General features: G+C 50.3%; 7 protein-coding genes, 1 long non-coding RNA gene and 4 other non-coding genes across 22 annotated transcripts; 4 read left to right on the top strand and 8 right to left on the bottom strand.

The window, feature by feature from the left end:
- Positions 1–12,629: 12,629 nt before the first annotated feature.
- On the top strand, positions 12,630–12,701 carry Trnac-gca (transfer RNA cysteine (anticodon GCA)). The gene has a single exon. It is a non-coding gene; the product is annotated as a tRNA-Cys (tRNA).
- A 1,481-nt stretch (positions 12,702–14,182) lies between these two features.
- Trnac-gca (transfer RNA cysteine (anticodon GCA)) lies at positions 14,183–14,254 on the bottom strand. Its single transcript has one exon. It is a non-coding gene; the product is annotated as a tRNA-Cys (tRNA).
- A 38-nt stretch (positions 14,255–14,292) lies between these two features.
- On the top strand, positions 14,293–53,157 carry Lasp1 (LIM and SH3 protein 1). Of its 2 annotated transcripts, none has more exons than XM_060386820.1 (7): positions 14,293–14,337; positions 22,209–22,303; positions 31,042–31,126; positions 39,502–39,609; positions 48,406–48,562; positions 48,933–49,033; positions 50,596–53,157. In XM_060386820.1, the coding sequence occupies exons 2-7, from the start codon at positions 22,248–22,250 to the stop codon at positions 50,767–50,769; spliced, it is 681 nt and encodes a 226-aa protein (XP_060242803.1). In that variant the 5' UTR covers positions 14,293–14,337; positions 22,209–22,247; the 3' UTR covers positions 50,770–53,157. The 2 variants fall into 2 exon arrangements, with proteins under 2 accessions (XP_060242803.1, XP_021502527.1); XM_021646852.2 differs by lacking the exon at positions 14,293–14,337 and adding an exon at positions 14,867–15,116.
- Positions 53,158–61,527: 8,370 nt separating this feature from the next.
- On the bottom strand, positions 61,528–93,193 carry Fbxo47 (F-box protein 47). The gene is made up of 11 exons (XM_021646864.2): positions 93,056–93,193; positions 89,089–89,293; positions 87,781–87,948; positions 83,199–83,275; positions 77,628–77,705; positions 74,583–74,691; positions 72,127–72,303; positions 69,974–70,120; positions 67,455–67,597; positions 66,599–66,758; positions 61,528–65,492 (listed from the first exon to the last, which is right to left on the bottom strand). Exons 2-11 carry the CDS (start codon positions 89,267–89,269, stop codon positions 65,380–65,382), a joined length of 1,353 nt encoding a protein of 450 aa, XP_021502539.1. The 5' UTR covers positions 89,270–89,293; positions 93,056–93,193; the 3' UTR covers positions 61,528–65,379.
- On the top strand, positions 80,074–97,253 carry LOC132655150 (uncharacterized). Of its 2 annotated transcripts, XR_009592798.1 has the most exons (5): positions 80,074–80,503; positions 92,703–92,782; positions 93,061–94,014; positions 95,764–95,858; positions 96,034–97,253. It is a non-coding gene; the product is annotated as an uncharacterized LOC132655150 (long non-coding RNA). The 2 variants fall into 2 exon arrangements; XR_009592797.1 differs by having other exon boundaries at positions 95,764–97,253.
- A 38,370-nt stretch (positions 97,254–135,623) lies between these two features.
- On the bottom strand, positions 135,624–190,272 carry Plxdc1 (plexin domain containing 1). 2 transcript variants are annotated; one of them, XM_021646859.2, is made up of 14 exons: positions 190,049–190,272; positions 181,778–181,950; positions 165,910–166,053; positions 165,587–165,656; positions 164,911–165,033; positions 164,229–164,347; positions 163,363–163,462; positions 154,588–154,683; positions 152,588–152,669; positions 147,553–147,613; positions 145,874–146,006; positions 140,867–140,902; positions 139,121–139,281; positions 135,624–136,799 (listed from the first exon to the last, which is right to left on the bottom strand). In XM_021646859.2, the coding sequence occupies exons 2-14, from the start codon at positions 181,868–181,870 to the stop codon at positions 136,680–136,682; spliced, it is 1,338 nt and encodes a 445-aa protein (XP_021502534.1). In that variant the 5' UTR covers positions 181,871–181,950; positions 190,049–190,272; the 3' UTR covers positions 135,624–136,679. The 2 variants fall into 2 exon arrangements, with proteins under 2 accessions (XP_021502534.1, XP_021502533.1); XM_021646858.2 differs by lacking the exon at positions 190,049–190,272 and adding an exon at positions 188,949–189,302.
- A 632-nt stretch (positions 190,273–190,904) lies between these two features.
- Trnac-gca (transfer RNA cysteine (anticodon GCA)) lies at positions 190,905–190,976 on the bottom strand. Its single transcript has one exon. It is a non-coding gene; the product is annotated as a tRNA-Cys (tRNA).
- Positions 190,977–191,484: 508 nt separating this feature from the next.
- On the bottom strand, positions 191,485–191,556 carry Trnac-gca (transfer RNA cysteine (anticodon GCA)). The gene has a single exon. It is a non-coding gene; the product is annotated as a tRNA-Cys (tRNA).
- A 578-nt stretch (positions 191,557–192,134) lies between these two features.
- On the bottom strand, positions 192,135–198,687 carry Arl5c (ADP ribosylation factor like GTPase 5C). Of its 5 annotated transcripts, none has more exons than XM_021646861.2 (6): positions 198,335–198,673; positions 197,637–197,697; positions 196,376–196,523; positions 195,579–195,662; positions 194,544–194,695; positions 192,135–192,835 (listed from the first exon to the last, which is right to left on the bottom strand). In XM_021646861.2, the coding sequence occupies exons 1-6, from the start codon at positions 198,378–198,380 to the stop codon at positions 192,787–192,789; spliced, it is 540 nt and encodes a 179-aa protein (XP_021502536.1). In that variant the 5' UTR covers positions 198,381–198,673; the 3' UTR covers positions 192,135–192,786. The 5 variants fall into 5 exon arrangements, with proteins under 5 accessions (XP_021502536.1, XP_060242799.1, XP_060242800.1 ...); XM_060386817.1 differs by lacking the exon at positions 192,135–192,835 and adding an exon at positions 193,886–194,030 and having other exon boundaries at positions 198,335–198,687; XM_060386816.1 differs by lacking the exon at positions 198,335–198,673 and having other exon boundaries at positions 197,637–198,313.
- A 6,001-nt stretch (positions 198,688–204,688) lies between these two features.
- Positions 204,689–225,579, bottom strand: Cacnb1 (calcium voltage-gated channel auxiliary subunit beta 1). Of its 2 annotated transcripts, none has more exons than XM_021646855.2 (14): positions 225,274–225,579; positions 222,647–222,733; positions 219,572–219,691; positions 216,955–217,077; positions 216,305–216,441; positions 216,002–216,078; positions 215,470–215,624; positions 214,429–214,509; positions 213,999–214,057; positions 213,743–213,852; positions 213,440–213,591; positions 208,835–208,930; positions 208,291–208,476; positions 204,689–206,534 (listed from the first exon to the last, which is right to left on the bottom strand). In XM_021646855.2, exons 1-14 carry the CDS (start codon positions 225,355–225,357, stop codon positions 206,094–206,096), a joined length of 1,908 nt encoding a protein of 635 aa, XP_021502530.1. In that variant the 5' UTR covers positions 225,358–225,579; the 3' UTR covers positions 204,689–206,093. The 2 variants fall into 2 exon arrangements, with proteins under 2 accessions (XP_021502530.1, XP_021502531.1); XM_021646856.2 differs by lacking the exon at positions 215,470–215,624 and adding an exon at positions 214,763–214,782 and having other exon boundaries at positions 225,274–225,578.
- Positions 225,580–229,257: 3,678 nt separating this feature from the next.
- Positions 229,258–232,637, top strand: Rpl19 (ribosomal protein L19). 2 transcript variants are annotated; one of them, XM_021646867.2, is made up of 5 exons: positions 229,258–229,311; positions 230,391–230,497; positions 231,026–231,148; positions 231,932–232,163; positions 232,441–232,637. In XM_021646867.2, exons 2-5 carry the CDS (start codon positions 230,392–230,394, stop codon positions 232,562–232,564), a joined length of 585 nt encoding a protein of 194 aa, XP_021502542.1. In that variant the 5' UTR covers positions 229,258–229,311; position 230,391; the 3' UTR covers positions 232,565–232,637. The 2 variants fall into 2 exon arrangements, with proteins under 2 accessions (XP_021502542.1, XP_021502541.1); XM_021646866.2 differs by lacking the exon at positions 229,258–229,311 and adding an exon at positions 229,394–229,541.
- Positions 232,638–238,216: 5,579 nt separating this feature from the next.
- On the bottom strand, positions 238,217–254,563 carry Stac2 (SH3 and cysteine rich domain 2). 2 transcript variants are annotated; one of them, XM_021646820.2, is made up of 11 exons: positions 253,983–254,563; positions 245,148–245,454; positions 244,509–244,606; positions 244,271–244,361; positions 243,428–243,543; positions 243,264–243,336; positions 243,097–243,158; positions 242,126–242,223; positions 241,798–241,849; positions 241,349–241,486; positions 238,217–239,731 (listed from the first exon to the last, which is right to left on the bottom strand). In XM_021646820.2, the coding sequence occupies exons 1-11, from the start codon at positions 254,070–254,072 to the stop codon at positions 239,627–239,629; spliced, it is 1,230 nt and encodes a 409-aa protein (XP_021502495.1). In that variant the 5' UTR covers positions 254,073–254,563; the 3' UTR covers positions 238,217–239,626. The 2 variants fall into 2 exon arrangements, with proteins under 2 accessions (XP_021502495.1, XP_021502497.1); XM_021646822.2 differs by having other exon boundaries at positions 243,428–243,540; positions 253,983–254,561.
- Between the last annotated feature and the right edge of the window lie 26,187 nt (positions 254,564–280,750).

The following is a 280,750-nucleotide window of genomic DNA, read 5'->3' as shown; positions in this document are numbered from 1 at the left end:
ACAGCCAAAGCTACACAGGGAAACAAACAAACAAACAAACAAACAAAAATCTTACTTCGAAAGGGAAAGATCAGGGCACAGTCCCAATCAAATCAAAGCCAAATTCCAGTATCTGGGATCCATTCATGATCCTCTGGACCCCTCTAAAGGGCTTGGGTCACTTCTCTGGCTCCTCCCCCTGCAGCACACACAGCTCGTCTCCTGGGCTCTCCTTCACCGCTGCTGCTGTTCTTGGTGGTCATCTCATGGTCCTGGCATCACCAAAATGCTGGTGCCTTCTGCTGCAGCTGGGTTGCACTTGCACCGATAGCATCTCATAGTCTTCATGGCGCCAAGCCTCAGCTTCTCTGCATGCCCCCTTCAGGTCTGGGCCTTCACCTGCCACTGGGGCTGCACCTTCACCCGTGGCCTCTCCTGGCCTCCCACAGTGCCAAGCCTCAGCTGCTCTCCATGACCCCTTCATGCCTTCAAAACTGGCACTACCAGGGTGACTCTTACACATCACCAAGTCCGGCGGCCAGCACGAGGTCCGACCATGGCTGCCTCCGGAACACAGTTTCTATGTGCTCCCAGGAAACTCCACCTCAGTGATGCCGGTCTCTTCTCAATCACCGTTAGTTTTTTAGTTCCAGCGAACCAGCACCAATTGTCCCAGTACCATAAATCACGTCAGCGGTGCTCGTCTCTTCTTAATCAGAGCTGATGCCTCAGCCCCGGCTGATCAGAATGTCAGAATCTCAGATCAAAATAGCAAACAGGCCTCATAGAGTCTGTAAACTTCACTCTAAAAGTCCCCAAGCCAGGCCTCCATCCTCTGCACTGCTCTCAACATTCTTTTGTTTTGTTTTGTTTTTGGAGACAGGGTTTCTCTGTGCTGCCTTGGCTGTGCTGGACTCGCTTTGTAGTCGAGGTTGACCTCGAACTCACAGAGATCTGCCTGCCTCTTCCTCCCTGAGTGCTGGGATTACAGGTGTGTGCCACTACACCTGGCTGCTCTACGTGTTCTTATCTTCCAAGCTCCTAAAAACATTCCACTGAGTTCTAAACTCTGGATTTTCTAACCCAAAGTTCCAAAGTGTTTCCACAATCCTCCCCAAAACATGGTCAGGTCTGTCATAGCAATATTCTACTGTGCTGGTACCAACTCGTCTTAGTGTTTTTATTGCTGTCACAAAAACACCATAACCCCATATGTGTGTGTGTATGTATATAGTGGTGTGTGCCTTTAATCCCAGTACATGGGAGGCTAAGGCAGGCAAATCTCTGTGTTCCAGGCCAGCTTGGTCTACATAGTGAGTTCTAAGACAGCCAGAGCTACACAGAGACACTCTGTCTCAAAAAACAAAACAAAACAAAACAAAAATTATTTATTTATTTATTTATGGAGACAGAGTTTCTCTGTGTAACAGCCCTGGCTGTACTGGAACGCTCTTTGTAGAGCAGGCTGGCCTTGAACTCACAAAGAACTGCCTGCCTCTGCCTCCTGAGTGTGCCACCATGCCCAGCCAAAGATTTTTATTTATTATTATTTTTTTCAGAATTTAATTAAACTTAAAAAATAAAACATTAAAAAAGAAATATAGCTGGGCGTGGATCCCAGCATTCAGGAGACAGAGGCAGGCAGATCTTTGTGAGTTTGAGGCCAGCCTGGTCTACAGAGTGAGTTCCAGGACAGCCAAGACTGTTACACAGAGGAACCCTGTCTGGAAACAAACAAACAAAAGACTTGGGTATTTTTGTTTTTTTCAAGACAGGGTTTCTCTGTGTAACCTTGGTTGTCCTGGACTCACTTTGTAGAGTCCAGGCTGGCCTCAAACTCACAGAGATCTGCCTGCCTCTGCCTCCCAGAGTGCTGGGATTACAGGCATGGCCCACCACACAAAGCTGGCTGTAGTTATTTAAATTATTAAAAAAATTATTTAAATAAAACTTTTTTCTGGTTGTGTGTATGTACACCTTGAATCCCAGAACTTAAGAGGGAAAGACAGACAGATCTCTGTGAAGCCAGCCTGGCCTACATAATGAGCTCCAGGCCGATCAAGGCTACATAGTGAGACCTTGTCTCAAAAAACCAAAACCAAAGCAACAGCAACAACAACAACAACAAAAATCAAACAAATATGAAAGACAAAAAAGAAAAATATTTAGATTTATTTAATTTCTCTCAGTGTTTTTTGCATGTGTGTTTCCCATGGGAGCCCGGTGTCCCCGGATGTCAGAAGAGGGCACCAGAGCCCCTGAATTGGAGTTACAGGTGGTTGCGAGTGGACACTGGGAACTAAGCCTGCCTAGGTCCTCAGCAATGGCAACACGGAGCTTTTCAGTGACGACCCGTCTCTCCAGCCCCCATAGATGGCTTTTTAAAAGATTCTGTGGCCTAGGACTTTTAGCGTAGTGTGCAAAAACCGAAACTCAAAATACCTAACAGCCAGTATACTGCTATTAAATGTTCCCCGTTAAGGTAAGGGTAAAGCCGAGTGTAGAGAGAATCTCTTGTGTACGGTACGGGAGCACCACCTATTAATAAAAAGCTGGTGGACTGTTGGCTGAGGCAGGAAATAGGAGGTGGGAGTTCCAAAGAACGAGGAGGAGCGCTGGGATAGCGTCAGAGAGAGATTCACCACGGAGCTCTGAGCAGGAAGGACTAATGATTCCTGAAGGTGAGGAGAGGTAAGCAGCCCACGTGGCACACACAGAATAGAAAAAATGGGTAATTTAAGTTATGACCTAGTCAGGCAACAAGCCAAAGCTTATGGCCTAGGCATTTATTCATGAATAGTAACGTCTCAGCGTCATTATTTTGGGAACTGGGGCATAGTTACAAATGCACCGTTACAAATGGCGTACAATCCCAGCACTGGGGAGGCAGAGGCAGGTGTATCTTTGTGAGTTCGAGACCAGCCTGGTCTACAAAGCAAGCCCAGGACATCCAAGGCTACACAGAGAAACCCTGTCTCGAAAAATATTTTTTTAAAAACAAACAAAACACACACACGCACACACACAAAAATACAGTGACACAATGCATCTGATTTCCCACATGATTTTGTTTTGCTTAGCAGCATACAAATTATATTTTCAGTAAAGATTACAATTTTTATCTATCCTTTTAAAGAGCGGTCAAAGGAAGGCAGACTTAGAGAAGAAAAAGTCTGAAAAATTAAATGCTGCAATGGAGGCCATAGAACAGAGATTAGAGAAGCCTTCAAATCAGAATAAAGGAGCTGCAGAAAAAGCCAATCTAAAGCCTACATCGCCACCTTGTGACGAGATTGCAGAATGGCAGCCCATTGAGGCTCTCGGTAAAGAGGCTTTAGCTATGAACCATCATAATCAGACTGAATATTATATTTATATTGTCAAGGGTCAATCACTAGATGAAGGTCTATATGCTGAATTAAAAATACAGATTCTGTTCAATGTTACCTTAGATAAATGTCATACAATAGTCTCTATATTTCATTTTGCAGAGTTTGGAAAACTAAAAAATGTGCACCATACCACAGATTCGTATTCAGAATCCTGGCAGGTTTTGGCCTTGGTTTCTGAAAAAGATGATTCTGAGACTGCACATTTGGTAGAGATGTTGGCCATCTGAGAAATGCCTTTACAGATTGAAGCCGATGATGCTTCAATGTATCTCTCCAGGAAAGTACAACAATATTCCAGACACGATACAGCAAATGTTACAGATATCTCTTACAATCCTACAGGACAAGCAATTGCAGAGAGATCTAACAGAACTTTAAAAAGGCTCAGAACAGAAGGGTATAAGGCATATAGATTAAATAATGATTTGTTGACTTTAAATTTTATAAATATCAATGGGAAAAATGGCACAGCAGCTGAAGAGCACTGGAATTTAGAAAGGACTTCTGAATTACATCAGTCTATAGATCTGCTAACCTCAGAATGGAAGTCAGGAAATGTGTCACAACGGAGGAGAGGTTTTTACAAATGTTTCCACGGGAAAGAGAAACTATGGATTCCTTCCAAATTGATAAAAATCAGATATGACAGGAGGAGCCCTCCTGAAGATCTTGGCTGCAGACAGGAAAGAGAAAATCAAGAGGAAGAATAAGACAGGTAGAGTATGTGCCGATCTCTCCATGCGGGAACAGCTCTGAGACTGGGTGAGACATGAATGTCTGTGTATAGCCAATAAATCTTGCCGGCGACAGAGTCCTCTTGACTCTTTAGTAATGCCATCCTTTCTTATGGCATGGATGGAGATTTATATTATAGTTTGGTTAAACAGTCCAAACTAGCTTATAAAGAAAGACAGTTGTCTTTCATCTGCTCAAATGAAGAGCAAAGAATTAACTTTAATAACTGATTTGTACACACTGCACATTCCATGCTTGTGTTTATGCAAAAAAAAAAAAAAAGGATGTTATCTGTGAAAGTTTATACCTTCACAGAACAAAAGGATCAGACACCTATGAAGATAAAGCAGCGCTTACAAGATGCACCTTCAAGGATGCTGAGATGCTGAGGCATTCTCATTCTAGCATTCAGCTTGATCTAACCTTAGACTCCCTCCATTGCTGTTTCACCACAACTCACTTCCAGGACAGCTTTAAAGAAAGCTGCTGGGTCTGGAGAGATGGCTCAGAAGTTAAGAGCAATGGCAGCTCTTCCAGAGTTCCTGAGTCCAATTCCCAGCAACCAATGGTGGCTCACAACCATCTATAAAGAGACCTATATATCTATAATGGTGACCTCTGATGGCGTGCAGGCACACATGCAGGCAGAACGTTGTATACATATTAAATAAATACATATTAAATAAAAAAGAAAAGAAAGCTGCTGAACTCAATTGGTCTAGCCTTTCAGACTGTTCCAGTCAGGACTTCATTGAAGCCTGCATTTTCACAGCATTTAGAGACTAGACAGCAATTTTCAGCTAGCTTTCTTAAGACAACCATTTTCCCAATTTTCTTGCCCCCCAACCCAGATGAAAGCTACGCTCCAAATTAGCAAGAAGCAATTATAAGAGAGAGACACTCCATTCCCAAATGGCCAATTAGGTTGTTTTTTTGGTTGTTCAATGGGCCATGGATGTTTGTTGTCATTTGTGGGGATGGGTGGCTAGTTGTTATATGGCCTGTTCAGGAAGAAAACACAGTTTAGGAGCTTAGACTCAGGAATCTCTCTCTTTTGTTTTTCTTTCCTTTATCCTTTCTCTTGTATCCAATGTTAAGGGGGGGGGAATAAAAAAGAGGGGATATAGGGATAATATAGAAATAATAGGACAAAAGGGTAGATTATTGAATCTACTTTTAAACTATAGAGCATTAATAAGCCCAAAATCTTACATGGGCCTGGCATGGTGGCACACGCCTTTAATTCCATCACTCAAGAGGCAGAGGCAGGTGAATATGTAAGTTTGAGGCCAGACTGGTTTACACAGAGAGTTTCAGGACAGCCAGGGCTATTACACAGAAGAACCTTTTCTCAAAAAACCAAAACCAACCAACAAAACAAAAAAAAAATTTACATTGGTATAAATCTTTACATATTGATACAGAACCGAAGTTACATTTTATTACACTGATATAGATCTTTGTCTATTGATACAAAAAGGTTATATTTGATTACATTTGCATAAACCATTGTATATTGATACTGTTTAGAATAATGCAAGTTAGCAGTCAGCCAATCAGACTGACAGTCTCATCAGGTACTAGTCTAGTTCATTACAGAAATAGGCTTCCAAGTTGGGCAGATAATAAGTAGCTAGAAACGAGCAATGTTTGCCTATTCAGACATACTGCAGATAACAGACGGTCTTCAAAAACTGCAGAGACCTACAAAAATATGCCATTTAAAGATATTCTATTAATTTAAGGCTTTTTTTCCCCTTGACAATGAGGAAGGTCTGCTCCTGGCAGCACCGCCTTTCTGCTTCAAAGTAGATGACGGGCATCAAAGAGTCTCCTTCTGGAGTTTGTCTCAAACGTGGCGAGCTAGCTAACGGGCAAGAAACTGCCCTTGCTTCGACGGCTGACAGCATGCTTCTCAAAACGGGCAAAACTGACACAGGGAAGTCAACTGCTGAGCTTTGCCAAGACAAGGTGACCCTGCTTCACAAAAGGTCTGTCAGATATTTTGGGCCAGAAGACTGAAGATGATGCTGCCACAGTTGCTGAGAAACTCGAGTGACTGTCCGGGTAGCCGGCGGCCTCTGTCCTTTCTGTAGTTTTGGAAGCTCCTTGCTCTGCCTACTCAGGTAACACTTATTCCTTCTTAAGTCTCTGATGGGGTTGAAGACTGGACAGTTATAGTCTCACAATGAAGCTTAAGTTGTTTAAGATTTAAGAAAATGTTTTAAAATGATATTTTTAGGTCTAAGTAGGTTTTTGATAAATACAAACTATGATAGAAAATGACTTAAGTACTATTTATCACCAAGGTACGATAAATAGTAGAGTTGCCAAATACAAAGGGACTGGACATTGTGAATGTAATTCTTACAAGATAGTTTTCATAATTTTCTTATTGCTTATAATTTCTTATATAAGAGAAAGAGCCTTTTATTGGACTAAAAGGGGGAAATGTAGAGAGACCCTCTTGTGTATGGAAGCATCACCTGTCAAAAAAAGCTGATGGGCTGATAGCTGAGGCAGGAAATGAGATAAAAGAGGTGGGTGAACAAGCAGAGAGAGAGGAACTCTGGGACAGTTAGGAGAGATCCGCCCAGGGACTCTAGGAAGAATGACATATGAAACTGAGGAGAGGTAACCAGCCATGTGGACCACAAAGAATAGAATAAACAACAAATAATTGAAGTTAAAAGCTAGTTGGGGACTGAGCCAAAGCCTATGACCTAGCCATTTATTCACAAATAATAAAGTCTCGGAGTGGCTATTTTGGGATCGGGGAAGTAGGAGGAGAATCTGCAGTTACAAATGCATCGTTACAGCTGAGTGGTCTTTACTTAGATTTGCTTGTTTATTTATTTATTCGAAGCAGGGTTTCTCTGTGTAACAGCCCTGGTTATCCTGGAACTCACTCTGTAGACTAGGCTGGCCTTGAACTCAGAGATCTGCCTGCCTCTGCTTCCCAAGTGCTGGGACTAAAGATGTGCACTGCCACAGCCAGCTCTAATTATTTATTTATTTTCAATACTTGCCTGTTGAATTAGCATTCTTAAGAAATAGAACACCATCTTGAGTCCCAAATAGTTGGTTTTCTCTAAGCATTTCCTCCTTTATTGACTCAGACAATGAAGAAATGGTGGGATTTTTTTAAAAAAAAGTATACAAATGGAAAGATCAGGCACCAAGGATACTTTCAAACAGAATGGAGACCTTCAGCCAAAGCTCTGAAGGCCAAACAAAAGGTATCCAACACATCCATCCTCGATCACCCTCTCAGAATCAGACAATGGCCGCTCAGCCTAATCACAGGATGCCGATGCCATGGAAGGGACATTCCCCTGAAACCGTGCCGGACAGTTGGGCACGAGGAGATCATGTCGGCTCTGGATGCTGACCTGGCTTACTGCTCTGGTGAAAAGTGGATTTTCCCAGGCTGTGGTGGATAACTAGTGAGACTGTTTCCAAAAACTGAAAGAAAAAGGAGTGGAGGAGGACGGAAGGAAAAGAGAGAGGGAAGGAGGGAGGGAAAGAAAGTGCATTTTCTTTGGGGCCCCACTTTGGGTACCATAATTAAACTGTGCAAAACCAACACCATTCTCACCTCAAAAGGAATAAGAAAGAGTTTGTTCAGGAGCCAAACACGAGTGTCCACGGCCTGGAGACACAGATTAAGTTTATTCTGAACACTGTGTTTCGATGTGTTCGATATAGTAACAATTCTATGAAATTTTCTATAGTAATAGAACAAAGAAAAGCCACAAATCAAGGCATATATATATATATATAAATGTTTGTTTTGTTGTTTCGGGATTATGGGCATGGCACCATCATGCCTGGTCCTAACACTTTTGAAACGAGCTTGGTGAAAATACCAGGTAGGCAGGTTCCATGAAGCTGGGAACCCTCTCGGAACAGGCCTGGAATGTCTTCCGACGACATTCCCAGCCTCTCATTGGTGGGGTCTGTTCCTACATTCCGTCAGGATTTACCTAATAGTCACAAGAATGTTACGTCATTCGTAGACATCCGCAATAAATGGCTGCTTAGAGGTTAAGATAGCCCGAGAGCATTCGGCTCTGGACCTGCAGCATTCCAGCCGTCTACACGCGGTGAGGTTCTAATCGGTTAATCTTAGAACGCTTTCCGCAGGAGCAGCTTTTCTTCGGAGCGCCTCAGGCGATGTGTGCGACCAGGCCCTCCAGCTCCTGCAGGCACAGACGTCTTCCTTCTAGATGGAAAAATGCTTCTTGTGCTGTGGTCTTCTACCTGTCTTTTCACTTTTAAAAATAGCATTTTATTTATTTGTTTGTTTATTTATTTATTTCTGAGACAGAGTTTCTCTGTGTAGCCCTGGCTGTCCTGGAACTCACTCTGTAGACAACCTAGACTGGCCTTGAACTCAGAGATCCGCCTGCCTCTGCCTCCTCAGTGGTGGGATTAAAGGCGTGAGCCACTACTTCCTGGTTAAATAAACAGTTTATTATTTTGCTCATTAATTTTTGAGACAAGGATTCAAGGATTCACCATGCAGCCCTAGCTGGACTCTGTGTAGCCCAGGACGGTCCCACATAGACCCACTAGTCTCTTGATCCCAAGATTGTGTTGATTAAAGGTGTGCTGAGCCCTGTCTTTTTTTTTTTTTTTTTTTAGGTCAGGGTCTCTTGTGTTCCAGGTTGGTTTTAAACTCACTGGGCTTGAACTCTTGGTTCTCCTGCCTCTGTCTTCCAAGTGCTGGGATCGCAGACATGTACCACGAAGGGAAGCTTCTCAAGCTTCTCAACAAGGTGTTGCGCGTTTGTTTAGTTTTGAGACTGTAACTTAATTACAGCGTTTCTCCCTTCCTTTCCTTCCCTCCCAACCCTCCCGTTTACCCTCCCTGCTCTCTTTCAAATCCATCGCCTCTTTTTCCACTGTCATTGCTTGTATATGTGTATTTGCATACACATTTATATTCCTAAATATAACCTCTTGCGTCCACATTATGCTACTGGCACGTATGTTTTCAGGTTGGCCGTTTTGAACTGGACAACCAACTGTCCTGCTCATTCCCTGGGGAGGTCCGCCCCTCCCCCTTCCGGCTCTACTCGGTCACCTGTCATTCTCTGTGTATGGCTGAGGCCTTGTGGGGTTTTCCCCGTCCAGGTCCAGTTTGGCATATTCATCGGTGTCGTCCTTGTTCAGCTTACATTTGAGTGGTCGTGTCGGTGAGACTTCATGGGTGTGGTTTCCGATGTTAACAGGAGACACAAGCTCACCGCAAACTTCCGGATCCTCTGGCTCTTAGTCCTTCTATCTCCTCTTCTGCAGTGTTCCCTGAGCCTTGAGTACAGGAGCGTTTTGCGGATATACCCACCAGGACTGGGCTACACAGCTCCGCATTTTGATTGATGATGTTTTCTGTAATGGTCACTGTTGCAAAGGAAGTGTCCTTGTTTGGTGGTGGTGAAGGCTGCACTTATCTGGGTAAGAGGCTATGAGAGAGAGCACTGGCCTGGCATGTCCCAAAGCTCTGGGTTCAACCCCTAGCACAAGGTCTCGGATTTCCTATCTCTCATCATCAAAGGCCTCTCTTAGGTCTTTGTGTGTTTTGGTTTTGGGGTACTTGTCACTTGGAACGCATCTATTTTAAATTGCAGAGAGAGGGAGAAAGAGAGAGAGCCTGAGGACAACTTGTGGGAACTGATTCTTTCCTTCCACTATGTGGATCCCGGGGACTGAGCTGACGTCACCAGGTTTGGTGGGGAGCACCTTTACCTGCTGAGCCTTCTAGCTCACCCACTCCGGCTCCTGGTGAACTGTGTGTTTCTTGAGATCAGGGATCATATTTCACTCTCTGTGTCCTCCGAGGTCCTGGCTTGGCACACTGCCTGGCTCGCTGTGAGGCTTCGGTTGGTTGTGTTTCCTTGCCAGTCTACGGACTAAGTAACTTCCTTCCATTACAGGCGGGCTCCACGATTGTGCCCGGTGGCTGAGTGTTGCCGAGAAAAAGCACGTGTTCGTCTCCCTCCACCCCTCTTGTTCTGCCCAAGTATGGTCATCGTTTTCCTTTCCAAAACGACCACCGCATGGACTCTCCTGTCTTTGACTCTCTTCACTCTCGTCTCTTTCCTCACTCAGCTTTAGAGAGTGCCAGTTCTCTTCTGCAGAAAACAGATGCTGTGCGATGGTAAACAGTAACCACAGGGGGTCTGTTGGGAGGTTTGCCAAAGCCTGTGTTAGAAATACACACAGTAGCTAGAAACACACACACACACACACACACACACCACACACACACACACGCACACGCACACACACCACACACACACACCACACACACAGACACACACAGACACACACAGACACACACACACACACACACACACACACACACACGGCAGTAGCACATGCCTTTAATCCCAGGACTCTGGAGGCAGAGACAGGCAGATCCCTGTGAGTTTGAGGCCAGCTTGGTCTACAAAGCAAGTTCCAGGCTACAGAGAAACCTTGTCTCGAAAAAATAAAATAAAATAAATACACACAGCTTGCCTGTTTTAAGCTACCTACCAAAGTTGTCATTTGTCTGAGCCAAACCCAGCACACTTTAGAGGTAACAGCTTTCTTCTCAAGTAGAATGTCATCTATATGGTGAGAACGACCAGAATTCTATTTTGAGGCCAGACCTCTTCCAGATGAATCCCAACTGCATTTTCAACGTCCCCCTTAACTGTTTATCCAATGTCTCTGTTCTGTGTATAGCTCAGTGGTAGAAAACTCGTAAGTCATGCTGAACTCCTCAGTTCAATCCCCAATATCACCAAAATTCTCTTTCTTCTCCTCCCCTTCCTCCTCCTCCTCCTTCTTTTTTTTAATGTTTGCCTTTTCAAGACAGGGTTTCTCTATGTAGCCCTGGCTGTCCTGGAACTCACTCTGTAGACCAGGCTGGCCTCAAACTCAGAGATCTGCCTTCCTCCTGCCTCCTGAGGGCTGTGATTAAAGGCTTGTGCCACCATGCCTGCTTATTGCTTTCTCTCGAATGAGATTTTCATTATTGCTGTTGTTGGGACGGGGTCACATTATATAGCCCAGAATGGACCTGGAATTAGAACTGGCCATCTTTTCGCCTCAGCCTTGGATGAGCTTGGGTTCCTGGTGTGACCCATCACAGTTGGATGAGAGTTTTCAAAACAATCGTTTTTCAATTAAAACATTTACATTTGTTGTGTATGAGTGTGAGTGTGCTTAGGCGGGTGTGAAGGTCAGAGGACAACTTGCAAGATAAGGTGTCTGTGTGTGTGTGTGTGTGTGTGTGTGTGTGTCTGTGTGTCTGTGTTGGGATCTAACCTACAGCCCAAGCCTTGAAGAGGTTACTCTGTCATTGAGGTACTTCCTGAGAAATTTTTGGCTTTTTAATTTTCTCACATATTGTCTCTGTCTGTGGCTCTTTGTAGCCCAGGTTGACTTTGAACTCATTATGCAGTGGAGGCTAACCTTTCTGATGCTCTTGCCTTCACCTTCCAAGTTCCGGAATTACAGGTACGTGCCATCACAGTTAGACGCCTTGACCTTCAATTTAAGAATTTAAATTCTTAATTAATTATGCTGCTGACCCAGTACAGGACCTGTGTCTGCCAGGCAAGCCCTCCACCATCAAGCCTCATCCCAGGGCTCTGGACACAAAGTTGTAGAGCAAAGTGTCTAGAATTCATTCATCGTTGCATGAGTGATGGCAGCTTCTTGTTCCCCTCGTTCTAAACCCTTGTAACCACGTTCTTTCTTCTCCTCCTCCTCCTCCTCCTCCTCCTCCTCCTCCTTCTCCTCCTCCTCCTCTTCTTCTTCTTTGTTTTATGAGACAGGGTTTCTCTGTGTAGCCTTGGCTTTCCTGGATTTGCTGTGTAGACCAGGCTGGCCTCTAGCTCGCAGAGATATCCCTGCCTCTGCCTCCCAGAAATGCTGGGCTTACAGGCGAGCACCAGTGCACCGCACCAGCCATTTCTTTTTTCTACTTCTGTGGCTCTCTATGTATGTACCTCGCAACTGAAATCATACAGTGTCTGGATTTCACATAATGTCATTTGTTCATTCATTTTTGAGGCAGGGTCTCTGTATGTAGTCAGCATAAAGTTTTTAAGATCCACTATGTTAGCTGGGAGGCAGAGGCAGGCAAAGCCAGTCTGGTCTACAAAGCAAGTTCCGGGACAACCAGGGCTACACAGAGAAACCCTGTCTTGAGGGGAAAAAAAAAAATCCATCATGTTGCATATTGTGGAATTTCTTCCCTGAGACTTTAATACTGCATAGGATGTTTTCTTCAGGTCTACCTGACGCTTTGTAAATCTCTATGTTAGCCTGAATGATGATTTAAACTCCTCCATTTAAACTGTCTCACATTTTCAAATCGTCAGTGCTTTTTAAAAAATGTATGCCTCTTTACTTTTTAAATTCAGTATCACTTAACAAAAAGATAGTTCTAAATGAATAAACAATTTTCAAAGTGAAAAGTCTTCAAGTCAAGTAAAAAGAATTCCATAGGCCTTCACCAGCAGAGGGGGTATAGCTCAGTGGTAGAGCATTTGACTGCAGATCAAGAGGTCCCCGGTTCAAATCCGGGTGCCCCCTTGCCAGGTGTGTCTGTTTTTTCATGACCATTCACATTAACATCGTTCAGGTACTTACTGAGTCCAAATTCTGTCTCCTAACACACTGATTAGTGAGGTGTGAAAGCAGTACTGTTTTTACTTAGTTTGTATCCTGGCCCAGATGACTAAGGATCAGTCCAGAAACAGCATATTACAGCCAGGTGTTGGAATAGTCCGTGCCTATTAACCCCAGCACTAGGGGGGTCAGAGGCAGGAGGATCAGGAGTCCAAGGGAGTCTTAGCCTATATCCCAAAATCGAGGCCAGCCTTAGCTGCCTGATGCTCCATAGAGTACGGCCTAAAGCTACCAAGACGAGCGTCTTCTTTCCTGAGAGGCTGAGGCCTGAGAAAGCACAGTTTCAAAGCCCAGCGCCCGGACAAGAAGAGCGGCTGCTCAGGTATTTCTGGGCTGTGCCCGGCAGCTCTGCCCTCACCCCCTTCCCTGCTCCGGCCGCCAGAGAACAGCAGTGGGAACGAGGAGGGGAAAAATGCATGAGCGTATTCCCCTGGGGTCCTGGGATGACACAACCGGATTCCGTGTTTAAAATATCACAGCCGCACCCTGACCCAGGCAGCATGCCTCACGCTGTCTCTCTTCTTTTTTCCTTTTTTTGGGCAAAAAACTTAGCCGAGGGGGCCCGCCCTTGCTTCCCTGTTCACACTTTACAGATTTTCTTCCAGCCCGGATACCCTCAATCACACACTCATCAGACGGATGAGGATCTGATACCCCGAGGCCTCGTAGTAACCCTCCAGCGATTCCCCAAGAGCGGCCCTTCGGTCCCCGCGAGCCTCGCCTGAAAAGTCCACCCGAGGGCCGATTGCCCAGGCCCTCTTCGAGGTCCACACGAGCGCGAACGAGGGCACGTTCGCCCCCCGGGTCATTCTGGAGCGCGCACACGTTTGCAAACCACCGCACTGGTTTCTGTGACTTGGCTCTGGGGTCCTTCGCACCCAAAAGGGCCCGGTGGGCGCGCACCGTCCGGCTTCGCGTTCCGGAAGCGCTTTCGCTGGGTCCCCGTCACCAAGCAACGGGGCGAAGGATGGAAAACGATAAAGAGTGAAATGAGCAGAATGAAACAAAAAGGGGGAAAAAAAAGACAGCTCAGGCCGGGGAAGGGCTAGGTCCATGAGCGTCCCCCTTCGGACCCTCACGGGACACAGAGCGCCAACCTGGGGAGTGACCTCGGCCCCCCGGAACCCAAAGTGTAGGAGCGTCCAATCAAAATCCTCAGGGCGACGGGAGGCACAAGTCTCCGCGAGTCTGGCTCGGGTCCACTGAGGTCGTGCCACTCCTCCCGGGTGCAAGGCTCAGGCCGTAAAACGAGAAACGGTCCTCAACTTCCTACCTGTTTTAACCCAGGGTTGGATCACACGTGTATTTTTATTTGGCCATTATCACAGACAGGAAAAAAAAAAAAAAAAAAAAGAAAGAAAGAAAAAAAAAAAAAGGGCTCGTCGAGGGGGCACCCGGATTTGAACCAGGGACCTCTTGATCTGCAGTCAAATGCTCTACCACTGAGCTATACCCCCGCGCCGCCGCCGTGGAGCTCGAAGCAGCTTCCCTTCAGTCAGGATAAAGCTACTGTCGCAGCGCTTACAGCCACCCAGGAAGGGTAAGAGAAAAGCCCGGGAGAGCTCCGAGAGGGGGACGCCCGGATCCCCAGGCCCCCAGCAGGGCCGGCTGCGGCGCAGAGACGCGGGGAGGGCGGGTCCGAGAGGGGTGCCGGGTCCCAGAGCCGAGGGGGCAGGTGGTCCCGCGGGGGAGGAGGTGGGCGGGGAGGGAGCTGGCTGGGGGGCGGGGCGGGGCGCGGGGTGCTCTCCCCGCAGGTACCCCAGGGTCTCGGGAAAGTCCCCGAGTCCGGAGAATCGGTACCATCCGCACCCCCCTCGGGTGCGTGGGGTGGGTCCCGTCCACGGGAGACGGGGTTCCGCTGTCCGCGTCTCCAGCCCGGGGGCAAAGGGCTGCCGTCGCCGTTCGGGGCTCCCGCAGCGGGGTCCCCCAGCCTTCCCTGGTGTCCGGCCCCCCCCCCGGTCCCCTCGTCCCCCCCACGCAGCCCCGCGTCGCCCGGGGAGCGCGCCCCCGTCGCGCGCGCGCGCGCCCCTCTCCGCGCGTCCCCGCCCCAGCCGGCGCGGCCCCTCCTCCCCGCCGTGTTTATTAGGGGAGGGAGGGCGGAGGCGGAGGCCAGTTCCCCGGTTCCAGCCGCCGTCGCCTGCGCCGTTCGCAGCCGCCGCCGCCGCCGCCGCCTCCCACCAGCTCGCCCGAGGCCGAGGGAAGGCGCGCGCGGTCTCTCCGGCGTCCCCGCCCCAGCCTCTCGCCGGAACCATGAACCCTAACTGCGCCCGGTGCGGCAAGATCGTGTACCCCACGGAGAAGGTGAACTGTCTGGATAAGGTGAGCTCCGGGACCGGGCGCCCCGGGCTAGGCAGTCCCCCGCGTCGTGGGGTGGGGGGAGGAGAGGGGGCTGGGTCTCTGCGAGCTCTCCCCTGCCATCCCCCCAGCCCGGAGGAGGGGAGGAGGGCGGGAGACGACTTGGGGGTGCGGGAACCGACCCCAGTCTGGAACCCAGGGGATGTAGGGCGAGGTGGCGGGCGGCCACCGCTGGAGAGGGATGATGGGCTGTGTGCGCCTGGGGCTGGGAGGGGACCGGGGAGCCGGGCTCGCCGGGGGGCGTGCGGGAGGCGAGGGGTGCAGTCCCGCCCCCCCAGGGCCGGGAGAGAGAGAGAGAGCGAGAGAGAGAGAGAGAGAGAGAGAGAGAAACGGCCGCTCCCTTTCCCCGCGGCGCCCAGCGCCAAGTAGGCGGAAGCGCGGGGCGCTGGGGGGGAGGGGGCGGCGGGGGCGGGGCGGAGGCCGGGGCCAGCGCTCCCCGCCGGGCTTGGGCGGCTGGTAACCCGGCTTCCTGGCCTGGGAGCCGGGTTGGGTCCATCGGCCAGCGAGTGTCAATTGTGGGGAAAGGGATTTAGGGGGGTAGCCCCGGAATCTCGCTGAGAGACCCTCCTATTTTTTGAGCGACCTGCTGGACCGCCTCACACCCACACCCACACCCCCTTACTGGTTTCGTGGTTGGGGAACCCGCAGACCTCCTTCCTAGCTTTCCCAACCCCCAATTCAAATTGCAAGCCGCTCCGAGTGCTGGGCAGCCCAGCCGAGCTGGGCGGGGTGGGGTGTTGGGATGGGTAGTTGTCGGGGGGGGGGGGGGGGCGCGTCTTCGAGATCTGAAATTGTGCTCAGCCTGGAGACCGGCTTGGAGAACAAAGAGCTAACTTTTCGGAGCTGGTTTCCCCGATGGAGGGTGGGATTGGCCGAGTTCTGGGGACGCAGAGAAAAGGGAGGTTTGTTTTTTTTTCCTTTTCTTTTTTTAAGAGGAGGCAGAGGGTGGCCTCCTGGAAGTCAACTGTCCCCCAGGGGCCTTCCGAATCCGCGGTCCCGGCTGGACTAGTTCATCTGGTTACACTGTTGCATGGGGGACCGCAGAGTAGAGCTGGGTGTTTCCGGTACAGTTTGAGGTAGGACCCTCCTGCCTTGCCGTGAACCCCCTAAAGTCCCAAGGCAACCTAAGGCAACCTGCCCCTCCTGTGTATCCCCTCTGCAGGGACCCCTTTTGGCTCTTCCCAGGTGCTTTGCACCCAGCTCTCCAGGCTGGATCCGAGTTGACCTATCCCACCTCCAGGTTTGAACGGGCCGGAGGCAGGCGCCTGGAAGAGGGGATCTAATTTTTGTTGGGAGTGGATACTTCGTTGGATACTTTGTCTCTCTTCTCCGGGCTAGGATTAGTTCGTTCCTTTAGGTACCTTTGACCCCGCCCCAGTCTAGGTCAGGGGGTGGGGACTCGAAGTTCTGAAACATTTGAACTTTTTCCTGGAAGAAAGGGACAGCGGGCTTGGCTAGGCAGGAAGCTAGGAGGAGCTTAAGGGAAGGTGCTGGCTTGCCCAAGGCGCTATACCAGCCCCTGGAGGGTGAGACTTGTTGCTAGGTACGCCTGCGTGGAGACCCCCCCCCAAACCAAACCAAACCAAACCAAACCCTCCAGTAGTTAAGTGTCTTTACTTGGGAGTTTTTGGTATCAGGCATTTTGACCCCTGCTTTGGCAGGTCCCCTGGCGCCCGTTATGGTCCGCAGTGATGTCTGATGGAAGGATTGCTAGACTGAGAGTGGGAGACTTGGTCCCGGATCCATCAGCTTTATTAATGGTTCTGGGCCTCATTATTCGCCGTCTGTGACAAGATGGGTGTGGATGCTGTCACTGCCTTGGAGGTGGACCGTGCAGGGAGTGTGGTCAAGCCTGGTCTAGCCTCTCTTTTCCGCCCAGCCCTCCAACCACTCTCCTTGTAAAGACCTTCAGTGCTGTGAGTCACAGGGAAGGGGCCGGGGATCCTCTGTGATAATCAGTTTCCTGGCTGGAAGAGGGTATTCAGGTTGGGGTTGTCCCAGGACTTGAAAGTGGGTGATTTCTCCCCCTAGTGGAAGTGGCCCCCGTCTGTCATCCCCCCAACCCAACTGGGAAATCCAGATATCCTATCTTCCTTCCATGCCCTACAGGCAATGAGTGGCTAGAACCGGAGCCCTGGAGAATGCTAAGCCGAGACCTGGGTGTGGGGAAATTTCAGTCCCATAGGTGCGGTTGCCACCCACCTTCCCGAGGCTTCTGGTTTAACAGTCAGGGAGAATCAACCTGTTCTGTCCTGATTCACCGCAGTCCCCGGTGGCATGTAGCTCGCAGCTTGGCCAGAGCGTCAGCTCTTCCTTGATTTCAGTCTTTTCTTCTCCCTGAGCCTTATTTCTCAGAGGCATTCCTGGGTAAGCCTCACCCGCTAGGAGGCCACTCTGTCCCCAACCCCACCGTACCAGCTTGCTCTGCGTGCTGGATAGATATGCCGTGCTCATGACGGTGTTTGAGGAAGGAGGTTGAGGTTTCTTTCCCTAGAGGGAACCTGGGATTAGAGCAGGAGGGAGAAACAGGGTGACCTCATTCATTTAACACTTATTGAACACTTACTTAGTATCTAGTGACCTCCGCAGCTAAGAATCTTACGGCATCTTTCACTTTTCTCCCTCAGTTTCTACAAACAGGTGGAGATGGTCAGGAAGGCTAGGGGGTTGGTCCACCGGCAGGCCGTTGGAATGTCCTATGAGAGAGGATTTCCTGCCCCGAATGGCTGTCCGAGGGTGCCCTCTTCCCCCAACGGAGCGAAGTCTGTGTAGCTGCGAACAACAGAGCAGTTTTTGTTGTCGTTTTATTTTATGTGTTCGCTTGCACGTATTTCTGTGCACCGTGTGTGTGCCTGGCGCCTGAGGAAGCCAGAAGTGTTGGCTCGCCGGGGACTGGAGTTACAAAATACCAAGAGGCACCCTGTGGGTTCTGGGAATCACCAGGGTCCGCTGGAAGAGAGGCCATTGCTCTTAACCACATAGCTGTCGTTCCAGCACCCCCCTACCGTCCTTCCGGTTTTTTGTTTTTGTTGCCAAACATTTAGACGACCCTGTAATCACTTCAGGACCAGCTGTTTGTACTAGGTTCTACTTCTGCAGTGTCCTGAGCTAGGCAGCCTCCTAGGCCAGTGTGGATATAGCCCCTGTACGCTATGAGCCGTATAAGCAACTGTGTCCAACCTTTTTTTTTTCCTTAAAGATTTCTTTATTTATTATTTTTACAGTATTCTGGTTGCATTTGTGTGCAGGCAAGAAGAGGACACCAGATCTCACTATATAGGTGGTTGAGAGTCACCACATGGTAGCTGGGAATTGAACTCAGGACCTTTGGAAGAACAGCCAGTGCTCTTAATTTCTGAGCCATCTCTCCAGCCCCTGTGCCCAACCTTTTGACATTGGGACATGACACTGTCATCTCCAAAAAATGTTCTTGATTCAAGCAAGTTGACCAAATTAAAAAAAATTTTTTTTTCTTATAATATTTTAAGTAAGCATAGGACAGTTCTGTGTATGTCTGACCTTACCCCCCCACCAGCCGTGGTTTGGAATATGCCTGCTTAGAACAGGAAGCTGATGGATGGTCCCTTTTCTTCCAGCCAAAGTTCTAGCTTTCTTTTTTTAAATCCTCCCACTTGAGCCTTCGTAAGTGCTGAGATTACAGTCATATGCCACTATGACTTGTAAAATGTGTGTGTGTGTTTTAAAAAAATTTTTTTAAGACAGTGTCCTATGGAGCCCAGGCTGTCCTTGAAAATTCCCCACCCTCCTCTTAACCTCCTCCTCCCAAGTGCTGGGATAGCAGAGGAGCTCTGCCACCACACCCAGGGTTTGCCTTGCTGAGGACCGAGCCCAGGGTTTTGTCTTTGCCTGCTGGGAGAGCCCTTCACCGACTGAGCTGCCGCCCCAGTTTCGGCTGGTTAGCTCTTCTGCTGGTGATTTTTTAAAAAAAAAGTTATTTTTATTTATACTGTCTCTCTTTTTTCACAAGTGGATCCCACTCGGGCCGCATGGCGGTAAACATCTTCAGCCCCAGCATTTGGGAGGCAGTGGCCAGAGGACCTCTGAGTTGGAGGCCGGTAGCCTGGGCTACGCAGTGTCTTCCCAGGCGAGCCAGGGTTACACGGGTGAAACCCTTTCTGAGGGTGGGGAGAACTGGGTCCCGCCCATCCTCATCCTGTCTGGAGGAATGGGCTGGGCCTGGGCGTGAGATCTTGAGGGCTCAAGGGCCTTCAGGTTAAGAAAGGAGCTGTGGAAGTGAGTTGGATACTTGGCGTTTCTAAGCTGGAAATCCTGAGTCAGGCTGATAACCTGGGCCAGGGTAATGTTGGGGGTGTACCCCTAAAGAGGGGGCAAACCCTAACTCTGGGCTACAGGAAGGGAGGGGTCTCATACTCCATCCCTGAGTCATGGCCACCCTAGGGAGCAGGTGACAGCTGCAGGTACAGGGACCCGAGTCCTCTCCCTGTCTCCAGAGCCACGGAGCACAAGGTCTGGCTCGAGTGAGTGGGATCCTTTTGGGCCTTCTATCCCACTGGCCTGGTTGTCTTTCATGGAGTCAGTTCTCCACATAGCATTCCAGGCATGTGAGGGGAGGGTGGGTGTCCTCTGGTGGGTGCCTGGGGTCTGACTGAGCAGCTTGGCCTGTGCCTTAGGGCGCTCCCCTTTGAGCTGCATGCCTCCAGGTGTGGCTTGCTTCCTCAGTCACAAGTCCCAGAAGTGCCTTCCCGAAGTCTGTCTTGGGCCTTGCAAACAGGGCCACTCCGGCTGTGAAGTGACCCCCAAGGCTCCTAGGGCCGGCAGAGGAAGAAGGCTGACCCTCCTGGAATGGAACCATTTTCTCCCTTGGCAGCATCCTTCCCCTCACACCTGACAGAGACAGGATGAAGTTTCTCATCCTGGGGCTTGGTTCACAGGCACTATGGAATGAATGGTCATTTCCTGCCTCCCGAAAGGAGTGACCTTCTTGTTTACCTGGGGGAGATGAGAGTTGTGCCCCTCTTCCCCCCCCCACTTTACAGATAAGGATACCTCCCTCGGTGAGTCCCTCAGCCCATTCTGCTTTCCATTATTCCGTTCTTAAGAAGCCCCCCCACCCCCAAAAGGACAGATGACCAACCTCCCTTGTCCAGGACTGCTGTCACATTGAGAACACGGTCCTGAAGGATCCCTGAGGGGCAGACTGCTAATGGGAGCGAACTCTTGGGGGCAGCCTCAAATATGGTATGGGGACTCTAGCTGAATCCCTGCTCGGTATATTCTGCCTCCTTTCTCCACAGGGCTGGGCTGGAGGGTGAGGGCCTGGCCATCTGCTAAGAGACTCTGGATCTCTTTCCTGATCCAGAGTCAATCAAGAGGCCGCCTTGGAGGTCCCCAGCCCTAGGACAGTGTATTCCTGCCTATGTGTGTGTGAAAGTGGGTCATGGTCTGGATTTTGCAGAATGTTTTTCCTGGCAGGCCCCTGCGGGGGTGGGGGAGGCAGGGGCCCAGGCAGGGGCATTGCAGGCAGGGGCCTCCGACTGGCTGGTGACAGTGCTGGGGCAATCTGCCAACGCCTCCCAGTCAGGGGCATCAATGGGGAAAGGACCACCCTGATTTGATTTTTTTTTTCCTCTGGGAGTTTGTATGTTGGGGTTATGAGCTGCCCCAAACACTAAAGATTCTCTGGGTGGGGGATGGGGGGCAGTGGCTCTGGGATGGTCCCAGGTGGGAGTGGGGCCAAGCTCAGACCAGCCAATCCTTTACTTCCAGACTTAGAGCTGGCTTCCCTCCCAAAGAGTGGTTTTCCTCCGTCGCCTTGTTCACATTCCCTGTTAGATTTTTCCTTTGGGTCTCTTTGATAGGAAAAACGTCCCGTTGGAGGGCGATTGCCCCTAGAAATAGTCCTGGTGTCTGGTTTTGGAGTCCCGGCATCTGAGCGTCCTTTCTTCTGGCTCCTCCTCTGCCGAGAGTGTCTGAAGTTCTCTTGGTTTGGGAAACATGTCTTAAAAGGCACCACTTTGGGGGAGTTCCGTGACAGATGATCGGAGGAGTCCATCCTACTGCTCACTCAGGCACTTTCCGAGGTCTCCCTGGGCCCCTCCCTGGCCTCTGGCTGCCTCCTTTGGGGTTCAGGAGTGACTCCATTGACTGCTTGTTGGAGCTCAAGCTGGGCTCTGGATTCCTCCAGTGTCCAGCACCTGCCTGGAGGCAGGAGGTGCTGGGTGTTTTGCTGAGGGTGGGGAGGGGCGCAGAAGATTCTGGTGAATCTTTGACAGCCCGAAAGGATAGGCATTCTTCTAGGCAGTCGGTAGACAGGAGATAGAGTCAGACTCCCAGGTGCAGTGCGGGCAAGGTGGAGGTCACCCAGCCCTCTGGGTGGGGTTCTGATATGGATACACCTGGAGTCTAGGTGCAGGGCTTTGAAACCAAGCGCCCCTCTGCCTTTGCAGGTGTTTCCCACCCTCGTTCAGCTGGGGATGGGAGGGGCGGGAGTAGACAGGGATGGGCGTGGCTGGGGCACGCACCAGCTCCTTTAATCTCTGATCCCTTGGGAAATGGGAGTCAACTGAGCCAGAGCATCATGGAGAGGAGCGTACGAGGGTCAGAGACGCTTAGAGGGGGTGGGGTGTCAGATGTGCCCTGGTCTGGGCCTATGCACCAGGGGCCAGGTTGTCTTCTGCAGGCTTGGTGGCAGAAGGACCAGCTCTTTCCCTGGGTTGCTGCCTAGCAACGGAGTGCCACTTTGCATAAGCAATGAGGCCCATCCAATTCTGGGCTGGAGTGGCCTGGGAAGGTGGAGCTGACCTTTCTGGGGGCTGCTACCTCCTTCTTAAGGGGGCTGTATCCCTTCGCACTCAGATCTGGTCCACTCCCTGTCCCTGATAGCTATATAACTGCCTAGCGGGGCACGAGGAGGGCACGGGAGGGTCACTGGCTGTCAGAGCCCGTGATCTGTAATGCCCCGGTTCACCGGGTGTTCTTACAGCCTTGGGCATGGGACCTGGGTGGAGAACTGGAGCGCCCAGGCCGAGGGAAGTTGTGCTGTCTAACTGTGTCTTCCCTCCTGTCTCCACCCAGTTCTGGCATAAAGCATGCTTTCACTGCGAGACCTGCAAGATGACCCTGAACATGAAGAACTACAAGGGCTATGAGAAGAAGCCCTACTGCAATGCGTGAGTCTCGGGAGGCGGGGGACGCAGCAGTTTCCCGGGGGCACCTGGCTCCCCTCCCAAGTTCTCTCCCCTCCGACAGGCATTGTAGCACCTGCACTCCCTACTTGATAGAGTGTGATCACGTTGTCCCCGGGTAGCAGGGCGCTCTTACTGTCCCCCTTTTACAGATGGGAAAACAGGCTTGGGAAGGGAAGAGACGGTCTCGGAATCACACGGCAAGGCTAATGTACCAGGGTGAGGCGGGTTCCTAGGCAGCCCTCTGGATGGTGAATCCAGCAGGCTGCTCTCATGGCACAGGGCACAGCAGGGATTAAGAACCTGTCCTGTGCCTGCTGCTGTGTCTGTGCTTGGGAGTGTGGTTCTCTCCTTTGCCTTCTCTCATTTGGTGGCTGTTTTTTTCTGCTGTCCCTTCTAGAAGGTTTTAGAGACCTCTCGTTTCTGTTCTCTTTCCTTCTTTTCTTTCTCTCTTTCTCGTTCTTGACAATACCAAACAGTAAAGACCTGACTTATTTATTTCATCTTAGGTGTATGAATGTTTTACCTACATGTATGTATTGGTACCACTTGTGTGCCTTGGTATCCATGGAGACCAGAAGAGGGCATCAGATCCCCCCAGAACTGGAGTTATAGGTGGTTGTGAGCCGAGAGATGGGTGCTGCAAACTGAACCCCGGTCTTCTGCAAAAGATGGCTGAGCCATTTCTCCAAACCTTTGTTCGTATATTCAGAAAGGTGTGGCAAGTACGGGCAGCTCCTTTTCTGCCTTGCAAGGAGACTACAGACACTGTTTGACCATTATTCTGAGAGCTGCTAACTTGGGTTCCATTCCTTGTACAGAATTTTATGTTCTGGCTAGCTGGAGGCAGGGCATGGGGAGGGAGGCCATCATCTCAGGCCATCATCTCCCCCCCCCAGAGGGACCTCCATTCCCAAGGGGACTCCTGAGCATTGGTGCAGCCTCAGCATTGGGCCTGGAGCAGGTGCAGCAGTGACCTCAGGCCACTTGAGCTTTAAAAGGTCAGGGAGATGGCAAGGTCAGCAATCAAGAAAGTTTATGACCTGCTTTAAGTCTAGGTATTTTAATTTTGGTTCGTTTGTGTCCCCGTATATCCCAGGCTAGGTTAGACTCATTACATAGTGCAGGGTAGATAACCTTAAACTTCTGATCCTCTTGCCTTCACCTCCAGATTCTTGCTTTTCTGGACCTTGCTGATTTCCCAATTCAATTCTACTTAGCCAAAGTTTACCGGGAAGGGAGAAGTCTTCCCATGAGGGCTGGCTATTATGGTCCAGTCTCCTTGGGGGTTTGAACATTTACCAGACACTTGTTGCCTGCTCTCTGCTAGCTACCTACCTGCTGAGAACCTGGCTTCTGATAACAGCCCAAGAGGCAGAGTTCCTTTTAAAGGAAGGACCACAGCTTTTTTTTTTTTTTTTTGTCCCCTTAGTTCTGACTTGCATGGCTTCTCTGCCTCTCCCCAATCCCCCCAGCCCTTCCAGCCCCAAGGGAAATAGGACATTCTTTGAATTCTTAAGGGCTCACACAAACCCTGGTTCTCTGCCACTTCCTCCCTCCTTTGGGGAGTGGGGTGGGGGTTCAGAAAAACCAGGGCACTTAACCCTTTGGGTGCTGGACTGCTTCAGCCTGGTCTGGGCATCTTCTGGTCCGGCCTCCACTTCCTGGCCGAAGTCACTCCTTGGCTCTCTTCCCCAGCCAGCTAACCTACTACCCGGTGAGCATAGGAAGTCAGAATTTCTGTCAGAATCCCCTTAGCCCTGGTGACAGACCTCTACCTTAGTTTTCTTGAGACAGGCAGCAAGAGGGGAGAGCCTGCAGCCATTGAAGGTCTGGGAGAAGCAGAAGATGAAGTCTTCCCTGTTTGGAGAGTTATCAGTCTAAGCCCTCCCTGACTGACATTCAGCTAGGGGAGCAGCTTGGCATCTCCCCTCGCCTTTCTGGCCTCTTTTACAGTCCCTAACTTCAACCCTATCCAGGTGACCTTTAACCCCTGGCCCAGGGAGTGTTTGCTGGGAAGGACCTGCTTTGGGACTTATGTGTTGGTGGGGGTGGGGATGGGAGGGAGTGGCGTGTGTGAGTGTGTGTGTGTGTGTGTGTGTGTGTGTGTGTGTGTGTGTGAGCTTTGCTTCATTCCAGCTGCAGCAGCCTCTTGGCCACAGCCGCTGCTCCCTGCTGGCTTTGTGGGGGCAGTCTGCTGAGTTCCTCATCCCCAGCCAAATGCAGATAGGTGGCCTCTGCACCTGCCTGGACTTGGGTTTCCCCTGCCCTAGACCAGAATTCCTGCTGTGTGGCAGGCCCTCTGTCAAATGAGCACTTTTTTCCTTCCTGTTTCCAGCTGTCTCTGGCCCTATTTTTCAGTGGCGTTACAGTTCCCAAATCTCAGGGCTTCTGGGGAATAGCTCCCTCTGCACCCCAGACTCCCTCCAGCCCCAGCTGTGCTCGTGGGCCACAGTCCAGGCGTCCTCCTGCAGAGCACCGCTCCCCTCCGCTGGGCTAAGCCTGGCTAGGGTGGGACCCAGAGCCAGGTGACATCTCCTGGCATCTTGCCAGGGCTCCAGGCCACCCAGGGAGTGTGAAGTGAGTCTGGCGAGCAGGGAACTTCTGTGCTTCTGTGCGCTGCCTGTTTCTGGCCGGGTGTCTGAGCCTCAGGGCACCTAAGCTCTTGTGGAGGAAGAGAGAGTGAAAGAAGAAAGTCGTCTGCCCCTTCTGTCCTTCCAAAGTTCTAGAAAGCGACTGAACAGTGAAAAGGCTTCTGTTTTCTCTCCTTGCATCAGACGTGTTTGAGGAGGAGTCGGGGGCATGAACACAGGCTGGGGCTTGCAGCCAAGCTGCCTGGTGTTGTGGGCCACAGGCATGCAATTACACACTGTCCTGGAGTGGCCTCCTGCCCTCACCTGGGCACCCACTACTGAACTGCCCTGCAGATTCCTCATGGTCAGCTCTCTGACGTAAGGCAGGGACACACACACAGTAGCCCAAGCTCACGAGTCCCCCACCTCTTCTTTCCTGCAGCTTCCGCGTGGGTGGGCTGGACCTGCTTTGCTGGCTAGAGAAATATTTATGCCCTAAAGTACCTGTTCTGTAAAACTGGATCATCAGAACCCTGGCTCATGCAAACCTGGTTCTCTGTGACCGTTCGAACAGTCACAGAGTGTGGAGGCCAGGGCTGGGGTTGGGGTGAGGGTGGGGACAGATTGCCTTGGAGTCCTGAAGGCAGGAGGTCCACGGTAGCCTAGACCAACTATCTGGGGAAGGAGGAAGGGCCTCAACAGGACCTCCCCTACCCCCAGAATGACAGAAGACATCTGGGTCCCTAATTCAGTGTTCCTGAGCTGCGTGGTGAGGGGTTGAGTTGAGAGGGGTGAAAATGTTCTTTCTTCTGAGGATTGTGAATCTGCCCATTTCCAGGGTCTAAACTGGTAAAGAGTAGGGTTGAGCCGTTATGTCCAGGTAGTGATCCTAGTCGCAGTGTTGTGTGGTTTTGGTTTGTGAAACAGTCTCAGCCCAGGCTGGCCTTAAGCTCACTTAAGTAGCCAAGGATGACCTTGAACTTAAAACTTTTTTTTTTTATTGTGTATATGTGAAGGAGGAGAGAGGTCAATGATTGTGTACAAGTCAAGGCGTGCACCTAGACGTCAGTGGTTGCAACTGTCTTCCTCCTTTGTCTGACCTTGAACTTCTGATTCTCCTGCCTCTACCTCCTGGTACTGAGATGACAGGTGTGTCCACCTGGCTGGTCGGGGCTGGAGGTTTGAGGGCCTTGTGCGGGCTAGCTAGGCAAACATTCTATCACCAGAGCTTCTTCCAGCCACAGATAGGCCCTGCTGTGTAGGTAGAACTGGTTGGCCTTGCCGCAGTCCTGGAGTGGGGCATTTGTGGCATCTTAGGCTTCCTTACCTACCCCACCACCATCACCACCACCACCGCAATTCTCTTCTTCTCACTGGGAAAACTGAATCAATGCATTAGGGAGCAGGGAGTAACTCAGATGCAAGGGGTGTGTGTGGCATATTGGGGGTGAAGGCGGCAAGGGAAAACAGGCAACCAGAGTGTCAAATACAGCCATCAAGCCCCTCCCCCGTCTTCATTCACGCCTGTAGCCTTGTCAGGGCCGCAAGGAATCTTGGGGATCACTCCCACCCCCAAGGCCCTATATACTGATAAGAAAATTCAAACCCAATTTTTTTTTAATGTTTTTATGTCTTGTTTTAGCTTGGCAGAATCTTTCCTCTTTTAATACTGCCAACAGGGGAAATGTGTGGATGTTGTTAGTGAATGGGAAAAAGAAGTAAGAGGACACGGTTTTCCGTTTTCTATCTGCAAGGCTGGTAAGTTCTTCCTCCAGTCTGCCCTTAATCTTTTAGGACTGCTCATTTTTGCCCATCTGGTCAAACAATGGCCTCCTTGTTTTTCTCCTGTCCCTACCACTTTAGTCTGGTAGGCCTGGAGAGGGCTGGTAAGACTCAAGGCTTTTAGACCCTCGCCTGCCTTCTCTGCCCGCCCGCCCGCCTGCCTGTGGGCAGTGTTCCCAGCAGGGGCTTTGGGAATCCACAGCCCTAACCAGAGGTAGACTTTTTTTTTTTTTTTATACTTCTCCCCTTCCTTTTAGTAAAACCAACAGTTCCTTATTTTCGTTGATGTATTTTTATTCGCCTTTGAACACAAAGCAGTGCTTTTTCAAGAGGTCCCAGCCTGGAAGGGGAGATGTTACCTGCAAAAAAAAAAAAAAAAAAAAAAAAAAAATGAGTTTCTGGGCACTCAGGATCTGTGGCCTGTTCTTGTTTCTGACTCTGGGACACAGCTCCCACAAACATTGGCACGCACACTCCTTGTCATCTCTCGGAGCTCAGGCCCTCAGTGGGGTAGCTCATCTCCTGAGATGGAGGCCACTTCCTCGGATCCCTTAGGTCACTGACCTCTCAAGGGTTTCAAAGGTCAGGCTGGGAAATGGGCCGGGCATGAAGGATGAAGCACTTTGCCTGGCCGTCACCCTGCCAGAACCGGGGCCCTGGCAGGCAGCCCTGGGGCAGGGGAGAGTGCACCCAACGAAGTCTCCATCCTTGACTCCAAGCCTCAGTTTCCCTCTGTGTAAGATCGACGTCCTGCTGCTGCTGCCTCTTCCAGCCTAGAGCCTCGAGGGGCATTTGGGGAGAGGTTGTGTCCCTGCCAGCCTGGGGAGGGTGTCTGCCCCCGAAGCTGCCCAGCTCCCCGCCTACCTTCTGGTGGGCTACCACAGGCTTTTCCTGCTTTCACCTTCCTGATGCCAGGCAGCTTCCTTATCCCTCCCTACCCAGCTTCCTGTCCTATCTCTTTTGCCTCCTGGAGCTGTCATTGGCAACAACAGGACTAAGAGGCGGCTAGCAAAGGCATCACACTCTCTGGGAATGATTAATAAGAGGCTAGCCTGGGAGGGGACAAAGAGCAGCTGGGATGTGGCCCCAGCTGCCCCTTACGATGTCCTGAATTCTTTTTCTGTGGCTGTGTCACACACACACACACACACACACACACACACACCCACTCTCTCAATCTGAAAGTGAAGGCATGGCTTTACCAGGGGGAGGAGGGAAGTAGAATTACTAGCAATGGTTTCTGCAAGATCACTTGGAGTCCTCCTCAAAGACCTCCACGCTGGGGGAGGGGTGCGGCCCCGGGTGCTCTGGTATTCTGCCTTCTAGAAACAAACCTGAGCACAGCTGTCTACAAGAAACCAGCCCAGGCCCCTTGGGCATCTCCTTGGTTGAGGATACTCTAGCAGTCTGTCTTCCCCTGCCCCCCACACCCCATAGACCTCTCTCTCCCTCTTTCCTCTCCTCCCTGTCTCTGCTCTCCTGCCTGGAGCTGAGGATGAGGTTGCCATGGGAACCCGAAGCATAGCAGCTAGTGGGAGAAGGGAAAGGCACGGTTGTCTCGCCCAGGGTTGGGGGCTGTGGGGAGGGGCCTGGGCTGACCCATCAGGAGGAATGTAGTCCTTGCAGTGCCCTTCCTCTCCCTGGGGTTGGCTGTCCACTCGGAGTGTCTTAACCTACTTGAACTGATACAGAATTGAAATTCCTTCGCCATCTGTAGCACTCCAGAATCCACATCTAGGCTGGTCCACGCCACTCCCTATTAATATTCTTGTCCTTGGGGGGTTTGAGAAGCTCATGGTGGCTACAAAGAGGTGAAGTACCCCAATTCCATCTGAAGTGTTTAGTGCCTGGGATCTTCTGGTGGGGTGTAAGTGGGACAGGGTGAGTGGAGGAGGTATCTGAACGTGGAGGGTTTACAGCTGCCAGCTCTGTGTCCAGGAAATGCTTGTCAAGGCGGAGGACACACCTATGGATTCATCATCGTGCAGGAGCTGCGGAACCGGGGAGAGGGCGTGGCCGCCTGCCACCCGCGCCTGGCTCTCCTTGGGCCCACGGGGATGGCTTTCTCCTTAAGTCTGTGCGTGTGGCCGAAGGAGAACAGTCTCCAGGTTTTCGGGATTGGCCTTCTGTGGATGTATGCTTGTAGAGTCCCTGCCTTCAGCTCCCTAGGCGGCCTCCACCCTGTCCGACAGGTTAACTCGTTATCTGAATTAACTCGTCACACCTGGCGGCAGCTGCCTGCGGCCTAAGCCCCTCACGTCTGCTGTGGGCATCTCTACTGACAGATGCCCAGCTCACCCTGCATCCCACCTCCCCAGTGTGTGTGGAGGGTCCTTTCTGAAGCCCCATCTCTGACGGTTTTAGGGGCAGCCAGTTCTCCCGGAGATCTCACCTCCGACCCTACTGTTCAGTTCTCTCGTCTCTAGGAACAGAGTCCTGATAGAGCCTCTCCTGCCCTGGACGGGAGCAGGAATGTTTGGATGGGCTCCTGAGCTGTGGGTGGCCTGGTAGCAGGGCACTGGGCCAGACCTGGGGGTGGGACCTTGCCTTTGCCTGCCTTCATTCACGGCCGTTTCTGCTGCCAGCTGCAGGCACCTGTGTTTGCTTTTCTCATCCAGCTCCCTCCTTTTGCTGGGGGAGATGTTTGTCTTTCTGACCAGGATGGGCTAGAACTCACATTGGCATCGCCTAGGCCTAGGGCAGTTGAAGGATGGTCACCTAGAAGGAGAGCCCATCACAGCGTCCCTTCTAGCTGTACCTTCTTTGGTTGTAGGCCTCTCTAGCCCTGGTGGCCCAGAGGGCTAGCCTGTTCACAGGCTGGTGCATGAAGAAAGAACATGCCGGGGTTGGCCGAAGCGGGTGGCAGCTCGTGACTTCCTGGACGCATTGGCCAACCTGGGAGGGTCATACCTGGGAAAAGACCCTAATGGACCATCTAGCATTTTCTCAGCTGGCCCTTGGCAGTCTGTGAGTCAGGGGGTCTGCACTGGTCACAGCTGTGATGGGCGCTGTCACCCAAAGCTGAGCGTGGCCGAGTTAGATTTCAACACAGTCCCTGCTTGGTGAAGCCACCCACTGGGTCCCTGAGATGGGTGGGGCTCGTACGGACGCCATGTATATCCCACTGCTGCACGGAACACGGATCGTGGTGGTTCAGGCCTGCCTCTCCTCTGGCTGGTTTACCTGAGGCCCTCAGGGTGACACAGGGGGATTGTTGAAGAAGTTCCGAGGTCCTAGGTCAGCTTCAACACCCGCTGTGACGTTTGTTTACTCGGGTATTTGTTGAGCTTCATCTCCTTTCGGGAAGCTTGGATAAACCAGTGGACAAATGACCCAAACCAGTTCTCTCCGCTCTGCTCCGCTCGTGGAGAATTGGAGAGGAAAGGGGCGATGTGATGAATGAATGTACGATCAGAGACTGCTGACTGACAAGCGCACAGCTTGCCTCTTGCACGTAAGGATGTCATCCTTCAAGTCCCTGAGGGAGGCATTCGGGGCCAGCTTTTTCGAGGGGTCAGAATTCTGACTTGTTTCTGTGCGCTTTGACCAGACTGTTCAACCTCTCTAGCGCCTGCTCTCCTGTCTGCCAAAGGGGGGCAGGGACAACACTAGCTTAAGGTGACTGCAAGTTTGATAACTAATTCACAGGAGCCTTTAGCACAGGGCAATAGTAACAGCTGTTGCCTGTCACCTGAAGGCCACAAACACATCTTTCCATCTACCCTAAGAATTGGACTATGTTGGACACATTATTCAATCTCTCTCTCTCTCTGCTTTTCTTGGTTTTCGAGATGGGGTTTCTCTGTGTAGCCTTGGCCAACCATGGACTCACTTTGTAGACCAGGCTGGCCTTGCACTCAGAGATCTGCCTGCCTCTGCCTCCTGAGTGTTGGGCTTAAGGGCATGAGCCACCATTTTCGGTGCGTGCATTCTCTTATCTCTCTGATTTATGGCTCCTACGGGGAGTATACTTGCCCATTTTCCCTTCAGTCTTGGCTCCCTCTCGCTCCTGTGTGCTTGGTCTCCATTGCTAGTCTCGGCTCTGACCCTGTGCCCATCTTCTGCCTGTCTGACTAGGCGGGCTTTCCTGGGTGGACTGTCCCTGGGCTCCTCTGTGGGATACACTAAGGCTTGGCTTCTCTGAAATAAGGGTAATATGAAATCCTCAGAAGCCTCCCTGTGGCCCAGCACAATTCTGTCTGCCAGGCAGCTACTCAGGCCTGCCATGTCTTGCCCCCTCAGCTAGCCTAGACTCTGCCTGGGTAGTCCCGGCATTGGCAGTGGGTCTGGGGCTGCACAGCAATCAGAGAAGCCCAGAGTTCCTTGTCCTATCCCTGAGTGACGCGTAATCTTTTTTCTGTCCGGCAGACACTACCCCAAGCAGTCCTTCACCATGGTGGCCGACACTCCGGAAAACCTCCGCCTCAAGCAACAGAGCGAGCTGCAGAGTCAGGTGAGGGGCTGGGCCCTCTTGGCTGGTGGAAGGGGCGGGCCTGTGTAACCGGATTGGGCAAGGGCACCTGTGGTCTCTGTAGGGCTTGCGGTGCTGAAATCCTAAGCCTGCCTGTCTCCCCGCCCCCATCTGGCCTCAGTTACTTCACACTTCCTGACTTGTGCGGAGGTCAGGGAGAGCATAGATACTGCCTTCCTACCTGCAGTTGGCTGGAGGGAGGGCTTGTGGACATCTGTTTGGCTCTGCTGGGGCTCCTAGAGCCTGCTGCCTTCTCCAGGAAGCTATTCCTTGCCTGCCACTCCATTCACACCTGACCCGGGGCTTAGAGCCAACCTCCAACAAACAAACAAACAAAACCTCTCGTCTGTGTTACACAGCCTGTCCTCTGTGACCATCTCTTGAAACCTTTCACATCTCTCAGAGGGAGGGCAACATGTGTGGGTCTATCCTTGGCTTTCCTGAGTGGGACAGGCTCCCACAGTAGGGAAGGAAACATCGCCTGCCCTGGTTTAGAGACGACACTATCCTTGAGGGACAGGGAGCTTCACCGAGCTGGGTGGTCAGGAGCCCTGAGGCCCTGCCTGGAAGCAACTGGGTCTGCCTCTGTGAGGATTAAAGGATTAAAGGAGAGAGTACAGTAGGGGAATTTACCCAGCTGGCATGGTGCCCAGGGAGGTGCCACCTGGGCTACAAGGGCTCGCTCCTCATCCCCCATTGGTGAGGGGTGAGGTATGCCTTGCAGGACTGTTTCAGGTGTTGGTTTGTTTGTTTTTTGGTTGTTGTTTTGAGATGATAATGTCATGTAGCCCTTCTTAAAAAAAAATGGCCTCGGGGGCTGGCAAGACAGCTCAGAACCCACGTCATGACAACATTTGTAACTCCAGCTCTCGGGAATCCGAAGCCTCTGGCCACCACAGGCGTCTGCGCTCACGTGCGCATAACCATATGGAAACACACACACACACACACATACAATTGGACATGAAAAAAAAAATCCTGGGAGGAGAAAAAGAAGGGCATCGAACTCCTCCTCCTTCTCCTCCTCCTGTCTCCATCTCCCAAGGCTGCACCGCGCCTGGCTGCTTTAAGGTTTTCTATCAGCTACCGTTTCCCCCTCCTTAAAAAGCACAGTAGTCCCCAGAGCTGCTGAGCCCTTACGAAACCTGAAAGCCCCGCAGCTGCTTCTCCTTTCGATGCAACTCCAAGGGTAGGTGGGAGATCAGTCACTTCCCTTCCTGTCCCTGCTTGGTAAATGCTGTCTCAGAGTTCCAGGCCACGCACGCCGAGCGAGGTTGCAGGATCTGGGCTCCCGTCTTTTCACTCACTCAAAACGTGCCGTGGCGTCTTGGGGACTTGCGGCCCGACAGTGTGTTCTGCGCTACAGGCATCTGCTTGCCCCTGAGTAGTTCCGGGGGAAGCGGTAGAGTGTAGGCACCAAATGATGGGTGGAATGGTCCAACAGGCAGGGAGAGAGAGGGTCAGAGGGCCAGATGTCTGGGCCAGGGAGAGAACTTCTCTCTGTCTGTCCATCTGCCTGCCTGCCTGCCTGTCTTTGTCTCTCTGTGTCTCTTTCTATTTCTATATATATCCACCTCGCCTCTCTTTGTCTCTATCCTCTTTTTTTCTACATCCTACTCTAGAGAAATTCAATCCCCTTGCCCTTGTGAGCCCCACAAGAGCTCACCCTCAGCTTTTTTTTTTTTTTTTTCCTCTGGAATCTGACCCCTGTGGGGTGGGGCCGCTATCAGGAGGCAGCCAGCCCTGCCCTTCACCTACTCATACCTGTGTACATGAGCGCGAGGGCTGGGTTTGCTGTTGGGAGGGCCGTCTGCTCTCCGCACACAGATCTGGACATTCCTAGACTGCGGGTCTGCTGTGGGCTCCAGTAGGCAGGGTAGGAACAGCCATCATTGTCTTAGGCTCTTACTAACGGACAGGCCCTGCGTGTGTCACTTTGCACAACCTTGTTGTCAGAAAGGGAAGAGCCCTCTTTGAGGGGCTACCTCTTTGGTTGTCGGGTTGTTTTGAGCGATGGTCTCACTGTATCCTTGGCTTGTCTGGAATCCCCTGGCTTAGCCAGCATCCTGGGTGCTGGGGTTTTAGTGATGAGCCACCGCTCCTAGCCGAAGAAGGGACTGTTCCTATCCTGTAGGTGGGGTTACTGAGGTTTGGAGAGGCCACACTGAGGAAAGCCCACCAGCATTACTGTCTAGCCACGTGCCCCTCTCTTTATCTGTCTTGTCTGCCTGCTGGGCAATCGGTCGAAGTCCTAGTCCCTCAGCACCACTGGCCCAGCTCAAGAGGCGGGCAGATTTTGAGCTTAGCTGGCCGGGCCTCAGGGCACACAGCTGGAACTGTTTGTTCCACCGGGCTGACTGCCCCATCCCACCAGCCTGGAGAAGGTTAACCCAGGCTAGCCCCAAACCCCTGTTAATCCTTTAAACTCAGCCTCTTGTGGGTTGGCATTACTGGTTCTGTGCTACCATGTCCAGACCAGGGGTGCCCCGGAGGCCTGCTTTGCTGGCTGCTGAGTGCGAGCCAGGTGGAGCCAACGGAGCTGGTGCCACACTGGAGGGTCTGTGTGACCTGTGTCCACAGGGTGGGGGGGGTGGGAGAATTGACCTTCTGTGCTGGAGACACTGCTCTCTCTCTGTTGGGGACCTGGAGGACAGGACGATGTGGAAAGGAAAGAGGCCAGCCTGTGTCTCTCCCACATCTGTGCAGTCAGCCATTTTTGTTGTTGTTTCTCTTTTTCTTTTTTCTTTTCCCTCCTTAGTTTCTTGGCCCTCCTGCCCCCACCCCCTGGGTAAGTAGTGAAGTGGGGACAGAGACCCGTTTGCCTAGACCAAGCTTGGAAGGACGGGCCTGACTGGCTGGCTGGAAGGAAAATGGGAGCCTTCCCTGCCGCACCCCAGCAGGGTATCGTGGGCTCCTTCCGGGGCCGACTTCCTCCCGGGTTGGCTTCATGTGTGGCTTCTTTTTCCTTTGGGGAGCGTCTGGGCCATTTCAGCTTTTTTTTTTTTCCCCTACTGCTATATTGGTCCCCAAAGTGGCACTTTGGGTGTTTGAGGCGTCTGTAACTTCCGTAACCACAGATCTTCCCAGAAAGGACACTCTGAGTGGTGCCGTCAAAGTTGGCAGTTGCCCCCGGGTCACCTCTTCTGGCTTGCACCCCCACCAAAAGAAGACAGAAGCTTTGAGGCGGGGCTGAAGTAGAGGATGTCTGTGAGCTAGTCCAGGCCCTCTCTTCCAAGTCACCTTCTTAGAGTGTTTCAGGAAATGCCCGAGGGGAGGGGCGTGTGCAGTGGCAGGGTTCTCACTCCTGTCTTGGATCCCGTGACCAGCACTCGGTAGCACACCCTGAAGAGTGTCACCTAAGTGTGGTAGCACCTATCTGTAGTCCCCAACAAGAAGGACTGTGGAGATAGCTCCATTGGTAAAGTTTTGTACCCTCAAGTTCTCAGCACCCAGTAAAAAGCCTTGTAATCCCTCAGTGGGTGGCAGAGGCCAGAGGTTGTGTGTGTGGCAGGGGATGTCCTGTCTTGTTGTTGAGCTCTAGGCCTATGAGAAGCCCTGTCTCAAAGGAAGTGGGCAGTGTTCCTGAGGAAGACGTCTGAACTTGCGAGAGTGCGCACATACGAGAGAGAGAGAGAGAGAGAGAGAGAGAGAGAGAGAGAATGAAAGAATTAATGCACAATGAAAATGAACGATACATGTACACAAATCTTTAAAATGCTCTGACATTTCTGAGTTCAAAATCCAGCCTGGGTTGCATGGTGAGTTTAAGACAAGCCTGTGCTATATATGAAGACCTGTCTCATTCTTTGTTTTTAAGACAAGCCTGTGCTATATATGAAGACCTGTCTCATTCTTTGTTTTTTTTTTTTGTTTTGTTTTGAGACAGGGTTTCTCTGGCTGTCCTGGAACTCACTCTGTAGATCAGGCTGGCCTCAAGTGCTGGGATTCGAAGCATGTGCAACCACCACCATGCAGCAGCTTCTCTCTCTCTCTCTCTCTCTCTCTCTCTCTCTCTCTCTCTCTCTGCTTTTTCAAGACAGGGTTTCTTTGCATAGTTCTGTGCTGTCCTGGAACTTGCTCTGTAGACCAGGCTGGGCTCAGACTCATAGAGATCCGCCTGCTTCTGCCTCCCAACTACTAGGATTAAAGGCACCACCCCCTCCCTCATCCTTTTCCCTCATCCTCCCTCCCCCTCTCATTCGTACTAGAACCAGCAGCCTGAGGTTGAATCTCAGATTACCACCTCCAACCAAGTGACCTGGGCCTAGTTAATTAGCCACCCTGCCACACGGCCTCCACGGCCTCCACGTATGAAGTAGGGAATCACCTCCCAGGGCTGGCTGTGGGGCTGTTAGCATGTGTGAGGTTTTGACACTCTTAGCATGGTGCCAGGGCTTGACACGTGTTTCCTTTTACCAAAGGGAGAGGAAATGGATGCGATGACTTTGACTTCTACCCCCAGCTCTGATCTTCCATTAGCTCTTCTCATCGGCCGGTCTTGATGTAAAAGCCAGTTGCTTTTTTGTTGTTGTTGTTGTTAGAAGGGAATGGGTTACATAGTGTGGGTCCAACACACACACACAAGAAAAAACGACCCACAGGAAGCAGGAATGGTTGGTAGACGGTTTCTATTCTTTGGGATGATGTGTCGCGTTCAGTTCATTCCTTATTTATCTGGCCAACACTGGTGCCCTCAGCTGGGGTAAACGAGAGGGTAATTAAACCCACCCGGGAAAGGTAGATCTTCGTGGATACTGGCTGTCTGGGCATCGTGCCCTGGGATGCTGTGAGAATTTCCAGAGAGGGAGGCCTTGGCAGCAGCCAGCAGGGATGGAGTCATCTGGCCAAAGTTCAGGCTCTTATTGTCGCCAAACTGACAAGTGGGTTGAGTGACCTGCCAGGCCCTGCCCCCAACGGCTACCTTGTCATAGCTGCCAAGCCATCCAGACAAATGCAAGCTCTTTTTTTTTTTTTTTGCGTGGGTGAAGGGAGTCTGATTGAGAGCCTCCAGCCTACCCCTTTTTATTGATAAAAAAAAAAAACCCTCAAGGAATGTTCCCTCCCCTCTATCCTACAGCTAAGGCCAAGAGCTGCTTAGATAGGGTCATAGGCTCCAGAAAAAGTAGGCTAGCCAGCCAGCTCTCCTTCCCTACACCCCAACCTCAAGAGGGGAACGGCTTGCCTTGGGACCTATGGCTACACCGGGTGGCACTCAGACTTCCCTGCAGCCTCCTGCCCCACCTTCTCCGCCTCCTGTGTTAGGGGTAAAATGGATTACCCTTCCCCAGTGAGGAAGAAAGGCGGTTCCTAAGCCTGGGAACCGGTTGATGTCATTGCTGTGTTGCCATGGCAATTGGGGGCCTGACCCTTGCAAAGCCAGGAAACTGGAGGGAGTGGGCCTTGGCATTGGTTCAGCGAAGTCGCCCTCACGCGGCGTGCTCTGGCGTCGGCACTGACGCCACTGCTCCCTTTCCGTTTAACGGAGGCCCAGGGTTACACAGCAGGTTAGAAGTTGGACCCCTCGGCCTAAGCCTCCTGGTTCTGGACCCATACTTACATACTCCTATCTTTTGACCTGAAAGAAAGAAAGAAAGAAAGAAAGGGAATCTGATCCCTCCTCAACTGGGCTGGCCCCGAATTTGGGAGCCTCCTGCTTGTGTGTTAATGTGTGCCTGCATGTAGCCCTGTAGTCTCACGTAGCCCAGGCTGGCTACCAATTCATTGTATGTAGTCTCCGTTTTTTCAGGTGTCTCCTTTCTGAAGGTCCTGGCAGTCATGTGCTGTTTCAGGCCTTCCTAGGAGAGTGGGTGAAAGGCCACCCACCCACTGGACCTGGGCCTGAATTTTCTTCCTGTAGCTTCAGGCGGTTCCCAGGAGAGAAGAATCCCATGGCAGCCCAGATCCAGATCCCTATCTCTGACCCGTGGTGTGAACCAACTTCAAACTCCTAGGTGTTTTTGGTCTCACTGTGTTGATATACCCTATTCTAGCCAACTGAATGCTGGATTACAGGCCTGGGCTACCAAACCGGTTTAGGCTTTTTCTTTTTATCTGCATCAAAGTAGGAAGGGTCCACTCAGATTTTAATCCTGACTGTGGAGGGCCTGCTAGTGCTCATAAACTGTGAGTCCTCAGTGCCGAAGCTCAACGTGTGACCAATGACTCCAGGCCTGGGAGCTAGGCTTCACATTCTGGAAACTCCCAACATCCTGGTTCCTATGTCCTGGGCTGACCTGTTTCAGGATAGTGCAGCCACTGCAGAGGAAATGCAGGCAGCTGGTGAGGCCTGCAACAGCTGCTTACTAACGTGGACAGTGGGCCTCCAAAGCCAAGAAACAGTTCTCTGCCCTGCAAGGGTTTCCCAGCCTCCCTTCTCCAAAATCCCTAGGGAAGGATGAGCTGTTCCTCAGAGTTCAGTTTCCGTTAGCGTCCAGGAAGTCCTTTCTGTAGAGTATCCTGGGGGCCTCTTAGTTTTTCAGAGTTCTTAGAAGGGAGGGCAGCAGCGGTGTGTCGGGGTTCACCCCAGAGCTAGGACCCCAGCTCTGGGTTTCTGCCTGTCCAGCGCTCCCTCCCCTGTAGTTCCTCTCAGAGGCTAGCTTGGCAGGCTCCAGGAAGCTGTTCTGGCTTGTCAAAGGCTCATTGATGGACTCAATGCTCTCCTGGGCAGCGGCTTTGTCCTTTGGCACAGCCCTCGCTTAGCTGGTTGCTTAAAAACACCCCCATGCTTTTGGTGGGTTCCGCCAACACATCCTGGCTGGGATGCAGGCTGCTGAATCCTCAGATTTGGCAAGGACTTTCTGATAGCCGTAGGCAGGAGGAGTGTAGGGTTAGGAGTCAGGCATTCTGACGCCTCAGGACATTTGCTGTTAAACCATGTGACTTCAGGGAGGAGAAGGGACCTTTTAAATTAAAAAAAAATTTTTTTTTTCTTTTTAAAGTTTTTGTTTTTTGTTCCTAGTTTTTTAAGACAGAGTTTCTCTGTGTAGCTGTCCCCAGCTGTCCTGGAACTCACTCTGTAGATGAGGCTGGCCTTGAATGCGTAGAGAGCTGTCTCCCTCTCCTCCTGGGTGCTGAGATTAAAGGCGTATACCACTAACCCCAAGAAAAAAGAAAAAAAAAAGGGCCTGACGTGGGTGGCACATGCCTGTAATCCCAATGTTGGGAGGCAGAGGCAGGCGGATCTCTGTGAGTTCGAAACCAGCTTGGTCTGCAAAGTGAGTCCAGGACAGCCAGGGCTACACAGAGAAACCCCCCTAAAGCTGGAGTTACAGATGGTTGTGAGTTGCCACATGTGAGTTGCTAGAAGTTGGACCTGGGTTACATAGCAGACAGGCTGGTGTCTTTTCTTGAATGTATAATTTATTGCTCACAGGCCAACCTTTAGGGAAAATGGAGTGACTCCCAGCCAATGACTCTTAACCACCTAGCTCTAAGTTACTGTAATGGATGTCTCGAGACAGAGTCGGCCCACAAACAGTGGGTGGAGGTGGCACGAGCAGGTTGCCAGTCCAGTGCACAGCAGGCCCCCACGGCCGTGTCTACCGCTGGGGAAAGGACAGTGTTGGGGGCCAGCTGCTCATGGCCTCAGTTGTGCTTAGCCAGGTCAGCCAGGATGCCTGATACTCAAGTCACCAAGGTCAGAGCCAGGCAACAGCAAGGGAGTCTGGTAGAAAATTCCTTCACCAGAAGGGTCCCTTGTCTTTAGGGTACATGACTCATGTGCATTGAGGTGCATTGGAGTCTGCTGAGCTGCCTGGCACAAGGGCTTATTTCCTCTTTGTAGACACTTTTTGGTTACTGCTTCTGGTGGGTACAGGCCCTGGCTTTGCTGGTCACACCCAGGTGCTCACGTTTAATTTTAATTTTTTTAAGACAGGGCCTCTCTTATGTAGCTCTGCCTGTCCTGGAACTCACTCTGTAGACTAGGATGGCCTTGAACTCACAGAGAATCTGCCTGCCCCTGACTCCAGGATTAAAGTCATGTGTTGTCATGCCCAGCTGATGCTTTCTTCTGATGTTAGTGTGTCCTGATGTCAGGACTTTGAGCAGAAGTTTTTCCATCTCTTTTTGTTGTTGTTGTTTGTTTTATTTTGTGTTCTAACTGTTCATTGGATCTCCTCTGGAAGAACAGATTGAACTCTTAACCACTGAGCCATCTCTCCTGCCCCAAGATGTTGCCGCTTTATGGACATTCAATGTGTCGCCTCCCTTCTGAACCTTCTAGAAATGTGTTCATGGGGTTATTATCGCTTTGACACGTTCTGGCTTGGTCTTCTGGCCGGGGTCCTCGGCGTTAGACACACCTATCCTCATATTCCACCTGACCCCAGGTTCTCCTCTCCCCTCTTGGCCTCCAGGTGCGCTACAAGGAAGAATTTGAGAAGAACAAGGGCAAAGGCTTCAGCGTGGTGGCAGACACACCCGAGCTGCAGAGGATCAGGAAGACCCAGGACCAGATCAGCAATGTGAGCTCCTACCCCTGCTACCCAAGCTACCCTCCGCCCTCCTTTCTCAGCTGTTCCCTGGCAGCCTCAGGAAGGCCTGTGTGGCAGTGGCCTGATCAGACAGAAGGGAGAAGCTGAGGTACCCAAATGCCCCAAGTGCCTTTTCTATGTTCTCCCTCTTTGCTAGGCACTCTGCCCAAATGGCATTTCCTCCTTAAAGAGACTTGAGAGAGAGAGAGAGAGAGAGAGAGAGAGAGAGAGAATATGAGCATGGTGGATGTCAGAGTGCACATTAGATACCTGTTTTAACACCAGGGTTAAAGGTGGAGATGGGGGTTGAGTCTCCTGTTTGCCTCTGGGTGCTAACACTGTAGTCATTTCCGCCCTCCCTAGTCAGCCTCCCACCTCAGCTTGCTCTTCCTTCCTGTGTGAAAACCCAGCTGGCTCTGACTGCCGTCCCTGCACTCCCTCAGGCCCAGTCTGGGGCTGGTCATCGGTGTCTGGGTGTCTGTCCATTAGACATAGGTGTGGAGAGTGGGTGGTGTAGTCTCTGTTGGGTTCTTTCGAGCAGCTGGGGCTAGAGAGCAGGCCTCAGCTTCCTCCTTTGTGTAGCCATAGACCGGCAGCTTGTGTGGCTCTGGGCTTGCAGGAGCCTGATTTGGAGTATGTGGGCGTAGGAGTGACGTCACAGAACCAGAGCGCAAGCCTGAAGCCATGAAGTTTTAGAACATGCCCAGTCAGTGGCAACCAGACTTCTTCATGTAGATGAAGGATGAGGCAGGCCAGCGTCCTCACGTCTGCAACAGGAAAGGGGCCACTAGTTTGTCTGTGTCCCTCTGGGCTGAGGGACTGGGGTAAATAAGATCCAGATTCAGATGGCCCACCTAGCCATCTGTCCAGGTTCCGCATCCCTCTCTGTTTTGCCGGTGACAACTCTGGTAGGTAGGAGTGAGTTACAGCAGAGGGTCAGGTAGTAAACACAGAAGCATTCCTGCCCAGGGTGATAGCTTTCAAATCCTTCCCTCTGTCTAGAGGAGGTGTTTCCTTTGTTTAGTGTCATTCTAGTACTTGGGAGGTCGAGGCAGAGGTCATCAATTCAGAGCCACTCTGGAGGTTGAGGCAAGATCAAGCAAGATGTTGAAGCCACCCTCGGCTGTGTGAAACAGAAGGAAACAGGGTTTCTCTGTGTAGCCTTGGCTGTCCTGGACTCACTTTGCAGACAGTTTGGTGTTGAGCTCACAGTGATCTGCCTGCCTCTGCTTCCCTGAGTGCTGGCATTAAAGGGATTAAAGGTGGTGTGTGCCACCTCGCCTGGCTCAAAGAGAGCTTGAAGGAGAGCTGAAGGTGGAGTTTAGTGGTAGAGCATTCACCCAGCATGCACCGGGCCCAGAGTGCCTTCCTTAGCACCACAAACAGGAAAGCACTGTTGTGAATAAGTACTTTTGACTTGGAGAGCTCATTCAGATATTTTCTGTTTGACTTTCATAAAAAACAGTGGAGACATCTAACCAAGTGGGTTTTGCAACCCAGTAGTTGAGCTGAAGTTGGAAATGAACGGCCTGATAAAACGGATGGCTTGCTTCTCCTGGACTGGAGGGCTTTCCTCAGAAGGCTTCTAACCCTTCTCGGCCCCCAGGAAAGCCTGTAACAGTTGCCCGCTTCCAGCCTGGGCCTGACTCACACCCTGGAGTTTCCTTTCTGGCTCGGACCACACAGAGGGTAAAAGGGTGTGTCTGGGAGCTCCCTAGATAGAAGTGGGGAAGTAGCATGGCCTTGGGTGATTGGGAAACTGTGGAATGGCTCACAAAGCTGGCTTTATGTGGCTTAGTGTCTCTAGAGGCCTCCAGTCAACAAGGCCAACCTTTAGGACATTCCTTTATTGATTTACCCTGTGGGTTTGGAGGAAAGAAGCAGGCCCTGGACATCTCTGCCTCGCTTTCTGGAAGGTTTCCAGAATGTTCTGGCACCCAGTCTATTTCACCCGCCTTCCTGCACCCTGTTGTTGGACATTGGACGCATTAATGCCTGAGGAGTTCTGGTAACAAAAACTGACTGTGGGCAAGATATCCACACTTAACAGATAAAATCTTATCAGCCACCTCAGGGCTGCAATTAGCTGATTGTTCTGGTTCTGAGCTAGGGGAAGTGCCTTGAATCTTTGGGCTTCCAGAGCAGACCGAGCCTGAACTAAGGGCTGTGAGGTGTGACTGAAAAGCTGGAAGTCTTTCTCTTGGTGTTAGGGAGTGTGATCAAAGTCTGTCTCTGCCAGAGACCCCTGTGCTGGGCTATCAGAGTCCCCCCATCCCCAGCCGCCACAGTCAGCTGACCTATAGCTCGGTGGTAGAGTGCCTAGATGCACAAGGATGCCTGGATTCACTTTCCCCCATCTCCGCACAAAGGGGTCCCCGCAGAATGCAGGCTCTTCGCTCCTCCCGGCATTCCAGATTGGCACCCCTGATAGGGGCCGGAGATTGAGAATCTAGAAGCACATCCCCTGGCCGACTGTGATGCTGAGTGGGAGTGATCGCTTAACCTTGAAAGGTCTCTCCACCTCTAAGTCTCAGGACAACAGAGCTGGCTATGGCCCCAAATCCTGGGAGAACTTTATAGCACAGGCAGAGCTGTGGCTAAGTCGTGCCAGCCTCCGGCACCCTGAGAAAGGTGCTGTCCAGAGCCACACTGTATTTTGGTTCCAAAATAGCATCCCTGTGTGTGGCTCTTCCTTTCCCAGATTAGCACCTAATGAGTAGCCGTGGCTTCTGAAGGTCAGGCTTGCCTTATAGAGATGAGTATGGCTTCCCTAGAGGAATCACTGCAGACAAGGGCTTCTGCCAGCCACAGCAGTTGAAAACCAAGCGCCCATTCTCCCCGGGGTGGTGATGTTTGCTTGGGGATGTGAAATCTATCCTCAGTCCTGTGTAAGGCAAGAGGGCGAGAGTGACACAAACCCCCTTCCGGGCATGCTGGCTGGAATGAGGGCTCCTGTCTTCCATTCCACCGCTGCTGGGGGCAGAGCTCTCTGTGAGTAGAGAAAGGGGCGTGAAGGGCCCTGGGTGCAGCTCAGTGACAGAATGTGGATTTAGCATGTGCAAGTTCAAGATGCTCATCACTAAGAGAAGGGGTCAGGGGAGGGAAGGAATTCCATATCTGTTATAATTCTCTTTTTACTGGAGGCATGCCCTGGCCCTGTGCTAGGGGATGAGAGCCCTTAAGTTCGCTGCTCCAGAGCACTGAGGACTTTCACGGCTGAGAGAGCGCCTTTGCTGGAGCCCTTTGTGGGAGCCTTCCTTTTACTTGTTTACATGTCTGTACCTGCAGCCTCAGTTGTGTGTCTTTGGCCTTACCTGGATGAGGCCCCAGGCGTCATCTTCAGCACCGCTTAAAGAAAGGGAAAAAGGAAAGAAAGTTCGATTCCTGTGGCCAGCAAAGGAGTTTGCTGAGTATTAGATCCGTGACTCTCTCAGCCTGTCACACGGTTGTGTGTAGCTCGTCCAGGCAGGAGAGGGGCCGAGGTGGATCCGATCCATGCTGGCTCCACACTGGCTAACTCCAAAGCACAGTAAAACCAGAAACTCCAAGGACACCCTTGCTCCAGGCAAGAATGCTTTGCTCTTCGGTCAGCTCCACGTTTTCGATGCAGTAAGTTAGCTCTAAGTCTTCAGTGTCCGGGCCTGATCAATAAATAGTAAGTAGTTGCTGAGTGTTGTGAGACAAATCTGTCCTATGGTATTCTGTAGGCTGAGGCAGGAAGGTTGCTGATAGGTCAAGGTCAGCTGGGAGACATAGGGAGACCCTGTCTCACAGAAAAAAAAAAAAAAAAAGAGAGAGAGAGAGAGAAAGAAAGAATAAAGAAAGGTAAATAGTTGTAAATTTCCATTTCCTTCCCAGAGTTAAACGGGCAGGAGGCAGGTTCCTTAAGACAATCCTTTAGTTTTCTCAATTAAAAAAAAAAAAAAAAAAAGATTTGTTTTGCTTTTACTTAGGTGTGTTTTTATGCCACACGTGCGGGGGTGCTCTCTGAGGCAAGGGTATGGAGTCGCCTGGAACTGGAGCCATGGAGGGTGTGAAGCTGCCTTATTCGAATAGGTGCTAAGGACCAAACCTGCATCTTTTGGGGGAGCAACAGATGTTCTTAACCACTGAGCTTCTGCGGTCCGAATTGTCACAGATTTGCTTTTTATAGGATGCACTTTTATCCATAGCTCCTTTTTTTTTTTTTTTTTTTCCTTTCAAGATCTGTTTTTACATGTATGAGCGTTTGCTTGCATTAATATCTGTGGTGTGTGCCTGCTACTCAGAGAGGCCAGAGTGGGCCGTGGGATTCCCTGAAACTGGAGTTATGGGCAACTATGGGTTGCCTGTGGACAGTGGGAACCAAACCCAGGTCCTCTGCATGAGCTGCGAGCTCTCCGAGCTGCTGAGCCATCTCACTGTGCAGCTGAGTTTGGCCTTGAGAGTTCCTGCTTGAGTGCTGGGGTCACATGCCCAATTTATGGGAGTTCTAACCATACCGTAAGTCCCTCACCAGGCTGCCGGGGCGGGGGCGCACGCCTTTAATCCCAGCGCCCGGAATGCAGAGGTGGGCGGATCTCTGAGTTGGAGATCAGCCTGGTCTACAGAGCGAACTCCAGGGCAGCCAGAGCTACGAAGAAAATCCCTGTCTAAAAAGCAAAACGAACAAACAGCAAAAACCCCATGAGGCTCTAGTAGGAAGCCATGTTGCCTGGTGGAGAAGTAAGGCTCTCGTTTTAGTAGCAATTCTGTTATAACCTACTTAACCTAGCCCCTCTTCAACCTTGGTTTCCCCATTTGTAAAATGGGGACAATAACAGCATATTACTCTTGGGCTAGATGAGAAAAGAGAAAGAGCAGGACTTTAACCCATCTCCCCACCAAAAAAGGCTGTCTGTGAGTGACCTGATTATTCCATTTAAAGCTTGATGTTACTGACTGAGCCATGACGAAGCATCATGTGGGGAGGAACATGTGGCCAGTCAGGCCTTTTTCCCACCACAGTCAGGAAGCAGGTACCTCAGGAAGCGCGACATAAGCCACCCAGCCTCAAGGGGACCCTACCTAGTCACAGCAAAGGCCTACCCCATAAGGGTCCTTTGGCCCCAATCACTGAACCCAAATGCATGGAGACCTCATGGTACAGTAGAGGCCCGGCTTCCTTCCATGGAGGCCCACGACCCTGCCTGTATTGGGGCTCTTTAAAGATCAGAGCTTTGGGGAATGGAGGCGCATCTCAGCAGATGAGAACCTAGGAGCCGTTCCGGCATCCACCTGGTGGTTCATAACCACCTGCAAATCCACTTCCGGGGAACCAGCACCCTCTTCTGACCTCGGAGGGCACCAGGCAGGAAAGTGAAACACGCCTGCACATAAAATATAAAGGGCTGGGGGGGACTGATCAGAACAGATCGTGATCAGCAGGATCGCCTGAAGGATGTTGCTTTCTTTGCCCGTGTGCCCGAGGAACCCCTAGGTGGGCCGGGAGCCATCATGGGTTCCCTATTTTTGCCGGGACGGAAGAGGAAGGCAGTGGCCAGCCTGAGCAGGGCCTCTCTCTCCAGCCGTGGCACCCCATGCTTCCCCTTCTGGCTTGCATTTCTGTGTCCTCCCCAGGGCCAGAGTGGTCCTGTGATCAGCCCCCATTTTAAGCCTCTCCCCACCACCCCCCAAGGTACCCTCTATGTTTGCACAGAAGATGAGCGGGCGCTCTCAGGAAAAGGCCTCTCTGTCCTGCTGGGACTCTGTCAGCTGTTCTAGTGAAAGTCCTGCCGCCGAGACCCCCAAGCCCCACTTCCTCTTCTGAAATGGGAGGGAAAGTGTGTGACCGACTTGGATTATCACTAAGTTAGTGTGCGTGTTGTGGAGGTCAGAGGACAATTTGCAAGCCAGCCTTCTCCTGCCGTGTTTGTCCGGGGAGTCAAATTCAAGCCGTCCGACAAGCGCCTTTACTTGCTGAGCCTTCTTGCCAGCATCCTGCTTTTTATAGTTTAGGGTGACTGTTGTCAGGGTTGGGGGTGATAATGTGGGGGTGGTGGGGGTCTTGCTGTGGTGCCCTGCCCTTGAAGGTCTGTGGCATCCTCCTGTTTCTTCCTCCAGGTCGTAGGGTTATGAGCATAATCAAGGTGGATGAAGCTAACGTGGAAACACACACACGCCTGCCTTCAGGAACGGTGGGCATCCTTAGGACCTCAAGGGGATAGGCGGTACCGTAGCCTCGCTTACAGATGAGGAAACTGAGGCTTTAGCAAACAGTGCCAATTGCCTGTCTTCCAAGGGTGGGACCAAGTTGCCCCTGAGCCTACAGGACAGGCTCTTTGTCTCCCGAGAGCCATTGACTGTGGCCCTGCATGCATTTCCAAAGCTGCTTTCACTGCATCAATAATGCAGAGCCCCGCTCGGGGAAGGGCTCTCCTTCAGGGACACCTGGCTCTGCAGGCCACCAGCTGCCACTGGGGCTAGGTGCAGAGCTGTTCCATCCTCTTCCTCTCTTGGCTGTTGGCTCTTGGGGTCAGGCCCCGCCTCTTCGAGGAAAGTAGACTGGAGCCTGGTGAGGTGGCTCACTGCCTCACCAAGGGCTTCACCAAGCCTGGTGACCTGAGTTAGTCCCCCAGGTCCCCTGCGGTGGAAGGAGAGAGCAGCGGACTCTCGCAAGTTACCTTCTGACCTCTGCGCATGCTCTGTGGAAGTAAATAAATGTAATCTTTAAAATTTTTTTTGTTGTTTTTTAATATGAGAAGGTTGTAAACAAAAAACAAAAAATTGGGAGAGCAGGTGTCTTGAGTCCTGAAAGGTGGTGTTCTCTGCTGCGCCTCATTAGCCTCGGAGCAGGGTCCCTAAGGAACTGGAGCTGCCGAGGTCTCCCTTTGCCCTGTGTTTGTGCATCCCTCACACCTAGGTGCCCTTCCAGGGGGCGCAAGGGGTCCACCCCTGTGGAGTTTTAGTCCAGCCTGAGCTGGCTGCCTTGTCCCAGACTGTTTCACCATTTGAGTGTGTGTCCCTTCTTGGTCATGAAACAGCAGAGGGAGAGGTCTTAGCCTCTACCAACAGAATGAGCAGCCCTCTGCCTCCAGACACTCTCCCACGATCCACTGCCATGCCTGCCACTCCCCTGCCTGCTGACAGCCTGGACTATAGTAATAACCACTATTTAGCCAGTGGTAGTGACCCAGGTGTTCCTGGGTGGCCTCAGCCCCACGCCTCTTGCAGCCCGTGCACAGAGGATGCTGAGGGCAGCGGAGTGCTCATGGGAGCGGATGGCCGAAGCTCTTGCCGGGCTCTGGGGGCTCTGGGACTCCTGAGCTCCAGGTCTTGGTTTCTTCCTTTTCTGTTCTAAGAAACCGAGCAGGCTTTGCCCAGCTCCCTTACTCATCCCTTCCACTGCCATTCTCCAGTCTTAGGAAAAGGCGGGCCAGAGAAATTCCCGGTAAACAAGCCGGAAGCAGCCTCCTCGGCAGGCAGGTGCAGAAGCCTCCTGAGGATGGGGCAGCCTGCTTTCCCAGGGTTGGGAATCAGCTGTTCAGCTTAGCTCATTCCTCCTACCCGAACCCTCCGCCTTCTCCTTTCCCCTTGGTTGGTCTCCCTGCCCCTCCCCACCCCCCTCCCCTGTTCCTCTGTGGGAGAGCAGGGAGTAGGCTCTTGGGGGCCAGTGAAGATGTGACCCATGACTGTGTAGGAAGGATACTTAGATTCTCTGTCCCTGTTTCCGGGCCTTGTATTTTGTCCATCCCCTTTTTGTGTGTGTACGTTTTACAGTATACATTCTGTATTTATACAGCAATATTTCTGTGCCGTTATCCTGAAGTAGTATGTGCTTTGTGAGGACTGTGCTAAAGTCGGTCTTTTGGTAGTCCTGGAGGCTGGCTCAGTCCCTGTGTCGCAGGCTGATCATAGGAGCAGCCTCTGATACTAAGGGCCTGGCCCACAGGAAGGGCCAGTAACTTGGGGCCGCTGTGGTGGTCGATACTGACCATAGCGGGAACTAGAAAGGTTCAGCCCCTGCCACAAGTTCATCCAAGGGAGAGCTCTCCCTTCTCCCTTCCTCTCTCTATCTCTCGCTCTTGTGCATGCTCGCTCTTTCAATCTAAAGATGATGGGGTCTCATACATGCCAAGCCAGCACAGAGCTTGGTACGTAGCCAAGGATGATCTTGATTTTTTATTTTTATTTATGTATTTATTTTTAGATAGGGTCTCACTCCGCAGCCCTGGTGGGCCTGGAACTGGCTATGTAGACCAGGCTGGCCTAAAACGCAGATCCACCTGTCTCTGCCTCCCGAGGGCTGACGGTAAAAGAATAGACCATGCCTGATACTGCACAGAGTGGACTTCGAGCACACTGTGCTGGACCAAGCACCCTGGCGACTAAACTGGATAGCCAGCCAGTCCTTGCATGGCCTTCTTACAGCTGGTATCTCATTGCCCTCTGCAGTAACACATAGCCCTAGGGAGGCCTGATTAAGCCAGGAAGCAGGTGAATATGAGTTCAAGGGCAGCCTGGTTTACACAGTGAGACCTTGTCTCAAAAAAAAGAAGTTTAGCTGAGGCTTGTCATGGTTAAGTTACTTAGAGAGCTGGGTCTTTTTTGTAGTTCTCAAAAGTGTATGTCTGTCTGTCTCTCTCTCAGTGTGTCTCTCTCGTGTGTGTATGTATGGGTCTCTATGTTGCTCAGAATGGCCTTGCTCCATTCTCCTGCCTCAGTAGCTAGGACAATAGGCACTCGCCACCGTGCCCAGCTTGTGTGGCAATGGGAGGGGACTGGTTGATTTGCAGCTGAGCCCTTCACTCCTCCCTTTCTGCGCTGCAGATCAAATACCATGAGGAGTTTGAGAAGAGCCGCATGGGGCCCAGCGGAGGTGACGGCGTGGAACCAGAGCGCCGGGAGCCCCAGGACAGCAGCAGCTACCGGAGGCCCCCGGAGCAGCAACAGCCTCAGCCTCACCACATCCCGACCAGCGCCCCAGGTGAGCGGGCGCCTGCCGGGGAGTGGGGAAGGGGAGGAAGGGTCCCTGAGGACAGGAGGGTTAGGCAGGGAGAAAGTGGCTGCATCCGTGCGTGGAGGAGCCCTCCCCTGGATCTCACCCCCGTCCCCGCTAAGGAGGTGAGCGCAGAGGATCTAAAAAAGCTCTCCCCCCCGAGTGAGGAGCGCACAGCCCTGGCATGAAGCCCAAGACGCTAATGGATATACGCGCCCAGCCATAAGCCTTTGGGGGGAGGGTGCTGAGCAAGGCTGGGGGTGGGGTTTGGAAAGCCATGCCTTTGGGAGTCCTAGGGGTTGGGGGAACAAGCTTGGCCAGACAGTTTCTGAGCTCCTCCGTCTCTCCCCTCTTCCAGTTTACCAGCAACCCCAGCAGCAGGTGACTCCATCCTACGGTGGCTACAAGGAGCCTGCAGCTCCTGTCTCCATACAGCGCAGCGCGCCAGGTGGCAGCGGGGTGAGTAACTGTCTGTGAGAGGGGTCACAGCTGTATGCACCCCTGTACACACACACACACACACACACACACACACACACACACGGTAAAGGCTGAGCATGTAGCTCAGTGCTAGAGTACTTGGGTATTATGCCCAGGATCTGGGGGTTCCGTCTGCAGCATCATGTCCCTTTCCCTGGGAAAAGGGTTGGGTGCTAACTTTTGTGTCCCCGTGTGGGCAGGAAGCAGCCTTGTGCTGCTGTCTCGAGCCAGGCCTGCGGGAGGACTCACCAGTTTTGCTGGACGGTCCTGCGTGTGAGTGTGCTGGCCTGGATGTTCCAGGCTACATTCCACCGGGTGCCCTGGGCCGAGCTCCACTCTGGGTGCTTAGGGATTCAGAGCAGCTCGTGTCAGAGTGGGAGCGAAGGAAAGCAGCCCAGGATAAGTGGCCTCCGTCTCGGGAGGAGGCAACAGGAGGCCGTCTGAAGGCTAGGGTAGCGAGGGGCGTGCGGTGTGAGGACAGCGGGGTCAGGAACACAGAGTGGCCAAGTCAGACTACAACATTTATGGACAGTTGGGGCTGGAGAGATGGCTCAGCGGTTAAGAGCACTAGCTGATCTTCCTAAATGGACCTGGGTTCAAATCCCAGAACCCACATGGCAGTTCACAACTGTCTCTAATTCCAGCTCCAGGGGATCTGAGACCCTCACACAGACATACATGGAGGCAGAATACCAATGTAAATTAAAAAGCAAACAAAAAACCCCACACATTTATGGACAGTCTTTATTAGAGTAGAGGGCTGAATGGTACAGGGGGGACAGAAGACAAAGGCCATGTGACCACACATCCTTGAAAGGTTCAGTGTCCTGTGGGAGGGCCAGGTTCTTTAGGGTCTTGGAGGTCAGGGAGGGGGAAGGTCTTTGTGACCAGTGATCTACACAGACTTTTTTCTTTATGAAGATCACCCTAGAAATTGGGAGGGTTAGGCAGGAGAATCACTGTGAGTTCAAGGCCAGCCTGGCCACGAAGCTACACCTTGTCTTAAACATTAAAAAAAAAAAAAGAAGAAGAAGAAGAAGAAAGGTTAACCTTGGTGCTCATGGGGGGGGGGGCGGCGAGGGACAGAAGACATGTTTTACAAAAATGTGTACTGGTGTTTTGCCTGTGTGTGTATGTCTGTGTGAGGGTGTCAGGCCCCTTAGGAACTGGAGTCTGTGAGCCACCACGTGGGTGCTGGGAATTGGACCCAGGTCCTCTGGAAGACCTGCTTGGTGCTCTTAACTGCCGTGCCATCTCTCCAAGTCCCTGGATATCACGTTTTAAAGCCACTGTTTTCGTGTCGAGCCTGTGGGACTTTACTGCTGCTGTGTGGAGGAGACAGGTCCAAGAAGACTCTGGTCGCAGAAGCCTCCCTCCCCCCCCTCCCGGGCCCCATCTCCTGTTCCCCCGAGCTCCCTGAGAGGCAGAGAGAAACGCAGGGCCTGGGAGTCATTTGGTGGAGCCCTCACCTGGCTCGGGAGGTCTGGGCAGGGGCGAGCCCGCCTCCGGTACCCAGGCTGACGGCTGGCTGTGCCCCGCAGAGACGGTACCGTGCGGTGTACGACTACTGCGCCGCCGACGAGGACGAGGTCTCCTTCCAGGACGGGGACACCATCGTCAACGTCCAGCAGATCGACGACGGCTGGATGTACGGGACGGTGGAGCGCACCGGCGACACGGGGATGCTGCCGGCCAACTACGTGGAGGCGATCTGAGCCCCCCCCCGGGCCGCCCCACCCTCTGTCTTCAATGCATTCCATGGCATCACATCTGTCCTGGGGTCTGACCCGTCCACCCTTCAGTGTCTCTGTCTTTTAAGATCTTCGACCGCTTCTTTACCCCCCCCCCCCGCCCCGCCTCCGGCTTCTTTTGCCAATCCGAGCCCTGTTCCGCCACTGTTAATGGACCCCTTCCTCTGGCAGGGTTTTTCCCTTGGACCAATCAACTGATTGATTTTTCTCTCTGGAAGGGCACTGGCTGGGCACCCTGGGGAGGGCAGGATTGTTCTGAGGAGGAGAGGCTCACAGGGCTGGGCTGAGAGGAGAGACCCAGGAAGGAGAGAAGTCAGGCGGGGCGCAGTGGTGCACACCTTTGATCCCAGCGCTTGGGAGGCAGAAGCGGGCCGATCTCTGAGTTCGAGGCCAGCCTGGTCTACAGAGTGAGTTTCAGGACAGCCAGAACTACGTCGGGAGACCCTGTCTCTGGGGAGGGGAGGGGGTTGGTCAGCTCTCAGCCTCACTTCCTGCCTTAGGCCCTTCAGCATGCCTGGCCCAGCTCCCCAGACACTCTTCATCCCAGAGCTGGGTTGAGCCCCATACTCCCCATACCTCCAGGTGGGGCTTCACACATTCCCAGGGGGGTGGGTATTGAGGCCTCAGTTATCTAAGGACCAGTGTGACGGGCTGAATCCCTGCCCCTGTGTGGAACCCCTCACACATTGAGTGTGCCGACCTGCTCTTACCTTTGTCCTGGAGGCAGCAGCAGGAAGGAGGGAAATGGGTATTCCATCCAGACCTGTTTGCCTCCCGCCTCCCCCCGGCCTGCAGGGACTCTCTTTATCTCCCTAGTTGGGCGCCTGCTGCGAAGGGTAGAGCAAGGGATGCCTTTGGGACTTGAGTTAACTGAGGTGTTTCTTCCTGCTCCCCTGGGAAGAGGTCTCCTTTGGCCTTCCCTGCCCAGAACAAGGCTTAATGAGCTTGGAGCTCTGCAGAGCCAGAGGATGAAAACAGTGCTCCAGAGGATGAAAACAGTGCTCAGGAGCCCCGCTGTCGTTTTACTCACTCACTTTGGAGGAGGGGGAAGTCTGAGTTAGATACGTGCTTTCCTGGTTTTTTGTGTTTGTCTGAGGCTACAGAGTATGGTACCAGGAGGACCAAATCACCCACACTGGCACCTCCCTCGAGGCTCTCCTGTCCCTGGAGAGAGTCCAGGGCTCCAAAGCCGGCAGCACCGTCCCTGGGCTGGAGCTACACTCAGGTTCCTTCTTTGCCCTGGGGTCTAGGACAGTCCCCGGCACGGCTTCATTCATCTCTGGGTTTTCCTGCCAGCCCTCCTGGCTTCCCTGACTCTCATCTCCATCTGAGTCTGACGAAGGCATCGGTCGGGTCAGCAACGTGGTTATCACGAGGGCTTGCTAGAGTAACCATCTTCCTGCCTGGTCAATCTCTTTACCTCTGACCCCAGCCTGGGTAAAGGCGAGAAGGGGTGTCCTCATTGGGCAGTATGGGGAGAAACTTGCCGAAGCATCTCAGGAGCCCCCAGGGAGGCGCCAGTCCATTCCATTTCCTCTTGATCTCAAAGCACAATGTGGTCCTGGGGGCCAGAGGTCAGGGACACTTGCTCTTGGAGGGCCTGTGTTCGGGAGGTGCCACGAGCCTCCTGGTTCCACTCAGCCAAACCTCCCTTCCCAACATCTCAAGCCAGCTGCTCTTCTACTGCCCTAGAAATGGGGGAAACTTTCACACACCCGCAGAGGGGAGAGGGACTATCAAAGGTGCTGAGGGCCCCAGGGCTGCTGGAGTCCATAAACATTCCCAGAAGCATCTACCCTTAGAAGGGCACAGAAGCCCCAAGCCCTTGGGCTTTTCCTCAGTGAAGGTCTTTCAGTCAATCAAAACCCAGGAGAGAAGGCACCTTGGCTAGACTGTGAACTTCACTTTTGTGGACCAATCCTGTAATGCAAGGAGCCCCATGGTGAGGGACATGCATTCTCCCCACACTGCTTCCTGTTTTCCCTCCTCGTGTCCCTCCAGGGAACATTTTATTTCCTAATAGCTGGACACAAGACAAAAAGTTCCACCCCACAAAGCCTGTATTTAAAAAGAAACAGAAGTGTCCCTGTGAAGTTTGCCTCTGTCCAACATTTCATCTGTGTGTGAGTAAGAGCGTGTGTGTGTGTGTGTGTGTGTGTGTGTGTGTGTGTGTCCGCCCACTCATCTTTTATATGGGGTTGTCGTCTTTCTTTGGTCTGTTGGGTCCTCTCCCTCCCGGTCTTGTGCTGGGGATCAGTTCTTTCTGGCCTGTTATGATTCTCAACATTGACTTGAACCACAAAGTGAATCTTTATCCTGGTGACTCAAATAAAAGTATAATTTTTACCTGCAGATTAGGCTTCCTCCTTGGCTCTGAAGTAATTTCTGTGTGTGTGTGTGTGTGTGTGTGTGTGTGTGTGTGTGTGTGTGTGTGTCCTGTCTGCCGGGGAGCATTGACCCGTCACCCGCAGTGAGCCCGGTTACCCCACAAAGTGAGGGACTGGTCTCAAAACTCTTCGTCGTGCCCTGACACCCGTGTCCTCCTTGACACAACCCAGCCCTCCCGTGGCATCCAGCAGTGACAGCTCTGCCCAGCCCGGCCTGCTGTGGCACACAGGGCTGGCAGTCCCTGAGCTCTGAGGCGCCTCACATTGTCGCTGTCCTCAGTCGGGCACCGTGCTTAGGAATGGTCAGGAGTCCTCAATGGAGTGCCTGGTCCCTGGCCAGGGGCCCGGTGCCCCACAAATGTTCAAGCCAACCAATGAACTCGGCCCAGGCAGGCCACGTTTGAATTGTAAAGTGATAGCAACTAGGACAGCCCATCACAGGGCCTACCCCGGCCCTGTGATGGCCTGTCCCCAGCCATCATACTGCGGCCTCTGAGCTCAGTCTGGAAAGGCACCTGTGGCAAGCAATACCAAGATAAGCCGGCGGGAGGTGGGCTCAGAAGAGAACATGGACTTAGGAATGTGAGAGCCTGGCCGGGAGCCCTGGCCCCTGTTAACAGATCGTGAAATGCTGGGCCCTTGACCACCTCCGAGCCCAAGGCTCTCGAAGACTTCAGGTAGGTTGAAATTACCCCACGTGTGTAATAAATACCCCCGGCATAGTGTAAAAAACTCTTGCCCAGACCCACGCCAGACCTTCCTCCAGTTTTCCCTTGAACTTGCCGATTGGCCCACAGAACTGGGAACAGTTTCCTGAGATAAATCGCCAGAGATATCTGAGAGGGAAAGAGGAGAGAAGGCAGGTAGGCAGTGGGTTCCGTGCCTCCGGGGTCTGTAGGGGGCCCCCCGCCCGCACCTCCCGGAGCCGCCCACCCTGCAGAAACCGCCTCGAAACAGAGGGCCTGTCCACACCAGGGGGCCTGTCCACACCAGGGGGCGGCGCTGGCTTCCTGGAAAGACGCGGAGCCGCTCCGGTTTTGCCGGGTCTAAACGTAGCTGTCCCCTGGCTACCCACAGCGGGCCCTGTGATTGGCTGGCTGGGGTGACGGGAGGAGGAGAGGAAGGCCGCCGGCGGAGCTGCAGCATCCGGACCTCAGGTCCCCCGGAGGGGGAGGGGACCAGAACGGACAGAATAGGAGCCGTTCCCCGGCGCTGCACCGACCTCCGCGCCGCAGCTCCCGCTTCCCCGGAATCTGGGGGGCTCCTCCGCCTCTTTCCAGGACCATGCTGGATATTTTCATCCTCATGTTCTTTGCCATCATAGGCCTGGTGGTTCTGTCCTACATTATCTACCTGCTCTAGCGGCGAGGGGAAGGATGACGCTGAAGGGCCGAGCGTCCCGCTTGCTGACTCACCGGTGGATTTTTGCTTCTGGTCACTACTCCGGTATTGATTCAAAGACAAAATGAAAAGACGGATTGGTTTTTGTCCTCTGTTTCTCAGACACATTGACGTAGTTTTTTTTATTTTTTTTTGTTTTGTTTTGTTTTGTTTTTGATCAGTCTGAAAAGAATAAGAGAGGCAAGCTTTCTTTAGGAACCAATTTAAGAATATAATTTATTAAAATTAAAAATAAAACCTCACAGTGCACTTGGTTTTAGGTAGGCTAGGAGGAGAGGGACGTATGTGCTAGGGAGGGGCTATTTCCTAATTTCCTCTTCCAGGTCCGGTGCAAAACCAACTTGTCCATTTTCTTTTGGCAATGACTACATTACATCCTTATGCCTGGGCAGGGAGGCTTCCAGATCTGCCTGCATGACTGTCGCTTCTGCTGGCACAAGTGCATTCATTAATTCACTGCCGTGACCACAGAGGCATTCGTTAATTCTTTGGTGATTCGTTCCCACTTGAGAAATAAGAGCAAATGAGATTTGCTGGGGGTGAGGTCTGGGGGGATGTGCCTCCTACCCCCAGTGGTGGAATCTGGTGTGGAGGAGTGGGTTGGGGGGGGTAGTTTCTGGAGCCTTAGATAGCTTGCTAGTTCCTGACTAGTTGGGGCGTCTGTCGCAGTTCCCAGCTGAGCGCTTTGTGTTTTGGATTTCGCACAGCTCCTGTGTCCGGTCCAGCAAGAGGCCTCTTACCCACGGCGGCGGTCCCGAGGCCCCACCGACTTCTTCCAGCGTGTCCAGATGTGGCTAACCCTTGGCGAGCAGGGGCTCTCTGTGAGGCAGCGGCACTCCCGGGATCTCAGGAGTTCGAGGGTGGCACTGGCCGCTGCTGCACGCGTTTGAGCTGTAGGCAGCGTGTGCCGAGACTATGGAGGGCTGAGACAGTGAGGTCAGGGCGGAGAGCACGTTCACGTGGGCAGCCTCTCCGTGGGTGTACGTACAACCGCGCAAGACTGTTAAAACGCTCTTTCCTTTCTGTTTCACAAGCAGGTGTTCCCTTGTAAACTCCAGGGCAAAATCAGCCTGCCTGTCTTATCGGTAATCTACAGATTGTGCAGTCCAGGGTTGTGTGGTTTCCCTCGATCTCCAGCTAACCCTCAGGAAAAAAAAAAAAAATCCCGTCATTTGCATCTTTTAAGATTTATCATGTCTTCTCTCCTTATCCCCTTTGTCCCCAGCTTTTTAATTTGGCGAGAGGCATGGTTGTGTAGTTCTTATTCTTTGTGCCTACTTATAAAGCATTGAAAAAAAATGGCCATATTAATTTAGGGGGAAAATTATGCCAAGGGGGGGTTAAACATTTTTTTTTTAAAGAATTTGTTAAATGTTCCTTTTCTTTAAAAAAGAACTGTTGCCATACTTCCTGGTCCAGTTAGAATTGGAAAAAAAAAAAAGATAAACTATGTTTTAGAATAGAGTATTCTGTAGTGTCTGTTATCTCCTTGAAGACTCCATCATAATTGTCCTGCATTGATTTTCTTTTCCAGGTTAAAAATAAAAAAGGAAAAAGAATGAACTCATGATTTCTTGTAATAACATTTTGTGCAGTTGCTGTTTTAAAAAGAACTAACATGGAGTTTGGTAGCACATGCCTGAAAACTGAGCGCTTGGGGAATAGAGACGAGAGGGTCAGGACTCCAGGGCCAGCCTCCGCTACGCGAGATCCTGTCTTCCCAAAAGAGGGGCCTGTACCTCCAGTTCCAGAGAATCCGATGCTTCTGGCTTTCCACAGGCACTGACCACATGTGGGGCCCAGACGTACGTGAAGGCAAAACACTCAGATATATAAAATAAAAATTAAAGAAGCCAGAGAGAGACTGAGGTTGTATGATTTATGTCACAAATTTGCATCCTAAATTCCTTCCTGGACAAAAAGAAGGTAGTGACCCCTGTCCTCCAGGCGCTAAGGCAGGAGGGAGGACTGCTTGGGCAGCAGAGGAAGGCCTCACCTCTTCCCGTGCCTTGCTTTCGCAGTGCTCGGGGGACTGAACCCAGGGCCTCGCCCATGCTGGCCAGGAACTCTGCCAGCTCCTGTCCAAGATCCTCACATCTTAAAAATAATAATGATAAAATGCAGACAAGAAAGGAACTTTTTTATTTTTTTAATTTTTTTTGGTCTTGGTAACAAAATAAATGGCCTTTAAACTTTAGGGCTTTGGTTTATAGTTAATTCCTAGACTGGAAAAGATTTCCTATCCCTTCCCATGTTAGAATGCTAGAACCCACCGCCAGGCATGGTGGCACACGCCTTTGATCCCAGCACTTTGGAGGTAGAGGCAGGTAGATCTCTGAGTTTGAGGCCAGCCTGGTCTACAAGGTTAGTTCCAGAACAATCAGGGCTACACAGGGAAACCTTGTCTTGAAACAAAACAAACAAACAAAATTCTAAAACCTTAGGCTATGTAATCCTAGACAGCTCTTAGCTGGTTACCATACCCTCTCACTCTTTCCCACATGGCTTTATTTGTTCCAGGAAGGGTCTTGCTGTGGAGCCCAGGCTGGCCTCAAACTCACAGTCCTCATGCATCAGCTTCCTGAGTGCTGAAATTACAGGTGCGTGCCCACCTTAACACAATACCTTACAATGTAACATTTAAGGAGAAGTTACATTTAAGTTACATTTAAGGAGAAAAATCTATTTATTTAATGAAAATATATATTGCCCGTCATTTGTCTAAGGTGTTAGGTCATATTAACAAATATAATACGATGTGACAATATGGAACTAAGATGAGAAATTGCCAGATTCACTAACACAATAAGCGTGGTGTTGAATATTGGTATGTTTAGGGGGTGATCTTCAGGGATGCCTTGACATTTCCCTCTCAGGCATTTCTCTGACTCCAGCATAATTCCTTTCTTCCTTCTTCCCTTTCCCTCCCTTTTTCCTTTCCTACTGGGGAGAGAGGGTCCTTATGTAGCTCAGGCTGGCCTCAAACTTGAAATCCTAACAGCCTCCATTCCGGGAGAGCTTGGATTATAGGCCTGAACCACCATGCCTGGCCCAAACTACAATTTTCCACCAAGAAGGCAGTTCTGTATCCTTACCTAAGCAAGTAACAAGATTTGAAGGGATCTAAAATACAGAGTTGATTGTGGTGGTTAAATCTTTCATGGTGTAGTCTCTAATCAAGTTCACTCTGAAGTTCTATGAAACTGAAGTTCTTATGTCCATGTCAATATAAAATTGAAACAACTTGTCAGTGATTCTGTAGGAGGTCAAAGAGGCAGATCTTGGTTATATAGCAGGTACACATGCCTTCAGATGTGGTACTACATAAGGTCAGAAGAATCAACCTTTAATTTTTCTAATTTTATCTTGTATTTATGTGTTGCATGCCCGAGTGCCCGTCTGCGCCCTCTGTCCCTGCCAGAGCCCAGGGAGGCCAGAAGAATGCGTCAGATCCTTTGGAACTGGAGTCCAGATGTTTGTGAGCCTCCCTGTAGATGCTGGAAACTGAGTCTGGGTTCTCTGCAACAGCAGTAAATACTCTTATCCATTGAATCATCTCTCCAGCCTCAGACTACCCTTTTTTTTTTTTTAATGTTATTTATAAACTATTGTTTAGCCTGCCTAAAATCCCAGCATTCAGGGAGGCAGAGGCAGGCATATCTCTGTGAGTTCAAGGCCAGCCTGGTTTATAAAGCGAGTCCAGGACAGCAGAGAGAAACCCAGTCTCAAAAAAAGAAAATTCTTCTCTCTCTCTCTCTCTCTCTCTCTCTCTCTCTCTCTCTCTCTCTCAGTGTGTGTATGTGTGTGTACGTGGGTACCACAGCCTGTATGTATGGAGGTCAGAGATCAACTTGTGGGGAGTCAGTTCTCTCCTTACATCATGTGGGTGCAGAGGATCAAACAGGTGTGGCAAACACTGGCACTTTTTACCACCAAGCTGTCTCATTAGTCCTCTCCATTAAGAAATACACTTTGAGCTGGGCAGTGGTGGCACACGCCTTCAATCCCAGCACTGGGGAGGCAGAGCAGGTTCCAGGACAGCCAAGGCTACACTGTCTTGAAAAACAAAGAAACAGCCAAGGCTACACAGAGAAACCCTGTCTTGAAAAACAAAGAAACAAACAACCAACAAAGAAAAGAAACTTTGGAGAATTGTTACTTTGTGTCTACTCACCCACGCAATAACACACTAACAAGTAACCCAGGGCTTCTGTTGTACAGTTTTGCTTTTGTTCTTTTTAAGACAGGATCTCCTTAAACAGCCAGAGCTGGCCTCAACTTGCCATCACCCTGTTTCAACCTCTTCAGTGTTAGTATTGTTTTGTTTTGATAAACTTAAATTTTCTTAATCATTATTTTCCATATATGGATGTTTTGCCTGCAAATACGTCTGCGCACCACATCTATGTGGTATCTCCTCGAATTGTGAGCTGCCAAGTGGGTCTTAGGAATTGAACTTGGTCCTCTGCAAGAGTAGCTGTTGCTTTCAATGCTGAGCCATCTCCCCAACCCTGATCACTTTATTTTGCCCAGCATAGTAGCACCCGCCTTTAATCCCAGCACTTGGGAAGCAGAAGCAGGTGGATCTTTATGAGTTTGAGGCCAGCCTGGTCTGCAGAGAGTGCTCCCAGGCCACATACTGAGCCCTTATCTTAAAAAACAAACCAAAACAACATTTTATTTTTTTTTTTTTAGATAGTCTCTGAGTGCTGGGCTTTAGGGCTTTGGTTAATCAGGTCAGTCTAAGCTTCTGGGTTCAAGTGATCCCCTTGCCTCTGGCTCTCAAATAGTTAGAATAAATAAATACATAATATATTTTTGGTTTTGTTTTGTTTTTAAATTCAAATTGCCCTGGAATCCATTATGGACTTCAGACTGGCCTTGAACTTGTGGCAATCGTCTTGCCTCCGGTGTCCCAGGTACTGGGACATGAGCTGCTGTGTCTAGCTGGAAAATGTTTTATTTCACACTTAAATTACATGTGTATTGGCATTCTCAAGCACAATAAAACATTAAAATTTTTATTTGTATAATATAAAGTTTTGTATACATTTCACAGATCTCTGTTATATTATCATCATGTCCAGTAAAATGGTTATGCTTGGAACATTCCAATGCAGTAAAATGTATCTAAATAACTGTAACTTATGCTAGAAATTTTAAGATGACATAATGTTAAGAATCACTACACTAATATTTTTTTGATGAAATTATAGAAGTGATATAATTTATTTTAGGAAAATTACTAAGAGACTAAATTTTGTTTTTTGTTTTTTGTTTTTTGTTTTTTCCAGGCAGGGTTTCTCTGTGTAGCCCTGGATATCCTGGAACTCACTCACAGAGATTCACCTGTCTCTGACTCCTGAGTGCTGGGATTAAGGGGATTAAAGGTGTGTACCTCCTCCCCCTCTCCCTCTTCTTTTTAAAGATTTATTTAATTTTATGTGCATTGGTGTGTTGCATGCTTGTATGTTTGAAGGTGCCAGATGCCCTGGAATTGGAGCTACAGACAGTTGTGAGTTGCCGTGTGGATGCTGGGAATTGAACCCAGGTTCTCTGGAAGAGCAAGCAGGCCGTGTTCTTAACTGCTGAGCCATCTCTCCAGCCCCCCTTTTTTTCTTTCTTTTTTTAATTTCAACTTTAATATTAAAAATTGTTTTGTTTTGTTTTTTGAGACAGTTTTTTCCTGTGTAGCCCTGGCTCTTCTCAAACTCACTCTGTAGACCATGCTGGCTCAAACTTTGAGATCACCTATCTCTACCTCCCAAGTGCTGGGATTAAAAGGCATGGGCCACCAAGCCTGGCTTAATTTTTAAAAAAAAATTTGGGGGGTGAGGGTGGGAGAGACAAGCCTTCACTCTGTAGCGCTGGCTGGCCTGGAAATTGTTATATAGCTCAAGTTGGCCTCGAACTCCCAGAGATCTACTTGTCTCATCCTCCTCAGTGCTGGGATTAAAAGCTTGGACCATCATGCCAGCTAAAAACACATTTGGACACTTACCTATCTTGGACAATACTCTGGGTTTTATCTGTTCCTTCCCCAACTGAAAGGAGAAAGGGAGGAAGACACTGCAATCTTGTCGTTTCAGGAAGTTGCTGGCAATAGCAGTGATGTTTCTGTGGGGTTTGGAACTGGTGTTAAACTGATAGTTACAAGGTCTCAAACAACAATAGCGCTTGCTGACTTCCTCGCTGAACTAAAGAGAACATTGTGTCTATTGCTGCACTTACAGACGACTGTTCACTTGTGGGCAGTACTAGTAAACTAAGTTAATGTTTGGATGCTCCCCTATTAAGGATAGGATAGCTACATTAAAACTGCCTGCAGCTTTGTTTTACATTAAGACAATCCCCTGGAGCCTGCAGCATAGCTTAGTAGTGGGGTGTCTAGCACCCTTGAGGCCCCCAGTTCTGTTCTCAGCACTTGAAAAAGACACACAGGCCTGGGATACATTTACTGGTACAGTGCTTGCCTAGTGTGTACAAGGTGCTGGCTTCGGAGCCCCATCCACAGTGTCTGAAAACAAAGTCTTCACTTTTCTTTGTCTTGCTGTGTATTCAGTTCTGACTGGCCTGGAGCTTACATTGGCAGCAATCTTCCCACCATTGCCTTTACCGTCCAAGTGCTGGGATTATAGGCAAGCAACAGCTCTGACAATTCATTTTTTAAATCACGGTAGAGTTTAATTGATAGCTTAGCCAGGCATGGTGGCACAAGCCTTTCGTTCCAGTACTCGGGAGGCAGAGGTGGAACTCTGTGAGTTTGAAGCCAGCCTAGTCTACATAGTGAGTTCCAGAACAGCCAGGGATATAGAGAGAAAAAGAGAGAATGAGAGAGAGAGAGAATAACAGCTTAAATAAACACAAGTATACTGCAAGAAATTCAGTGAATGGAACAAACTCTGAACACTGAACACATTAGAAATAGTTCCAGTTTAAACTTAATTTTATTAAAATGAATAAGAAATTAAATAAAGCTTAGCAAATACAGTATTAGGTTTCAAGGATGTTTAGCACAATACTATGCTTTTGAGATAACAGTGCACACTGCTAGTGGAGTGCTAGTAAGGTTTTCAGTAAGCACAGAGACTGTCGAAGGCATGTACAAATCTGCAGTCATGTGACTGAGCGAGCACTATTCATACAGGGACGTTGACCCTGAGACTATCACACAAAGAGGGTAGTGTTTACATCTTAAACATAAAATGACTGCATCACACCTTCCACTGAGCACCTCCCCCTCCCCTGCTATCCAAAGGTGAGCAGTTACCCTAGCAATCAAGTCTCTGCTAGAAGTGCAAACAGCATGCGGCACAGGAGGAACTTCTGAGCAGGTGCCTGGTGAGCATCACCGACCTTTGCCCCCGGAGCTCACACACCACCACTTAGGGACTGCGGGGACAGATGGCATTGCCCACAGCAGTGTGATACGGTTCACACGGTTAAAATAGTCCTCACAATATATCAACTTCAGTTCCTAAAAAATGTAACAACATAGACCTTGTGTGTACAAAAACAATAATGAGCAATGTAATGTAATGACTTTCCCTTCTAGTAAAAGGGAAATCTGCCCTATAGATGAAAGGAGGCCAAGGGTAGAACCACAAAGAGGAAAAGCCATCCTGGGAGCCTGGGCCTCCAGTGATCATGGAGACTGATCTGATTTGAGTAAAGACAGGAGAAATTATCTGTTTAGTGGAAAGTCTACAGTGTTTTGTGCCTATTTTAGTCAATTCTAGTCTGGTCAGTTCTAATGTTCAGTCAAGTAATTTTCAAATTTTCCCTTTTTTGTGGATAATCAGACTGCCTGTCATTTAAACCTCTGTACAAATGCTTCTTTCAAGTTAATGTTCCTCTTAAAAACTCAAAGTCACAGCCAGGTGTGGTGGCACATGCCTGTAATCCCAGCACTCAGGAGGTAGAGGCAGGTGGATCTCTGTGAGTCCATTAATAATTAAATGAACAATTTATCAATTTACTTTTTAAAGAGAGAAAAAGGAGCTGGCAGTGGTGTCACACACCTTTAATCCCAGCACTCGGAAGGCAGAGGCAGGTGAATCTCTGAGTTTGATGCCAGCCTGATCTACAGAGCAAGTTTCAGGACAGCCAGGGCTACACAGAGAGACCCTGTCTAAGAAGGAAAAAAGGCTGTCTACATGTAGTCTATCCCATGACTACAGTTCATGGGATAAATTTTTTCAGACCTAAACTCTGGAGAAGAAAGGATAATAACCAAGATTAACAAAATCATGTAAATTTAAAGGCATTTGTATCAGCAAGTTATGTCAACAAAGATACAAATAGAGTCAAATCCGAATAAAAGAAATTCTAATTTAGCTGGGACCACAGCTTAGTTGTAGAATGCTTATCTAGCAAGTGTGAGGCTCAGAGTTCAATTCCCAGGTCAGACAATAAGTGTGTTTTAATTAAAATATGCTTCTTTGGTAAGCTTTCTAAAGATAACTTTTTGGAGACTGACGTTACCCTAAGCAAACTTCATAATGGCATATTTCTTTCTCTAAGAAAACAAAATATCTTTTGAAAAGGATATTTCTATGTGTACAGGTATTTTGCCTGGATGGATGAATGTATATGCACCATATGTTTGCCTGCACAGGCCAGAAGAGGACAAGGAATTCCCTAGAACTGGAGTTATAGATGTTTTAAGTTGTGTGGGTACTGGAGACTGAATCCAGGTCCTGCATGAGAGCAGCCTGTAGTACTCTTAGCCACCTAAAATGAAATCAATGATCTACTTATCAAGATCCTTAGAGCTGTACGTGGAGCACACCTTTAACCCCAGCACTAGGGAGACAGAGACGGGGGGTTCTCTGTGAGTTCAAGGCCAGCCAGGTCTACAGAGTGAGTTTTAAGACAGCTAGGAGTGTGATGAGAAAAATAAATAATAAATAAAAAAATAAATAATATAATCTTTGAAATATTGTTCATAGTAACATTTGATTTTTTTCTTTCTCTCCAAGATAATGTTGACATGAAATCACTAGTTTTTTGATAAGTAAGCCAAGCAATCTTTCCAAAGTGGGTATAGGAGTGTCAGAGACAGAGAAACATGACCTGGTCTGAGGTGTTACTTTGCACTTTGCTGTTTGCTGTTACCACAGGCTGCCCAGGCTATTTGTTACAGATCAGTTCTTCAACTAAGCAGAAGAAAATTAAATGAGGACAAAAGCAAGAATGTTCCCCCCTAAATCTTCAAATAAATTCTGGAGGAAACAAAACAAAACAAAACAAAATCTTCCCAATAGTAGAATTATAGCTGGATAACAAATAGGAAATTAATTTTGATCTTTCCACATTAAAGGTGTTTTTGCTATTGAAACATAGTAAAATCTCGTTATCACAATTTTTTTTCTCTGTGTAAGTTGGCTGTCCTGAATTTGATCTGTAGACTAGGCTGGCCTTGAACTCACAGAGATCTACCTGCCTCTGCCTCCCAAGTGCTGGGATTAAAGGTATGTGTCACCATGCCTGGCTTTATGAGTTCTTAGTTCCTCACAATTTTCACTGCTCCTCAGTCCTATCAAATTTTCACTGAGCCCTTTTGTTAAAATTCATGGATTTTCTTTACACCCTGCTGCTGAAGGTGATTTCCTGATCTCAGTGTTCCAAAGAAAAGAAGGGCGGCCTCTGAGAAGTCCCTTGGAAGGTGACCGTGGGCTAGGGAGACAGCTCAGCGGTCAAGCGCTTGTGCGCCTGTGCAAAGCCTTGGGTGTGACTGCAGAGATTAAAGTGGATTAAGGTGGAGGAGCTCTCCGAGGGCTCTACACGACAGCTGCCTTCATCGTTGGTAGGTGGAGGTAGAAGGTAGGTCTACTGAGTGGGCCTAGAGTTTCTGGGGATCCACAAACACTCTCTCCCCCTGCCTCATCCCTCTGTCTTTGGCTACTCTAACCATCTGTGCTTTCAGGTCATCAAAACCCACTGTCTGGGTCTGGGAGAAAAGTCTTACCAACAAGGGGGAGTTACTTGTGAACATTGTTCTGGCAGCAGAACAATGTTTTTTTCTCCTGCTTTCAATTTTCTGCTCTAATCCCCAGAGAAGTTAAGATGATTCCATTATCTGAAGATTATAGCTCACATTCACACACACACACACACACACACACACACACACACACACCTTTCCTGTACTTGTAGACCTTTTGTATGTTGGTTTGCCTTGCAGGAAATATATGCATATATATGCATACACACATAGAGACACATATATGTCTCTACATGTGCTTATTTTGTATCGCTTTCTGCTAGTCCATATAAAATATAAATGGAATGTAAGGTTTGGTAGCCATATGCTGAGAAGGCGGTAAAGAACGTGACGTGCATAGTGCACATTCTGAAAGTCAGCATCACAGACCTTATAGGACACATGGGCCTTGGCTGGCCAAGCTGAGCAAGTGAACACAGGACACTGGATGTAGATCTGCTCTCAGTGAAGCAAAATTAGCTCTTGCTTCAAAGGGTGGCTCAGACGCTGAGCTGGCTGCGGACTCTGGGACAGTTAACATTCTATTTTGGATTGATGTTGAGTTTACCAAGACCTGGAGAAGCAGAACTTCCTTTACAGAAGAGTTTCAACATATTCTTGGTTTGCCTGCTATTTTCCATTAATCAGAGTGAAGTGGTTACAGCTAAAATCCTGTGCAGCTGGTGTTTCTGGTTAACTAGATTCTCAAAAGTCCAACAGGTGCTACTCTTGGATGTGAAAACCATCACTCTCCTAAGCACCAGTCCAGTGATACATTCTTTAAATGATAAGCTTCCTCACTTAGGAAGAGAGAACATTCATGGTCAGATACAGCAACTCCTTATGGAAATTTGCCTGAGCATGTAGAAGATGGAACAAATTCAGGAAACCTCTGTCATCGTCATCACGTTCTCCTGTGATACATACATAAGAACAGACAGCAGGGAAAGGGAAAAGTTAAACATTTTAACACTCGAGCAGCAAGCAAGCAAGCAAACTGAAGTTACCAGGTGTGGTAACTCAAGCTTTAACTCCAGTACACTGTTTTGTTTTGACACTGGGTTTCTGTGTAATAGCCCTGGCTGTCCTAGAACTCTTTTTGTAGACCAGGCTAGCTTTGAACTCACAGAGATCTGCCTGCCTCCACCTCCCTGAGTGCCAGGACTAAAGGCATGAGCCACTACTCCCAGCTAAAAACAGTTTTTTAAACACATGGCTTAGGAATGTAAGATGTTCTAAGTGTTCCTAATAATAGTTAAACAGAAAAAAAAATTGTGGGTGATCTTAAAGCCAGGATTAACCATTGAAGTCATGAAATTAGACACTAGAGAGAAAACATGGGAAAGGAAAGTGCAGTATCTCTTAACTTTATGACCTTGGGCAAGTCAGGCTATGTCTTTGTTTCCTTTTTGTCTATAAAACCGATAAAGAACTTGCCAGTGCTCTTTTGCAGAGGTTTGATTCTCAGCGCTCACATGGTGAATCTGGTGCCCTCTTCTGACCTCTGTGTATCAGTCATGCATACAGTACAGACAAAATAAAAACAACAATAATTTTAAAAATATTTAAAGGGCTGGACATGGTGGTGTACACCTTTTTAATCTGAGCACTAGGGAGACAAGGCAAGTAGATATCTGTGAATTCCACATAAAGTTTTAAAAAACAAACAAACAAACAAACAAAAAAACCCCAAACAATTATGTTGGCCACCTAGTAAATTAATATCTGTTAAAACCTATATAAGGCCCAGTGTGGTAGTCTCAGCATTTGGAAGGCAGAGGCAGGCAGATATCTGTGAGTTTGAGGCTAGTCTACATAGAGAGTTCCAGGCCAGCCAGGACGGAGAGAGATCCTGTCTCAAAAAAACAAAACCAAAGTCCCAGGCAGGGTCTCACTATGTAGCCCAGGCTGGCTCAAACAAGTACTGGACCATAGGTGCAGAGCCCCAAGCCCAGGTAGTTGCCTGTGAAGTGCGGGGTGTAATCACTCACTCCTCTGTGCCATCGACACTCTCACTTACCAGACATGACAGGCTGCAGCATTTCCATCGTGACACAGGCAAAGGCATTTGCCACGCTCTGCAGGAAGCTCTTCCTCTCTGATGTGGTGTTAAAGACCTTGCTGACTTTCTGCATCATTCTAACTGTCCAGTCCATGCAGTACAGCTCTTTCTCGCACACCTGGTTCAGATGCACAAAGCACTATGTCAATTTTCGTGGAAAGAAGGCTGTGGAGCGAAAGTGCAGTGACAGTGACAGTCTATGCTGTAGCATAGTTTATTGCGCAGGGCAGCCCTCTGCGGCTGTAATCAGGAAATGCTAGTGAGTGAATAAAATGGAGTGTGGTGGCACATGCCTGTGATCCCGGCACTCAGAAATGCAAGGTCACTTTACCTATATAGTGACTTGGGAGCCAGCCTAAGCTATATGAGACCCCGTCTCAAAAACCAGAACAAATAAAATATGTAACAAACAAACAAAGTATGTACTTTAATACTTATTTTTTCAATAATCTTTTCTGTGTATCTCAGTTCCTGGTAGGCTGTAGGTGTGTGTGTGTGTGTGTGTGTGTGTGTGGAGAGACAGAGACAGGCAGACAGAGAGGCCAGCCTTGGGCTCTGCTTGTGTGTGTGTGTGGAGACAGAGACAGGCAGACAGAGAGGCCAGCCTTGGGCTCTGCTTGTGTGTGTGTGTGGAGAGACAGAGACAGGCAGACAGACAGACCAGCCTTGGGCTCTGCTTGTGTGTGTGTGTGTGGAGAGACAGAGACAGGCAGACAGAGAGGCCAGCCTTGGGCTCTGCAAGGGAAGCAGCCCTGCTGCTGGGTCAAGTGGAAGGAGGGATAAGTCACTAGAGAAAAAGTTAGTTTTTACTTACCAAAGCCAAAAAGACTATGAGCCTTGCCAGCTCAATGGCCCGTCCATTCACAGCTTTGCTAGCCATGAAAGTGAAGCAGATGTTGTTCCCACTCAGGATTAGGAGGCGCGCATTGTTCTCCAGAAGCCACTCCCGGGGAACCACTTTCGTTAGAGAAAACAGTATTTAATGAAGAATTACACACTGCTGTAATAAACATCTTTAAACATATTCAATATTATGTTACCTTATTGGAAATGTAATTTAGTGTCAAGGAAACCACTCAGAAATAATGTTTTAGATTCTTTTCTTTTCTTTTCTTTTCTGTCAGGGACCACCTGAAGGAGCTCACCAACTTGCCTTACCTTGCCTGTTCCCTTACCTGCAGTAAACATACTGCTTGGAGATGTCAGAGACCACCTGTGGAAACCCATCAACCTGCCTCAACTTGCCCGTTTCCTTACCTGCAGTAAACATACTGCTTGGTAACAGCAGAGATGTGCTCACAGAACCATGGCTTATCACAAGATGTTTCAGGCCCCTGGCCGAGAAGAATTTGTAATTTTTCACCCACCCTACTTCCTCATCCTGAACCCTATATAAAAGCTGATTCTGCTCAGTAAAGTTGGTCCTTGACAAGCACCTGTTTGCTTGGACTCATTTCTTTCTCTCAGCCCATCTTTTCACAGGATCGGATTCTCTTCTATCCCCCGCTAATAACAGGCTCGCTGGCCGGAGTACTTTTCTTCACAGTGTTTCTCTGTGTAGCTCTGGCTGGCCTGGAATTCACTCTGTAGACCAGGTTGGCCTTAGAGATCTGCCTGCCTCTGCCTCCTGAGTGCTAGGAGTGAAGTTGTGGTTCACATGCCTGGTGTGTTTTAGTTTTTCTACTACAGCATTCAGCCAGAGACAGCAGTCCCCTCCATGTCATGGTGCGTTTACCACTGTGGTGCTATGTAGTCAAGCAGTTATCCTACACATACATCCACAGGCAAAGTGACCTAATATGTACAATAAAAGCCTTTGCAAACTTCAGAGTCCAAAATAACTGTTTCACCCTCTCTTACACAGCAGCAGAGGGCTTTCTTTTTACATAGTCTAGAAGGATGTATATGTATGAGAACTTGTAAAATGAGGGTAAGAAAACTCATTAAGCTATGAAGTGATTTAATAATATCATATACTTATAAAATTGGGAATTGAATCCCTCCTGGGAAACTGTTGGCTACTGATGGGAGCTGTGGGAGCCACTGTTTTCAGTTGTGTACCTACTGGTGAGTCCACTAGGCTCTAGGGACAGTTCTATACCCATGGTCATACAGACATCCCTGGTTAAACTTAGTGGGTCATAAAACAAAAAGAAATGACAGAGAGAAAGTCTTATAGAGAGGAGGGGCAATTTATGGGAGTACGAAGGAGCTAAGAGAGGGTAAAGTGCAAGAGCAATCAGAATGCATTATATAAATGCATGGAATTGTCAAAAAATTTAATTTAAAACATTGGTGTTAGAGGTAGGTCTGATGTTACTGGCCCTCAAGATCTGGTTACACCTATCCTTGTTCTCTTAACTTGCCTAAGACATACCTGATTGGTTGATAAAAGGGCCTATACCTGAGCAAGGCAGAATGGGATAGGCGTGGCTATGGTGCTTGAAAAAGAAAATCATGGAAGACAGATGGACAGGAACAGAGGAGGAAGAGGACACCATGATGGGTTATCATGGAGAAAAAAACCACGTAGGCCAAGAAGAAGGACTCCAATAATGGCATGAAAAGACCCCGATGAAGAATTCAAGCAAGTACTATTATGGATGGAAGGTAGGCCAGATGAGGAGGATTAAGGTGGATGGCATTGAATGGGGGCTGGATGGTAAGGTTATTGAAACAGTGTAGGTGAAATATCTGCCCAGCCCAAGGTAAATAAGGCATTAAAAATCTAACAGATGTCTGTGTCTTATTATTTGTGATAGCAGATTAAATAATACTGCTGTGATAATCGCAGGGTTAATAATAAACATTATATAGCCCAACACTTATTTTTTTATTTACAAAAACAAACCGGAAATTAAGATAAACACTTTTAAAAATATTTATTCCCTTTGAATATAATGTTCTGCCAGCATGTACACTTGCACTCCAGAAGAGGGCATCAGATCTCACTATAGATGGTTGTGAGCCACCATGTGGTTGCTGGGAACTGAACTCAGAACCTTTTGCAAGAGCAGCCAATGCTCTTAACCTCTGAGCCATCTCTCCAGCCCCTGATAAATACATTTTTACACCATAGTATACTCCACATACATACATTTGTACACACACACACACACACACACACACACACACACAAATAAAACAACAAAACAACAAAAAAACACAATAAACATGTTTTGGAGCAGTAAGTAACAAAACAAACAAACTACATATTGGGCAATTAGAGATTTCTAATACATTCTTTGGTACCTAGAGAAATGTTGATATAACTTTATACCTGTATTCTAATGATACATTTCTATTGCTCTATGTCAGTAAATACATATTTACCTGATAGTTCATCTAGAAGACTGATAACATCATCTGCTGTCCACTCTTTGGTACCTGTATCATACAGTAACTTAATTGCCCCAGCCAAACCTTTCAGACTGGATTCATCTGTAGGTCCTTCTATCATTTCCTGCCAAATCAGCTGTCCTGGAAAGAAACAAAAAGTAGGCTATGATAGAATAAATGGTTTTGTGATAAAGTCTTATACAATGCCATTACTTATATAAGCTATATTCATCACAAAATCCCAATTCTGATAGCATTATAAATTTAAGTTTCTTGTTAACTGTGATGAAATACAGAGAGGTGCCCATTGCTGCATCCTCAGTGATACAAGCACAACCCACTACACCCAGCTATTTACCTGGGTGCTGGGGATCAAAGTCAGATCTTCGTGTTTGTACAACAAGTACATTACCTACTGAACTATCTCCCAGCCTCAAAGAACAGTGCCTTTAGTTCAAAAATGACATTACCCTGTCAATTGCTATCATTTTACTAAAACAACTGACATCCTTCTAGAAAGGAGCATACTTTTATTAGCGTCTTTCAAACATTTGTATTGCTTGCACCAGAGCAGCTCAGTCACTTTCCATTTGCTCATCTATCAACAATCTGCTCTGTGGCTTATACATAACATTTTAATTTCAAAATGAAATTCTTGGCTGCTAGCCAACAGGTATTAAAACTGATTATCTATTAATCAGATGAAATAAAGAAATGTAAAATTTTTGTTTTGTTTTGTTTTTTTCAAGACAGGGCTTTTCTTTATAGCTCTGTCTGTCCTGGAACTCGGTTCTCTAGACCAGGCTGGCCTCCAACTCATAGAGATATCTCTACCTCTGACTCCCAAGTACAGCTAAAATTTTAACATTAATCTAAGTACAACCTAGGTAACAAAAAAATCAGATTAAATTTAGATTGAACCTGAAAGTCTAAAACTAAGTAATCCTTGATTTGGGCCACTATTTTATTTCTTAGCATCATTAGTCCCCTCCAGCAGCAAATATAACTTTGAGTTGCATTAATGTTTGAAACAGAAAAGCAGCATTTACATAAATAAAGAGATGACAGGAATACATCCGGTCTGGATTAGAGCGGAATAATTTCTGTCTTGAAGCTTAGTGTGTGTGGATGTTAATGTCTTTGAAATCATGAAGCACATCTTGAACACTAGGATGATGAGGCTGTAAAGCCTGGTGACCTGAGGTCCACCCCAGAAGGCCACAGTATACAGGGAGAAGTGATTCCTGAAAATTGTCCTATGACCTCCACAGACATGCCATGTTACATGCACAATGAATGAATGAATGAATGAATGAATGTTTATTTGTCTTTTTATTTATTTTTGAGGCAAAGTCTTACTGTGTTAAATCTGACTGGTCTGGAACTTGGTATGTGTCAGAATCTGGTCCAAGAATGGAGTCCTGTGATAATTCTGAGTTCGTGTGAGAACACTCCAAGAAAACAAGACAAGAGCCTTGTGACCTCAGTTTCTTCAAAAACATGAAATTGTTCTTGGAGTGTGTTTTCATGCCCCTCCCAGGCGGATGGGATCAGAGTGAGTTTACTTCAGATTACTCATTACAATTCCCTACTGTTACTGTTTATATGTCTCTATGGAAAAACATGTTTTTGCCACATGTGGCTTGCCCTTGTGATTGGACACTTTACTCATGTGACTCTTCTTAACCCTTAGACTCTGAATAAAGTTGGCTATTGTGTGAGACTTCAGTCAGCCTTGTTTTCAGGCTCTATTCTTCTAGGTCCCACTGCCTCTAAAGCAGTAAACAGATATGTAAACCAGCCTGGCCTTGAACTCACAGAGAACTACTGCCTCTACCTCCTTAGTGCTGGTATTAAAAATGTTCACCAACTAGTAAAGTTGTTTTTTGATGTTGTTGTTTGGTTGTTTGGTTTTGGTTTTTTGAGACAGGGTTTCTCTGTGTAGCTTGGCTGTCCTGGAACTCACTCTGTAGCCCAGGCTGACCTCGAACTCAAGTAGATCCAACTGTCTCAGCCTCCTGACTGCTGAGACTAAAGGTCTGTGCCACCATGCCTGGTACCAGTAAAGTTTTTAAAAACTCTTCCTAAAGCAAAAAATTAGCTAGGTATATAACACACATGCCTGAGGAAAAAAAAATTGTGCTTACCATCATGAGAAGTAGTTGGTCCAAAGATAATATATAACAATCTTGCCTGATTCACCATAGGCCATGGCTTTAATATTCGAGTCAGCCAAAATGCAGAATCATTTCGATGTGTCCAGTGATCGAGTAGGACATGCCTACAGAACAGTCTGATCCTTAACTCTAGTTTTCGAGAACTGCCTATGAAGAAAAGGGAGTTATAAGTCATTCTTCTGCAAAGATTAGTTGCATATTAGATGGTGGTCAAACCAGGTATAAAAACAGAGTCATGGGATCATAAACAGAGTGTATAAACAGGGAATTACCACGGAGTAATTCTTGTGCTTACTTTCCTTATTCACCTCAGTAATTTTAATAATGGGTAAGCAAAATCTGAGTTCAATTTTACCAGAATCTTATATAGTTTTAGATTTATTAATTTAGATAGATCTCATGTATCAGGCTGGCTTTGAACTCCATGTGGTCAATGCTGACTTTAAATTTCAGATCCTCCTGCTTCCACCTTGAAAACACTGGGGTATCAGGTATGTCACTGCACCCAGTTCATGGTGGCAGGTACTCCCCCTCAACTGCATCCTCAATGGATTTCAGATTTAAAAGACATCAAATGTAAAGAAAGAACAGACATGCATCATCAGTATACTTTGTACTAAAAGTGGTACTCTACTTTCTTCCATAAACATTTTAAGATTTATATGATTTCTTTATATTTTTGGCTTAATACTTTTTCAATTGTCTTTTTTTAATTTTATGTATATGGGTATTTGGACTGCATATATGCCTGTGTACCACATGTGTGCTTAAAATGATTACATTTTAAACTTCTGTGTATGTGCCTATGTGTATGTGTGTGTATATCTGCCACGGTATGTATGTGGAAGTCAGTTTCTCCTCTCCCCATGTGGATCCTGGGGAACTGAGGTTCAAATACCTTTACCTAACAAGTAACAGCCACAACTTTACATTTTTGAGACTGGGTCTAACACAGTCCAGAATGGGTGCAAATTCTATGTATAGCTAAGACTCCTTGAACTCCTCATATTTCCTGCCTTCCATGCTGAGATCAGAGGTATAAGGTAGGCCCGTTTATTTTTTAAAAATTATTTAATTAATTACTTATTTTTCAAACAGGATATCATGTATTCCAGGCTTGCCTTAAACTCAATATTTAATCAAGGATGACTTCGAATCTCTGATCCTCCTTGTTCCAACTCTAAAGTGCTAGAATGACAGTCATGTGCCACCATGTTCAGTTTCATTCAGTGTTGGGGCATGCTAGGAAAGTCCTCTACATCACTAGAGTACTCCACCTAAACTATATCACCAGAGCCCAAATTCAGTATCACAGCATGAGAGAGAAATATGGCATTTCAGAAAAATGAGAAAATGGAAGAAGGTTCCCAGTGAGATACAAATGCAGAAAGGGCGCTAAAAACAGTACATAAAGAACAATACACTGAAGTCAAACGAATACAGTGGACAGTAGGTTTGATTTTTTTTTTTTTTTTTGAGACAATCTCTTTATGTAGCTCTAGCTATTCTGAAACTCAGTATGTAGACCAACCTGGCCTCAAATTCACAGAGATTCACTGCCTCTGCTTCTCAGTGCTGGGATTAAAGGTGTGTGCTACCATGCCCACTAGGCAGTGAGTATGAAAAAGAATATGGGAATCAGAATCTGAAGGTTCATTTATATAGCTTAGATTTTATTTTGAATATGTTAGGAAGCTAACAGAAGGCTTTGAACAGAACAAGGTCATGTTAACTTTTTAAATCAGGTCATTGGGTTTCTACATGGTTTCATTTGGGTTTTCCAGGAGGCTGAGGCAGGAGGGTCGTAAATTTGAGGCTAGAGTGGCCTACATAAAGCTGGAGAACAGCCTGTGCTACGCAGTGAGACGCTTGGTGCAGCTCAGTGGTAGAACCTACTACGTTCAGTACTCCAGGTTCAATCCTCAGCAGCTCTCCACCCGGAGGAAAGAAACATGAGACCTTTAATAAGAAAGTACATTAGTAAATCTGCCTTCTTATCTATAACTTTTTATGGTGAAGTATTTCAATTTGACAGAAAAGTAAAAACATGATAAATAGTGCATACAAATGAAGTAGCTTAGTCAAAGCTTTACATCTTTCTATATTTGCCTCTGGGTTTATAAAATAAATAAGCATTACAGATGCTGAGTTTCTTGTTTATCAGTGCCAATCACTCTCCCCAGAAGAGTCACTGTCTGGGTCTGTCCCTGTCCTTCTATGTTAGTTAGGCAGGGTTATCCAGAGAAAGAGCCAATAGGAAACAGGTCACACCCCCGTGGTAGCATCTGGCATCCAGCTTATGTGGTGGTAGAGGTGGAGTCAACTGAGCTACATCCCAGCCTCCACAAGGAGCCTCACATACACTTTTGAACTTTACTGAACATTTCATCTCTGTACAATACTATCTTTGAACTAACAGTCTTTACCTGGTTTGTTACAGACGACAGTCTGCATCTTACGAGAGAGATTAGTCAACTCACATAAGAAGTTATAAACACGATGACATTCGATTTCATCCCAACCTGCTGTTAAGGTCTAAGGAAAACAGAAGAAACATTGTACAAGTTCAGACACAAATTGGAAGGGAAAGCCAATACTCCCTAATGTCCATAAGCTGTTTGTAGTATTTGACCTAGGTAAAGTGCAATTTTTACCCTCTCTAGATCTATCCAAATTCATGAGAAATTTGCATAATCACAACCTAGAAAATCTCCAAAATCTTGTTTCTTTTTGGTTGGAAGTATCTTTTAAGAGAACTTTTTTTTTTTTTTTTCTCAAGATAAGGTTTTTCTATGAAGCTTAGCTGTCCTGGAACTCACTCTGTAGACTAGGCTGGCTGGCTCCTGCCTCTGCCTCCCAAGTGCTGGTATTAAAGGAATGCACCAGCACTGCCCAGCAAAAATTTAAGTTCCTTATAAATTTATTACCTTTATTTTGATTTATGTTTATGTGTCTGTGAGATTTTGCCACATGAGTGTAGGTACTTGCGGAAGCCATGAGAGTTGGAACTGCCCTGCGGTGGTGCTGGGAACCAAACTTTGGTGTTCTGCAAGAACATAAAGTGCTCTTAACTGATGAACCATGTCTATAGCCTTCTCTTTGGACCTCTAACTCACTATTGAACTATGAGTGGCCTCAAACCCACCTGCCTGCATCAAGTCTGACTAATGGGACTGTAGTCTTGGTTCTATGACTTAGTTTTTAAAATTAAATTACACTAAACTAAATCAATTATCAATTGATTTTTGTGTATGTGTGTGAGAGTGTATGTGACCATGGAGAACACACACAGGAGGATGTCAAGTATTCTCTACATGCTCCTTATACCTTTGGGGTAATCCCTCATGATACATAGAACTTGTAGTTTTGGGCGATGCTGGCAGCCAGCAAGCTCCAGAGGATACAGGTTATCAGGATAATGGAAGCTTTTTACTTAGGTGCTAGGGGTTTGAACTTAGGTCTTCACACTTGCACAGTAAGTACTCTTACCTTCTAGACTATTGTTTTGGTCCCTGTGGTTTTGTAGTAGAACTTTTAAGACTCTTACACCTGTCATTTTGATATTGTTTACAAATGATAATGATACCATTTTAATGTGATAATTGTATTTGATAATGACTTGTTTGTTTTTTAATAAATGAGACAAGTCTCACTATGTAACCCTGGCTGGCCTATAAATCACTAAGTAGTTCAGGTGGTCCCCTAACTCACAGACACTGGCCTCTGCCTTTAGAGCACTGGGATTAAGGTATGTACTACCATGCTTGGCCCCACATATAAGTTCATAAATATTGACTGGATTTCAATACTTTAAAAAATAATCTCTGGGACAATGAGATGGCTCAGCAGATAAAGGGGCAAACCTAACCCAAGGGATGGAAGGAGCACTGACTGGCTCCCATAAGTTGTCCCTCTGACATTTCAACACACACATTAAAAACACTTTTTAAAATTTATTTTATGTGCATGAATGTTTTTCTTGCATATATGTATGTGTATTATGTGTATGTCTGATGCCCAAGAAGGTCAGAGGAGGGCTGTAGGACCTTCTACACCTGGAGTTTGGATGGTTATAAGCTACCACATGCATGCTGGGGATTGAACCTGGATCCTCTGGAGGAGCACCTAGTATCCCTAACTGCTGGGCCATCTCTCTAGACCCACACACTCTTAAAAAAAAAAATTAGCTGGGTAGTAGTGGTGCATGCCTTTAATCTCAGCCCTTGGAAGGCAGAGGCAAGAGGATCTCTTGAGTTTGATGCCAGCCTGGTGTACAGAGTGAGTTCTAGGACAAGGCCTACATAGAAAAACTTGCCTAGAAAAGTAAAAATAAATAAATAAATAATCTTCAATCCCAGCACCCTATAATTCAATTTTATTCCTTCTGAAATGAGAGAAATTTCTAAGCAGTAATTATTTCTGATGAATAAATCAGTAGGTGGAAGACAGGCCTAGGAGGGGGGCTTTTTATTTTATATATATTTTGTTCCTTTTGAATTTTACATGAATACTTATCATAATACTTAATCCAAAGATAGAAAGTGCAATACAAATTGGAAAAAGAAAAGTCTGTCTGGGAAGAGTGTTGGTAGGAAGTCCTGGATCTGGGTATGGAGGAGCTGGCCACTGGCAGCCTGGGGTACAACATCAGGTTCTCAGGTGCTGTCCTGAGGAATGTGGGGACAGCCTAAATTTTAAATTATTGTTTTAAATTGAAATATGTTAAATTCACATAAACTGTTTAGGACAGTGTCTGGCAGATAGTATAAGGCTTAACAAATGATATTTTTCATTTTCATTTTAATAAATATTCCTGAAATAATATATTAATTTCTAAAGTCACATTTCAGAAAACTGGTCCACAAATTTGTTGTTGTTTTTTGAGACAGGGTTACTCTGTGAGGTGTAGGCTGTCCTAGACTTGCTTTGTAGACCAGGCTGGCCTGCAGCTCACAGAGATCCACCTGTCTCTGCCTCCCAGAGTGCTGGGATTTCAATTGTGAGCCACCTACCTGGCTTAGTCCACAAATTTAATCTCAAAATACTCATTAAAAAGCCAGGTGTAGTGGTGCACACCTTTAGTCCCAGTATTTGAGGCAAAGGCAGCAAATCTCTGAGCTTGAGGCCATCTTGGTTTACATAATGAGTGCCAAGATAGCCAGAGCTACAAAGTAAGACCCTGACTCAAAACAAAACAAAACAAACAAATTATAAATACATGTACACATATACCACCTGTAGTCTCTTAAACTGGCTAGGGGTTTGGGTTGCAGATCAGTGGTAGAGTGCTTACCTAGTATCTCTAAGGACCTAGGTTAAATCCTCGGTCACACTCACTCACACACACATGCGTACACACAAATTTTACAATGTTACTTTGTTTTATAGTTTCTATTACTGCAACAGGGATTCCATGCTTTACTTATGAACAGTTCAAAATCATTCCTTCCTTCTTTCATTAAACAATGTACCTGTAAAAACACTCCATAACATGGTAATCCCAAACATTGCAAGGGAGTCGAACAGCCACTGAATTTAAAACAGGAAACCTGTAAAGAGAACCACTGTTAGTGGACCTATACAATTACTAACTTGACACAAGTTTACTGGAGGAATCCCTCCCCCAACCCCCAGACAGGGCTTCTTTGTATAGCACTGCTATCCAAGCTAGCCTCAAACTCAGATATCCACCTGCTTCTACCTCCCTCTCCTGAGATTAAAGGTGTGCACTACCAAGCCTGGCTATTGGAGACATCTTGAGACAGGGTCTTCCTCTGATTAAAGAGGAAAAAACAAACAAACAAAAAACAAAACCAAAAAACAACAAACTCCATTGCAGAAAACCTGCCAACAGTTCAAAATGAAGAGAACAAGCTGGGTGTGGTGGTGCATGCCTTTAATCCCAGCTCTCAGGGATGCAGAGGAAGGTGGATTACTGTGAGTTTGAGGCCATCCTGGTCTATACATCGAGTCCAGGACAGCCAAGGCTATACAGAGAAACCCTGTCTAGAAAACAACAAAAAACAAACAAAAAAATAAATAAATAAAAGTTTTAAAAAATTTACAAAAAATGCAGACAAGTGATTCTTTAGTGCTTAGCTCCAACAGATCTATCTGCAACACAATTCCTGCACCAAAGGCTCAGAGGTCACCATGGAGAGGGGTTGGAAAGATTGTTAAAAGTCAAAAAAATAGGGAGTCTGCTGTGAGATTGTGTTTCCTAGAAATGTTAGGGAAGCAATACTCATGAAGCCTCATAAGCAAGGTTACCTAAAGACCTGAACAAGAAAGACCAAGAGACATGCTAGCATGGAAAAGGGAAATCTCATGGTGACTCAAAACTAGACAAAATAACTATAGGCATCTCTAGAATGCAGGGAGCAGGACAAACAGGCTTCCCTGGGGAAAGCCACCCACCTGGCATTCCAATAACAGGTGGGCAGCCCTGAAATAATGTATATACAAATAAGAGTATATGGACTGAGCAGGTTTTATTTATATATTTAGGAATGTGTGTGTGTGCAATAAAAGCAATAAAAAGAAGGAAATGACATAATTATATTTTCTTTAAAAATTAATGTTGGGCATGGTAACACCCACCTACTTATTTGTTTTTGTTTTTTGAAACAGTTTTGTAGGCACAATGTTATTGCACACTGTTTAAAGATTCAAATGCTGACTTCAGTGCCCCCATTATCTGGCTGCAGTGCTTGTTCTAGAATCTCCTGTCTCAATGTTGTGTAAACATTGTTCCCCAATTGTCCTGATATGTCAATAAGGAAGCTTAACAGCCAATGACTGAGCAAGGGTAGAGAATAGGGCTGGACTTCCTGCCAGTCGTGGGAGGAGGAGAGAGAGGGAGGAAGTGGGGATTCAGCCAAGAGGATAGGTCCAGGAGACATAGGAGAGACCAACTGGAGCAAAGAAAGCCATAAAATGCAAGTATCTTGGGGATTCATGCTGGAAGGAAGGCAGATTAGCTTGGAGGGTTAAAATAGATTAATACTGATCAGTTCTTGTGCCATAAAGCTTGTTAAATAAATATAATAGTCCAGTTTCAATCATTTGAGTGCTACAAATTGGGTTAAAAGAGAAACTGCAACACATTTTTAAAACAACCGCTAACATTTTGGCATGCCAGCTGGCTACAGAACTTACATAGAATCTAAACTTAGACAGAAACAATTATTTCCTATGTAGAGAGCAATTTCTCAGTTCGGCTCGTTAAAAAACAAAACAACAACAACAACAAAAACTGGTTAATTAGCAACTAGAGTTTCTCAGGCAGGAGCTCATGCCCTGCCCCAGATGCAGCAAGGCCCACAGCTGCAGGAAAACAAAAACAGGAACAAGTAGGCAAAGCAGAGGCAGCTCTTCTAAGAGGCCCTGCTGAGAAACAAAACAAAAGACTGGCTCTTTAACAAACAGGCAAGTTCCCAAAGCCCGACGCAATGTCCTAGCCAAGGCAGGAGGCTAAAGTCTCTGAGAAGGGGCGCCTACTGGCCTGACTTGTGCTGGCCAGAGGAGCAAACACCGGTGGACCGGATAACTTCCCAGAGTTGGGGAGGGGTCAGGATCCAGGGCAGAAGGCAGAAATGCCTCTCCCTGTGAACTAAAGGGGCATGGCAACTCAAAACTTTGGAAGCAGGAGCCAAAGACAGACTGAGAAGCCCCAAGCCAGGCTGAACTGGTAAGGTATTAAGCTTGGGATACAATGGAAAAGAAGGGAAGAAAATCACCGGAAGAAGTTTTTGTTTGAATAGAAGGAAGTAAAAACCATGTTTGTCTCCAGTTCCTGAGAATCCAAAACACTCCTCCATAAGCACCAGGTATGAAGTGTGGTGCACATATATACATGCAGACAAAACACTCATACACATAAAATGAAATAAATCTAATATTTTTAGCCATGCAGTGGTGGCACATGCCTTTAATCCTAGCACTTGGGAGGCAGAGACAGTTGTATCTCTGTAAGTTTGAGGCCAACCTGGTCTACAGATCAAGTTCCACGACAGCCAAGTTAACACAGAGAGACCCTGTCTCAAAAATTCTTATTTAATGTTAATGACCAAAATACAACAGCTGCTTAGAGACACTGCTTTATGGGGAAAAACAAAACAAAACAAAACCTAAATTAGAACAGCCTATCTATTTTAAGGATGTCCTAACTTAACAATGGAAAACAGGAAATATGTTGTGTTAGGGAAGAGATTTTGTCTTTGTTTCTACAGGAGAAGAAAAACTATGGATTCCATCCAAATTGATAAAAATCAGGTTTGTCAGGGAAGACCTAAAGATTTTGGCTGCAGACAGAAGGAAAAAAAATAAAGAGGACCAAACAGGACAGGTAACATAATTTGCTGAATCCTCTAGGTGGGAAGAGCTCTGAGACTGGCAGAGACATGAAAATGTCTCCGGCTGGGACTTGAACTGTACATGGCTGATACATCTTTGTCTACAAATTCCTCAGGACTTATCATACCATTCTTTTAAATGGCATACATTAAAATTTATATTGCAGTTTGGTTCTCTAGTCCAAAGTAACTTATAAAGAAAAGCAAATGCTTTACTTGTTTGGACAGACAACGGAGAATCATCTTTAACTGAACTGTGCTCACTGTACATTCTGGGGTTGGGGATTTAGCTCAGTGGGTGCTTGCCTAGCAAGCGCAAGGCCCTGGGTTCGGTCCTCAGCTCTGGAAAAAACAAAAAACCCGAAACAAACAAACAAAAACAGAGAGAGAGAGAGGAAGGAAGCGTAAAGCAATTTAAAAGGCTGCTGAGGTTCTAGAAGAAAGACACAGGAGAGGAAAAGCACCTTTGAGCCAATTTCATGGTGGCTAATAACAGCTGCTTTGTTTCTTTTTATTTTATTTTATTATTATTATTATTATTATTTTTTTTTTTTTGAGACAAGGTTTCTTTTAGTCCAGCCTGGCCTTGCACTGGTTATATACAAGAGATGACTGTGATTTCCTGATCTTCAATCCTCTGCCTCTTGACTGCTATGATGACAGGCCTGTGCCACTGCTCTTGGTTAAGAGGTGCTAGGGATCAAATCATACTAAGCAAATAATTTATCAACTGAGCTGCATCTCCAGCCTCTGAGTCACCACTTTAAACAACTTTGGTAGCTGTGAAAGAGATGATAAGTCAGCAAAAAGAGTGCTTGTCTCAAAAGCCTGAGGACCTGAATTCAATCCTGGAACCCATGTGAAGAAAAAAGGGACTGCCCTCCACATGTGCACCATGGCATACATACCATAACACACACATAAATAAGCATTATTAAATACCCACTAACTGCTTTGTTATTTTTGAATGGTATAAAATATACTGTACAATTCTTTGAAGATTTATTTTATCTTATTTTGCTATTTATTTATATATTTTTTGGTTTTTCAAGACAGTTTCTGTGTAGCCCTGGCTGTCCTAGAACTAGCTCTGACCTAGAACTCAGAGACATGCCTGCCTTTGCCTCCCAAGTACTGGGATCAAAGGCATGCACCACCACCACCGCCAAACTGTTTTTAATTATCTGTATTTGTATGTGTATGTTCAGGTGCCTGCAGAGGTCAAAGGTGTTGGATCACCTGCACATTACAGGTGATCAAAGTTATAAAAGGCTGCAAGTTACCCTACTGGGATACTAACAACGAAAGTTGAGTCTTCTACAAGACTTTCAGTCTTAACCACTGAGCCCTCTCTCCATGTTTTTCCTAAACATATATAACTATGATACATTTTAATTTATAAATTAGACAATAATAATAATAACAGAATAATTATAGTAAATTGTAACAAAATTAGCAACATCATTAGTCTTCACCTTTGAAGACTTCACTAAGTAAAAGCAGGGCTGCTGGGCAATGGTGGTGTGTGCCTTTAATGTCAGCACACCGGAGGCAGAGGCAGGCAGATCTCTGTGTGGTCTACAGAGTGAGTTCTAGAACAGCTAGGGCTACACAGAGAACCCTGTCTCGAAAATCAGCCAACCAAAAACAAACAAAAACCAGGGTTCCCTGAACATAAATATTACAATATAAAAACAGTGGATCTGATAATAACAGATAATAGCATAGTAAATGGTAGATGACTACTAGGTAACTAACGGGTAATAGCATAAGCAGTGTGAACACACTGGACAAAGGGATGGAATGGAATATACTGACAAGAAAGAACACAACCACTCATGATGGTGCACAGTGTGACACTCATGAATTCTCTGTTTAGCATTTCTCATATTTTTACTGAAGCTCATTGTGGACAAAGGAGATTACTATACTATATTCTATTGTAACATAATCTCCTGCGTTATGAGAAAGTATTAGGTTATAATTGATCAGTTTTTGGTGTTAATTCATGAAATCTCATTAATCATAGGTTTAGGAAGCCAGGTGGTAGTGGCACATACCTTTAATCTCAGCACTCAGGAGGCAGAGGCAAGTGAATCTCTGGGCTTGAGCCACTCTGGTTTGCAGAGTGAGTTACGGGACAGTCCAGGCTACACAGAGATCTTGTCTCAAAAAAAAAAAAAAAAGAAAAGAAAAGAAAAAGATTAGAGCTAGAGAGATAATTCAGGGGTTAAGAGTGCTTGCTCTTCTTTCAGGGAATCTATTTGGATCCCAACACTCACACAGACTGGCTCACAACTACCTGTAACTCCAGAGGATCTGACATGTTTTTTGGCTCCGATAGGTACCCACAAACAGAAACACACACATAGACATAATTTTAAAAACTTTGTTTTTAAAGGATAGACTTGGAGTTAGATGACTCAGCAGTTAAGAGCACTTGCTCTTCTTGCAGAGGACCCAGGGTTGACCCCCCGCATCCACATGGTGGGTCCAGTTCCAGACGATCTGATGCCTTTTTTGGCTTCCATGAGTACCCCACATGCAGATGATTCATAGGCATACATACAGGTAAAACATTCATATATACAGAAATTTAGAAAGATAGGCTTATAAAGCTATATGACAGTGATTAGTTATCTTTACTGGAAAGCGAGATTGTGAAGTCATTCTGGTGTATGACCTTACTTCTGAGAGTATCTTGTGAATGTACTTTAGTCTTTCCTTGGTGGGAAGCAGCAGAGTGCATCTTTTAAATAGTAGACCTAAGGAGGAAAAAGAGTCATAAGAAAAAAAAAATTACAACAATGAAATTAATTTAAGTTTATCAACAGGATAGTACAACAGTCCCTAAAAATTAAGTATGCTGTACCAATGTGAACTATGATACATTTTTTTACACAGATATTTGGGAGGTAAGATGAAACACATATACTGCATGACAATCATCAAATGGTGCTGATGACCATCTGGCTTTAGAAGACCCAAAAACTTGTTATATAGATAATTAGGACACATGTCAGAGAATCTGATTTAAAAAGACAATAAGGCATAAAGATATACTAGGGAGACTTTATTCTGTAGGAAATAGCTCTTGGAATTAACCTCATGTCAACAAAAGAAAACTTAAAAATTGTGTAAAATATGGAAAGTATAAGAAGAGATTTTCTATTTCTTTCTCTAAATGTAAAAAGTTAGCTGGGTGTGTTGGCACACACCTTTCATCTCAGAAACCAGGAGGCAAAGGCAGGTGGCTCTCTGTGAGTTTGAGGCCAGGCTGATCTACAGAGCTAGTTGTTCCAGGACAGCCAAGACTAGTCAAAATAAATAAAGAGAGAGAGAGAAAGAAAGAAAAAGTCAGAACACATAAAATTGAAAGAAAGAATTAGCCAGGGGTAGTGGTGCATGCCTTTATTCCCAGTACTTAGTAGGGAAAGGCAAGAGGATCTCTACGAGTTTGAAGTTTGAAGCCAGCCTTGTCTATGCAGGACTCTGTCTCAAAAAAAAAAAAAAAAAAAAAAGGTATTATTTAAAATTTCAGAGGTTAGAAGTCATTTTTGCTTAAAGAAATTATACAGATTGGATTAAATGACTATCTCTTCAAAACCTGTTTTGTTTTTTTTTTTAAACAGGCTTTCTCTTGCCTGTCCTGGAACTAGCTTTATAGACCAGGTTAGTCTTCAACTATCAACTATCAACTAACAAGATCTCTATGAGATCTGCCTGTCTTTGCCTTCTGGTATTGGGTTAAATATATGCATTACCACACTTGATTTTATTTAACTTTCATGTGTATCAGTGTTTCACCAGCATGTGTCATGTGCACAGGGCATGGTGGAATTACAGAGAGCTGTGAACCACCGGGTAGGTGCTGGGAAACAACCCTAGTCCTTGCGAGAGCAACAAGTGCTCCTAGCCACTGAACCATCTTTCCAGCCCCTCAAAATATTTTATAGGGCTTGTATGTTAATAATGTGTAGGGTGCTGTGTCATGATATTGAAAACAAGAAAAAAAAAACCTTCCAATTTCTCAGTAAAATGTTCTTTGAACTGTAGTGACAGTGAATTTTAGTGTATGGTTTATTTCCCGTGAGAATTGTGTTTTCCTAACATAGCAATACACTGCTAATATTCCTGTAAGGACAAATGGCATTCAACTAAAAATGATATGCATGGTAAGGAAAGATACACTTGAACATCTCCACTTTCTTCAGGTTTCACTCTTTATATAATATAATCACACTTCTCTATCTTTACTCTTTACATAATAAAAATGATTATATAATCCTGAAGAATCTATAGGAACCAAGTTTATTTTTAGAAGTTGCTATGTTTGGGTAACATATGACCAGAATTGAATTTTAAACACACATCCTCATTTTTGCTTATAGGAAGTTATTTTCAGTGTTTGGCTGAGTTCTTTTCCTTTCATGTTTTGGCATCATGTCTCATGTTATATCATAGCTGGAACTGCAAGATAAAACTGCATACTGGTTGCCTTTTCTACTGCAAATCTCCTATTTTTAAGAGTTGCTATTTACCATAAAACCCTTTATTTGGCTGCCTTTTTTCTAAACACAGGTACTCATTTTCAGAGACCATCTTCTTTTTCTTTTTTTCTTTTTGTTTTTTTATCTTGAGACCCAGCTTCTTTTAAGTTCTTGAAGTAAAATAATGTCAGATGCAGTATACTTTCTACATTGGCCATCTGCTCTGTTCAGTAGAAAATGCAAATTAAAAATTATAATCTTCAAAGTTAAGATTCTGAAAAATGTTATTTCAATATCTAAAGACAGGAACAGATCAGATAGGAACAGAAACATGAGAAAGCACTGAGTATGTCAAACATTAACCAAAAGAACTAATCAGAAAACAGGTGTCTACAAAAAAATGGATAAAAAAAATTAAAACTAATATATTAATCAAGCCTTTTTGAAGATTAGGTGTTAAGATCATTGACTATATTTTTAATTGAATTGTCCATGTAATTATCATTTGTTTGCTTGTTTTCAATGTGGTGCTGCAGATGTAACCCAGGGCCTTGTTTATTTATTTGTTTGAGACTGTCTCAGGTAGCCGAGGCTAGCCTCATCCTTACTATGTAGCTGTGACTGGCACTGAACTCTCATTCTACCACCTTCACTTTTTACAGTATTGTGATTAATAAGCATGGGCCACAAGCTAGGCAAGCACTCTACCATTGGCCTCTACTCCAGACACTATAACTGGGTTTGCTCAAGCAGCTGAAACTTGATCAGGGGAAAAAAAAAAAAAGAATGTCTTTAGACCAAACCCAAAAGACAATCATCACATTGCTATATTCAGTTCCAGGCTTTACCAAATCTACTTACAAAAACTGAAACTAACACTGTATTTAGACTATTTTATTTTTAAAAAAATATGTTTATAAGTCAGGCATTGGTGGTATATGCCTTTAATCTCAGAATTTAGGAGGCAGAAGCAGGTGGATCTCTCTGAGTTCAAGGCAGCCTGGTCTACAGAGTGAGTTCCAGGACAGCCAGGGCTACAAAGTGAGACCCTGTCTCGAAAAACAAATTTAAAAAAATATTTATTTTTTATTTATTTGTCTATATATCCCTGCATATATTTGAGGCAGTCAGAATAGGGTGTTGGATCCCCTGGAACTGGAGTTACAGAGCGTTGTGAGCTATCATGTGGGTGCTGGCAACTGAACCCAAGTCTTCTAGAAGAACAGCCAGTGCTCTTAACCTCTGAGCCATCGATGTTCTTTCTTCTTTTCTTCCTTGCTTCCCTCATTTTTGTTTTCTGTGCTGTTGGAGACTGAACCTGGGTCCTCATCTCATGTATGCTAGGACATGCTTTGCCACTGAATCTCTCTAAATTGCTCAGGCTGGCTTTGAACTCTAGAGCCTTGAATTCACAATCCTCTTTGCCTTAGACTCCTAATTCAGCTGTTATTAAAGGCCTCCACCACAAGCTGTAATTAAGGAATTTACATCACTTTGCTTCTTTAAGGCTAGGCATTCTTATGTTTCTAAAAGGCAAGATTTATTCAGCTTACTGTATCTTTATTTAAATCCCAACGACATTCTGATATTTGGTTATATTGCCATATTTTTGGTTAATATATTTTAGTTTCATGTTAAATTGGTATCATTAGTCAAACTGAAACTAGAATTTTATTTAGCACTCTAGGGAAAATAAAATCAATGAATGGAGTAAAAGATACAAATTATTTTATATCAAGGGAGGAAAATGATATAGTAGTTTTTTGATAAGGTCAATTTAATTATAGCATAATGATTTATTACTAAATGTGTAGTATACTTAAAGAAAATCATAGATTCTGATAAGAGAATAATGATCTATAGTGTAGTTAAATTTATACTTTTAAGGACTAGATTATGGCTGAAAGGAAATATCAGTTCCAGAATAAAATTTAGCTAGGCAGTGGTGGCACATGCTTTTAATCCCAGCACTCAGGAGGCAGAGGGAGGAGCATCTCTGTGAGTTCAATGCCAGCCTGGTCTACAGAGGGAGTTCTAGACAGAGAAACCCTGTCTCAAACAAAACAAAACAAAACAAAAAAAACCTCTAAGACACAAGGTACAAAGGCAAAACATACAGAAAAGACATCAATTCCCAAAGCTGGTATACTACCTGAACCATAGCATAAGTTATACTATATCCCTGTAAAACCACTAGGACAGGCACTTTATTAAAGACTATTTGTGTAATTAGTTAGAGTTAGGTATCTCCCCCTTCCAGACAAGGTTTCAGGAAAGTGGCTATAAACTCATTATGACCTTGAACTAAGACCTTTATCCTTGTGCCTCCACTTCCAAAGTACTAGGACTATAGGCAAGTGCCGCAGACACCCAGTTTATGCGGTGCTAGGGATGAAACCCAGGGATTCCTGAATGCTAGGCAAGCAGGCAACAAACTGAGCTAAGTTCTCAGTCCTCTAAAGGTTTTTTTGAGGCAGAGTTTCAGACCTTTGTCCAGGCTGGCCTGGAACTAAGAAATTCACTGCAGGGTAGGGACTGGGCTCAAAGTGATTCTCTGGCTTTGGTTTTCCAAATGCTAGAATTACAAGTGTAAGCCATAGTGGTCAGCTTTTATCTTTAAAGTGTGTAGGGCTACTGTTGAGGTCTTTACGTTGAAAATAAAAACACCACGGAGAAAAGAAAAATTTCCAGGAAATATTCTACAAGCCACCAGCCTTACAGATTACAGAATAAAATACAGTTGTATTCTTTGTTTGCTGCAGTTTCATTTCATAGATTACCTAGAGCTCGGTAGTGCTCCAGTATAGCAGTGTCCTCTTTTGTGCCAGGCAGAAGGTCATGAAAATTCTGTAGTAGAAGTCTTCTACTTCCAGATGAGGTTGAGATATAATTAGTTATGTGCTGGCTGACTGTTTTGGACACCATACTTAACATGCCGATATCCTTCACTATCAAAAAGAAATAAATTTATATAAAATGAGTGCAAATGATTTAAATTACTGTTAGAATACTCTATTGACTTTTTTTTCCTCTATTAACTTTTGTAAACTAATAATACAAATGACTTAAATACAAAAGCATCACCATTTGTACAGTCTATTAACTTATAAATTAACTTAATAATAATAAACCTAGTGAGAGTGTGTTGGCTCACACCTGCAATTTCAGCATTTTGGGAGGCTGAGGGAAGCAAATTGCCAGGTGCTTGAAGCCAACCTGAGCTGTGGTGTATGTTCCAGGTCAGCCTGGGCTAGGAGTGAGAGCCCAAAACACAAAGCCAAAAGAGGAACAAACAGAGTGCTTAAAAAGTATCTTAATGTTTTAAATCTAGTTCTCAACAGTTAAAAACATGTTGCAAAATAACAATCAAGCTACCATGTTATTACTGTCCAGATAATTCAGATGTGGTAGTAGTTGTTTTGGGTTTTGGTGATTTTTTGTTGTTTTTTTCTGTGTCCTGTATACTGGCTCTGTAGACCAGGCTTGCCTGGGACTCAAAGATCTGCCCACTTCTGCTGGGTTTAAAGGCTGTTGTTTTAAGACTGGGTTACTCTCTACTTAAGACAGTAGACCAGACTGGCCAGGAACTCAGTGAGATACTTCTGCCTCCCAAGTACTGGGATTAAAGGCATGTATCACCACAAAAGTTTTGTTATTTATTTATTTATTTAGTTTTTCCTTGGCAGGATCTTGCTATATAGCCCAGGCTGACCTGGTATTTGTGATTGCCTTAGCATCCTTGGTGTGTGCTGTATCCAACCTACAGTATCTTTACAGAACTTGAACATTATGGCAGGCAGTACTCATAGTACTACCAAGCCTGTTGCCTCTTGTAGTTACTAAGTAAACGTTTCCATTGAAAAGGCAGAGAAAGGGGGAGAATGAACAAAAATGGAACTTTATATTTCATTTTAGCTATAAGGCAGAGAAGTGGTTGGTGGACCCTTAGAAAATAAACTCAATATAAATGTTATTAATATTCCCATATGGTACTAACATAGCCCAAATAAAGAGGACAAACTAATACTTGGGGAAAATGATAACATTGTAATATCTTATATAACCTACTTTTAGACACCAAACCTCACCTGATAAATATCTTAAAATTATGTGGAAAATTTCCAATGGTAAGACTTTAAAATCTCCAAGCGTAGATAAGAGTTGATGATCTGAATCAAGGGTGTTGGAAAAACAGCTGGATTGATGATTAGTACGTCTACATTTTTGATTGGGTATTAAAGTGAAACTGGTATTTACTCTAGATGCCATGTTTTCTTATCCCATAAATTTTTCCTGGTTGGAAAAATAAAGCAAAAGACACAAAAAAAAGATAATTAAGGCAGTGAAGTTCCTTTTTAAACTAAGAGTCACACTTTCTGGTTTTTTTCCCCTCTTGTTGATCAAAACCAGGGCCTCAGGCATGCCAGACCAGCGCTCTGCCAACTGAGCTGCAGCCCTACTCCAAGGTGCAGCTCTTGATGGGCAACACCTGTCTTCCCACATTACAAAATATTTACTGTAATGTCTGGTTATGGCACACCCATCCATCTCAGCATTACTTGAAAAACTTTAAATCCTTAACACTTCTTGGCATCCTGTCTACCCTTAGATAGAATAAGACTTTTAGTAAGAAATGAAACATTTAAAAGTAGGTCTGGAGGCACATGTTTGAAATCCCAGATATAGAGGCAGAAGGATCACAAGTTCAAGGCCAGGCAGGGTTGTTGAGACCTTGTGTGAAAAAGAAACAAGCAAAAAAGAAAGAAATGAAACATGTAGTTGGATGAAATATATTCTAAGAAAAGAAAAAAGCAAAATAGAAAAAAAAAGATTTCATATAGTTTAACTTGTGGGCAGACTTACAGACTAGTGCAAAAATAAACTGCAACCTGACTTCCCTGTCTAAGCTAAAGTTTGATAAGTATGAAGGAACATGGTGGGGGAGGAAAGAGAAAAAAATTGTCACAAAAAGCCATTACAGCATAAAATATATTCAGTATCCACATAGTATGAAGGATGGAGTACAGCTGAGTGACAGAGTAATTACCAAGTATTTGAGCCCCTGGGTTTAATCTCAGCCTTACAAAATTAAAACAACAAACAAAGGCCTATAATGTAATATCTACCATCAGTATATTTCATTTACTTTTTTTTTTTTTTTTTTGAGACAGGCTCTCTATACTTAGCACTGGCTGTCCTGGAAAACTCTGTGTAGAACTCACGGAAATACACCTGCCTTTGCCTCCTGAGTACTGGGATTAAAGGCATGTCCCATCAGGGCTGGTTTACTTTTACAGCTTTTATAGATTAAATATATCAAAGTACTACTGTAGCTTTAAATATCTGTAGAAATATTTTTGAAAAATTTTTTTATATATTTTTAAAAGATTTATTTATTATTTATACAGTACTCTTCCTGCATGTATGCCTACACACCAGAAGAGGGCACCAGATCTCATCACAGATGGTTGTGAGCCACCATGTGGTTGCTAGAAATTGAACTCAGGACCTTTGGAAGAACAGACACTGAGCCTTCTCTCTAGCCCCTTTTTTAATATTTTTATATTTTATTAACACTAAGTACTGAGAGGCTTCTGTTACAAATAGTAAAAATAAAAAAACCCCCACAATTTTAGAGCAATTTAAATGGCCCACCTGTAATAGATTAAAACTGGTAATAATACTATTACTAGTTGTGTGCTGAATAATATACAAATAAGCAATGAAGGGGATTTAGAAAGAGAGTTTAACTATGTGGGTCAGGCTAGTCTCAAACATGATAGACTGCTGCTTCAGTCTTCCAGGTACTGGGATTAAAGGTATATTAGCATTGCATCTTGCTTAAAATTGAAGTTATAAGGTTACATAGGAGGTGAATAATACATTTCCCTCTTTTAAAGTTTTTGTAAGTAGCAGTTACTAAGACTTTCATAAACTGGGTGTAGTGGTGCATGCCTGTAATCCCAGCTCTCAGAGACAGGGAGATGGATGAGTTCCGGGCCAGCCTGGTCTACAAATCCAGTCCAAGACAGCCAAGGCTGCACAGAGAAACCTTGTCTTAAAAAACAAACACACACACACAAACAAACAGAAAAAGACTTTCCTATATGTCTTAGGAAAGGCTTATACAGCTTTTTATAGTCATTTCCTAAAGGAAATTTATTAAATATAGTATTAAAATTAATGATTATGTGCTTACACTAACCATAACACTTTAGAGGTAAAGTAAGCATCACACAGTGACTTTGTATCACTCCACTCTTCTAGTCCAGAAAACCATATATTTTGTTTTGTATGTATATGCCTACAACTCCAATTTAAGGTCTCTGATGGAGCCCAAAGCAACAACTAAGACATTCCATCAAAGAGTTACAATATAGCTAAGCAAAATATACAAAATAACTAAAGCCCACATCATAGTTATCTATCTTGCATCTGTACATCTTGGTTTACATCAAGTCAAAATTGTTACACGTTTGAAAACATGACAAAGAACTTTACTTCTCCGTTAAAAACATAATCTGCCCCTCCATTAAGACTTTAACTGTGGAACCTGGGTGATGGTGGTGCAGGCCTTGAATCCCAGCACTCGGGAGGCAGAGGCAGGTGCATCTCTGGGTTCAAGGTTACCGTGTTCTATAGAGTGAGTTCAAGAAGAGCCAGAGCTACAGAGGAAAAAAAATAAAGACCATAACTGTGCTTGCTGCAGCACTCAGTGAAGTTTTAAACTAGTAATTGTAAAAATAATGATTATAGTTACATAGTATGCTTACAAAATACAGCTAAGTGAAAAAGTTCATTTATGAATTTTGGTGTTTATATTGTAGAAATTTTATATTTGGTACATTTACATACTTATTTTTAACAAAAAGTATTCATACTATTTTGTAATCTTTTTACTGTTTAATTCTATGTCAAAACATGTTATTTCTACAAGAATATGTATTTTAGTATCTATGCATAATAATTTTGATTGGCTCAATTTACAAGGTTGTTTTCAGTTTTAACTTTTGTGTTTGTTTTCTCTGTGTAATACTCCTGGCTGTCCTGGGACTTACTCTGTGGACCAGACTGGCTTGGAACTCACAGATCTACCTGCCTCTGTCTTCCGAGTGCTGGGATCAAAGACGTGCAACACCACTGCCCAGCTTAATTTTAATTTTTAATGGAATTTTAAAGCATTTTTACTGTAATAAAATATAACCAGTTTCTGGTTTGTGCCTCTTGCAGGAGCTTCCGTCATATCAGGCTAAGGCGGGGTGTGTGGGGCCTTCAAACACTCATTTATCTCCCCTTCCCAGGGTTGTGTATGTATAATTTTTCATTTAAAGCTCTGAGACGACTAAAGAAAATAACTGGTCTCAGTTATTTCAAGTCTGGACCGGGCAGCGGTGGCGCACACCTTTACAGAAGCAGGCAGATCTCTGAGTTTGAGGACAGCCAGTAGGGACAGCCAGGGCTACCCAGAGAAAACAAAACAAACCTCCAAAAAAAAAAAAAAAAAAAAGCCAAAACAACTTAAGTCCCTTATTTTTCCTCACTCAAACTTATTTTAGGGGTGAAAAAAAGAACAGCTTTTTTTCCCCCTTTTTTAAATACTAACTATAGCCTACCAAACTATTTCCGGTTTCCTCTTAGCCTTCTAGGGTAGGAGTTCAGAAGCCCGAATGACAATAAGGTACTTTTTTTTTCCCCTTTCTAGATTGCTGGCGTCGAACCCTTGAACCTCCAGCCTTCGAAGCACCGAACCGGGGAGCCTCGCCCCACCCACTCAGAGAAGGGGTGCGAGGCCCTGGGACCCGGACGGCGTTCCTGCCCGCCACACCCCCTTCCGGGAGCGGGGGGGGGAGGGGAGAGGAGGGGGAGGGGAGGCCAGAGAAACGTCGGGATTTGTTTTAACGTTCCATAGCGGGCCCGAACACCTCCCGAGAGAGGTCACCTAGGCGACCGCCGGAGAAACGGGCCCGGATGGGAAGTTAAACGGGAGTCTTTCCACAGGGAAGGTGCCGGGGGAGCTGAGAAAAACAAACAAAACGCTTTTTTTTGTTTTTTTACCACAGAGTTCGACAGTTTTCCGGCTACAGTGTCCCGGGAATGTGGGACTTAGTCGTCTCGCCCCACCATCCTCGGATTTTAGAATGGTTTGAAAGAAAAAGGAAACTTCCTCAGGGTTCTCCCCGCCCCCGGCCAGACAGCTGGGGGAGGATCCCGCTCCGCTCCGCTCCGCTCTCCCGAGCGGCCGCCTCAGCTCTGGGGCGCCCCCCGGCGCCTCAAGCACATTTTAGAATTTTCCCAGGAGCCCCAGCGGGAGGAGGCTCCGCCCCCCTCATGAATACCAAGAAGCCGCGCCTCTTCTGCCTCACGGGGACTCAAAGCCCTCCCAGGAGCCCCCGCGCGGGGAGGCCCCGCCCCCTCGCCTAAAGCCCGGAGCCTGGGCGCTTCTGCCTCCTTACGGGAGGCCTCGCCCCTTCGGGAATACTAAGGAAGAGGCTCCCCTAGCGCCCTCCTCTTCGAGGAGTATCGTTCTGAGTGAGGCCCTGAGAGCCCCAGCCGGTGCCACCACCATCTTAGGCACAGGCGCGCGCCTACCGCGCCACTGCGTTCTTTACACTCAGTTTTTAAGGCAGGGTTCCCTCCGGCCCCGCGCCGACCGACCATGTCAGGGGAGAGCTTTTTATCAGAAGTTGGATGCCGAGTGTGATGGCACTGGGCTATGTTGAGAGCCTGCTTCAACATCCACCCCCCCAAAAAAAATATTAAGTTCTCATTCACTTATTTATAGATGAATTTTCTTTCCTCCCTCCCTCCTTCCTTCCTTCTTTCCTTCCTCTCTCTCTTGAGACAAGGTCTGCTTAGGTAGCCTAGGCTAGCCTGAACCTTTGACTTTCTTGCATAAGCCTTTTAGAGTGCTGAGGTTATAGGCATACCTCAACGGGCATGGCTTGATTAACTGTCTGTGGAAGCCTGCAGAGGGGAAGGCTGGCCAGGAGGCCTTAAACATACAACAGAGAATGGTATATATGTTTCCTCCCTTAAGGGATTTTATTTAAAACCATGGACACAAACAATGAACAAAGTAGCTAGGGCACACACAGTGTTAGAGGCAATAAGGCAACAGAGACTGGCTGTGTTGGGGGAGGAACTACTGAAGATGGACTGGGTTGTAAAGGTCTCTGAGGAGGATGCTATTTAATTTGAGAACTTAATGGGATGGCTTCGTAGTTAGGAGACTAGCTTAAGGAAGATAGTATGATTGAAAAGGTTCTGTTTGGGGGATCAGTTCCACATTATAGCCATCCAAAGTTTTTAATGCATAAACAGCACACATACACACACAGTGACTTAAAGGTTGAGTGTAAAATTCAGGATTAAATTTGGGTGGAGTGGCAGTGCATATCTGTATTCCCAGTACTGAGGAGCAGAGTCAGGGAAATCAGAAATTCAAGGCCATTCTTTGGCTACTTATTAAGTTCAAGACCAGCCTGGGAAATATGAAACTCTGTCACAAACAAATCTGGGTTGATTTGACATGCTGTCATATCATTAGTTACAAACGTTTTTCCATGATTAAAAAAAAAAAAGTTCATTTCTTTTCTCTTATCCTGAGACAGGGTTCCTTCCTGTGATAGCTCTGGGTGCCTTGTAATTCACTTTGTAGACCAGGCTGACCTCAAACTCATGGAGAGCCACCCGCCTCTGCCTCCCAAGTGCTGGGATTAAAGGTGTGTGGCCTGGTTCTCTTTTTCTATCATGTTGGTTCTTGGGATCAAACTCAGGTTATAAGGCTTGGCAGCAAGTGCCATTACTAATCATCTTGCCAGCCATTTGTCAGTTCTGACTTTGCATTATCTTGAAGACAATTATTTTTCTCTTACCTGAGAATATATATAACAACAGCAATACACACACACACACCACACACACATATGTTTTTATTTTGCATATGCACTACATTATAGTATATATATATATATAGAGAGAGAGAGAGAGAGAAAGAGAGAATATATACTATATATATATATATATATATATATATATATATATTATAGTAGTCATAGTCATAGTTGGAGACAGGTTCTCTCTATGCAGCCCAGGCTGGCTTCTAGCTTGTGATCCTCCTGCCTCAGCTTCCCAAGTGCTGAGATTACAGGTGTGCATCATTTATGTCTAACTCAATGTTGAAAACTCTTAAAGTTATGTCTCCAGTTCAGAAGTGCTATCCCAACATCCAGTTCTGTAAAACCAACTGTCTATTGATGGTTCTACTCAAGAAGTCTCAACCACATCTAAGATTCATAATCTCAAAGTTAGACTCCTGAAGCTAGGGTTGCAGCTCTGTAGTAGAGCGTTTGCTTAATGCATGCGAGGCTCTGGGTTCCACTTCTAGCACAGCAAGAAAAAAAAAAAGGAACTGCACTGGAGCTGGGCATACAGCTTTAACCTCAGCAGAAACAGGCTAACCTCTGTGGACTCTGCAAGTTTAAGGCCAGTTGATATAGGATGTGAGTACCAGGCACCCAGAGCCACAAAACAAGGCTGGAGAGGTAATGGCTAAGAGCACATACTGATATTGCAGAGGGTCTGAGTTCAATTCCCAGCATTCTCATCGGGCAAACGGACAACTGCCCATGATTCCAGCTCCAGTCGTACCTGACGCCTCTGGCCTCAGCAGGAATCTGCACTCACATGCACACATACATACACATGATTCATAAAGAAAAAAAAAATTTCAGAGGCTAAAGAGATACATCTTGTTCTTCCAGAGGATCTGGCTTCCATTCCCAGCACCCATATTTTGGCTCATGACTATCTGTAACTCAGTTTCCAAAGCATCTGGTATCTCTTCTGGACTCCTCAGGTACATGGGTGTAGACTCGGGAAAAAATACCCATACAACAAATAACAAGCTACCCGACTTCCCTGGTTGTGAAGCCTAGTGGTCAAATCTTTGCCTAGCATGTAGTAGGTCCTGGGTTCTATTCCTTATGATGATCAAAAACCCTGATTTCCCTCTTTTCTAAATCTTCCTCCAGGTTTCTTTTGGAAATTTGCACCCCTGGATGTTGGGAGTGTTAGTTCAGTAGTGGAAAGTGTGTACTTAACATGTATGAAGCCCTGGGTTCAGCTCCCTGCTCCCCCCAAAAATATCCTTCAAAAAACCCAGAATGAAATAAACAAAACAACAACAACAAAAACACCCTGCATGGCATGCTTTCTTCCCCAAGTGGTGCTGCAAACTTGAGATGATGGAAACCTTCAGTGCCTTCTAGTTGTCCAGCCTTTCTCGTGCTGTAGCTTAATTTCGGTTTTCATAAACAGCAGATGAAATATGAACTGAATCGAGGTCTGGGGTGCAAGCCTCTAATTCCAGCTAGTTGGGCAGCAGAGGCAGGAAGATCACAAGTTCAAGGCCTCCCTAGAAGATACAGAGCGAGGTCAAGGTCAGTCTGAGGAAGCTGTTAAGACTAAAAGAAGAAGAAGACGAAGACGAAGACGAAGACGAAGACGAAGAAGAAGAAGAAGAAGAAGAAGAAGAAGAAGGCGGATGACATAGCTCAGTGATATGCTGGGTTCAAGCCTCACTACTGAACTAGCATATTAACGCCCTGGGTTCAAGCACCATTACTACCAACAAACAAAACAAAAATAAACCAACCATCAGAAAATCAAAACAAAACAAAAAACTAGCCAATGGAGTTGTTGTAACCTGCTTAAACTCTGTAGTTCCTCTGTGAGACCTCCTTTAGTTCTTAGCATAACTGTGGCTCCTCTGTTAACACCTGCTGCCGCCTTTAGCATATCAGACGCCATTTTACCTCCCAGTCCCCATCTTGAGTATGAGGGAAAATTAGGTTCTACGTGCCTGAGAATGGGATACAATTCAATAGTTCAGTGTTTGCTGCTTAGAGTAAAACAATAGATGATAAATGCATACTCTGCTTGAATTGAAGACAAATGTATGTTCTGTTAAAGGTAAAAATCCCCATATCCCGCTATGTTGCTTACTCCCAGAAAGCCGGAAGTCCCCCAGCGAGCTCTCCTACCCTAAATCCCAGCCAGTCAGTTTAAAGTGCTTTGTCTAGCTACCTAGATATAATACATTTGAAACAAAATCGCTTTTGTTTAGCTAGTCAAAATGATGTAATGCTGCCCCCCCCCCCCACTGCCTACACCTGGTTACTTGGTTGTTACCTGGTAAAAACCTAAGAAATAGACCTGCCTCATAGTCTGGCTCCAGAGTCCAGATCATGGCCCTGACCAGTCAGTTTTTGTCCAGAGTTCAATAAACTTCCATCAGTCTGAGTCTGGTGTCCAAGTGGTCAGTGTGTGGCTATTCCTGAGCCCTAACAGAGTGTGACTTCAAATGTTAGCCAACTTCAAATGTTTGTTCATTTATTTTTATTCATAAAGACTTGTATGAAAATTGTAGTTACAGAAATAATAGGCTATCTTATTCCCGTGCCTCATGGCTCAGTGTTTTCTTGCTGTCTCTAAATGAAACACAGCTGGATCTCCAAGGTCTGCCTCCATGTGGCTGCATTTGAGGTCTTCCCCTTTGCCCCCAGACTCTTCTGATTTTCCCTCCAAACTGAATTCTCAGCTGCCACCCCAGTGACACTGTACAGCCAAGGTCTCCACTTGGAAAGCCCTCACTTCCAACTCCATATTTTGACACCCTAAAATATTATTTAAGGCCACTGTTTCTGGAAGAGAGGTTCCTATCTCTGTAATGAACTGAAAAGCTTTTTTAGAATACCAGCATCTCAGTTTCTACTTCACTCCATCAGCTTTTTTGGGGAGTTAGGGGGAAGGTTTGAGACAGGGTTTCTCTGTGTAGCCTTGGCTGCCTGGCCTCGAACTCACAGAGATCTGCCTGCCTCTGCCTCCCTGAGTGCTGGGATTACAGGGGTATGCCTCTGTACCCAGCCTCTATTAGCTTTTTCATGAAATATATTTTTGCAAAAGTAACTTTTATTTGCCTGAAGTAACTGTCATCTTGGGGGCTTACTGCCTACATCTGCTAATCTAGGCCTAGTCCTGGAAGCTTCTAGCCTCCATACAATCAAATATAGGCCTAGAATGCTCTCAGCTTCTGAGACGTACTGCTGAACAAGCTCATCATTTCTAGTTCTTTCTGAACTCTGGTCAGCTGGTTCAACTCAGTTGTCTGGCTCAAAACTTTTCTCCAAGCTGACTGATTAAAATTGGCTTCCCTCTTGGCCTCTGACTGAACTGCTTTGCCTGGCCTCATACTAACTTTGGCAATAGGTTCTAACCTCCTGGCTCCTTCTCGTTCTCTGTCTTGTTCGGTCTTCACCTGTGTCTAGCTTGTTCTCTCTTCAGCCCGTTTCTGTAAAGCTCTCCCAATAAAACGGCCTCTGAATGCTATGAACTCAACTCCACAGCACTGCCTCTTTTCACTGACTCAGCTGAACGGTCTAAGAGAACTGACTAGAACTCAGAGATCTGCATGCCTCTGTCTTTTGAGTGCTGGGATTAAAGACATATATCACCAGGCCTGGACCTAAGCTTTTCTGTACCTGAACCTTGCTCTATACCAAGCTGGCTTTGAACTCAGAGATCTGTTTGCCTCTGTGTTCTGGGATGAAAGGCATGTCTTTTATCTTTTATCATGTGTCTGGGTGATTCCAGCTGGATTCCATGGATCTAGAAGCTCTTTGGATGTAATCTCTTGCCAGAGTGGCCATGTTCTGAATTAAAATTCCTTTACATGTTTTTAAAGATTTATTAGTTTAGGTGTATGAGTGTTTTTTCCCCCTGCATTTATATAAGTGCTGTATATGTGCCTGCAGAGGCCATAAGAATGTGCCAGATTTCCTGGGACACAAGTTACAGACACTTGTGAGGTACCATATGGATGCTGGGAATGGAACTGAATTGCAGTAAGTGCTTTTAACCTCTGATTCATCTCCCCTGCTGCAGCTTCTGAATTTTAGAAGTATAAAGTTTGAGGCTACTGACTTAGTCCATTTCATAGGTCCTGTCCTCAGAGAGTTAGAAACTTTTCAAGTCTCTGTAAGAGATGTATTTTTCCAGGTGTCAGCACTCTGTGCTGGTGCTTCTCTTTGGAGACTTTCTATGTGGAGACCCCCTCCCCAACACACACACACACACACACACACACACACACACACACACAGTGCGGGTTCCCTCCCAGACCCTGGATTAGGATTAGGCATAGACCACATCCAAACACCTAAAACAGAAATCTTTTTTTTTTAACTTTTTGTTTTGTTTCATTTTTTGTTTTTTTGAGATAGGATTTCTCTGTGTGTAGCCCAGGCTATCCTAGAATCACTCTGTAGACCAGGCTGGCCTTGAACTCATAAAGACCTGCCTGCCTCTGCCTCCCGAAGTGCTGGGATCAAAGGCGTGCGACATCACTGTCTGGCTTTGAGAGATCCTTTATTAAGTGGGGAAGAAAAGCTAAAGTGGATGCTTTCTGACTCAGGCAGGAAAATAGCAGCAAATGACCTTGCAGGTATAACTTTTAAGAAGAGAAAAAAAAGGGAGGGCTGTGTTAGAATGGGCTAGGATACAGTGGTTTATTTTGACTGGGCATGTTAATTAGGTGAACCGAAGGGGGCTTCAAAAAATTTTATGTACATTGATGTCTTGCCTGAGTGTATGTCTGTGTGAAAGTGTCAGATCCCCTAGAACAGGAGTTAGAGACAGTGGTCAGCTGCCATGTCGGAGCTGGGAATTGAACCTGGGAATTGAGTTGTCAGTGCCCTTAACTACTGAGCCATCTCTCCACGACCCCCAAAGGGGGATTTTGTTATCTGGATCTTGGTAGTCAACTCCAGGAGAAGGAAGTGGCTAAATAAGGGATTAGACCTCTGTGTCTAGCTTTAGGAATATAATCTAATGGTTTTTAGCAAGGCTGCGGGAACTGGAGAGAAGGGCAAGCCCTGCCAGCGCCATGCCTGTCACAGTCAAGCTGGCCAGAGTCCCTTCAATATGCCCTCGACTTGTGATTATGTCTGAGTTATTCTGTTAGGCTGTGGACCTTTGAAGACCACATGGAAAAGAGTTTCAATGCAGTGAATTGACTTGGTTTTGTATAAGAACTGAAACATGCCGTCCTGAAGGAAGCTCCTCAAGCACGAAGGTAAACAACTCAAAAAAGCTTCAAGAAGTCCCTGAAACAGACCCTTTCACAAGTGCCCACCACCACCATAGTAAACAGTAAAAGCTGAGGATCCTTCTCAGACAAGCCAAGCTGCAAAGAAAACGCTGAAACGAGATCAATTGCCTAGAAGCAGAACCCAGCAGAGGTGCCTGGAAGAAGTTTGGACCACCTGAGTCACTTGGAAAGGACACTCTCCAGCCTGTTGAATTGCCTGCAGGTCGTGGGGTGTGCTCCAGCTTTGGCCAACGGTCGCCCACGCTGAGCTGGGCTTTGGTTACGCAGCTGGCTTTGGGGGCATTTCTGCTCCTGTAAAGTAACCCCAGTAAAACTCCTTGGTTTGCCAAGCTGGATTTTGATGGTGTCTGTAGTTTGGTCTGTCGTGGGATCCCCATCTGAGGTGAGCAGACGTGTGTGTTGCTTCTCCCCAGCTTAATCCACAACGCTTAGTAGCCTGCCAAACACAAGGAGTGCTACTGGGGACCTGGGTGGTGGTGGTAGCATTTCAGTCGCTGCTCAGAGTCTTTCAAGAATCCAAATATCATCTGACTCTGCTGTCGTGTGTTGGAGGGAAGGTCTGCTGCAGTTATTTTATTTAACGAAATCAGCATCTATTATTGTGAAACTCTTGACTCTCACTCTCTTCACTCTTGGCTACTGTTGTGTGACGGTTATTTCTTTGGGCTAAATTCCAGCAGAAGGATACATTACCCAAGAAACAGCTGTTTTCACGCTGCGTAATGCAGATACTCAGGAGGCAGGGATACCATATGTTTCTTTGATTAACTTACAGAGGGTCCCAGGAGTGTAGCATGGTGGTACAGTGTATGTTTAGTGTATGTGAGGCTCTGGGTTCGGTTGCCAGCATCAATACCCAAACAACCAACATAAAGGTTTTCCCATGAAAATATTCATTGAAAAAAATTCCCGTGAGAAGGGCTGGGAAGGTGCCTGAAACAGTGGGTCACTGTGGGTCACTATTCCTTACAGGGGTTGCGTTATCAGACATCTGCATACCAGATATTTACATAATGATTGGCCTTCCTGATCGGCTGGAAAGGAGTCCCTGAGAAAGAAGGGTATCCTGAGAACCAAGAGCCCAGGGACTACACAGCCCTGGGAGGAGGCCTCCTCAGCAGAGACACTGCAGCTCCCAACCCCTGATGAGCTGAGGAAGTTTGGAGCCTGAGATCTGCATCTTCTTCGATCCTTCTTTCTTCCTTCGCTTCTTTTTCTGATGAGGGAGTCACACCAGGCATTAGATCTCTCAAAAGAGATTTATTAGAGGGATGAATCCAGGAGAGGAGGGAAAAACCCGAGAGTAGCTACCTCTGCTACCAAGAGAAGACAGCAGAGAGCTGGGCAAATGAAGCCTTTAAATAGGGTTTTTTGTTTTTGTTTTTTTAATGGGCGGAGCTTTCTGAGGCAGAAATTTCCAGAGTCAGGATTGGTGCGATTTCAAGTCCTGAGCTTGGGAGAAGCCTAAGGATTGGTGAGTTTCGTTCAGCCTTTTCACCTACAATTAGCATAAATCTGGGCGGGGTCCCACTGAAAGGCTGAAGATGGCAGTTAGACGCCAGAACTGTCAATTTGACAGAGAGGCGTGGGGGAGGGGCCTGTTAACTCATGTCCTAAGGAGTTTATACAACCATGAACTCTAAACAACTTTCCTTAAGAACTATGAGTCAGATTCTAGTTCTGGTCCCTGGCTGACAGCGTCAGTCCAATGTAAAGCTCCTGCCTCAGAGGAATGGCTACCACAAAGATGGCGCCTCCGGAGCTCACAGGCTAGCTCCAGTTAAACATGGCTGCCTCCCTGTCAGCAGCAGCCTTAACTGAGGCCTCGGGTGCTGCTGCTTTCTCTGTGGCTCCAGCGTCTCAGTTTCTCCAGGCGTGTGATCTCAGGTCTGTGGAGAGTTAACTCTGCCACGTCAGAGTCCTGAGGTGTTGCTGTCTTGAGTTGCAGAGAGGCCAGCAGCACAGCCTGAATGTCCGAGCACCCCTTGCAGGGACCACAGTGGGTGGCACCCAGGGGAGCTGAAGTGGGGTACCCAGGGAAGGATGTAGAGGGTGCCCAGAGGCAGAACTTAAAGCTGCCCAGTCTGTCTGCTGGAGCGCCTCAGCAGGGGCCCCAGACACTTTCCTGCAATGAATACAAAGTCTGCGCAGTATGCATGCACAGCAAACAGAGGCAGTCTGGCAGGGAAGGCTTTCCCTGCTGTGCACAGCCAGCACTGATAACTAGCAAAATTACAGTAATGAAGTGGCAACAAAATCGCTTCTTTAAAGATTTATTTATTATTTATTTAGTGTTCTGCCTGCACTTGTGCCTAGACACCGGAAGAGGGCACCAGATCTCGTTATAGATGGTTATGCGCCACCAAGTGGTTGCTGGGCAAACCCCTCCCTACCTTGATTACAATTTTTATATATTTTTTCTCTCAAAAAAGGTTGAGAAAAGTAGCTGTACAAAAAAAAAATAGTTATGATAATACAAAGGCTTGAGAGACAAGAGACAGAGGAAGTAAGAAAACAGAAAGCACTTAATTGTGAACCTATGGTCCCTAATGAAATTGAGGATCAAGACAGACAGCCCACTGACAATGAATAAGAAGCCTGGCTCGCTGGTGGGGAGCTGGATATGGAACGCAAATGCCTACAGGTCTAGGTTGATGTGTGGATTTGTAAAGATCTAATTGTGCCTTGATAAACAGAAAGGGAGAATAAGAACTCCCAGAAACTGACTGAATGATGCTTTATTAACTTTAAGTTTCTTGAATGCCAATGAGGCAGGAACAAGAGCTGCTGAAAGGCCCTGGGTTGTAGAAAAGAAAAAAAAAAAGTGTGTGTGTGTGGTTTGCTGCTGAATTAGATCAACCTGTATACTTTAAAGATGTTTTAACACCAGAATAAAACTCCCCAGTGTGTTACATTGGGGAAGAGGTTTTGCCTATATTTCCACAAACTGATGATCTGAGGGCAGACTGGAGAGCCTTCATGCCGAAATGGACATTTTCTGAAGGTGATCAGGACAGCAGTTATGAAAGATCATTGTACTGCTTGTTTTTAAACTGTATTTTGTTTGGGGTTCCTTAAAGCCTCTCCCTCCCAAACCCCAACCCTAGATAGGAGAGAGAAGGTTAATGGGGAGAGAGGGCCCAGACCTCTTTACTTTTCCTGGCTGCTTAGGGCCAGTGGGTTCTTTTGGGGGTTATGCTAATCTCCATGAACAGCAGACACAGCAAGCAGTCTCGTGACCTCGCCCAGCACGAGGCAATGATCAGCTGTGGACAAACTAAAGCTCAAACTAAAATCCCTCACTTGGGATAAAACAAAAACATATTTACACATTTACATAACTGAGTTTTTAAAGAAACCAAAACTTACATCATTGCATCAATGGATTTTCATAAAGACATTCGGACTACTAAGTTTCTGGGACTGATAATTGTTTCTGTGGTAAGAGTTAAACTGTGTACAGTTTAACTAACAGAAAGGGGAAGATGTAGAGGAACCCTAACTCAGAACACGGCCTCTCTGGAAACAGATTACATCCAAAGACCTAGGTTTGTGCAGGTCCTGCTGGAATACAGACATGCTTTAATCCCATCACTCAGGAGACAGAGGCATGCAGATCTCTGAGTTCTAGTCAAGTTCTGTTCAGTCAGAACTGTTAGTGAGATAAGAGGCAGTGCAGCGGAGTTGAGTTCATGGAGTTGAAAGGCGGTTTTACTGGGAGAGCTTTACAGAGTCAGGTTGAAGAGAGAACAAGCTATACACAGGTCAAGTCAGAATTAACCAAGGAACGAGAAGGAGCCAGAGGACTAGAACAGATTGCTAGAGTCAGTTTGAGGCCAAGCAGAGCAGTTCAGTCTGAAGCTGAGAGAAGCCAGTTTGAATCACTCAGCTGGGAGAAGTTTGAGCCAGAACAGCTGAGCTGAACCAGCCAGCAAGAGTTCAGAAAGAGCTAGAAAGGGTAAGCTTACTCAGCAGGAAGTCTCAGAGGCTGAAGGCATTCTAGGCCTAGATTAGATTGTACGGAGGCTAGAAGCTTCCAGGACACGGCCTAGGTTAGCAGACTGAGGCGGTGAGCCTCTGAGCCAACGATTAGTTCTGGAGAATGAGTTACATTTACAGAGGTGTGTGCTTGTAATGCCAGCACAGGGGAGGTAGAGACAAGCGGATCCCTGGAGCTTGTTCCCCACCTCTCCTAGTCCACTCTGCAAATTCCAGGCCAGTAAGAGAGCCTCTCCAACCCACCCCACCCAGCCCCTCCTCAAAAAGTGGGTTATGTCAGAGGAAGAACACCTCAAGCATGGAATGACACACGGACACACAAGCAAGCAAAACACCTGTACACATAAAACAATTTTTTTGTTTCATTTTTTCTGCTTAAACAGTGCTGAAAGAGCACTGTGGTACTGCATGTTCCTTTTAGTTCTTTTTTTCTTCGCTGTTTTTGTTTTTTGAGACAGGGTTTTTCTCTATAGCCCCGGTTGTCCTCGAACTCCTCTGTAGACCAGGCTGGCCAAAAACTCAGATCTGACTGCCTCTGCCCCCGAGTGCTGGGATTAAGTGTGTGCCACCACCAACTGACTTGTGTGTGAGTGTGTGTGTGTGTGTGTGTGTGTGTGTGAGAGAGAGAGAGAGAGAGAGAGAGAGACAGGGTCTTATGTACCCTAGACTGACTTTGTAAGCTCTGTGTGGCAGAGGGTAGCCTTGAACTTTTGACTGATCCTCTTGCCTCTACTTCCCAAGTGATGAGATTACAGCTGTTCTTCACTATGCCCAGTTAGGATACATTTTCAAAAGCTAATTGCATTTTTTAAAAAAGATTTATTTATTATTGATACGGTTTTCTTCCTGCATGTACACCTGCAGGCCAGAAGGCACCAGATTTCATTATAGATGGTTGTGAGCCACCATGTGGTTGCTGGGAATTGAACTCAGGAACTCTGGAAGAGCAGGCAGTGCTCTTAACCTCTGAGCCATCTCTCCAGCTCGCTAATTTCATTTTTAATAGTGTTATTTTTTTAAGTCTGGTGTGCTATCTCATGCTTTTAACCCCAGCACTTGGGAGATGGAATTACTTGAGTTCAAAGCCAGTCTGGACTACGCATGAAGTTCCAGGATAGCCATGTGCCTTAGTTAGGATTTTAATGCTGTGAAGAGATACCATGAGCAAGGCAACGCCTATAAAGGAAAACATTTGAATCGGGGCTGCCTTACAGGTTCAGAGGTTTGGTCCGTTATCATCGTGCTGGGAAGCATGGCAGCGTGCCGGCAGACGTGGTGCTGGAGGAGCTGAGAAGTTCTGGATCTGCAGGCAGCAAGAAGGAGCCAGTACCACACAGGGCATAGCTTGAGCATAACAGGAGACCTCGAAGCCTGCCCCTCCAGTGACACACTTCTGCCAACGAGAGCGCACCTCCTAAGAGTGCCACTCCCTGTGGGTTGAGCATTCAAACACGTGAGTCTACGGAGGCCATACCTCTTCAAACCACCACCCCACGGCTACATAGAGACCCTGACTCAACAGGCAGACAAATAAACAACAATAACAACAACAAAGAGTGTATCACTTAGGGTCTCCAAAATGACACACTACATAAGCCTTTACTTGCAATTAAATCTGAAGAGCCCTAGAACCCAGAAGGTGGCAGAGGAGATATTCCTGCTAGCTTGACTCTGACCTCTTGTGCACGTGGGACGGTGCTTGGCATTCACACCTGCACTCACATGCGCTCACATAGATACACACAAGAAGTAAGTAAACATTTTGTAAGTGTATCATTTGATGCCTGCTATAAAACAAAACAAAAAAGAAAACAGGGCTAAAAAAACTAACTCGGTGAGTCAGGCACAGTGACGCACCTCTGTAATCCCAGCACTCAGGAGACACAGGCAGGTAGATTGCTGTGAGTTCGAGGCCAGGCTGGTCTACAAAGTGAGTCTAGGACAGCCAAGGCCACATAGAGAAACCCTGTCTTGGGAAAAAAAAGGAGCTTGCTGATAGGGCTCTTGACTAGCATAAGAGAGGCTCTGGCTTCAGTCCTCAGCAACATGTATATATAAACACACACACACATACCATACATACCAAAAACCAAAACAAACCAAAACAAAACTCAACAAAAAACAACAACAAAAAAAAAACCACAACACCCAAACAAACAAACATACAACAACTAGGCTAGAATGTGGAGAAATCAGAGCTCTTCATATCATTTTTGGGAGTGTAAAAAGGTACAGCTGATACAGAAAACAATATAGTAGCTTTTCAAAAAAATTAAATATAAAATTCCATGTGTTTTCTGTTGCGTGACAACACTTTTCTTGGGGAGACTAAACACACATTTCCACTCACCCCTAAAAGGGAACACGACAGACCAAAGTACATATACCACCCAGTCCAGCTGGATGAGCTAATGAGCTTTATTTTTTTAAGTATTTATTTATTATATATACAACATCATGTCAGCATGTACACCTGCCTGCCAGCAGGGGGCATCAGATCTCATTATAGATGGTTGTGAGCCACCATGTGGTTGCTGGGAATTGAACTCAGGACCTCTGGAGGAGCTGTCAGTGTCCTCAACCTCTGAGCCATCTCTCCAGCCCTACTGGGGTTATTTACAGGAGCAGAAATGACTCAAAGACAGCTGCATCGCCAAAGCTCACCCCAGCGTGGATGAGCGCTCACAGCTGGGGCACACTGCACAGCCTGCAGGCATCTGCACAGGCTGGAAAGTGCTCTTTCCAGCACCTCCATTGGCTTAAGCCCCTTCCAGGCAGCTAGACTGATTTCTGCTTTTTCCGGGCAGCTGGAGAGTCTTCTTTGCAGCTTGACTCCGTTGAGAGGGACCCTCAGCTTGGGCGGGGACCCAGTGAATCTGATCAGCTTCAGGCACTTCCTGAAGCTATTAAGAGTTGTTTGAACCTTCCTGGCTAAGGAGCTTTTGGCCGGATGGAATGTTTCAATCGCTTAGGAAATTGTTACACAATGGTATCATGTGACCCAACAATTTCACTTGCAAGCCTTTACCCAAAAGAAGGACTGTCGGTGCTGACCTCTAATACCAGTTACTGGGGAGGCTGAGGCAGGAGGACTGTAAAGTCAAGGCTTGCCTAAGCTATGAAGTGAGTTTAAGGCCAGCCCTAGGCAACTTAGTGAGCTCCTATTTGAAGGGAAAAGGAAATAGTAAAGAGAGGTAGGGGTATGTTTCGGTGGCTTGAGTGTGTGTTTCCAGTCCCCCTCCTGCTGGGCCAGTGAGCTGCACAATGAGACTGACGCTGTCTGGTGCTGCTGGAGCTACAGGTGCCCCTCAGCCACGTGGCTGTGAGGTCAACAAACAATCAATGCCACTCGGGCGGTCAGGCTGTGCTAGATGGCAGATTAGGCATATTAAATACTTCGTGTGCTGCTTCTTTATGTGTGCATACACATGCGTGTTCTTGTCCTCAGGTGTCATTCCTCAGGCTCCATCTGCCTTGTTTTTTGATGTGTGTCTCCCCCTGGCCTGTAATTCACCATGTGGGTTAGGCTGGCCTGGTGATCCCAAGATCTGCCGATCCCTGCCTCCTCTGAAGGAGGATCCCTGCTCTTCTGGAGCAGCAGGCACGGTTCTGGCAGGCCTTGCCCTTCTCCCCCATTCCCTCTGCCTTGCTAAAAACCGTTAGAATACATTCCTAAAGCTAGCCTCCACCACCCATTCCCTTATTTGGCCACTTCCTCCTCCTGAGGCTGACTACCGAGGTCCAGCTACCAAAGTACTGAAGCCCATCAACAAAAGCCTCCTTTTGGCTACATTAATCAACACCCCCAATCAAAATTCATCAACTCATCCTAACAAGGGGTTTCCTCCTCTCCATTTATAAACTTCCATTTGCCTATGGGCCAGGTCTGTCTCCTCTCTGTCCAGAGGCGGTCTGTTGTCCCTCAGGGGCAAATACTCTTTCCCCCTCCCTTGTCCACCCCCATCTCTCTCATCCTCTGTCTCCTGTCTGTGTTTACTATTCCTTGGCCTTTGTCCCTCTGAGGCAAATGAATCTCCTCTGTGCTGAGAACTTGGTCTGGGGATGTCTTGTGCCCATATGGGTTCTTTTGTATATCACGCATCCAGGTGTCGTGTAGCCCACTCAGGGCCTCATGCTTGCATGGCATTTTACACACAGAGCCATCTCTCCAGCCCTGACCTTCTATTTTCAGTTTGTAGCAGCTTTATCAATAGGTAGTGCCATCGCGGTCAAAAAGGTGGTATGCTAACAACAACAACAACAAAACTATAAACATATGTAAGCTAAGAGTGTGTAGAACAGGGGACCGTTGCATGTAGAGCCTTAGCGTGTTGTCCTATGCTGGGCAGTATACTACCATATATATTGTTTTATAGTTCTAATGGGCTGGTAATCCTGGCAGTTGGGAGGCAGAGGCAGGCAGATCTCTGAATTCAAGGCCAGCCTGGTCTAAATCAAGTTCTAGGACAGCCAGGGCTACACAGAGAAACCCTGTCTTGAAAAACAAACAAAACAAACAAGCAAACAAAACGATTAAGAGAGATTCATGTCTTTCACGCTTCCCGTCTGAGTTTTCTAAACTCGTTCCCAAGCATACAGTGTTTTATCTATTAGGAAAAATATTTAAACTATGTTCTGTTGTACATTACCACAAATGGAAGCGCTACGGAAGGATAAGGAAAGTATTTTTGGAATATTTTTAAATGAATGTCATCATAAGCTGAAAGACGGCAACAAATAAAAGTATTAAAATATGCAGGCCAGTGACAGCTGTCTGGGAATTCACAAGGCAGAGGGTACAAATAGTAGAGCAGTGAGTGGGCGCTGAGTAGTGCCTGCTTTCCCAACATTTTTAGAAAAATATAGGGTTTGGATCTTCAGCCTTCTATGTTACATCAAGTTCCAGGCAGCTAAACAAGATCCTGAGATAATGGGAACTCAGGAGCTAATCTGGCAGTCCATCCATCCATCCATCCATCCATCCATCCACTCATTGATCTTCTAGCTTAGTACTATGGTGGGGATTCCAGAAAGAGAGTGTTTTTGTTTGATGGTTGGTTGGTTTGCTCTTGGGGACAGGGTCTCATTATGTAGCCTTAGCTGGCCTGGAACTCACTACGTAAACAGTGCTGGCCTTAAATTCACAAGGTCCACTTGACTCTGCCTCCAAAGTATTTGGATTACAGGCATATACCACTACTCCAGGCCACAGGACCTATGGACCACAGGAACTGGGTGTGGTACGTAGAGAGACTATGTCTCAAAACAAAAACAAATAACTCTGAAACCAACAACAGCAAAATCAAACAAACAACAACAACAAACCTTTTAGGAACAACTAGCGGTGTGTGATTGTTGTGAGGGAACAGTATAGGCTCAGGACACCCCAAAACCAAGTTCTCAGCACAAAGGAGATTTATTTGCCCCAGAGGGACAAAGGACAGGGAATAAGAGGCAGACAGAAAGAAGATAGAGGATGAGGGAAAAGGGGAAGAGAACAAGGGAGTGGGGGAAAAGGGTCCTTAGCAGGACACACACACACACACACACACACACACAGGACAGGACATGACCAGCCAATGACTATGAGGGCAATGTAGCCTCTGAGAGAGAGGAGACAGACTTGGCCCATAGGAACATGGAGGTTTATAAAAGGTAAAAGGTGAAATCCCATGTTAGGATGAGGCGTTTGATTTTGTTTGGTATGTAAATTAGGGGCTTTTGGTTGCCGGATTTCAATACTTTGGTAGCTGGACCTTGGTAGTCAGCCTCAGGAGGAGGAAGTGGCCAAATAAGGGAATGGGCCTTGGTGGCCAGCTTTAGGAATATAATCTAACGGTTTTTAGCAAGGCAGAGGGAATGAGGGAGAAGGGCCAGGCCTGCTGGAGCCGTGTCTGCCATGCTCGGGCTAGCTAGGGTCCCTTCAGTGGTACCTGCCTGTAACCTCAGCATTTGGAAGGTGGAGGCAGGATCATCAGGGATTCAAGGTCAGACTCTGTTACATAGTGAGTTCAAGGCCACGAGCCTACCTAAGGTTGTCTCAAACAAACAAACAAACAAACAGAAAACAGGGCTGATAGGGTTAAAGCACTTGCTATAGATATAACCATGAGATCCTGAGTTTGAGTTCCTGGCACCACAGAAGATCCTGCAGGCTAGCTGACCATCCAATCTAGCCCAAATGCTGAGTTCCAGGTTCACTGAAAATAAGGTCTCAGAAAATAAGGGGAAAAGCGATGGAGGATTCCTGACTTGGACTTCTGCTCTCCACATGTGTGTGCACAGGAGCACACATATGCACACAGGACACACACACAAACACACATACACAGAGAGGGAGCAAAACAAAACCCACAAAAAGACCAGTGTAATTAAAAAAAATAACAGAAGACCTGAACTGACACCCTCCTCATTAAAGATATACAAATGGCAAATAAACATGAAAAAAAAATCTATATCATATGTTGTACAAATTTTACATTTCATACGGTGCTTGTTTTTAGCATGCGGGTCTGGGTTGGGGATCCCCAGAATCCCTGTGAAAAGCCCAGCCACCCAGTGCGTGCCTGCACCCCCAGTGCTGGGGTTGGGGGTTTGGGAAAGGCAAGTCCCTGAAGCTCATTGTCCACACAGCCTGGCCCCACCCGTAAGCTTCAGGTTCAGTGAGATTCCCTGTCTGTACAAATAAAGATGGAGAAAGAGGAGAAAACATCGAGTGTCCACATGGATTCTCTACGGCATCCCACTCACGCATTCCACCAACAAACGCACCCCTACACACACGGCTGGGGGGGGGGACGGAAAATGTAGACCACAGGGAGAGTGAGAGACAAGGGTAAATAACGCGGCGGAAAGGGCAGGAAAGGGTCATTTGTTGCTGTGGGAACACAAGTCTTTCAGCCACCTGGGAAGACAGTTTGGCCTGCCTGCCTGCCTGTCTCTTTTCCTTTGTTCTCTCTGTCTCTCCTCTCCTCTTTGTCTAGTGTTTTGAGACAGTCTTCCTACATAGCCCAGGCTGCTCTAGAGCTCCAGATTCTCCTGCCTCAGCCTCCCGAGCAAATGGAAAAATAAATTTTAAAAAAGAAGCAAACAACAACAAAGGCATTTCAGAATTTTTTTTTTTTTTTTTTTTTTTTGGTTTTGAGGTTGAGTCTCACAATGTAGCCCAAGATCAGAATCCTGCAACTTCTGATCCTCCTTCCTCCACTTCTCAAATGCTCGACACAGGCTGTACCACCAGGCTAAAGCTAAGCTCCAGACTTTTGTTTTGGTTTTTTTGAGACAGGGTTTCTCTGTGTAGCCTTGGCTGTCCTGGACTCGCTTTGTAGGCCAGGCTGGTCTCGAACTTAGAGAGTCACGTTCCTCTGCCTCCTAGAGTGCTGGGATTACAGGCATGTGCCACCACACCTGGCTAGCTCCAGAAATCTTTCAAAGGTAAAGACGTGTGTAAGGTGTTAAGAGCCTGTAATCTCAGTGCTTGAGCGGCTGGGCCAGGAGGATTGCTTCGAGTTTAAGGCCAGCCTGGGCTACATTATGGAGCCCTATGTCAAAACAACAGCATATGTAAACAGTTTTCTTCCCTCCTTGTAAAATTATTAAAGCAACTTCTTTGAGTCAGTTTGCCTGGAATATGAAAAACATATTCCATTATGGGAAAAAACGTTAAAATATTAATTTCCAGATGGGCAAAGTTCAGGCTTGACTCATTTGAAACGAGTCACAAACTAGAAACTCAAAGACGGAAGACCCAGAAAACAGTAATTCTCTTTAATTGGCTGAAACCACTAAGCATCAGAGGGCGTGTGGCTGCTGACCAGCAGGTGGCAGAAGAGAGCTGCGTAAGAAATATGTTCTCCTGTGGGGAGGACTCCAAAACGCAGGAAGCTGCGCTGACTCAGACACACAGCCGCCTCAGTTTACCAAGGAAGCTGCCCCAGAAAGAGATAGCCTGGCTTTGTTTTAGTCTTAGTTGTTTTTGAGATAAGGTCTTAATGGGAAGCCCTAGCCGGCCTACACTCATCTGCCTTTGTTTGGTTGGTTGGTTGGTTTTTCGAGACAGGGTTTGTCTGTGTAGCGTTGGCTGTCTAGGTACTGGCTCTGTGGACCAGACGAGTCTCAGCTCACAGATGCCTGCTTGCTTCTGCCTCCCCAGTGCTGGCACTGGAGGCATGCACCACCACTATCTGGCTGTTTGTTTTTGAGACAGCATTTCTCACTGGCAGAAACTTGCCAATGAGTCCAGGGATCTGTCTTCACATCCCTCCCCCGCCCCTGGAATGAACCCAGGGTCTCCAGCCTGTTAGATAAGCATGCTACCAGAGAGCTACCGTCTTCTTTTATTCGTATTGGCCATTCATTCATTCATTCATTCATTCATTCTTTCGTTTAATTTATTTAGTTTTTTTCAAGCCAGAGTTTCTCTGTGTGTAGCTTTGGCCGTCCTGGAACTCACTCTGTAAACCAGGCTGGTCTCGAATTCACAGAGATCCAGCTGCCTCTAACTCCCAAGTGATGGGATTAAAGGTGTGCGCCACCGTTACTCAACATAGTTTATTTTTTAAAGGTGTATGTGTGAGTGAGTGTGTGTGTGTGTGTGTGTGTGTGTGCAGGTACCTGAGGAGATCAGAAGATGGTGTCAGATCCTCTGGAGCTGGTATTGCAAGCTTTGTGAGCTGGCCTATGTGGATGTTGGGATCCAAACTCCAGCCCTCATCACACAGCAGCAAGTAACTGCTGAGCCGTCTCTCCAGCCCTCGGTTGCTTTTGCTTTTTTGACAGAGAGTACCCCAGGATGGCTTTGAACTCAAATTGATCCTGTTGCCTCAGCCTCCTGACTTTTTTTATTTTTTTTTAGTTTTTGAGACTCATCATTAAATGATAGGTTTTGGTAAATCTGAAATTAAAATTTCCTAGTGTTCTGTATCAAGTATTAATCTACAGGACGCAGGCAGGAAGTGTGTGGTTTGGTATTTGCACAGGTCCTTAAACCTGTATAACGAATGTCTTTGTTTCAGCTCGGCTTGGTGTCTTCGCCGTTGTCTTGTAATCTCATTGGGTGTGGGGTCAGTTATGGAAGGTGTTTTTCGCTTTGTTTGTGCTGGGGGAGGGGAGGGGAGGGGAGGGGACTCCCAGCCTTGTCCACGCTAGTCAAAGCAGCACTCAGCTCTGCCAAAGCCTTGTGACTATGTGGGCCAGCCAAGCACCTCTGTGCGACCCCACGATGGCAAGCCCTCCTCACGTTCTAAAATAAGAGTGGAGATATTTGGGACTTTAGCCTAGAAATGTCTTCCCTGTTAGAGACGACAGGCTCTCTTATGCGATTGTGTCTTATGTATCATTGGGAAAAACAAAACAACAGAGGAAGCAAGTGGGCTGCGTGCAGCCAGAGGCCAGAGTGGCTCAGACTGTGGGTTCTAGGGAGGATGGGTTCTCCTGCAGCCAGGGGAACCCCTAAGGAAGAGTTAGTTTAACTCGAACAGAGCTGCCAGCTCCTAGTGTTGAAAGTGTCTTTTCAAGGCTTTGCAGAACAGAGATAATCGTGTGAGTTAGTAACTCCAGTCCCGGGGGATCTGACCCCTCTCTGGGGTTCCTAAGGCACCGGGCACACCTGTGAGGCAAAGGCACGGAGGCAGGCCAACCACACACTAAATGAGTGAGTGAGTGAGTGAGTGAGTGAGTGAGTGAGTGAGTGAGTGAATAGATGGCAATAAGCTGGCCGTGACGGCATATGCCTTTAACGCCAGCGCTCCAGAGGCAGAGGCAGTCGGATCTCTGTAAGTTCAAGACCAGCCTGGGCTACGTAGTGAGACCCTGACTCGATAGATAGATAGATAGATAGATAGATAGATAGATAGATAGATAAAACAAAAGCAACAGCAGAAGTACAGCATGTACACTGAGCAACACATGAAAAAAATATAATGCAAAGGCTGGCCCCGGGTGATGCAAGAAGCCCTCTCAGCATTCCAGGCCGGAAGTGGGTGGAGGGAGAAGGGGCAGGAGTTCCAGGCCATTGAGGGCTACACAGCCCTGTCTCAGAAAAAGAACAGCTTTCAAAACAGCAATAAACTGAACGCGAACGAGTTAGCGGCCAGCCAAGAGAGCAGACACCAGCACATCTGGGCAGTCATGAGAATCTGTCTCACCGGCTGCACCGCCTTCCATCACCCCGGAGGATGACCGTTTTTATGGTGGGAAAGCACACAGGACGTGACAGCTGTCGTCTTAACTTCTTTCGGTGTTCAGCCCCATGGCATCTCCTGAAATGTCCCCTGAACTACACACGCACGACACAGCCCACATCTGTCTATGTGAATGAGCATGGGGGAAGGCGTACCCCCCCCAAAAAATAATAACCTGGACCTCCTGTATTCCCAGCTTCCTCTTTTTGTTTGCTTTTTTTTTCTTTTTGAAAATGTGTGTATGTGCATCTGTATTAGTGTGTGCCATGTGTGTGTAGGTGTGCTTGAGGGCCAGAAAAAGGTGGTTGGAGCCCTGTGGAGATGGAGTTACAGGTGGTTGTGAGCTGCCCGATGTGGGTGCTGGGAATTGAACTCGGGTCCTCTGGAAGAGCAGCAAATGCTTCTACCCAGAGAGCCCTTTCTCCAGTCCCTAAGCTCTTTTTTTTAAAAATACTTTTGCTGTGGTTATTTCAGGACAGGGTTTCTCTGTGTAGCCCTGGAACTCACTCTGTAGACCATGAGGACCTCAAACTCATGGATCTGCCTGCCTCTGCTGGGGTCAAAGGTGTGGGCCTCCATAGCCTCACTTAGTACTGTTTCTGTTGTAGTTTTTGTTTTTGAGAAAGCCTTACGAGCTTTGAGCCCACAATCCTCCTGCTTTCTGAATAGAATCTTCTGTGATGACTTTTCATTTTCTCTCCCTTTTACCCTCCTTGGCTGTGTGTTAGGGGGTGGCAGAAAGCAAATTCGGGTTCCCCAGGCAATGTTTATCTTGGAGATTTTTTTTTATGTTTTTGGTGTTGGGGTCCTCACATGGACCTACGGATCTCTGATGAGGTTAAGACAGCTCCCCAGAGAGCCCAAGCGACCTGCCTGTCTCTGCCTCTGAAGCGACCACCACACTTCGCCTTTTATGTGGGTGCTTGAGACTGAATTTAGGTCCTCACACAGGAGCAACCAGCACTTTGCCAGCGGAGCCATCCCAGTCTTGCTGATCCTGACATGTGTGGGGCTAACTGGTCTGTGTAGGAGGGTGGGTGTCCCGTGCATTGCAGGAAAGCTCACAGCATCCCCACCTCTCTCTCCTAAGTACCAGGAGCACGCCCGAGCTGTGACAACCCAAAATGCTTCCAGACCTTGCTTGATGTCCTTTGTCGGGGAGGAATCAATATTGCCCCTGACTGAGAGAACCGGACAGTTGGTCATTTTCTGCCTCAGGTTTACGAAATGCTCCTCTCCTCTGAGGTCATGGAAATACTGTCTTCTAAAATCTTTCTGGGCTGGAGTATTGGCTCAGTGGTTAACAGCGCATACCGGCTTCCAGAGGACCCAGGGTTGGCTCCTAGGGTTCACATCCGTCTGTGACTCCAGGGATCAAACACCCTCTTCTGGCCCCCTTGGACACCCACATACAGGCGGCACACACGCTACACATGGACACACACATACCTATACATAAAACTGGCTGTTCTTCTCACCATCACTTCTCTGACTTGCCTGGAATAGAATGGTGAGAAGTAGAGTACCCATTCTACCTTATTTTCCTGTGTGGCAAATGTCCTCTGTCTGCCCCACTCATCTACAAGACCCAAGTGGCCACGGAGCACCATGTGCCATTGCTCCTTGTCCCAGAGCCACACTGCTTTAAGCGCTGTTGCCTCTGAAAGGGCTGGATCTGGGAAGTCTCTCTCTCTCTCTCTCTCTCTCTCTCTCTCTCTCTCTCTCTCTCTCTTTAATCGTGGCTATGTCTGGCCTTTGTAGCCATTACGTTTTGAATAAGTTTTGTTGTGGCTAATTAAAGGTATGGTCTAATGTTTATTATTAGCCCTAATTACTGTGGCAGTATTGTCTAACCCACTATTATAATCAATAAAAGACACAGACGCCTGTTAGACTTTAGACTAGCCTTATCTTACCTGGGGCGGGGCAGATATCTAAATTATCTTTACCTCCCAGCCCCACCCCAGGCTCCCTCCCATCCATAGTCCATAAATACTTGCTTATTCTTCATCTGGGCCAATTCCTCCATCCATGCCAGCCACGGGCTTCTTTCCACGCCAGTCTGTGCCAGCTCTCTTCCTTCTTCCCGCTGTACCTCTCCCTCCCACGATCCTTCTGTCCCCAAAGGCCCTTGAGCCTTAGCCATACCTACCTCCTTCTGCCCTGTGAGGTTACAGGCCTTTTAATCAGCCCATCAGGGATAACTGGGAAACGTTCCTTCTCATCACACGGTCACAGGAGATAGTCCAGCATTGTGACAATACCCATGGCAGGGCGGAGACCAGAGTTTTGGTTTGTTTGTTTGGTTGGGTTTGGTTCTCAGCACCCACACTGTGGCTTTCAACCAGGAGGTCTGGTGCCCTCCTCTGTCTCTGTGGGCACCTGCCCTCACAAAGGTGGCACACAGGCACACACATTCACATAAGCAAAAAATGCTAAATGTGAATATTTGTAAAGTTTTATTTATTTAATTTTTTATTTAATTTAATTTTATTTTTTTTACCAGACTGACCTCTAACTCACAGAGATCCATTTGCCTCTGCCTCCTGAGCTCAGATTAAAGGCCTGTGCCACCACTGCTTGGCAAATATATATGTTTTTAATTTATTAAAATGTTTATTTTATGCACATTAGTGTGAAGGTGTCAGATCGCTTGGAACTAGCATTACAGACAGTTGTGAGCCGCCATGTGGGTGCTGGGAATTGAACCCGGGTCCATTTGGAAGAGCAGACAGCGCTCTTAACCACTGAGCCATCTCTCCAGCCCCCCTGGCAAATATTTTAAAAGTTTTAAAAACATCTTTTTTTTTTTCTGTTTTGTTTTTCAAAACAGGGTTTATCTGTGTAGCCTTGACTATCTTAGACTCACTTTGTAGACCAGGCTGGCTTTGAACTCACAGCTATCTGATGCCTGCCTCTGCCTCCCAAATGCTGGAATTAAAGGCGTGTGTCACCATGCCTGGCTTTAAAAATATCTTGAAGGATATTCAGTTTTGCCTATGGCTGCCCCTATCTCTTCCTCTGTTAAATGTAAATTTTATTACTAGATTTTCTTTTTTTTTTTTTTATAACTTTTTGTTATGAAAGATTTTCTTTTTATCTCTGTCTTTGTTTTTGTTTTTGTTTTGTTTTGTTTTTTTGAGACAGGGTTTCTCTGTGCAGCTCTGGCTGTCCTGGAACTCTCTCTGTAAACCAGGCTGTCCTTGAACTCAGAGACCCACCTGCCTCTGCCTTTGCAGTGCTGGGATTAAAGGCGTGCGCCACCATCATCCAGCTATATTGTTTTCTTTTCAATATTCTGTCTCTTAAGTATGACACACACACTGTGAATTTTAGCATCTGAGACTGCTAGCTGATGGAGAATTATGTAATTTTAGGCAGAGAAAAATACTCAAGGGCAGCTGAGGTCTGCAATGTTTATGCTGTTAAAAAAATTTTTTTTTTCTGTGCTTGTTTTCTCTTATGGCTTAAGCTTCAATTTTGAAATTCTCCTAAATGGGCCTGTTGTTTATTTTCCTTGTTAACATTTCTGATAAACAGAACAGTGTAGTGATTATCAAAGGAACATTTTTAAGGACAGCGTGATCACATTGGATGGTCTCCATTCGTAGCCTGTCTAGTCTTGAAGTGCACAATGGAAACATTTAGAACATCTTACCCGCTGCCTTTCGTTAAATACCATGCTTCATTTTCTGTGAACGTACTGCTTATTGCAGCAAGAGTCAAGCAGACTGCGCCGAGGAGAGAAGGGAGGGGAAGCGAGAAGAGGGGAAGGAAAAGGAAGGGAGGGGAAGGGCGAGACAGACTTCATTGTCTCCCCTTTCCTAGGAAAGCTGTTCTGTGTGTGTGTGTGTGTGTGTGTGTGTGTGTGTGTGTGTAACTCCTCTTGTCCCCTTCTCACAGGACCGCTGGGTCTCTTCGTGTTACAGAGGACTTCCTTGTCTCCTTTCCCTCGCCTACCTCAGCCTCCCCTCCTCACATCCACGTCAGGGTTCTTCTCTCCCACCTACCCCATAAACACTGCCGCTGCTGCTCAGAACGTGGGAGGGCCCTTTGCTCTCTTCACCCCACAAGTGGCTCCAATCGTTAACTTATGATAATGACTCATGTGCAGCTCTGCCTCTCCCATGAGTTCCAGGCCCTCCTGTCAGCCTGCTGGCCTGACTCTGGACACCCGTAGGCTTTCCTACCCAAGCGCCTGGACTTGTTTCTCCCCAACTCCCCACCCTGCTGTATCCACTTTCTTATCCTGTTCCTGTGCAAGCCAGACCTGGGAATCATGCTGTCTGTCTGTCTGCCTGCCTGCCTGCCTGCCTGCCTGCCTGTCTGCCTGCCTGCCTGCCTGCCTGTCTGCCTGTCTGCCTGTCTGCCTGTCTGCCTGTCTGCCTATCTGTTTTGAAACAAGATCTCATTCTGTAATCTGGCCTTGAGCTCAGTGTAATCCTTTTGCTTCAGTTCACAAGCACTAACTTTACTGGAGTGACCTGCCACATCAACTTAATGCCCCTGAGGCTGGTCAATACTCTCCTCATATATATATATGTGTGTGTGTGTGTGTGTGTGTGTGTGCACATACACATATATGTACGCGTATGTATGTGAGTATCTGTGTGTATTGGTTATTTTTCTTTGCTGTGATAAAACACCACGACCAAGGAAGGCAGCTTCTAGAGCTAAGGGTTTATTCAGGCTGACAGCTCCAGAGGCTTAAGAGTCCCTGACGGCAGAGTGGAGGCGTGGTGCCTACACCCGGAAGCTGAGGGCTCACGTCTTGAACCCCAGACAGGAAGCGGAGTGACCTGGGAATGGTCCAAGGCTTTGAAACCTCAAGACCCACCCCCCAGCCACATGCGTCCTGTGGCAAGGCCATACCCCCTAACCTACCCAAATAGTCATCAGCTGAGATCCAAGTGTTAAAATGCCTGAGACGAGGGGAGATAGCTCGTTCAACCACCCTACAGTTAATATTAAGTACAACACACACACACAGAACAATGCTGTGTATGCACACATACATGAATATACATACATATATATGTCCATTCTCTATTGTATTACAAACTCCATTGTCCCAGGCCATCCTTTCTTTTTTAAAAGATTTATTTATTTATTACTTATGCAATGTGTGTTAGCATGTACACCTGCACGCCAGAAGAGGGAACCAGATCTCATTGTAGATGGTTGTGAGCCACCATGTGGTTGCTGGGAAGAGCAATCAGTGCTCTTATCCTCTGAGCCATCTCTCCAGCACCCAGGCCACCCTTTCTTGCTGGGGTTCCATACAGTACCATCCCTGGGTCCTCGGATTCCCACAGTTCTCCTTTCATTCATTCTCCATGCTGCCCCCAGGAGACCTCCAGCGTTCTTGCCCTAGAATGCAAACCTGATACTTTTCCCTTGCTTGAGCAGGGGGAAACGTTACAATTTGTCTGCACAGTATGCCATTTTCCTCCGCCCCCATCTTGGCACACTGCCCTCCTGTACCCGGCCACACCTACCCTGTGTTCCGGAACAGCGAATTGGTCACAGTTCCCAGAGCCCCAGGCTTGTGCATATTAATCCTATTTGTTGGGAATGTCACTCAACTTGTCAGTCAGCTTTTTTCCTTTCAGTCTTTCCAGACTCGGGTCAGACGTCACCTCCTCCTGAACAAACTCCCCTGCCTGTCGCATCCTTTCCCTTCCCCAGGCTGAACTTGGGCACATTTTTCTTTTTTCACACATCCTCTCAGTGACCCTTTCTCTTGGAGCGCATTTGCTGGTAGAGTGGAGCTCAGTCTACCGATAACGGTTGTGAGTCTAGGGCAAACCCCTCCCCCACTTCCTGCTCTCTTTGGGTCTTTGATACCTAACACGTCTCTCCCTTTTTGAGACAGGTCTCATGTAGCCCAAGGTGGGTTCTAACTCAATATGTAGGCAAGAATAACCTTGAGCTTCTAATCCTCTTGCCTCTTACCTCTTGAGGGCTGGGATCACAGTCTTGAGCCCATACCCAGTTTAGGCAGTACCGGGGGGGAATCGAACCCAGGGCTTCATGCACGCTAGGCAAGCACTCTACCAACGGAACTATACCTCCAGCCTGTGAGCTTTCCTTAATTGGTTCTTTGATCCCAAGCTTATCTACCGACAAGCTATGTGATCTTAGGTGATGCACCTCACTTTCTTGCATTTTAGTAAAGTCAATAACCCCCTTTGAAGATGAAATTACATAAAGCACAATAATGCCGTATAGCTTTCCCCCTGCCTCTCAAATATAAGGGCCTACTGTGCTCACTACATGAATTGTTCCTTTGACCTGCGTGCTTTTACCCTGTTGTTGCAGTTCTGGGATGAAACCCGGCTTATGACACAAACTACTTTAAGTCTAAAATAGTTAAGCCAAGCTATTTGAAGTCTGCCTGCCCTTTTCGCTCGCTCTGCACCAGCAAATACCGTTTGCCTCCTCCTGACTCCACCTTACACCCCTCATCCCCTACCCCCCACCCCCCACCCCTCCCACCCCGCTCACAAACGCCTTCTTGTCTTCCCTGCTCTGAACACAGGCTTCCCTCGGGCCCCACCTCCACGTGAAGCGAGACTTTCTTTTCTTCTCCCCATCCTGCCAGAGCCCTTCCCAGAATGCTTTCCTTGGCTCCCTGGGCCCTCACACCCACTGCTTTGTTAACTCACACATGCTGCCCTCTCACAGCCTAACCACTGCGTCCTCTGAGAACTCTCCTGTTGCTGCTGGGTGGTAGCCCAGGTTTGCTCGTGGATCTCTGGGGTATCCCCTGACCTGGGCCACTCCTCTGTGTCTGCTCTGATGCAGCGCTTGCCTGATTCTCCGTTTCTTTCCCCAACAGCTCTTTTCTGGTTCTTTTGCCTCTGTGCTGGTTCGAGGCTCCGCCCAGAACCTCTCATCTTTTTCTCTTTCCCCATGGGTGGCCTCACCCTCTCCCAGGACAACCACTAGCACCTCTTTGCATATGCCTCCAGCTCTGGTTTTTACGACCAACTTGACAAAACCTTGATTCACCTCAGAACGAACCTTTTTTTAAAATTTCATTTTTTAAGACATGGGTGTTGGGAACAAAACTTGGCTCCTCTGCAGAGTAACACATAGCCAGGCTCCTAACCGCTGAGCCATCTCTCCAGCACCTCTGGAGAGGTCTTACTGAAGAATTGTCTAGATCAGATTGGCCCATATGTCTGTCAGTAGGGGGCGCCTTGGTTGTTAATTGAGGTTGGAAGACCCTGTCCTGAACTGTGTACGAGAGAATGCAGACAGATGACAGTAAGCCCACGCTCTCTTGGCCTTGACTGTGGACGTAATAAGTTCCTACCTCAAGTTCCCTGAAATAATGGACTATCACCTGCGATTATAAGTAAGATAAACCTTTTCTTTCCTAAGCCGATTGTTGTCAGAATTTTCTGTCGGAACAACAGAAATGAAACTAGGAGCCCTCCCAGGCCACAAGGTTAGAGGAGCTGGAGTTCTGTGTCTGCTGGGCAGATATTTTTAGTGGCCTTGTCCTAACCTAGAAGGCTCTTCTCACTTCCTTTTCCCACGCATCCACTTCCGCTCCTGCTCCTGTTACTTCTGTTAATGGCCCTGCCGTTCTCTGGCCATCAGATCTTCTTGCTGCACACTGAGTCTCTTGCCAAGTAGGTGCCTTCATCAAAGCACCTCTGGCTGCCCAGCTTGATTTGCCACTGTCCTGGAGAGGGGCTTCATCATCTGTCCTCTAAACCATCTCCACAGCCCTCCACCAACAAATATGTATTAAACTCATCCTCTAGGCTAAGCAATGGGAAATTAAAAAAAAACAAAACACCAGTGTCCTACATGGCTGTTCTCGGGATGCTGAGAGCCAGGAATGGGCTTAGGTCAAGGCTCGTGCTGCAATGGGGCCAGGCAGAAGCAAGCAGCCACTGTAGCAGAGCACACCAGGCCCTCTGCTGCCCTCCCTGGCCTCTACTGCTCCTTTATTGCAATCCATGTTCTCTGCTGTGCCAGGGGAAACTTTCCGAAGACCCTGTGACCATTCTGCTAGCGCCCTTCCTCAGTGCCGGTCCTCAGCACGCGCGCTCAGATCGTCACAGCGTGCTCCAGCCAGATTCTCTAAAGCCAATGCCTTTCTCCCCTCACTCTCCGCCACAGCCAACCCACGCTCCACCACAGCCAGAGCTCTGAAGACATCTTCTTCCCTCCCCTCATCTTTCTTCTTAGAGCTCCCGCTGCTGTTTGGTGGCAGCCTGACTGTGGGCCTGTCCCCAGCAGGCGTGACCCTTCCGTCCCACAGGACTTCCCCTTTTCCTTCTCAACAACAAAAAGCCATGACCAGCAAACCCTCTGCTACAGGCACAGAGAGCTCCAGCACAGGCAGCTGTTTCTTCACTAGCAACAAGGGCCCCACTGAATGAGGCAGGTGGCCTAGAACCTGGACACCCTAGGCTTGTCAAAGAAGAGGGGTAAGAGCAAAGCCAGCCGGGCCACCCAGGTGAGGACCATCAGCCATGTGATGGTCGGGAAGGAGCTGGAGAGCCGCCAAGTAGGTTTCACCAAGATGAGCGCATGCCTGTGGAGCAGATACAGAGTCCCAGGAAATACCTTGTGTGTCCCCTGCTGCCCTGTCCAGCATCCTCTTGGTTCCCTCCTCCCACACTGCCACTGTTGCTCCTGCCTCCCTTTACTTGCTCTTGCTGTTCCGAATCTGCCCTGCCAGCTGTTAGCCTCTGCCTTGTAGATCTACTCTTTCCCCCCTCCCTCCATCCCTCTGGAGTTCTGTCTACCATGGTGAGGTAGGGCGATATGGGACAGGAACCACATCCTTGACCTGAAAGAGTCATGCCGTCCAGGGTGGCCCTCAGAGTGGTTCAGAGGCACGCACACACATCCAAACACACACTCTCTCTAACGCCGACTCAGGGTTTCGGCCCCACAAGGCTTCACTGCCTTCCATGGCATTCCAACGTAGGACGGAATTCCTTGTCAAGTGGAAACTCAAGCCACAAAAATTGGGTCAACCCTTAAAACCTAAGTGTGATGCTGCCGGCACGGGAAATGCCTGGCTCAGTCTCTGAAACACAGTAGGCTTGTCCAGCCGGTGTCAGCGTGACTCCACGCACCCCTAACACAGCGTCACAGCCAGCGGTTGTAAAAGATTCCCTCTGAGCCGGGTGGAAGTCTCCCCTCCCCTTGTGGGTGGGTCCATATTGCCTGGGGATGACGTGACGAATAGAGCTGCTCTGCATGGCTAGGTGGACAGGGCCATGGGTCTTGGGGCTGCCAGATGGCCATCCCAGAGCTCGGCGGACACTGATGGTGCCACCCCGTTGTGCTCACACGCCTCCGAGCTGAGGGACTGCTTCCCTCCCCTCTGGGATGACATAGGCTGCCGTCTTTCTGCTTCAAAGGACTGTTGGGTCTTTTCTCCGTAAACCTTCACGTCTGGGCATAATTCTTAGAGGTGGATGAGCACCCTTATTCTTAGGAGATGTGCAGGGAGCTATTTGCACAGTAGATAACATGGTGTCTAATACAGGGGTCAGCCTGGCGACAGAGGACGGTAGGTGGAGCCTAGGGCCAGAGCAGCCCCTGCTGATGTTTACTGTACCTCGCTGATGCTTATTCACACTCCGGCTTCTGAGGCCTTTGTGTATGTTAGGAAATGAAAGTTTTAGAAAGTTAATTTTTTCTTAGCACAGATTTTTATTTATTTGTTTATTTATTTAAGAACAGAACAGAACTGAAATCAAATTCCCTTTCTGAGGTCTGGGGGTGTGGTAAACTGGTCTCACGCTCATGGCCCAGGGTTTGAGCCCCGGAACCACAGAGAGAAAAGTGAGGACCGGAAAAGCACTTGTCTTGCTAGCACGAGGACCTGAGTTAGGTTCAACAGGTGCATGCAAAAGTTCAGGGCAGTCAGCCAAGGTAAGGAATGACACCTGAGGCTGTTTGTGTCCACACACACACACACACACACACACACACACACACACACGGTGTGGGATAGACAGACAAAAGGAAGAGAGACAGAAGGATGGAAGGAATCAAACTCCTCCCCAATATTTTTGTCTGGCTGATCTTGTTATATAAGTCTTCTGAACTCTCTGGCTTACAGCTTTAGGGCAGGTATACAGCACAGGCCTGTCACACAGTGCTCAGTAACGCTACTGTGGCTTTGAGTGAGCCCAAGTGACCTCAGGGTCGTCTGCTATTGTAGTTCCCACAATATGGCTATCCTGTGTTTTTAGGCTGGGTTTGTGGCCTGTCATGCCCACAGTCGCTGAGATAGAACAACAGACCAACTGGTAAGCTTTGGCATCTCAACTAAAACTTGTAGAAAACATTCCTTTTATGTTTTTTTGTTGTTTTTGTTTGTTTGTTTGTTTGTTTTTGAGACAGGGCTTTTCTGGGTAGCCCTGGCTGCCCTGGCATTTACTCTGTAGACCACGCCTGCCCTCTGCCTCCTGAGTGCCGGGACTAAAGTTTGTGTGCCACCTCTCTGCTCCTTTTATTTTATTTTTTTTATTTTTTGCTTGCTTGGTTTGGCTTCTTTGAGACAGGGTCTCATGTAGCCCAGGCTGGACTCTAACTCATCATGTAACTGAAGAAGCTGACCCTGAACTCCTGATCTGTTTGCCTCCGCTTCTCAATTTCTAAAGTCACAGTCAAGAGCCACCATGCTCTCTTTGATGGGGAGTTCAGAGGAGACATGGAGGGGAGGGAAGGAGAAGTGGCAGGCCTTTGTGGGCCATCCTTGGGTCTACAGCTTGATTGTCGTGATGAGGGGCTGCAGAGGTGCAGGGGACAGCCTGGGAATGCAGAACCCTGAAGTGGAAACTCCAGCGGTGCCCTGATGGTAGACGCTTTCTGTTTTCTCTCCGGAAATTTTCAGCCAGTGTTTCAGGGGCTCTGGGTTCTGTCTACCTGGGTGTATTTTCAGGGTCCAGCTGGCAAGGCAGCCTGGCCATTTTGCAGAGGAGAAAGTGCCAGAATAAGAGAGTGAGCTCACAGCATCCCAGATTCTCCTCTTTCTCCTCCTTCTCCTCCCCCACACCCACCTCAGCAGAGCTGCTCTCTCTCTCTCTCTGAGTAGCTGGGGGGATTGTCAAAGAAAGTCAGGCCAGAAACCTGTCTTTTCCGTTTTTTTTTTTTCTTTTTTTTCTTTTTGCTTCTCCCCTAAAGACACAGCATTCAGCCCCCCTGCCAGATGGGACCTGTCAGCTCAGCATGCAGATATGTCTCCTCTCAACTGTGGGAGGCCTTTCCATGAATGGAAATTCAGACCGCCACTCCAGCTGTGGCCCCAAATCCACAGCAAGCTAAACAGGTTTGCAGGACATGATGAGGGAAGATTGGGCTCCCACCCATGAAGTACCCTGGGGCCTGCTGGGCCCACCAGGCGTTCTCTTCCTAGAAGCCAGTGTGAGAAGGCCTGTCCCTCACCTTGCTCAAGTGGGCCACACCCCGTGCCCTGCCATGCTTGTTGTTTTTGTTTAACGCAGGGTCCCCTGTAGTTCGCAATGAATTCGCTGCGTAGCTGAGGCTGGTCTTGAATTTCTCATCCTTCCTGCCTTTACCTCCCTAGTGCTGGGATGACAGGCACATGCCTGCTCTCTCTCTCTCTCTCTCTCTCTCTCTCCTCTCTGTATGCTCCATGTATGTGGGTGTCCACAGAGGCCAGAATCTAGCATTAGATTCCCTGGAGCTGGAGCTACCGTTTATGACGGGTCCTTGATGTGGATACTGTGAACTGAACTCTGGTCCTCTGGAAGAACAGCAGGTGTTCATCGCTGCTGACTCACTTCTCCAAGCCCTGGCACTGTTTTCTTTCTTTCTCTTTATAAATTGTATAGGACATTCAAGGCCCTTGTTTGACTCTCAGCACTGCCAATTTGAAAAAGTAGGATGCAATAGGGCTCCGTGGATAACAGCTGCCAATCCTGGAGGCGTGAGTTCAATCCCTGTGACCCATATGTAGAAGGAGAGAGCTGACTCTTGCCAATTGTCCTTTGACACACACTGTGGCACGTGTGCACCTATGCGTGTGCCCAAGGGCACACAAAATAAATAAGAAGAAAAAAATAAAAATAAAAAGGCAGGATGTCAATCCCTACCCTGCCAATCTCAAAAGAAACCTGTGTTCAGATGAGAAGCTGCAATGAGGAAGCTCGCTGAAAACAGCATCAACATAGAGTATCCTGGTATTTGTGCCGAATTCTGCAACATGCCTGGGCTCAAACTGGAGAGGGCCAGCAATGGTGCTCCCGCATGGCCTCGGCCAGGCATGCGCTCAGCTCCTACCAGCCCTGTCCTGAAGAGTTGAATGTGTGGAAGTGTTTTGAGAGCTGTAAAGCGCTACAAAGGAATCTTTTGATTAAGCGTGGGGGCGAAGGCAGGAATGCCAAACTGAGGAGCTTTGAAGAGAGTGTAGGAAGCAAGTGGCTGGAGAATCTCACCTGCATCCAGGTTTTTTTGTTTTTTTTTTTTTTTTTGGTTTTCCAAGACAGGGTTTCTCTGTGTAGCCTTGGCTGTCCTGGACTCACTTTGTAGACCAAGCCGGCCTTGAACTCACAGAGATCCACACATCTCTCCCTCCTCCAGTGCTGGGATTACAGCCACACCCGGCTGGCATCCAGGTTCTTGTAATTGCCACTTGTCAAATACACACAGCTGGGTGAGATGAAGACAGAAGATGGAAGTAAGGGACCATAGGACAGGTCTTCCTTTAGCTATCAGAGGCGAGCAGGAAGGGAAGGGACCTTGAGGACCCTGAGGAGGTCTGCTGTTTTGAGGCTGGCCTCACGAAGCTGTTTGGTAGCCTTTGGGAGCCTGATCCTTAGCGGTAGGACAAGAACCACCCCATTCCCTGATCCTCTATGTCTATTTCACAGCAGGCGATTTTCCCCAGCTAGCACCAGGATGGAAAGAAGGGCCTGGGAATGGGTTTATCCACTGTGGTGCCCCGTTTTTCTTGGACTTGTACCCACTCTCTCTAAAGCACACTGCCTGTGTATTTGGGTGCTGAGGACTGAGACCCAATTTTCTGTCCAAGAACCAGAAAACTGGCAGACCCGGGTGTGTGGGCTCTGTGAGTGGGAAGCGCCTCGGTGGCCATTGCTCCCTTTGTCCTTCTGCTGGGAGGGGCTGGGGCTACCATCTGTCTGTACTCCTGAAGGAGAGGCGGCAGGCAAGGGCAGAGAAGGGTCCTAAGTCTGGTTTCTGCCGTCACCTAAGGATGAGAGGCACCAGGTCTGTCCTCTCAGCCTGAGGCCCACAGCAAACACAGTGCAGGCAGGGAAGCATCAGCCGAGCTCACCCTTCTCCTTCCATTACCTTGAAAGAGCCCGAAGGCTTTCCAGCCTGTTTCTTTCCATTATAAAATCCGTGGGGGTGGGTGGGGGTGGGGGCCCGCTCTGACAAGGGGAAGAGATGTCGGGCCCACACTCATTTGCCTGCCCTATCCGCTGAAGCACGGGCCACATTCGGATGTCGTTCAGGCACTGCAATAGGTTCCTGTTTGATTTTTTCATTCCCTGTTGCTTGGGCTCAAACCCAGAGTCTCACATGCTAGAGAAGTCTCTACCACTGAGCCAGACCCCAGCCTAACCTGTCTCTAAAAGGAATTTGTGATGGTTAATGTAATTAAAACATAAAAGGTCAGCTAAGGCTGCATGGAGAAACCCTGTTTTGAAAAGCAAAAAACAAACAAACAAAAATTAAAAGGAAAGAAAAAGAACTCAGCTTATCTGGTGCCTTATCTGGTTTACTACCTGGTTTAGTACCTGGACATCTGGTACTCAGCTCTCTCTCTTCCTTCCTCCAAAGAATGAGAGAGACAGAGACAGAAAGAGAGAGACAGACAGAGAGACAGACAGAGACAGAGAGAGATTTTTCAGATGAAAGAGCTCTTGTCTCTATGTGGCTCAGATTAGCCTCAAAACTCATGATCCTCATACTTCGGCTTCCCAAGAGACTGGATTAAAGATGTGTTTTGATATATCTATGAAAGCAAGAACTAGTGCCGAGTGGTGACTAATGCTCAACTGCCTCTTTCCCCAGAATCATGAGAGCTGTGCTTGGTGGGATGGAGGTGTCTTTCCTAACTATGGATTAGCAGGTGGCGTCTGAGAGAAAGATGTAGGCAGCCAGCAGAGCAGAACCCCTCCTTCTGGAAGAAGTAGCGGAGAGCACCAGAAAAATCCCTTCTCCACCCAGGGCCGACTGACAGATGTGTGAACTCAGCCATTAACAGATAATAAAAATGGCAGCAAGTGCTTGATGCGGGTGCAGGGGTTCCAAACACTGGGGGGGTGTCTGACCCTCCCAGAAGCCTGATGTGGAAGGTGCTGCCATCCCATCATTTCCGCTAAACTGTTGTTGAGAGTAAGACAGAGATCCCGAGGCACCAGGAATGGGGTCAGGCCCTGTGGCTTCAGAGGCCAGTGCTTGCTCTAGCACCTCCCTGCTCCGATGCCAGGGGTCAGGGCTTTTCCACAGGCTCTGAGGTCCTGGGCAAGTCGCCTTATCTGGTTAGTTTCCCTTGTGTGAAACTACAGGGTTGGAGGACTGGATAAGAGAGTCGTCTTGAAGGCTGAAAAAAATAGGTTCCAGTCTTCAAATGACAAGAGAAGTTCATTCCTGAAAGGCCAGAGCCCGGTCACATGGGAGTAAGCCAATAGCCAGAAGGCTACAGCCTGGCTGCTGGGGTCACCCAGCAGTGGAACCTCAAGACTGTTGAAGCTGATTCCCTTCCTGGCTGGGAAGTTAAACTTCTGTGGAGGAGGAAGTCCATGGAGGAATGACAGCGTCGATGGAAGGAGAGCGAGAAGATTCACACCCTTTATCACTGAGCCATCTGTTCAGCCTCTACAGTTAACAGTTGTTTTTTTAAACAGATTTATTCATTATGTATACAGTGTTCTGCTGGCCACCTGGCCAGAAGAAGGCACCAGATATCATTATAGATGGTTGTGAGCCACCATGTGGGAATTAAACTCAGGACCTTGGGAAGAGCAGCCAATATTCTTAGCTTCTAAGCCATCTCTCCAGCCCCCCACAGTTAACAATTGATTCATTTATATTTTAGAATTCCGTAGGATGTCTGAGGAAAGAAACAAGGCCTTACCTAAGACCATACATATTCAGACCCCAGACTATTGCTTCAACATTGAATATCTCTCTGTAAAGGGAGTATTAACCCCACCAGCAGCTTTTACAGCAAGTGCTGGGATTCTAGCTTCACCGTTGGTGAGAAGCTTCAGACTCCAGGGTAAGGCATTCTTGTCTTTCCTTGGGTCCCCGTAATTTCTGTGTCTTTCTGTCCTGCCTCAGGGGGTGGCTGTTGGCTACAGGTTTCATAATTGCCCAGAGCTGTACATTTTGGTTCTTCTGGGGTGGGAGGAAGCTGAGTACAACTGGGGGAGGGGTCAGTCCATGGCAGGTTTGGGAGAGGAGCCTAAGGAAAAGAGAGGGGAGTCTGTAGCTGTGGAGCCCTGGGGAAGAGAGAGGTCCTGGGGAAGGCCCTCTGGCCTTGAGGAGGGGCTCTCAGACTTTCTAACATTCCTTAGAGAATGGAGTCAAGGCGAGAACAGATTCAAAATGACGACGAGGGCTAGAGTCTGACTCATTGGCAGAGCGTGAATCCCCTCCCCGAGAATCTCAGCAAAATAAAAATAAAAACAGAATCTAGCCGGGCAGAGGTGGCGCACGCCTTTATTTCCCAGCCTCGGGAGGCTGAGGCGGGCAGATCTCTGTGAGTCTGAGGCCATCCTGGTCTACAGAAATGAGTTCCAAGACAGCCAGGGTTGTCTCAAAAAACCTGTCTGAGAAAAAGAAAGACTCTGGTTGGAAGAGACCATAGAGCAGGCCACTGAGGGAGCCAATTCTGTTGTTCTGAGGGCTTTCTGGCTTTTCTCAGCTTAGCTGGGCAGGGTGACTCTGACCCCTTTTGGATAGTCCGTCAAACCACCAGGTGGTTATAAAAGGAAAAACTGAAGGTGGAAGTGACGATTCAAGCTAAGGATCTGGGAATAGCTGATAAAGTTTACATTAAAAAGCCATTTATTTACTCAGTGTGTACTTGCTGCAGCATATGTGTGGAAGTCTGGGAGGAACTTGGGAGAATCAGCGTTCTCCTTTCGCCATATGGGCTTCAGGGACCCAAATCAGGTTGTCAGGCTTGGTGGCAAGAGCCTTACCCCACTGATTACCCCGCTGAGCCCTCTCAGGTCTCCAGGCCTATACTCAGAGGCCTCATTTTCTTTCTTTTTTTTTTTTTAAGATTAATTTATTTATTATGTATACACAAGATCTCATCATGCACCAGATCTCCTTATAGGTTGCTGTGAGCCACCATGTGGTTGCTGGGAATTGAATTCAGGAACTTTAGGAAGAACAGCCAGCACTCTTAACCTCTGCACCATCTCTCCAGCCCCCAGAGGGCCTCATTTTCAAGGCTTTTAGTTTTGTGGAAAGCGGCGGGACGTGTCGAGCTGTCCTTCGGGACCTGACATAAAGCTGTTCTGTGAACTCCAGAAGAAGAAATATCCCCACCCTCTAAAGAATTCCTCTTTGGCTTTAGCAGTTCAAGTAAAGACCTCCTTCCAGAAGCTGAGGATAGGGCTGGAGAGATGGCTCAGTGGTTATGAGCACCGACCACTGTTGTAGAGGACCTGGGTTCTGTTCCCAGCACTACAGAGTGGCTCACAACTGTCTGTAACCCTTCTGGCTTCTGCAGGCACCAGGCATGAACCTGGTGCGTGGGCATACATGACATGCGGATATAACACCCATATACATAGAATCAAAAATAAATCTGAAAGCAGCAGCAGCAGCAGCAGCAGTATAATGGCTTGCTTGTCTAGGGCGCTTTCTTCTTGTGGTCCAGTTGCTAAGGCAGATGGAGATGAAGGAGGCAGCATCATCAAGATCATCTGTATAACCATGGGGTTTCGTAAATGAATCGAAGATGTGCGAACAGCTTCAGGAGCTGGAAGTCCTGGCTGTGCATCCCCACACAACAGGGGCATTCTGTCAGAATCTGTTTCTATGTAACTCTGTGAATATGAGGTTCTCTGTTAAACTGTGGCCATGTGTATTTCTGCTGTTCAGAGGTAGACAGAGAATAATTTCCAAAGGGATTTTCAAGACCTGGGTTTGGGTCTTGTCTCTTACTAGCTGTGTGGCTTTGGATGAGTCACTTCGTCCATAGCACAGATGATGAATAGATAAGGCTCTATATGAGCCTCAGTTTCTTCATCTGGGAAATGGGGAAAACAATGCCTTCCCAACAGACTGTGATCCCATAAGTAGAATTGCTTCCCATGAGTCCTGAGGCTGCTCAAAGGCACGTTCTGACTCAGTGTGTCTGGAGTGGGCAGGCCGAGGGGTCTTGCGTTTCCTCACACTGCCTCACACTATGTATGCTCACACTGTCTGGACATATGTGGACCGTCAAGTCTCCTGACTACAGCTTTCAAGCTAACATTGTCTCTTCAGCCAATGGGTTAAGAGAGCACCGAAGATATTAGATTAGAGCCAGGAAAATCTTGAACCAACTAGAACAATATGGCCTGTCTCAGGATGATGGGAGGGAAAGGGTTGCTGAGGTCCAAATTGCTGCGAACTGAAAGCAATTAGGTGAGGGTGATTGCTAAGGCCTCTCCTTGGGCCAACTCTATAGTTCCTTCCATTTCATAGAAGTGGAAACAGGCCCAGAGAAGCTCAGTGGCTTGGCTCCTGTCACACAGCTACTCAGGAGCTCTGCTGAGGCTCCAGCTCCCCACCTTCTCTAACAGCCTCCACTGCTTTTCCCAGCATGCCCCTCTTTGGCGATCGCAGCATGTTTATTTATAAATTGGCTTGTTTGGAACCTGAAATTTGGCATCAGTGGTTTTGGCTTGTGAGGAGCTCAAATTATTCCTGTCTGTTTGGTTTACTAACCCATGTTTTGTGAGGGGGGGAACCCCCACAAAGGAATAAAAACACAAGGCTGCTGAAGTTGTTCAAACGCGAAGCATCTAGAAACGTGACTGTATCAAGTCACTCATTTATTTTGCGTCTCCAGATAGTAGTTAAAAATGCATGGGGTTGGCTTCCAGGGATGATAAACCCAATGAAAGAACATCTCTGGACTTGCTCCTGGGTGGTTCTCTCAGAGCCAGGCACGAGAGTGGGAAAGGGAGGGGGGAACAGGAGCTCCACAAGGAAACCAATGGAGCCAAAAAATCTGAGCCTAGGGGTCCGGTAGAGACCAATGTGCCAACCAAGGACCATGTATGGAGAGGACACCTGCTGGGCTTGCCGCTGTCCTGAGTGAAGAGGTCAGAGAGGGGCACGCCTCAGACAGAAGCATTTGGGCTCTGTATCTTTCCCATCATGCGCACAAAGCCAAGGTTGTACAAAATGGCTTCTTTTTATTGTTGTTTCGGTTTGGTTTGGTTTTTTCGAGACAGGGTTTCTCTGTAGCCATAGCTGTCCTTAAACTCACTCTGCAGACCAGGCTGGCCTCAAACTCACAGAGATCCTCCTGCCTCTGCCTCCCAAGTGCTGGGATTAAAGGCGTGTACCTCTATCACCCAGCTTGTTTTTGTTTGTTTGTTTTTGAGACAGGGTTTCACTGTGTAGCCTTGGCTGTCCTGGACTCACTTTGCAGACCAAGCTGGCCTTGAACTCACAGAGATCCACCTGCCTCTGCCTCCCTTGCAAGTACCGACTGTTTTAATTGGTGACATTGTTCTTCTGCTGTGTATTCTCACGGCCAGGGAGTCTGTTCTTAGCACCTCAGTGCTACTCCATGCCACTCTGAGCCTGGCCCCACGACCAGGAAGACGCTTAGTCTTCCTCACAACCGGCCTGGGTTGGCTCCAGTATGAACACCCTGCTCCCGGAACGGTGTGTCTGGCTAGCAGCTTTCCCACTGTCCCGACAAATCAAGCTAACAGCTGCACTTATCTCTAGCCTGATCCAGCCTGATGTGTTTGGTTTTACTGAGATAGGGAGTCATGTATCCCAGGTTGGCCTCAACTTTGCCATGTAGCCAAGGATGACCTCAAACTCCTGATCCCCCTACCACTGCCTCCCAACTGCTCATTCAATGTTTTTAGCAATACAGGAGTGTGTGGCGGTGGGAGCAGTCCCATCACACAGCGAGCCTAATAAGATGTATCAGTTTAAAAAACTGTTACCATGAACCCGTCAAGAAACCTTTCATGGTGACCAAAGAACATTTCCAAGCTCAGGCTCCAGGCTAAACAAGTAGCCTCCAATCCCAGGGTCTGCTGGGCTGGGTGAGGATTATGGCTGGAGAGTGATTTCCAGGCGAGCTTGGAAAGCATGTCTGTGGTACTGAGTGGGGCTCTCCTGGGTGCTGGGGTTGCCATGACTTTCTAGAATCAGAAACCCCAAGAGGCAAGTTTACAAATCTAGCAGTTGCTGAACGGAGGTACCCTCTAATATCCAGCTTTTTTGCATTCTCCTCATATTCCCACTTTCTTTGGCTATTCCACTTTTAAAATTATATCTATTGTTTGTGTGTGCGCGCACACATGTCCTATGGTCTGTGTGTAAGACAGAGGACAGTCTGAGGGAGTCAGGTCTCTCTTGGGTCTTTCTCGTAGAGATTTATTTATTTATCTATTTATTATGTATATAGTGTTCTGCCTGCATGTACACCTGCATGCCAGAAGAGGGCACCAGCTCTCACTATAGATGGTTGTGAGCCACTATGTGGGTGCTGGGAATTGAACTCAGGACCAGAAGAACAGCCTATGCTCTTCACCTCTGAGCCATCTCTTCAGTCCCCTTTGGGTGTCTCTTAAGGATACAAGATACAACCTTCCTAAGACCCGCTGAGCTCTTTGGACAACAGGGAGAAAAAGGACTATCCCGTCCACTTTCACCAACTGACGCTTTCCATCGTGTGATGAGCTTTTACAGAGGCCCCGCCCACTTTTCTTGGGACACTTGCAGCCACCCGAATGTACCATGGGCGGCAAGTCTGGTTGATGGCTCATGGTGCAGGAGGCACTGCCCTGCCTAGTCTCAGCCCAGATGCGGAGGCCTCCATTTGTTTACGCTGTCACCCTCTGGCTCACTGGCTTGCTCTAACTTTGGGGTCAAATTCCTCAGAAGTAGAAATGCTTCTCTGGTCAGGGTAGAGGCTTTTGGCAATTGAGGACTGTAACTCCGGTAACTGTGGGGTGCTTGGCTCTTCCTGGGAGCCTGGGTTTCAGTGTTTGTCTTGAGAAATCCGAGGCCCTTAACATTCAGAGGTCTCTCAGCTGCAGGCTTTTATGTCTCTTCATCCCTTCAAAAGTGACATTCCAGGGGTCAGCCAGGCTGGTCCAGCCCAGGTCAGCACATCCTTACTTTGTCTCCCCATCTTCAGTGGGTAATAGTAGCAAGACTACCCTGCCTTCCTCCCTGTTTCTCTGTTTCAGGAACCCAGAATGGTTACCCAGGTTCCAAGTGGAAGAAGTATGATGGAGTTAGGGTGGCCTAACCTTACATCATGAGTTTCCCCACTAGCTGACATTCCTGGTTAGTTTCTTGTCAACTTGACTCAAGCTAGACTCTGGGAAGAGAAGATGGAGAACAATGCCAGCAGGTCCGCAGGGCGTTTTCTTGATTAATGATTGATGTGGGAGGGCCCAGCTCTCTGTGGGTGGTGCCACCCCTGGGCCAGTGCTTCTGGGTGGTATGAGGAAGTAGGCTGAGCAAGCCATGGGGAGCAAGGCTGTCAGCAGTGTCCCTCCGTGACCTGACTCCAGGTTCCTGCCCTGACTCCCTTTCATAGTGGACCATAAGCCTTTCCTCTCCAAACTGCTTTTGGTCATGGTGTTTCATGACAGCAACAGGAAGCTAAGTACAATACCATCTCGGACGCAGTGGTCCTTGGTGCTTTGCTGCTTGGTCACTGGCAAAGAAAGCCACGGGGCTGGATGCCAAGGCCACAGACTCGGTTGTCTTCTGAGTCTGCGGAGCACTCTGTCCTTCTCACTGTCATTTTCTCTAGTCTCTCCCACAGCCCCTGTCCCCACCGCACCCATATCACAGCCCCTGTCCCCACAGCCCCTATCCCCACAGCCTTCTCGCCTTTGGCTTATGAAGCAGAGCAGACACCAGCATATCTCCAGTCCTGCCTGTCCTCGGTGTCCTTTCATGGGTCAGTGGTGGAGTGGCTGGAATGTTCTGCACCGGATGTGTGCAGGTATCAGCAGACCCCGATTTTTCCCGGCCCCTCCCCTGACCCACCCGGAGCTCAGAGTGTACACATGCACACGTGGCGTGACAGAGCGGAGACTGCGATGTATTTATTTGATGATGGTGCTTCTTTGGGAGAAGGGTGAGCTCTGGATTTTCACTGCCGTTCAGAAGGAGTCCTGGCCCATCACAGGGGCAGTGATGGCGGTCATTTTCCAGGTCACGGTCGCTCCCTCCCACGCCAGGTTCCTCTGCCCTGCCTTCATGGCAGCTGTGCTTCAACGGGATCCAACTGGAGCACCCTGCTGGGCAGGGGTGTCTCGAGGAAGCCTCTAGCCCCTATTTATTTATAATGGTTACAAAAACCCCACAACCCACCCAGGTCAGCCAAGGAAGAACATGAGCCAGGTAAGCTGTCCCTCTCTTTGAAGGAAACTACCTGCATGGACAACAAACTGGGCCAGCAAGTAAAGTAGGTACCAGACCCCTGGTGGAGGAAGCACCCCACTCATACTGGCAGCCATGCAAGACCGGCTTGCAAGGTGGAGGCTGGGGGCGGGGCAGGCTGCAGACTGGGCCGTAGGCTACAGCGCTCTGGTGTCAGCCCCGAGCTCCGCTAGAATGATGAAGCCAAGGACCAAGGCCAGCAAATACAAGCTCCCCAAGGTTCTTTCCCCCCACCTCTCCTTCGGCTTGTCTCAAGGGATGAGAGCTCTCGGATAGAGGGGACACTTTCTTCAGGTGTCCGGGGCCACTGAGTTTGGAGCCAACTGCACTGACTCCATAGCTAGGCAGACCAGCCCTTGAGTCTATGGACCCCACAATGCAGTGGCCAAGCAGGGGCTTCAGGGACCAGGTGTGACACAGGAGGCTGTGGGGAGGGGCTCTGCCATAGCTACAGCGCAGGCCGCTGAGAGATCCCAAAACGGAGCCCCCTCCCACCGAAACAGGGAACTCGGAGGTTCCATTACTACGTCCCTTTTCTCTGGGGTGTAAGGACCAAACCGTAGTTTTGGCACCATAAGCTGTTGTCTTCCTGGTCCAGGACCAGGTCAGAGGAGGGAGGCCAGGAAAAACCCAGTCCCTTCTCTTGGCCGTGACTTGTCTCTCATGCCGTCCCCACGTCTTTGGCCTGCTGCTCTCAGCACTGCTCCGCCTCCATGAAGCCCTCTTTCTCGTGGCCGGAGGGCTCCACCTCTGTGTAGGTGGAGTGGTTGGGGTGGTTGCGGAACTTCATGGCTGGCCAGTGGTGAGGTCTCCGCTACAGGGAACAGAGGCAGAGTCAGTGAATTCGTCTCCTTGTTGGACCCCATCTCTGAGGGCTACTGTGAGACTTTCTCTCACAGGAGCGGGGCCTCACTGTGGAAGACCTTCTCTGCAAGATTCCCCACAGTAAACCTCAGCCACTAGAAGCCCTGTATAGTCCTGGCTGGCCCAGAACTCTATGTAGACCAGGCTGGCTTTGAACTTGCGGCCATCCTCCCGCTTACGCTTCCTAAGTGTCGGGATTATAGGTGTGTACCACTGGGCTGGGAATCTCTAGAGGCAGGTTTGGAAGGAACACAGTTTTTTCCATCACCCTGTGGCTTGAGGAACTGAGCCAGAGGTTTCAATAAGAGACTGGAGATGTGAGACGGTAGGAAAGGGTGAAGCGGGTCACAGGTGCCCACTCTGCAAATGCCAGCACGGCCCTCCAGATAGCACCACATCGGAGTTGATGGGAGGGCTACTGAAATTCAGATTCCTCTGCCCACCTTGAAGACACCCATTGAAGTCCTTATGGCCTGGGGACCCAGAGTCCTAGATGATACCCAGGTAAGGCTAAGAATTCAGAAGACTTGGAGAAACTCTCTTTCTTTTTTTTTTTTATGAAGCTGAGGAAAACACCTAGGCTTGAGGTCAGTGGGTTTGCGACCCAGGCAGAGGCAGATGCCCCTCTGGAACCTTCTCAAGTGATTTTTGTTGTCATTGTTGTTTTTCTAGACGGGGTTTCTCTGTGCAGCCCTGGCTGTCCTAGAACTCACTCTGTAGACCAGGTAGGCCTCAAACTCGCGACATCTGCCTGCCTCTGCCATGGAGTGCTGGGATTAGCAGCGTGCGCCACCCTCCCCCGCCCCAGCAAAATAATCTTCCTGACAAGGGTTCCAGGGATGTTCGCTCTGGTGTGCTACATAAATGCTGTTGAGAAGTTCCTAAGGGCATCATTGGTAACCTATTAGAGGGCAGGGCCAGTGTCTCACTCATCTTCACGTTCTCAGAAGCCATGGGGGGGGGGATGATGGGCCTCTGGAAACATTTTCACCAGTGGGGAGAGGAGCCAGTTGTCGCTGCATGGTCCATGACACACGGATATGGTCTGAGCCTCACTTCCCATGACACACTGCCGCTGTTCCCGCTGAGTTCTGGAACAATCAAAACTGCAGCACCCTCAGCTAAAGCTCCCTGAGCTGAGCATCCCTCAGCTAAAGCCCTCGTTAACATCTGTTAATTTTTTGCTGGAGGTTGTTTTTGTGCACTGTGTGTTCAAATGCTGATTTCTGTACCCAGAGATCTGCTCTGGTTGCAGTCCAGACACTGGAACTGTCATTTTTATGAATCATTTCCTATCTCAGTGTTGTGTAAAAATTGTTCTCCATCATCACATCCTTCTGATTGGTTAATAAAGAACTGAACAGGGCTGGGGAGATGGCTCAGTGGTTAAGAGCACTGTCTGTTCTTCTGAAGGATCTGGGTTCAATTCTCAGCACCCACATGGCAGCTCACGACTGTCTAACTCCAGTTCCAAGGGATTTGACACCCTCATACTAATGTACATAAAGTAGAATAAAAAAAAAAAAAAAAGAGCAGTACCAGAAAAAAAAAAAAAAAAAAAAAAAAAAGAACTGAACAGCCAATAGCTGGGCAGGAGAGATAAAACAGGACTTCCAGATTCCACTGAGTGGGTCTCAGATGGGGACCCCACGAGTCCCCAGGAGTCCCCACGAGGACACGAGCAGCCAGAGAAAGACTAAGATGGCAGGTAATGGGTCACGTGGCTGGGAAGCAGGCCAGGCCAGCATAGTCGGGTTAGAACAGCTCAGTATCTGCCCAGGTGCAGTGTCTGAAGCTTTTCATAAATCTGAAGGCCTCCATGTCATTATTTGGGAGTTAGGATGGGCATGAAAAACAAACAAACAAACATGAATTTTACACATTTTGGCTTGTCAGCTGTCGCTTGAAAAGGCCACAGAGGCAGTGAAATATGTTGGCTCTGAATAAGACCAATTTGGGTACAAGAAACCGCTAGTCATTACAGGGCCTGGCACTAACAGGGCACTCCTCTATGGTATTTTGACCACCTTCCTCTGCGGGCTTCCCTAACCTCCCAAAAGCAGATAGACCACTCCCTAGAGAGGGAAAGCCAGGTGCTGAGTCCTGGGGAGGCTGGACAGTGGCACCAACCAGTCACTGAAAATGTGACAGAACGGAGGAAAGTTTGTCAGGGAGGTGAGGGACCGGATGGGGTGAGGCAGGTCCTGAATGGCAAGGAAAGCATTGATGTGGAGCTAGCCCGAAGCAGATGCAGGCAGATCCCACACTGACCGCGATGAAGAAGAGCGCAGCACTGGAGTTAGGGTGGCCACTGATGTAAATCCCAGCCAGGATGATGGCCGCTACCAGGAGCACGGCCAGGACAATGCCCACGACGGTGCCCAGGTGCACGGGGGGACCCTTGGTCTTCGGGGATAAGTTGTTTTGAAGGCCTGTGGAGATACGGGCAGGACAGAGAAAGGCTTCAGGGAGCGAAGTAAGCTGGACCTCAGGGCCTTGGGTTCTGACAAGGTCTGGGAGATGAACGCCCACCTTTTCAGACCCACAGGGAAGTGTGGCGGGGGTTGGCGGAATGGTCATAACAACTTTAATGAGTTATTGTGAAACATAAGCACTTAAAAAAAAAAAAAAGGAAAGCTGGGCGTGGTGGCATCCCAGCCCTCCACAGGAAGAGGCAGGGGGATCTCTGTGAGCTCGAGGCCAGCCCAGTCTACGAAGCAAGTCTAGAAGAGCCAAGGCTACACAGAGAAACCCTGTCTCAAAACAAAACAAAACAAAACAAATTATAGGAAGCTTTCTCAAATACCTGAGCCACGTAAGTACTGTTAAGGAATTCACAAAGGTCTCATAATGGTTAACAGTATGCAATCCTGGGGCTAATGAAATGGCTCAGTGGGTAAAAGTCCTTGCTGCCAAGCCTTATGATTTGAGTTCAATTCCTGGGAACCACGTGGTGGAAAGCACAGAACTCGCTCCTGCAAGTTGTCCCCTGATCACCACAGGGAGGGTAGCAGCTTTGCACACACTCTATACACACAAGATAAATGTAATAAAAAAAAAAAACAAATGCAACCGTAGCTAAGTGTGGTCTCAAAGGCCTGTAATCTCAGCACTTGGGAAGAGGGCAGGAATGTCAAGAGTTCAAAGCCATCCTCACCTATATAGTGAGTTTGAACCCAGCCTATATGAGACCTCAAAAAATCTGGGGGTGAAGGCAGATGTGATGGCACACGCCTTTAATCTCAGGGCTTGGGAGGCAGAAGCAGGTCGATTTCTGCGAGTTCAAGGTCAGACTGGTCTACCTACATAGGGAGTTCTAGAGCAGCCAGTGCTATACAGTGAACATTCTATCTATAAATCAACAATAAAGGTGGGGGGGAACCTAGACTGGTTTCTTGGGTTCAAATCTATGCTCTGCCACTTAGCAGCTGTGTGACTTTGGGCAAATCAGCCTCTGTGAGTCTCTGCTGTCAACTTTGTAGGACAAGGACAATAGCCATTTAGCTGGGGTTACTGTGCAGTGGATAAAACGACCGAGCTCATGCCAAGCCCTGAGAACCGCGCCCAGCATCTTAGAAGTCCTGAACTAGCATTAATTGCTTTGATAGCAAAAAACAAACTTATCCTTGTTTCTGTCAGTTGCCAGGCTGAGACCAGCTCTTAAAAACAACAGGGTACACTGTGAAGTGTGTGTGGGAGAGCGTGTCTATCACAGACATCTCAACTGAAGTCAGCGGGATGAACTAGATCCACCGGAAGACACCCACAAACCACTCCTGGAGAACATCCCAAGCATCCCTTGTATCTGAAACACATCCCAAGGACAGGAGGCTCGTGGCTGAGACGAGAGGTGTTTAAGACGGACATGCCCTATTGACAAAGGGGTCCTCGGCCTCGGACTCCAGCCCTCCCATGCAGCCAGAGGCCTGGTACCCTGGCTGCTTTGCTCTCTCGCCTCCCCCACCTGCTTTGACTCCTCAGGGTGGTTTGAAGAGGGGCAGGTAGTTCAGCACTCACCATCTCCTCCTGCGTAGGGGTTCAACTTGGTGTCATCTTCAAAGAGGACAGAAGGGATAAAAATCAGTGGAATTCACTCAGACCTCTGTCACCCCGGCTCTGGATGGGACTCGAAGGCCATTCATTTCAACTTTCCGTTTAGGGAGGGGAGGTGGCCCCCCCAGACCACACAGCAGTGTAACAGGGAAGACTGAAAGCTTTTCCTGTCCTGTGTCATCCAATCAACAAACACAGGACTGCTTACTATGGGCTGGGCGTTGGGGGGGTAGGGTTAGTGAGACCACAGATAATGGATGGACATGCCTCTCCCCACTTCAGGTAACCCAGAGGGAACAGCAGGGGAGTAAGCCGGGCTGTGCGTAGCTCAGTCACCGAACACACGCCAAGCATGGGACATGAGAGAAGCTTTGGGTTTAGCCTCCAGCATGAGCACGTGTGCGCACGCACACACACATACACACACACACACACACACACAACTATAAATAAATAAACTTCACATGATGAAGTTGTCTCTCAGGCTTCACCCAGATCATGGGAATCAACAGAAGTGTCCCAGAGGGAGGATGTGAGTGCTAAGCTGGGGAGTGGAGAGGACAGGATAGCCAGAGTCAAAGAATTTGCCAGCTGTGTATACGTCGGGGTGGAGAGATGAAAGGGGCCTGGCTGGAGCGCATGGAAATCTTGCCTGGCCTTCCTTTTTTTTTTTTTCATTTTTTTTATTTTGTTTTTCGAGACAGGGTTTCTCTGTGTAGCCTTGGCTGTCCTGAACTTGCTTTGTAGGCCAGGCTGGCCTCAAACTCACAGAGATCTGGCTGCCTCTGCCTCCCCGAGTGCTGGAGTTACAGGTGTGCACCTCTGTGGCTGGCTGACCTGCAGCAATTTTAACACCCTCTACCCCTTAAGGGAGACTCCAGCAGCCTCCTCAGTCCCTTCTGCTGTCAACCTGGGGTTTTGCCACGGGAGGTTTTGCCAGTGTCTGATGCTCTAATCACTTCAACTTGAAACAACTTAACCAGGCCTCCAACTGTTTGAGATTCTTTCGTGGGTCCCATGTTTGTTCACAGGGGATCTAGGTGCTAACAGTCTTCCCCTGTCCCCTCCGGTCAAGTGTCACACTGTGGTGGGAGCTGCTGGAAAGAAAACAGCTAGAGAAGCTGCTCAAGGATTAGGAGTGTCAGAATGCGGGTAATGGAAGAAGTCCATAATAAAAAAAAAAAAAAAAAATTAGGGTGGGGCATAGAGAGACGGCCTAGCGGCTAAGAGTGCCTGCTGTTCTAGCCTGTCGGTGGCGACACACGCCTTTGATCCCAGCACTCTGGGAGGCAGAGGCAGGTGGATCTCTATGAGTTCGAGGCCAGCCTGGTGCTCCAGAACAGCCAGGGCTACACCGAGAAACCCTGTCTGGAGGAAGGGGAAAAAAAAAGTGTTTGCTGTTCTTCCAGAGTTCAGTCCCAGCACCCACATAGCAGCTCACAGAATCTGTAACTCCAACTTCAGAGGAGCTGACAGCCTCTTCCGACCTCTGTGGGCGCTGTATGCATGGGGTACCCAGACAGACATGCTGGGAAAACACACATTAAAAAAAAAATCTTTAATATTTTTTTTAAAGTTGTTCTCTCTGGAGGCAAGAGGAAATAAAGCTGGAGGGCTAGAACGAGAAACAAAACTTTGTTAAATATACCTGCTCTTGTAGATTTTGCTTTGAGATCCTAACTATTATCCTTCAGTTACTAAGTGACTATAAAATGTAAATATAAAAAGCCAATCCGGTGGGCCGGTGAGATGGCTCAGAGGTAGAGGGGCTTGCCGCACAAGCGTAATGACCTGAGTTTGATTCCCAGCACCCGCGTTGGCCAGCTCACAACTTCCTGGAACTCTATCCCTGATAGATAAAGGGATATCAGATGTCAGACAGGGGATCTCTACCTCCGGCCTCCTGGACCTGTGCTAGACTCTCTCCATTGATTAGAGAGCCACCTTGTACTTCACAGAGTCCTGGCAAGATCCTCTCCAGTGAGCAGGAGAGGATGTCTTGGGCAGCGTAGCCACCTTTCGTGGCTCTGTGGGATGGACTGGAATGGGCAGTCATGGTCTGGAAAGAATGCTGGCCCGGGAGTTTATTAGGAGAGTTATTAATGCAACAGACAGGCAACAGCATGATGAGGGCGCTGAAGAGAAGAATCAGGGCCCACGTGGCCAGAGTTCAGCCCGCCCTCACACCTTCCTTGAGGACGGGAATGGTTTCATAGCGCAAGCATGGCATCAGGCTCTCTGGCTCCCAGGAAGGAGTCAGGGAAGGGGCAGGATGGCAGCCACCCTCTTCGATGTAAGCTCGCGTCCCCAGGTGAGAAACCCTGGCACTCAATGCTGGACACACAGCGTCTCTGTCAGCAGAGTGCCTGCCTGCGTCTGCCAGAGGGGAAGGGCTACTGCAGGCCCCTCGGACTGAGCAGCACCGGGATTCTGACGTACGTTCTTGGGGCTGGAGAGATGGCTCCGAGGTGGAGGGCGTTTGCTGCTTTCCCAGAGGACCTACATTCGATCCGCAGCACCCACACGGTGGCTCGCAACCATCTGCAACCCCTGTTCTCCAAGGGAGCCAGTGCTTTCTTCTGATCTCCATAGTAACCAGGCACCAGGCATGCACTCGGTACACAGACACACGCAGGCAAAATTTATACTCAGAAATTAAAAGAAAAACTAGCATTACATTCTTCGGAGAAGAATTGGTTAGTCTATATATATGGCCAGTGAAGTTAATTTGCACAGTGCTCGTTAAGGCTGCTATGCTCAGGGCCTTTTGTTATTTTTTCCCCCTTTATCTTGAGATAAAGTCTCGCTATCCTATGTGGCCCAGGTTGGCTTTGACCTGGGGACACTCCAGCCTCAGCCTCAAGTGGTGAGGCATTCTAATAGATACGTTCCATCATGCCCAAGTCTTTGGTCATTCACCTATCTGAGGGGTAGTGTCTTCCCTACAAAATGGGGGTACAACGGTATCATCACCCCGGATGGTGGGGATAGGGTGCTATGCATGACCGCACATCCTCCTGGCACATGGGCAGCCCTCCCCATGATGTCAGGTCTCCTCATAGATGGCTTATTCTCCTCCAGTCCGGTCTGAGGTCGGCTGTCTCTCTAGTCCTCTAGGTGGTGCTTAGAAGGGCAGGAAGCACTCGGGTAGCCCTGAGTGACCCACTTGGCCTCTTCTAAGTCCCTAATGACTGAATTGTATTTTCAGATACTAGCTTTTTCTTTCCCCGTTCCCTCCTCTCCAGGGAAACTAAATAAGTCACCAATCTTTCAGCCTTCCTAAGGGAAAAGGATCAAATCAGGGCTTTTAGGATTCAGGGGCTAAAATCCTAAAAGGGTTTGAGGAACAGAAAAGGCTCGAAGGCCTTGGGAATGGAGGCTGAGAGAGCTGCCAGAGACACTCCATAATGCTCCAGATATCCTGATCTCTGGCAGCTTCAATCAAGGTCCCCAGGCTTTGAGGTAACAGAGGAGACCTCTGGACAGTCAGGCTTTCGCAGACAGTGGATGGGCATCAACCCAAGAAGAAGGTATGAGACGGAAGTAAAAGTTAGAGGGGCATTGTGGCAAATGCCTTTAATGCCAGCACTTGTGCCAGGGTGGTGGTGGTGCACACCTTTAATCCTAGCACTAGAGAGGCAGAAGTAGGTGGATCTCTGTGAGTTCAAGGCCAGCCTGGTCTACACAGTGAGTTCCAGGACAACCATGGCTATGTAGAGAGAGACCCTGTCTCAACCCCCACCAAAAAGAAATCCCAGCTCTTGAGAGGTTGAGGCGGGAGGATCAGGAGTTCAAGGTTGTCCTTGGATACACAGTGAGTTCCGGGCCAGCCTGAGCTACACAGACTTTGTCTCAAAAAAGCTAAAACACAATAGCTCACGTCTGTGATTCCAGAACTTGGAAGGCTGAGACAGGAGGATTGCTCACCAGTTCAAGCCCAGGCTAGGGTAGTGAGACCAGCGTGAGACTCTGTGGGGTATGAGAATGACCCCCTCCCGCCCCCGTAGAGGCACTTTTGTTTAAATATTTGTCCCCAGCTGGTGGACCAGTTTGGGAAGGATTAGGAGGTGTGGCATTGCTGGAGGAGGTGCGGCACCAGGGGCCACCTTCGGGGTCTCAAAAGACTCATGGCCGTTCCCAGGGTGCACTCTCTGCCTCCTGTTTGTGGTTTGGGATGTGAGCTCTCAGCTGCTCCTGTCTCCATGGCTTCACTTCACCACCATGGACTCCGGCCCTCTGAAACCGTAAGCCCAACTAAACACTCATGTTGCCTTGGCAATAGTGTTCTATCACAGCAACAGAAAAGTAGCTAATGAACCTCAGCTCAGTAAAAATAAGTAAAACAAGAGGGGTGGGTATGCGGTGGAGTGGTAGACTGTTTGCCCAGCAAACAAGGCCTTGGTTCAATCTCAGTACCAGAAGAAGAAGAAAAAACAAAAAACAAACAATCAGACAGGGCGCTGGAGAGATGGCTTCTCAGTTAACACCAGCTGTTCTTCCAAAGGGCCCAGGTTCAACTCCCAGCAGCCACACGGCAACTCACAACTGTCTGCAACTCCAGTTCCAGGGGATCTGAGGCCCTCACACAGATATACATGCAGGCAAAACACCAACGCATATAAAAAATAAAATAAAATAAAATTCAGATAGTTTGCTCTCACGACTTCTGCAGCATAAGTGGCCTCACAGGCTCTCGAGGTTACTACCGAGATGAACTGGGGTACTCAGACATTAATTTCTCCCTCTCTGAGGGGACCTCCATCACATGATCCCATGGTCCATCTTCCCAGAAGCCAGAGCCTCTCCTTCTCTATCGCCTTCTGCTCATTGCCAGTAAGGCAGCTGAGCTTTCTGAATCTCGGTGCTTTGCCAGTGAAAGACTAGGGCAGTTCCTGTCCTGTGAGATGGCCCCTATCAGGAATGGCCAGGCTCTTCCTGGGCCTTCCCTCTGCCCCAGAACTCATGCCTTACCTTCTGTGGTGAGGCTGTCGATGAAGAGGGAGGAGGAGGTGGTGCGGTCTTCATCAAAAGGGCCGAAGGAGCTGTCGGGGGAGGGTGGGTAGTGGTGCTCATCCTGGAAGTCCTCACACGTCTTGCCCTCTGCCTGCAAGAGACCCCAAGAGACTCGCTGCTTCCAGACACAGCGAGCCCTGAATGCCCTCAAACCTTGCATCACACCCAAGTACTTGGGACGTGGAGGGAAGGGGTGGTGGTTGACTGAGCCCAGGAGTTCAAGACCAGCCTGGTCAGCTTTGTGAGACCCTGTGTCAGAAAATAACTAAGATGGAATTTCCCACTTTGTCTTGAAAGCTATATCACAGGGTAATTTATCTATCAGCTGCTTCAAATCCTTCATTTAGGAGGGGGGTGAGAGTCAGTCTTAAACACTTAAAATCTTAACAGTCACTAGCTGGGTGCTCTTTTTCAGTCCCAGCACTTGAAGGTAGAAGCAAACAGATTTCTGTGAGTTTGAGGGCATCCTGGTCTTAAACAGCGAGTTCCGGGACAGCCAAGACTACACAGGGAGACCTTGTCTCAATAATGATAGTAAACAGTATCTCTTAGCAGTCACTACCAGCCAATGTCAGATATGGCTGGCTGGACACACTTTTTTCCCCCATTTATCTATTTAGTGTATATATGTTATCTATTTACAGTGTGTGACCACCTCAGGAAGCACACGGAAGTCAGATAACAAACGGTGGGAGTCAGTCCTTGCCTTCCATCACATCACGTGGGTTCAGGGAACAGAACTCAGGTCCTCAGGCTCAGCAGCAGGCACCTTTACTCTCTCAGCCATTTTGCTGCCCTGACTATTTTTCCTTAAGACCAGAGAGAGATGAAACCATGAGGGAAGGGAGAAGGGGTCATGTTTAAATTCTGAGCCTGGCACCTTGCAGTGGTAAACAGCAGGCCAACTCTTGAAACTTCTCTGTGCCCCTCGGTTTCCCCTTTGGTCAGGGAGGACCCTGGTCCCCAGGTTTTAGGGTCATGTTAAACAAGAGCAAGTAGAGAGTCGCTCCTAGGGGTGTTCTTGCTCGGTATGACAGTGCGCCTGGCTTGCAGGAAGAGCCAGAAGATGTGCGAGTTCGAGGCTAGCTTAGATGGCAAAGGGAGGCCCTCTCTGAGAGGAAATGGGAAAAGCATGGGGCGTGGATGAAATCACCTGTGTCCACGCGAGAAGATGCTTCCAGACCAATCACTCAGAGTGTTGAGTGTTGGAGGAGGGGTGTGGGAGGGATTCTAAGTAGGGGTGCCTGGAACAACCTCCCCTCCTCCCCAGAATGATCACCTCCCTCAAAATCAGGAGGGTGAGAGCTTCGTTAACATCCCAGGGAGTTCAGCGATCCAGAGGAGTCAGCTGTGGCTAAGGCCAGGCCCAGCACCCTGTCCCTCTGTCACCTTGGCACTCTGAGGTGGCAGAGTTCCCAACGGTTGCCTGTTCAAGGCCACATCACCAGCGGGGCTAACGTCTAGGACTCAGAGAGCCCTGGAAAACCCTCCAAAGTGGCTCAGAGCATCTGGGATGAAGGGGAAGATGAGGCTGTCCTGAGGCGAAGCCGCCAGGAGAAGCATTGTCAGGAGCAGAGTCCTCTGGGAGCATCGCTTTTCCCAAGCAAGGTCTGTGGCAGCCCACTCGGACTTCTTACCTCCTGGGCACAGCCGTAAGCCAGCCACTCCTGGCGGTAGCGATCAAAGCCACTGGAGCATCTGTAGGGGACCAAATATGGGAGACGTGAGGGGTTAAGCAGAGAGTCCCCATCCTCCCCCCCCCCCGTTTACCCCTCTGCTCATTACAGCTCTACAAGAATAGTGAGGGAAGGGCTCAGTTCTAGCTGGCTGGTTAGGCTCCGGAAGGGCCCTACGTGGTGCCCTGGGAAGGAGGTGACTGTGGGACTGGCAGTCAGAGCCTCGTACCCTCTACTTCTTCTGTCTGATCAAGGCTTTCTCTGCCCAGCTGTGTCTGTGTGTGCACAGGCCCCTGGAAACTCCCAGGGTCCCTTCAACTCTGTGCCAAGGCGTTGCTGGGCATCTGGAATGTCATGCTTCCCTTTGGAGAAAGTCTTGCTCATCCAAGGGCTCTGAGGGACAGAGGCTGGTTGGAAGGTGGCATCCGCTGATGTAACCAACTCCCGCTATGTAATCACACGGGGGCAGCAATGAGGACGGTGCCAGAGACTGACAAGGGTCTCTGGAGAGGTGACTGTGGCTCAGAAGGAAGACACCAAGGGCTTTCCTAGGGAGAGGGCGGGGCACAAGCACGAACTAGAGACATTTACTTGAATTTCTGTTCTTCCTTCTTGGTGCCAGAGGAAGCCACTAAGCCCTGCTCAACCCAGGCATATCTGCAATGGAAGAACAGCATGCCAAGCCACTAGCGCAGAGAAAGCATTCTCGGCGAGGACTCTCAGCCTCAGCTGCTGCCGTGCGCCCACACTCCAGTGAAGGCAAGGCAATGCTGCTTCCCAAGGACCATCCAATGAGGCCGCCAAGGCTGGGCCAGCTACCGTCCTCTCACACTGTCCTGGCCCACTTTTTAGGGGATGGAGGACAAAGAGGACTTTGGAGGTTGCCACTCAGGCTTCTTTGATGATGTTGTTGGCATAGTTCTTTAAGAGCAAATTGGGCCAAGTGGTGGTGGTGGTGGTGGCACATTTCTTTAGTCCCATCACTCTGGAGACAGAGGCTGGTGGAGTTCAAGGCCAGCCTGGTCTAAAGAGGGAGTTTCAGGACAACCAGGGCTACACAGAGAAACTCTGTTTTGGAAAAACAAACAAATGAACAAATAAGACCAAGCCTTCGTGCTTGGTGTATGTCCAAGTTCAAGGCCAGACTGGTCTATATGGCAAGTATCAGACCAGAGGACCCAGGTTCCATCTGCAGCAACCATATGGAAGCTCACAACTGCCTGGAACTCCAGCTCCAGGAGATCTAGTGCTCCCTTCTGGCCTCCAAGGGCTCCAGGCATGCACATGGTACACACACATACATTCAGGCAAAACACCCACATACATAAACAAAGCAAAAAAACCCCAAACCACCAAAACCCTGATTCTTCAGTTTGGGCTTAACAGCACCACATGTTAAGTCTCAAGCTAGCCAACAGTGGCTCAGAAAAGGATGTGAGAATGGGCCTTTACTGAGTCTCTCTCTCTCTCTCTCTCTCTCTCTCTCTCTCTCTCTCTCTCTCTCTCTCTGTGCATTGATGTTTTGCCTGCATGTATGTCTGTGTGAGGGTGTTGCATCCTGGAGTTACAGACAGTTGTGAGCTGCCAGGTGGGTGCTGGGAAGTGAACCCTGAGCCTCTGAAAAAAAGCAGTCAGTGCCCTTAGCTGCTGAGTTATCTTTGCAGGCCCCGAGTGTCTTCTGAATATTAGCCACTGCACCAGAACCATCTCCAGGAACCCTCACAATGACATGGCGACGTCAGAATTATGAGCATCACTTCCTGAGCAACCCCAGGGCTAAGGCCACCCTGAAACTCCACTGTGAATCAGGGGACAAGTGGGTGGGAACCAGTGTAGAATGTATGTACCATGGTCAGTGAAACCGTTCTTTTCGGAGCAAGGAGGGGAGGCCCTGAGTGGTGAAAGAGGGCAGAGTGGAAGAGATGAGGCCTACAGGAGTCCCCAGTGCTTCCCAGTGGTCCCGCCCTCTGGCTTCTCAGGGATCGACTCTTATTTGGAGCTGAAGCTCCAAAGAGCTGTGAACCGGAAGTTTCTGGTTTGTTTGAAGACTCAGTTGAGTCACGGGATGTTTTCCTAGAAGCTGTCTTGTGAGAGGAGACGTGATGTTTTGCTCTAAGCTCTCACGTGCGAGGGACATGACTTTGGCCAGCTGAAAACTTCCGTGGGTGGACCCTGAGGGGAGGCGATACACAGAAGCCCGTGGACAGTGAGATGTCGCTTTCTGGATCGACGTCGCTGCGCTGATCTTCGTGCTTCGACACTTGGCTTTGCAGAGAGAAAGTTTCCAGGGGACTCCTCAGGACAATCCAATTGAGACTTGCGGCTTTCCCTGACCTGTCCCGATCTTCTGGATCACGCTGACTCGTGCTGCTGCTTGGTGTTGGCCTTTGGACTGGACGGCTGGTGTCCGGACAACCAAGAATGGACTCAGCCCAAAGAACTGCATCTGAAAGGCTCTACAACCCTTTAACCTAACAGCCTCCTTTCCCCCCTACCTCTGGCCAGTGGGTGGAAGGGAGGAAGGAGTGTTTAGGAACCCTTAAAAAAGTAGGTTTGGTGAAACAGCTAAGCCTCCAGAGCCGTTTGGGGAAATCATGGGCTGGAGGGAGCCCAATGTTGTGGGTGTCTGGCTGGGGGGAAGCGTGGGCTGGCATGAGCCCAGTGCTGTGGGCTGCGATGAGTGGTTTCAGTTCTTTTGTCCTCTCTGACAGAGCAGTCCTGTTTTGAAGACAGCACCAGCAGAGCCCCTAAATCTCCCCCTTGGCCAGCACCCTCACATAAAGGAACTCCGGCTCCCCAACACTGTCTTGTCTCTAAGTCTGGGTGTGGCTGCTAGCTGGGGGTGGTGGTGGAGGGAGGGTTTGCCTGCCTGACCCGTTTTTCCTATGGCTCAGCACGGGCTGGATCCTGAGTCACGCCTGGCAGCAGCCCCAAGATCCCAGGGAGCGTGTGAGGTCACCTCAAGCATTACCCCACAGCTTAGAAAATTCTCCCCAGCTTTGACAACACATGAGATGAAGGACCCCCAAAAATCAGGCTTGCTGGCCTCACACGCACTGCACAGCTAAAGATGAACTTGAACTCATCATGCTCCTGCCTCATCCTTTCAAGTGCTGGACTCACAGGCATGTGCCACTACGCCCAGATGGCTTTTTGAAAAAAGATCTATTTTATTTTTATTTTACATCCATGGGTGTTTTGCCTGCATGTATGTCTGTGTGCCATGAGGTCAGAAGAAGGTGGTGGATCTCCGGAACCGGAATTGCAAACAGTTGTTAGCTACTACGACTGCTGAGATTTGAACGGGATCCCTCGGCACTCTCTTAACAGCTGAGTCATCGCCCCAGCCCCAAGCTGGCCTTTTTGGTTTTGTTTGGTTTGGTTTTGTTTTTCGAGACACAGCCTCACTGCGTAGGGTTGGCTGGCCCGGAACTCACAACGTAAACCAGGCTGGCTTTAAATGTCATAGATAACCGTCTCTGCTCCTGTCTCCTAAGTGCTGGGATTAAAAGCCCACCCCGCCACACGCAGGCCAGCTGCTCTTTTCACCAAGCCATCCAGGAGGTTCTGTCCACAGGCTTCACTCCTGGAAGCCAGCGAACGGGCTACACACCTCCTGCCTCTGGGGCTCTGTGCCTCTCCTGCTAAGGGCCCTGGATGTGTTTGGTAAAATGCTGTCTGGCATTGCAGGAGCCGTGGTTAAGTGTGTGTCCCACCCGTGCCTCCCTGAGTCACAAACTCTAGGCCATTTCGTAGGGTAAAGGAGTCAAGGACCCAAGGAAGAGAAGAAGGAGGGAAGAACACCTAGGAGGTCGAGCGCCCTCCACCCCTGCGCTCGCAAGCCATCCCATCCCATCCCATCCCATCTGTTGCCTGATGGGTGGCTTGGCATCCCCGGTGCCAGGCCGGCAGCCTGTAGGATCAAGGGCTTCTATTTCTGCTCTGGGATGTTGGTGGGGGGAGGGTGCGCAAAGGAAATGCTGACAGCTGCGCAACAGCTGCATAGAGGCTCAGAGACTATAATTTTGCGACTTTCAAGATGGCCTTAAAGGGCTTCCCACATTCAGGAGAGGCATCGCCCTCAGAGGAGTCCTTTTCCCCATCTCCTGCCACTTATTTATCTTGGCTAGAAGAACAGAGGTCGAATTATGAGTCCAATCTATGAGGAGAGGATTCCAGAACAAGGGCTGGAAGAGGCGTTGGTTTTAAGAACTTTATCCCTGAAACAGAATCTCACCCATAATGTCCTGAGCTTCCGAAAGTAAGCAAACACAGCTTTGTCGCTTCCTGGGTAACCATCGCTACCTGCAGCATCTGCGCCCCTGGAGACCCTCTTGCAACCCAATAGGGATCTGTGGCAGTTTGGGGGGCCATGGAGCTCACCCAGCAATGATGAGTCTCTGTGTCATGCCTGTGGTGACTTATAAACGGGGTGCAGTGGTTGTGTTTTGGTTTTTCGAGACAGGGTTTCTCTGTGTAATAGAGCCCTGGCTGTCCTGGACTCGCTTTGTAGACCAGGCTGGCCTCAAACTCACAGAGATCCGCCTGCCTCTGCCTCCGGAGTGCTGGGGTTAAAGGCGTGCACTACCACACCCAGCTAATGGGGTGCCATATTAAAAAGCAGGCCTGGGGTCTCCCTGGGAATCCTGACAGAAGGGGCCAGTGATTCTGCAGTGACCACAGCCATGGCCGACTCTTCATGAAACCGCAGCCCGGCATGAGCCAAGTTTCCTGGGAGTCAGGAAGATCTACAGCCTCTGGGGTCTCCAGACCGTGTTCCAGAAGCCTGGCCACCCCAGGCCTTACTCTGCCACAAACCTACCTTGTTCAGGTACAAGCCTTGAGAGAAACTTATTTGTGACATTCTTGCCCTAAAAGTGGCACTGGACAGAGAGCCTAATGCGAGCAGACAGTGAGGCCCAAGGCTGTCAGTGGGCCCTCGCTGCCCCTGGCCCCCACCGGGATCTAGAACTTGGCGTATAACCTGGACACCAACCTCTGCAGGACGTGGCACCAGCTACAGCTGAAGGTCAGGTTCGAGGACATGCAGCTGTCGCAGCTCTGATGCTGGAGGCAGGCTGCAAGAGAGGAGGCGGCCGCTGTCAGCGTCACATCACTGCTCCTCTGAACTCTGGCTCCTTCCTGAACTACAGCACCTCTGACTTTGGAGACCCACAAGCTCATCATCATCTCCCCTCTCACTTTTGCTGTTGTGTTTTGAGACGGGTTCTCTCTCTATGTGGTTCTGGCAGTCCTGGGGCTTGCTAGGCAGACCAGCCTGGCCTCAAACTTACAGACATCCTCCTGCCTCTGCCTCCCGAGCCCTGGGATTATTGGAAAGCAAGTCCTTTTTTCTCCCGCCCTCCTGGGTATTGGTCCCGGGGGATGCTTGTTCTTATCTGCTTGCTTGGATTTTGAAGTACTCAGATATGTCTGTAATGACATATCCAGAGAGGTGTAACCAAGAATGGAAGTCCCACCCTGAACGTGCACGGGACTGTTGTTGCGTGGAAGCCCAGTGGGTTGGGGACCGAGGCTTCCTGACTGCTGAGCCCGTGTGGGCTGCTCTCACCCCAGTTTTGCCACCACGATGGACTGTACCCTCAAACAGTGAGCCAAAGTATATACACCCTCCCCTTTTTTAAGTTGTCTCTAGCAGGTACTTTACTACAGCGGCAAGAAAAATACCCAGTACAGGCCGTTCATGTGCCGAGGAGGAGGGTTGTCTAGCATGTATGGAAGCCAAGGGGAGGAGCTTTCTTTACTCCATTTCATAGCAGGAACTGAGGTTTGACTGACTGAGGTTTGGCTGAGGTTTGGCAGGTTGTGGTTGAGTCAGGGACTCTGAGCTTGGGGTCAGGATGTTCAGTCTTGGGGTTCCATTGCAGATGTCTCTGCCCTGCTCTCAGCCTCTCTCTAGTGTTAGAGATTCTCTCCCAAGGGCTCCTCACTACTGCCTGGGCAGCTGACCCTGGCCTTGGGTATTCTTGCTTCTTGATACTCTAAAACTTGAGGTTGAGTCTCCCTTTTTTAAAAAGAATTTTTTAGTTAATTTATGTTTATGAACGCCAGAAAAGGGAATCAGACTCCATCATAGATAGTTGTGAGCCACCATGTGGGTTACTGGGAATTGAACTCAGGACCTCTAGGAGAGCAGCCAGTGTCCTTAACCACTGAGCCACCTCTCCAAACTGCGCATACCAGTCTTTGAGAAACTCCTACTTCCCAGCTTTTGGGCTTCTTGCCTCGGTGGAGGGTGAATAGTTGGTGGGTGGGTGGCTGTGACCTGAACTCTGTCCTCATCTTCTGGTCACTCTGGGATCTGAGGCTTTTCCCTATTACAGGAGAACACACTTGCTTGAGCCCATGCGGAGATGAGGCCCAGGACTCATGACAAACCTCTCTTTTCCTTTCTCTGCTATCTATTCCCAGAACCCTGAGGGAAGAGAAAAGTCGGGGTGGGAGTGGTATGGGACACAAGAAATGTCACAGAAGCTGGATAAAGCCTACAGTTTCAGACACAGTAGCACGTGCCTGTGGTCCCCGGAAACAAAGGCAGGAGGCTCACTGCAGAGGAAAAACCAACCTTGGCTACATAGGAAGCTCTGTCCGAACCATGGCCACCCAGTGAGGCAGGCTCCAGGGACACCTCTCTAAGGGAAGATGATGAGTGACTATTTCTGGATCCCTGTCAGAGCGGTCTCAAGGCTCAGCTCTCAGGGGCTTCACATACGTGTTCCTAGCAATAGATGGCACTGATTAGACACAAGAGTACCCCAGGCCTCTGGTAAGCTGGTCCACCTCAAGGCTGCCATTTCTGCACTCAACTTGGCCCGTGCAGCTCCGGCCCCAACCACAGCCTTGTAGGTTGGTGACATTAGGCCCGGAGAAGTTAGGTGACTGTGTCCCCCAAGGATCGGAGGTTGGGCTGAGATTAGGACTCAGTATTTTTTTAGTCTAAAGCATGCTCTAGAACAGCAGGCTGCCCTTACTCACTTGGCAATGGGGTGAACTCCACCGCCGTTGTGTTGGTGATCTTGCCGGAGTCCAGTTCCACACGGTGGTATTCGAAAATGGTCCGTCTCCGAGACTCTGAAAGAGAAGCAAAGTTTGTCATATCAGGAGCAGGTCACAGTGTGAGGGTTCCCAGGACTGGGTCCAGGACCCAGCAAAAGTTACTATGCAGCCAGTGAGGGAGGAAGCGAGCCCGGCAGCCTGGAATAAGGATGCCAAAGCTACGGGGAGAGTGAAGCACAGTATTTGTCCATTCTCTCTGTGTGTCTAGCTCGCTCATGCAGAACCAACTGAAGGACTGCTTCCTCTGGGCAGCTCGCTTAGGCAGCTCCCCGCTCTGTTCCACTCAGGCCGAGCGCCTTCCCCACACTGCCTTCCTGATTTTTCTTTATTAACTAATTAATTAATTTACTCTGTACATCCCTACCGCAGTTTCCCCTCCCCCCTCTGCCAGTCCTTCTGTCCCATCTACTCCTCTTCTCTTTCTCTTAAGAGAAGGGGAGGCCCCCCACGGACATCAGCTAGCCTTGGCATATCAAGTTGCGGTAAGACTGGGTTCATCATCTTCTATTGAGGCTAGGCGAGGCAGCCCGGTAGTGAGAAAGGGTCCCCAAAGCAGGCAAGAGTCAGAGACAGCCGCTGCTCCCACTACTAGGTGTCCCACATGAAGACTAAGCTACACAAATGTAACATGTGCAGAGGGCTTGGGTCCATCCTGCGCATGCTCTCGGGTTGGCAGTTCTCTGTGAGCCCCTATGGACCCAGGTTAGTTGATTCTGTAGGTTTTCTTGTGGTGTCCTTGACCCCTCTGGCTCCTAACGTCTGACTGGATGGGTGATGAGCACCTGACTGTGAACTTGACCCCAGTGAATGCTCTGCAGAAGTTCACAGACAGGCAGGCTGCCCTGTCCAACCATGTGGCACCTCTTCCCTCATAGCCAGGAGGCTGGAGGTCCAGGTCAGGCCCTGCTCCTGTCTTCCCGGGTGAGCCTGGCTAAGTTGCTCGAATCTCAGTGCTTTCGCTAAAACAGTAGCAAGAGCAACACCTGTCACAATGCCTTTAAAACGGAAAATTATAGCTGGGCGAGGAGGCTCATGCCTTTAATCCCACCACTCCCTGAGTCCAAGAAGGCCAAGGGTACACAGAGAAACCCTGTCTCCAAAAAAAGGGGGCGGGGCGGGGGACTAGAACTGCAGATGAAGAGATAGGCCTAACCTGACAGTTTCAAAGGTTCTGATATTACCAGTATTACCAGGCCTACCTAAAAGCCACGACTCAAGGCCAGCAGCCAGTTGCTGACCATAGCAAATGACTTTCCCCAGATGGTGAAGAGCCAAGGTGTGTGCTGCTGGGCCCATCTCCCTTTCCTTCCTCTGGAAACAGCTTTTCCTTTGGGGCAACTATGCCCAACTCATGTCCACATGTACATGGCCCTGGAGGGACCCTGCCCTTGCAGTAATTGGATCAGGGCTGGACCTATAAGAGACCTTCTTTGAGCCTCTCTGCTTGTGACCTAGAACCCTTTGCTCTTCAAGCAAGCTTGGCTGTGAATGGAAAGTTTCAGCCCTGTGGGAAAAGCTTGAGAATGAAGCCATTTTGTGAAGAGAAATAGGACACACTGATGGACTTCACGGACCTTCCTGGCCTTGTTTTTTCAGTCCTTAGCTCTTCCTGTATATCTGTGGGCCACCTCGGTATTTCCTCAGTACATCCCCTCTCTGCTTAAGCTAGGGACCCAGAGCAGGCAGAAACACAAATTTTCCACTCAGCGAAAGGTGGTTTGGAGAAAAACTTCCCAAGATGGCAGGGGTGTCTGTAACAAGGACATGAGCCTGGATGCCAGGAGTGTGACTGGGCTTTGTCTCGGCTGTGTTTCATCGTGGCTTATCCTAAACCTCAGAACTGTTTCCACTGACTTAACCTAGGATGGAACCCCAGTCGCTGTGGGTGCCCTCCTCTTCTTGTCATTCTGCTTTGGGGGTCACAGCGGCCCCCCTCAGTCCACACAAGTAGGAGGAAACTGCCCTGGTTGTAGGTACAGCAGTCCTGGGGGTGACCACAGAACTTCAGGCTTGCAGCCTGTCCTTGAGAGACCAGCACACGCACTCCCATCCAGGGTCTGCCCAAGCCCTGGAATGAAGTCAGGGAGACTGACTGAGACCATGCAGAAAGAGAAGCCTTTGTCAGGGGAGGAACCATACAGGAAGAGGAAGTGAGGTTGCTGCGCCTTACCTTGGATGAGGGACTGAAGCTCAGTGAGAAATGAGACTAGTTCAACTCCACAGATGGGGCTGTTTTGAGGTGTTGGATTTTCTTGTTTGTTTGTTTGTTTTGTGGTTTTTCTTGAGACAAGGTCTCACTAGGCGGCCTTGGCTGGTGGCCTGAAACTCAATATGTAGACCTGGCTGGCCTTGAACTCGCAAAAAAGTGGCTGCCTCTGCATCTGCTACCACCACCACACCCTGGCTTGTTTCGAGTTTCCCTTTCCCCTCAGTCCTGACTCCTTTGCTTCTGCAATTGTTTTGTTTTGGCTGAGCTTCTGAGGTACTTTCAGCATCTCCAAACCCCTCAAGCAACCAATGTTTATGAATGGATAAATGAATATGGAGAGGAAGGATGTCCAACTTGTCCCACCCTTTTCTCCCTCCCCTCTGACCTGCTCCTCTGCACCTCAACGAATTTCCTGTCAGAAGATCTCTACCAGCTTCTGCAGTCCCCTCCCACTTTGGAAGAGTCCCGCCCAGAGGTCCTGAGCACTGACTAGCAACCTGAACATCCTTTCTGCTTTTGCCTTCATGGCCTCTGCCATCCCACCACTGTCTGGCACCCTATAGTCCCTCACCAGAAAGCAAGGGCACAGGAAACACTGGGCTGTCAATGCTCCGGTGGCAAATTGGCAAATGGGTCTTGGGGTTTGGGCAGCTACAGTTCAGAGAGCCCTGATCCTCAGATCTCCCCCACCCCCACCCAGTACACTTACCCTAAGCTCACACACCCCACTGGCTCTCTGGGGCTGTTGGGAGACCTTGACCCTCCTTTCCTGCCAGGGAAGATGATCACCCCAGGCCTGAGGCACCATCCTTCCTTGGGGACTCCTGCTTTGGAGCCAGATGGTTTGTAATGAGATCCAGGCTCCTGCTTCTTCCTCCCTTCCTTCCATCCCAGGCGGATCCTCAGCGAACAGTCGAACAGTCGGAAAGAGTGGGTGAGGGGAGGGGCCTGGGGCTCCCAAGAGATTCCTGCCCAGCATAGGCTTCCTCAGAAGTGACCCTCAGAAGCCTCAGGCTGAGCTGCAAGTAAGCCAAAGCATGCTGTCCCACCATTCATTTTACAAGTAGGGAAACTGAGGCGCAGACAGGTTAACCCATAGACCAATACACACACACACACACACACACACACACACACACACACACACACACCAAGCCTTTCCATGACCTTAAGTAGAAAACACCTTCTGCAGTTGAGAAGAAAATTGGACAAGAGCCTGGCACCTCCGTGAGTGCCTTCAGTTACTCATTGGGCATGGAGTTGCGCCTCTGTTGAGTCCTGAGCACTCAGCAATGAGCTGGCCACCCCAGGGCCAGCTCTACCCAGCTCTTGTCAGAGCTCCCCAGATCTGGACCATGACATTTGCCCTGGCATTTTTCTGGAGTCTGTGGACAGATGTCCCTGTTCCCTCCATTTTAAAGGAAGAAGCGCTTCCTTGAAAGGGGACGCTGTGTGTATTATTTGCTCAAAGCCACGTAGCTTTTTGTTGTTGTTATTGTTTTAATCCAAAGGCCAGACTTCAAACTCAGGTTCCAGCTAGGCATCCTGGGACCTGCCTGCAATCCCAGCACTCAGGGAGCTAAACCAGGGGGATTGCTAGGAGTTGGAGGTTGCCTAGACCACATAGTGAGTTCCAGGCCAGCAGAGGCTACATAGTTAGACCTTGTCTCAAAACACAACAAACAGCCCCTGGTCCCAGTGCTAAGAAAGCTCCAGAATGCCCTCAGAGGTGCGTGTGGCATGTGTGTGGGTACATGTTTGGCAGCCACGGGGGAGGGGACGCGGGCTTTGGCTGATCCCTGGGGTGTGAATGCTCTAGTCCCCGTTTACACCGTCCTTACCAGTGTTTCTAAACGAGACAGAAGGGAGCATCTGAGTAACTGTCTTTGAAAGTAAACAAAACCAGCATCCAAACTTGGGTGACTGTGTGTTTTCCTGCTGTCTGAGGGTTTCTACTGCTGTGATGAAAGAACATAACCAAAAGCAACTTGGGGAGAAAAGGGTTCATGTTGCCTTACAGCTTTTTTTTGGGAGAAGGAAAACTACTTGTTGGATTGTGCCCCAAGGCTTGCTCAGCCTGCTTTCTTGTGAAACCCAGGACCACTTGCCCAGGGATGGCACCACCACAGTGGCCTGGGTTCTCCTACGTCAATCACTAATTTAAAAAAGACAAAAAGCACCTGAGTTGCCTACAGGACAGTCTGATGGAGGCACTTTCTCGGTTAAGAAGTCAGTCCCTCTTCCCAGATACACCTAGGTCTGTGTCAGGTTGACAAAAACTAACCACAATGCCTACTGAACAAGAGAGAGAATCTGAGAGAGAAAAGGCCGTGGAGACAAGCTCCAGAAATGACAGTTAGGTGTGGGGGCACATGACTTCCATATCAGCAACCAGGAGGCTGAAGCAGGGGGATATTAAGTTTGAGGCTAGACTGAGCTGCAAAAAAGACCATGTTTCAAATAAAGAAAAAGTCACGTGGTAACTGCCAGGTGTCCACAGGAGTACCGTGGTCCTAAGAGAAGAGAGTCCCATCAGAACCTAGGAAAGGGGACCTGGAGAATTAGCTCAGTGATGAAGGGCACTTGGTGCTCTTACAAAAGACCCAGGTTCGATTCCCAGCACCTGCATGATGGCTACCAACCACCTGTAACTCCAGTCCCAGGGAATCTGATGCTCTCTTCTGGCCTTTGAGGGTACCAGGCACTCACAGGATGCAAATCCACACATACATACGAAACACTCAAGCACATAAAGTAATACAAATGAATGAAATCTAAAAACTTATTTTAAAGAACCATGAGAGTGAGCTGGCTGCAGTGGCGCATACCTTTAGACCCAGCCCTCAGGGAGGCAGAGGCAGGTGGCTCTCTGCGAGTTTGAGGCCAGCCTGGTCTGCAGAGTGAGTTCCAGGACAGCCAGGGCTATGTACAGAGACATTGTCTCTCAGAAACAAAACAAACAGCAGGAACACGGGAATGGATCTCCCAGCCCACACCAACTCATAGTACATACACTTATACACACACATAAGCAGGCACACAAACAGCCACCTTCATAGACAGACACATATGCACATGAACACAGGCGCACAGATAATAGATTTTTCTTTCCACAGGGAGTTGAACCTAGGACCCATGAACACTAAGCAAACACTCTACTACTGGGCTACATTCCAGACCCCACACAGACGGATGGGTGTTTGAGACAGGGTCTCCTTTCAGTATGGAGAAGGTGGGCCAAGGGCCTGGGGAACATTTAAGCAGAGGATGGGTAAGCTCTTGTTAGGCTTTGGCAGCTCCGTCCCTGCCTGCTCTCCCCAGGACAGCTCTCCTAAGTCCACCCCTTTGAACCATGAGGCCTCGAATCTAGTGCCAACCTTCCTGCTCTCTTCGTCTCCACCGTCAAGGCTCAGCTGATTGGCTCCCTCCCTCAGCCAGAATCACTGGCGCTGTCTCACCTGTGACACTGCTCAGTCAATATCTAGATTTCCGTCTTACCCGCCCCCGCCCCCAGACGACAAGATCCCCGAGGACAGTATTAACGTGGCATTTGTCTTTGTCGGTCGGTCCCCTGGCAAACGCTTCTACCTAACAGGGTTTAGGAAATGGTTGTGAATAAATGAACCGATTACAGATGGCCCTGAAAACCTCTCCCATCTAGTAGAATATCAGCCACAGCCCAACAGAAGCCCCTTCCTGTCCATTCACCACAGACCAAGGCAGCCTGTTGAGAAGATATGGCACATGCTCTGACACTTCAGAAATGAAATTCTGGGAAAGGAGAACTAGTGTGCCAGAGCCATCTGAGGCCAGTCAGAAAACACCCAGAGTTCCATCAGCATCCCTTGATAATCTGGCCCATGGTAACTGATTCTGCTAATTCACAATCTGCCTGTTGTGACAGTTACATGAAATAAAGTGTTTTTCTGGTTTTCTGAGACAGGGTTTCTCCGGGTAGCCCTGGCTGTGTCCTATAGACCAAGCTGGCCTCAAACTCAGATTTGCCTGCCTCTGCCTCCCGAGCACTGGGATTAAAGGCATGAGCCATCCTCCGCCTCCCTGGAGAAATAAAGTTTAAGACAAGTGAAGGGAGTCGTGTTTTGGCAGTCTGTCTAGCCAAATGGAGGGCACTGAAGCCACCATGGAGGACTTAAGCATCTCTGCAAGCAGACGCTGCTGACACGCACAGCCTTTCTCTGCATCACGATGCTCCGCAGGCTCTGATCACAGTGTGGGGAATAGGTTACAGAGGGGAGCAATGGTAGGAAAGCCAGCTGTGTTCAGCATCTTCTTCCCAGGGCAAAGGTCATCCTGAGACCTCTCCCATCCAGCCCTGCAGGGCAAAAAGGCGATTCCCTCAGTCAGAAGGACTTACTGGCTGGGGTATCTTTTGTTGTTGCTGTATGTTTTGACTTATTTATATTTCGTTTTGTGTTGGGGAGGGAGGTGCAAGTGTTTGTGAACCTGGAGCTCACTGACTGGGCAAGACGAGCTGGCTATCAAGTTCAAAGGTCAGTCTGCCTCCCCAGTGCTACAATTTCACCATGCTTGGGAGTTTTACCTGGATGCTGGGCATGCGAACCCAGGTCCTTATGCTAACTAGCAAGCATTCACCTACTGAGTCATCTCCCTAGACTACTTGTCTGATGTGGCTTGGTTGTTGTTTGTTTGTCTTTTTGAGATAGCATCTCATGTAGCCCAGCCCGGCCTTGAACTCCTTGATCCTCCTGCCGCCATCACCTGAGTGCCGGGAATGGCAGACTTGTGTCACTACACACAGACGGCTAGGGAATCTTCACTATCAGGAAAACCAAATTCACCCTGTATCACCTCGGGCAGGAAAGAGCTGCACAAGGGGCGTCCTGGGATAGAAGAGGCCTCCCATTGCAGGTTTGGACAATGGCATATCCATGGAATCAACACTGCAGAAGGCTCTTCCTGAACCTGCTATTCACAGGCCAAGCCAATCGCCCGCAAATTCCCCGCCTGCTGAGTAGAACAGACTTAGGGGATCCTGACGTTTTGGCCACAGAAGAGCCATCAGTCCTGAAAACAGAGGACTGATTTTTATCTTTTAATTTGTCTGTGGTGCTAGGGCGTGAGCCCAAGGCCTTGCACATGTTTCATGGCCCACTTTAAAACTCAGGGAAGGCCTGGGGCACTGCTTCAGAGAAATGCACCAACGCGCCTCTCACCATTGCCTTGTCAGTGGATGGAACCTGGGGCCTTGCTCTACCGCTTGCTCTACCACTGAACCACGGGCCAAGTCCCTCTCCAATTGTTCTGACACCACGGTGAGTTGCAGTCTGACCACCAGCCCTGAATCTGGTATCTAGAATTAGAACTGGGATTCGGATAACAAGGAGACTTCCACAGAGCCAAGCAGTCTGCAAGGAGAGCCACAAACTTCAGCTTAGGAAGAATTGTGGCCTTGTGTGCAGGTTCAAACACAGCTCCCTACACATTCAGCCAAGACTGGAGACAGTCCTTCGTGAAAGATACAAAGATCCCAGGATATTGTAACGTGATAAAGGGACAGTGGGGCTTGGTGGAGGAAGGTGCTTTTGAACAACCTGGGACATTTGGATCTCTAAAGAGTCCTAGGACCGACACCCTAGGGATACTAAGAGCATAGTAGTCTCCATCATCAACAGGATGACCTGGAGACACATCTCCAAAGGGCTTTTCCAGAGAGGTTTAAGTGGGGAAGGGAGAATGGCCTGGGATACAGGCGATGTTATCCACTGGCTAGGGACCAGGACTAAATAAAAAAAAAAAAAAAGGAATCCATCTGAACACCAGCATTCCCCTCTCTGTGTGAGTTCGGAGCCAGCCTGGTCTACAGAGAGGGTTCAAAGATAGCCAGGACTACACAAAGAAAACCTGTCTTAAAAAAACAAAACAAAAACAAACAAACAAAAAAAACAATAATTTTGAAAGGTTGGGAAAACTATATGTAATTTTAGGAATGATGTTAAATACTAAAGCTTAAAAGCCCTGAGTTGCAAAGCTGAGCACAGAGGATATTCTGACACAGATCCATGGGCCAGATGTTGGCCAACAGCTGTTTGGAGAGGAGGAGCTGAGGTCCCCTCAAATGTCAGCCCCTCCAGCTACCCCCTTCAACTGAACTTCGACTGAAGGAAGAATGGTTTGCCAAAGGAGAGCGTTCACAGCAGTGCTGACGGAGGCTGCCTTGTCTGAAACACACTGGTCACCTATTAATCCCCTGGGTTAGAGGCCATTTTGTTTGAATTCTGGAAGGCTCCCTGATAGCTGCGGTGATGGCGTGCGCCGTGGCACTCAAGTCTTTGGACATTTCACAAATGAAGCAGCTGCTGGATACAGGGGCTCCTGACCCCCTGACCAGCAACGAGGCCGGTGCTTCTTGACACACATCTAGGCAAAAAATGACCCCTCTACCCTAACAAGGAAAAGCCAGGCTCAGACTGAGCTGGGTCGGACACAGGCCCCTGGGGACTCACCTGGCACCTCCGGGGATGAATTGAGAATCATGAAAGCATCAGACAGGCCTGCCTTGACGGGGTGCTGGGCAGAGCTGATGTCCAGGACAGCCATGGGGATCTGCAGCAGGGAGAAGAGGCACCTGCCATCCACCTGGAACCCTCTGTGGCCACGAATCCTCCACTCAGCTCCACACCCAGCTGCCTGCTCAGGGCTTGAGGACCCGAACACCTGCAGCCATAGTCTATGCCCCCCCCCCCCACATGGATCCTCCAGCTCCACACAGGCCGGAAGTCAACCCCGGCCCCTCCCTTTCTTCCCTTTCCTCTCTCCATCTTCTCCAACCCATCGCTCTCATCTCTGTCCAGTTCTCTCATCTTCCTTGTCCATGCCACATTACTCCCCTAGATCACCTCCCCAGCATTCCCTGAAGTCCCCAACAGTCTATCGTCCGCTCTGAAGCTGGAGTGGGCTTTGCAAAAGGCCGTCTGGTTGTTCCCCATCCCATCACGCCCCGCCACACACCACTCCTAAAACGCCACTGTTTCTAGAGCAGAGGTTCTCAGCCTTCCTGACGCTACAGCTCCTCATGCTGTGGTGACCCCCAACTGTAACATTATTCTTGTTGCTACTTCATAACTATAATTTTGCTCCTGTAATGGATGTGAAGATCTGTGTTTTCCCACGCTCTTAGGTGACCCCTGTGAAAGGATCATTCAACAACCCTAAGAGGTCAAGACCCACAGGTTGAGAACCATCGGTCTAGAGCTTTGTATAGCTCGTGTTCTGTCCTGCCACAGGACCTTTGTACACGCCACCAAGCCCCACGCCCACCACGCTCTACACAGATTTGCTGGGTAAACAAGAGGCTCTAAAACACACCCACCTCTTTGTAGCCAAAGACAATGCGGCCGTCTCGGTGCAGGGCTGCTTGAAATGTGAAGCTGCCCCTGTCCTCCCGACCCTGGAGGTAAACGTGGTCCCACTGAACCACAAACACTGTCCCTGGGGAGAAGAGCAGAGACCTAGCTGAACGGGAGTCAGAGCAGGGGACCCAGCTGGTATAGCGGTCAGAGACGGAGGGGGGGGGACAATTGTGAGTTGGGAAAATGGGAACTAGGCAACCCACAAAGACCAGCCTGGCTTCCAAGTCACAGGGACCCCCAAAGATCCTGTGTCTGCCCCTCCCCCATCCCCAATTTGCTCATCTCTTACTATGTGCACACCCCTTCTTCCTTTGCCTATCCTGACCCTTGGAGACAAAGGGAAAACGGAGATGTCCGTCTCCTGGGTGGGCGGGCGCTGATGAGACTGAGAAGTGGTGGAGGGTCCCACGCCAAGATTTCGCATCTTCATCTGGATCAACAAGGCTACGCAGCGCCACCTCGGTCCCCTTCTTACAGGTGACAAGACAGCACAGGGTAGAACGAGAAGGTGGCTGTCTGCCTGTGTGACTGTGAGCCTGGGGTTCTCCGGAAGGGGTTAGGCCAGGCTAGCACCCCTTCCCCTGCTGGGTGACAGAGCAGGTTAGACCTCTGGGCGGACTATACTCCGAGATCAGGCCTCACCGTTGTCGAAGTAAGCGACTGTGGAGCTGTCAGAGTAGCCAGGGTTGAAGTTGGCCATGAGGGGGGCCACGTATTGAGTAGCCGTGAGCATCCGGTGTAGCACGTCGCCCATGAAGATGAAGCCTGAGGGGAGAGGGGGGTCCTCAGAGAGGCTCACTGTGCTGCCTCTAGGGTTCACCCTCACCCTGGCAGGGGCTAGGAATGAGTCTCATGGCCTTAACCCAGGGGTTAAGGGGTCTCCGGACTTGGTGAGATCAACAAAATGGCCCAGACTAGAGAATCTCTGGAGAGGCACAGACCACAGAGGGTAGAAGAAGGAAGAGGAAGTGGCTCCCATCTTCCCCTGTTTCGGTGGAAGTCGGAAGTAGGATGAAAGTGACAGGAATCAGAGGTCCTCCTGTCAACAGGGACCCTCATCCTTGCTTCCTCGGGCTCAGAAACAGAGACCCCAGAGGTGCACGTGGCAGCCACGTCGGTCCAGGGGGATAGACGCACGCACACACTCACACATGCACGCATGCGCACAGGTCACCTGGTTTGAGTGGGACCTTCCCTGACTTCCTCCCTAGCCCACCTAATCAACCTGTCTCCAGTGAGCCCCTCAAGAACCAACCTGAGTCAGGCCGAGACCGGAGCCCTCCAAGCCACCCCCAAACACATGCGGCTCCGTCTTTACCTCCAGTTGCTATGGTGATCTGCCGCAGAGGATGTCCGTAGAAAGGGAAATCAAAGGACAAGACCACTCTCTACAGGGACAGGAGAGAGTCCCCGTGGATGAGGCTGCCCGCCAAACACTGGTCATCCTCCCTGCCCCAGACTTGTCTGAACAACGTGGGCACGGGTATATATCCAGGGTAGGGACCCCTCTAAGCTTTCTCTGACTGAACCCACCCCAGACCACAAACCTCAGGCTGTAACCATATCCACTCCCGGACAGGCACTGCTGGCCTAGGCCCCAGCCTCCCCGCCCAGGCCATTCTGTCTGACCTAGGCACTCACCGAAGCCTGCCTGTGAGAACTGGAGAGGATCCTGTGAACCTTCACATGGCTCCGGTTGGCCACAGCCATGTCCACCCACAGTTCCCGGCTGCGGCGCTCACCGGGGCCATAGACTCGGGACACGTAGTAGTTGTGGTTGTCTTCCTGCGGGGACAGAGACAGAGCCCATAGGAGGTGTGAGGAGCCAGGCAAGCTGGGCACCGCCCTCTGCCTCTCCCTGCCCAGACTTCCCCAGATCCTCTGGCCCAGAGCACTGGACCTTTTGCTTTAGGCCTGGGAGCTTCTGAAATACCCTCGGAGGGCACCTGTTCCATGTGTGCTCAGCCCTGTCCGCTAGGCTTATCCTATAACCCTGAATGTTTCAGAGTGCAACAAAGGCCAAGTTCAGCACTGGGGTCATGATGGAGAAACCCCAGAGAAAGCCTTTGTCTTCAATGATCATGCCTAGACCACAACGGACACAGAATCTCTTACCTGCCCTAAGGAAAAAAAGAGAAAAACAAAACAAACAAACAAACAAAAAAAAACAACTAGGTCTGAGATGTCCAAGGGAGAAGGTGGTTGCTGATATTAGGGAGTTGCTGGTCTGCTGGAGGAGGCAGGACAAGGGCAGTGGGACCGGGACAGAGTCACGAGCAAAGGAGAGAAAAGTGGGCACCCTCACTGCGATTGCCAGATGGAGCAAAAGAGGAGAGAAACAAGGAGTTCCTCAAGGAATGGTTTTTGCATCTCCCTGTGTGGCTGTTGCAGACCCCACAGAGGGCTGGGTTCTTTGCGTAGTCTCCCTCAGGGGAACATGTGGGGCTTAGAGCAGGCCAGGGAAGTGGCTGGCAGAAAGAGTGGGCGAGCCAGCGGGCTGGGCTGTGTCTCAGCACTCCCCGGAGCTGGCCCAAGAGCACCTCACAGAAGGCCAGTGGCGGCAGCAGAAAGGTCAAAGGTTCCCAAGGCTCCCTCAGCTGCAGTGATGCCCTGGGCACCAGGGATCATTAATCAGGCTACAGACAGAGCAGAGCAAACCGTGTTCTTCCTGCAGAGCTGCCAGCTGCCCAGCCGGCAGGGAACTGGGGCCCCGGCCACTGCGTGCCTGCAGATAGGCTGATTATGATTCTGACAAGCGATACCCGTGAGCACATTTTGGAGAGCGAGGGTTATGGAGGGCTGGGGGAGCTGAGAAAAGGGACAGGGGGAAGGTCTGCTGGGACCACTTGCTGTTGCTGGGCTGCATTCCCACTTCAAGCAACAGTTTCATTCTCTCTTAACCAAGGGTGCTTGCTGTTCCCGAAGAGGACTGGAGTTCAGTTCCCAGAGCCCACGCTGCACATCACAGCCACCTGTAATGCCAGCTCCGGGGGATTTGGTCTCTGCGGGCACCACAAGCACACAGAATTAATCTGAAGAAAAGAGCTTAAAGTTTTGAAAAAAAAAAAAAAAATCAAGGTTGTTTTTGTTTTTCTCTGTGTAGCCCTGGCTGTCCTGGAACTCACTCTGTAGAGCAGGCTGTCCTTGAACTCAGAGATCTGCCTGCCTCTGTCGCCCAAGTGCTGGGATTAAAGGCGTGCGCCACCACTGCCCATGCATTGTTTTTCACATGGGGTATCACATAGCTTGGATTGGCCTAGAATTTGCTGTGTAGCCGAGGCTGGCCTTGAACGCCCCATACTCCCGCTTCTACTTCTCAAGCACTTAGGATTTCAGACACATGCAACCACGCTGACTTGAAAACTGCCTCCGCTTCAACTTGAGCCCCTGACATGCAAGAACAAGTGAGTCACCTCTGTTCCTGTGGACCAAGGTTCTCCCTCAGCTGTGCTGTGCTCTAGAAGTGTGTGGGAGTCAGGTGTGGCACACATGTCATCTCCGGATCTTGGGAGGCGGAGGCAGGAGGATCACAAGTTCAAGGCCAGCCAGACCTACATAGACTCAGGGTCAGCCCAGGTAACCTATTGAGACCCTGCCTCAAAATAATAATAATAATAATAATAATAATAATAATAATAAACACAAAGCAAACAAAACCCAGCTTGGGTCATAGCTCAGTGGTAGAGTATAAGGAAGGTGCAGGGTTTGGTCCCCAAGACAGCAGCAGCAGCAACAATAACAGTAACAAATTCAACAAACTGTGTTTGAGGCACAATGTGTGTCCTCTTATGCTAAGAGACTAGTGAGGGACCGGGCACCTGCAGTGAGTTGAGAATCTGGAAATCAACATGACTCCTCAGATCCTGTCCTGGTTGACAGTGACGGACAGGGAGGGATGAGGAAGTTCTGATCCTCCGCACGCTGCGGTGGATTTAGGCTCAGCCTTCCGAAAGGTAAATTCAGGCCCACCCTCATGAAAGAAGTCTCTGCAGACTTCTGTAGAGTCAAGGGAACACAAGGTCACCCCAGATTAGGGTAGCCCTGATCCAATGGCTGCCATCTTTGTTGTTGTTTTTGTTTGTTTGTTTGTTTGTTTGTTTGTTTTTTACAGGATTTCTCTGTATAACCCTGGCTGTCCTGGAACACGCTCTATTGGCTGGCCTTGAACTCGGAAATCCACCTGCCTGCTGGGATTAAAGGTGTGAGTCACCACAATGGGCTGCAGTCTTCACCTCTGGAGAAAAAGGGTCAGAGAGAGGAAATGAGGAGACACAGGAAGTCATGAGATCATGGAGGCAGAGACTGGAATGATGTCCGTAGGCCAAGGGGGCCAGGGACTGCCAGGAGTCACCAGGAGCTGAGAGGCTGGCAAGATGGGTCTTCCCAGGGCCTCCAGAGGGAGGATGGCTTCTGTCTCTAGGCCTGAGAGAGAGTGAATGCTTTCTTATGGCACAAAACAAATTCAGGTGCCCACAGGCACAGGCTGCTGTGGCTCCATGGGGACAACCTGGAGTTGTTCTCCTCCCTCTCCCTGTCACTCCCCTGCTGAGGACACTGTGGCACCCAGGTAAAGAGAATGAATGTTAGGTCTCCTACCACAATGTTCAAGGCCCCATGGGGCAGAATCTGGCTCTGCCTGGCCAACATCCATCCCCAATCCCTCTTTACTAATGAAGCCTTGTAACAAGCAGTACAGCAAAACAGAAAGCAAACGATGGGCCGTTGAGGTTCTTATGGAGTCTTTGGGACGAAATCCAGGTTAACTGCTTGTCCCTGTTGCTTTTTCCTCGTCCTTGTCCTGTTGGGCATGCAGATGTGATGGCCGGATCTCCAACATCCGCATTGTAGGTTTAAGGGCCAGGGCCACATCGTAAGGATGGAGATGTATGGAGCTCGGGACCAGGGCTTTGATGACATGTTGGAAGGATGCCCCTTAAGTCTCCGATGCCTGATGGTGGTGGTCTGATTCTCCCCACCCCTCTCCCACCCCTGTACCTTCCTTCCTCTCCCTGTTTACTGCATTCCTGTCTGTTGGGCTTCCTCTGTTCTGGAAATCATCAGCGCTTGTCTGCCTTGGGGCCTTGGGGTCTCCCGTCTTTAAAAATCTTTTCCCATGATCTGTTCAAAGGATGGCTCTTCAACCAGGCCTGGTACACATGCCTGGAATCCCAGAACTACAGCCATCCTCAACTACAAGTGAGTCTGAGGTTAGCCTGGGCACTTGAGACCCTGTCTGGGACGAAGGTAGAGTACTTGACTACTCAATGAGAGGTCACTCCCTTAAGAGGCCAGCCACACTCTGAGTCTCCCTCAAAGATGTCTCACCTGGCTCTTCCAAGTTTTCTTCTATTAAGATTTACTTACTTCTGGACCGGAGAGATGGCCCAGCTGTTAAAGGCTAGGCTCTCAACCAAAAAGATAAGATTTACTTAATTCGTGTGTGTGTGTGTGTGTGTGTGTGTGTGCTTTGTTTGCATATATGCCTGTGTACTGCACGTGTGCACGGTGCCTGAAGACATCGAAAGAGGACATCAGATCTGCAGACTTCTGTGAGCCATATTGTAGGTGCTGAGAATTGAACCTTGGTCCGCCAGAGACAGGGTCTCCCTATGCATCTCAGGCTGATCTATGCCTCAGCCTCCTAAATGCTGAAATTACCGGGATAGGGCACCACAGTGTGCTTCCTTTTCCTATAGAGCCTGCAGGTTCCTGTCCTGAGTTCCTCACTGATGGCCTTATCTAGTCCCCATCACTTCTCCACAGTGGGGTAAGTTCCCACCCTTTTGCTAGCACGGCAAAAGGCTGGCATTTCACAGGCACCATTGTCAGCCATTGCAGAGGCCTGTTTTGTTTTTTGAGATAAGGTCCTTCTACATAGATTTGACTGTCCTAGAACTCACGCTGTAGTAGACCAAACTGGCCTCCAACTCACAGAGATCCACCTGCCTCTACCTCTTAAGTGTAAGCACTAAAGGCATGTGTCACCAACCTGGCCCTCCATTTTCTTTTTTCTTAAGTATTTGTTTAATTTATGCATGAGTGCTCTATCTGGACATACACCTGCATGCCAGAAGAAGGCATCAGATCTCAGTACAGATGGCTGTGAGCCAGCATGTGGGTGCTGGGAATTGAACTCAGGACCTCTGGAAGAGTAGATAGTGCTCTTAACCACTGAGCCATCTAAGCAGGGAAACAAAAGTCTCAGATCACAAACCTATTTGGAGCCAAATCAAAGACAGGGAGGGGCTAAGGAAGGGCATGTCAGCAAGTGACTGGGAGGGAAGCAGCAGAGTAGATTCCTCTCACGCTGTGACCACCCCAGAGCTGAGGAGAGCTGCCCACACCTCCTCACTCAGGTTCAGAAAGATAACTTGGCCCCAAGGTCATTGAGGAAGCTTGGAAGGCAGGACCTGGCTTCAGTCTGACTGGGCCACCTGAGGGGTCAGGGCCTGAGGAGTCCCAGCCTCAAGAGGAAGCAAGGAGGAAAGTGAGGCAACCAGGCCCTAGCGTCTTGGGGACACAATTGATCGGGAATGTGCCTCAAGGTCAAGATCAAGTATTTTGCACCTTCGCTGCAGTCCTCAACATAGGTTCTAAGGCTGGTGACTTTGACATACAAGAAGGCTGACTTGCATCCTGATTCCTGGATTACAAGATCTTCTCTGATGGGTGTGGTGGTGGACGCCTTAATCCCAGCACTTGGGATGCACAGGCAGGAAGATCTCTCTGAGCTCAGTTCTCCGCCTGATCTGGGGAACCCCAGATATTCTAAAGAGTGTTATATAGCCCTCAGGAAGATTACAAGTCCAACCCTTTCCTGGTAAGAAACCCATTCAGCAAGCGCCTGGGGAATTCCTGGAAACACCCACCCTATGCCAATTAGATGTCTTGGCTTTCAACCAATGACCTTTTAACTGCACCTGGAGTTCTTCTCCCACCTGTAAGATAATTAAGTACTGCTTTTCCCCCTCTCATGAGAGGGCTGTGCTGTTGCATATAAATCAAGTATCCCTGGCACCCCCCTGCCCCAGCAAACCAAACGCATTCACGCTTAAAACCCCTCTCACTGCCCACAGGTTTATAAATGACTGTTTCACAGGAAATAAACCTATTTCACCAGAACCAGCTGACACTCATCGTTTATCGCTGGAACCCCAGGCTTGCTGGCCAGCCACTTTGAGGTTCTGCCATTCATCAGCATGTCAGCAGACTGATGCTACCATCTTTCCAGTGTTCCTCTGCCCACTGCAGTGCCCGTCTGAAGGAGCAAGCGGCTGGCTGCTCCCTAAGCAGCCATTTTGTTCACATGGACAAACCCAGGATCCTTCCTCTGCCTCTCTTGATTTCAGAACTCTGAGTGGGTCTCCCTTACTGAGTGCTCACGAAGCCGCCACTTGGCCCCAGTCAGGCTGGGCCCTTGATGCTGGCTAATTCCGGTTCCAAAGCCCTGAACTCCCTTGACTCTGCGCTTCAAACTTTCCTCCTGGAGCATTAACTTCCGGTCTCCTACTCGAGGGCTGAGCTTCCCCCGAGATTAACCACAAAGCCCAGGCTCCCGCCTGACACAGAACAGCAGGAGTGGGGTGAGAAAGCAAGTCCTAGTTGGTCTCTCTGGAGAGTTAACACAGGACTCACTATTGTGTGTGTTTCTTACCCAGGATGCACAGGCCAAGGAACTCACACCATCCACAGACCATCACTGCATACAATCTGCTGTTTGTTATCCCAGAGGGTGGTCCTAGGTGCTGGGACTGGACACAGTGATGGCTTGACATTACAAGGAGAGTCAGTAAACCTAACGAAAGAGGCAGCATGTGAGACGTGCCCACAAAACCCTGGTCAATGATTTTCCTGTGTCACAGGAAATGAAGCAAGTTTAGATTTCTTTTCCTCCTCCTCTTCTTCTTCCTTGGCAGCTCGGCACCTACATCATATGACAGTGAAGCCACTCCATACCTTCTGGTGCCTCCTCCAGCACCCTCTGTCCCATAGCACCCTATGGGACATCTCCAGGAATCCTTAGGGTTCTGCGGGAGCACCATTTGAAACCGACTGTTCCAGGATAAAGTGCTTGGGCTTCCGTGTCAGCCCGATCCAAGTTTAAAACCCAAACAAAATGGTGGTTGCTGCCAGGCATCACTCTTCTCTCTGGTCACACTCTTCCTTCTTCAGAAACCTCGGATGCCACAGTCTTGAAAGGGTTCCAGAGAACTAAAGCCTTCTCGGCTGGTGCCCACGGCAGGTGTCCGCTAAGCGTGGAGTTCTTCAATGATTTTGTTGGACCTTTTCATGTGATGTTTTGACAGCAGTGCCGTCTCTTCAAACATTCCCCCTCCAGAGGATCCTAATATCCGCATGGCAGAGGCTCTTCTCCCTCAGTTGCTCCTGCTGCCCCAAGCCACCCCCAGGCACTTCACTCTGACAGCGGGACCGTATTTACCTTGGCTGAGCTTAAGATGATTCTGGAAAAGAAACTCCAGCTGAGCCTTCACAATCAGCTCATCACCTGCCAGCCAACTGGCTGGCAGGAATGCTGGGCAAGCAACCAGGGGCACCCGCAGGGCTGGCAGGAGAGCGCTGGACTGCCTGGGCCTGTCAGGAGAGCACTTAGGCAGCTGGGGCCAACTGGAGAAGCGCTGCTCAGAAAGGGCCTCCCATGAGGGTTTACAAAACCACCCACCCGGAAGGTGTCTGGATCCCAAAATGCTGCCTAAACTGTTTTAGGAACAGCAACCGCAGACTCACGTAGGAGCCTATTCGAAATGCAGAGTTCTGCTGGGTGCATGCCTTTAATTCCAGCACTTGGGCGGCAAAGGCAGGCAGATCACTGTGAGTTCAAAGCCAACCTGGTCTAGGACAGCCAAGGCTACACAGAGAAACCCTGTCAGAAAGGAAGAAAGGGAGAAAGAAAGGGAGAGAGGGAGGTAAAGAAAAAGAAAAGAAAAAGAAATGCAGAGTTCTTGGCCAGGCATGGTGGAACATACCTTCAATCCCAACTCTTGGGAGGCAGTGGAGGCAAGTGGATCTCTGTGAGTTCCAGGCCAGTTTGGTCTGCAGAGAAAGTTCCAGGACAGCCAGGCCTACACAGAGAAACACTATCTCAAGCAAACAAACAAAGGAAGGAAAAAAAAAAAAAAAGGCAAAACAAACAAACTTACCTCTTTTTTTTTTTTTTTAAGATTTATTTATTATGTATACAGTGTTCTGCCTGCATGTGTGCCTGCAGGTCAGAAGAGGGCACCAGATCTCATTACAGATGGTTGGGAGCCTCCATGTGGTTGCTGGGACTTGAACCCCAGCCCCCCACTTATGTGCACAGCAGTGTGAAGAGGCCAGAGAACGTTGTGCAGGAGTCAGTTCTCTGCTTCCCGCGTGGGTCCTGAGGACCGCACTCGGGTCATCAGGTCGGGCAGAGAGTGCCTCTCTTAGTTTGAGTTTCTCTTGCTATGTAAAACACCACGGCCGAAAGCAACTGAGGGAGGACGGGGGTTACTTTATCTTACACGTACAGGTAACAGTTGAGTCCTGGGGAAGTCAGACCAGGAACTCAGACAGGGCAGGAACCTGGAGGCAGGAACTGAAGCAGAGGTCACGGAGGGGTGCTGCTTACTGGCTTGCTCCCCATGGCTTGCTGCTTTCTTATCACTTGCTTCCCAAGGGTAGCACTGCCACAGTGAGTTAGGCCGTCCCACATCAGCCAGCAATCAAGAAACGTCTATAGATGTACCTATAGGCCAATCTTTCTTTCTTTCTTTCTTTCTTTCTTTCTTTCTTTCTTTCTTTCTTCTTCCTTCCTTCCTTCCTTCCTTCCTTCCTTTTTCTTTCCTTTTGTCTTTGTTGTTGTTTGTTTGTTTGTTTGTTTGTTTTTTCAAAACAGTGTTTCTCTACATAGTGTTGGCTGTCATGGACTTTGTAGACCAGGCTGGCCTCCAACTCACAGAGATCCACCTGCCTCTGCCTCCCTGTGTGCTGGATTTAAAGGCGTGCACCACCACCTCCCAGCACAGAGAAACCCTGTCCCAAACAAACAAACAAACAAACAAACAAACCAGAAATGACGAATTAAACAAAGCAGGATGTGACGGTGATATTGGTATTTCTTGCCATCAGTTATAAAAGCTTCATGACGGTCCTTACAGAAGAAACCCACACTTTTGCTTTTGAGACAGGGTCGCACTCTGTATGTGCCTAGGCTGGCTTTCAGCTGCCAGTCATCCTCCTGCCTCAGCCTCCCACGGATTGAGATTCCAAGTGTGACCTACCCGCAACCCCACCGTGGTTTTAGTTTGTTTGTTTGTTTGGTTGGTTGGTTTTTTAACTATTTTCTTTTTTACTGGCCGTTTGCTAGCTTCTGAGGTTTGTGCTCTCCTGCATACCACTGTGGTGAACTCTCCTCAGCATCTTCCATGCACTAGGTTCCGTGTGACTGTAGGCTACAGAGTAAGTTCGAACACTGGCTACAGGGTGAGACTCAGCAAGTAAGTAAGCGAGCGGGCAAACACAGGGCTGGGAGATATGCTTGCTTATGAAGGCAAGAGGACTTGAGTTCGAGTCCCAGCAACTACATAAAAGTAGGGCACGGCCATGCACGCTGGCAGTCGGTGCCGAGGAGCAGTGGATCCTGCTAGCCTAGCCCCATGACAAGCTCCAGGCTTAGCGAGAGACCGTGCCTCGCTGGCGGGCAATCAGCAGCAGCTCTGGCTGAAGGCTGCTTAGGGAAGGGCTCTGAGGTGGACACAGACTCCCTGGAGACCCTGCAGCCCCTCTCACCCTGGCAGGTGCTGGTGAGTGAGCATCGGGGCAACGGAGCAGAGGTCCTTAGAGGCTCCGGAGTGCACCGTGGGATTGGTTCTCCTCTCTAACACCCTTGGAGACCTCTAGGGAAGGGGAGGCCCCTCCTTCCTTTGCTCCCTCGGACGAGTGTCCGCCATGAACAGGCAATGGGCACAGGTGACAGACAGCGTGGCTCCGAGGTGCCAGAGGGAGGCGAGCAGTGCAAACACATACAGGTACTGCAGGGTGGGCACCAAGCAAAATGAGGCAAAGAAAAAAAGTCAGCTGTCAGGAAACAGCCGCATCTAGAGCAGTGAGATGCACCAGAGGAAGCACCCTAAGTGTCCCCGTGCCTCCAGGGATCAGGACTCAAGTCTTCACTGTCCTGTCTATGGCCTCCCAGGCTCCTCCAGGTTCTAGAGGGCCACCTGAAAAGAAAGACAGCCCACAAGATCCCCAGAGCCCTGGCTCCGGTCCCCAGCTGTCATGGGTGCATTAGCCAAGCTGCTTTCCCACCTCCGCCTCCATTCTTGGCAGAGGCTCCCTGCGCCTGACGCAGCCCAGCCCACAGCGGTGAGAAGCCTTTCCCTCAGGGGCTGCGGCTGACTCACGGACTTGACTCTCTGTAGCCTAGAGCCCCGGGATTTCCACGTGTCCAGGCAGAGGCGCCTGGGCCGGGGCAGGTGTCCCTCCAGCCCACTGAAGATGAGCGATTCTTTCCCGAGGTGGTATCTGAATGCTCTTCCAGACAGACTTTATCCTCCCTTGTCTTAGGCACAGACTAAGAGGAGTCTTCTCCCAGCAGGCCTTGTTCTGTAGAGTGGCCTGTCTTTTGTATTAATTAGTTGGGCTGTTTGTTTGTTTGTTTGTTTGTTGAGACAGGGTTTCTCTCTGTAGCCCTGGCTGTCCTGGAACTCACTCTGTAGACCAAGCTGGTCTCAAACTTAGGGATGCACTTGTCTCTGCCTCCCAAGTATGCGCCATTATGTCCAGTTGCAGGGTAGCCCCTTGGTGGGTGGCCGTCAGGGTCAAGGGCGTCATGGAGCCTCCAGACGGTAAAAGCCGTGCACCCAAGTATTGCCGCGTGGTCCTTCAAATGCCTGGCACTCTCGTTGTCACCCTGGCCACTGTTATTTACTCACTTGTTTCAGGAAGTTTGAGACAAGATCTAGAATATTCTGTGTCATCCAGACTGTCTTTGAACCGGGGGTAATGCTCCTGCTTCATCTTCCTGAGTGCTGGGATGACACATATGAGCTCACACACGTGACAGCCAGAATGCCAGGCTTTTGAAGTACCATGTCCTGAACTTTGGGCCTCACACCCTAGGCAAATGCTATACCTCTGAGTCATACCCCTGGTTCTCTTTTTACCTTTTCCTTAGAGCAGAGCCTCTCTACTCTGCCCTGGCTGCCCTGTTATTCACTCTGTAGACCAGGCTGGCCTCAGATTCAGAGATCCGCCTGCCCCTGCCTCCCTGAATGCTGGGGTTAAAGGTGTGTGCCACCAACACCATCCTATTTATTTTATTTTTTGACATAGGCTTTTGCTAAATCATCCAGGCTAGCCTGAAAATCACTCTGTAACTCACTTAGGCCTTGAATTTGTGCTCTTCCTACCTCAGCCTTCTGAGTAACTGGGCTAGCTCTGGCCACCATTATAAAACTGGTTGGAGGGACTGGAGATTTGGCTCAGAGGTTAAGAGCACATAGGACCCGAGTGGGGTTCCCAGCACCCACAGCCATTGACTCATAACTGCCTGTAACTCCAGTTCCAAGGATCACACCCTCTTCTGGCCTCTGAGGTCACCTGCACGCTTGTAGCATTTACTCACACTGACACGCTCACACAGAAATACAAAATAAGTTAGAACAAATCTCTTAAAAAAATAAAAATTAAAAATGTCAGCTGGTCATGGTGGTACACACTTTTAATCCCAGCCCTCGGGAGGCAGAGGTAGATGGATCTGTGTGAGTTCGGGCCAGCCTGGTCTACAAAGTGAGTTTAGGGACAGCCAAGGCTACCCAGAGAAACCCTGTCTCAAAAAAATCAAAACCAAAAACCAAAAAAGCCCAAAAAACAAAAACAAAACAAAACCTAGGGTCATTGTTGTAGCCCACACTTTTAATCCTAGCATTCAGGGGGCAGAGACAGGCAGATCTCTGTGAGTTCGAGGTCAAGCTGGTCTACAAAGAGAATTGTAGGACAACCAGTATGACGTATAGAAACCCTGTCTCAAAAAAACAAGACTAAACTAGACTAAACTAAAACTGCCTAAACATTTTAGATCCCAGAAGCTCTTCCACCCACACACCCAGCAGAACCACATAGGGAGATTTGTTATTTATTTATTTATTTGTTATCTTCACAGGAGCCAAGATGGAACCCAAGGCCTCACACACTCTAGGCAAATGCTCCCCCACTGAGCTACGTCCCAGCTGCAAGGGCAGACTTTTGTCTTTGAAATTATTTTCTGTGCACAGGTGCTTTGCCTCTATATATCTGTGCACCACATGTGTGCCTGGGGCCCAAGGAGGCCACAGAGTGTGTCAGATCCCCTGAAACTGGAGTTACAGATGGTTGTGAGCTGCCATGTGGGTCGTTGGAACAGTACCCGGGGCCTCTGGAAGAGCAGCCATTACTCTAGAGCGTTGATCCATCTCTCCGTCCCCCTGTGAGGATAGTTTAAAGAAATGGACCCCCCAGGTTTCAATGCTTCTGAACTAATGTGTCCAGAGTGAAGCTCAAGAATCCGTGTTTGTTTTTAAGCCCTGGTGTTACTGAATCCACCGGGGGCTCTCTGAATGCCACTGCTCCTTCTAAACGCCCACAGACAATTGCTTCCAGAGGTTTGTGCCTCTGTGGCTATTTCCTGTGACGTCCTTTGTGCAGACTGGGACGTGGCCCTTCTGACCATCGTGCTGGCCTGGGAGTAAGTAGCAATTATTTAATCTAGAGTTCGAGAAGGCAGGGAGAAATAGGGCAAGCTGACAGGAGTCCCTTTCTTAGGGACATCTCATACCCTGACTGCCCACATGACCGTTCTTCCAAGCCTACCCCGCTCCTTGGTTCTGAGTGTTCCGGAAAGCAAGACAGAATAGGTAGTGAGTGGGCTGCGCCCTTTGAGTGTTCACCTCAGGGCTGGGATGAGGGCCTGTTGAGGAAGCCATTTACCTCAGGCACAGTGGAAAGGGAACCAAAAAGTTCAGGAGCTGAGCAGAATATCTTAACATGTTATTCTAAAAATGGACATTAGTGCCAAACACTGGTGATATTTTGTTGTTGTTTTGAGACAGGGTTTATCTGAGTAGCTGTCCTGGTCTTATTTTTGTAGACCAGGCTGGCCTTGAACCCACACAGACCCGCCTGCCTCTGCCTCCCTGAGTGCTGGGATCACAGGTGTGCGCCGCTGTGCCCGGTTCACTGGTCATATTTTGATGAATGAAATCTCAAAATGTTGAATAATGACAAAATCAGTCATGGTACCAGACCATGTCAGAGACTGGAGTAAAGGAAAACACAGTACCAGAAATGACACAGAGGGTGGAAAACAAACAAACAAACAGAAACCTCAACGCTTATGAACTACCCTCTTAGCACAACTGACTCCATGATGGAAGTACCTTCAGGCCGTAAGATTCAGCACATAGTCAGCACCACCTGCCAAAATATAGTTCTGGGAAAGTCTCAAAATGTTCTAACCTTGCTTCTTGGTTTCTGTAGTTCAGCTTCTGGCTATCTGTTCTTGATAACTTTAGTATGTCAACCCAGGACAAATGTTTTTCTGCCTAAAAGCCCACCTGAGAAAGGCTCAGTGCTATCCTGGTATCCCAAACACCCAGCGTAGACTCCAGTTGCCTAGTAAAGACCGTGTTCGCTTAAAACCATGTCTGACCAGTCTTCAACAGTGTGGTGGCTCCGATTGGAGGCTAGCCTGGCCTACACAGTAAATTCCAGGCCAGCCTGGACAGTCATCTATGATTTCAGAAGGCTGGGGTGACGGTGAACACTCTGTAAAGGAAGTATATACCTGTGTGGTGGTGGCGTAGCCCTGTGATCCCAGCACTTGGGAGGAGAGGCAGGCGGATCTCTGTGAGTTCGTGGTCTACAGAGTGAGTTCCAAGACAGCCAGGGTGACACAGAGAAACCCTGCCTCAAAACACAAACACAAAAACAAACAATAAAAAAAAGAAGTATATATATATACATATATATATATATATGTGACAAGGTCAGGAATAAGAATGATATTAAAGCTCATTTTTCTTTTTTGAGGTGGGACTTGCTGTGTAGGCCGAGCTGGCCTCAAACTCTCAGCAATCCTTCTGCCTCAGCCTCCATACGGTGGAAGGAGAGAACTGACTGCTGGGATTACAGGTGTGAGCCATGATGCCCTATGTTGCATCGTGGGAAGCAGGGTTGCATGTATTTGCTGAGATGTGGGTCTCATTAGGTAGCCCAGGCTGGCCTTGACTTCTTGGCCATGATCCTGCCTCAGCCTTTCAAGTGCTGGGACTAATGCTGTAAGCGCTATGCTCTGTGGTTACAGCAGGGCCCTTCCCTGTGACATTGGAAGAAAATGGTGAGATGCCTTCAAGCTTTGAAAGGAAAATTGTTTTTAATTTGTAAATCTATATTCGGTGAAGTCATCGATCAAAGGGGAGGGCAGAATAAACGAATTTTCAGACGTGTATGTTCTTAGGAGAGTCTCTCCTGTGAAGTGACCCCTGTCGGGAAATTGCCACAGAATCAAGCAGGAAAGGGAAGACAGAGGGTAAAGGGACCAAGGCTCCAACGTTCAAGAGAACAAGGAGGAGGTTGTGCAGGCTGGCAGACATGGAGCGGGAGAGCATTACGCCAAGTTGGGACAAATGTTTATTTACATTTTTTGATTGGACATTGAAGACAGGGTCTTACGTAGCCCAGAATGGCGTTGGACTTACTATGTGGTCAAGGATGACCTTGAACTTCTGATCTTCCTACTTCTATCTACAGAGCGCTGGGATTCTAAGCATGTACCGCTACACCCAGTTTACAAAGTTTTGGGGATCAAACCCACGGCTTAATGAGTGCTAAGTAAGGATTCTAGCAACTGAGCTACAGCCCCAGCTTCCTTGATGACAAACTTGACCACACTGAAAATTATATTTTGAAGCCAAAGGGACGGCCTGTGAGAAAGTGTTCCTGGGGTTAGCACAGAAAACAGGCAGGGCTGGGGAGGCAGCAAAGATCCTTAAAAGACAAAAATGAAAACACAAGAGACAGGGCTGGAGAGACAGTGGTTAAGTTTGACCCCCCGGGGCCCGTATGGTGGACGGAGAGAACTGACTGCTGAAAATTGTCCTCTGACTTCCTCACACGTGCGACACAAAAATAGATACATGGAATTAATAATAAGACATCACCATTGCTTGGATCATGTGATAATGCTAAAAGGAAAGGCACATGAGTTAAAAAAAAAAAAGATGGAGGAGAACAGTTCTGAGGAGAACACGCTAAAAGGAAAGGCACATGAGTTTTAAAAAAAAAAGATGGAGGAGAACAGTTCTGAGGAGAACGGCAGAGCCAAGTCATCTACCATAACAGACAAGAAGCAGATAATGTCCAAAGCCCACTCATTGCTGGGGTGGTGGCCCACACCTTTAGGCCCAGCACTTAGGAGGCAGAGGCAGATGGATATCTGTGAGTTCAAGGCCCGCCAAAGCTACATAGGAAGCCCCTGTCTCAAAACCAACTAAACAAACAAAGCTCACTCCTTAAGGGAGCTGAAGAGGCACGGAATTGGAAGACCTCAGCCCAGAGGCCTCCTGCTGTAGCGAAGGTTCGGGAGGGCAGCCTGGGACTTCCGTGTTTACTCTTCTGTGCTTCTGGAACTATTTTTGGCCTATATTGCCCAGCCTGGCCCTGGACTCCAGGATCCTGACGCTTGGCCTCAGCTTTCTGCTCTGCTGGGACCACAGGCACACACAGCCACACCCCACTACCTCCTGCCACTGCGGGCTCTTTGGAAGTTTCTGGAGGTTCTTCAAGACAGTAGAAGAGAAAGAAAGTGATGCCACGGAGTACACGCTGTTTCTGCTCCTCATTCCGTGGCTTGCCTGCCTCCCCAGCCTCCACCCTTCCCTTTCCACCGAACACACACTCACACTTGCTCGCACTCCCCCCAGACACGAGCCGCCCGCCCGCCCGCAGTGGCAAGCCATGGCACGTGGACGTAGGATGAAAAATCCCTCAGCCACAGGTGCAAAAAAAACCGCTTCTGACTCACATACGGAGGCAGAGGCCCTTCAGCTCTCAGTGGTCTCCTCCCACACAGGGCTTCCCGCCCCCAGGCCCGGGAACGTCTGCCTCAGGGACGCCTGGACTGCTTCCTCCTCCATTCCAACCACCTCAGGATGTCCCTTACCACGGCCTGTCCTTAACCTTTAGGGCCTCCCGGTCCAAAGATGGAGCAGAAATGTGGTGGAGGGGGCCTTAAACTGGCAGGGGCGGTGTAACTAGGCTACCTCCAGCTCTTCCTTCTCTTAGAGTTCAGTGCATCCTGGAGCAGTTTCCTTCACCACTCCAGGTCCTGGTGGAAGCCTACAAAACCCTGAGATGCTTTGATCCTGGGCCTCAGCCCGGATTCGGCTTGCCTGCAGCCTCCTCCCCGGGAACCCTGTCCATTTCCGTCTCCGTATCTGACACGCAGGCAGGCCCCAGCTCCGCTCTCCCTGCACGTTGGTTCAGCACTCACCACCACTGTGGTCCTGTTGTCCGGCAGTGTGTCAATGGCCAGCGTGTCCCCACCCAGGTCCTGGCTTAGCTGGGTCCTGCCTGGCTTCAACATCTGCCCGGGACTCTCTCGGGCTCTCCGACTCCAGCCTTGCCTGGTCCACTTGGCAGTCCATCCTTGGCTTTCATGGGGATCTGGGAGAAGGAAGGGACAGAACACTGAGTGCCGGCGGTCCCTGACAAGGAAGTGGGAAGGGGTCCTGCAGCAGCCTCAATGCGACACCCTCATTGTTTCTGGGGACACTTGGTGACCTGGACAGCAGGTTCACAACACAGATCTAGAGCCATGTGCACGTGCAATCCTAAAACCCCTCGACCCTCCACAGTGGACAAGGTGCGTCTGGCCGACCAGAATCCAGCTCCGAGGTTAAGGGTGTTGGGGATTGGACTCAGAGCCTCACACGTAACAGGCTCGTCCACTGGCCTGCATGACCAACTACGTCCTTCTTCCTATCTTTGTTTTTCGAATACTCCATACTTCTCACATAAATGGAGAACATATCTCTTGTTAATGGCTTATTTCACTTAGCGCGATGTCTTCAGGGTTCAGACACGTCCTTTTTGAAGTCTGAATGGTATCCCATACCAAACCACATTTTGCTTATCTGTTCATCTAACAATAGACACTTGGGATGTTTTCATGAGGCGGCTACTGTGACTGGTTCTAAGAGGAACAAATGGTATAGGTATCTCTTTGGGGATCTGTTTTCGATTCTTTGGGTTTTATGCCCAAGAATGGCTCATAGAGAATTCCGTTTCCTGCCATACTGTTTTCCATGTAAAATGGCTAAGCCAGTTTATTGGTTTGTATGTTTTCAATTATTTTATGTATGTGGGCGTCTTGCCAGCCTAAGTGCCCATGGGGCCCAAAAGAGCACATTGGGTATCCTGGAACGGTTCTTGCGGCCATGTGGTTGCTGAGAATCAGACCCAGGTCCTCCAGAAGAGCAGCCAGTGCCCTCCACCTCTGAGCCATCTCTCCAACCTCCTAGGCCAGTTTTCACCCTCCACGGTGCCCAAGGTTTCCTATTTCTTCACAGTGTCAGGTCTTGTCTTGCTCTTTTCCAGGGTCTTGGTAGTAGCCATTCTATTCAGTGGACAGGAAGCGATGTCTACTTGTGATTTTGTTTTGCATTTCTTTTTTGTTTTGGCTTGGTTTTTGAGACAGGGTTCCTCTGTGTAGACCTAGATGGCTTGGGCTCACTTTGTAGATCAGGCTGGTCTCGAACTCACAGCAATCCACCTGCCTCTGCCTCTGCTGGGATTAAAGGCATGCACCACCACACCCGGCTCTGATTTGCATTTCTTTAACAATTAGTTGAGGGTGAGCATTGTTTCATGCGATCGATACTGGCTGCTTGGGAAAATGTTTAAGTCTCTGGCCCATTTTTAAATCTGGTGGTCTCTGGATCACTGTTCCGTAAGCTATTTAAAAGAGTCTTTCTTTCCCTACCCACTAGACCCTGCTTCACCTCACAATCCTCCCTCCCCCACAGGCTTTGACAGCTGGAAAATCCTCCCAGATGTGAACAGAAACTCTCTGGAAATAAATTGTTCTCCTCTGCGCATTTGGTTTGATTTGTTTGTTTTGAAACAGGATCTTAATACTTAGCCCCAGCTAATGGGTAGTGAGGCTGGCCTCACAGCCCAGAGATCTGCCTGTATCTGCAGCTAAAACTTCAGGCAAATCACTTTTCTGTGTAACAAAGGGCCCAGAAACCAGCTGGGATGGCAAAGAGATTTCATCTCAGATGCCATCTCTCATTAATTATCGGCAGCCAGAAGCACTCTAGACAGGAATCCCAAGGCTTCGTTTGTATTTAGCAGAAGAGATTGTCATGATCGATTAGTAATGTCTGCCAGGAGCACAGGATTGGCAAATGGCTGTGCAGGGCCTGTTGTTCCAACACCCAAGCTCTCTTGAGCCTGTTAACTGACTCTAAATGATGTTGAAAAGCATCCTCCTCCATTCCAGAGTGTTAGGTTCCCAAAGCTGTGTCCTACGTTGTCATTCTAATTGTCACACCTGACCTGGATATATGAAGGACACAGACCACCCCACCCGTGGCCTTTATCAGTCCTAGGTCAGACGCTCCTCTCTACCTCTGACTCCATCCATCTTGCTCACCAAAGCTGGTTGAGTGATTCTCACTGCCCAAGACCTCCTCTCTGAGGTCGTTGAGTGCCCTCTCCCGGGGAGGCTTGAACTCCCCAGGCCTCTCTCCACCCTCCTTAGAGTGCCTGGCAAACAGTAAGTGCTCAATCACCACATGATTGAAGATGCTACACTAGGGGGTTGCTCTCTAGTAGAAGCAAAGACAGGGGTTGAAACAAGGCTTGGCTGGACGAGGCCTGGGGCCTGGCCAGGATGCTGCTGTAGGGCTCTGATTTGTCACTAGACATTTTATCCAATTAAGTCATTCTTGGCTGCTGGCACCTACTGGACTCCTGCCGGGCCCCTCTCACTTCTCTGCCCCTAATCAGAACCAGATGCTGCTGGAGAATATGGGCAGAGGGGCAGTTCTGACCTCTTCCACAGATATCTACTGAATGGCTGAAAGCCCAGCGCTGGGCGGCCCAGCTGCCGACCCCTCGGTCCCACGCGAGTTCCGGCCTCATCAGCAAGGCCACAGCTGTTTGTGCTGAGCTGGGTGGCCTTCTCCCCAAGTCCTCCTGAAAGTCGCTAGGACTGGAAAGGCACACATGCGGGCCAAGCGGAAGGCCTGATGTGTGGACGGGCAGGAAGTACCAAGCCTGTACTGACTATGCAGAGGGATGTCAGATGGGGTGTAAGAGGCCCATAGGACGGCAGGGGAAAACACCTGGGCTTTCCGCTCCAGCCCACCACCCCCAAGCTGGGACCTGGCAGTTTTCCTCTTGAAGCTGCAGCTTGCCTGTGTGACAACCGTACCAATGGCAGGCTGCCCTGAGAATTGAGTTAAAAACAGAAATGAGGTTCCAAGCAGCCAGGGGCAGGGCCATGGGTTCCACGCAGGATGACAGAGGAAGAGCAGAGGAGACTACAAGGGTCCAGGGGTCCTCAAAAGTGTCTCTCCAGCTTCAGCATGTCTGTGCCCCTCGCCCCTCCCAGTAGCTGGGCCAAGATGCTGCCTCTTAGTCCATGCCAGGAGCCAGTGCAGCTGCTAGTCACCCAGGTGCAGGACCCGATGCCTGGGCACACAGCCTCAAAGCCTAATGGAAGCCAGAGCCTAACAGGTTCGCTTCGGTGACATGCCTGGACACCGCAGGACACTTTTGGCTGAGATTCGGCCTCTCGGTTCCCGTGCCAACGTTTGCTTCCAGAACAGGGGCTGAACTCCGTCACTGGGGGCTCTAAGTGCTACATCATGTAACGGATGGCGTGACGGCAATGGCCGAGAGACTGCCAGCCACTCTCAGCGGGCACTCGTCTTTCCTCCCCATGTCAGTCAGCTCCAGGAGATAGGCACCAGCTTTAGATCCATCTCATAAATGGGGGGGAAACGAGGCACAAAGATGCTAAATAATCTGCCCCCCCAGGTCACCCACTCAGTCCAGGGCAGGATTTGAACTCAGGCAGGCTGGCCCTGGTCTGGTCAGAACCATAGAGCACAGTGCAGTAAAGCCAAGCATAGTTGCTCATGCCCTTAAACCCAGCACTCAGGAGGCAGAGGCAGGCAGATCTCTGTGAGTTCAAGGCCAGCCTGGTCTACAGAGCAAGTTTTGGGTCGGCCAGGACTGCATACTATGGGGGAGTGCAAAGGTCATGCTCTTATCCCCTGGCACAGACAGCCCTGCTGCAGTGTGCTAGGGCTGAGAAGGAGCCAGGTTACACCAGCCAGGGTCTGACCCAACCCACCTTCAATGCCATCTGCCACTCAAGCTAGTCCTTCCAGCCATACCGCCACTGTGCAAGCTGCTGATGTTCTCTCTGGATGTGCATTTCAGCTTCCACTCTGTGTGCCCCAGGGCCAGTTGCCCACACACCCTAGCAAGGGGAAGCCATCTTGAAGCTCCACTTGATTCCACCTCTCAGGCATTCCTCCTCCATCTCTCAGGCATCCCTCTCCCCACACTCCTCCAGCTGGTCCTAGGGCTCTCGTGACCAGACTCCTGCTTTCTCTCGCATCCCTCCAGGCCCTTTAGGACCCAGCCCTGCCATCCAGCCACCAGAGAGAGTCACAAAGTTTCCTACGCCAAGACCACCCTACCCCTAAACAGCCGTTCCCCGGGATGAGCTCTTACTCATCCTTCAAGTCTGACAAGACACCATTGCTTCCCGGAATCTCCCTGATGCCTCTCTCCCCCTCACCCAGATGCCAGGGCTACCCAAGCTGGCCTCCTGGACCATCCTGCCCTTCGGTGCCTGTGCTCTGGCTTTAATACTCCAGTGCTACATAAACGTGGCATGATGGTGTTATGCCTGTAATCCCTGTATTGTGGGGTGAAGGCTGGAGAATCAAAACTTCAGGGACATCCTCAGTTGCAAAGTGAGTTCAAAGCCAGCCTGGGCTAGATGACATCAGGTTTCAAAGTCCTACTCTTTGTTTCACACATGGTCACACAAGGTTCTCCCTGGCTTAACAAGTCCCACCTTCTTTTTATAAAGCCCCTCTTGCAGAGAACCCTGGAACTCACTCTGTAGACCAGGCTGGCCTTGAACTCACAGAGATCCATCTGACTCTGCCTCCCTAGTGATGGGATTAAAGATGTGGGCCTCCGAGCCCGGGGGTTTGGTTTGGTTTTGAAACGGGTCTCAGGTAACAGGCCAGCTTTGAACTCACTATGTATCCAAGGACGACCTTGGACTTCCAATCCTTCCTCCTCCAAGTGGCCTTGCTCTCATGTCCGGCCATGCCCAGCTTGGAGGGCATTTGTTTGTTAAGCAGGGGTGGTGAGGGGTGTCGGACTGCTCCGTGGCAGGCGGGGCATGAGCCTGAGCCTAAGCATGCTAGACTTCTCCCTGAAGGCACAGCCCAGTGAATCAGGGCAGAGTGTGGCTGCTGTCAGTGCCTCCCAGCAAAGTAGGTCTCTCTGAAGAGGGGACATGAGAGCTGATGGGAGGCAGTAGCGATGCCAGCAGCCATTGTGAGGAGGCTGGAATTTAGTCGCAATGTATTAGTTTATTGGGGGTGGGGGAGGAGGGCTGGTGGGCAGGGAGGAAGCTAGAAGCAGATTATAACTGCACGGGTTGTGTATGAGACATCTGTTCAGCCCCCTACTCTAGAGACAGGCAGGCCTGGCCCGGAGAATAGGGAGCTGTCCGGGCTCCTTGCGAGTTTGGAAATGGCTGCCTGCAAGAGTCTCCCTTCTGTGTGTATCCTGTGGGGCTCTGGTTCCCCTGAAACCAGACCCTCAGTGTCCTCCCCAGTGCCCCAGGCCATCTTCCTTCCTATCTGCCCATCTTCTGGTTTCCCTCTGGTCTCCTCGTCGCTAGACTCCTACTTCAGGTCACTGATGACTCCTGTTCCTATTCTAAGGATGGATGTGGGGACAAGGCTCTAGAGATGGAGGGACCTTGCTGCTTGCCAGGCCTGCCAGCCCTGACAGGGACCCGGCCACCTCAGCTGGGGCTGGGTCTCCTTGGTCCCCGCCCTGTTGCTCTCGCTGGCCACGGCAGCTCTATCGCAAAGATCAGGCAGCCAGACACCTCGGAGGGACCTCTCCCAGCCTTCCCCACTGGCACGGATCCTCAGATGGTCTCTCCGAACCACCACCACCACCACCACCACCAAACCCAGCCGAACCTGGGATAGGTTGACAGCTGCCCTGGTGACCTTTTACAGCTTCCTCGGGTCTAACCTCAACCTCGCTCGCTGCGGGTGGTCCTCATCTTCCAGATGACTCTCAAAACAGAGGAGGCAGAACAGTCTGTCCTGACACGGATGACACACATCCCTGGGCCCCCGTGCAGCCACCTTCCTTTCCTCAACCTTCACCATGGCCCAAACCCCTCATCCACCCAGCCGCATCTCAGTTCAGAGAACACACCCGGGGAAGGCCCAAAAGAACTCAGAGATTAGCCCACCCAGCTCCTTCCTATTTACAAATTTAAAACAAATTATCTGTTGCCTGTACATGTTTGAAAAGACCTTTCATAATCCTACTCCCAAAAGCCGGAGATCTTGCCAATAACCTCATTTTCTAAATCAAGAAATGTGCCCAGAGAAGGTAAGTAACTTGCCCAAGGTCACACAGCAAGTGAGACAGCAAAACTAGAAGCCAAGTGTCCAGCCACCCTCTGTGGGGGCCTCCCTGGACACTGATGCCTTCGCACCAGTCTAGACAAGTGACTTCCCTGCCCTCTGCCCCCATCCATACCCATCTCATCCCAACCCGGGTTCATCTTGACTACATACAGTGACCGTTCAAGTCAAGAACACAGTCAGGTTCAACGCTGACACAACCTCCACCAGCAGCGCCAAGAACTACCCCCGCCCTGATCCCAAGCGAGGGGCTCCCAGTTCTCTTTCAAGGAGCTCGAAAATCGCCCTTATTCCCAGCCCCAGAGGAAGTCTGGGTGCAGAGCCTGAGTTATATATTGAGAAACGACCTTTCTTGACAACACGAGGGATTCAAGGTACATCTCCGACAGGCTCTGCGAGTGGAAGGGGATGGCTCGAGAAGCTGGTTGAGGGGAAAGAGGAGGGTGCAGAATAGAAGCTCTTCCCCCACCCCACCCACCTCCTCCTCAAGCGCAGCCGGAGCAACTGAGAGCCGCACGGAACCAAACAGCAGGGAAGGGAACCATTGACCCTGGGAGACCCGGGAGCAGCAAGCTGCTTTTTCCTGGGATCCCTGCCTCTTCGCCAGTACGCAACTAGGTAGGGGAAGCAAGTTAGACGGCCACGCTGGTGCCAGGGTGCCCCCATTCTCCGGAGGCTCCCACGCAGTCTCCGAGCCCAACTCGGACCCAGCCTATTGCAGCGGAGGGAGGCGGCAGGGAAAGAGCAGGAAAGGGCAAACGCCCCTCTGGAACGACCGCGGGGGTCCCCACGACTATTCTGGGGATCCTGAGCTGGGTCCCTCCACGTCCTTACGACGGAAGCCGGGGGTGCGCGCCCTCCGTGCGCACCGGAAAGTGGAGCCCCCGTCCCCTTGTCCCCCGCCTTCCTGAGGTCCCGCCGGAGGGGCTGCACCTGCCCTGGTCCTACCTGCGGACGTTGCGGGACCGAGCGCGCGCGCGGCCCCGCGGAGCAGCAGCAGCTGCAGCAGGCAGAGCTGAGCCCGCATGGTGGGCGCGGACGGGCTCCCGGTCCGCCCGGCGGCGGCGGCGGCTGGCCGGCTGGAGAGGGAACGGCCCCCCGGCTGGACAGACTGGGAGCCGGAGCGGAGCGGGCACGGCGAGCGGAGCGCGGCGCTGCGGCCTCAGGGAGCGCGGGCGGGAGGGCCCGGAGGGCGGGGCGCGGCGCCGGGGTCCCCGCCTCCCGGAGCTCCGCGCTGCGCCCCGGGGGATCCAGGACGGCGCCCGGGCATCTCTGGTCACCGAAAGAACCCCGCTGCTACAGAAGCCCAGAGAAAAGGCCGAGGTGCACGGCCCCAGGAAGCGCCCCTTACTTGGGCCTTTGGCTCCTGCCACCCATCTCCTGGGCGCGTGACTTTCTGAGCTGGTCCCTGGACTTCTGCGGCCCAGACACAGCCACGCACCACGAATCTCCCGCAGACGAGCCCCCCGCCCCACCCCCCAGCTTCTGCCCCAGCAGCAGGCGCGAATAGCGTTGCCTGCTTCACAGCCCATCTTCAGTGTCTTCAGCTGTCCTCGACCCCCACAGCACTGCAAACACGTAGGTGCTCAAATTTGGCACATCCCCACTCTGAAACAGCACGGGCGCCCCCTCCCCAGAAAGGCCAGGCTCAGTCACTGCCACCACGCTCTCCCGGGCTCTGGGAATAGGACACTTTTTTTTTTTTCCCTTTCCTTCCAGGATAGAATAAAAATACCCGCAATTTAGGAGATTTGATAGACGGCATGGAATCAGGTCAAGGCGCCTGTGACCTACTTCGTGGGAAGGCGGGGGACTGGGGCCTAGAGAGTGGAGAGGGCTGAGGGGTCCCGTCCGTGCTGTGGCGAGTACTGCAGGAAAGGGTGCATAGGTCGCTTCCTGGGGCATATCCCGAGAAGGAGAGAGCTGGTGGGGAGCTGGTGGGGACAGGAGAGGTACAGCGTGTGCTTCAGCAAACAGGTGGCCTGGCGCTGAGCTCAAAGGGATTCTCATCTCTCAGAATCCCCTATTTCCTATAGCTAAATCCTCACCTCGCAGAATCGCAGTCCCGCTCTCCTCCGGGTGCAAGAGCCTAGAGATGGCCTCCCCCAGGCCTCAACCCTTTATGTAATACGATAGACCAAAGCAAGTCTCAGAACTGAAGGGTTGTGGTGGTTGTTTCCAGACAGAGACTCACGCTGTGGACCAGGCTGTCCTCGAATTCACGACAACTCTAACTGTTTCCGCCTCCTGACGGGATTCAGGGCCTGAGCCCACCAAACCCAGCCGGCCAGTAAAGGTCTAAAGCCTAACCTGAATTCCTCTGTGCGGGGTGAGGGTGGGGTGGGGGGAGCTGTCTTTTTCAGCTGTGGCCTCCTACCGCCACCCAGTGGACGCGGGACGAGCCACCGGGCTGGAGTTCTGCGGCTCTGTCCGCGCAGGCGCCGCGGAGGGCCTCCATAGCGTCCCAAGACGGACGGCCAGCTTCAGTTCTGGCGACTTGGTGCGCGGCCAGCGTTGGTGCCCGCGCTGCATCTTATAGGGTCCTTTGGTGGGGTTTTCAGGCAGAAGAGGCAGCTTGGAGAAGCGGATGGCGTGCGCAGGTTTCCCAGCATGGGCCTCTGGAGCTCCAGCTTGCCACTGGCGCGCTGCTGCGAGCACACCTCTCTAGGCCCGCCCCAGGGTCTGTCACCGGGTCAGGGATGGCCACAGGCATCCTCAGGTCTAGCAGGGACCCCAAGGGCTGATTCTGGTCACATTCTGAGAGACACCGGCCTAGAAACTCCCGGTTCCCTAACGCCGCGATCGCTTCCCGAGTGTATGGGAGCTGGCGACGAAAACCGTACTATATAGAAACGAGTGGAGCTTTAAGAAAGCCATTTAAACAAAATTGTGTAAAAGCAAGGCAGGGGGCACCCGGATTTGAACCGGGGACCTCTTGATCTGCAGTCAAATGCTCTACCACTGAGCTATACCCCCTCTGCCGGCAGCCGCGCTCCAGTAACCACTTAGTGCTACCCTGGCGCAGGCGCACTAGAGTATCCCTAAAAATGAGCTTGGAATTGGGTTTGAACCTTTCAAAGAAATACGGGGACCCGAGGTGCCGCCTCACTCGCTGGAGAACAATAGGGTTTTCCCGACGCTCCGAGATTCCTTTCGATGGTACAGGAAAATGTCACCAGAAAGATAGAGACGACTCCTCGGTGCTCGCGCGCTCCTCTGGGAGGGAGCCCACTCTGCAGGCCGCTACTCCCCCCGACCCTCTGCCTCCAAACCTGGCCCCAACCCTAGACACTCAGTTCTCCCTCCAAACCTGGCCCCAACCCTAGACACTCAGTTCTCCCTAAGAGACAGCCGTCGAGGTCACCCGACCCTGAGCACGCCCACCCGACCGCGCCAGCCTAGGGGTATCCTAGGGTCGAGCAGCCAACAAAATGCTGGACCAAGCCGCCGGTGACAAAACGCTGACGGCCCTCGTGAAGCCGTGAGGGGGCACCCGGATTTGAACCGGGGACCTCTTGATCTGCAGTCAAATGCTCTACCACTGAGCTATACCCCCGGCACGCTCAGCTGTTTTTCTCAGAATGGATTAGATTTCTATGGACCATCTATGGTCCTACTGTGTGACACCATTCACTGCGCTTTTTAATGTTTCCGTTATGTCAAGGATGACCCCATGAAAACACCGAAGCATGACGAAAATATCAAGAGTTCACAAGCTCTTCCTTTCTAACCACACCTCAGGGAGACTACTGCATTAAAGGTCTGGGTCGTCTGGGTCCTCTGGGTCTCCGCCCGGGCTGCCCGCTTGGAAAGGGGAGAAGCTGTACTGTCTGGGCCCCTGAACGTGGAACAGCGTGGGCCTCCAATCCGTCTTTCCAACGACATTTCCATCTCCCTGGGGTCCCATGCTCAATGGATCATTATCAGCCCGCTTACCCCCTCTACGCCTAGAGCCAAGAGCCCCGCTCCTGGTTAGCGGATACCAACGAACAACCCTAGCCAAGTTCTCTAGCCAAACGAAGCGTTGAGCCAGTCCCTGCTCCCCCAACCCGATGGAGTCCTCCTCCCCCCAACACAAAACTTCCTGCAAAGAACAAAAGCCAGTTTGAGCAACAGACAGAAACAAGAGGTGAGCCGTTTCCAATGGCATTTATTATGTACCTTAACCTTTTAAATCTTAATGCGGATGTTTTGTTTTGTTTTGTTTTGTTTTGTTTTTTTTAAAAAAAAAAAAGACACAAAGACAAAATGAGCAGGTCCTGTAGAAATCTTTGATTTGAGAGGAGTAGGACTCCCCTCGGGAGGACACGGAGGGAAAGAAGATTCCACGTGGTGACTTGGACCCCTCCAAAAGCTGTGCTCAGAGTCAGCATCTAAGGACGGGAGGGCTTCGACCTCCTGCAAGGTCTACGGGTGCCTGTCTGCAGCGCCGCCCTCCCGCTCTCCACCCCACCCCCAGCTTTTGGCAGGGTCCGTTGGTCTCCTTTATCGGAGTCTCCTCTGTCCAGGGGATATGGAACAATGTCAAAGATCTCTTGCTTTCCCGGCAGACAGAAGGTGAGGGCTGGGCGAAGCCCCCAACACACCTGGCAGGTTCCCCCGTGTCTTCTTACACCTGCAGTGATGATGGAGTGAGGACCATTTCGGTCCTGTCTGCACCAGCTTTCAGTGACAGGACAGTGGTCGTCTCTCTGTCCATAGCCACCATGTTTGCACCGGCAAATGACAGGCGTTTCTCACGGGTGATAGCCATGTGGTCTCTCGTTTTTGGCCTCAAGCTGGGGCATCAGTTGGTGGTGGCCTGGGATTGCATCCACTGGAGCCCAGCTGGCAGCCTGCAGGGAGGGAGGAAGGGCACAAAGGCCCATCAGCATTTCCCATAAGGTGATGGCTGGAAAGCCCCAAGCCTCTGCCTAGGGACAGACCGAAAGGGTAGCCAAGGTTATACCCAATCACTTAATGTTAGAAGGGAAGTGAGCTGATTTCAAATGCGTCAGCACCCAGTGTTCTGAAGGCTGGAGAGAAGCAGTCTGCGCACAGCCCGGCAGAGGGGATGGAGAATCAATGAAGAACCCAACAAATAAGCAAGTTGGCGGCCTCAGGGAGCCACGGAGGCTCCTCTGACAGGCAGCTTGGAGACCTGCCTTCTTGGGCCCTCAGCAGTGACCCTGGGAAAGCCTTTTGTTATTTTGCTTTGTCGATAGGGGCAGTGGAGGGGTGACCTCAAAGGCTTGGGAAGAGGCTCTGTAAGGAAGCTCCTCCGGGGTGAAAAACACCTCCAGAACAAAGATGGAAACTTGGCCATGTCTGCTAGCACCTAGCCTTGCCTGGCCCAGGGTATGGCACACAGGGCCCTAGAAGTACTGTGATCTGGAGTGTAGACTGGAGAAGATGAGAAGACCAGAGTGCCTAATGGGTTGAGGCGACAAGCATAGTGCGGGAAATCTGTGGTCTCTAGGATTCACTTATTTCAAGTTTCCTTTTCATAAAAAAAAAAAAAAAAAAAAAAAAAAAAAAAAAAAAAGAGAGAGAAAAAAGTTTCCAGACGGCAGAGATGAAAGGAATTTTTTCAGGCCTCATGCAAAGAAGGCCCTTCTGGAGAAATCCAGTCCTTCACATCCTGACATATTTGATCCAAACACTAGGACCTGCCTCCTCAGCACGGGCAGGTACACACACACACACACACACACACACACAAAGCTGTGACTCTTCTCCCTACTCTTTCCAGTCTTTTGTTCCCTTCTCCACCTTCCTGTTTATCGGTTTGTTTCTTTGTTTTCATTTTGGTTTTTGTAGCAGGGGCTGGATACCCCCGGCTAGCCTTGAACACACTATGCGGTGGAGGACACGACCTTGAACTTCCAACCCTCTTGCTTCTACCTCCCAAAGTGCTGGGGTAGCAGGTGTGCAACAGTCCAGGGCTTCAGGCCACGTCAGGCTTCCATATCCAGCCTGCCATATCCAGTTCCTGGCAGGAACTTTTCTCTGGTTTGCTCACTGCCGTTTTCCCAATGCCCAGAATAGTACCTGCCACAAAATGGGTATCCAAAAAAGTCTAATGAAGAAACGGTGCCATTTGCTCTCTGAAGTACAGGGAGGAGGGAAGTACAACCTTTTTACTAGTGAGGAAGCCAAAGAGTCCTCGATTTCTGCCTTGAAGGTCCTAACCCCCTTCCTCCAAAGGTCTTTCCACAGCTCTTTCCCTTCACTGGGTTTTAGTTCCCCCCAACCATAAGATAACTCTCACCGATCTCTGCCACTTTATCCGTGTCACTTCCTCGAAAGAGTTTCTGGGTCCCCAAAGTCACTGCTGTTTCTGGGGATTGTTAGCCCTCACCATTAAAGCAAGCCCTTGGCGAGCACAGGGGCTCTGCGGGCCCACTGCATCCTAGCTCACAGGAAGATGGCCTGTGTCCATCTTACTGGGCCTGGAGCCAACTGTGAGCCAGATTCTGACTGGAGAGACCCAAGAGAGGGATTCCCGTAGCCTTCAGCCCTTGGGGTGGGCCAGCTCAGGTGAAGTGGAGGAGGAGGACTGACCCTTCTCCCGTGAGAGCACAGCAGCCCTGGATATGCCACGGGTGGTCTTTGATGGCACTGAGTTTGAGGAATCGGGAGATCTCTGCTGTGGTCATGGAGCCCTTTACATCCTGCTTGTTGGCCAAGATCAGGACCGAAGCATCTTGAAGTGCCTGCAGGCAGAAGAGGGTGGCCCAGGTCAGCCAGCCAACCAGCCAGCCTAGCATCCCTCCCACGGCCTCAAGGGTTCTCTGGGATCCCCGACTCACTGTTCTAGCAAGCGAGGCCCATGGGCAGGTGGGAGAGGCCTACTCAGACATTAGCAACCCCATCAAATGCCGCAGCTCCTGGGACTCCTTCTAACTGCTCACAGGGTGCTTCCTCTATCCTCAAATATTGTTTCGTTGGTTTGGGGATTTTTTTTTATTTTTTATTTTTTGCTTTTTTTAGGAAGGGGGTGCTTCTTCTTCATTTTTCTCTTTCTTGAGACAGGGTTTCTCTGTGTAGCCCAGGCTGTCCTGGAACTCAATCTACAGACCAGGATGTCCTTGAACTCTTAGAGATCTGCCTGCTTCCACCTCCCGAGTGCTGAGATTAAAAAGCACGTGCCACCTCAGCCTGCCTCAGACATCATTTTGTTATTGTCGTTGTCTGTTTGTTTTTTTTTTTTTTTTCCAAAACAGAATCTTACTGTGTAGCTCAGCTGGCCTGGAACTCCCTATAGAGAGCAGGCTGGCCTCAGTCTCATGACAGTCTGCCTCAGAATGCTTGCAAGAGCCACCGTTCCCATTGTGAGGTAGGAGAAATGAAGCAACTTGCTCAGCGTCTCACGCTTGGGTGAGGGGTGAAGTCAACCCCTGAAACAGCAGCCGTAGCTAGCTTCTATGCTCTGTTGTTCTGAGGGTGCTGACCAAACTCCTTTATCTGTAATAAACTAGCCCTCCCCATGCTACAAGGTTATAGCTCCCAAGTTAGCACATCAGAGAGGGGGTCTGAGCAGCCTGAGGGTGCACGGCTGGTCTCACCGGATGGCTTTCCCAAGTTCAGGAGACTCACCTCATGGGCCAGCATCTTATACAGTTCTTCTCGCGTGGTTGACAATCGCTTCCGGTCTGTACTGTCGATCACAAGGATAACAAACTGTCCAGCAGGATGGAGATATATGAGCCTCAAGCTTTCTCTTTGGTGAACATGCTTCCTACCAATGGTTCTGCCCTCTGGCCTCTGCCCTGCCGGAGTGCCAGTCCCATAGGGAAGGAACTGTGTAGCCTGCCAGCCTCACCAGCTGGCCCATTTTTATTCTTTTTATTTTTTTGGTTCTTTTTGAGACAGGGTGTCTCCGTGAAACCTTGGTTGTCCTGGACTCGCTTTGTAGACCAGGCTGGCTTTGAACTCACAGAGATCTGCCTGCCTCCCTGAGTGCTGGGATCACAGGCGTTACTAGGCCCAGTTTACTAGGTCCCGTTTTTAATCACCTCATATTTAATTCCTTGGAGACAAAAATCTTGGTATGTAACCCAGGCTAGCCTGGAATTTATGATCCTCCTGTCTCAGTCCCCCACGGGCATAAACACCGCGCTCATCCTAAGATCCAAAAATCTTCTTTCTCTTTTTTTTATATTTATATGTTTAATTTTTTTTATTTTTCGTGGTTGTTTGTTTGTTTGTTTTGAGAATTCAAAAGCCTTCACGGAGGCTACAGTGTCAAATATTGGACACAGCATTTGTTGTTACTTCCCTGTCGGCGTAGCTGGAGAGGCTTCATTCAAGCACATCCTAGTGGCAGACGCTAGGCTCAGAGAAAGTGTGGTAAGTGACTGACGGGCTCAGGCGCAGACCCCTTCCCCCCTCACCTCAGCATTGGAGTAGTATGTGTCCCAGGTGGGGCGCAGCGCCTCCTGGCCCCCTAGGTCCCACATAAGGAAGTGGGTCTTCTGAAAAACTATTTCTTCCACATTGCTGCCGATGGTGGAACAGGTGTGGACCACCTCATTGGTCAGGCTAGGGGGACAAGAGAAGGGTCTAAGGTCTTGGCCCAGCTCACTCCCAGCTCGGACGTCACCCCTGTACTCCAAAAGCAGCCAAGCCCAGCCCGGAACAGCTCAGCTCTGGGTGACTAAGCCCTCGCCGAGCCCCGCATCCTACGGTTGGTGTGGGAAAAGAAAGATGCGGGTTAGTCACAGTGTGGCCCAGGCTGTGTCCCCAGGGAGGAGAGGCTCCTTAGAACAATCCTCAGACTTGGCAGAAACACCTTCGAGTTTTGGCTAGATGCAGCTTCGGGGAGGGGGTGGCGCAGGCCTTTGATCCCAGCACTCAGGCAGGCCGGGATCGTCTTTAGAGCCCGTCTCACACAGGAGACCTTAACCTCCAGAGTGCTGTGATGCCAGACCAGGACCACCGCTCTCCTTTACACGTTTTCCGAAAGCTTGCCAAGGAGTTATAAGGAGGAAGATCGAGAGTGAAGGTCTTTGCGCTGTTTGAATTTTTTCCCCCCCTAGGATAAAAATGCTAGAGATCCAGAGTCTCAAGAATTCTCGGCAAGCACTCTACACCTCCAGACCTTTCTCTCCTGATAGAATTTACTTGATTAACTTTACATATATTACTTTCTCAGGGCAGCACATGTCCTCAGTGGGGTCTCCCAATCAGGAGACTCCATCCAGAGCGAACGAACGCCCGGGAGAGCGGGGATGGCTGTTTGCGAAGCCTGTGCGTTGACCCGGGAGCTGAAGAGCTTCTGGGAGCTCACGGTCCACCCTGGCTCGTGTTTTGAAGTTGGAGACTTTGAAAGTTAACAACTTAATGTAAGGTTGCAAGGGTGAGAAGAAAGAGCCCCGCCGCCAGGGGGAGCCAAGAGGAGCGAGGCGAGAAACTGCCAGGCATCCCACACCTGCCAGGACTGATATTCGTTTAGTAGGGTGGATCACGGGAGGCGGTGGGACCTGAGATTGCCCGTAGCTGGCAGGATCCAATTCCAGGCCCGGCAGCATCCGCCCATCACTCTTCTTCTCTACAGCTACCCAGGAACCCAGGGAAGGGCTCTGGTGATTGGTCCAAATGGCTATCAGTCTGGCGTGAGGCCTAGCCCTCTATGTCCACCCAGGAGTTACTTACAACTGGTAGAGAATGGTGGTCTTTCCTGCGTTGTCCAGTCCCACGATGATGACTTTGTGCTCTGGAATCATCCAGGGCAAGGGCAAGGTCAGAGCCCATCCCGATGATCGCGGGCTTGGGTGTCCCCAGGAGGCTTCTTGTCCTGGCCTCTTCCTCACCTTCAGCTCCTGCCTGGATGCCTCCTCTCCCGGTCCCTCCCATCTCCTGGCAATCCGAACTCTCAGCTTTCTGGGTCCCCCTTCCTCATCCCTAGGATGCTCAGGGAAACGCATTCCTGGGGCTGGGGGTGGGGGGAGGGCTCTGCTGGGGACCCCTACACCTCTCCAGGAACGCAGAAGAGAGAGCTGACCCCTATCCCACCCCCCTCCACATTTCTAGGAAGCGATTGACTGAAGGATCTGAAGCAAGCTGGGCTCTAAATCGCAACGGCAGGAAGCTGACTTTGGGGCCCTCCCGGGTCTCGCCCAGCCCAACTGGTGGGGGAGGCGGGGGTGGGGTGGCGAAGGAGTCTCTCTTGCCACGGTGCACTGAGCACACAGAAGCGCAGATACAAGGGAGGAGGGCGGAGAGGGGGCGCTGCTCACAACGAACTCCAGCAGCCCACGGTTCCCAGCTGGTCCTTCCCGAAGACCCCGAAATCCCAAGAGTCTCAGAAAGTGAAATCAAAGAGGTCATTGGGCTGCCCGGTGCCCCCTTACCCTGGCTCCCAAAGATTCGCATCAGTTTGGCTATCAGCTGTCCCATGGCACTCCGGGAGCTGGGTGTCTGGGGAGCTCAGCAGCCTCCGGGGCCCGAGTGCGGCCCCAAGTGTTCAAAGCCCCGCCTGGGGGAGGGCGAGGCCCTCTGCTCCCATCAGACGGGGAAACCCCAAGCGTCACCCTCAAGCTCTGGGAATCCCTCCCGACGCTGGCCCCTGGCCCTTGCTACAGGACTGAGCGGACGTCACCAAAGACCAGGCACCTGACCAGGGCCCTGAAAGTGCAACGAAAATCCCAAGATCCTCTTCACCCCGAGAAAACTGAAGTTTGGGCTATCTGTCCCAGAGCTGCAGTCACTCCTCCTCCCCAACAGCCACCGCTGGGGCAAAACCCTCCCCGGGCGGCCAGACTTTCTGACATTGCAACACAGCGTTGTCATCTACAAAGTTCACAGCGAGAACCCTGCGACCGACTTACAAAATGATCAACAAAAAAACAAAACAAAACAAAAAAACCCTCAGAATTTTTTGCCGATCCAATCTCGTAATTTAAAAAATATATATATATATATTTTGTTTTATTTTATTTTTGTTCTTCGAGATGCTTCTCTGTGTAGCCCTGGCTGTCCTGGAACTCTCTCTCAGTAAACCAGGATGGCCTCAAACTCAGAGATCAGTTTCCCTCTGCCTCCCGAATGCTGGAATTAAAGGCACACTCCACTAAACCCCACTCCTTAAGATTTGTTTCTATTTGTGTGTGTGTGTGTGTGTGTGTGTGTGTGTGTGTATCTGTGTGTGCCACATGCCACATGTGTGAGTACATGCATGTATGTGCGACGTTGGAAGCCAGAAGAGGTCCGCAGCTGCCAACTCGGATACTGGAAACCCAGCACAGGTCCTCTGGAAGAGCAGCAAGGGCTTTTAACTGCTCTGGCCCCTAATTACATAGTATTGTAATTTTCCCCCATTTTCTTTTAGGTGGCATTGATGGCTGTCCTTGGCTACATGTAACTGCATGCAGCCTGCAGGCCACGGGTTGGACATGCCTAATATCACAACAATGGCTGAAGACATGGCTCAGTGGTTAAGAGCACTTGCTGCTCTTCCAGAGGACCCAACTTCTGTTCCCAGGACCCGCATCAGACAGATCGCAACTCTTTGTTAACTCCAGGCCTGGGGAGTTTCTTGCTTCTGGCTTCTGCTGACACCTGCACTCTCATGCGCACACCCACGTGCAGATACACACACCTGTATTTAATTTAAAATAAGAAAAATACATTTTTAGAATCACCATGACCAGGTATGGTGGTAAATGCCTCTCATCCCAGCATTCAGGAGGCAGAGGCAGGTGGATCTCTGAGATCAAGGCCAGTCTGATCTACAGAACAGATTCCACGACAGCCAGGACTAACAAAAATTAACTAATTAACTAAAATAAATAAAATTCACAATAACCTCAGGCTCACAGATTCCATGTCAGCTTGCAGCAGGTCTCTGGCTAATTCGTTAGTAGGGGGTTTTCGGTCCAACTCAAGTGAACTTCCCTAGGAAAGAGCACGGGTCTCCGATCCTTTTGTGGGTATCCCTAGTCAGTTTCTGGAAAAATTAAGGTTGCTTCTGCAGTCTACTGACAATCTGGCAGTTGATCAATGCTGGAAGTCTGAAGATAAGGTCCTCCAGCCAGTGACCCTGCAGAGGGGACCCAGGCATGAAGACCAGATGGAGGAGTCACACAGACAGACGGCACAGCACGTAGCTGGAATTCCAGCACTGGGGAGGCTGAGGTGAGGAGGCCCTCAGCTGAAAGCCAGCCTGGGAAGCTAGGCTTGGTGGCACACACCTTTGATCCCAGCATTTGGGAGACCAGAGCAGGCTGATCTCTGATTTGGAGGCCAGCATGATCTACAAAGTGAGTTCCAGGCCAGCCAGGGCTACACAGAGAAACCCTGACTTGAAATCCCACCCCAGCCCAGCCCCACTGTGCCAAAATAAAACAAATAACAAAACCAACGAGCCTGGGCTACATAATGAGATTGTCTCAAAACCATAAATCAGCCAGGCAATGGTGGTGCATGCCTTTAATCCCAGTGCTTGAGAGGCAGAGGCAGGCAGATGGCTGTGAGTTCAAGTCCAGCCTGGTTTACAAAGCGAGTCCAGGACAGCCAATCTGTCTCAGTGGAGGAGAAACGGGCTTTTTATTTGTTGATCTTTCTTATTTGTCTGTTTGTTTGTTTGTTTGAGAGGATCTGGATAGGTGATCTGTTACCCTGGCTAGCTTTAAACTCCCCGACTCCAGCAATTCTCCTGCCTCAACCTTCTAAGGGCTGGCCCACAGGCTCCAGCAGCAGGTAGACCCAACCCAGGATGAAGTGGGTCACGGGGGAAAACAGCAGATCCGGTGGGATGAGGGAGGGAAAAAAAAGAATTGTGTTGTTTGTGAGTTTCACAACCTGGGGAAATCCTGGAAAAGCAAAAGAGAAGTAGAAAAGGCAAGCTGACCTCAGCTTGAGAAACTGCAAGTCCCAGACTCCACATCCTCTCTCTCTCTCTGGCCCTGAGAAAACCGGAGCTCTCTGATATGCTTGTCCGGCACTGTAAATCAAGGCAGACTCCAAGCAAGAGGCTCTAGTCACATTCCCACACTGGAGTGTCCTCCTACAGCCCCTTATGGCTGGCTGCCCTTCACTAAGGCAGCAACCGTTAGCTGGACTTTCTGCCTCTACCTCTGCTGTGCTCAGTGTCTCCTCCTCCTCCACCTCCTCATGCCCCACCAACCTTTCTTGAGGACAGTGCAGGGTCAGTGACTCCCCCCATAAGCTGGCTCTCTGTTGCCCAGAGTTCAAAGCAGCCTCCTCCTGTGGCCTTCAAGGGCTTCCTTAAACAGCCCCTGCCCGGCCTCTGCAGCATCTGCTGTCCCTCACTCACACCAGGCCCAGACCTTTCCCAAATCTTCTCAAATGTGCCTGTGCTTCTGTGTCTCCTCTACCCTGAATACCCTGAGAGGGAAACACTTTTAACTGGGATGTTTGTGATGAGCAAAGAAAAACAGAGCCAACCCCTGGAAGTTGACCTCTGACTCACCGAGGCACATGTAACACAGACCTTCTTCATCCCACACTGCTTGACGAGCAGAGTTTGAACAATACAAAGTTGACGGCCACAGTCGGCAAAGTCCATCTTGGCTGAGCCCATTTCAGTCCTAGGAAAGGAGCTGAGGTTTGGGCTGTGAGGTGTGACAGGGCACAGAGGCTATTTGGGGAATCACCAGTGTTTTAAGAATTGCTGCCCTCTGGTTCCTAGGGGCAGAAAGGCATCCTGCTTTGTCACCCAGTTGCAGAATTGAAAGTCTCACTCTGCAAGCTGGGAGCACACTCAGAAAACAGATAGGAAGAACTGCCTTGGGGGTGGGGGGAGAGATGGCTCAGCTAAGAGTGGCTTGCTTGGCAAACACCTTTAATCCCAGCACTTGGGAAGCAGAGGCAGGTGGATCTCTGTGAATTTGAGGTCAGGCTGGTCTACAGAGTGAGTCCAGGACATCCAGGACTCTGTTACACAGAGAAACCCTGTCTTGAAAAAAAAAAAAAAAACAAAGAGGAGGAGGAGGAAGAAGAAAGAGGCTTGCTGCTCTTCCAGAGATATAGAGAAAGAGAGTTTGGTTCCCAGCATCCATGTAGGTCAGAGGATCCAACATCATCTTCTGGCATTTGCACACACACACACACACTTCCCTGAGAAGGTTTGATTTAGAAGGAAGCCTAGACAGACTTCACCAAGAATGCCATTATAGGAGCTAAACAAAACTTAGGATATTAGACTGGAACCATGGGCCCACGCTGGGCCAAACTGGCCTGAGCTTAACTCACTTTTTTCAGGATAGTGAACCCTGGGGCAGATGTGGAATCCGTAGCCTGTCCTGCTTCAACTCACCGAGGCAGCATCCACCAGAGATGGAAGCAGCTAGTCAGAGAGGCAGGGAAGGAAAGGTACCATTTTGGAGGGGTCCCCCGCCCCCGCTTCTGAGTCCTGGAAGTGATGGTGGTAGCCAGCCAGATGACGGCAGGCATGGTGCTGACATCCTCACGTGGCTTGCTGACTGAGCAGCTTGAGTGGGTAGAGGACTCTGGTTACCCCAAAACAAGACTTTCTCCCACGTCTATTATCTCGGCCGGCCAGAAATGCCCAGCTCTAAGTTCTGAGTGAATGCAGTTGTAGGCAGAAAGTTGTAGGCAAAGAAAGAAAGGGAGTGTATTCAGACACTCACTTTCTCCTCAATCCCTGACCCCTACTCTTCTAAAGAGTAGAAGAGTTTCCTGGGGCTGGAGAGACGGCTCCGAGGCTAAGAGCATCATCTGCTCCTCCAGAGGTCCTGAGTTCAATTCCCAGTAACCACCAGATGGTGGCCCACAACCATCTGTAATTAGAACTCTTCTGTCGTGCAGGTGTGCATGCAGACAGACCATTGTATACAGAGTAATAATAATTTCCTGGAGCAGAAGAGTTAGTTAAACTTGGCAATTAGAGGCACCACATAACACTCTTTGTGGGGGCTGGTGAAGTTGCCCTAGAGGACTCCCAATTTCCTCAGTGGCCGCCTCCCACTTACTCCCCTCTGAGAGCTTGAGATCCTACTGGGTTCCTCTAGGCCTGTGCTTGCCTTCCGCTGTGGCCTGGGCTAAACCCTCCTCTCAGCCTGGGGTATCAGTGCCATCTGTGGTGGAGGCCGTAGGCTGCACCCCTATCCTGCACAGCCACTTCCAGTCTTTCCATTTGTGCGTATCAATGTCAAAGCAAAACCCCGACTCCTTAATGTAACCCAAGGCATACTGTAACCTGCCCCTGCCAACCCCTCTCTGGCCACCTTGCTTTGTTAGTCAGGTGCCAACAGACTGTCATATTTCCCTCCCACCTCTCTGCCTAGATTAACCTAACCATGTTCCCAGATTTCAAGGGAGGCAGCCAAGCACCTCCTTCTAGATGCCCTCTCTGATCTCCTGGGTTAAGGGAGCAGTGCTCCCGGTCCCAAATGCTCCTCACAGCGTGAAACCCAGAGCACTGTGAGTGGTTGCCAGCTTGACTCGTGCCTACTGTATAGGAGATCACTAATAAACACTGGCTCCATAGCTAAACACAGAGCTGCCACGGCAAGGCAGTGGGAAGGGTAAAAGGCAAATTCCCCAAGGGACTCTGGCCCTGGCCTGCCCAGTCCCCTGTCTCTGTGATCTGCAGGCTCCTCATCTGGAAGCCGTCAGGGGTCTGCTGTCACTCTGCACACTCAAACACAGGCTTTGGGCAGAAGCAATCAGGGGGTGGACCCTCTCAAAAACAAGACCCAGGAAGGTGAGGAAGGTCGCAGGTGCTGTTCGAGGCAGGATATGGGTGCCGGCAGGAACAGCTATCAGAGCCCACATCCTGCCAGCTGGGGATGGTGGAGGGGCCTGCCCCCTGCTCATTATGTTCTCCTCACATGCCTGGGGGGAGGGGAGGGGCTGGTCTCTACCGCCTCTTTACACATTTGGCTAACCTCAGCCCCGAAGCTGGCTCTCAGGACCCACATGGTAGTACATCTGTGACCCTGTAATCCCAGCACTCAGGAGGGTGAGGCGGGAGAATTGCTTTGAGTTTTTTGAGTCCCATCTTGGTTACCTGAGATCCAGCTCAATTGGGGTTACATGGCAAGCTCTGCCCCAAAATAAAATATTCTAGCATGGTGGCTCACATACACCTGGGGCTCCGGCATCTGGGCAAGCCGAAGTAGTCCCAGGACGGCTGGAGATACAAGGTGAACTCCGGGTGAGCCTCGTCTACAGTGTGAGACCCCGGGTCTCAGGGGAAACAAACAAACAGAAGGCCTCCCAGTGAACTGGCTGCTGAGGGCATGGTGACGCACGCCTTTAATCCCAGCACTCAGGAAGCAGAGGCAGACAAACCTCTGAGCTCCAGGGCAGCTGAAACTTATTCCTCCCTGGTGAGGTCCTGGGGCGCAGGGAGGTCAAAGCAGAGAGGAGGAGAAAGTATATATATATATATATATATGCATGTGCCTTTAAGATGTGAGCCAGTGGGTCTGGAACCCACATAGGGAGCAACACCTCTGTTAGCAGCCCGGCCCACCCTCTCTTGCAAAGAAGAGGTAAGATGTGAGCTTGCAGCTGAATAAGGAGCTCTGCAGACTGTTCATTCAGAACCAGCAACAAAAGAAAAGTAGCGTCTCTCCATTGCCCCTTTGTCTCACGGTCCAGGCACAGCTCCAGCCTGCACTACTCCTTGCTCGTCCCTGCCCCACCCCTCCCCAAGGCCAGGTTCAGGCTGCTGGGTGACCACAGTGTGGTGGCAACAAAGAAACAGTCTCAGGAGGTGGCCGCAAAGGACAGAACTGTGGTTTTATATGTGGCAAAATATCTCTCCTAGAGGAGTACAGACAGACAGACAGACAGACGGGCACGGGAAACTAGACAGGGAGCGGATGGTTGGGCAGTGGTGTCTTCTAACCTGTAAGTGGAAGCTGCACCCCGCCCCCAGGTGAGGGCGGGACAACATTGGCACAGGAGGTGGCGAGACAGGCGTGAGGTGCCCATCCCTGAGGTGGGCAGCTGGGCAGGGCCCAGTCCTCGTTGGCACAATCGGCTCTCTCTGGACCAGCTGTGATGCTGGGGAAGGGCAGGGCTGCTGGACTATAGGGATGGCAAGGCCAAGGGAACCCCAGGGGAGAGAGGCTACCGAGGCCTCTCTTGGGGGACAGTGGACACTGAGAAAGGACAGGATCACAAGAGGCAAATACAGAGAAGCAGCAGCAACCAAGACCCCTAGGGGAGGCCAAGGTCCTCAGGAAGCCCTCGGATGATGGTCCCCTCTCGGGCACCAACCCATAGAGCCTCTCCCCTGGGGCCTCGGGATGAGGGTGAAGGAGCGGGGTTTGTTTTTTTTGTTTTGTTTTTTTGGTTTAGAATAAGGTGGACCAAAGTATTCATGGTCTCCACACCCAGGTGGCATGGAAATGTGGGGCTCAGATGCAGAGGGCCCCTCGCTTCTGATGGTAGCAGGACAGGGTACACTGTAGACAAAGCTCATTCCTGGGGGAGACGGGGGCGGGGGCACGGGGTGGGGGCAGCATCGCTAGTTGCTCCCTCCTCAAGGCTCGAGGCCCTGATTTCTTGACCACGGAGGGCGGAGGGCGCACACCAATGCCGGTCAGCTTACAACCCAGCTGTGCTCCCCAGTGCAAGCCCTACCGGCTTTGCCAAGCTGCGGCTCTCACCCACCAGAGAATGCTGCTAGGGAACTAGGTGATGGGATGGGATGGACGTGGTGGAGGACCCTGTGTCTAAGGTTTGGGGAAGATTCAGCGGGCTCTCTTCAGGAAAAGCACCCAACCTTTCCCAAATACCCCTGTGTTGGTAAAAGAAGCCCCCACCCCCACCCCAATCAGGACCTTCACTTACAGCCCCGAGTAGAGTTTAAGGAAGTGCACCTTTTCTCTGGGAGGGAGAGAGCCCCCAAAGACGGGGAAAGGGGGCACTTCGGAAAACAGGTATTTCCCCCATCCACCCGCAGCAGTTAGGAAAAAGCCGACAGCTGGGGGTGAAGGACCTCCCAGGAGTAGGGAGGAGAAACACCAAGAAACCCCAAGCTTTGAGCAAAGGCATCTGAAAAAGGAGGGACACAGCGCCCCCTAGAGGCAAGACACGACTTGGGCGGTGTGCCCCTCTGCCCTCCCCTCCCCGGGCTCAGAGCCTTCCCTCTCCCAGAACTGCCCCTGCCTCTCAGCGGATGTAGACGCCTTGTCCCCAGCCCTCCAGCTCATTCTTGTTGCGCCCCAGAACCGGCCCACCACCCTCCGCACAGTAGCGGGCCTTATTCCGGCCCCGGTTCCGGTTGTCGGTCATCTCTTCCTCGTCTTCCCAGGAGCCCTGCCGGGCTGGTGGTGTGCCTCCCGCTGCGGGGTCTCCAGGCCCCGGGCCCTCTGAGGGGTCTGTCTCCATGTCCACACACGAGTCTCCCGGCTCCGTGTAGGCAGAGTTTCGGGTGTCAGCATCAAACGTGTCTTGGCGGGATAGTGCCCGCTGGGTGCCTGCCCGGCCAGGTGGGTGGTTGCTGGGGTAAAGGCCCGGGGGCTGGCCCAGCTCCCCGGGGTACTCGTACACACTGGCATGCTCCCCAGCGGCCCGGTCCAGCGGCTGGTCCCCGGAAGCAAGGTAGGGTCCCTGGTTAGCAGACAGACGGCACGCACCATGCAGATCAGGCGGGGAGGGGGAGGGGGGAGAAAAACACACAAAGCAAGGCAGGTTAGTGATGGAGTCAAGATACCAGCCTGGCTCCTGGAGGGGGCTGGCTCTGTGGGAGGGGCACCCCGGAGCAGGGTGACTGGTCTAAAGCTCAGCCCGAGCAAAGGCCACAGGCTCTTTGCTCCTCTAGCCGCCCGAGGGTACCCAACTTCAGAGCCTGAGCCCTCCTGGTTACCATGGTAAGGAGCCCTGAATAATTAGTCACCGTTCCTTAACGCGTATGGTTAATGCTTTCCTCGGTTAATCATGGTTAACAGCTCTTTAGTAACCGCCACTCGTCAGCGCTTGCTCGGGTTAGTCAATTCCTCCGATTTTCCAAACACCCCGAGATGAGATGTCGGCTCACTGACCCCAGCTTCCGCTGCCCACACTAGACCTCGGTCACGGGCTTCCAGAACCCCACACTTCTCCCTTTCCCTACACAGGGTTGATGGGATCCCTCTCCTCTCCCCTATAAAGGACTCAAAGCGGCCGATTTGAAGAAAGCTAATGACTCCATGTCTCCAACCCTCCCCGCTTCTACACCCACAGCTGGAGACCGTGAGGTGGCCCGATGCCCTCTGCAACAGCAGCTGACAGCTCCCGCCGTCTCAGGCTGCGAGGCTGAGCAAATGACACCCTCCCGTGGCACCGTTTCCTGGTTACAGTATGACGGGAATAAGACTACAGCACCCGTTTCCAAACTGCTTTCTGGAGCTGCTCTAAGGCAGAGAGGGGGGTGGGCAAAGAAGTGCTTCTGAGGTCCCTGAGGCAGGGGGGAGGGGAGCCTAGCCCCCCCTCCCCCCCCCCGCCATGAGTAGATCCGGGATGGTTCAGCTCCACTGAGCAAGTACGTTCTGTTGCTGAACACACTTGAGATGCAGCGGTCTAGAATGACTTCATGGTGTTCTGGCTCTAAGCCAGACCAGATACACTTAATGGCGTGGGCTCAGAAATGGGCTGTGGCTCCGTGGGAGGAGAGCCTTTCCTGGACTCTGTTTCCCTGGGAGACGGTGGAAGGCACAGCTTAGGCACATAGAAGCTGCAGCTTGGGTCCCTCAAGGATGGAGGGATGCCGGGAGGGGCAAGCTGTCTGGGTTCGATGGCCCCCACTCGGTTAGAGCTAAAGTGGGCGCGCAGCTGACGGCTGTAGCGCTAGCTTGTAATTCCAGCATCCAGGAGGCTGAAGCAGGAGGATGGCCTCCCGTCTGAGGCCAGTCTGGAACACTGCAAATTTCCAGGCCAGCTACTGCCAGAATGAAACTGTGTTTCCAAAAAACCAGCAACAACAACGACAAAAAGAAAAGGGTGTAGAGTCCAGTGAAAAAGCCTATTGGTCTTCCTCAGATTTTCTTCCTAGTTCCTCCACTTACAAGGGTCCCCATCAGGCCTCAGGTCCAACCGGCAACAGAAGCAGTCCTAAGGGACCAGTCCCAGGGAGGCAGCACCAGCCGGCCCCTAGTCCCACCAAAAACCACAGACACCAGACGCTGCCGCTCACCAGGTTTTTTACAAAATAAAAGCTCTTCCCTTCCTTCCCCGTGTTCCCTGCGCTCCAGGGCGGGAGGGAAGGCCGGAGGGACGCCGGCTACATGGCGTGCTCCTGAGGCTGGGCCACCGCGTCGCCTCCCCGCGGTGGGGCCTCCAGCCCGCCCCAGAAGCTGAGATTCCTCCTGAGCGAGGTGAGCACTTGTACCTGGAGGTTGGAGACGGGGGCAGGGCTGGCAGCCAGAGCCGCGGTAGCCATGGTGCGGTTCAGCAGCGGATTGGGTGGCGTGCTGCTGGGCGGGTGCGTGGCCTTCCAGTAGGCTTCCAAGTACTCAGCCAGGTGCTCGCAGGCGTCTTCCAACTGGTTCTCGTCCAGGATGATGTCAAACATTTCCTGCGGAGGTGGGGTTAGGGGCGGGGCTGGGATGAGCGGGGGGCGTGACCAAGGGTTGAAGGTGTGGCCTGGGTGCAGTGGGTGGAGTCAAGGGGTTGAAGGACAAGGTTAAAATGCCTCTGGACGTGGAGCAAGGAAAGGACACTCAGACCTACCGAGGACGGAATTCAGCCCAACTCCCTCGCTTTCTAGGGATAAGGGAACCAGGGCGTGGCTCCGCACGTAGGAAGGAGTGCTTGAGCTATTTGGCCAACCAGCCAACCCTCTCTACCCAGGTGCTGTTTTCCATGCAGGCTGAAGGGCGCAGGAGAACCCAAAGGCACACCCTCCCTTCCCTCCCATGGGGCTGAGCACTCACAGGGGGACACTGCGCCAGCTTCTCCGAGGCTGCTATCTGGACATTGAGGTGTTTGGATTGAGACTTCCCTCGGGATTTGATGAGCCTCTGCAGTACCTGGTTGGCGGGAAGAGAGGACGCTGGAAGGTCACAGGCAATGGCCCAAGTCTAACAGGCAGAATCTGGTTGGAGCCACTGGGAAATCAGAGTCAGAGCGGTGGAATGTCCCATGGCTCTCTGCCCTGAGGGCCACTGCCAGAAGGAACTCACAAGTTCTGTGTCCACTATACACGGCTCGGGCTTAGGTCGACATCAAGACAGAGACCTACACAGACGCGCGCACACTCGCACACCTACTCACACTCATTCACACACACACACATACAGTCACACACACTCTCACACATACACTCACACTCAGTCACACACACACTCTCTCACACACTCACACACATCTTGTGTTCAGGCTTTAGTCTCGTTCTCTAGCTCCTAGCTTCACTCTCTCTAGTCCTTGTGAACAATAATAGCCAGCTTTCACAGAGGACTCCTTGCTGGATACTAGCTAGCATCGCCCCAAGTTTGCTTGTTTTTGAGATGAGGACTGGGGCTGGAGAGATGGCTCAGAGGTTAAGAGCACTGTCTGCTCTTCCAGAGGTCCTGAGTTCCATTCCCAGCAACCACATGGTGGCTCACAACCATCTATAATAAGATCTGGGGCCCTCTTCTGACATGCAGATGTACATGCAAACAGAGCACTCATACGTGAAATAAAGAAGTAGATCTTTAAAAAAAAAAAATGAGGACTTGCTATGTCACCCAGGCTGGCATCCAACAGGTCCTCGGCACCAGTGATCTGCTGCCTCCTGTCTACCCTGAGTAGCTGGCACATACCACTCTACCTGACTGTTGTGCGCTTCTTAACATGCCCAGTCTTGTTCCGCCAAAACCAAATTCAGCCATAGAACATCAAACTCAAACTGAGAGCTGGACTACAACACCGTGGCCTGTACGATTGCAAAACGCCATTCTCATAAAAGTCTAAAGAAAGCAGCTCGAGAGCGATTTCATACAAAAGGACTGACAAAGTGTGATCCTGGGTAAACCCCTGGGTTACAGAAAGTGGTATCATAAGGGGGATCCTTCAGACAATTGAAAGAGGTTGAATATAGGCTACATTTTTTTGTTTTGTTTAGAAAAATACACACACACGGTGTTCTGCCTGCCGGTCAGAAGAGGGCACGAGATCTCATTGTAAATGTGTGTGAGCCGCCATGTGGTTGCTGGGAATTAAACTCAGGACCTTTAGGGAGAACAGCCAGTGCTCTTAACCTCTGAGCTCCCCCCCCCCCCAGCCCCTTTGTTTGGTTTTGGAGACAGGGACTCAGTCTACAGCTAGACTGAAACTTGATACTCACAGAGATCCATCTATCTCTGCCTCCTGAGTGCTGGGATTAAAGGTGTCCACCACATTTTTAGATATCCGTGTGTGTGTGTGTGTGGTGGGGGAGAGCATTGAGGCAAGCCCAGGCTGGCCATGAACTCACAGTGTAGCTCAGGGTGACCCAACTTCTGCTCCTCTTGCCTCACTCCCCCCAAAAGCTCACGGTCTTAGGAAACACAAGATGAAGTAAATAGAATGAAGGCATACAACCTGTTCTTCAGTGTGTGCTGGGAACCGAATCCAGGGTCTCGCATATACCAAACTTATGATCTATTTAAAAATAAAACTGAAAGGACAAGGTGGTGGTGTACACCGTCAGTCCCTAGAGGGACTTTGGGCAGTGGAAGGGGAGATCCCTGTAGTTCAAAGCCAACCTGGTCTACAGAATGAGTTTCAGGCCAGCCAGGGCTCCATGGTATAAAACCCTATCTCAAACAAGACAAAAGCAAAAACAAAAAAATAAAATTGGAGTTGGGCATGATGGCACAGGCCTGTTATCCTAGTATTCAGGATTCAAAGGTAGGAGGGTCTAGGGGTTGAGACCAGCCTTGGCTACATGATGGAAATGAGAACAAAGATTTCATTAATTGCAACAAAATTGAACTAGAAAAATAGCTTAGTGACATAGCAGTCGCTTAGCACTTACAAGACTCTGGGTTTGATCCCTGGCAATGGAAAAAGTAAATGAGTGAAACGGCAAGAGGTGGAATTAGGCAGAGCAAAAGCTCAAGGTCAGGCTGGTGGTTCAGTTGGTAAAGTGCTTGCTTCTCAAGCCTCAAGACCTGAGTTCAAATCCCAGAATCAACATAAAAAAGTTGGCCATAGCGAACAGGGTGATGGTGGCATACACCTTTAATTCCGGCACTCAGGAGAGAGAGGATCTGAGTTCGAGTCCAGCCTGGTCAACAGTGCTAGTTACAGGACAGCCAGGACTACACAGACAAACCCTGTCTTGCAAAACCAAAAAGAAGTGTGGCTTGAAATTCTAGTGCTGGCGAAATAGAGACAAATGAGTAACGGGCCAGTCAAATCTAGCCTATGAGACAAGTGAGGAATTTTGTCTCAAAAAATGGGAATGGCACCTGAGGAATGACAATGTAGATTTTCCTCTGGCACTCGAGCACACACACATGCGCACACACACACACACGCACACGCACACGCGCGCACACACACACACACACACACACACACCAAGAAGTTCATCCTTTGATACACAGTAAATTCAAGGCCAGCCTGGGACAGAGGAGACCCTGTCTCAAAACAAACAATCCAGGTGTCAGTGCACACCTTTAAACCTTTAATCCCAGCACTGGGGAGGCAGAGGCAATCAGATCTCTGTGAATTCCAGGTCAGCCTGGTCTACAAAGTGAGGTCCAGGACAGCCAGGGCTACACAGAGAACCTCTGTCTCAAAAACAAAACAAAACAAAATAAAAAAAAAAAGAAAAGAAAACAAACATGGTGACACAGGCCAGCATGTGCCTGAAATCCTACCACTTGGAAAACAGAGGATCAGGAGTTCAAGACCATCCTTAGTTGCATAGTAAATGTGAATCCAGAACGGACTTACATGAGCTCCTCTTTCAAAAACTGAAAACAAAGCTAAGGGGAAGAATATGGCACCTTCCTGGGTACCAGGCTTTTTGCATAATTAAGCCACTTAGTAAGTTTCACAATAATCACTGAAGTGTGACAAGGTGGAAGATGAGAAAACTAGGGCACAGAGACATTCCGGGACTTGCCAAAAAGAACACAGCAACGCTAACAGCCTGGGTAGGAAACCCGGGCACTCTGAGCCCACGCCCATAACCTCCGAGGGAGAGATGGAACCTCTGCTACTTTCTAGGCCACAGAGTGTCTTTACATCCATCACCTCATTTGATCTTTTCAGCATCGCCACCCTCAAGTATGTAAATCCCATCACACTGATTACGTCATTAGAAACTGAGGACTCAGAAAGGTTAGGGAGAAGGCACAGGCCCGTCCTAGTGGCGCACACCTCTGATCCCAGCACTCAGGGAGGCAGAGGCAGAGGGATCACTGTGCGTTCTGAGACCAGCCTGGTCTACCAAGAAAGTCCAGGACAGCCAAAGCTACACAAACACACAAAAAGGACATTCCCATGAACAGTCAGTCACTGCTGCTGTCTGCCATATTGAACTGGACTGTACAAAGGGCCTTTAAATTTCTGATTTCTAATCTCTCGAGCCTCACAGAGCCGGATGTGGTGGCCTATGCCTGTAACCCTGGAGAGGCTGAGGCAGGAGGATCGTAAGTTCAAGGCCAGCATCAAAACGGATTAAAAATGAATTACGTTTAAAATTTAAGAGGCGGGAGTGGTGGGTGCATGCCTGTAGTCCCAGCACTCAGGCAGAGGCGGGCAGATCTCTGTGAGTTCAAGGCCAGCGTGGTGTACAAAAGCGAGTCCAGGACAGCCAAAGAGAAACACTGCCCCTCTCCCCCCCGCAAAAAAAAGGTTTCTCAAAACCTTCACCTAAATTCTTCCTCAATGTTTCTCAAATCCCCACTAACATCTAGAAGGGGAAGGCTGTGGAGCCAGGGGTGATGTCACACAGCTGAATCCCAGAACTTGGCTGGCTAAGGCAGAGGATAATGAGTTTAAGCTACACAGGGAGACCCTGTCTTGAAAGAGAAAGACTGGCGAAGTGTTTCAGTGGTCAGGAGCACGCACAGCACTCAAGTTCGGTCCCTGGCGCCCATCTGGGACAACTCAGAACCACCTGAAATTCCAGCGCTAGGGAGATTCTATGCCTCCAGCCTGTGGGGAGGGTGTGTGGGCTCTCACACGCACATACCCACACATATATACATAGCTAAAAAGGATAAAAAGGAAAAAAAAATTAAAGGCAGATGGAAGGAGAAAGTTCATGGAGTCCCTAGCAGGATTCTCTGTATCAAAGTCCATACAAGGACAGTACAGGGCCTGACGTTAGACAATTGAAAACTTTCCAACCGCCACAGAGCTGGGTGACACTGGAACAAACCATACCAGATTCTTTCATTTTTCTGATCCCAGGGTGGATCAGAAGACTAGAGAGGAGACGGGCCTATCTAAAGCTAAGAACATCTACAATATTGATACTCAGAAGGTATGTTGTGTCTGACTCTTATTATGTTCAGCAACCCTTATGTTTCCCATTAGAACCAGTCTCCCGCACCCACCTTGGGAGATGTGATCTTGATGTAAACAATGATGGGGGCCAGTGAAGTCTTAGAGAGCTGGGCTGGGTGGTTGATGGTGTCAGCGTCCAGGGCGACCAGCTGCAAGGTCCGGGCCAGCTCAAAGATCCGCTCAATCTCACTCTGGACCTCAGCTGGGGCGTGGGGGAGGGAGGGAAGATCAGAAGGTACCCCCCTCAGGAGGCAGCGGAGAGAGGGGGAGCTTCCGGAGACTTCCCAGCATTGTTTCACATCCCACCCACCCTGCCAGGCTGGGAGTTGGGGAGGAGGAGGCGGGCAGCTCACCCAGGCTGGAGCGTGTGTTGGAGCGCTCTATGATGATGTGTTTGCTGGGGTTGTTGAGGACTGAGCGCTTGGCCAGGGAGATGTCAGCCGTGACCCGAGTGATAGAGATCCTGAACGACCAGACAGGGACGGAGTCAGGGGTTGGCTCCAGACCTGCCACCCTTGTCTCTGACTGAGAGTCCCAGAGCGGTCCCTTCAGACATCTTGTTCATCTCCGAGTGGAAGGAAGGAGCCACAGCCGGTCTCAGGGTCTTACCTGCCATCAAACCGATGCTTCAGGAAGTCAAACAGTGCTTTCTGCATCATGTCTGTTACCTGCCACCGCGGGGGTTGGAGGGGAAGGGAGAAGTCAGGCTCTGAACATCCTGTTGGGCATCAGGAACCCTCCCCTTCTACCTTCTTTCAAAACTGAGATGAAGGGGTCTCTAGAAGGGTGGATGCTTTCTCAGGGTCTGGGGCCTCCAGTGGAGCCTGACTCCCACTGGTCCCTTATGTGGCCTCTCCAAGAGAGCTCTTGAGAATTTTCCTTGGGAGACTGGGCCCTCCTGAGTGGACTTCCCATGGGTCAGGCCCGCAGCGGGGTTTACTCTGAAGGGACATGGGCTTTGGGCATATGGGTCCTTTGGGAGATCCGCACACTCGGGAGGTCTGGGCCCATCTGGGTGCACACCCGGGAGAGCGCCTACCTCATAGCCCTTGAGTGACGGTCCCACCAGGATGATGGGCCTCATGGACGGTACCACGTCATAGGGGGGCACGTGCTCTGTCTGGGAGGGAAGCAGGGAAGGGGAACCCCAGGGTAGAGATGGCATCAGCCCCTCTCCCCAAGTCTCCAGGCTTCCCCATGCAGCCTTTCCTCCCTTTGTCCCCAGAGCCCAGATGTAGGTGTCAGGGGGTCGGGGAGGGGGCTGGCCAAGCAGGGCTGGGAAGGGAGGGTAAAGGGAGAGAGATGGGAACGGGTGTTAGAAGGTTCCCCGGCACATCCCGGGTGGGGCGGACACAGAAAGCTGTTCTACTCACCGACTTCTGCTTCTGTTTGGCTGGGTCCAGAGAGTGCCAGGAGGGGAAAAGGGAGGAGAGAGGGGGAGGCACCAGGCAGGGGTAGAGGGCCAGGAAGGAGCCAGGACAGAAGAAGGGGCAAGAGAGCAGGTAAACGAGGAAAAATAACAGGCATGCGTGTTAGTGACAGACAGAGCCAGAGAGGGGATGGAACCCCCGTGCCAAAGGGGAGCCAAAGGTGGGCTTGGAGACTGGGGCACAGGACAGAGAGTTAGCCAGTGGAACAAGGCCCTCTAGGTTTAACTCTCCAAGGTCTAGCGACATTAAAAGCCCCTAATTCAGGGCCCACATTCGGCTCCGTTGTACAATCCTGTATATTTTAAGGGTTCCCCTGAGCACCCCCTCATACACCCACGCATAGAGTTGGAAAGGGGCAAATGAATGTCATTCCGTCCTTTACAACCCAGAGTGGAGCATACCTTGGTCATGAGGACAAAGACTGGAAGTATTTATTATTACTACACAAAGCAAGGGCCACCCCTCCCCAAGGAGTTGGGGGAATGGGGCTTTATAAAGAGAGGGATGGTCCCAACCCCATCCCTCCCTCCCCCCTTCACATCCAGCTAGGCAGAAAGCCCAGGGGCTCAAAATAGACTGGACCACCCTATCCCCTTTCTTTGCCAAGAGGTAGGCCCTGACTCCCCTCACAGGAAAGCAGACAGAATTACCTTCTTAAAGAAGGGGATGCGCTTGCCATGGGGTGGCGGTGTGGTGACGCTGCTCACGCTAGTCTTGGCGGAGCCGCTCTGCTCCCCTAGCTCTGCCTCCTCATCCTCTAACTCTAGGGGGTCTAGCTCAAAGGCTAAGTTAGTCATTTCATTACCTGGACCAGTCAGGAAGGAGGTGAAAGGAGAGGAGTGAGATGAGCATGGAGATGCAGTGCAGGACACAAGGATGGGAAGGGGAAAAAAGAAAGAAGAGGTGAATGGAACAGGGCTAGGAGAATGGATGGGGGATGAGGGGCGGGGGGGGGAAGGCAGAGAGATGGAGCTAACCACAGAGAGGGGACAGGAGAGACACGACAGGCTCAGCTTAGAGAATATCCTATCCTTGATGGAAGGGGTACCATTGCATGTGTTTGGGGGAACTCAGAATTGAGGCACTTCCTATTGCAAGGTGAAGGGACCACCCCTGTGGAGAGACCACCCCACCCGGGAAAAACTCTCCCCTAGCCCCCTCTGGGTTGCAGGCAGCTCTTACCACTGGCAGGGGGTGTGGGGCGGCGGGTGCCAGTCACCACGTCTCCCAGACTGGAACTGGAATTGTCACCTGACTTGCTGTGTGGGCAGGGAAGCAAAGGAACTAGTGAGCACAGGTGGGCGTGGGGCTGCGGGACTCCAGTGCTGACAGGGGGTGCCAGCCTGGTAGTTCTCCAACTCCGTTCCCCCCCCACCCCAGTAAGGCCATAGGCAGGTTTAGCTAGAGGCCAAGGATCAGCTCTGGGGACTCCCCCTTCCTGTTGGCCTCTCCAAGGATAGCAATGCCCCATCCCCAGGCAGCCACCTGGAGCTGAGGCGGTTCTGGCGCAGGGTCTGTTCCTGCAGCAGGCGGAGGCTGTCCAGTTTGACAGGGCTGGGGATGAAGCCAACCTCGCAGCCTTCCTTCACCAGCCGGCCAATCCACCAGTCGTTATTGTATTTCTGTGGACGAGAGGCCGAGAGGGAGGCTGGAGGTGGGAGCTGCCAGCCCCTCCCGTAGATGGCTCCCTCAGAGATACCCTCACCGCTGGCATCGGTCTCAGAGGACAGCATCCCGATTCCAAAAAAAAAACCCAAGTCCAGGTCCCTCTCTGACTGTGGACCATTCTCTGTCAGAGAGAGGTTGCCTCTCGGAGAACCATGCGGCCGGCATCAGCAGCAGGAGTGACAGCCACCCACAAGCACTGGGCACACTGTCGCTCTATCACAGAGCTCACGGCAAACGCTCTCAACAGCTCTGTGACGAAGTCATTACCACCCATTAACCGATGAAAACTCAGGGGTTCAGAGAGGGGAAGAGATCTGCCCAAGGTTGCACAGCAGACTCAGCTGCGCTTGGCTCAGCTTTTTTTTTTTTTTTCACTAGACTTCAAGACACCCCTCTCCTAGCACCCCTGCACCGCTCGCTAATTCCCACCCTCATCCCCCCCTCCAGGTGCCAAGCATTTGCCCCACCTCCTTGATGTGCAGAAAGTCCTTGGGCTCAAAGGTAATGGCCACTCCCTGCACGGGCACCTCATCCCCTGGAGACGGATTGTAGCCAACATTTGTCCGAACAGCAAAAGCCACTGGTTTGGTCTAGAGGAAAGACAGACTCATGAGGTGGATGAAGGCCAAGGGGCTGAGGCCAAGTAGTACCTTGCTTGACTAGGATAGTGGCTGTGCGGTTGTTTGCTTTGTAAATTATTCACTGAAATGTAGGCTGAATGGGTTGTGTGGTTTTCCGTAACTTTTACAATAAAAAAAGGCAGAGGGCGGGGTGCCGGGGAGGTGGCTCATCAGTTAATGGAATTTACCGCTCAAGCTTGGCGATCTGAGTTTGGTCCCCAGAACCTAAGTAAGGGCAGATGGAGAGAGCCGACTTCACAAAGGTGTCCCCTGTCCCCCACATACATGTGCTGCGGCACACACGTCCTCACACATACAACACCACGCCCAAACACACACTAGAGCGTACACGCTAATTAGGTACAAAGAAAAGAAACGGGCTGGAGAGATGGCTGGGCAGCTAAGGGCACTGTCTGCTCTTCCAAAGGACCCGAGTTCAATTCCCAGTCAACCCACATGGCCGCTCACAACTGTCTCTTAAGTTCAAGATCTGATACCCTCACACATACAAATGCACATAAAATAAAAATAAAATGAGTTACTTAAAAGAAAAACAAAAATCTGGAATGCAGGGCTGGTCTGCCACCAAGTTTGACCGACGACCTGAGTTTGATTCCCCAGGACTAATTTGGTGCAAGGACAAACCCAACCCCTGAAAGCTGTCCTCCGGCCTCCACACGCAAGCCACGGCAAGTAACACAGACATACAAGCATGAGATAAATTTTAAAGTACTTGAAAATGGAATCTAGGTCAGGCCGGGCGGCGGTGGCACACACCTTTAATCCCACCACTCCGGAGGCAGAGGTAAGTTGGATCTCTGAGTTTGAGGCCAGCCTGGGCTACAGAGTGAGTTCTAGGACAGGACAGGGCTATGCAGAGAAGCCCTGTCTTGAAATACAAAACAAAATAAAACAAAACAAAAAAGAACCTAGAATTTGACATTTAATCATGCTGGGGCTTCCAAGGTATGTTGTTTTGTAAACACGTCATGGAAAAGTGGCAAAAACCTACCATCATGGCTGTGAGATGGTTCAGTAGGTAAAGTGCTTGTGCCGTGTGTGCGTGTGTGTGTGTGCTGGGCAGAGATCAGCCTGAGACTTGTCGTGGCTATCATCTTCTCCAGGAGTGGCAGTATCCCACCCCCAGACAAACACCTTAGCACCCACGTAAAGGCCAGGAACTGCGGGTCACATCCAGAACCCCAGCACTGGGGTTTCAGGAGCAGAGACAGTGAATCCAGGGAAGGCACACTGGCTTCACCAGAGGCAAGCGCCAGGTTCAGTGTGGAACAATTGAGGAAGACAGCTGACCTCTGGCCTCTGCTACAGCATACACGAGTGAGCACCTGCGCGTACGAGTGCGCGCACACACAAACAGACTCACACACACACACACACACACACACACACACACACACACACACACACACGTGTGGCAGCTCAGTCTGTAATCCCACCTCTTGGGAGGCTGAGGAAGGGGGATTGCTATAAATTCTGGGACATTGTGGGCTACAGAATGAGACCCCATGTCAAACACCAAGGAAGAGGGTCAGCGAGATGGCTCGGCATGTAAAAGAGCTTGCCGGCAAGCCTGACACCTGAACCGGATCCCTCGGTGGAAGGAGAGGACAGCTGTCCTCTGACTTCCGTATGTTCAGTACAGCACACATGCATCCCCCCCCCAAAAAAAAGAGTGATTTTAAAAAATGTAAACACCCTCCATAAAAAAAGGCCAAGACCGGGCCAGGTGGCACTTGGGAGGCAGAGGCAGGCAGATCTCTGAGTTCGAGGCCAGCCTGGTCTACAGAGTGAGTTCTAGGACAGCCAGGGCTACACAGAGAAACCCTGTCTTGAAAAACCAAAAGGGGGGATGGGGAGATAGCTCAATGGCAGAGCTCTCGCCTGGCATGAACAAGACCTTAGGTTCAATCTAAGGTGTGTGTGTGTAGGGAGGTGGGGAGGGTATTGTAGGTGTGTGTGTGTGGGGGGGGAATCAGGGCTAGAAGCTGGGTATATTCTAAAGACTGAAACAGAAACATCGGAAGTTCACCGCAAGTATGGGCCACATAGGGAGACTTTACCCTAGAACAACAGCCAAGGCTGGGATTCCAACCCAGGACATTTGATTCTAGAAAGCAGGTTTGTTTTCTTCGTGGTGCTGGGGATTGAACCGAGGACCTTGGGCCAGCTAGGCAAGCACTCTACCATTGAGCTACATCCCTGGCCCAGGAAGGGACAATGTCATCACTTATCAAGCTATGTGGAAACAGCATCAGACACTGGATGAGGAGGAAGCTATCACACCCCAACCTTTGTTTGTTCCCCCACAGGGGAAAGACGCCATGGGGTCTGGGGCGGACTTTTGTAAACAACTAGCCAAACCTTGACACTGGGTCTGCCCAGGCTCTCTCAGGATGGGGGGTGGGGTGAGGATAATGCCCACAGCTCTCCTTTTATCTCTCACCTTGGCTTTCTCGAGCTGGGCTAAGGCCTGGCGCTCTGCCTCCTTCCTTAAGGCTTCCCGGTCCTCCTCCAGAGATACATCAGAGTCTGATGGACGGCTCGTGTAGGACTCGGCTGAGCCCTGAAAGCAGAAGGAGCCAGCTCAGGACCAATGCCACTTCTTCTAGCTCCTGGGGATGGCAGGGAGATGCCACCCATCCTAAAAAAAAAATCTAAAGACCTGGTCAGTCCAACACAATAGCACCAGGCCTAGAAAGGAGGTATTCTTAGAATGAGGAGGCCAGGGTCGAGGTTTGCAGGCCTGTGGAATGAGTGTGACCCCAGCGAAGGTGACAACAGTCAGTCGGAGGTTAAGGCAGGTCTAATGACAGCTGCTTGGGGCTTGGGAGGGGTGGGAACCTGATAGGGGCACAGCCCAAGGGAGACATGCCAGGGGATGAATCTAGCTCCCTGCTCCTCCTCCCTGCTCCTCCTTCCCTGCTCTGCCCCCTGAGTGGCCGAGAAGGCATAGCAGAAACTCCACGCCATCCTTTCCAGGGACTGTAGCCACCTTCTTAGGCCCCAATCCTCACTGTTGGCCATGGGCGGCCTGTCGGAATGACGGGGCCACCAAAAATGTTGATTGAGGATCAGAGGGGCAAGATACCCACCCTTCTGGCTGGAAATTTCTCAATAGGGCCACCTCACAGCCAACTCCAGGCTCCCGTATGATTTTCAGGGGAGCGGAGACTGGAGGTTCGAGCGGAGGGGAGAGCATAGAACAGGCCTTTGCCCCGACACTAGGCTGCTAGAATGCCAGGGTAAAGTGGGGTTGGAAGACTGAGTATGCCAGGAAGCCAACGTGGACCCCAGACACCATCCCAGAGTGCAAAGGACTCTAGAAGAGGGAGGAGACATGTGTGTATGTGCGAGACACATGGAAGCTATACAGATGTCATGGTCATGAATGTGCAGGCATATGTGTGGTGTGTGTGTGTGTGTGTGTGTGTGTTTGGAAATAACAAAAAGTGTGCTTGAGAAGATGTATTCAACAGTGTGTGCTGGGTCTGAACAATTGAGTCATCATACTGTGTGCTCGTGTGAACAATCCAGTCAGTCACCAGGGGCAGCCCACAGGGTCCCTGAGGGTGGCAGAGGACAGGACGTGTGGATCTGTTGTGACTTCTGGGGTGGTGGCAGTCAAGTCTGGGAGGAAATAGGGAAAAAAAACGTGAAATTGCAGGGACGTGAGGGATCTCTCCCAAGGGCAGGAGAGAGTCACTTGGCTGGGATTGTCCACGGGTTTGGCATGAAACAAGTATGCCAAGACCTACCTCTTCCCAGATACCCCTGGTCATCAGCTGGTACAAGCAATGCCTTCCCTAGGGAAAATCCTGAGAATGGGGGATTCAATGGAGGCGCTGTGGGCTAGGGATTTGGGTCACTAATTAAAGCTGGAAAAGAGACACAAAGCCAGGGGAAGGAGAAGCAAAAGGACCCCCTCCCCTCCCCTGTTGCACTGTCCCCCCAAACCAAGAATACAAATGCCCAGACAGACAGACAAGCAGAGGTGGGCAGGAGGAGAGGCACCTGCTGACCGCAAGAGGCTCACACATACACACACACATACACACAACCAGAAGTGCGAGACAGGAAGGGGCAAGGAGATGGGCTGGAGAAAGGCCCTCCACGGAAATTTGAGGGGCTGTTCCACCCACCCACCACCTGGGCCATCCCCAGCTCACCACTACCAGGGTCCGGCTGGGCACCTCCATCCCCGGCACCCTCAGTGCCGGGCCCTGCCGGCCTTAGGGGTGGCCCACGCAGCCCGTTCCCCTAGGGGCTCAGGTTACAAGCAGAGTTGCTACATGTGCAAACTGCTAGGGTATATTTAGCTCAGAGATGTGGCAAGGTCTGCCCCCCACTCCCGCCACCTACTGGGGGTAGGACTTGGGGAGCCCAGAGGAGGAAGAATGGGAGACTGTGGGGTCTGACTCCATGGCAAGGGGGAAACTGAAGGCTCTTCCTGCCCTGAGTAACAACAGAAGCATAGCATCATTGTTTCTAGACCTGGCCCTGGCCCAGTTCTGGAACAGGAGGGCTGAAGGAACGATGACAGGAAGGACTTATGGTATGTCTGTGTGTTTTAGACAGACTCTGGATCAAGGCCTCCCTTCAGCCCCTAGAGCTAGGCCTGGGTTTATGTGTGAAAAAACTAGAGATAGAAGAATCAAGAGAAAGTACTCACTCCAGTGACCGACCTGCCTGCTACTGCCTTGTCTTATGGACCCAGTGGGGCCTACCCCCAGGGGGCTCCTCCTTCCTAGTGTCCTCTGCCCTCTCCTGTTCTGTCTATAATCTCCTTAGCACACCCCTTTCCTTGTCTGATCCCAAGCCCCTCTTGCCTTTTTTTGGGTACCAGGCTTTGTTGAGATGCTCGGTAGTCATAGCAACCACATGCCTCCTCACTGCCTCCCCCCCCCCAGCCTAAGATGGCCTGGAGTTGAGGGAAGAGAGGAAGTGGCAGTTTTCCCAGCTCAGCATGAGGGCCCAGAGAGCTACTGTCAGCACCCACTTCAGCTAGGGATGCAGGCTACGGCCCTCTAAAACGAAACACCTCTCCTCCCGTACCTTGCTCTCTCCGTGCATATTAAAGAGTCAGATTTGGAAGAGGGGAGCATGTGTTCCTGACCTCACCAGGGCCTGGTATCTAAGCTCATTCCCAAGCACCTGGCTCAGCCCCACCCTGTCACAGATTCTGGGGGAGGACATGGAAGCAGACAGCCGGCAGGGGGAGTGGGTGACAGCCCGAAGCAAGCTAGGAGGAGGCAGGCCAGGCTGTCCCTGAATGAGATGACGCAGGCAGGCAGGCAGGCAGGCAGCAGGGGCTGGTAGCTGGTGCTGGAGGAGGGGCTGGCGGGGGCGGGGGCTGAGGCAGTGGGTGCAGCTGACAGCACATCCAGGAGAGGTCACGGGGTGTCAGGGTGTTGTGGTGGTTCCAGGCAGGTGACAAATGATATGGGAAAGGGTGCCTGGGGAAGGTGGCAGGCCAGCCTCCACCAACCAACTGCAGCTCCCACCCCATCTTCCCTGTTACCTGGCGGACGAAGCTGTTGGATGTGGTATCTGAAGACGTACTCCCATCTGATCTTTTGAACCGTCCTTTCCTCTTGCTGTATTTGCCCTGGAGAGATGGGAAAGGAAGGAGAGTGAAATCAGAAAGACCCTTTCCCGGCACACCTCCTACCAGGGCTGGGGCTACATACAGCCTAGCCTGGGGGACTCTCCACTCTGCCCCACCCCTATCCTCAGCTCCTCCCAGAGGTGGCCAGCCTGAAAGGAAAGAAGGTCTTCACCCACGGTGCCCAGACAACAGCCACCATGAGGAAACGTGCAACAGAGCCTGGGATGCACACACAGGGATCCCCAAATCAAGCCGAAGGCTGGGAAGCAGAAGGCCTGAGGAATGGGAGTCTCATTAGGCAGCTAAGCTAATTAAGATGCTGGGCAGGCTGCAGCAGCCTCAGGGGGAGGGAGAGGCTGCCTGCAGTGCTGGGGGGTGGAAGAAGAGAGAGGGATCTCCTCTCCCCTGCATCTGGAGCTGAGGGGCCTTAGTGCAGTGTGCCCCCAGGGAGAGGAGGGAAGGCAACCCAGGGGCAGGCGTGGTTTCTCCCCTGAGCATAACTCCTGTGCTTTCTGCTTCCCAGAGTAGGAAAGAAAGGCACCCAGCGCTTGAGGACCTTCCGAGCAAGGAAAAGAGGGAGGAGGGACAGGACTGTATCTGGAAAGTAAACACCCAACCTGTGGCCTGGCGCCTCGGGAGCATCTGCTTCCCACTCTCACCTCCACCCTAGCAGAACTTTCTCTCAGCCTTCCTCCTCATAATCAGTGTTTATATTCCTCCCCAAGGTAGGATCCACTGGACTCCCACGCCAGTTGCTACTGCCCAATCCCCATCCTAACCCTGCTCCATCAATCTAAAGGCTCTTTGGCCCCACCCCAAGCTGAGACTAGAACAGAACGTAGTCCTGACAGGACCAGGTAAGATGGCTAATCTCTCCTACTGGACTCTAACTGGAGTGGGGGGGACCCTGCCTGACCTCTCAAATGCCAACGGTTTATAGTGAGCATCGCTATGCTTCTTACAGGGAGCAGCTTCTCTCTCTCTCTCTCTCTCTCTCTCTCTCTCACACACACACACACACACACACACACACATACTTGGCCCTTGCCCAGGAAAGAATGGGCAGAATGCCCATGAGCCCCTGCCCCCCAGCCTTTATCCCAGACTTTCTTTGACCAAAGAACCTAGAGGACTCTCAACCATACTGCAGGCTCTTGCTCCCGAGACCTGGTAACAAGGAGGCTGCACAACCAGGCATAATGACTCACACCTGTAATTCCCCACTCTTCAGAGGTAGAGGCAGGCAGGAAGATCAGAAGTTCAAGGCCAGCCTGGACTACAAAAGAGCCTATCACACACACACACACACACACACACGTACATTGTGGATACATGAATAATAGGTCTCTTCCATGATCCTCTTTCCTTGTTCTTCTTTCAAACTGGACATACAGCTAAGCTAGTTTTGAGGCCTCCCTACAAACCTAAGAGGATCCTGCAGTGAACCTCAGACTCTTTCACGACACAACCCCACCCCAGCTGGGCAAAGGGAGTGGCCTTCAGAGGGACAGGGGACAGCTGAAAGGAAGGCATCAGTCAGCTGCCTCCCAGGCTCCAAGGGGCCTGGGGAGGAGGAATGAGGTATTTTTAGGTCTGACCTGACCCCCCATACACACCCATCAACCACATCGTGGTGCTTACAGTTCTGGCCACAGCAATGCAAGCGTTAACGCTAGCTTTGGAGAAGGACAACTCCAAGAGAAATACCGGGGCATGGCCACCTCATACCCTGCTGGTCATTCCACGGGGCTCTTCCTCTAGGCCCAAGAATGCCCCTATCTGGGGGTAACCCAGGCGCATAGGAAAAGTGAGAATGGGAGCCTCTCCCCCAGGTAAAACAGCGTCCTCCCCTCCAAAGACAGTGAGTTGGCACCCATCCAACTTTCCAAACTTTGGAGGCTCCCACCCCTCGGGGCAGGGGGAGGGGTAAGCCAATGTGGGTGTTGGGGGGAGGGAGGGAAACATCCAAGAAAGAAACCGAGACCAGGTGACCAGGGGAGGGCCTTCCAGAGCTGATCCCTTCCCCACCTTCGAAAGCCAATGTCTGAGCCTTAGGAGGCCTGTTGGCAACGCCCTCCAACCATGGTCTCTGCCTTCTCCCGGTACTACCCCCGCCCCACCCACACCCGCTAGCGCCCCCAACCAAACGTGCTCTGCGTCGCCCCCTTCGCCTGATTCGCTCTCCAGCCTCCCTCCAACTCCGCTTCTCAAGGCCTGATTTTCCCCCCACCCCCCATCAGCATCCCCGCCGTCAGCCCGCTAGAGTCGGTACCCCCGGTAGCAGGGACCCGGACGCAGGGGAGAGACCTGGAGGCGAGGCTGACAGGCATCCCACCCGCCCCCTCTCCGCTCCGCAGCACGGCAACCCTAACTCGGGCCAACAGTCCATCGATCACTAGCCCTCGGGGATAGGGGGTCGCGCAGACACCCCCTCTCTTACCCACGCCGGGCAGATAACCATTTCCTTCCCGGGGTTTCCCGAGCCGACCCCAAGGTCCGCAGGAGCGGTCTTTTCCCTCGAGCCTGGCACCTCTCCTCACCTGTGGGCTGGGGTCGAAGACCTCCATGGGAATCTCTTGGGAAGGTGGGTAAGGGCCCCGGGACATGCCGCTCTTCTGGACCATGGAGAGGATCCTCCCGTCCGGCCGCCCGCCCGGCCCAGCCGGGAGCCCTCAGCGCATGAGAGAGGCCGTCCGAGCCCAGAGCAGCGCGGCGTCGCGCAGCCAGCACCGGGTGCAGTCGCCCGGCCCGACCTCCGGCTGCACACTCGCCGCCTTGCTGCCCTCACGGCTCGCGCTCTCCTCTCTGCGGCCGCCGCCGCCGCCTCCGCCCCTGAAGGCTCAGCATCCCCCCCCCTCCCCTTCCGCCCCTCCCTCGCTCCCGCCCCGCGCCGCGGCCCCGCCCCTCGAGCCCCTCCGCCTGCTGCGCGCAGACAATGGCCGAGGAGCGGAGCCCAGCCGGCCTCCGGGACCCGGAGGGGCTCCGCTGCTGTCCTTCCATTAGCCTGGGGATGAAGGAGGCCTGCAGGGGGACAAGGGGAGACCGGCCTTGAGGCTGGAGTGGAGGTGGGGGGCGTTTATCGGTGCGTGCCAAGCGCTGATGGGGGTGAAGCGCAGGTTGGCACGACTGGCACGGCCTCCCTTTCGGTCCCAAACTACTCTCCCAGCGGGTCTCCCTGACCGACTCCAGCTTGGGTCACCGGAACTTCCCGGTTCCTGTGATCCTGGGACCTGGCTTTAACCCCTTTCTCCCCAGTGTGGGGCCCACGCAGCCATGGAACCAGCAGAATAGACCTCTCCGAATTGGCTCTAGGGCTGCTAGCTGGGGGTTTGAGGATGGGGTGGGGGCTGTGAATGTCCAAAGGGAGAGGCCAATAGGGACAGTAGGGATGGGGCCCAGGGACCCAGGAGCTCTTCTGCCTCATCAGTTCCTAAGGTCTCCCAAGCTCTTCCAGAAGGCCAGGAGTCAGGCTTGGCTAAGCCCCTGTTGCTTCTAAGAGAAAGGAAATAGGAGGAAGTATGAAGATGAGGGAGAGAAAGACGGTTTAAAACCATATACCATGACTGTTGACCTAGGATTGCTCTCCCTTTACCCTTGACTGAGGAACAGAATCTCCCAGGACTGTGGCAGGGAGTAGGATCCTAGCCACTTGGTGCCAATTTGGCTCAAGCTCTTTCTGGCCATGGGGTCCTAGAAAGGTCCTTCTCAAGCCAAGTGGTGGTGGCTCATGCCTGTAATCCCAGCCCTGGGGAGGCAGAGGCAAGAGGATCTCTGTGAGCCCTAGGACAACCAGGGCTACAAAGAGAGGCCTGATTCGAACAAACAAACATGGCCATTCTGTGTGTTTCTCTTTCCTGTCCTATAAAGCGGTGCTGCCGACACTACGGTGCCTTTGCCTATTGGAATTTCAGGCAAGATGAGAGAATTTTGAGCCTAGAGGCTGGGTGTGATGGTGTACAGCAGTAACTCCAGCATTCATCATTCCCAGCTGCGACAGGATGATGGGGCAAGAGGCCAGCCCAGCCTACATAGTGAGTTTGAGGTCGGCCTCAGCTACATACGTAGAGAGACCCCGTCACGAAACATTAATGATCAAACAAAAATGTTCCACAGCAACAACGGCAATGCTGTTCGGAGCAGTGTAGGGGTCATTCGTGACAAGAGGACTTCTTTCTCCTCCTTTCTCCACCCAGTTCTCTGCTCCATCGAGAGATGGGAAGTAAGAAGAAGCCTTGCCAAGGTCAAGTGCCCTAAAATAAAGGCAGCTTTCTGTGTTCCACTTGTCTGGGCTCCTCCTCAGCCTGGATTCTGAGAAATGAATATTCCTTCTCTGATCCCATCATCTTATGATAAGGGCCCTGAGCAGTGATGCAACCTTGTACCCTTCCATGAGCACTTCCCCTGACAGGGTTCCCACCCGTACGCTGAGGACACAGCATGGCGCGAGAAGGAAATGCAATTCTCTAGCTAGGCATGATGGCGGAGGCCTTTAGCCTCAGCTTTCGGCAGGCAGAGACAGGCAGATCTCTGTGAGTACTAGACCAGCCTGGTTTACATAGGAAATTCAGGCTACAGACCCTGTCTCAAAAAAAAGAAGAAAGAAGTGGAGGAGGAGGAAAAAGAACAAAAGAAAGACAGTCTGTCTGTTACTAATTTCTAAAATGAAGTGGATTTTTGGTTTGTTTTATGTGATTGACAGAGTGATTGTTTTGAGACAGGGTTTCATTATGTAGCCCCGTCTGACCTAGAACTCACTCCATAGACCAAGCTGCCCTTTCCTCCGCCTCCTGCATGCTGGGACTGAAGGTGTGCACCACCACCAAAATGAAGATTTTTTTCTTTTTTAAGATTTATTATGTATACAATGATCTGCCTGCATGTGTGCTCATACACCAGTAGAGGGCACTACATCTTATTATCATGTGGGTGCTGGGAATTGAACTCAGGACTTCTAGAAGAGCAGCCAATGCTCTTAACCTCTGAGCCTCTGAGCCATCTTTCCAGCCCCAAAATGAAGATTTTTAAAAAGGCATACTCTTGTGAGGCAGTTCATTGATATATTCCTTACCTTTTTTTTTTTTTTTTTTAACTCTCAGCTCATTTAAAAGCCTAGAAAACTCAAGAGGAGAAAAATAAAAACTAAGCATGGGGACACAGACCTGTCCTTCCAATTCTAGCACTTGAGGGAAGGTAGAGGGGAGAAGATTGAGTAGTTGAGGTTATACCTTACTTCAAAATGAAGCAGAAAAAAAGAGAAGGTTAGACTCTCGAACCAAGTAAGAATGAGGCCCAGAACCCTAATCAAGAACTTTGGTTTGTTGTTGTTGGGTTTGTTTTTTGAGACAAGGTCTCTCTATTGTGTAGTCTTGGCTGTCCTGGAACTCTCTGTATAGACCAAGGTGGCCTCAAACTCACAGAGATACTCCTCCTTCTTCCTCCTGAGTGCTAGGATTAAAGGTGTACACTCTGTGCCCAGCTCTGATCTAGAACTGTTTGCTTGTTTATTGTGTTCTCTCTGCATGTACACCTGCACGTCAGAAGGGCATCACATCCCAGGACAGACATGGTTCTGAGCTACCATGTGGTTGCTGGGAATTGAACTCAGGACCTCTGGAGGAGCAGTGCTCTTATCCTCTGAGCCATCTCTCCAGCCCCCTTAGAACTTTTTTTAAGGGGTTTATTTTTATTCATGTGTATGTTTTTGTGTGGATGGGTACCGGGCATGACTAACATTGCTGGTGCATGAGATGGCTAGAGGAGGCCATCAGATCCCAAGGAACTCCAGTTACAGGCAATTGTGAACCACCAGATGTGGGTGCTGGAAACCCAAGTAGTCTTCTGGTGGAGCAGCAAGCAGTCAAGCCTGGGCCAGCTCTCCAGTCCCACTGCAGTTTTTGATTTTTGTTTTTTTAAATCAGGGCTTCCAATACTCCAGGCTGGCCTTGAACTCTGTACGTTCAAGAGAGGAAGGCAGCTTGCTCTGCTCTAGATCTCCATATATTTTAACGTTTCCACTCAGGGCTATCAAAGGCTGTTGATCTTTTTTTTTTTTTTTTTTTCTCTGATAGCCATTTATTTATTCAGCCGACATAGTTCTCACGGGCTTGGCTCTCGCTACAGTGCAGATTGAGCCAAACAAGATTGGTTCCGTTCGCCTGTTTTTGTGAAAAATAGATGCATATGATCTTCACAAGTGGATGACAGAAATATCAGGATTAGGTTCAGCCTACAGTAGAGGAAATTGAAGCAGCCAGAGATTAGGGATTTGCAGTGGCATGAGATAAAGCTACGGTGGCCTAGCCTGCACCCCAACTCTTACTCTATGAGAGTGGAAGCGAGGCAGCGTTTGCCTGGTCTCTGCCCTCACTTCTTTTGCTAATTTCCTCCCAGCCACTATAAGAACTTCCCACAGACGACCGGCCCTCTGCAAACACTAGGCCATTCGGGCCAAACCCCTCCTCACCCCGCCTGCGCGATTTAGCGACACTTCCGGCCACCCAGAGGCCCACGTGATCGAACACTCTCACTGCGCATGTGTGCCGAGAAGTTGGACTGAACCACTTTGCCCGACAGAAGGGGTATGTCTCTTGTGTTTTAAAGTTTAAGACCGATTCGCGATCTCAAGCATCCATGATCGCAACATTTTTAAGAAAGGACGTGAGGGAGTGTGGGATGGACTACGGTGGACGAGCCTAGCGGGGACACGGATAAGCACGGCGCGGGGCTTGGGCTCTCCCCTTCGCAGATAATGGGAGGGGCCCGCGGCCCGCGAGCTCTTTCCTTTCGCTGCTGCGTCCGCAGCCATGAGGTGAGCGAGCGCGGCTCTCGGTTCCCGGCCGAGCGGGCCGGCAGGGCTTGGCGGGGGTCGGGGCCGCCACCGTGGATGACCGAGAGGAGCGGGAGGAGGATGCGGTGTGGCCGCGCCCGGAGCGCGGGGAGCACGCACGGCCCGGGGAGCGTGGATTGCGGGACGCCCGGGCCCGGAAAGGCCTCCCGCGGCCTCTGCTCTCCCCCCGGCTCCCGACGTGGGCGACCACGCGGGGAGGGCGGTGGCGACCGGGCGGTGCGTGGCTCCCTGGCGCGCCTGGAGCGTAGGGGTCCTCTGGCCATGTGACGCGGGACAAGTCTCGGGCTTGCCCAGGCCTCCGACCGCCGAGGGTGAGGCGCCAGGCTGGCTTCCACCCCGACGGCCGTAGCAAACAGGAAGGACAAGAGGACGGCGTTTATTACTGTAACAGAGCCCTGAAAGTTAAAGGGCTGCGCCTGGCCTGGGTAAACAGACGGGCTCTGCCACACACTCCCGATCCGTAACACTAAATCCCCACCACAGCCACATAACCGGAAGGGCTTCAGCGCTCCATTAGATCCCAGATGGCTAAGGACTAGTTAGAACCAAAGTTTTCTTCCATCGTTGCCATATTCACTGCCCAGGGCTTTAACATCTTGAGATGGAAGTGGTTATGAGGGAACACGAAATGACGGCAGAAATCTTAGGGCTAGGGAGTATATTTGGCCTTAATAGTAATGATGTATACATATTAACGTACATTTTGTTCGTTTTCCTAAAAAAAAAAAAATGATTTTTTTTTGAGGGGAAGATTTTGTTGTTGGCCAGAAGTGGCTTCCAGGGCCTAATAGTGTTTTCTGTGTACCCCAGTATGCTCAGGCTACAGAAGAGGCTTGCCTCTAGTGTCCTCCGCTGTGGCAAAAAGAAGGTCTGGTTGGACCCCAATGAGACCAACGAAATCGCCAATGCCAACTCCCGTGAGTATGAGCCTTTGCTGCTTTCATCAGATGAATGACAGTACAAGTGTGTTAGTTTATTATGGACCTCAGAAGCTTAGAATTCTAGGGGAGCTGTAGACCGGGTTTAAAAAAAAAAGGAGGTCCATTTATTGGCATTAGGATAGAGGGTAGAAGCAGCTGCAACCATCCGGTGTTGTATTTTAAAAAAATTATCACCGAAGTAAATATTTTGTAGCCGAATGGAGGTTGTGAAAAGAGATTTGAGGACTAGAAAGATGTTGGACGAGGCATAGACAGGATTGTTAGTAAATTGTTTTCTTTACCAATGGAGTAGATTCGCATTCACATTCGTATAGGTGGTCCCAAGTCCTTTGTTACACCAGCATTCCAGGTATATTGAATATGTATGCTGTGACGTATTCAGAAGGTATAAATTTTTTTTGACCGGCTCCTTTTGAGAATGATGATCAGGGATAACAGCAGTGTCTCTATTTTAGTTTGTGGCCAGCCCATTCCTAACTAAATATGTGTGTTGTGCTTTCCCAGGTCAGCAAATCAGGAAGCTGATCAAAGATGGGCTGATCATCCGGAAGCCTGTGACAGTCCATTCCCGGGCTCGATGCCGGAAGAACACTTTGGCCCGGCGGAAGGGCAGGCATATGGGCATAGGTGAGCATGGCCTTCCCTTTGCTCTGCCTCTTCAATAATGGGTGGAGAGATCAAGCTCAGAGCACTCGCTTAGCAAGTTTTAAGAACCTGGGTTCAGTTCGGGTCATTGTCAAAGACTGTTGAAGTCTACACCGGCACTGATGGTCTCTTTTGCACCTCATCCTGTGCCGTTATTGTACTGCATGGTATTGTTTTCTTCTGTGTGGATCGAGTTGACACTACCACTGGGTTTGTATTTACTGGGAAAAGAGGTCAACATTTAAGTCACTGTATTATGCTGGGGTGAATATTGGTTCTATTAAAGCTGGGGAAATGGAGAGATGGCTCAGAAATTGTGGGCTCATGCAGAGGATGTGAGGTTTTGTCCCCAGGCTTATCCTCGTAGCTCACCTGTAGCTATGCGTGGTCCCCACAGTTCTGAGAAACCCACTCTTTTAGGGCCATTGTTGAAAGAGATGAGAGTCCTACTACCTCTTCTGTCATTTCCATGTTTGAGCTAAATTAGATGGGATTTCAATTTCAAGACCGGTTTTGGTGCTGTCCCTCAGCCCCCAAAAGGAGAAATTACTGCATTTGTTGAGACATGTTCCTATATAACCAACTGACCCGCTTATGCAGAGCTGGCTCTGCTGGTGGTATTTGCTTGATCCAGTGAGAAAGAGAAATTAAGTGTTTGGAAGTAATATTGCATAAAATGAAAGGGTTAGATGAGGTGAAGACCTCAGGTGGGACAAACAATGGAATAGGAACTGACATAGTGTCCAATTCCTGTTTCTTGCACAGGGAAGCGGAAGGGTACAGCCAACGCTCGGATGCCCGAGAAGGTGACCTGGATGAGGAGGATGAGGATCCTGCGCCGGCTCCTCAGGAGATATCGTGAATCTAAGAAGATTGACCGCCATATGTATCATAGCCTGTACCTCAAGGTCAAAGGGAATGTGTTCAAAAACAAGCGGATTCTCATGGAGCACATCCACAAGCTGAAGGCAGACAAGGCCCGCAAGAAGCTCCTGGCGTAAGTCTCTTTAAGAACTACCTTGGGGGACAGTGCTGACCTTTACTGTCAGCACTAAAGGACCTGGTACCGCACGCTGCTCCTGAGCAGCTGTTAGGGGCACTTTTCCTGCTCTGTTGCCCGCACATTCTCACACCACCTGCCCATCCTTTCCGGGCCAGGTGAGGGCCGAGCTGCTTTCTTCAGGCTGGTGCAGCTCCAGGGGTATAGAGGTATGGGGTGTCCCAAGCTGTGTGTCTATGCCCAAACTGACCATCTTTTCGCTTCCTTGTACTAGTGACCAGGCTGAGGCTCGCAGGTCTAAGACCAAGGAAGCACGGAAGCGTCGGGAGGAGCGCCTCCAGGCCAAGAAGGAGGAGATCATCAAGACTCTGTCCAAGGAGGAAGAGACCAAGAAATGAAGCTTCCCTCATGTCTGTACATAGTGGCTTGGCTGTGGCCTCTCATGGATCAGTCATTAAAATAAAACAAAAAGCCTTTGTCTGGTGCCCTCTTTTTAGCAGTTTTGGCTACTGCATCCTAATGATTCAAGGGACAGAGCTGGCCACACAAAACTGTGGTGTCAGCCATGTCTTCAGGTTTTATGGACCATTCATTAGGAGGGCGTTTTTAACCTTGTTTTTGTGGGGTGTGGGTCAGTTTAAAAGGGATGCAAGGAGTGGGTGGTTTCTGCCCATGTCTTCAAAATAACTCCTAAAACTGCCCTTTCAGGACATGTGGTAACTTTTACTGCCTGGGATATTAGCTCTTGGGGATGATTTAAACGCAGTCCAAGGCCACCCTGCTGTAGAACCAAGTAGAAGCTGGTTCAAGCATGCCCCCTGTTAAAGGGCTAGGCTACATGGCCTGTCACGCTCTGGGCCAGTGGAGGCACAGGTTGGAGATAATGGTACATTGAGTCTGAATGTAAGAGAATCAGAAGCAGCACCTAGGAATCAGGTATTGGGACTGGTTGGAGGCTAACCTATCTCTGGAATTCATAGGCTTAAGTGGCTCTGCATTCATTTTCCAGAGTGGCTTGAGACTTAGAGCATCCATCAAGCAGCCCACCCAGTCCCCAAAGTGCGGGTATGGCTGTGTTCTGGAACCCTCTGGACAGCTCTAACCCTGGGTTATAGAAGTCTATTTAAATATGGGTCTCTTAGGCATTTATTTACCCACTTAGCTGTAGTAACTGCCCAGAAGAGTCTTAATTGCTCTGAGCCTAATGCCACCTACAGGGTCAGCCACCTCCATTATGTAGGTGGCAGAAGCAGTGGAACTGGAGTTCCACCCCATTCTCGGGTCTTAAGGCTCCAGGCCTCAGGTGAGAGGAAGGAGGGCCCAATGGGGTGGATAGCAGCAGAACTCTGGGGGGTCCACTGTCAGTTCTGGCCTATGCTGGCATCAGCAAGGAAAGCTGGGTCCACCTTGCCCTTGTTGCTCTGTTGTAGGGTGACTACTCAGTCTTTTATGGAGATGTGGAGGAGGAAAGTCTACAGAGAGGCACAGGGACCAATAGACCACAGTTTTGCCTCATGTCTTTATCGGGTTCTGGGCAGGGTAGGAAGGGGGCTGGTCAGAAGCCACAGAGCCCAGGCTGGTGAGCACTCACGACCTCCACATCCGGCCATGTGTGAGACCTGCCATGAAGGGATGCTGATGTCTGGAGTTTTCTGTCCATTGAAACAACCTACATTTGCTCTCTTGGGCTCTTGCTATAAGACTTCGCTAACAGCAAAAGTTTTCCAAGACCTGGAAGAGGAGTGTGGCCTCGGCCAAGCTCTCAGCTTAGTAACGGACATTTCCAACCCAACTCAAAAGGTTTTGGAGACAGTCCCATCACTACCACTGGCAGAGACGGGGGATGCAGTGATCCAAGCTTAGGGGTGCTCCTGAGCCCCGGTTCCACTCCAGGCCAGAAGATGGTGCTGTTTACTCACTGGCGGCTGCTGTATTTGTATTCTCCAGCTTCACCCGGGGGTTTCTGTTTGGTTGACATTGGGCTATTTTGAAAGGTTATGGTGGTTTAATGTCAACTTGCCACAAATCAGAATTAACCGAGTAGGAAGCCTCACCTGAAGAATTCTGATTGCCTTAGTAATACCAGGAAGACCCAGCCCAGGTGTGGGTGGACCCTCTGAGAAACAGCCCAGATAAAAAGTGTCCACAGGAGAAGGAAAATTATTCTTTTGCCTACTTGGTCTTTCCTCTCGTCACCACGTTAATTTACCCCGCTGCTGCTACCTTCACGGGTACCAGAGCCCTCATTTCCAGGCTTCCATTATTGACTAAGAACCAGCGGCTCTCTGAGACCTAGGTTTTCAGTGTGAGAGCGGGACTGCTGAGGTGCCCAGCCTCAAGGCTTGAGCCGGTCAGTAAGCAGCTTTCTCCTATAGTCTCCGCTTGCATTCCTAACCTCAGGTTCCCACCTTGAGTTCCTGCCCTGATGATGGGCTGTAACCCCTAAGCCAAACAAACCCTGTCCTCACACAAGTTGCTTTTGGTCGCTGCTTCTCATAGCAACAGAGAAGCAAATATGGAGGAGGCAACTGATGGGCTGAGTCTCCTCTCGGGGGAACCTTGATTTCACTGACTTTTCGCTGTCCACTCATGACAGACAATCCTCTGCCACTGAGCTACACTCCATCCCACTGTCATTTTTTTTTCTTGACCATCATCACCACAGGCCTGGAAGCTATGTCCCTCCAACCACAGGCTGACACTTTTACAGGAAACTAACTTTCAGGGAGCCTCAAGCATAAACAGGCAGGCGGATCTCTGTGTGAGTTCTAGGCTTGCCTGGTCTATCTATCTATCTATCTATCTATCTATCTATCTATCTATCTATCTATATACACATACACACACACACACACACACACACACACACACATATATATATATATATATATGACTTGGGTACTGCAGAGATGGGAAGCATTTTAGAGCATTTACTGCTATTCCTGAGGACTTGAGTTCAATTTCCAGAGCCCACACTGGGCAGCTCACAGCTATCTGTAACTACAGCTCCAGAGCTTCTAATGTGTGTACACACACACAAATCAAAAATAGATACAGGGACTGGAGAGATGGCTCAGAGGTTAAGAGCACTGGCTGTTCTTCCAGACGTCCTGAGTTCAATTCCCAGCAACCACATGATGGCTCACAACCATCAGATCCATGTGATCTGATGCCCTCTTCTGGCATGCAGGTGTGCAGAACATTATGCACATAATAAATAAATAAATAAGGTTAAGAATCTTCCAAAGAACCCGGGGTTCAATTCCCAGCACCCACATGACAGCTCACAACTGTCTGTAACACCAATTCCAAGGGATCTGACACATTCACGATAATGCACACACGCACAAACACACACAGCATATGATTAAAGCTAGGCATGGTGCCACATGCCTTTAAACTCAGCACTTGGGAGGCAGAGGCATGTGGATCTCTGTGAGTTCAAGGACAGCCAGGGCTACACACGAAGAATCCCTATCTCAGAAAACAAAACAACAAAGCAAAAAACAAAAACAAAAAACATTATATGACTAGCCAGGCATGGTGACACATGAGCATGAGTGCTCCAAGTTCGAGCCAGGGCTGAGTAGCAAAACAGAACAGAAGTACTGAGCTATTTCCACCAGACAACTTTATGTATCTTTCTAAGGGGCTTACTCTCTTCCAGGTAAACACCCAAAGCAAACCCAACTCTCTCTCTCTCTCTCTCTCTCTTCTGAGACAGGGTTTCTCTGTGTAGCTCTGGCTGTCCTGGAACTCACCCTGTAGACCAAGCTAGTCTCAGATTCAGAGGTCTACCTACCTCTGCCTCCAGGAGCTGCGATTAAAGGTGTGCGCTACCACGGCCACCACCAGGCCAGCTAACTCACTTTCTAGATAAGAAAACTGAGGCCTGGATAAGTTCCCAGAACCTCTCAGCATTGTCTAGTTCCTCGTACCACGAAGCTCCCAGCTGTGGCTATGATTCAGAGTAGTGCCACGTGCAGAGACACAGAATGGAGACACGGATGTAAGCTGTGAGCTGGACAAGGTCTGGGAAAGTGGGGCTGGCTTCGGCCTCTTCCCTGGTGGCATAGTGAGGCCGAGACAGGGGCAAGCCAGGCCATCTCCTATAAAGCACAAGAGACATGCACGGCTGCCTTCCTTGAGTGTCTCAGCAAGTCCTTAGCTGGTCCAAGCCCGAGAGACCGGGAGATTGAGGAGGCTGAGGAGAAGGGAATGGGCTAGCAAGGTGGTGGGATTCCACAGAGAGCCGCGCTGCCTGAGTCTTCCCCGTATTCAGTATCCGTCCACCTGTTCCCTGTGTCCGGCTCGTACATCCTTCTTTCTGCATCTCTCTTGAGCCCAGGTGGGATGCAGCAGGTGATGTCAGAAGGAAGAGGGGAGAAGGGCTTGTGTAGGTCAGAGATGGAACTGGCAGCAGATTTCTGGGCATCCCCAGGCCAGATCCCTGAGCACAGACACGGAGGAGGACAGAGGCTTCGCTGGGGACACCAGCTGTTCCTAGCCCATAGGCTGTGAGCCTGTTGTCAGTGGCTCAGCCACCCGAAAAAGCTGCTATGCTCAGCAGTGCGGCAAACAGATTGGGGGAGGGGGAGGGGGCGGGGGAGTGTTCAGGCCAGCTGCCGGCTGGTGGCAGACACTGGGTGTACACAGGCTTCAATTCAACATCTCCACTTCTTTCCAATGAAGCGGAGGCATCCATTTCTGGAGCCCCCGGCCCGACATCTCAGGCTGTTCTCTATTGCGGCGGCTTAAAATACTGAGGGACACGGGGCGGGGCTGTAAAATGTCTGGGCCACCGGTTGCTCCATCTCCGGAGTGCGAAAGGGGCGGGTTGGCGCTGTATGACCCTCGGTAAACCATTTACCGTCTCTCATCTGTCAGAGGGGTCAGCGCTCTGTCACACCAGGTGTTCATGTGAACTCCTCTCTGAGGCAGGGCATGGCGCTGCGTGTCGTCTGTAATCTCACCTACTCCGGAGATGCGCCGAGGCTGGAGGATCAAGAGTCAGGACTGCCTGGATTACATAATTCTCTCTACAGCCTTCAGAGCCAGACACGTGTCTATCACCTGAAATCCCAGCACTTGGGAAGCTGAAGCAGGAAGATGACTGAGTTCAAAGCAAGACCCTCTTTTCAAAGCAAGATCCTGTTTTTGTTCTCGTTTTTTTGTTTTTGTTTTGTTTTAAGCCTTCAGACTGGGGGGGAGGGGAAAGGGTGAAGCTCTCTTCTAGTGCGAGGGCGAGGGACTCTAGGAGAGGGCTGCCCTTCTCCACCCTCAATCTCTGTTGCTTTCACTGGATGAAGGGGCTCAAAGGATGCTCAAGGAGTCCATAGCCTGGCCCTACCTAGCCTACCTAGCTCCGAAGGTGGAAGCGGGGACCCAAGCTCGGATGGAGGAGGGGGTACTCGTCTAAACAGGCAGATTCCCACCTTCTGCGGCCTGGCACCCCCGCAGCAGCCTCGGGCTCGCTTGCTCCCCACTGAGCCTATAAATAGCCCAGGACACGAGAGAGCCGAGAGAGTGACGCGGCCGGGCGGGCGCGGGAAGGCGGCCGCTTGGCTGGAGCAGGTGGGCGGCAGGCCCGGAGGGGCACGCGCGCTCCCCCCCCCCCCCGCACCGTCCCCTTGCCCTCACCACCCAACGCCGGGCTTCTGATGACGGCCGCAGCTGAGTCATCTCGAGGCTCCGGCGTCGGCCACTGTCCCCTCCACCACCTCCGAACCTGGGCCTTGGGGGCTGCCGGGGGAGGAGGATCTTGTGCCCTACGGCGGCCGAAGCAGGAGGGTCGGCGCCCGCCTCTGCGCGGTGGGTCCGCCCCCTGCGCGACTCAGGTGCGCGCGGAACCCAGACCTGACCTCGGGCCCCACCCACCTGCCTCGCCTGACTCCGTTTCCTCGCGTCCTTCACCCCTTCTCTCCGTGGCTCCCTCGCTAGCACATCCCACTCAGACGAGAGCCCCCTCTCAGAGGTCCGATGACCTCTCCAACCCTCAGCCCCAACCGGCAGCTCACTTTCTCTATCGCCATCAGATAACATAGAGAAAATAAGCTGAGACAAGAAACGTTTAATTATGGGCCTGGGGGCTCAGCGACGCCCCCAGGACCGTCATGCAGCCTCGTGTACACTGGGCATTGGGCCCACCCCGGGGATTTTGCTGGGGCGGGGGGGCCCTCATGGCAGCAAACAGGGCAGTGTGGCTTTAGTCCCCTTTCAGGGGGGAAAGTAGGGCAAGGTGTTGGGTAGGAAAATCTGTGTCCTCTCACTGTATGGAAGGCATGACTGTGGCCAGAACTGGGGGTGGCATTGGCTGACATGATCAGGGCACAGGGCACGAAAGGAGGCTCTGAGCTTGGAAGGAGGGGGAGTGGGGCTGGCACCAGAAAAAAATAAAAAAATAAAGATAAATAAATAAATAAATAAACAGCCTTTGAGGGAGAGGTTGTTTATCCTGCCCAGGAGGTCTAGGGGTTCCTAGACCATCGCTTGATCGTGGCCAAAAAGAAGTTTCCATATCCTTCCTCTGTCTCCCAAGGTATTCCTCCCAGGGATGGCTCTGTAGAGCCCAGTGAGAAAATAAGTTTGGTCCACCTGAGGACAGGGCCATTAGAGAGACCAGAACTCACAACCACAGACTCCCCTAGCTGGCTGCTTCCGGTGAGAGAGATTTCTGGAGCTTGATAGTGAAAAGTTTTGACCGAGCAGGGGCCCAGTGTCTTGTTCTCAGCTGGGTCTTTGTCACGGCTGGTCTTGGACAACGATTTCTAGCAGACAAAGGTCGGATGAGGCTGCCCTGTGGACATTGTCCTTGATGGACCAGTCTCCCACGTCATACCCCTTCCTTCCAGCCCTCAGCCCTCAGCCCTGCTCTGTCGCCCGCCAGGGGTTTCAAGTAATTGGAAAGATTCCTGAACTTTCCTGAGAAGTGAAGGGGTGACAGGTGATGAACTCGGGGTTCTCCCTAGGTCCTCAGCCCCAACTCAAACCAGAGGAGAGAGCCGAGGAACACCCCGAAAGGCCCTCTCACAAGGCCCCACTTGCAAAGGGGTGGATACACAGACCCGAGCAAAGGTTGTGGGCAGCGAGGGGTCAGGCATGCAAAGGCAGTTGAGCAGGTAAGGTCTCTGGAAGACAGCAGGCGACCCCCTAGGGTGGACTCACTGTGGCAGCCCAGCGAGGTGGTACTTGGGCATGGGGTGGGCCTACTTGTCGCTTCCTCCTTTCTTCCCAGTTTTGACTCCCTTCCCCAAGCTGCAGAAGATCACCCCATTCAGGGGACCCCACCCAAGAAATAAAACCTTCCTCGGTGCAGAAGGCTCCTAAGTGGGGGGTGGTGGGTGATGCTTAGGAGAGAGCCAGGGAGAGGAAGGGTGTGGCCAGGGTGCCGGCTTCCTTCTCAGGCCAGAAGCAAGGGCCAGGCACGGGCAGGGGCAGCATCTGGCCTCTCTTGGGTTCTGTCAGATTTCTGCCAGGGAGTCGGCTGGCACCAAGCCCCGCTTCTTGCCGCTGCTGACGCGGATGAAGCCATCAGCATCCTTGCTTCTGCCCACGCCTACACAGATCTGAGTGGAAACGGAGAGGGATGAGGCCTGGAATGACTATTGCTGGTGGCTACAAAGGACATGCCCCAGGGGAGGACTCGGCTGGTGTTTCTGGTGTGGAGAGAGCTGATGCAAGCAGGACCTTAGGAGGGATCAGCAGCAAGATCAGGACCCAGGGGACAGTAAGCAAGACGTAACCATGAAGGCTGAACTTGGGGATCAGTTAAAACAGTGCCCCATCCTAATCCCATGTCACAAAGAAGGTGGCAAAGGGTCAAAGGTTTGCCTGAGGTTACCCAGCAAGCCAGAGGGCATAGTCAGTGCTTAAACCCACCCAGGGGCACACTAAATCCTAGCACTAGGGAGGCAGAGGTGGACAGATATCTGTGAGTTCAAGGCCAGCCTGGCCTACAGCGTAAATTCCAGGCCAGCCAGGGCTACATAGCAAAACACTAAGAAAAACAAAAAGTGGGGGCTGAAGAGATGGCTCAGCGGTTAAGCCACAGCAGTTCTCAGCACGTGGGTGGAGACCGCTTTGGGGGTTGAATATTAGATATCCTGCATATCAAATATTTACATCATAATTCTTTTATTTGTTTGTTTGTTTGTTTGAGTCAGGGTAGCCTTGGCTGTCCTGGACTCACTTTGTAGACCAGGCTGTCCTTGAACTCAGAGAGATCAGTCTGCCTCTGCCTCCCTGAGTGCTGGGATTACAGGCGTGTGACACCATGCCTGGCTACATTATGATTCTTAACAGCGGTAAAATTACAGTTATGAAGTAGCAATAGAATAATTTTATGCCGGGGGGTCACCACAGAATGAGGAACTATAGTAAAGGGTCGCAGAATTAAGATGTTTGAGAACCAGTGGCCACTGTTCCAGAGGCCTTGGGTTCAAGTCCCACCACCCACATGGTGGCTCACAACCGTCTGTGACGCTAGTTTTAGGGCATCCAGCACCCTTTTCTGGCTTCTGGGGGCACCAGGCACACACACGGTGCACAGAAATACATGCAGGAAGAAAAAAAAAACCTACACATAAAAAAAAATATTAAAAATGAACAAACAGAAAATAACCAAGCTTCTAGATTCACAATTTAGGGCTGTTTTATTCCAGCTGCCTCCAGCATCAAGTGGCTACCAGCTCCAGACCCCAAGGAGGGCCTCACCATGCTAGCCCTTTGTTTGTTTTTGTGTTTGTTTCTTTGTTTGTTTTTGGAGACAAAAAAAAAAAAAAACTGTCTCAAAAACTGTCTCTGTGTAGCCTTGGCTGTCCTGGACTAACTTTGTAGACCAGGCTGGCCTTGAACTCACAGAGACCTGCTTGCCTCTGCCCCACAAATTCTGGATTAAAGCTGTGCACCACCACTGCCCGGCTGCTATACAGTCTTAAACTCAAGAGAATCCTCCTGCCTTAGCTAGGTTACAGGTATGTTCTGCTGTGTCCAGTTCATGTACTGCTGGGGATGGAACCCAGAGCTAGCACGCTACCAACTCAGCTACATCCTTAGCTCCAAGGTCTTCTCTTCTAAGCCACTCCCTCACTTGTACCGGGATTTCCGATCCTCCTTCAGGGCACTTGGCACCCTCACTCAGTATCTACCCCACACCTCAACCCCAGCAGGGCCCTGGCACCCACCTGGTTCTCCTTGAGGCTCATGTAGCCCTGTTCCTTGTTTCCAGAGAAGGGCTGACAGCAGCGCCAAACACTCTCCCCTGGCCTCACTCGCTGCACAAAGTTGGCTGGGAAGAAGCCAACCCGGTCGCCAATCTTGCCCTGGGGATGAGGTTGGCAGTGCTCCTAAGTACCAGCTTTCCTCCTTCCCTAGACCCAGTCCCTACCCAGGGCCAGTACCATCATCCTCCAGACCTTGGGCTCTCATTATTCCAGCCCTCAGCTGGTGGTGGCTTCTGGCCTCCCAAGGCCATACAGTGGACAGGGGGAGCTGATAACAAGGGACAGTGAAACTGATAACAAGACCCGGGGGTTGACCTGGGCAAGCCACTGGAGGAAGGGAGGTCTTTGAGGCCTGAAGGGAAGGTGGAGTACCTATCAGAGTCCTCCCCAGACCCCATCCTGCCAATCACCTTCCACCAGTCTTCATTCGAGTCATCCACTAGCATGATTCGATCTCCGGGCCTGGGAAAGAGAGAGCGGGGGCAGCATGTGGGCACCCAGGTGCCCTGCAGGCCCCTCTCAGCGGGGAGCGCATTCTCGCTGCCCTTAGAGGTCACTGAGACCACATCAGGCTCCCCGGAACAGCCCAGAACTGGGCAGGAGACATCACTGTGGGCAACCGCAGCCCTTCTGTGGGTGCAAGAAGAAAACTACCGATGGCCCCAATCACCCGGTGTTCCAAGGTCACTGGGGGTCAGGGGGGACGGGGGGGAGGGCTAGACCACAGGAAGGACTCACTGAAGAGCCAGGTCGTTGTTCTCCTGGGGCAGGAACTTGTAGAGAGCGACGTAGGAGTACATGGACCCCACATCCTTCCGCAGGGGGAGCTTTGGGGGCTGTAGGAAAAGTCCTGGGTCAGTGATGGTGGCCACCTCCTTGCTCCACCCATGGTCCCATTGCTGTGAGCGTGAGCGTGCCTGCCCTGGTGGTCTGTGAGGTAGGGCAGGGTGAATTTCTGATAAGTTATAGGGCTCCATGTGTATCTATCTCTCCAACCCTAGGTGGGGGGTCGGGCTGCTCTAGAGGAGGAAGACACCCTCTGTCTGCCCCATGTATCTGAGAACTGCCCGAGAGCAGGAGTGGAGCATGGAGAGCCCTCCCAACTTCCTTGCCTCTTTTTTTAAATATATAATTTTATTTTTATATTAATCACAGGTTATTTACTTTGTATCCCAGCCATAGCCCCCTCCCTCATTCCCTCCCAATCCCGCCTACCCTCCCTCATCTCCTCCCATGCCCCTCTCTAAGTCCACTGATAGGAGAGGTCCTCCTCCCCTTCCATCTGACCCTAGTTTATCAGGTCTCATCAGTACTGGTTGCAATGTCCTCCTCTGTGGCCTAACAAGGCTGTTCCTCCGGGGGGGGGGCGAGGGGGTGAGGTAGGGAGGTCAAAGAGCCCGCCACTGAGTTCATGTCAGAGACAGTACCTGTCCACGCCTCTTTTTGTTTGGTTGGGTTTTTTTTTTTTTTTTTTGGTTGTTTTGTTTTTTTGAGACAGGGTTTCTCTGTATAGCCTTGGCTGTCCTGGAGCTCAAGCTGTAGACCAGGCTGGCCTCGAACTCCCTTGAAAGTGCTGGGATTAAAGGCGTGTGACACCACCGCCCAGCTCCATGCCTCTTATCTCGACTGCAGCCTCTTCCTGGGGACTGGAAGAGGGTGTTACAGTCCTCCTCACCCTGGCCTGTGGACTCCAAGCTACGCAGGCTTACCTGCTGTCCGGGGCTCTTCTCCTCCGGTCCTGATCCTTCACTCTCAGCTGGAGCTGTGAATACTGGGACAGCAAGGTGAGGCCAGGGTGTGAAGCTTCAAGAAATGTTCCCCCCGCCCCCCGCACACACCCTCTTCTCGTGCCTGGGGCCTTCTCACTCTGGCTTACCACTGTCACTGGGCCCCTCTTCTGAGCTTCGGATGCTGCCTTCGCCATCTTCTGTTAGCTCATCACGCTCACTCTGGGGAGAGACAGGAGGAGGGTCAGCCCCTGGGCCCACAGTCATGCTCAGCTACCCTCCCTCTGGGGCTCCCCTTCTGTGCCCAGCATACCAGACTCTGGGTGGGGGACTCAGAGGTGCTGCTGAAGCTGGATCGGTTCATCAGTGCCAGGGAGGTGCCATAGCGCAGGGTCTCATAAACTGGGTCCACCTTCCCACTGGTTCCTGCTAAGCAACCGCCTTCAATGCCTGGCAGCCCGCTGCCAACCTGGATTCACCCTGAAGCTCCACCATGTGGGTCCCAGGGTTAGAACTCAGGTTACTGGATTTGGTGGCAAGTGCCTTTACCTGCTGAGCTAGCTTAACCCTAAGCTTAATTCTAGCCAGCTCAATTTAGTTAGTTAGTTTTTGTTTGTTTTCATTGGTGTTTGTTTTGCTTGTTTTTTGAGACAGGGTTTCTCTGTGTAGACTTGGCTGTCCTAGACTCGCTTTGTAGACCAGGCTGCTGGCCTTGAACTCATAGAGATCTGCCTGCTTCTGCCCCTCCCCCGCAGAGTGCTGGGATTACAGGCATGCACCCGGCTGTTACTTGGTTTTCAAAACAGTGTCTCACACAGCTCTAGACTCTCTATGTAGTAGCCCTGATGGCTTTGAATTCCTTTGTCCTCCTTCCTCTACCTTCTGAGTTGCTGACATGGAGCATCACACCCAACTCAATCTCACCTTCTTCGGTGCTGTCTCCCAGTGTCTGCCTCAAACTAAGTAGGTTCTCAATAAGTTGCTGGATGAGAGATGAATGAGCAAATGGATAACTGGAGCCTACATTCAGGACAAGAGCGTCCAGGGAAAGGAAGTGGGGAGTGCCAGGAATGGGCATTGCCAGTGTGACTCGGGCGTGGAACCGAGAAATGCGTGGATGTCTGAGAACAGGGGCCAGGGCATGTGGGGCACGTACCAGTAGGTGGGGACTCTTTGCTCGTGACGCAGGCTGGTGGCGGCTCATGCACCAGGAGTGGGGAGCTGAAGTTTCGTCGAAAGGAGGTGGACTGAGGCAAGAGAAGGCAGAGAGAGAATAGAGAGATATAGTGATGCAGGGAAAGCTTGACCCTGCCCGAGCCCAGCGCCGCCCTACAGGAGGAGCCAGCCTGGAGGAGTTCTTTCGAGAGTTCTGTCACATGACAGCGCTCACTCACCGTCTTGCCCGGGCATTGCTGGTGGGAGATCTCCTCGGAGCACCAGAGGTGAACACTGACCTTGCACGCCTTACATCGCAAGCCCTGCTTAGAGTTTCCTAGGAGCGATGTGGGTTCAGCGAGAGGAAATGGCCAAGAGAGGGAACAACAAAAGCCTGGCTAAGGGCGGGATGGCGGTGGGGCATGCCTGAGTTCAAGGCCAGCCCGCTCAATAGAGTGAGTCCCAGGTCAGCCATGGCTACACAGAGAAACCCTGTGTGGCCTGGTGGCAGAGGGCAAGGGGAAAAGGCAAGGTGCTTAATAGTTTTGTGCTGGGCTTCGGGGCCTGGCACCTCTACCTCCTACAGCGAAGGTGTCAGCAGCAGCCAAACCAGCACGTAGGTGAGCTTGGAGCCACCGTGGGTACAACCACCACTCATGACTCTGTTGTTCTTGCCCAGACTTGGCAATATAGAATCCAAGGACTAATGCGCGCTAGGCAAGCGCTCTAGCAACGGTCTGATGCCCAGCCCCCACCGGACACTCATTTGTCACCCGACATAGTGACCCTGCGTTGCAGGATTCCACTGTTAGGTGGTTGCATGGCTTGTTCCCGGACGCTCACCAGCCCTTGCCTGCCCCAGGGGCCCAGGCACCCACCTACGATGAGCTGGTGGCACAGCTCACAGGGGCTGGCTCTCTTGAAGACGTGTTCCTGGAAGCTGTGCAGCCTCACTGGTTTGAGTGGCGCCAAGGGGCGAGGGACCGGGCAGGGGGAGGGGGTCGGGGTGGGCAGACCCCTGTCTGTGGAGGCAGGTGGTGGAGAAGGAGGAGGCAGCGGGGTGGGCGGAGTCAGCAGCACCTCTGTTGGGCACTTCAGCTCAGAGCCTGAGCGAAGGAAGAAGTTCTCCACACTCTTACTTCGAAGGATGGTTTTGAGGGAGAGGGAGCGCTTAAATCGCTGGAGCTGGGAAGAGAAGGAGTGAGGCATGAGTGCAAGGCTGGACGGCTGACCAGTGAAGGCTTCCTGGGTAGCTCGTGGAGGGAGGAGGAGAGCTGAGGCCCACAGCCAACAGAAAGAACTGCCGGAGACCCCCTGCTCCAATCATCCAGCTTTCCAGAATCCATGGGAACTGGATTTTATGAGAGTTCTAGCTAGGCAGGCACACGCTTAGAAGTGGTGGAGCGTATGGAAAGCCAAGTGGCCAAGAAGTGGTTGCTGGTCTCCTCCAGCCAGTTAAGGTTGACCCAGTGAAGCCAGCACCCCCACCCCATCTTTATTTTATTTTATTTTATTTTATTTTTAAAATCTAGACTTTTGGCCGAATGTGGTGGCATACTTCTGTAATGCCAGCACTCAAGGAATGGAGACAGGAGGATCAGGAGTTTGGAGCCAATGTGGGCAACAAAGCAAGATCATGTCTCCAACGAACAATAAAACTAGACTTTTGCAGGGTGTTAAGGAGCATGCGTTTAATCTCAGCACTCAGGAGGCAGAGGCAAATGGATCTCTGTTGATTCAAGGCCAGCCAGGGCTAAATAGTGAAACCCTGTCTCAATATAAAACAGAAAAGAAAACTAGGTTTTCTTCTTCTTCTTCCTCCTCCTCCTCCTCCTCCTCCTCCTCCTCCTCCTCCTCCTCCTCCTCCTCCTCCTCTTCTTCTTCTCCTCCTCCTCCTCCTCCTCCTCCTCCTCCTCCTTCTCCTCCTCCTCATCCTCCTTCTTCTTTTTCTTTTTCTTCCTCTTCTTCTTCCTCCTCCTCCTCTTCTTCATTTCTTCTTCTTCTTCTTGATACAATGGACAATGGCTCATGTGTTTCAGACTGGCTTCAAACTCTAAGTAACTAAGGAAGATGACTGTGAACTTCTGATCCTCCTGCCTCTACCTAAGTGCTGGAATCACAGACACACACTCTGCTTTACTCAGAGCTGGAGATCAAACTGAGGGCTTTGCAGGTGAGAGGCAAACACTCCATCAACTGAGCTATAACCTTAGCCTCCTAAATTAGACTCATGGGAAGGTGGATAGAAATGATTTTAAAGTACTTCCTTTTTGTTCTTCACAAAAATTTTGTATACTTTTATTTTCTGAACTCCCCCCCATCCCTATGCCCCGGCATGTGCACCCCAACAGTAAATCTTGGAAAAATCCTATACAAATGTTCAGTGAGTTCCATGACTCTTTTTAAGGCACACCTTAGCGCTTCATGCTGCTGCTGTACCAATTATTTGGGAGGTGTAGCTCGGTTGGTAGAGTCCTTGCCTGGCATGCACATAGTTCTGGATTTAATCCACAGCATTAAGTAAAACTGGACCTGGTGGCCCAGGAGGCTTAGAGGTTTAAGGTCATCTTTGACTGCACAGTGAGTTTGAGGCCAGACTGGGCTATGTGAGGGTGAGACCCTATCTTATTTGGAGAAGAAGCTTAAAAAAAATAAAAAAAGTCAGGGTACCAACACTTGAAGGCAGACAGTTAAGACTGATTGGGATGAGGCCAGTCGGATGCTGTCACATAGAGAGATCCCTGTCACAAACAAATAAAGAAAACACAGCCACCTCTGGGGCCATATGAAACACACAGGGGAAGGAGTGGGGTGGAGAATTAGCTCAGTGGTTAAGAAATTTGTTGTTGTTGTTGTTTTTTAATGTAGTTATTTTTATGAGTGCTCTATCTGCATGTACATCTGCATGGCAGAAGAGGGCATCATATCACATCATAGATGGTTGTGAGCTAGCATGTAGTTGCTGGGAATTGAACTCAGGACTTCTGGAAGCACAGACTGTGTTCTTAACCCCTGAGCCATCTCTCCACCCCATATACTTGCTGTTCTTGAGGAGGACCTGGATTTGATTCCTAGCACTCACATGGCAACTCACTGTTACACCAGAGCCACGAGACACAGCGCCCTCTGCTGGCCTCCCTGGGTCCCAGGCATGGTGCACAGATACAGTGAAGGCCAGCCACTCACAGAAAACACACCAGGTTTGGAATTAGAGGGTAGAGAGAGGAGGATCAGAGGTTCAGGGTCATCATCCTTGGCAACATAGAGTTTGAAGCCCCATGCAGCCAGCTCATCACCATAATTATCTTGTCTTAGTTCAAAGTCTGGTTCAGGGCCCCGATCCAGATCCCAGAGCTGTGACCTGTGACCTTGCTAAGAAACCTTTCCTGTGGCTGGAAGAGATCCCAGCACCCATGGAGGATGGTGGCTCTCAATCCCCGTAACTCCAGCTCCAGGGGGCTCCATGCCTTCTTCTGGACTCTATGAGCTCCTGAACTCCCATATACGTACCCACGCACATACTCATGATTTAAAAAAAAAAAAAATCCGATCTTAAAGAAAAGAAACCAGTCCTGGATCCCCGGGAGATTGTCCAATACCCTTGTTCCCTTGGGGACCATCTCTGGCAGGTAGGTAGGCCCTGCAGGCCAGAAGAGAACACCAGATATCATTCTGGATGGTTGTGAGCCACCATGTGGTTGCCAGGAATTGAACTCAGGATCTTTAGGAACATCAGCCAATGCTCTTAACCTCTGAGCCATCTCCTCAGCCCCCTGTGCCTGGGAGCTTTGATGTTCATATCCTGTTCTCTGCCTTCCACGCTTCCAGAGGCCTTCCTTGTGAGAAGAGCCTTTCCCACTGAAGCTCTTCAGTAGACCCATTTCTTCCTCTGGTGCTTCCTGGCCCTGCCCTAGGACAGAGCTGCATCACCTCAGGTTCCTCTGGTCAACTTCTAGCCCCTTCTGAGACTGAGCGAGGCAGAAGCCCTGTCACCTCCAGTCCTCAAAGGTCCCGACATACAGTACTCAGTCACTGTGTCCCTGCCGAATACATTACCGACTTCTGTGGAGCCAGGACCAGTTCTGCTAGGAGGCTGGAATTCTCTGCACTCCTCGATCAAACGCACCCTGTCTGAGTCTGTGCCCAGCAAGGTACCTATCGCAGCCTTGCCACTCCTTCTTCCTGTGGAGCCAAGTGCTCCCTCATTTCGCTTATGTTTAAATATTTGAGAGAACTCTTGAGTTTTGTTCTTGTAAAGTATCTATTACACCCGAAAGAAGTTTTGTTTTTATAGTTGTTATCTGTCTGTTTTCTTCTTCTGTTTGTTTGTTTGAGACAGGGTTTCTCTGTGTAGCGTTGCCTTATTCCTGCCCACTCCTTTCCACCAGCAATAAGAAAGGGGGGCCTAGGCCTGGCTCCAGGCAGGCCGTCTTGGCCAGGGTTCCCAGCTGGCATGCCAGGCGGCCTGTGCGCTGTGGCTGTCTGCCTAGCACCTGTGTATGCCAAAGGGATGAAAGTAGTGGCCCCTGCAGCCTTCCAGAGGCCAGCAGGCAGCAAAATGGAGGGAGAAGCAGAGGGGGTGTTTGGGCACAAGAGCAGCTCTGTTGTGCCAGCTGGGAGGCCAGAGCCCTCGGGTTTCTGGCACACTGAGTTGTTCATCTCCTTCCAAGCGCAGCTTTCTGGACAGCACTGTGGGCCTCTTTGTGCAGCTACGAGAAGCGAGGCCTGGGGCCCTAGATGCCTGTGCTCAGGAGCAGAGGTGGCGAGCCAGGAGGACAATGAATAACTACCCAGGCTATGCATACCTGCCCAGGTCAGGTGGTGGCTGCCAGTCTCAAACAGGGCTGTAGGGCTTCGATGGGGCCCAGGAGAAAAATGGATACTGTTGCCACCCTTCCTGTCCCCATTTCCAGCCACCAATGTTCTGCTCAGGGACCTCAGGCACAGAGCACACAGGAGGGGATAGGCCAGAATTGCCTTTCCCCCAATAGGGTTTCTCTGTGTAGCCTTGGCTGTCCTGTAGACCAGGCTGGCCTTGGAGAGATCCACCTGCCGCTGCTCTCAGAGCACTGGGATTATGAGCCACCACCAGGCCCAGCCAAAACTAACTTGTTATCTGAGTGTAAATCACTTTTCTTCTTTTCTCCCAGCCTCCCCACCCCCAAGAAGGAGGCGGCCACACCGGGTGCTCTCTGGGTCCAAACAGATCAGTCAGCCAGAAATGTGGCTTCATAAAGCATCTCAGCATGAGGGTCCTGGATCTGGGCTAGCACCTGACACACCCTCCCCCTGCATCCAGCGCTACCCTCTGGGGGGAACTGTCACTGTCCCATGGTTCAGATGAGGGGTGAAGCTTAAAGGACTTTAATCACTCCCACTCTGGGTCCTCAGCAGGCAAGTAGCAGGGTCAGGACCTGAACAGGCGGCTCTGGCTGCTCAGATCAAATAACCAGGAGTAGATTACTGTCGGGGCCCTCCCCTCCCTCCTCTGATCCATGGACCGGAAACACTGAGCACTTAAACCAGTCCCCAGCCCAGCCCATGGCTTTGCTCTGGCCACATTGTCTCTGAGTGCATGGCTCTTGGTCACCTCTTGTGATGGCAAGCACACTCCCTCGTGGGACGACAGCCACTCCATCTTTGGGCAATTGCAGTTGCTAGGAAGCGCTTCCCTACATAGTGCTGAAACCTGCCTCCCTGTGACTTCTGCCCCCACTACCCTCATGGCTCTGGCTGGGCTCCTCTAGCCACGGCAGACATTCCAATGTGTGAAGGCATCATTCACGTCCCCCTTCCCGAGGCCATTACTTCCAGGGCAATCCCTGTAAATCTGAGTCCCTTCCCACAAGTCTGGCCTGTGCCCTTTATTGGTATACCCCCTCCCAGGGATTTGGTGCCAACCGCCACCTCTTCAAGGGTGCCAGAGGTGTCCGGAACACAGTGTTCCCCAGCCTCAGGGAAGCCTCCACTCTGCCTGCTGATTTTCTAACTCATGCCCGTGCCCCAGACCCCGGGGAGGCAGAGAAGAGGGGAAGAATGGAATTGCCACCGAGGGCGACCGGCGGTCGTCAAGGGCTTTGGCCAGAGGTCAGGGTGGAACATGGCTGTCAAGTGGCTGCCTGCTCATCCCAGAGACGTCACTTTGGTGACTCTGCCAGGCCAGGTGTTCCAACTTCTTAGACTCCTGGTCTCTGCAGTTGTCCCCACCACTTTACATTTATTTACTTGTGTGTGTGTGTGTGTGTGTGTGTGTGTACATGTATGTGTGTATGATCATGAGCCTTCCATGGCACACGCGTGGAGGTCAGAGGACCACTCGTGGGAGTCGGTTTTCTCTTTCCGCTACCATGTTGGTGGGTTCTGGGGATTGAACTCAGGTCGCCGGGATGTGGCGGATTGAATAAAAACGGCCCCACAGACCCATGAGGAGCAGCATTACTGAAGGTATAGCTGTCTTGGAGAAAGCGTGTCGTGGGGGTGGGGTGGGGTGGGAGGAGTGTTTGAGTTTTGAGGCCTCGGCAGCTCGAGCCAGGCTCAGCGTCTCTCTTCCCGCCACCAGCCGCTCCAGCACGCTCAGCCACTTCTCCAGCACCCTGTCAGCCTGCACACAGCCACCCTGCTTCTCCCGGACTAAACTGACCCTGGAAGCCAGCCCCTATTCAAGGTCTTCCTGGCTGCCTGGTGGTGAACACCTGTAACCCAAGCACTCCTGGAGGCAGAGGCAGGTGGAGCTCTGTGAGTTCAAGGCCAGCCGGGTCTACAAAGGGAGTCCAGGACCGCCAGGGCTTGTTACACAGAGAAACGCTGTTTCAAACAAAACAAAACAAAACAAAGTTTTCCTTTAGGAGAGTTGCGGGGGGGTCAGGTGTCTTCCGGCAATAGAACAGCAGCTGAGACACTGGTAAGCATCTCACCAATCTTCACCAGCTGTCTCCGTGCCTTCGCTGCAGGGATCCATTTCTGGCACGCATTTTAGTAAGCTGTTTCGCTTGGGTCCAGTTCCCTCCCAGTGTACCTGCAGACTGTCTGGCGTGCGGCCCAGGCCTCCGGGTCTGTTGGAGCTGCCTCTCGGAGCAGGAGCCCCATCTGCCAGTGTCCTCTTCCCTAGAAGCTCCCCGGAGGCTCCTTTTTGTCCTCAGTTTCCCATCCCATCCCGAAACAGTACTAGGCAGCTGGCTGTGGGTGGTGTCAGATGTGACAAGAGATGACTCAGATGGCAAAGCAGGCATGGTCGGGTCTTCCAGGATGACACCAAAGAAGGTGATAAGCAATATTATGGGATGACTGAGAATCCTAAGAGGAAGTGGACCTCCCTCGCAGACTGTGGAGACCCTGCCGCAGACTAAACAGGAAGCTGGGTTCAGGCTGGCGGAAAATGCCTCGGGGCACCAAACTGGTGACTAAGAATAGACCGGTGGCTCCTGGGCACCCGGCCTCTTGTTGAACCAGCCTCACATTGAGTTGGGTGGGCAGCACCTTCTCCATCTTTCCTCCCATGGAATCTAGAGGCACAAGCTTCTTCTGTGAGGGCCTGAAAGAGGCTGACAGAAGCCCTGAGTTCTCTCCCCGACTGCCTACCTCTGCTCTGCAGAGTGGCCCCATGACACGACCCCCTCCCCCAGTCCTGCCTGTGTGGTCATTCCAGAGTCCTCCTGAAGGACAAAAGGGGCCAAGGCTGGGGGCTCCAATGGCCTGGCACAGAGGGAGTCAGCTGTGCAATCCCCTCCTCTCCTCCTCCAGGCCTTCTGTGCTCAGACCCAGAGCAGATGACATTGGAGGGTCCTTGGATGGGAGGAGGGAGATACAGCCCTGCCAGGGTCTGGCCCCCCTCCCCACACAGCTGAGCTTGCAGCCTGCGGGATTGCTGAGGCAGCACCATTCCAGGCTCCTGCCTGCCTTGGTGAGCGCCTAAGGAGGGGCGGGAGCAGACAGGTTCTCCTATGGCAGGAGGCAGGAGCCTCTTCAGTCTCTGGAGAAACAGCAGTGGGGCTAGATCTAGCCACACAGGGTAACAACAGGGCGGAGGAGGAGGCTGGGGGACTAGAACTCAGGGTGAGGCCCAGCTCCCAAGATCCTCCTGCCCTGTCACAGATGACCCAAGCAACATCCTCCCGTTTCATTCCCTTCCAGGAAAGATTTGGAACCGTAAGACCAGGAAGCCAGAGTCTCAGTTTTAGAAGGAAGCAGAAGGCCAGGTGTGCACTGTTGGGCGGGAGGGACCCAGCTACGGTGGCTCACAGCTGTGATTTTAGCTCTGGGGGAAGTAGAGGAGAATGGCCAAAAGTTTGAGGCCAGCCAGGGGTACTTGGCAAGACATCAAAAAGCCAAGAGACTCGGACACGGAGAGCAGCAGGGTCCCCAAGCGCAGGCACGGGGTGGGGGTAGCGGGGTAGTTTCCGGTCAGACCGTGCTAACCCTGTTCAACTCCCTGCGCTCACTGCGGTGATGAGCTTGACCTTGAATTAACCTCCTATTCTGGGGGGTCGTCAGGATGGACTGAGAAGGAAGATGATCCGTGGGAAGCGCTAGGTAGAAGCTTGTGACCCCAACGTGCCCAGGACGCCACCCATCTCTAGTGCTCTCCAGGTCGTAGGACCAGGATGGTAACAAACACCAGAGCAGAGCCGAAGGGAGAGAGAAAGGGGGAAGTCTTGGCCTGAGGTCTAGGATGGGGAAAGGGCTCCTTCCCACCGGGTTCTCTCCCCCCATTCCCAGGCGCTCGCTTCCCACAGAACTTCACGAGCACCTAGAAGTTGGGGAAGGGGGTAGACCCACAGGGGTGGGAGGTGGAAATGTGAGCGTCAGCCTCCCCCACCCCTCTCAGTGCCCGCAGCTTGGGCTCCGCCTGCCTTCACGGGGAGAATAATTTATTCATTGTGACTCCCGCAAGAGTAACAATCATACATAATTAGGGTTAATTATGACATTCATTAATTACGATGACTTCTTCTTTTGATCCTGCCCTCTCTCTCCTCCCCTCTCCTGGCTCTCCAGAACCGCAACGCTCCGCCACCGACGGCCCCGCGCGCTGCCGCAGCCCCCGGAGCCGGCTCGGAAGCTGCGCACCGGGGGGCCGCGGCCTTTGGGGGAGCCCAGCCTAGCGGGTGGGCGAGGTGCGTGCCCAGGCTGCCGGGGGGGGGGGGGTGTCGGAGAGGGACGCCGGAGACACCCAGAGAGGCACGTAGGGAAACGGCGAGAGACGCTCGCCCAGAGACAGGGGACGGTCGTGGAGGGGAATTCAGAGGGACGGGAGCCGGGGAGCCGCAGACCGCGGATCTGGAGGCCACGAAGGGGTGCGCCCCGCACGCACACACGCGCGCGTACACCGGCTACACACAGCCACACACGCCCTGCGCCTCCGCCGCGCCGATTCCCTCCAACAAAGCCGAGTTACAACCGCCCGGCGGGGGGGGGGGGGGGGGGCGGGAGGGGCGGGGGGAGCCGAAGCGCCTCGCTCGCTCGCTTGCTCGCTCGTTCTGGTGGGTCGCGGCGGGGTGATCTGCCCCTGGGGTCCCCCTCGTCCCGAGCGAGCCCTCCTCTCCTCCCTCCCGGGCAAGGCGCACGCAGCCTTAGGAGTCACGCGGGGGGGGGGCTCCGGTTCAGCTTCCGTGACCCCGAAGGGACCCAGCCACTGTGAGCAACGCTCCAAGTCAGGGGTGCCCGGGCGGGGCCGGGCCTCGAGACACCCCCCCCCAACACACACCCCGACTTACCTTGGTCTCCTGGAGGGCGGAGACGGTCTCCGGAGGGGTATGGGTGGCCGCGTCATCGGGTTCGTTCTCCTTCTCACTCATTTCGGTCATGGTTGGGATGGAAAGGGAGAGAGGGCGCGCGGAGACCCGACGGCAGGCCCGCCCCGGGGCAGGCTGTGGGTAGCGGGAGTCTCTTTGGGACTCTCAAGCCTTTCTCCAGTGGCTTCCTTCCAGGGACCCCCGGAGAAACCTTCCCGGGCACAGCCGCCCCCCTAACCCCAGGCACCGGAGGAGAAAGTTGTTGGGGTGGCGGGGGAGAGGGACGAGCCGGGGTGTGAGGACCCAGGGTCCGCAGAGGATGCTGCGCTCCGCGAGACGAGGAGGAGGAGGAGGAGGAGGAGGGAAGCGGGGTTGCGCGGAGGAGCAGAGCGAGGGAGCCACGGAGCTGTCCGAGTCCGGCCGGCTCCGCCGTCCTCTGCGCCCGCCCCCCATCTCCCTCCTCCTCCTCCCCCCGCCGGCCCCAGCCCTGCACCCGGCGGCCCCTCCGCCCAGTCCTAGCCTCCCAACTTTGATTTAGGAGGTCGCCTGGTCCCTCCCCCTTCCCTCCGCCGCGCCCCCGCGCAGCTCTGCGAATCAAGGCTCTCAGCTATTGGCTGCGGCGGTGGCTAGGAGGACCAGCGGGGTGGAGTCTTGGGGGGCTCGACGAGATGGGGAGGGGTTCGGAGGGTAAAGGAGTGGAGGGGTAGTTTTACACTGAAGAAAAAAACAAAACAAAACAAAACGAGATGGCTGGGGGTGTGGATGTGCAAAATTGAAGGAGGTCTGGGACGGCGAGAGGAGCGTCTGGAAATACCAATGATTTGGGGCTGCAGCAAAACAGCCCAGAAGACGATCAAGCCACAGCGTTCCGACCGTGCACGCGGGAAGATGCCGCACCTCGGCGGAAAAAGAGCCGTTTACCCCCACTAACTCGACGTCTTTCTAGGGTCTCACCGAGTACACACATCACTCCCAGACTGATCGGCGCTCCCTGAAGCGGAGAGCCAGGCCGGTCTGTGTGTGTTTATGATCCACACGCTCGCGTGTCTGAGACGGTACGTGTGTGGCACATGAGTGGCGTGTGTGTGTGTGTGTGTGTGTGTGTGTGTGTGTGTGTGACCTCGGGACAGCCAGAGGTCAACTTTGGGTGTCATTCCCCAGGCCCTGACTCGGACCTCACACTGTAAGCTGGTTCAGCTAGACTGGCTGGCCTTGGAGTCCCGGAAATCCTCTGCCTTCCCGGTGCTGTGGGTTTGGCCTTTTTAACTAGATGCTGGACGTTAAAGTCAGGCCCTTATGTTTGAATGGCAGGTAGTTCACCCTCTGAACTCTCTCCGCATCTTCTCGTCTCAGCCTCCCTAATGTTGGGGTTATGGACTGAAGACACCTTAATGGGCCCAAACTAAAGCCGAACCAGGGGTGGTGGTGCATGCCTATAGTACCAGCAATTGGGAGCCATATTGCCAAGAGGAAGGCATATCTCTGTGAGTTCAAGGCCAGTCTCTATAGTAAGTTCAGACCAGCCAAGGTTATATAGTGAGACCCTGTCTCAAAAGAAAAATAAAAAATAAAAATAAAACTTAACTCGAACCAAATGAAAAGCCAAGGCAGAAGTCCTTCCATGTGGCTGGAGAGTCGGGAAACCCTGCTCCTCCATCTTCCTGTCTGGACTTCAGCAGGGGTGGGCCTCCATACTCATCCAGGAAGTTCACAAACCTCCCTAAGATGGGCCCTTCTGCAGGGCACGGGGACAGCAGGCCTGTAACCCCAGCAATCTGGGAGGCAGAGGCAGGCAGATCGCTGGCCAGCCTGAGTCTACAGAGTGAGTCCCAGGACAGCCAGGGCTACACAGAGAAACCCTGTCTCAAACAGACAAACGAACAAATAAAAACAAAAACAAAACGATGGGCCCTTCTCAAATCCTGCAGCTGGAGTTTGGTCAAGCAGAGGCTGGTCTGAACGTGCTTCTTCTAACGCATGGCCATAAACCGGGACCTCTTCTCCCACACCCTTTGGCACCCCTGTTTTCCACACCCTCCTGGCCCCGAGTTTCACGTCATCTCCTGGCCTGACCGAGGATGAGCTGATGGAGGGACTTCGAGCTCATGCATGCCGCTGTCTCTGCTGCTGGTGGTGGCTTTCAGGGGCCCAGGTGATGAGAGCGCCTAGCTCCCCGTGAGGCCTGAAGGGCAGAGTGGCTATCCTCTCAAGGATGAGGTCACCCTTGGAGCGCTGCTCAGGTTACTGTGTCCAGGAATAGAGACTCGTTTGCAGGAGCAGAGCGAGGGCAGGTGTGCGGCTTCTTGGTTGTTGGGGGGAGAGCTTGGTCCCTCCCCCTCCAGCTCTGGACTCCAGCAGCTGCAGGAGTCCTTTGGCTCCTGGCTCTCCTGAAAGGAGGCAACGGTAGATCCTGAACTCAGCCCTCTGTCTCCCCAGAGGAACACTCACTCTCAGCCTTTGAAGACCCTCCTGCCCCTCTGACAGTGTACCCCACTGCTCACTCAGCTTCCCTTCCCTGGCAGTTTAGCCGTCAATGCTCAGGACACCCTGAGGGTCATCAGGCTCACGGTGGTGCATAGCTGTAACCCCAGCTATCCGGGAAGCTGAGGAAAAAGACAGTACCCCTCCAAGGCCTGCCTGCATTAAAGAGAGAGTTTAAGGCCCGCCTCAGCCATTTATCAAGAAGCTTTTTATTCCTCAATGAGAACTGAAAACTAGGAATGGGCTGTTTGTCGGCAGAAGACTTGCACAAGGCTCAGAACTCGTTCCCCAGCACCACAAGATGCGAACGCGTCTCCTGTTTTAGAATAAACAGAGGTCTCTTCTGTCCCTGGAGACTTCTGGGGTGAGGTAACCCAGTTTCTTCATAAGAGCCGGGATTTGGGGGTTCATATATATGTGTGTGTGTGTGTGTGTGTATACATATATACATACACATACTTATCCACACATACATACACACAAACACATACACATCTATCTATCTATCTATCTATCTATCTATCTATCTATCTATCTATCTGACAGGTTCTCTCTTGGTAGTCCTAGCCAGCCTGGAACTTTGGAACTTGATATATAGATCAGGTTGGCCCTCAAACTCAAATCTGCCTGCCTCAGCCTCCTGAGTCCTGGGATTAATGGTATATACCACCAGCCTTGCTTTAAATTTTTTAATTTAATTTAATTTAATTGTTTTTTTCTGAGATAGAGTTTCTTTGTGTGTAGCCTTGGCTGTCCTGGACTTGCTTTGCAGACCAGGCCGGCCTCAAACTCACAGAGATCCCCCTGCCTCTGCCTCCCAGAGTGCTGGGATTACAGCGGTGAGCCACTGTGCCCGGCTTGAATTTTATATGAGCGCTTTGTCTGCATGTATGATGTGCACCGTGTGCATGCCTTATGCCTGTGGAAAACAGAAGATACAACTGGAGTTACAAATGCTTGTGAACCATAAGCTACCATGCGGGTTGCTGGGAATCGAACCTGCTACTCTGCAAGAAAAGCCAGTTCTTTCAACCACTCAGACATCTCTCCAGCCCCTTAAAAATCTTTTTGTTTTGCCAGGCAATGGTGGCACACGCCTTTAATCCCAGCACTCAGGAGGCAGAGGCAGGTGGATCTCTGTGAGTTCGAGGCCAGCCTGGTCTACAGATGGAGTTCCAGGACAGCCAGGCATATACAGAGGAACCCTATCTCAAAAAACAAAACAAAACAACAACAACAAACAAACAAATAAACCCACAAAAAAACCCACCAAAATAAAACTTAAACCAAATAAACAAAAAACAAAAAACCTTTTTCATTTTATTCTGTGTGTATGGATGTTTGCCTGCATATTTGTCTGTGTCTGATATGTGCATGTGATGCCCATAGAAGCCAGAAGAGGACACTGGGTCCCTTGAGACTGGAGTTACAAATATCTGTGAGCTACCATGTAGGTGCTGGGTCCTCTGGAAAGCAGCCAGTGCTCTTGGCCAGTGAGCCATTTCTCCAGTATGAGGACTGGGGCCTATGGGGCCTATTACTTGTATAGTCAGTAATTACCGGGAAGCCCTCGGGCACACAACTACATCTTTAGTTCATCGATTTCTTCACCTGCAAGATGGAGACTGTGAGGCTGGGTGTATAGCTTTGTTGACAGAGTGCCGGTACAGGATGCAAGAAGACCAGTACCACACAAACAGAGAGCATTGCCATAGGCCCATAGAACCACCAGCCAAAAGGTAGACGCAACGGGTCAGGAGTTCAAGGTCATCCTCCCTACCCACTGAGTCCAGCCTGTGCTCCTTGAGACTCTGACTCAAAACAAGGGGGAAGGGGACTGGTAGGATAGCTCAGCTGACAGAGAAACTTGCCTCTAAGCCTGATGACTTGAATTTGAGTCTCAGGTCCCACATGGTGGCAGGACAGAATTGACCTTTAACACAGTCGGTGGTGGCGCACCCCTTCAATCCCGGTACTCTGAGAGGCAGAGCCAGGTGGATCTCTGAGTCTGAGGTCAACCTGGCCTCCAGAGTGAGTTCCAGGACAGCCAGGGTTACACAGAGAAACCTTATCTCACCATCTGTCCTCCCCTCTGAGCCCCCCAAAAGAAAAACAGAAAATTGAGCTCTGACCTCCATACACAAGCACACACACACATACAAATAAATAAATATACAAGTGGGACAATGATAAAAGACTGTGACTGTGCCACTGTCTGCCCCCTACACTCACCATTGGAGAATACAAGAGTGACTGGGTACCAGAGTAGGCAAATCCAGTGAGGAAGGCTCACTTTTTCCCTTCCTCTCCTTTCTTCTGGGAGATTTGTGCTTTTCCAGTACTTTCCCCAAGGGAGAAGAAAGAGCCCCGTCTCCTTGGTTCCCTTTCCTTGGCCATTTGAAGCCTGGTATTCTAGTCCATGGGGAAAGTGACCGAGAAGTGGCTATCCATACGCAGAGCAGAGCAATTCTGACTAATCACGGGGAAGATGTCCCAGGGGAGCCAGTGGTACCATTCACCAAGGAAAACCCGGGGAGTCAGGACATCGCGGACTCCCCCCCACCCCCCGCTGACACCGGGCATTTCTGGTTTAGGGGTTTGTGGGGCCACAGTGGAGGAGGCCAGGGGCTGGATCCTATGACCTCTGGATGTCCTTCCTGGCTGCAGCTTTTGTATTTCAGAGCAGTCTTTCATGAACTAAGTGTGAGTCATTGCTTTCAGAGCTGACTACTCCTACTGCAGTAGCTCAGGGACAGGGCTGAAGCAGCCACGTCTGCTCCTCCTAGGGAGGAGGGCCACTGTGGGGCTCAGATGTGGGGTGGGCAGAGTGAGAGACAGATGCCTGGAAGGATCCCTCTTCAGGAGGGGTGAGGGGATTGCTGGCTGCTTCTTTTGTTCTGTTTTTGTTTTTGAAGACAGGGTTTCTCTGTGTAGCCTTGGCTATCCTGGACTTGTTTTGCAAACCAGGCTGGCTGTCCGAACTCACAGTGATCCACCTGCCTCTGCCTCCCTGAGAGCCGGGATTACAGGCTTGCACCAACATGCCTGATTTGCTGGCTGCTTCTTAATAGGAAAGTAGAACTATTCGAGTGTCAGACACACTTGGGAGACCTGGGCAGTGGGGTGGACCAGATGACTTAAGATCCATGTAAGGATGCAAGGATGTCCTTCACATCAAGAGACCCATTCTTATTCCCCTCTGAACTTTGTTTCCCATTTATGGCTTCAGATAGAGCCTTAATTTGGGGGTAACTTTGGTTTTCTTTTTAGAATGGCCAGACTGGATTTGATCACATTGGGATGAATTGGGTTGGAATCACGGGGTTTATAAACAGAGGGTGGTGTCCACGTTCGCAATCCCAAAACGCTTGAGTCCAGCCTACGTTACCCCGATGACTAACCTTAGTTGCCAGCTTGACACATCTGAAGGAAATGCCTCCCTCAGACTGGCCTGTGGGCATGTCTGTATAGCATTTTCTTGATTGCTGACTGATGGAGCAGGGCCTAGCCCACTGTGGGCGGCGTCATCCCCTAGGCACATGGTCTGGGGTTATACAAGGAAGCTAGCTGAACAGAAGCAGGGAGCAGACCAGTTACTAATGTTTCTCCATGGTTTCTACTCCAGTTCCTGCCTTGTGTTCCTTCAATAATGGACTGTAAAGCGTGAGGTGAATTAAATCCTTTCCTCCCGAAGTTGCTTTTGGTCATCGTGTTTATCGTAGCAACAGAAAGCAAACAAAAATGGCTATAGAGTGAGTTCTAGGACAGCCCGGACTACAGAGTGCAGTATTTCCCCTCACAAACATAGAAGATAAGATATGGGGTGATAAAACCAAATATCTTGGCATTCTTTGAAGAGTTATTTTTTAAATTGTTTTTTCAAGACAGCATTTCTCTCTCTGTCTGCTCTGGCTGTCCTGGACTCACTCTGTAGACCAGGATGGCCTCAAACTCACAGAGATCTGCCTGTTTCTGCCTCCAAAGTGCTGGGACTAAAAGGTGTGTGCTATCCCAGCCCAGCTTCTTCCAAGAAATTATTATTATTATTTTTTTTGAGACAGGTCTCATACTGTGGACTGCGATAGCTCAAACTGACAACGCAGCCCAGTCAGACTCCTAACTCACGACCATGTTTCTGTCTCATCCCCTCAGGTCTTGAGACTATGAGTGTGTACCCCCACGGCTGGCATCTGCACATGCAAACATAAGTGCTCACGTGCCAGAACAAGCATGTTGTAGGTCAGAAGACAACTTTTTTTTTTTTGCAAGTTGATTCTCTTTTTTTGCCTCTCTTTTGGCCATGTTGAACCTAGGACAGAATTCAGATCTCAGGCCTCATAGACACGACCTTTACCATCTGAGTCAGCTGCCCCTTCCTTCCCCCCGCCCATCTCGAGGATGAAATGAGTAAAAAGCTCACTAGAGAAAGAACATGATCAGTGACTATTATTGTTGGTCTTGGGAACCCTTAGCCCCTTAGCCTTGGACTTACGGTTGAGCTTCAGGTGTCTGTGAACTCCTTGAAGCTGGGTAATATTTTGGAAGCTAGCAAACATTCTCTGGGAGGAAGAACACAAGATGGACGGCGGTTGGTCTACCTGCTTCTGGGTGTGCAGAGCTTTTCCACCTGTTCCTCAGAGACCAGAGACTCACCGAGCAAGAGCCAAGCATGGTGGTGCACGCCTTTTATTCCAGCACTTGGGAGGCAGAGGCGGGTGGGTCTCTGTGAGTTCTAGGCCAGCCAGAGTTACACAGGGTGACTCTGTCTCAAACAAACAAAAACAAAACCCCCCAAACAAAACAAAACAACATAAAAAGGAAGCCCTGGGGAAGTCCCAGTGTTGAGACTCCTTGATGTCAAGAATCCATTCTCCTGGAGAGGTGGCTCAGCGGTGAAGAGCACTGGCTGCTCTTCCAGAGGTCCTGAGTTCGATTCCCAGCACCCACACGGCAGCTCACTACTGTCTAGAGCTATACTCCATGGGATTCCATACCTTCTTCTGGTGTGCAAAGCAAGTGTGCACGCAGATAAAACATCTATATACTAAGTAAATAAATCTTAGAGAAAAAAAAAATCCCTTCTCCTTCCCTAAGGACTGACATATTTTTTCCTTGGAAATGCCTCCAGCTCAGCCTCTGAACCTTGTGGCTGAGAAGAGTTCAGGTGACAACAGGATCGTCTGAGCTGTCCCTCAAGCTTTTAAATGGGTGTCTAAGCTGGAGAAGCCCACCCTGGCTGGGAGTGGAGTCTGAACTCGCATCTCCCAGCCCGGAGAAGACAGTGTGCTATGTAGCGAGAACTGAGCAAGCCTTCGCCTCGCCCCACTCTCCCCCACCTTCCCCACCAGCTGGCCTGGGACCCCAGAGGCAGATACCTCTGTCATGAGCTAAGGCCCATGGCAGGCAGCGGTAATTATGATTTTATGGAAACACAGAAGGCTCTTACGCAAGTACCTGACACACTTCCCGGCTGTGGCATCTGGGACAGTCAGGTCCCCAGGGGCTGGAGGAGGGCCCCTGCCAGCCCCTGCTGCCACCAGCCTCTGGCACTTGGGATGCTGGCTCAGAACTGCCTCCCTACTGCCTGTGGCCCTGTCCCTGACCCAGTGTGAGTGAGCTGTCACTGGGCCCCAAGTGCTCCAGGCACCCCGAAGGGAACAGCATGAGCTCCCTGCCAGCCTCCTCCCTGCCACCCCCACGCTCGCCATAACCCCAGGAGACATGTTCTGTGTGAGGGGACATGGAGATGGGGAGTTTCCTTCTCAATAAAGCACCCTCCCTTCCTCCCAAAGATGTCTCCTGCTGTTTCTTTTCTCCTGAGGCTGGGGATGTAGGCTGACTGTGTGGGGGGGGGTCCTTGTCCTAGCACCCCTCCCCTGGCCCTGTGCTGGGATGCTACCCCAGTTCCCTACGCTTCTGAGAGTGTCTTGAACCACAGCCTTCTTTCTCCCACCCACAAAGCATCTGTTACCAAGGTAACAGCAATGTCATCAGTTTGGGGGTAGTGAGGGAGTAGAGTCCTGTTGCAAGGGGAAGGTTAGGGGCTAGAATTTTGGACACAATGAGCACTGTGAAGATGATCTTGTGCAGGAGAGGGGGTGCCAGCACAGCCCGAGTTGGGTGTTTACTGGGAGTGGACCAGGAGAAAGAGGCAGGCAATGTGGGTACAGGCAGGCTGTGTGTCGGAGGTGAGGGTGCCTCCAGCCAACTGTGGGGGAGAAGAGTGAGCATCGTGAGGCTGGGACAGAGATGTGGCCTGCCCCCGCAGGAAGGGCTCCAGGCACGGCTGGCAGGGTCTAGGTCCAGCTGCAGCAGCTCAGCGCTTGTGGTTCGTGACACACCCAAACAGCACTGGACGGCTAAGTAGGAGGTCCTAGCTACCAAACGGAGAGGCAGGGGCAGTGAGGTGACTGGTGCCCGTATCAAGGCTCTTAGGTAGACCCTGGGCCAACAGACATCATGACAGACGCCTCTTTGAGCCTCTCTTGGGCTTATAGAGCCAGGCTGAAAGAGGTCATTAGGGAATTGTAACGCAGATGGGACCAGAATATAGAGAGAAGATCTAGAGAAGAGCCCTAGCAGAGGACATAGGCGCAGGGCATAGTCTGCTTAAGAAAGGCACAGAATGGTCCATTTGAGCAAGTTGCTAGTAAGGAAGGGTGACCAAAAGGCTGAAAGAGGGGACAAAAGACTGCCGAGCCAGGAAGCTGTCTTTTGCCACTTGACTTCTTCCCTGACCCTCTAATTCTCAGGGGGCTCTTCTGCAGTCCAGGCTGGCCTTGAGCTCCAAGCAACACTCCTGTCTCTGTCTTGCAAGCGAGGGCTGGGATTACTGGCTTGCTATGAATGGGTTCCACAAACTTGCTTCCTGGATCCATGGACATCTCTGCTGCTTTTCTATCTTGGGGAGAAAGAAAAAAAAAAAGGCCAGATGATGGTGGCTCATGCCTTTAATCCCAGTGCTTGGGAGGCAGAGGCAGGAGGCTCTCTGAGTTCAAGGCCAGTCTGGTTTACAGAGTGAGTACCATGTCAGCAAACAAAGAAATAACATAAAAAAGGCAGACAGCGGTAGACACACACACCTTTAATCACCACACTCTGGGGGCAGGGTCGGCAGATCTCTGAGTTTGAGGCCAGCGTGGGCTACACAGTGAGGTCCTATCTCCTGCCACCCTAACTAGCCCAAAATATTGTTTTCTCAGTACTATTCATGTGTGCCACCAATGGATTGGCAGTGACCATGGTCCCTAGCAGTTTCCATGGCCCGGTGCTAAAACTGCTGGGTGACCACAGTCATAAAGGCCAGTCAGCTGTCTGGCATGGGGCCACAAAGGGGGCAGAGGCAGGTGGAGCTCTGTGGGTTGGAGGCAGCCTGGTCTACACAGAGAGTTCCAAGGCTACACAGTGAAACACCCATGGTGGGTTCTCTTCAGAGGAGTGATGAAGACTGTCCTTTGTGGCCGCTAGCTTACGACCTTGGACAAGATGACTGTCTAAGGTGACCTTGACTGTCACTGATTGGTTGAAAATATACACTGGGTCTGGGCTCTTCCCAAGATGGCATATGCTGACAGTCTCAGGACTCCCTGCTTCCCTTGCCCTCCTGCAAGGCTTCCGCTCCCACATGCCACCCCGGACAGCAATCCCCATTCCCCAGCCTCGGGGAACCTCAGGCAAAGCAGGTTCCCCATCCCAGCCCCTGGGAAAATATGCCAATCATCTACAGACTCATCCTCAGGCCACAGAAGGCAGACACTGTCCTGTATTACTCAGCACCAGGGCTCACAGCCCAGGAGCAAAATGCAAATCTTTTATCCCCGTTTTGTAGCTAGAGAAGCTGATACTTGGTGGGCTCTGAGGGGCTGCTGTCGCTGAGTCTGATGGTTCTTGATGGAGCGTTGCCTGAATGAGTGAAGAAGGGAGTGAAAGTGGGAGTAATGAGGGAGTGAGTTAAAGAGTGAGGAAGTGAATGAGTAAGGGAGTGAATGAGTGAGGGAGGAAGAAGGGAGTGAGTGTGAGTTCCTGAGGGAGTGAGTTAAGAGAGTGAGGGAGTGGATGAGGGAGGGAAGGAGGGAAGGAGGAAGAAAGGGAGGGAGTGAATGAGGGAAGGAATGAAGGAGTGATTGAGGGAAGGAAAGAGAAAGAGAGGGATTGTGAGTGAGTCAGTGAGTGCATAAGAAATAGTTTCCTCACTCTCTAGCTCTTCAGGTTGCCTGGGATTGGCTTCAAAGCCCCACTTGTAATTGTCTGGCAGAGTTGGGCAGAGGAAAGGTTTTTGAGACAGGGTTTCTCTGTGTAGCCCCGGCTGTCCTGGCCCACTCTGGAACTCACAGCTATCCGCCTGCCTCTGCCTCCTGAGTGCTGGGATTAAAAGCATGTGGCACCACTGACTGTCTTAAACCTCTATTTTTAAGTGCTAATAATTCCATGATGTACTAGGCTCTGAAGAGAGTGGATAAAAAGGACACACAGAGGTTGGAGGCAGAGGCAGGGGGATCTCTGTGAGTTCTGGGCCAACCTGGTCTACACAGTGAGTTCCAGGACAGCCAGGACTAAAGAATCCCAGAAAAATAAAAACGAAAGGACTGCGTGCAGGGCTCCCAAAGTGCCTACTGTGTGCAGAGGTTCCCAACACTCTCTAATGGGCAGCACGAGGCTCGAAAGGGTAAGGACACTCACCCAAGGCCAAGCAGCTATGCTTGAAGTCAGGCGGCATCATAGACAACGCTCAGGCTCCACCAGCACGCACCCTTCTCCCTCCTTTTGTCCCTTTCCCCCTTTTTTGGTTTGTTTTGTTTTTGTTTTGTGAGACAGGATTTCCTGGCTGTCCTGGAACTCACTCTGTAGACCAGGCTGGCCTCGAACTCACAGAGATCTGCCTGCCTCTGCCTCCCAAGGGCTGGGATTAAAGGATGTGCCACCACGCTCAGCTTTTTTTTAAATGTATGTGTGGTATGTGTGTGTACATGTTCATGTGTGTGCAAGTATGTGTGGACACGTGCCTGCGTGCGCATGCGTGTTGAGGGCAGAAGACATCCGATGTCTCTTCAATTGCTTCTCTACCTTACTTTTTGGTGGACGAGATCTTTCCATGAACCCACCGCTCACCCATTCCTGACTGACAAGGGGGCTTCCGGAGTCTGCCTGTCTCTGCTCCTAAGACACTGGGGTTTCATGGCAACGTCATGTCTGGCTTTCCTATGGTACTGAGGCTCCAACCTCAGCTCTTCACACTTGCATAGCAAACACTTTGTCTGCGGAGCAGACTCCCTTGCCCCAGAGTGCACCTCTCTTGCCAGGCATGGTGGCACATACCTGGGATCCCAGAACTTAGAAGGTAGAGGCGGGAGGATCTGGAGTTCAAGGCCTCCCTGTGCCGCATAGTGAGTCTGAGGTCAGCCTGGGACACGAGAAACACTATCTCAAAACAAACAGCCTAGTGGGATCACCCAGGGGGTAAAAGCATTCACCCCCAAGCCTGAGGACCTGAGTTCGATCCTTGAGCCCCACCTGGTGGAAAGACAGCGGGGACCGACGCCTGAAAGTTGTCCTCTGTCCTCCATATTCATCTTCACACACGCGCTGGTGCCATATACCCAAAGACACACAGATTTAAAGTGAATGCACAACCAAAGGAAAAAGAAAAAAGAAAAAAATTCCACCTCCTTAGTGTCTACAAGAGTCTGGTGAAACAAACAAACAAACCAACAAGCCACCATAAATCGTGAAAAGCATAAATCGCACCGGGGCACAGCTCAATGATGGAGTGCTTGCTCAACATCCCTGATGTCCTACGTTCAGCCCTCGGTACCGCCAAGCAGAGAAACAAAAGACACAGCACCCATTTCAGTCCTTCAACACCAGCTAAAAAGTGGAAGTGAGACCCTAGTGCAAAAAAACAAAAAATAAGAGGCACTGGGCAGGTAGTGGCGCACGCTGCTAATCCCAGCACTCAGGAGGCAGAGGCAGGGGGACCTTTGAGTTCGAGACCAGCCTGGTCTTCAGAGAGAGTACCAGGACAGTCAGGGCTACACAGAGTGATCCTGTCTTGAAAAACTACACACACACACACACACACACACACACACACACACACACACACACCAAGAGCCCACTGTGTATGGGTGTCTATAAGGAGGGTCTCTGTAGTACCCTGCAGCGCACAGGACTTGGAGAACAGGAGCAGGAACCAGCTGGGCTGAGGGAGAGTTAGGGGTCACTGCTCTGGGGTCTGAACAGAGGGACCTGGGGGAGCCCCGGGGGGCGGCACCACCACCCAGAGGCTAGATTCATCTTGCTGGGAGGCAGGCCCTTCTCCAATAGTGGGGCGCTTCTGTGGGGTGTGTGTGTGTGTGTGTGTGGGTACACACAGGCCACAGATTGCCACGTGGTGTTTTCAGTTTTGTTTGCCGTGTGCATTACCTGTGAGTGCAAGCTGTGTCAACCGCACAGGCTCTCATCCTGGCTTGATCGTTTGACCTGGAGCTCAGGACCCAGCCCTCTGGCCACCAGGGAGGAAGAGTATGGTGGGCTGAGTTCCACACGGTCTAGAGGGAGCTGGCAAGGTGGCGGCCACCCAGTGACACTTTGTTGAGTGAGTGAGCTGGTGCAAGGGAGAAGGGCTGTCTCTCTGACTCTCTCTGTCTCTCTCTCATACATACACACGCTCACAGTATCTCCTTATCATACTTTTTTTTTCCTAATATCCAGGTGTGCGTGTTATTTGTGTGAGCCCGGGCATGTCATGGCCTGGGGACAAGCCGTAGGAGTTGCTTCTTGCCTTCTACTGTGTGGCTTCTGAGGGATGGACTCAGTGGCCGGGCATGGCGGCAAGCGCTTCCCCTACTGTGAGCCCCTCACTGCCCTTAGTTTTTATTTTAAGATGGGGTCTTGCTAAGTCACCCAGGCTCGCCTTACACTCACTGTGTAGCCTAAACAGACCTTAAATTTACGCTCCCATCAGCCTCCTGAGTGGCCTGTGCTGCTGTACCCTAGCTATCTAAAAGCCTGTTTCTCTGTGTAGCCCTGGCTGTCCTGGACTCGCTTTGTAGACCAGGGTGGCCTCGAACTCACAACGATCCGCCTGCCTCTGCCTCCATGAGTGCTGGGATTACAGGCATTCGCCACTGCGTCCAGCTTGTTTTTAACTTTTTTTTTTTTGAGACGGGTTCTCACTATAGAGTCCTGAAACCTGCTGTGTAGACCGGGGTGGCCTCAAACCTAGAGTAGGTCCTCCTGCCTCTGCTTCCTGAGAGCTGGGATTTCAGGTATGCACCGCTGTGCCTCGCTTACACGAGGGCTCCTGAAGGTGTCTTCCATCACCCAGGGACTTAAATCTTGGAACCGTATACAACCTCACAACTTTTCCTATAACCTTCACTGCCCCGAGGAGGAAAAGGTGGCCTTGTCCAACCTGACCCATGAGGAACTATGTTCAGAAAAGTGTGGAGAGGTGAGTCCGGCTGTCATCCTTGCCTTGTGAGGCCTCATATCCCCCTCCCCAAGCCCCCAGGGATTCTCTGGGCCTGAGGAGAGGTGCAGAGGCCCTATGCTGTGCCGCTGTGCCTGGGTCAGGTCAGGGTGCGTGACCACAGACTGAGGGCGGGGCTGCAACCTGGCCAGCTCTACCTGCCTCCAGCTGAGCATCTCTACCTTCAACAAAGGCCAAGGCTGGCAGTGGGCGGCTGCTGCGGAGCAGGAGGAAGGTCAGAGATGCTGAGAGGGCTGGGAGTTCTGGAAAGCCTTACACAGCACATGCCTACGGGGAGGCAAGGACAACTTTCAACTTTCCTAAGGCTGAGGCCAGGACTATCCAGGGAAACCCCGCCTATAAGCAAGCAAGCAAGCAAGCAAGCAAGCAAGCAATCAAGCAAGCAAGCAAGCAAGCAAGCAAACAAATGTCTCTGGATCGGGGCCATACCCACCTGCCTGCTCCCGGAAGGTGCTATATCCTGGAAGGTTGCCGGCACCATCTTCCGTTCTCTCTCAGCCTTCCAAACCGTAAGAAGCCTCTCTCTGGATGCTCTCCTACCTACCGGCTGAGGACAAAGCCCTGCAGAGACGCCATCCCTTTCTGCCCGTCCTGTGACCCTGCTGGGTCTGCCCTTTAGGTTTGGTTCCAAATCGTGGAGTCGGATTTGGGCTGACTCACAGAGGGGGGGTCTCAGTGGAGACTCCTTCAGGGGTCCCTGGCAGAGAGATTTACACTCCCTTATGGCTGCTCCCTCTTTTTTTTTTTTTTTCCAATCTTATGGGAGAAGAAAGCTGGGCTGTACCAAGGGTCTGTGTACTCAGAGATGGAGACACTAGCCTTGGGAAGATGGTCCCATGTTTCTTTCCTCTAATAAGACTCAGTGGTTGGGGTCATGGAGGGCAGCAGGTTTCATGATCAGAATGTGGGAGATGGGTAGAGCCTGGGCTGTCTGTATGTATTGGTTCCAGGGCTTAATGTGGGGAAGAAAGCGCTTCACTAAACATGATGTTTGTCCAAAAACTTCAGGGCCCAGGACAGGGGCAGAGAAACTACCCCTGCGGAAGTTCCCAGCTCTGGGCACCACCCCCTGGACTGTGCTCTGAAATTTCTAATCCCCAGTTAGGCACCCTCGGCAGAAGGATAGGTCTCCTGCCAGCATGTGACCAATGTGTGTGTGTGTGGTCCCAGTGAGAGGAGGGACATGAAGGAACGAAGGTCCTTTGTGGTTCATGTGATCCGGTGTCTACTTGTTCTGTTTCCTAGAGTGAAGAGGCTCCCTCCTGAGGGGTTATGGGAGGGTCCCAAGGCCACGGATCTTCAGAGCTCTATATGACATGTGGAGTTGGGGCTAAATAGGAATCCCTCACTCTTTGGGTCTCTTAGGGACCAGAGGGGGAGACCATTTTCCCTTGTAGTCAGTGGTTAGGCCTGGAGACTGACTTGAGCTAACCGACTTGGGCTATCCCTCTGGGTCCTCTGCCTCCAAGAGTGCTGAGTATCTGGCCAACAGGAGGCCATGCCTCACCCTCTTGGGGGGGGGGGTTTGCTGGTGTATAAAGGCTAGAAGGAAGGAGGGTGGGTCTAGCCCAATCCTGTGCCGAGCTCTCTTTCAAAGACGGTGTTTTGGTAGAAAGCCTGTGACCCAGTCTTTGTGGTACCCCTCAGCAGCTTGCTCAGGTAAAGCCGAGTCTTCAAGGCCTCGTTCTCAAGCTGAGGAAACAGGCTTCTTGCTCCTGCGCTTTTTCGGAAAGCAGTCCAGTGTTCTTAGAGTGATTAAGCTCTGGGAATTCTCGAAACACCCTCCCGATCTCCGACTCAGCTGGGTTATTGCCGGGTATGGCCGGGTGTTAGAAAAGCCTTAGCAGTTACAAAAACAGGGAATAAAGGCTGTTGTTGAGCCACAGGGCCTCAGATGGAGATTAACGCTGGAGCTGGAGGAGGGCGGTCTGGTCCTGATGGCCTGTGGGGTGCTGCTCTGACGCCACAGGTTCTCTGGGGAAGAAGGCAGAGAGGGACAGAGATCCTCAGGGGGTGGGATGACGTGGAAAGAGGCGGAGTCCTCTCCCTGTATGGAGGAGCTGTCCACAGTTCCTAATGGAGTATCCCTGCCCAGTGCTCCAGGATGTGCTTACGTGCGTCATCCTGAAGTGCGGCCTCCTGGAGTGCGGCCTCCTGGCTCACCGCGAAGCAGCAGGAGACCCTCACCTTCCGGAACCAGGGGACGCTTCCCTGGGGGAGGGGAGAGGACTTAAACTTGGGAAGGAGGCTGGGGGGGGGGCTGGAAGGGACAGACCCCTGTGCCTCTCAGCCTGGGGCTCATGGTCCCAGGTCCGTCTTAGGAGGTGCCCATCTACCACTCCGAGTTGGGTGATGCCACTCAGCACCTCCATCTGCCGTAGGTAGTACCCCTTCCCCCCTAGAGCTGGCAAAGGCTAAGTATGACTGTTCCTCTGGGCAGGAAGCCAATGTCATCACTGTGATGTCATCGTGAAGTAGAACGCTCGGGAGTCCATTATTTAACGTGACCCTTGCTGTGGCTTGGAACTGGGTGGGTGGGCGGGAAGGATTAAGGAAATGAGCCCGGGAATGTTGAGGGTTTTCTCAAGGACACAGAGTGGATCCGTTGCAGAGCCGAGACTTGGAAAATATGCTGACACAGAGTTATTCTCATGCATGAGCGTCGCTCAACAGATGACCTAGTTAGTGGCCATTCTGTGCCACATTCTGCCTGTCCCGGAACTCGCTCCATAGACCAGGTTGGCCTTGGTCTATATTCTGTGTTGTTCTGTGATTTGAGGGTCTGGAGCATAAGGGGATAGTTGGTTCTGTCTTCAGGAGGCCTGCTTTCTATAAAGGTAGCAATCTTATAGCAATCTATGCAGGGACATAATGCAAAGAAAGAGGAAGGACAGTGGTGTGGGAGGGCAGCACCCTCCATTTGACAGAGGACATGGACATTGGGAGGGGGTCCAGGTTACATTCCCTGCATTGCCACAGCTCATCTCTGAACGTGGATACAGTGACTCGAAGTCTCAATATTAGTGTCAGGGTCAATGTGGGGAGAAAGTGCGGAGGTTAGTGTAGCAGGTGTGGTTTCCCAAGAGGCCACGGGGCACCTTCAGGCCACACCCTCTCACACCTGCAGAGCAGGCCTGTGCCTGTGCTGTTCCTCAGTAGAAGCCTGAAGCATTGGCTGGATGGGTGGAGGTGCCAGGAACAGACCTTATGAAGACGGCCTTTCCTGCTTCCTGACTTGCAGATCTTCATGGACAGGGTGGGCTGAGCCTCGGCCTCTTGCTGTCACCCCGTGCCTCAGATGTGCCACTGTCTGTGGGACTGGTGGAAAACAGGCGCAACCCTCTTGATTCAACATGGTGGCAGTTCACAGAGATCCAGCCAAGGAGACTTCCTGTTCCTTCAGGTGAGCCTGAGGGCAGGAGCAAGAGAAGACTGGGGCTGGAGGGGGAGCAGCATGGAGGGGAAAGAGGAGGAGCTGGTTGGAGCTGGGTGAGGATGAGATAATGCTCATCCGTCAGAAGGCGCTTTGACTGAAAAGCACATGCTCAGTGAGCCTTGGCACACTTCAAGTATCAAAGCAGTGGAAGAGTTATGACACATGAAAGAATTTGGCTTCATTAAAGACAGTACGTCGGGAGGGCTAGAGGATGGCCCAGCCGTGAAGATTTCAGAGGCCCAGATGTCTGTTCCCAGCACCCCTGTTGTACGGCCACCTGTAACCGCAGCTCCAAGGGAGCCCACACGTTCGGCGTTCTCAGGAATCTGAGCTCCCGAGACCATACCTGAACATATACACATACCTAAAAATAAAATCACATTTGGCTGGGTGGCACACACCGCTCATCCCAGCACAGGCAGAGGCAGGCAGAGCTCTGAGTTCAAGGCCAGCCTGGTCTACAGAGTTCCAGGACCTCCAAGACTACACAGAGAAATGCTTTCTTGAATAACCAACCAACCAGTCAGGCATGGTGACACACGCCTTTAATCCAGCACTGAGGAACAGAGGTGGGCAGATCGCTGTGAACTCAAGGCCAGCCTGGTCTACAAAGTGAGTCTAGGACAGAGAAGGCTACACAGAGAAACCCTGTAAAAAAAAAAATCATCCAACCAACCAAAAAATGGAACAACCTCCAAAAACAACAAGAACCAAACCAAACCAAACCAACCAACCAACCAACCAACCAACCAAAACAGTTTGAATGTCTGGAGGTGGTGTTGAAAACCTGTTCTTCTAGTACTCAGGAGGCAGAGGCAGGTGGATGGCTGCAAGTCTGATGCTAGCTTGGACTACATAGTAGGTTCTATCTCAGACTGGGCTAATCGACAAGATCTTGTCTCAAGACAGACAGACACCCCATCCTGTGCCAAAACCAGACAAGAATGGTATAATTGAGAGTTGTAATAACACCTATAATTCCAGCACTTGGGGGAGTTGAGTCAGGAGACTCGAAAATTTCAGGCTGGGGAGATGGCGCAGTGGGTGATTGCTGAGCGATAATGAAGATAGGAATTGGGATCCCAGGACCCAGGTAAACACAGTGGGAGGAGAGATGGGACAATCTAGCAGACAATGAATTGGTGTACTCTGAGTTCCAGGGAGAGACTATGCCTCAAAATATAAGGCCATGAGTGATCAGGGAAGACAAACACATATTGTTTGCTTGTTTTGAGACAGGGTCTTGTTAATAGCCCAGTCTGACCCAGAACTCACTATGGAGTCCAAAGCTGGCCTCAGACTTGCAGCCAACCTTTGACCCCCACAAGCACAAGTCTGCGACCACACACACACACACACACACACACACACACACACACACGCACACACACACAGCAGATGTGGCAGTCTGTTCTTGTAATCTCAGAGCTGGAGAGGTTGTCTGGGGCTCACCGAAGGGTGGCTTCTTTTTTTTTTTGCTGTTGTTTTTGAAGACATAGGTCTTCCCTGGCTGTCCTGGAACTTGCTCTGTAGACCAGAGCTCCACCTGCCTCTGCCTCCTGAGGGCTGGGATTAAAGGTGTGAGCCACCACTATGCCTGGATGACTCTGCTTTAAAAGAAATGCCAGGCATGGTGGCACAAGCCTTTAATTTTGGCAGGTGGAGGCAGGAGAATCTTTGAGTTCAAGACCAGCCTGGTCTATAGAGTTCCAGGACAGCTAGGGCTATGCAGAGAAACACTGTCTCAAAAAATAAAAGACAACCCAAACCAAAACCAAACCAAAACAAAACAAGTTAAAATAAAACCAAGGTGGAGCGACGGTTCAGCAGTTAAGAGAACTGTCTGCTCTTCCAAATGGACCCGAGTTCAATTCCTAGCATCCACATGGCAACTCATGACTGTCGGTAACGCCATTTCTAAGGTATCTAATGCTTTCATATTAAAGTACATAAAGTAAAATATAATAAAGCAAGGTGGAATGAGACCTGGGGAATGGAACTTTAGGTTGACTTCTAACCTCTCTATTCACATGTGTGTGTGACCCTAGCACATGAAGGCCGGATTTTACATGTATGAATATTTTGCTTGCTTGGGTTACATAGTAAGAAGTTGTCTCAAAAAGCTAAGGGCTTGGGATTTGGGCTCAGTGGTTGAGAGCACTTGCAGCTCTTGCAAAGGACCTGGGTACATACACGCAGGCAAAATACTCATACACATAAGATAATAAACAAACCTCTTAAAAAATATTGGGTGGTAGTGGTGCATGTTTTTAATCCCAGCACTTGGAAGGCAGAGGAGGCAGGCGGATCTCTGTGAGTTCCAGGCCGGGTCCTAATCTACAGAGTCAGTTCCAGGCTACACAGAGAAACCCTGTAGTGAAAAACCACCATCACCACCAACAAAACAAAACAAAACAACCCCCCAAAAAACCCAATACCTCAGAGTAACAAGAAACCACCAAGGGCTGGGATGTAGCTCAGTGCCTGGCTAGGACGCAGGAGGTCCTGGCCTTGGTTGACTATACAGTGGGCCTTAGGGGGGAGGGAGGGGAGTGTGATGAAAACTTGCTGGGTTAAATGGCACGTAACAATGAGGCTTGGGAAGGATTCCTCAAACGAGGGAGAACCTGGCCCAACCTGCTTGTCCCTCAAGTTCACACCTTGAAGGAAAGGTGGAGAAGAGAGGTCCCTTTTTGCCTCCACACTTTCAAGCCCAAGTGATGAGGGCCATCCATTGAGCAGCTGCAATCTGCCGCTTCCTTATGAAAGGATTCGGGGCACAGACAACATTGGGCCACTGTTTCTCCCCGCAGGTTGTCACCCTGCCTTGCTGCTGTGTGCGTTCTAGCCATGCCTCAGGGCAGTCTCTCAGCCTGCCAGTGTGGGATGGTTGGTCCCCGGGTTTGTCCTGTTAGTGCCCGTCCAATCGAGGTGTGCGGGTCAAGCAGGGACCCACAGACTTCAGTACTCTCTTGGAGCCCAAAGGAGCTGACTGACCGGAAACTGAAAACTGAACTGGAGATGTTTGGGAAATAGGCCCTGCCTGGGAGACAGCCTGTGACAGTCTTCTTAGGGGCGTGCGTCCTCATTGCAAGACTGTGGCTGCCTGCAGACTGTCTCTGTGATCCCTCCCTCACCGCCCTCGCCCTTCATCCAGGGCTGTGCTATTCCCGCAAAGGACAGCCACGATCCATCCTGTCTATTTCCCAAGGTTTCTAGAAGCTGACCCTTCAGGCGGCCAGTCCTGCAACCCGCCACTCCTTGCCCGCTGTCACTTTTTGGCTCCCTCTTCCACCCTTAGACCTGTGACAGGTTGCCTCTTCCATCTGAAACTTTCATGGACCCCAGCATGGCCTCATTTGCCTGCTATTTGCCACCCCCTGCGTCCGCTGCCGCAGCCTTCTCCGGGATCCCGCCTGCCTCTGAGCCTCCTGTTCTGACTTGGCCCCAGAGAGGTGAGGTGGGATGTAGCTGAGTTAGCCCTGGGGTGTGTGAATGGAGGCCGTCAGAGGGGAGGGCGGGAACAGTGCGTACGGGAGCCTGACAGGAGGGGCGGGGGTGCCTTGGAACCTGTCTGGCCGCACTACTCCACAGAGCCCCTGAGACACAGGCTCCGGTCTTCAGAGATCCCCTTGGATCCTCCGTGTGTAGCCCTTTCCAGTTTCCCAAACCCTGTCTTAAAAGCAGCAAGGCTTCTTCTCACTCTCTAGAACAGGTTGTCTCTGCCTCCTGGTGGCAAAATGTGGTATGGCCACAGACGAGGCCAAATAACCAGGATGAAGCAGGAGGCCTGTTAGGCCTGGGAGTCTCCAAGTGTGGATCAATCTCCACTCCACAGTCACCATTAATCCCGGGGCTCCTGGGGTTACCTCGATGGTCTTCATGCCTCGTGATGAACCTCACAGACTCCATTTTAGAGTGAAGCCGTGGCTGCATCAGCACCGGTTCTCCAGCTACCACGGGATGCTGGTCAACTTTGCTGGCATATGGCAGGGACCACAACTATAAGCAACCGAGTGTGGGCACTCGGGAAGAAAAACTCTCTCTCTCGGCTTGCGGTGTGTCCTTCAACTAACCTTTACTGAGGACCAAGAGCTACTTGGAACTACTGTGCCTAGCTTTCTCCGCATGTATTATATATAACACACATTATCTATTGGGAGCAAGGTCCAGAAAGGTTAATTAACTCTCTCAAGGACATACAGCTAAAAGTGGTTGACTGTAGCTTTGGAGCTACATATCGCTCCCCTGTCTGGACATGTCAGGGCTGTCTGTAGGCTAATGGACTGTGTCTCCTGCCTCCTGTTCTCAACCCCAGACTCCTTCCCCAGCCTGGTCCCGTCTGACTCTGTAGGAGCTGATGTGTTGAAGCTCACTCCTTAGGACCTCGTGCAGATCTGTGGGATGCTGATGGGATGCACCTTTTCGATACTCTTCCAGCCAGGAGCTGGCCACTGCCGACCGAGATGATCTTCTCGTGGGAGCGGCCGTTACCCCCTCTGCTAGCAGGAGTCTCATAAAATGTCTGAGGCTAAAGACACCTTAATGAGCACTTAAGAGTCATGCCTCCCCGACAGGGTCTCAGGGAGCCCAGGCTGATCTCACACTCACTCTGCAGACAAGGATAACTTTGAATCCCTGATCCTCCTGCCTCCCTCTCCCTGGGGTTATATTTATATATATATATATATATATATTATAATTTTGGGAATATATAGTATAAAGAGCTTTCTACTTTGTTCTTCTAAAGGAAGAAACTCAGGCCCAAGGCCAGGGGCCAGTCCAAAGCCAGAGAACAAGGCTGGCAGGGATGGGTTGAGAACTTAGCTTGGGGCTAAGTTCAAGAGCAGAGTGTATGCTCAGTACATTCGTGAGGCCGAGGGTTCGATCCTTGACAACGAAAACTGAAAGGATTCTCTGACTTCCCCTGGTCTGTAGTCACACCACTGGCGTCACTCAGGGGTAGGTTTTCCCTATGTCCCAGGGCCAGCATTCACCAAGTACTCAACAAAGCATGCAGTAAGGTCCTTCCCCAGGCTGAGTCTCTCTTAGGGCTGGCAACCGAGAAGTGCACCCAGCCCCGAAGACTTCCTGGGCCAAGCTCACTTGACAATGCTGGCTTTCGCTGTGGCTTTGAAGGCCCTTTGACGAGAGACCAGGCTCCGAAGACTACTCCCAGCCCAGGTGAGGTCTTCATCTCTACGGAAGACATTCAGGCAAGACTGCCAACCCTCGTCTGGGCTGGAGAGCGTGGGATGACCTGTCCCTCCTCCATTCCCCATCTCCTTGGGTCCTCCATCCTCCCAGAATGTCTCTGTGGTTCGTTCCACTGTGGCAGACCTCCCCACTCCCTTCCAACTGCCGTTCTGTTAGTGAGATGAGAAAAGCATCCTCTTACTGTGCCCGGGGTCCAGCCGTTCATAGCGGGAATCCCCATTAAACTAGGGGCTCGCCATTAACATTGCTACCGTTCTTCACATTTATCCTTTTACCTTCCCCTTGCTCCACGAGGTAGTCACCTTGACACCTCCTTCCCCCAGGGACAGCCATCATGGCCTCCCCCCTGTGCTGCCCATCCCCCAGGCTTCTATCAAGAGGTCTCTCTGAATTCAGTGCTGTAGAACTGATTGGAAAATTGGCTGAGCGCCTGGCCCTCCCAGTCAATCAGACTCGCCACCTTCTTGACTAGGGCCCTAGGGGCATCCTTGTTCTCAGCAAGCAGGTATGAGGGCAGGTGGCAGCTACACGTCCCCAGGGAGGCCCTGATCCCTCGCCGACTCAGGCCCAGCTTTCTTTCTCTTACTTGGACTCCATTTGTCTTCGAAGTATTATGTGTCTCCCTGCCTCTTTGCTCTTTCAGGTGTTCCCGAATCTAAACGATGACTCTTACTCTGTGGCTGTGGTGAAGAAAGGTGGCCCTTCAGCTGGGCCGAATCCAGCACACACCTGGATACCAGGACTCAGGAGGCAGAGTCGGGACTGAGGGAGTCTGAGCTCAAGGCCAGCCTGTGCTGCACAGTGATACTGTTTCAAGAACAAAATAAGTAGGTTTTAGAGGGAGAGGAGTGTTTGGCCTAGAGAGTGTGACAGGACTATTTAGCACAGAGGGCGGCCTGCCCCCTCCATGACACAGGCTCTCAGGAGCCCGGCTAGGAAGATCCCTCCTGCTGGGCCAGCAGTGCACAGACAAGGTCAGGAAGAGGTGGCTCTGGGGTGAGCCTGCAGGGACACCTGGTTGTGGAGGGCATCAGGATCTTTCACAGGTAGCGTGGATGGTGCAACGCTATTCTTAGTGCAGGATTCAGATGACTGGTACTGGATTCTGACCTGAATCCAGGACTGACGGCAGCCAGACTTGCTGTGTGCCCGGAAGCCCTGTTAAAATGCCCGGCTGACCCCCCCAGGTGCCGGGTTCTGAGTCAGAGCACTCTGCCTGGATCCTGGAGAAGTCACAAAGTCTCTGGGTTTCTTTTGCCTTCCATGCAGGAGAAACTGCTGACCCAGAGGCAAGGCCTCCCTTACCACTCACTCCCTCTGAGCTGTCCAAGCAGAAGAGGTGATAAACCCCTGGCAACACAGACCAAGAACATTGCACAGGAGGGGTGTGGGTTGCTCAATACTGTGGTGAGTACACATTTCACTTACTCCTTAATTTAAATAAAGTTTTAAATGAAAAATTAACACTTTAGTACTGCCAGGTGGCAGGTGGCTCACACCTGGAATCCCAGCACTCAGGGAGGCAGAGGCAGGTGGATCTCTGTGAGTTCAAGGCCAGCCTGGTCTACAAGTGATTCCAGGACAGGTAGGACTACACAGAGAAACCCTGTATATACATATAAAGAAATTAACATTTTAGTTGGGTGTGGTGCACTAGGGAGGCAGAGGTCAGGAGACTCTCTATGAATTCCAGGCCAGCCTGTTCTATGTAGTGAGTTCCAGGGCAGCCTCGGCTATATAGCGGAAACTGCCTCAAAAAATAAACCCATCAAATGTAACTTTTAAAGATTAAAAAAAACCTTTTGCCTGTATGCTCCTCCGTGCCCTACCTGCATGCCTGGTGCCAGGGGAGACCAGCTGCCAGATCCCATGAATCAGTTACTGACAGCTGCGGGCCACCGTGTGGGTACTGGGAACTGAACCTGTGTCCTCTGTAAGAACAGCCAGTGAGTGCCCTTAATTGCTGAGCCATCTCTCCAGTCCAAACAGTTAACTTTTAAAAGACAGAACGTTCAGCTTTATTGGGGATGTGGCCTAGGGTAAAATCTTTCTGGCTGGATTCCCACCCTTCCACCCAGCTGGCTTGGGCAAAACCCAACCACTACAGCCTCCAAAAGATGACTTGACGTTCGGATCTCTTGGGTCAACTTAAAGCTAGCTCCAGAGACTTGGGGACTAACACGGCTGTTTCCCAGCACTGAGCCTCTAAGGCAGGGCTGCTGATCAGACCCAGGCTTTGCACACGCAACCGCTGACACCCTGTTAGCACCTGCCTTGAGTAAAACAGAAGTTGTTAAACCCTTTAAGTCAAGCTGTAAGCAATCTTTGCCCACATTAAAGCCATAAATAGAACTTCCTATGCGTCTTTCTCTTTGCAGTTCTGTAGACTGAAGACAGCCATAGAGATGATCTTCCACTGAGCTACACTGTTTTCAGTGTGTTGGGGGTACACACCCCATGTGCATGGCATGTGTGGAGGTCAGAGGACAACTTGTGTGAGTTGGTTCTCTGCTTCCACCGTGGAACTCAGGTTGGCAGGACTGGAGGCAGGCCCCTTCACCCCCACCCATCCTCCGAAACATTTTTTGGGGGGGCTCAAAATAATGGTTCTCATTATGACATTTTCTTGGTTCCTATTCACTCCCTTGTTGAATATGAAACCTGACAGGCTCTGGCGAGGCATAGTAGGTGGGAAGGCAAGTGAATCCTGGCTGGACCGACAGAGGGGAAGGGAAGCTTGCCTATCTCGTGACTCGGCGGTGTCTCCTTCAGAAAGTTAGGGGATGAGTTAACAGGCAGCCAGGCGGACACCCGTTTGCCTCCCTCACAGGGACTGCACGGCCCACAGATGACTTAACCCAGACCTCATCTGCAATTTACGCAGCATAAAGAGATGTCACACACCTGTAATTCCAGCAGTCAGCAGGCTGAGTCACGAGGATTTCATTTTGAGACTCACCCGGGATACATAACAAGAAATTGCCTTTAGAAGTCTGCGTGTGCACGGTGCGGATGGCAAATGGAATTTCTGATTTCATAGGCCTCATGGGTTTTTCACGGCACTGGTGTTTATTTAACCAAGTGTCTTTCATGTGCTGTGCAAGCGCTCTGCCTTCTCTGTGAACCCCCCTTTTTTGGTCTGAAACAGGCTATCATGTAGCCCCAACTTGTCACATAGCCAAGGATGACCTTGAACTCCTGATTCTCCTGCCTCCACTTGAACCCGTTTTGCACGCATGTGCGGATCACATACTGTCAGCAGGGGCCAGGAGCAGGGCATCTGAAACCACAGGTGCCGGTGGGCTACTTGATGGCAGTTCTGGGACCCAAACCCGGGTCCTCTGCAAGAGCAGCAAGTCCTCTTAACTGAAGTCATCTTGCTAGCCTCCAGCCTTTTTTTGTTAAAAAAGATTTTATGTGTGAGTGCTCTGTCTGCATGTACCCCTGCATCCCACAAGAGGGCACCAGATCCCAGTGTAGATGGCTGTGAGCCACCGTGCAGTTGCTGGGAATTGAACTCGGGACCTCTGGAAGAGAGCAGACAGTGCTCTGAACCTGAGACATCTCTCTAACCCCCCTCCCCCCTTTTTAAAAGACAGCTCAGGTATAACTCAGGTCAGCCTTGGGGTACTAACCACCTCCACCTTCCAAGTGTTGGGAAGACATCACCATGGCAAGTCATGAGCAAATTTGACTCACCTCTGCCAAAGTGACAGGGATCTGCTATACTTACCTGTGTTCCTTACATCTTTAGCACAGGCTGGATATTGGAATACTTGTCAAAGTGAAGCCAATCAGCACAGCTAACCCGTGTTAGCTATGTGCCATTATTTAACTCCTAGACCTGTATTAGGTGTGGCCAGCGGGACAGGGGTCATCTAAAGCCATGTGGGAAGTGCACGCTACTGATCTGAACCTGGACATTCTAACGTCTGCACTTGGCTGCAACTCTGCACTCATGCCATCTAACTCTCCTCTTCCCCAACAAGGGAAAGTAAAGCCTGCACAGGAACCAGGGATTCAGGTCAAGGGACTCTTTTGCAGGGGGCAGTTCTGGGATCGAACCTAGGCTTACACAAGCGCGCCGACGAGAATCCCATGACTGATTTACATTGCAAGATTTCA

The sequence above is a fragment of the Meriones unguiculatus genome, chromosome 7, assembly GCF_030254825.1.
Source record: "Meriones unguiculatus strain TT.TT164.6M chromosome 7, Bangor_MerUng_6.1, whole genome shotgun sequence".
NCBI classification, from domain to species: Eukaryota; Metazoa; Chordata; class Mammalia; order Rodentia; family Muridae; genus Meriones; species Meriones unguiculatus.
The sequence above is the reverse complement of the archived record's forward strand: the minus strand, read 5'-3'. Positions and strand labels throughout refer to the sequence as shown.

What these genes read in the sequence shown, in the direction of transcription:
- Arl5c (XM_060386815.1), bottom strand. Translation starts at nt 197,908, where the DNA reads ATGCGTTTCCCTGAGCATCCTAGGGATGAGGAAGGGGGACCCAGAAAG. An exon ending in ACCACCATTCTCTACCAGTT is followed by an intron (nt 196,524 to 197,636) that starts GTAAGTAACTCC and finishes TTGTCCCCCTAG; the next exon opens with CCTGACCAATGAGGTGGTCC. An exon ending in CATACTACTCCAATGCTGAG is followed by an intron (nt 195,663 to 196,375) that starts GTGAGGGGGGAA and finishes CCTGCTGGACAG; the next exon opens with TTTGTTATCCTTGTGATCGA.
- Lasp1 (XM_021646852.2), top strand. Translation starts at nt 15,048, where the DNA reads ATGAACCCTAACTGCGCCCGGTGCGGCAAGATCGTGTACCCCACGGAG. An exon ending in AAGAAGCCCTACTGCAATGC is followed by an intron (nt 22,304 to 31,041) that starts GTGAGTCTCGGG and finishes TCTGTCCGGCAG; the next exon opens with ACACTACCCCAAGCAGTCCT. An exon ending in CATCCCGACCAGCGCCCCAG is followed by an intron (nt 48,563 to 48,932) that starts GTGAGCGGGCGC and finishes CCCCTCTTCCAG; the next exon opens with TTTACCAGCAACCCCAGCAG.
- Cacnb1 (XM_021646855.2), bottom strand. Translation starts at nt 225,357, where the DNA reads ATGGTCCAGAAGAGCGGCATGTCCCGGGGCCCTTACCCACCTTCCCAA. An exon ending in CAGAACCGCCTCAGCTCCAG is followed by an intron (nt 216,079 to 216,304) that starts GTGGCTGCCTGG and finishes CTGCCCACACAG; the next exon opens with CAAGTCAGGTGACAATTCCA. An exon ending in CCCCACACCCCCTGCCAGTG is followed by an intron (nt 215,625 to 216,001) that starts GTAAGAGCTGCC and finishes TGACTGGTCCAG; the next exon opens with GTAATGAAATGACTAACTTA.
- Fbxo47 (XM_021646864.2), bottom strand. Translation starts at nt 89,269, where the DNA reads ATGGCATCTAGAGTAAATACCAGTTTCACTTTAATACCCAATCAAAAA. An exon ending in AATTTTAAGATATTTATCAG is followed by an intron (nt 87,949 to 89,088) that starts GTGAGGTTTGGT and finishes TCTTTTTGATAG; the next exon opens with TGAAGGATATCGGCATGTTA. An exon ending in GTTATGGAGTGTTTTTACAG is followed by an intron (nt 74,692 to 77,627) that starts GTACATTGTTTA and finishes TGTTTTCCTTAG; the next exon opens with ACCTTAACAGCAGGTTGGGA.
- Rpl19 (XM_021646866.2), top strand. An exon ending in AATCGCCAATGCCAACTCCC is followed by an intron (nt 230,498 to 231,025) that starts GTGAGTATGAGC and finishes GTGCTTTCCCAG; the next exon opens with GTCAGCAAATCAGGAAGCTG. An exon ending in GCCCGCAAGAAGCTCCTGGC is followed by an intron (nt 232,164 to 232,440) that starts GTAAGTCTCTTT and finishes TCCTTGTACTAG; the next exon opens with TGACCAGGCTGAGGCTCGCA.
- Plxdc1 (XM_021646858.2), bottom strand. Translation starts at nt 189,027, where the DNA reads ATGCGGGCTCAGCTCTGCCTGCTGCAGCTGCTGCTGCTCCGCGGGGCC. An exon ending in AGTCGCTTACTTCGACAACG is followed by an intron (nt 164,348 to 164,910) that starts GTGAGGCCTGAT and finishes TCTTCTCCCCAG; the next exon opens with GGACAGTGTTTGTGGTTCAG. An exon ending in TTCATCCCCGGAGGTGCCAG is followed by an intron (nt 154,684 to 163,362) that starts GTGAGTCCCCAG and finishes CTTCTCTTTCAG; the next exon opens with AGTCTCGGAGACGGACCATT.
- Stac2 (XM_021646820.2), bottom strand. Translation starts at nt 254,072, where the DNA reads ATGACCGAAATGAGTGAGAAGGAGAACGAACCCGATGACGCGGCCACC. An exon ending in AGCAATGCCCGGGCAAGACG is followed by an intron (nt 244,362 to 244,508) that starts GTGAGTGAGCGC and finishes CTCTTGCCTCAG; the next exon opens with TCCACCTCCTTTCGACGAAA. An exon ending in CGAATGAAGACTGGTGGAAG is followed by an intron (nt 241,487 to 241,797) that starts GTGATTGGCAGG and finishes CCTCATCCCCAG; the next exon opens with GGCAAGATTGGCGACCGGGT.